At 47.1% G+C, this 235,902-nt stretch overlaps 1 protein-coding gene and 2 long non-coding RNA genes across 5 annotated transcripts; 2 read left to right on the top strand and 1 right to left on the bottom strand.

Moving 5' to 3' along the window:
* Positions 1–45,190: 45,190 nt before the first annotated feature.
* On the top strand, positions 45,191–58,271 carry LOC139046978 (uncharacterized). Its single transcript, XR_011507016.1, has 3 exons — positions 45,191–45,393; positions 45,582–45,743; positions 58,107–58,271. It is a non-coding gene; the product is annotated as an uncharacterized lncRNA (long non-coding RNA).
* A 20,372-nt stretch (positions 58,272–78,643) lies between these two features.
* On the bottom strand, positions 78,644–83,862 carry LOC135907511 (uncharacterized). The gene is made up of 3 exons (XR_010566031.2): positions 83,565–83,862; positions 83,146–83,322; positions 78,644–81,162 (listed from the first exon to the last, which is right to left on the bottom strand). It is a non-coding gene; the product is annotated as an uncharacterized lncRNA (long non-coding RNA).
* Positions 83,863–86,736: 2,874 nt separating this feature from the next.
* On the top strand, positions 86,737–222,524 carry LOC135907512 (calcium-activated chloride channel regulator 1-like). 3 transcript variants are annotated; one of them, XM_070520900.1, is made up of 13 exons: positions 86,737–86,919; positions 98,555–98,664; positions 100,120–100,293; positions 110,266–110,393; positions 126,428–126,542; positions 128,976–129,203; positions 151,542–151,829; positions 167,307–167,558; positions 173,308–173,526; positions 194,768–195,038; positions 197,225–197,398; positions 199,962–200,237; positions 221,737–222,524. In XM_070520900.1, the coding sequence occupies exons 1-13, from the start codon at positions 86,751–86,753 to the stop codon at positions 222,375–222,377; spliced, it is 3,045 nt and encodes a 1,014-aa protein (XP_070377001.1). In that variant the 5' UTR covers positions 86,737–86,750; the 3' UTR covers positions 222,378–222,524. The 3 variants fall into 3 exon arrangements, with proteins under 3 accessions (XP_070377001.1, XP_070377002.1, XP_070377003.1); XM_070520901.1 differs by lacking the exon at positions 167,307–167,558; XM_070520902.1 differs by lacking the exons at positions 86,737–86,919; positions 98,555–98,664; positions 100,120–100,293 and having other exon boundaries at positions 110,356–110,393; positions 126,399–126,542.
* Positions 222,525–235,902: the final 13,378 nt, after the last annotated feature.

Raw genomic sequence — 235,902 nt, 5'->3', positions numbered from 1 at the left:
CCTAGGTTTTAGACCCTTCGTAATCGATTGTTCGTTTGATTTACTAGATATTTGAGTTTTGGTGATAATTTCCCAGGTAGTCTGATGTTTGCTGCTGGTTTTATTCCCGCCTGAATTTTACCATATAACTGTGTAACCACTTGAGATATAACTACGAGACATCTGTACAAGCAGGCACACAAAGATTTGTTGGCCAGTTGCCTACTCCTAAATGTTATGTACTACTTAGCAGCTGCTGCAGATATGTTTAAAAGAATTTGTGAGCAGTTTAATACATGACTGGACTGGCAGCTCAGTCTGCTTCAAACAACAATTAGTTAAAAGCTTCTGTGTTGGCCTGATGTTTTTATGAGCTGTTTTTGACTGCTCCACGTTTCTTAGCTGTGTGCATACAGGCCAGGCTGTTCTTGCTTATATGAATATTTTTGAATGAGTGAAAAAGATTGGCTTTTGTTTTGTTTTACAGGTCCCGAGCACCACATTCCAGAGGTCTGCTGTGAGCAGACGTGGCAAATTGCAGTAACATCCAGATAGTCCAATAAAGTGTTCGTAGTTTCAGACAAACCTTTGCAAATTATAGTCAAAACTTCCTTTTAAAGTGCGAGCACTGATCCAACTTGATCTTTCTGTCCAAACATTACATTTTATATTAGTAACAAAGACATAACTAGAACAGCAGCACTGCAGTGAGGAACGTACACATGGCACTCCAAGTGTTATACTGAAATAATCTATGAAGTCTAATTACTTTGTAATTTTAGAACAAATTGGCATGAATTTCTGTGCCACAGCAGAGTTCCAATCCGTTCGATGCATCATGTAGGGAACAGTAACCTTGCAATGAAAACCAATGCAAAACTTTTTAACTCAGGAAATGTTTATAAAAATAAAATGTGCACTCGGAACTTTTAATCTATGCATGTCTACGTAAAATACAGGATTTCATCACTGCGGCCACATAAAGGATGCATAAAGGTAGCACACACGAAGGAAACATAAAAGCAGTGGCCAAATTTCAACATGGAGGAAACATAAAGTACGGTAACATAAGGGATACATAAGGGGAGGACACATGAAGGAAACGTAAAAGCAGTGGCCAAATTTCAACATGGAGGAAACATAAAGTACGGTAACATAAGGGATACATAAAGGGAGGACACACGAAGGAAACATAAAAGCAGTGGCCAAATTTCAACATGGAGGAAACATAAAGGACATTTCCTCATGTGAACTGCAGGAAACATACAGTAAACATAAAGGGCATAACCATTTTCATAAGGGTGGGCGCTGCATCGTCGGACCCTGGAGTGTGCCTGCTCTACAGCTGCGAACCATAGTTGATAACGGCAAGTTGATTTTGCGCACCATACTGCGAAATGCTTAATTTCTGCCATTGCATTATTATAAGCCAGCAGATAAAGAATCTCTGCGACTAAACGTGTGTTGGTGTAGTAATAACGAAGACACCCGCATTGAAGTTTTGGCTTGTGAACTACCTACCACTGCAGGCGTAGTTGCGGTTCGGTTTCCTAAGAATGCATTGCTGCTGGCAATATTTTTCGCTTGTGTAGCCAAATATCCTACCTTTGAAATTTCACATAGTAGGTGCGGGTTCTTTTGCCATAAGGGGTGTAAATGCGGGGTATGACATACTTTTCAGAAGGACGGAGAGGTCGTTGCAGATTTTAAAGGAGCTGTGAAAGAAATGCTTCTATAATATATAAAAGATAAATTGCTTGTGTACAGGCAGCATGGCAAAATATTCCATACTGTCTCTGGCTGACTTATTGTGATAGTCTGTTCTGTTTGCGAGATTTGTTGCAATTCTGTGCACTATGCGGCTTGGTGTGTTTAATTTATATAGAGATACGGTTCCATAAATTGTTGCATTTTAAATTGTTATCATATTATGGGCTCCTGCAATCCATTATATACCATTTTTCTAACCGGTACATCAACAAAGAGGTCGTAGAGCATATGTATAAGCACACACTAGGCGTAATCGTTTGGCTAACGCTGCAATAAGTTCCACGACAGTGTCTCGTCAGATGTGATACCACGCTATCTTAAATTGGATTTAGCTTCCAAAGGCGGGCATGAACACCACGTACAATTTCTCACATGAAGGTATATATATATATATATATATATATATATATATATATATATATATATATATATATATATATATATATATATATATATATATATATATATATACATCTGCTATTTAGATCGCATATATGGTACATATGAGAGTTACGGTGGCGTAGAGGTACAATATCCGCCTCGCATGCAAGAGGACCATGGCTGGAGTCCCGGTGCCACGCAGTTCTTCCCCGGATTAAAAAAAAAAGTCGGCGTGTTCATAACATTGCATAAACAGGCCTGAACCGCTAACGAGAACCGGTCACCATTGACCACAATTGGTAACGCACTCCCTCACCAGAGTAGGATTGGCCACCCTGGTCTAGTACTTGGCCACAACCTCCTATATGAATACAACAATCAAACCCTGGCCCTCAGACTCCAGCGACTGCCAAGCAACTGGCCACAGCGGCTGTCGGAGCTGTGATGCAGAAGGGGTGCTAAGAATACCTGGTTTTGAACCGGCCGCCATTGGAATCTGAAGCTCGAAACGTTTAACGCTAGAACGTTATCTAGTGAGGCGAGCCTAGCAGTGCAAATGGAGGAATTGAAGGGCAGTAAATGAGATAAAATAGGGCTCTGTGAAGTTAGAAGGACAAAAGAAGCATATGCAGTGCTAAAAAGCGGGCACGTCCTGTGCTACCGGGGCTTAGCGGAGAGACGAGAACTACGAGTCGGATTCTTGATTAATAAGGATATAGCGAGTAACATACAGGAATTCTATAGCATTAATGAGAGGGTGGCAGGTCTTGCTGTGAAACTTAATAAGAGATACAAATTGAAGGTCGTACGGGCCTATGCTCTACATCCAGTCATGATGATCAGGAAGTCGAAAGCTTCTATGAAGACGTCGAATCGGCGATGAGTAAAATCAAAACAGAATACATCATACTGATGGACGACTTCAATTCCAGAGTAGGCAAGAAACAGGCTGGAGACAAGTCAGTGGGGGAATATGGCAGAGGCTCTTGGAATAGTACGGGTAGTTATCAGTATAGTTGGCAGAACAGAATAATATGCGGATAAAACCTTCTTCCGCAAGCGGGATAGCCGAAAGTAGACGTGGAGGAGCGCGAATGGCTACACTAGAAAAGGAAAAGACCTTATACTCTGCCTAAACCCTGACATCATTCAAGCTGTGGACGTGTTAGCCAAGGTGCGCTGCAGTGACCATAGGATGGTAAGGCCTCGAAAATAGCCTAGACATGAAGAGGGAACGGAAGAAACTGGTGCTTAAGAAGCCGATGAATGAGTTAGTGGTAGAAGGGAAAATAGAGGAATTCAACATCAAGCTACACAACAGGTATCCGGCTTTAAATCAGGTAGAGGACCTTAGTATTGAAGAAATAAATGACAATATTATAGGCATCATTAAGAAGTGTGCAATACAAGTCGGTGGTAACTTCGTTATACAGGATACCAGTGAGGTATCGCAGGAGACGAAAGATCTGATCAAGAAACGACAATGAATGAAAGCCTCTAACCCTACAGCTAGAATAGAACTAGCAGAACTTTCCAAGCTAATCAACAAGCGTTAGACAGCTGACATAAGGAAGTCTAATGTGGATAAACTTGAACCTGATCTCATGAACGGACGCAGCCTAAAATCAGGGAAGAAGAAACTAAGAATAGGCAAGAATCAGATGTATGCGTTAAGAGGCAAAGTTGGCAATATCATTACTATTATGGATGAGATAGCTCAAGTGGCTGAGAAGTTCTGTAGAGATTTATACAGTACCAGTGGCACCCACGACGATAATGGAAGAGAGCAATCTAGAACAATTTGACATCGCACAAGTAACGCCGGAAGAAGTGAAGAAAGCCACAGGAGCTATGCAAAGGGAGGGGGAAGGCAGCTGGGGATGATCAGGTAACAGCAGATTTGTTGAAAGATGGGGGACTGTTTGTTATAGAAAAGCTGGCCACCCTATATACGCAATGCCTCATGAGCTTGAGCGTACCGGAATCTTGGAAGAACGCTAACATAATCCTAATCCATAAAAAAAGGGGACGCCAAAGACTTGAAAAATTAGAGACTGTTGAGCTTACTGTTCATTGCCTACAAAGTATATATTAAGGTTATCGCACGTAAAATCAGGAATACCTTAGACTTCTGTCAACCAAAGGACCAGGCAGGATTCGTAAAGGCTACTCAACAATAGACCATGTTCACACTATCAAGCAGGTGATAGACAAATGTGCGGAATACAACCAACGTTTATATATAGCTTTCATTGTTACCAGAAACCGTTTGATGCAGTCGACACCTCCGCAGTCATGAAGCTATTACGGAATCAGGGTGTAGACGAGCCGTATGTAAAAATACTGAAGGATATCTATAGCGGCTCCACAGCCACCGTAGCCTTCCATAAAAAAAGCAGCGAAATCACAATAAAGAAAGGCGTCAGGCAGGGAGATACGATCTCTCCCATGCTATTCACAGTGTGTTCACACAAGGTATTCAGAGACATGGATTGGGAAGAATTGGGGATAAGAGTTCATGGAGAATACCTTAGTAACTTGCGATTTGCTGATTATATTGCCTGGCTTAGTAACTCAGGGGACCAATTGCAATGCATTCTCACTGACCTGGAGAGGCAAAGCAGAAGGGTGGGTCGAAGCAATAATGTCCAGGAAATTAAAGTAATGTTTAAAAGTCTCGGAAGGGAACATCAGGTTACGATAGGTAGCGATGCACAAGAAGTGGTAAGGGATACATCTTCTTAGGGCAGGTAGTGACCCCGGATCCGGATCATGAGATTGAAATATATTTGATAATGATGTAAACACTTCATATGGGCTATGAAAATAAAGTAGGCAGGTTTTTGCAGTATTTGTAAAAAACTGATTAGCGTTTAACCATTCTACCAAAAGATGGGCATCCTGCTGCATCCTGTCGGAGGCTTCGTCATAAGTTTTACTCTTTATCGACAGGGCAGTATCATCCTTATATAAAAACCGCGTTGAGTTAAATAGAAGACAGCTCATATTATTGACGTAAATACTGAATAACAAGGGTCCTAAAATTGAGCCCAGCGGAACACATGTCAAAACGTCCAAAATTGAGCTGTATAGTGAGCCTAGTTGTACAATTTGGTTCGATCAGTAAAATAACTTTTAAAGAACATGTAGGAACATCTGAAACCATTATTATCGAGATATCTAATAAGAGATTGTGTTTGATACTATCAAAGGCTTTGCGCAAATCAATAAAAAGTGTAAGGACAATGTTATTTTCATCTAATTTTTTGCAGACTGGGTCATGAAAATCCTCGAGTAAGTTTACCGTATTTTTGCCTTTGCGGAAACCATGCTGGGCTGCATTCCGTAGATGGTACTTAACCAAAAATTATGTCATGCTAGCATCTATACCTTTCTCCATGATACAAGCGAGGGAGGACAAAATTTCGGTTGGTCTATAATTATAATAATCCTTTTTGGAGCCTTTTTTGGGCAATGGTCTCATACACCTATTTTCATGCACGTGTAAATTTGCCTAGTTATGAAAGTATCGTTGATAATGAAAAGTAATATACTGTTAAGTTTGTAAAATTGCATTATGGAATCCCTTATAATAACACTATCATAAGGTGGTGATTTTGTTAATGGCATTGTTTGCAACCCATCCCTCAATTCCGGCTCATTGACAGTAGGCATATAGGCTGAATGAATGCTCGAGGACTGCGGTAGTGTTCGCCATTTTGAATCTCCGTCTACACTAGAAAGTAACAGATTCTACATAGTCGTTATTGAACTAAGTAGCCAATTCTAATTTGTTTTTATCTGGAAAGGCCAGCTCTAAAGTATCATCAATGTTTTTCTTGGATGGTTTTTGTATGGTGCTTTGCACTAATTTTCATGTTCTTTTACGTACCTACTGCATCCCGAATATTGCTTTAGCTGGTTCTGTTCTTTTGTCAGTCGTATTTTTGCTGTAATTTTATTTCCCAGTTGCCTGAATTCTTCTCTTAGTAAAAAGTCATGAGGGTTCTCATTGCGCTTTCTTGAAAGTTTACTATTCATCTAGGATAGCTCAATTATTTCCTTGTTTATCCAAGGACTTGCATGATTTCACCGTTTAATCCTATCCTTAGTTTGCGAGTTATTGTAAAATGATTTTAGTTGCCCTACAAGCAGTTCTTAAGCATATAGTGATTGTGCTGCAACAGGGAATTGCAGTCATACAACTTAATTAGCTTATCCACTTTTTCATTGTTAATTACAAGCCTTTCTGCAGGTCTTATCTGTGCCTCCATTTTACTATCTTTTAACAACCTAAGTGAAACAAAATAATGATCAGCAACTTTTTCTTTAATAATACAACCGAATGTTTCCTGTTGCGTTACGGTTGTACTGATGCGGTCAATGCATGACTCTGTAAATTTACTTCCGAGAAATTCTCGCGTATAGCCCTGAACTTTATGCTTCAAGCCAAAATTGGCCAGCAACGTTAATTCACTTCCACCTACTTTAGAAGGTACCGAAATGTCTGTAACCAGGTTTAAGGCTAGGAAGTCTCTAAATCGCACAAACTAACGATTCCTGTTCATTGTTTGAAAGTTAAAGTGTTATAACTTCCGCTTCATCAATTTAACTTTCAAACATTCACAAAACCAGCAATTGTTCACAATACTAACGCATCTCCACCACGTTTGCCCTCTCTGCACAAGGAATACGATTGATAGTTCTGTATATTATAGGAGAGCATTCAAACTCACTGACATTGACCTCAGTAAATATTATGACCTCCAGAAAAGTTAACATTCCCCAAGTACATTTGTAACATGTTCCACTTCTTGTGAAGCCTTCTCACATTCAAATGGATAAGATTAAAACTTACACAAGATTCAACTGACACGAATTACCGGCGTATCTTCATCCATTTATAAAATCAAGTACACTGTCAATCATTACGTTATCTTGCGCAGTTCCACTTCGTTCTCAACAAGAATCAGAGACACCTTCATTTTTCTTGACAAATATACGACCGTTACAGACCCAAACATATTTGTAGTGTTTTTCGGTTGCAAGGCGCTTTGCCCTCCAGCGGGGCTTCTTAGCTAGAGGTGCCAGATTTTCATTTATATATATGTTCTCATGTTTCAGCGTGTTTCGTTTCGCAAGCCACTTTTCTCGTGTTTCTCTCTTGGTGAAACGGACTAGTATGGGAGCATCAGATCTGCTTTGCCTTTAATCCTGTGCACTGCTTCGACTTCCCCATTGCTGGGAATGGAGAGTTTGAGTCTCCCTGCAATTGAATGTTTAACTGCTCTCAAGTCTTCCCTCTCATGGCACTTGACCCCATGTATTTTTAAATAATTGCGTCTTGTATATGACTCTATCCTATTCACCTCCATTTCCATTTGAGAAAGTGTACTGTCCTTTGCTAGCCGCTGATCTTCCACATCCGTAGTTTATTTTCTTTAGCTCTGTTTCTGCTTGAATTTGGATTTCAAGAGTTGAAAGCACTTCATCATATTTAGAAGACAGCAAATCGAGTGATTTTTCTGTGCTCTGTATTGTTAATGCTTGCTCCTCAAGTTTTCCGTTGGTGGTATCATGTTGAGCCAGCTGCTCCTCCTGTTTTCTTTCGAACTAGTCAAAACGGCGTAGCATAGTGTCTAGCTTCGACATGACGTCAACCAAAGTAGGTTGCTCACTGTCTGCCATTCAGTTCTGACGCTGAGAGCCAGCCGCGTTTCCATCGTTCGTGAATCGTGTTTTGTGATTTGCACACTTGGGACACAACCAAATGCGGATGGTTTCTACTTGCATGCCTTTTAGATTAGTCTTTGTGACACCAGAACATTTGCCGGCATGATAACGGTTATCACCATCGCTTCAAAGAATGCACTGGTTATCAGGTGCAACAGCTTTCAGAAATGCGCGGCAATCATTGTTAGACATTGTGAACACAACTTTGTGCAGTCCGGCGGAGCAGAATTTAAATGCAAACACATATGTTGTTATGAAACGCTGCTCTCACCTACACAAGCGAAGAAAGAGCGTTATGACGTGCTCACGCACTCCGCTGGACTGCGCTCGTTGACAATCAGCGCTCGCTTTTTTAACCGCAGTCGCAAGGTGTGTGTGTATATATATATATATATATATATATATATATATATATATATATATATATATATATATATATATATATATATATATATATATATATATATATATATATATATATGTATATATATATAGTGTACACCCGGCCACAAAATATTACGGACCATGAAATTTGAGAAAAAGCTGAGTATCTCCACAACCTCACCACGCAAAGGGGTATTTGCAGTTCGGGCATCGGCTAGTATATGTTAAGAACATTTTCGTATACAATTCTACTGGCTACTGCTACAGGCTGCTTGGAAATTGAGCGTTTTGTGCGATACCGTGGTCCGTAAACTTTTGCGGCCGGGTGTACCTATCTTCATCAAAGCCGGCCTTGTCATCCTCAGCATTTTAGTTAAAAGCTCACCACCCGATAATGACGAACGTAGGTCGTCCTACCGCCATGTTGGGCAGCTTTTTCAGGAACCTGATTCCCATTTTTTAATTTTTCCATCAAAGAGTCTGACATTACTTAGACTAAAAATACATGCGCACATCCTCATCATCATCATCATCATCTTGGCTACGCCCACTGCAGGGCAAAGGCCTCCCATACTTCTCTAACTACCCCGGTCATCTGCTAATTATGGCCATGTTGTCCCTGCGAACATCTTAATCTCATCCAGCCACCTAACTTTCTGCCGCCCCATGCTACACTTCCCTTCTCTTGGAATCCAGGCGGTAACCCTTAGTGACCCTCGCTTATCTTCCCTACTCACTACAAGGCCTGCCCATGCCCATTTCTTTTCCTTCATTTCGACTGAGATGTCATTAACTTGCCTCTCTTCCCTCACTCATTCGCTCTCTTCTTAATCCCTTAACGTTGCACCCATCATTCTTCTTTCCATAGCTCATGGGTAGTCCTCAATTTAGGTATACCCCTTTTCGTAAGCCTGCAGGTTTCTTCCCTGTGGATGGGTACTGGTAAGACACAGCGGCTATGCATTTTTCTCTCTAGGGATAACGGTAACCTGCTGTTCATGATCTGGGAATGCCTTCCTAACGCACAGCAGCCCATTCTTATTCTTCTGATTATTTCAGTCTCATGTCACAGCTCTGTGACAGAGCTGTGACATGAGACTGAAATGGTTACAGCTCTGTTGAAACGGCGATATTGTCATGTCGTTCAACCCATCTCGTCTCGCAAAGGCCTTTATATTGGTGGCCGAGTGGGTTTTCCAGTAAAATTTTATGCTTTGGCAACGTGGGGCAGAAGAAAATCATCTCCTTCAAAATACCTACTGCGTTCATGACAATTTGAATGCGAGCTGACTTGGATAGACAGAACCACAGGTGTGCTTAAAGCACAGGAATCAACTGCACTTGGGTCACCACTCAATTTCGAACACAACACGACATAGATCTGACACCATGACGCTTCAGCTATCCCTCGCTAAGCGAACGCACCTGTCGATGTCGAGTTGAAGGCCTCTCAACATTTCTAGAACCCTTTCAGCGAGTAGTTCGCCTGTCAGGATGGGCTCAATAACGTTGGCCTAGCTTTCAATACACGGGCCGACTAATTAGAGAAAGTATTTTCGTATCTAATTCTTGCGTACGTAATGCTGGACAAGGCCCAACTTCGACTTGTGACATACAACGCTTATTTAATCGAACATAACGCTATAGAAGCATGCCTCATGCACCCACTCAATAACTTTACCAATAACTTGGTCCTCCACAGAACCTTACCTTCCTAATCGTCGTGCTAATAATGTACGTGGCTTGGAGCGATCTGCTTACAAGGTGTTTCTGAAGTTCAGTGCCTCTACTCTTGGTTCGCCGTTTCTTGAAGCTCGACTGGCATTACTATTGGGTAGAGTGGCTTTGTCGGTGGGCTGCAAGCGTCCAGCCCACCTACACTCCGACAGCTGTCAGTAATAACGTCTGGCCACTTAGCAGGGTCACTTCTGAGAACCTCAAAACGTACCTCTTGTTGTGGTGGTGTCTGCACTTTTCTGTTGCCGCAAAAGGTAGCCGTCTCTTTCGTCCTCTCGAGACATACTTTGTGGGTGGGAACATGATTATTTGAAGCCAAACTAACAAGAAACAAGTGAGTTGATTCTTGGAGTGTTGTTTCCTGGCGCTTGTCAGTAGAAGGAGGCCCATCGGGGAGGTTTGGCACCAGCTGGTCAGCAGTAGTAGAAATCTAGCGTGGCGGACCGGAATTCTGGAACTCTGTGGTAGGGGTCCGGCCGAGTAGCATAGACGTTGCTGACTCAGGAACAGGACAGGGCTCGGTTAGCGTCGGTTTCTCAGAAATAGGGACGACCGAGGTTGGCACCATTTTTACAGGATCTAGACAACGAAGATGAGTCTAACCTTGCTTCTTGACAGGAAACCGTGATAATAGAGTTGGGAAGTCCTCCACATAAGGACAGTCAATGTTATTTGGAGTTTGACACGGACTCAGGGTAGGGCGATCATACTGCTCCACAGAAGCTGCATTCACTGGGTATGTTGTCATCTTTGGTAGCTTCATTTTACGCTATTCTCTTTCTACCTTGGCCTTTCGTTTAAACACGCCACTTTGATGCTTGCGACCGAGAATTTTCGCATAAATGGATGCTAATTGTTCACCGGGCACATCGTCAGTCCGACTCGACCGCAGGTGTCCAGTCCTGGCCGTCCCGATCACTGGCGCACGCTGCCTGGCTGGTCCGTGGCTGGCCGAGTGTGGTGCGTCCATCGGGAGCTCCTCAGGGGCGGGATTATGTAAGCTTAACAGGCGGCTCAGGTATGAATCGCAGCCCGCATTCAACTTCATTTTATAGATGCGCGCCGCGTCTGTCTGTTACTGACGCCAAAGCAGGCAACCACGTACGCATAGACTTTCTTGTACTAATTCCCTCCTTCTCCGTACAAACTCACTCCTTCTCCCGTTCCGGTCTTACCTTCCTATTGGCTAGGAGCAACTGTCTGTTCTGGGAGCTTCTCGATTTTTTTTTCGCGCCATCCACGCAGAGCACCAGAACGAATAGGAGGCGACTCCGAAAGGGCGACTCCTAGCGCGGGCGAAGTTACGCGCCCTCCGTCGCCTCTGAGTCATATTTTTCTACTTCTTTCTGGAAAGTTTTGCGGTCAGTCTGACCTGCTTTTTCCTGTCAAGCGCGCGCGAGGGTGCACAGCCACTAGTCAGGAATGGGCCTGGAGACAGGCCTTTGTGTCCAGCTCTGCAACTTCAAACTTCCCCCTTCACTATTCCACAACCGTAGGCCGAACAGTGAACATTCCATGCCCCTCCGCACGAGGACAAAAGCACATGCGACGTCTTCTTTTCTTTCCTGCCTAGACTCTGCCATCAGACTCATTATGATCTGTTATCGGACTCACCTCCCCCGCCCAAATTACCATCAACCTAAAGAAAACTCTAATGCGAGGGACTGTTGGGTACTGCTGCGCATCCTTTCCATGAGAAGGGCAGAGGCGCGACTAGGGGAGAGGTGGAAGGTGCCGTGGTGGTGACGAGGGGCAAGGTAGATTGAGGTCCTCATCCCACATTTTATCATTAGGTGTCTCTCGTCTCCAGACAGCAATGCACGAGTGGACTGACAGACAAGTACGAAAACCCTTCCAAGCACTCGCACCACGCATCCTATGAAAGAGGGCCCCGCCGGAGGTTTGCTGTTTTTGCAGCTCGACAGGCTGTCTCCAAATGACCAGGCCAAATGCACGTAGTTAGATTAGGTGAGGGCCCCGTCTGCTCGTTCTGGGTTTCTCGCTTCAAACATGTCGCTCGAAGTGCCGTTGCCCATGGTTTCATATACTAAGCAGATTAGAATATATGGGCCCCCTTCTCCTTCTATCCGAGGGGAGGCCCTGAGATGCAGCACCATTAGCCACCCTTTATTCCAGCGCTGCTCGCTGGCACTACAAGTGGAGCACTGCTGACTCAAAGAAATGAGCACCGCTAACTGGGTGTGAATTTTAGCGCACAGCAGGATTACACAGCAAATCACGAGACGCACCTGAGACGAATACCTTAGAGGGCCAGCCAAATACTCCGTAGGAAGTGCTTGTCGGGCTTCTGTCATTTCACTATGGTGCGGAAGCTCTGGAATACCGTGCACGTCCCTGCATTGCTGTTCTCCAAAGCAGGCGCTAGCCCCGCGCGCCAACTCGAGAATGGGTGGAACGCAGCCAGCGTGCTGCAGAGAGACTGGCCCTGGGCTGACATGGAAACGTATGACGTATGGAAACAAGTAATCCAGGGTAATCTAGGCTGGTCCCGTTTTGATGCTCGCCATGCACGCAGCTAATTGTCGTACATGATGCAGCCAAAACACCGGACACGGAGAATGTTTCACTACGGGGAGCATAACAGCATCCGCACCACGTGGACGGAAAGGCTGCAGCTGTTCTTCAAGAAATGCGGCTTCTTCGCGAGCCCTCTACATGAGGGGAAGAAGTGAAAGCGGCCAAGAGCAGTTGAGGCCTGGTACGAAGGACCGAGACATACTTGGTGCCGAGACATGGGGCGAAAGCCCACACTGATTCTCAATAAGAAATGCAATCAAGAGATCAATGTTAAACTCTATGGTAATGGTGCATGGTAATGGTAAGAGTACAAGCTGGTGCATACAAAGTGGTATACATAGCGCAAAAAAAGCACTGAGACAATCAGGAACATGAGGCGAGCGCTACATAGCGCTTCTTGCGCTATGTATCCTAGTTTGTATGTGTCCCACCAACACGCCCAAACGTCTTCCCTGCTACAAGCCGGTGCTCTGACAACTCTGGCTTACTGCCGACTCTTTGACGACAGCTTAGGAAGTACTATGTTGACTGTGATGCGGGCGTAGAGACAAACTAAGGCTGGGTTCTGCACAAAAGGGACCTCACACCAGCGCCTAAGACTGCACCACTCAACCGCAGGCCATTGGGGCCATGATACACCTTCATAATGTCGGACCTCATGTACGCTATTAGACGTTATGTGCGTGGGTCGATAGGCGCACGAGTCTCCGATATACAGAGCGACCCGGTTGGTAAGGTTACGCCTGTCTGGATGCTGGCAGCCTCTGAGAATAGCGCGAATGAAATTGCGTACCATGCTGCACAAGATTTAATTAACCGGGAAGGGAAGGCACATCGGGCATGGCTGCCAGGTGGAACGACACCCAGCCATATCTACAATGAAATTGACACCGCCTAAAGGGAGGATCGGCAGATATATCCACCGCCGGATTCCCCTCGAGCCGAAAGCAAACCATGGATGTCCGCGGGATGCAAACATGAACTGTTACGTCCTCCAAAATTCTATCTTACATATTCAAAGGTCGCTGCAATCCAAAATGTAAATATTATGACGCAGATCCAGCCGACAAGCATCATATTGTATGTGGTTGTAGGAACAAACCTCCCCCATGAAATTTCCAGCTACAAACTCCCTTACAGGAGGCTTGGGACTCCATAATAAAATCCACAAACACTCAAACCCAAGCCGGTCTTGCAGACTGGGTGGCGAAACCTTATCTCGGCTCCCACCTCCCCATCACCTCGTCTTTAAAAAAGTTTTTTTCATCCTTCTCCTCCTATTCCATCTAATGGTGTGGGCGGTGGCTAAGTGGCCACGGCCAAGAGCCAACTCAAGTAAAATCTCTAGATTTTATGCTTTCCTTTAAGTAGAGACATCTGCCTCCTCTCCTGGCCTCACTCACACGCTGCCGGCGTCGAATGCCATGCGCTTGGTAACCTCCTGGAACGGGGTCTCCGCCGCTTCTACGGACACGCTGACATCGAGGCACGAACCGTGTATGCGCGTTACAGGAGATTGGTAAACTATGTACTGAATGTGGAAAGTACGCATCGCGTCACTAAAACGTGCTAAAAGGTGGCGGCGACATATCTCCACAAATGAAAATCTTAAATGTGGCAAAAATGATGCGCTTAATAGGAAAGACGAATCGTCGAAAGCGTAAAACGCTGTGAAGCAGGAGGTTCCAGGCGCTGCTAAACGGCACTTGCGAGACTGGTCGCCGGGACCGCAGAAAATATTTCGCGCAAGGAAATGACAAAAATATAAACGTTCACTGAAACACTGCTCACTATAATGCGCCTTCAACCTGCCCCGAAGTTCGCTCGTAGCAGTGTGCAAGTGACTGCTAGAGAACACCGTACGGAGGCTGCCGGAAATAAGCGGCGCCCATTGAGATTCGTCGGCAGCGCTTCAGAGCTGGTTGCTACTTTAAAAAATTAGAGGACGCTTAAGCTTCGCCTTCAAGAGTGGTACGCGATAGCGTTCGCGTCGACCCGCCATGGTGTGTAAGACAATGCGCTATGGCGCACCGATCACTTACGAGGCGCCCGATATCGGACTTTCCTCCCACCCATCGCGCGGTGAGCGCCGAGCAACGCAGCGTTCGGCGCGGCACCGAAACTTGCGCCTGAGCCAGCGGAACGAACCAAAGAACTCGGTGTCTCGGAGGGAGAAACGATCTGTGCGAGCCAAACCTCGTGATTGGTACGAGCCGCCGGGCCGCGACGCCCCATGAAGGCAGACGCGATCATGGGGCTGAGGCCTCGATGGGATCGTCCTCTATCTCACTTGGGAGTACCACGCAGAGGCATATCTCCTCGCCAGCAGTACGACACAAATTGCAGGGGATGCTTCCCCACCAGACGCTACGGTGCAGCGATGACGTCAGAGGACTCCCGCATCGGACGCTGCACCTAAGAATCGCAATGTGAGCAGAAAGAGGAACCGCGTCGCCCAAACACCAGGGTGCGAGTTACGCACGCTGGAAGTCGGAAGGGGAGAGAGCGAGAAAACCTTAAACGCAACGGTACTGGGACATCCTCGCACCGGTCCCCGCACGGCGCCAATGCGGTCAAACGAGACGAAGGGGAGAAGCGGCTGAGTGGCGCGCCACCTGTCAGGGCAGCACCGTACATTGCGAGGAGGGGGTCCACTGGGCTTGCCACAAGATGGCTCTGCGTGATCTCCGAGCGCAGAAGAAATATAGCGGAAACGTATTTCGCTACTCGTTTAACTGCGACTTCAGTAAATTACATGCTCATAATTACCTATATACACCGCAGTATAACTTTCTACAGCCCGTTTCTAAGGCAACACCGCATTCACTAGAGGCGCTTTTGTCCCGCTTTGTACCATCGAAATCATGGCTGAGTGGCGGCGTCTCCATCTCACACTCCGGAGACCCTGGTTCGACTCCAACCCAGCCCATTTTCCAAGTTGCTTTTATTTATGAATTGCCTTCCGGGATTTTTCGCTCACAGCCAATGCCGCCGCTGACACCGGCTGTTCTGAGACACGAGCTCCTTAACGTTATGCATTAAAAGGAAAAAAAAGTGTCTAAGGACTTCGTACTCAATGAGTGCAAGGCGATGGCGCGCACATTACCGCCAAAACTTGGTGTGCGTGCGAGAATGTCGGTAGTGACAGTGCTGTGCGACTGCGCTTACGTCTGCATGTACTTTCTACTTGAATGTTGTCAGCCAAGGCATCGCTATCTTTTTTTGCAATCCGGTGCCCCCCCCCCCCCCGTCACAAATGGCGAGGCCAATAAAGAAAATCCAATGCAATCAGCGTGTTACGTGTACAATGACGCATACACTAGGCACAACTTTAGTGAACTATAACTATGGAGCCACCGTGGCGTCTGAAAATATTGTAGCAACAAGTGACCTGCTTTGTGTGTGTATACGTAGTGTTTCGATGAAGGTAATACAGAAAAGAAGCTATCATGGCGTATGACCAAGGCCGAACTTTGCCTCGTTTTCTTTTCGAAGGCAGTAATGCACTTTGTTTACATAAACCTGCCTGGCAAATTTGACGTCAATCTAAGCATTCTTTATGCTATTTAAAGGCAAAGGTTTACTACGCCAGTCAGCGAGCCATTCCAGCTCGTCGCGACGCGCGCCTGATGCTGGCATCCGAATGCCTCATGCCATATTTCGTGGCCTACGAACGACGTTGAGCCGCCGTTGCCTAGCAATGCCGTAGCCGCGCTCCAACAGATGTGCTCCAATGGGGCAGAGGGAGAGATGTTGCCTCGTGGGGCGTATATATATATATATATATATATATATATATATATATATATATATATACTGGTGATCGTACGAACTTTGTTTAGTGAAGGCCAAAAAGCAAAGGAAATTAAGATGCCACCGTTCCGGGGGTGGCCTTCAGGCTGCCGGTCGTGGCCACCAGATCATGCCGGGCGGCGACTTCCGCTGGCCACATCGTTAGCCGTAGCTGGACATCCGGCTCCGAGCTGGCCGAAGCAGCCTCCCACAGCTGCGAACTAGATACATGCCAAGAGGCAAGGGGTGAGTGTTTAGGGCATGAATACAGAATATGAGCATAGTCTGCTCGTGGGTGTCTGCAGAGCGTGCATTCAGGTCAGAAGACACTGGGGTGAATAAGGGCAAGCCGGGCAGGAGAGAGTAAAGTGTGGGCCTTTAAATGGCGCCACGTGCTCTGTTGGAGCTTAGACAGGGATTTGTGAGGGGGATGGAGGGATGGCGGTATTGAAGGGTGATGTCATGGAAGTTGAGGAGCGAGACACGCATGTCCATCCCGTAGTGGAAGGGGGCCAGCTTGGTCTGTCATCTCACGAGCGATGGAATTTGCCACCTCGTTGCCAGGATGCCCCGAGTGAGCCGAAACCCAGAGGAGTTGGATACGATGAGAAGGGGGAGGGGAGTGCTCAAGGATGCTGAGCGCGATGGTGGAGATGCGACCCTTCGAAAAGTTGTGGACTGCAGATTTCGAGTCACTGCGTATGGAACGGGCTGGTGTAGTGGCAATGGCGAGTACAATAGCTGCTTCCTCTGCATCAGTGGAGGTGGGGGCAGGTATAGTGGCAACGGTCAGGGAGAAAGTGTGTGGGAAATGGTGGCAAGGCCGTAGGCGGGGTGGGAATTGTACGGCGCCGCATCGACATACACAGCATAGGGTAAAGGCATGGGCAGAGCGGCGGGCGGCGTGATGCTCAGGGTTCATGTTCTTGGGAAGAGGGTTGACAGTGAGCATGGAAGATACAGATGAGTGTAAGGGGTGGGTTAGACATGCAGGGGACACAGGGTCAAGCCGAGGGAAAAGAGAAGGGCTCTACCAGATGGGGTGCGAGAAAGGCGGTCGAGTTGGGCCGTGCGACGGGCCTCCACAAGCTCTGAAAGAGTATTGTGAACGCCCATTGCCAGCAGACGAGAAGCGAGGAGTAGGTTGGGAGCGCAAGGGCTGACTTGTAGGCATGGCGGATGAGACAGTTCACCTTGTCTTTCCCGGCGCGAGAGAGAAAGACATAGGGGAGGGAGTAGACAAAGCGGCTGAGAACAGCCTGGACAAGACGACGGAGGTCCTGCTCACGCATGCCGTAGTGCCGGTTAGGGACACGTCGAATACGTCTGACGGTCTGGTGTACGGTGGTATTAGGTGGGAAAGGACGGCAGTGTGCTTGCCGTTGGATTGGAGAACGAGACGCAGAATGTGGAGGCAGGAGACAGAAGGGACGGGGTGCGCGTCAATAATGATGCTAAGGGTGGGGGAAGAGGGGGGGGGGGGACGTGCCTCGAGCCGGGAGGAGCAGAAGCTCCGACTTTGACAGTGAGCAGGCCAGCCCGACTGCGCGAGCATGACCAGCAACCATATCCGCGCCCACCTGGAGGACGGCCTCCATCTCTCCAGTATTCGCGGTGGTTACCCAGAGAGTGATATTATCACGATATCAGTGAGCGATGCTCAAGAGACGAGCCGCCGCGAGAACGACGAAGAAGTTGGTCGGTGCCCTTGGCATGAACGAGTGTCAGCCCGGCTGCCTGCCTCTAGTGTAAATAGCGTGTAAATACATCTTTCGTCTGTGTTTTTCCACACGTAACATTTCTGGTGGAGGTCAGCCACCCCCGTCCTCACTACGGAACTCCGAAGTGGTCGGCACACCGAGCTTGTCACCATGCCTCCCGCTGACGAGCCCACCTCTGCAACGGCTTCGGCTTGTCCGACTGCTCCAATCGTCACGGTTGCCCCACATCGTGATCCAGGTGTGCTCTCTGGCCTGGAGGGATAGGATGTCGACGAGTGGACCAAGCTCTATGAACATGCCAGCGCTAATAACAGGTGGGACCCAATGATTATGCTCGCCAATGTCATCTTTTATCGCGGCAGCAATCCACGTGTGTGGCACCAAACGCATGACGACTGTGATAACCAGTTGGGACAGTTTTAAAGAGAAGCTACGGGAACTGTTCGGCGACCCCATTGGGCGCAAGGCTGCCGCGAGAAAGGCTCTTGCGTCTCGTGTTCAGCCATCCACAGAGCCATACGTTTCCTACATCCTCGACGTCTTGGCTCTATGCCGTAAAGCTGACGATAATAGTTCCGAAGTAGATAAAGTGGCACATGTGCTAAAAGGCATCGCCGACGAAGCTTTCAATTTGCTTTTATTCGGCAAAGTCTCGACTATCGACGCCATTCTATAAGAATGCCGTCACCTTGAACAGGCTAAGAGCCGCTGTATCTCACACAACATTGCGCGGCTACCCAACACTGCTGCTACGTCGATAAGTGAGGGTCGACCACGTCAGACCACAACGTGTGACGACGTCACCGGTATTGTTCGCCGCGAACTCGAGGCCGCCTCTTCGCCAGCCTTCTCGACGACGCCTCCCGATCCTCAAGCAACCACCATTGCGATGATTCAGGCCATCATCGGACAGAAATTTGAAAACATGGGTCTAAACACCGTGTGTTACACGTCTCGACCCAGCGTTCCCCAGTTATCTAGCGGCCCTCCTCGTCCCCGGCAGTCCTTTTCTGCCACATCTCACCGCAACCCATCCGAATGGCGTACCCCTGATGACAGGCCGATCTGCTTCCACTGCTGTCGCATCAGCCACGTCACCCGTCACTGCCGCAACCGATGGCCACCTCCTCCTCGGACTTACGCCGCCACTTATTCCCGCACCTTTGGAACATCTGTACCCTATACAAGCCACCATGAACCCACTACCGCTGATGCTCCTGCACCGAACCTTCGCTACAGCAGCTCGCCCTCACCTCGAGGCCACCATTCTCGTTCGCCCCAACCCCGCCGCTTTTCTTCGCCGCCTATCGCCTCCAGGACCCAGCCGGAAAACTAGGCACTGCAGCTTCCGTAGGCGAAGCTGCGTTGTCGGCCCTGCCCTCAAATACTCTGCTCACGTTACCTACTAACCGAAACCTTCTTGACGTCGACGTTGACGGCTATCCTGTCACGGCACTCATCGATACAGGAGCACATCGGCTTTCTATTATGAGTGCTGCCTTCCGACGACGACTCAACAAGCTCCTCACCCCAGCGTCGGCATGCGTCGTCCGCGTTGCGAATGGCGGTACTGTGCCTATCACCGGCATGTGTACGGCACGTGTCAGCATCGCCGGCCGCCAAACCCCTGTCCTCTTTACCGTTATTGCTCATTGCCCCCGCGACTTTATTCTCGGCGTCGATTCTCTCCGCCCATTCTGCTCTTATTGACTGCTCTTCCAGTACCTTTCGCCTTGAGTTGCCGATGCTAGCAGAACCTTCTGACGCACCCCAGTGCCGCTTAGGCTCCACTGGCTTTCTGCGCCTGCCGCCAAAGTCCATAGGCTACATTGAACTGTTGTCTTTCCCACCAATCCCCGGTGACGAGTACCTCGTCACTCCATGCCCGACATCCCAATAGAGTATGACGTCACCCTGCCTCAAAGTATCCTTACTATTACTGCGCACCACACTCGCATGCCTGTCTGTAACTTTGGATTGGCAAAGCAAATTCTACCGCAATGTATTTGCCTTGCCACCATTGATTGTCTCGGCGACCAATACGAGGCAGCGTTATCGACCGATGGTTCTCGCGAGCTTAGCATGCCCCTCGCGCCAGCCTCGGGCGTCGATCCCAAAATAAAGAAAATGGTTGCGACGGACTTGTCTCCTATGCAGGCTGAAGACCTTTACGAAGTATTATCGTCCTACCGCGATATTGTCGACTTCGACCATCGCCCTTTAGGCCAGACGCTCGCGGTCAAGCATCGCATTCTTACTGGCGATGCTGTCCCTATTCACCGACGACCGTATCGAGTTTCTGTGTCGGAACGCCGAGTAATTCAAGATGAAGTGAACAAAATGCTCAATAAAAACATCATTGAGCCTTCATCGAGTCCCTGGGCTTCACCTGTGGTGTTGGTCAAAAAGAAGGGCGGCACGTGGTGCTTCTGTGTAGACTACCGTCACCTGAACAGCATTACAAAAAAGGACGTCTACACGCTCCCACGTATAGACGACACCCTTGACTGAATGCACAGTTCCAGCTATTTGCCGTCTATTGATCTTTTTTCGGGATATTGGCAGATTGCTGTTGACGATATGGACAGAGAAAAAACCGCATTCATCACACCTGATGGCCTCTACCAATTTAAAGCAATGCCGTTTGAACTATGCAACGCCCCTGCCGCCCTTGAGCGTATGCTGGACTCCTTGCTGCAAAGTTTCAAATGGTCCTCATGCCTCTACTACCTCTACGACGTTATCGCCTTCTCGCCTACGTATGACACTCACCTTGAACGTCTCACAACTATACTTGATGTATTTCAAAAGGCGAAGCCGCAACTTACGTCGTCCAAATGTCGTTTTGGCCACCGGCAATGTACTCTTCTGGGCCATCTCGCTGACGCTTCCGGTGTACAGCCTGATGCCAACAAAACCCGCGCTGTCCGAGAGTTTCCGGTTCCGAAGACAACCGCACATGTCCGAAGTTTTGTAGGGCTGTGCTCGTAATTTGGTCGTTTTTTTTCGAGACTTTGCGACATTTGCTAGGCCCCTAGCTAATCTTCTGAAGAAAGGCGTGCAATTCTCGTGGAGAACTGCAGAAGCCGCCGCCTTCTCCGGTCTCGCCAGTCTTCTAACCTCACCACCCATTCTCGCCCACTTCAATCCTGATGCCCCTACAGAATTACGTACACATGCCAGCGGTCGTGGCGTAGGTGCCGCCTTAGCCCAGCGTCAGTGTGGCAACTATGTCGTTATTGCTTATGCGAGCCGCCTCCTAGCACCATCGGAGCGCAACTATTCCATTACGGAACGCGAATGCCTTGCTGTTGTCTGGGCGGTTGCGAAGTTCCGTCCTTACCTTTACGGTCGCCCTTCTTCTGTAGTCACTGACCATCATGCCCGCTGCTGGCTCTCATCGCTAAAGGATCCTACAGGCCGGCTTGGTCGACGGGCTTTGAGGCTACAGGAATTGTCATATACCATGGTGTACAAGTCTGGCCGCCTACACCAAGACGCCGACAGTTTGTCGCGTTACCCTGTTGGCGACTCTGACTCCTCCAATATTGCCAGTTCTTCTTGCGTATTCTCTGTATCCCAGCTGCTTCATTTCGCCGAAGAGCAACACAATGACCCCTACATCAGAGCACTCATCGACCGTTTTGAACACTCTCCGGCCGATGCTGCTCTACGTCTCTTCGTCCTCCGCGACGGTACTCTGTACCGTCGTAACCTTCACCAGGACGGCTCCGAGTTCCTGCTTGTAGTACCTAAACACCTCGGCTCCACCATTCTAGAAGAGCTTCACGACGCAGCTACGGCCGGACACCTCGGCGTGTCTCAAACCTATGACCGTGTACGCCGCCATTTTTTCTGGCCGGGCCTTGCCCGTTCCGTACGACGTTACGTCGCCGCTTCTGAACTTTGCCAACGACGCAAGAAGCCTTCCCAGCTCCCCGCTGGTTACCTACAGCCGCTCCACATCCCTACCGAGCCCTTCCATCGTGTCGGCTTGGACCTTCTCGGCCCATTTCCGGAATTTACATAAGGAAACAAGTGGGTTGCACTCGCGGCGGACAACGCGACCCGCCACGCCGTAACCCGTGCACTTCAGACCAGTTGTGCAACTGATGTTGCGGACTTCCTCCTACATGATATCATTTTGATGCATGGTGCTCCGCGTCAATTGTTTACAGACCGCGGCCGCACCTTTTTGACCAAAGTCATTGAAGATATCTTGCGTGCCTGCTCAATACAGCGTAAGCTTACTGTTGTGTCGGCAGCGGCAGGCAAGTGGGGCGCCCCGGCCAGCGAACGCGCGCGAGCGCCGGCGCAGTGAAGAAGACTCGGAGCGAACTGCTCCCGATGAAAACCGGAACGAAGACTCAGCCGACGCACGGCCGTTTATTGCTAATAAAGGCTTCACACGCCAGATGACACTTCCAGATTGGCCCAAGCTCCTCACATGACAGAAGGGGGGTGCGCCATCTAGCTAAAGAACTACAAAACATACATGTACGATGACACAGAGATCTGACAGGGGGCGACACTATACTATATTAACCACCTCCTACCACCCCCAAACGAACGGCCTCACTGAGCATTTGAACCGCACCCTTACAGACATGCTATCCAAATACGTTTCAGACGACCACCTTGACTGGGACCTGGCTCTACCTCACACTACCTTTGCAGACAACTCTTCCCGTCTCGAAACTGCTGGCTTTTCCCCGTTTTACCGCTTGTGTGGCCGCGAACCGACGCTACCACTGGACACTGTGCTTTCGTCCGCGACAGCTTCAACTAGCGATTATGCCCGTGAAGCAATCGCCCAGGCTGACCATGCTCGGCAACTTGCGCGCGCTCGTCTACAAGTGTCTCAAGACAAGCACAAACAACGCTACGACCTCCGTCAACGTAATGTCCATTTTGCGCCCGGCGTCCTCGTGTTGCTTTGGTCACCATCATGCAAAGTAGGCCTTTGTGTAAAACTGCTTTCCTGTTAAACAGGCCCATATCGCGTGATGCGCAAAGTGACCGATGTCACCTAAGAAATCTTTTAGCCACGCCCGCTACCTCCTCCGCTGCGACACCCAGTGACTTTGTGCACGTTGCCCGACTCAATCCCTACAACTCTCCATGCACCTTCGAAATTTACCAGCACCGTGACGGTGCTTTTGCCCCCGCGGGCGGGGGGGGGGGGGGAGTGTAATATTACGATATCAGTGAGCGATGCTCAATAGACGAGCCGCCGCGAGAACGACGAAGTTGGTCGGTGCCCTTGGCACGAGCGAGTGTCAGCCTGCTTGCCTGGCTCCAGTGTAAATAGCGTGTATATACATCTTTCGTCTGTGTCTTTCCACACGTAACAATATCATCGGCGTAGAAAGCATGGGACAGGTTGGGAATGGCGGCGAGAGCGCGTACCATGGGGTTAAGAATGATGTTGAAGAGAAGGGGGGGGGGGGGGGAGGACGAAACCCGGCGGTGTGCCCTGGTTTCCCAGAGTGAAATTTGGAGAAGTCAGAGGGTTGAATAAAATCTCAGCGGTGCGACGGCCAAGGAAAGCCGTGATATAACCGTGGATACGAGGACCCAGGTTAAGGGTGGAAAGAGCATTTAGGATGACGGAATGAAGGACGTCAAATGCTTTCGTCATGTCCAGTGCCAAGACCGCACGAGTGCGTTTGGCGTGAAGAGGGTGAAGAACTTCTTCGGAGAGCCGGAGCATGACGTCATGGGTAGAAAGGGAGGGGCTAAAGCGAAACATCGAATCGGGGAAAAAGTGGTTGTCTTCTAGAAAGTTCTGCAAGCGGTCGAGAACAACGTGATCCAAGAGCTTACGGAGACAAGAGGTGAGGGAAATAGGGCGGAGATTTCAGATGTGTATTGGTTTGCCAGGTATGGGGACGAAAGTTACCTTAGCGTGAGTCCACTCGGAAGCCAGACTGCTTTCATGCCAATGTTTGTTAAATAGGCCAGTGATGGCCTAGAGGAATGGGGTGTCCAGATTACGGAGGGCCTTCTTAGAGATTTGGTCGGCCCCCGGTGTGGAGGTGGTGCGGAGCTTATGCAGCGCGGCACGAACCTCGTCCAGGGCGATATCTGCATCGAGCGCAGAATTAGGCTGTAAAGCAGTGATTTGGGCTTGTTGGTAAGACATCGTGAGGCTTATAGCGCGTTAAAAAGGCAAGGACGAAGGTGAGACGTGACACACACATAGCGCCTGTGTGTGTCACGTCTCACCTTCGTCCTTGTCTTTTTAACGCGCTATAAGCCTCACGCAGAATTAGGGTTGCCAGTGTTGGAAGGGAGAGAGGAATGGGGGTTGATGCAGAGATAGCGATCACGAAGAGCAAGAACAAAGTCGGAATCAGAGAGTGGAGATGAGTGAAGGAGGCGCATCACGTCCCTGCGGTGCGTGGCCTTGGAATGCGATGGGTCAAGAAGGACACGTAGGAGAACCCACGTATCCCTCAGACCGAGGTTACCGGCCATGCGCTCGCAGGTCTGGCCTCAATGCTGTCTGGTGAGAGAGCAGCAGTGCTCCTCGATGTCCATTGCCAGGCGAGCAAGGCGGAGGCGCAGAGAGCGGTTGTGTTTCTGGAAAAGCCAGCGGCGGTGCAGGGAGTGATACGCCTTCCAGAATTGCAGGAGGCGACTATCAGCCGAGTAGGACTGAGGAGGGGTGGGGACGCTGGAGGTGGCAGAAGAAACATCCTGAAGCAACTTAGTGGTCCACTGAGAAAGGTCTGAGATGGAGGTGGAGGCTTGTTGCCGGGACTGGCGGAAGCGATCACAGTCCACCACCTGCACCAGACGCTTACCTCAGGAAGAGAGGGTGGGAAAGGAGAAAGAAACAGACAGGGTATAGTGGTAGCTACCGAGAGGGACCCAGCTATTCGTCCACACCGCGTCCGGGATATTTTTACAGACGGAAAGGTCCGGATTGGTATTCCGTCGTACGCTGGAGCCAATGCGGGGGGGGGGGGGGGTTCCGAGAAATCGTTAAGGACGGTCAACTGTTCGTTCTGCACGAAGGTCCATAGCGCCAGGCCCTTCCTGCAGTTCTTGGGGTAGCACCAACTTCCCCAAGAATTAGGAGCGCGCTCCTGCTCGCGCGTGAGATGGAGTTGCAGAGAAGGACGAGGAGGGGAGCTGCAGGTGTGCGGGGAGGGCTGTATACATTAAGGACAAAGAGGCTGGCATCTTGCCGCCGCCGGGTAAGGAGTCCCAAGAAGAGGTGAGTGCATTCCGGAACGTCGAGCGGATGCTGCATTGCCATGTAGGCGCGATGAACTGGCGTGCCAACGTTGGGAGGTGAAGGGGAAGCACGGTGGAAAGCAGTGTATTCACGTAGTTTTACTGGGGAGAAGGTTTCTTGAAGGGCGATGATAGCGGGGAGGTCAGAGGGAGGGATGTTCTGGAGGTGGAGCTGCAGCGTGTTCCTCTTCGCGTGGAAGCCGTGGCAGTTCCATTGCCAGAAATTAAGACGCGGGGGGTGTCTGGCCATCTTGAGGCCGGGGTGCCCCTGCTGGTGCAGGGTGTTTGAGAGATGAGGATGAGGGGAGGGGGGCAAGATCGGCCTTGAGGGAACTCTAGCGGGCCTAAATTTTGGCCATACGGTTGTTAATTTTTGCCATCCAGCTCTGCGTGTGCGTACGCAGAGCTGTAATGGCATCCAGCTCTGCATGTGCGTACGCAGAGCTGTAATGGCAGCTATGATGCGTCGTTCATGTGCTTCGAGGAACGAGGCCGTGTGGCGGATGACAGCCTCCATTTCTGGGGGGGAGGGGGGGGGCAGGTTCGGTAGGGGAGCGCCTCTTATGTGGAGAGCTGCGGGAGTGGAAGGCCGCACGAGAAAACGCGGCCGAAGAGGAGGCGGATATAGGGGTGGGAGGTGGTGACGGTGGGGTCTGGAGAGCGATGGGTTGTGAGGTTTGGTGAGGGGAAGAGGTGGGGAGGTGGGGGCGCGTGAGCAGTGCCTGCACCTGTTCTTTCAGTAGGGCGATCTCGTTGCTCTGGGCTGCGATTTGAGCTTTGTGCTTTTCTTTTCCGGTGTTGGGTGTGGGAGGCTGCGATCGCCAGCTCACCTGGGAAGCAGTCGATGGGGTATCTTGCCCTGGTAACGGTGAAAATGAGACGGAGCGGTGACGGGGGCTTCGGTCCCGGCTTGATCGGGAGCTGGATCGTTGACGGGGCGCGATGAGCGGGTGTCCTTTGCGGATGGTGTTGACTGCGCTAAGTTGGATGGCGTTGACTTGGGACTAGATGCGAGTGGCGAGGGACCCCCCGTTCGAAGCGGAGCTTACACGGGTGGGACCGCGTGACATGTGTGCCGCTGCACAAGATGCATTTATGAATGCAGTCAGGGGGCTCCCGAGCCGCGTGCACAGCTCCGCAGCGTGGGCTGCGTCCGCACCTGGGCTTGGTACATACGTCGGAGCGGTGACCATGGCTCCAACAGTTGAAACAAGCTTTAGCCTTCGGGAGGAAGGGGTGACAGATGAACAGGCCGCACTTGAATGCCGCGGGGCGAGGGAGTTTTTTCGTGCCGACGATGGTGATCAGGATGGACCAGGTGCCACACACCTGCCTTGTGTCGGCGATGGCGTGAATTCTGCTGGGATTCATAGCCTGCAGGTCCTCCATTATCTACTCTTGGTTTTGATTGTCCATGGCATTGTAGATTATGCCGCGGAGGGCGGTCTCAGGTGCGGCCACATAAGCGCGCAGTGGGTACAGCTAGGTGGCGAGACGCAACTCAGAGGTTTGCACATATTGCCGGGTGTGTTGCTCGGAGGGTGTACTGACGGTGAAAGACTTGTATGGGTTTATGGGTACGCGGTCCTCGGCACGGGCGTCGCCGTACTGAACGCTGGCGCTAGAACAGAGTGAGGCAAGGAGGGCCCCATTGGTGGTTGTGCGGAGGTCGAGGCCACCTCCAGGGCGGAAGACGATCTTGTAGTCTTCCGCTGGGAGTCGAGGCAGCGGGACGTGGTGGCGTAGACGGTGAGTCTTCAGCGATGGCGGGGGTGCCATGGCGGACTTGAGGTGGGCGTTCGTGACTGAAACGGCTTCGTTTGGATGGGTCGCACAGTCGGCTTGGAGCATTCGGGACCAGTGAAGGTCGTCATCAAATTCTCGTTTGGAGATGAGTGCACTGTCGACTATATTGTCACGTGGTAGTGACGGTAAAGAACACAGTAGCAGTACTGTGAAAGACAAAACTAGCTTTTATTGGGCGAACCTGTGCCCACAAAACAGGGTACACTTAAAGCACAACGATAGCGGCGAACACAGTCGGCGATCGGCGAAAATCTGATCAGCGGGTCAAGCGCGTCGGTGTTTATACAGCAATCATCGAATGTTCCAGATTAAACTTTGGGACCCGCATGCCTTCTAAAATGTTCTACACCATTCGTGTCAAGCGATGAAATCAGATAACACAACGTTCGGCGACAACAGACAGCGGATAGAAGCATCGATAACTTTCCAGAAACTTCGGATACATGCAGGCGCGTCCCGCGCTGTGCGATAACATTTGTTCGGCGGCAAAACGTGTCGCCCGATAAAGACAAGTACACGTGTCAATATTTTTCATATCGGCGGCTTCGAGACAACAGGAGTGAGTGTCAGCGCAGCGGACGCTGGTGCGACGCTAGGTGCAGCTGCGCGCTGCGGGCGAGGTGGCTGTTGCGCCGAGCGTTGGGCTTAGCTTGGCGGCCCCGTTGCTGGCCAAAGATGAGGCCCGGGAGAAACGCAGTTCGGCGGGTTCGGGGAGATGAGGTGTCAGGCAGGTCCTTACATCTCCGGGTGCTCGGTAAAAGAAACGGGAGAATATCCCGGGCGAGATGCCAAAACCAGGAGCAGAAATCGCCGAGCCCACGCGAGGCACGTCCGAAGAACGCCGGGCGTGGGCTGCGTATTCACGTATATATATATATATATATATATATATATATATATTGTTACAAGCACGGGGAAAAGGGGTTTATTCAGGCGTGCGAGAGCAGGAACGGCAGGCTACGAACAACAGGAATGGCCGCTGCACAGTCTTCGTTCTCCTCTTCCTCTCTCTTCTTGATCCCCGCGTCCCTTTGACGCGCTTGGACGTAACATACCTCCCCTCGCAGACAAAGCCCCCTGGGCGAGTCAACTAGCTTGTCGTGGCGTGCATGATTTCAACCGTGCGACATGCGCGACTTGTGTCCTAGCAGAACGTCTACCAGTGCTCGTGAGGCGCGCGAGAGTATAGTTCACTTCGCTGACTTTGTCGATAACAACATACGGTCCATCGTAGTTTGCCAGCAGCTTTTGACACAAACCGCGCTTCCTTGTGGGAGTCCAAAGCCAAACGAGATCACCAGGGTTATATGTAACTGGCCGATGTCGTGCGTCGTAGCGGGCTTTGGAGTTTTCTTGTGATGCCAAAGTCCGAAGACGCGCAAGTCTCCGAGCCTCTTCAGCGAGGCACAGCGTATCGGCGACCGTAGGATTGTCGTGGTGGTAAAAAGGGAGGACAGTGTCGAGCGTATACCGGGGCGGCCGAGCATATAGAAGGAAGAAGGGGCTGTAGCCGGTTGTCTCGTGCTTGGCGGTGTTGTATGCGTAAGTAATAAACGGTAGAACTTCATCCCAATTCTTGTGATCGGACGCAACATACATGGAAAGCATATTGGTGATCGTTCGATTGGTGCGCTCAGTGAGGCCGTTCGTTTGCGGATGATATGGCGTCGAGTGCCTGAGGTGCGAGTTACACAAACGCACAAGCTCTTCCACGATATCCGCCGTGAATTGACGTCCCCGGTCGCTTATGATAACACCAGGTGGTCCATGTCGTAGAACAATAGCGTGAAGTAAGAAAAGTGACACTTCGGTGGCAGTTGCTGATGGTATAGCCGCCGTCTCGCAATAGCGTGTGAAATAGTCGGCGCAGACAATTATCCAGCGGTTCCCCTTAGATGACTTTGGAAAAGGGCCTAACAGATCAATTCCAACTTGCCAAAAGGGTGAGCTGGAAGGCGGCACAGGTTGAAGGAGACCAGATGGGGCAGTGGTTGGGCGTTTCCGACGTTGGCACTGTATGCAGCTGGCGACATAAAACTCAACTGAATGTCGCATCCGGGGCCAGTAAAAGCGTTCTTGATGCGATAAAGTGTGCGCACAGTGCCTAAGTGCCCGGAGGTAGGGTCATCGTGCATAGCCTGAAGGATTGCTGGCCGGAGACGCTCCGGCACCACTAGAAGGAAGCGTGCACCCGTGCTTGAGTAGTTCCTTTTGTACAGGAGCCCGTCACGTACACAGTAGCTGCTTGTTGCACTTGAATGGGCAGAAGTAAAGAGTGGCTCCAATTTAGTGTCTGTCCGTTGTTCTGTTTTGAACGCATCGATATCTGGAAAAGCGGGTGTCACAGAAGCGACGAGATGATCAAAATCGTCTGCGTCGCAGTCCGTCCTGGCAAGCGGCATACGGGAAAGGCAGTCTGCGTCAGCGTGTTTTCGGCCACTCTTGTAGGAAACAGTGAAGTTATATTCCTGCAACCTCAAAGCCCAGCGCGCAAGGCGACCACAAGGGTCGCGAAGGTTCACGAGCCAGCACAGGGAATGGTGGTCTGTGACGACTTGGAATGGGCGTCCGTACAAGTACGAGCGAAATCGCTGAACCGCAAAGATTACAGCGAGGCATTCTTGCTCTGTCACCGTGTAATTCCGTTCAGGTTTGCTCAATGAGCGGCTTGCATAAGCAATCACGTGCTGACGGTCGTCATAGCGTTGGACCAATACGGCACCCAGACCAACGCCACTAGCATCTGTGTGGATTTCTGTCGGCGCAGTAGGATTGAAGTGGCGAAGAATAGGTCGAGAGGTTAACAGGAACTTCAGCTGAGGAAATGCAGAATCACACTCGGGTGTCCACTCAAACCGTGCGTCTTTATGTAGCAGATTTGTCAGAGGATAAGCGACGTCAGCAAAACCAGGAATAAATCGGCGAAAGTAAGAGCAAAGACCCAGAAAACTACGAAGTTGCTTCACTGACTGCGGTGCACTAAATGCTTCGACAGCTGCCGTCTTGAGGGGATCAGGCCGGATACCGTCTTTGTCAACAAGATGACCCAGCACAAGGGTTTGACGTTCACCAAATTTACATTTCTTGGAGTTCAGAACCAGGCCGGCATTTTTGATGCAGTCGACGACAATATCCAGGCGCGTATTGTGCTCATTGAATGTGCGCCCGAATATAACAACGTCGTCAAGATAGCACATACAGATGTTCCATTTTAACCCACGCAGAATGGTGTCCATGAACCTTTCAAAGGTTGCTGGAGCGTTGCACAACCCAAATGGCATCACATTGAATTCGAATAATCCATCCGGGGTTATGAAGGCTGTTTTCTCTCTGTCTGTCGGGTGTATCGGGATTTGCCAATATCCTGAGCGCAGGTCCACGGAAGAAAAATAAGAGACCGAATGAAGGCAATCAATTGCATCATCAATCCGGGGCAGCGGGTAGACATCCTTCTTAGTGACGGCGTTCAATCTTCGATAGTCCCGTCTTCGATAGTTACCGTCTTTCTTTCTGACGAGTATGACCGGAGCTGCCCAAGGACTCGAGGACTCTTGTATTATCCCATTTTTCATCATGTCACTCACTTGTTCCCCGATTATCTTGCGCTCGTTAGGCGACACGCGATAAGGCTTTTGCCTGATCGGGCGCGCAGATCCCGTATCGATAGTATGGCGCGTTCGTGACTCGGGAATCGAGAATGCTTTGTCCGGCTGCGCAAAGTCAAACACTGACAGATGCTTAGAAAGCGTATCCACCAAGGTATGGCGCTCCTTTGTGCTGAGCGACTTGTTTATCATAGACAGAAGCTTTTTGTCTGAGACTTGGCGAAGGTCAGCAGGTTCACACGGCGAATCTGTTAGTACGGCTATGGAGGAAGACGTGTATTCTGTAAAGTAGGCGAGTTTCAAGCCGTCTGGAAGCAGGACGGGTTCTGCCGAGCAGTTGGCCGTCCACAAGCCAGCACGCCCGTTGCCGATGGATACCACACAATGAGGGACAAAAACGTTCTTCTTCACACAATTTAGATGCATTGGCTCTACGGAGGCATCGAAACTGTGTGGAACTTCACCGCGACATACAACCGGCACGCACACCGAGGTGGACGCAGGCACAACAGTATCTGCAGACACACAAAGTTCACCTTGACTGCAAGTCTTCTCTAAGAGCCCGGACGAAACATGGCCATCGACGCAAACTTCCCCCGTGCGACAATCAACAGTCGCACCACACTGCCGCAAAAAGTCGATGCCCAAAATCACTTCGTGCGTCGATCGGGGAATAACTACAAACTCCGTTGCGAAAACTCCACCAGCCTGGGACACTTCAGCAGTGCACACACAAACAGGGCGCAACGACTCGCCGCTCACTCCACAAAACGTTGCAGCCTGGTCCCACGGAAATACGACTTTGCGCCCCAACCGCCTTTTAAAACCGAGACTCATTACGGATACAGTTGCCCCGGTATCCACTAAAGCCATTGTAGGAACACCATCAACAAGTACATGCACTTTGTTCTTAATCATAGCAACTGCAGGGGGCATTTCTGTCGATAGCACGTGTCGAGCGACCTCACCCCCATCGGCCGCGCTAGCTAGTTTTCCGGTTGTGAAGGCGAGGCTGAGCGGCGCACTGGCGATGGAGATTGACGTAAACGCGGTGCACGAGAAGTTGGCGGTGGCGTCAAACTCCTGTCAGATGCCGGCGAGCGGCTCCGGACGCTTCTCTGCCAGTAATCGTTGCCAGAAGGGACGCCAGCTGACCAAGAGGTGCATGGCTGTTGAGTTGTCCTCGTAGGTGGTGTGGTCCTTGTTGAGGACCCCGATCGACGATTCCACGTAGTTGGGCGACGATTGCAAAATCTCGCTATGTGGCCCGCGACACCGCATTGGAAACATACTGGCAGATGCCGCAAATTTCGATGTTCTTGCACGTAGTCACGCATGTTGCTGTCGACTGCATAGCCAGCAGGTGGGTCCCATTCATCATGGCTAGGCATCGGCCGCCCGGAGGCATGCGTGCGGCGAGGGCGTTGGTCGTAGTCATGATCTCGATAGCTTAGGGTCCCTCTCGTTTGTGGGGTAGACCTATACTCGACGGTCGCTGAGTGAACCGTGGGTTGCCATGCGGTCGAAACGGCCGTGTTTCGCATCTCGTGTGGTAAGTACGCACCAGCGATGCCGGGTGTGCAACGGTACATCTCTTCCCGATGGAGCAACTCTTCGCGAACAATCTGCCGTATTGTTGATGGAAGGTCAACACACGAACTCGGGTCTACACTTGCCACCGTCGTGACATTAGCCAGGCGACCAAACTTTGGTATTATCCGTCGCATCTTCAGCGTCTCAAAGGTCATGCAGTGGCGAATGACGTCAGACACGGAATCCAAGCTTTCTTTGCCGATCAAAAAATTGTAGACGTCTTCGGCTATCCCTTTCAACAAATGTCCAACTTTGTCCTCTTCAGACATTTGAAAGTTCACTATTTTGCACAGTTTCAGCACTTCTTCTATATAAGTCGTACAGGTCTCGCCGGGAATCTGAGCTCTTTGCGAAAGCGTCTGTTCGGCGCGTTTCTTTTTTGCGCTAGAGTCTCCAAAACACGCTCTGAGCTCCTCTACGAAAAGCTCCCATGAAGTGAGCGTGTCTTCGTGATTCTCATACCAGACGAGTGCTGTGTCGGTAAGGGAAAACACAACATTTGACAACTGCGCGGTCGAGTTCCAACCATTAGATCGGCTCACCCTTCGGTAGTTCGTGAGCCACTCGTCGACATCTTCTCCGGCTTTTCCTCCGAAAGTGAGTGGCACCCGGTAGTATTGCCACGGAACGCCAGGTGCTGGCCTTGAAGCCGCGTCAGAACCTTCGGGGATCTGGCAGGCGTATTCAGTCATGTCAGGTGATGGTGGCGGAAGTCCGGCAAGTCGACGGCTTCGGCGAAGTTGTAGCAGCGTAGGCTCCGTGGTTACGAGGTGTACCCCGCACCTCCACCAATTTGTTACAAGCACGGGGAAAAGGGGTTTATTCAGGCGTGCGAGAGCAGGAACGGCAGGCTACGAACAACAGGAATGGCCGCTGCACAGTCTTCGTTCTCCTCGTCCTCTCTCTTCTTGATCCCCGCGTCCCTTTGACGCGCTTGGACGTAACAATATATATATATATATATATATATATATATATATATATATATATATATATGTTGTGTCGGCAGCGGCAGGCAAGCGGGGGGCCCCGACCAGCGAACGCCCGGCTAACGCCGGCGCAGTAAAGGAGACGCGGAGCGAACTGCTCCCGTTGTAAACCGGAACGAAGACTCAGCCACTCTTGGCCGTTTATTGCTAATAAAGGGTTCACACCCCAGATGACACCTCCCAATTGGTCCAATGCTCGTCACATGACAAAAGGGGGGTGCGCCATCTAGCTAAACAACTACAACACATACATGTGCTATGACACACAGATCTGACAGGGGGCGACACTATAATACATCATCCCCCCCTGGAAACAAAGTAAACATACAGTGAAACGCGCACACAAGACGCGCACTTAAGTCCAAAGGCGATTTCAGTTCGTTCCCCCCCACGTTCACACACGTGCACCAGTTGCACACAAAGCACGCACTTAAGTCCACAACAAATTCAATCCGTCCCCGCCCAAGTTCCCATACACGCGCACCAGTCTTGGGCACCAAAACACAGGCAGTCACTCAAACAAAGTCCAACAAGGAATACGGCACAAAACTCACTGCACCGCAACAAGGAGCACTTTATACCTGTGTTTATGAAACATGTGGATTGTCCTAAATGTCACAGCGAGGCCCCTAGCCGTGGCATTTCGAAGACGGCAATGCGCTCTACACTACATAAACAAAATCGAGCCACGGAGGCCGTTTTCTGTTACGATGAGGACGCGTGCGTACCTCAGAAGAACTTTGGGGTTTGCGACGCGTTTCGGTCGACTTTAAAGACCCAGTCGTCCCTCTATTTCCCTCCCCCTGGTTGGAAAACTGAACGTGGTTGTCACTCAAAGCTGGAGAGGGTTGCCCAGGACGCTCCTCTCGAAGTCCCAACAAGTCCTGGGATACTACCGATTCCCCCACGGAATCTGAAACTATTGCTGACTGTGTAGACTCGTAAGCGATACAGTCAGATGCACTACTTAAGCGGTGCCTATGAAAGGACGATGTCACGCCAGACGAGTCATCTGAATGACTATCCAGGTTTGAATACGAGTACAAAAAATCTTTGTCAGTCGTGGACAATGTACTATGGTTTGAATTATCGACTACTGTGGTTAACTTAGACGCATTCCACGTCTTCCCATCAATGAGTACAAAAGAGGATGGTCCTACCTGGGCCTTAACTGTACGAGGCGTACTGTACTTTAAAAATCCTTTTTTGGCAAGTTTTACTTTGACGGTGTCTCCCACCTTGATACGAGTTGCCTGAGCACCTCTACGTTTGTCTACATACTGTTTAGTTTGCCGCTGTTTCTGCAAGACTCTCTCGCGAACTTGCGGAAGAGAGCTGTCCTGAACCGTTATGTGCTTATGCAACCTGAAGTTGCCAATATCTATCTTTGAACGAGGTTGACGACCATGAAGTAGGAAAGCTGGGGAAAGACCCGTTGTAGCATGTGATGTGATCCTATAAGAACCCAAGAATTCTGAAATGCTTTTCGAAGCATCTCGACCTTCAAGCCTGGCTACCTGCAGGTGTTCCTTAATGTCTCGGTTGAACCTTTCTATTTGACCATTTCCCTGAGGATAATAGTTGGAGGAGAAAAAATGAGCGATTCCTTTTTCTTTAGGTACTCTTGGAATTGTTTTGAGACAAACTGCGGACCATTGTCTGTAACTATAGAGTCTGGCAACCCTTCACGGCTGAAAGCCCAGTCAAGAAGCTTAATGACATCATTATGTGGAGATGGAATTAGTACCAAGTACTTCTGGCCACTTTGAGTAGTAGTCAACAAGGGTGACTAGATACCTAGGGTAGGACGTGTTTAATGGGCCAATGATGTCCATTCCCAATTTCTGCCAAGGCCCGTTCGGCCATTCAACTGCTTGCAATGGAGCTACATGAGGCTTTGCAGACTTGTCTGCCAGCTTACATACATGACAATGTTTTACATACTGTTCAACAGTGCTATCCATCTGGGGCCACCGATAGCGTTCACGAAGAAGCTGGTTAGTACGTACTATGCCCTGATGATTTTCATGTGCCAGCTGTAGAAATGTAGGTATGAGGACACTGGGTATTACCACACGATCACCACGCATGAGTAATCCATCTACAAACGACAATTCTTTATTCACATGAAAGTAAGCTATTAAAGCATTGTCTATGTTTTTCTTAGAAGGCCAACCCTCTGCTAGGCATTTACTGACCTTCTGAAGCGTCTCATCTGTAGTCGTTGCAAGTTGCACTGTTTCCTTGTCAACGACTGATGTGACCAAGGATACTATTTCTTCCTCCTGAACTACATTCTGCGAATCCTTTACAGGAAGTCTAGACAAGGCATCAGCGACTAGGTTTTCTGATCCTTTGCAATATTCAATCTGAAAGTTGTAATACAGGAGCCTGGCTGACCATCTTGAAATGCGAAGAGGTCGACGACCTGAGTCGCCAGCGGACAGTAATGCAACTACTGCTTGATGGTCAGTTCGAAGAGTGAACCGTCTATCCCAGAGGTACACATGCCATTTTTCACATGCGAACAGACATGCTAGCGCTTCACGCTCTCCTACAGAATACTTTCGTTCAGCTACAGACAATGGTCTAGATGCAAAAACTACAGTTTCTAGCTTAGAACCATACGGTTGCTGTAACACAGCACCAACACCAACATCAGATGCATCACTCGTCACAGGCAGTTCAGGGTTGAAAATCTTAATGACAGGGGAACATGTAAGACGAGCTTTCAACTGATTGAAGCTACGTTGTGCATCATCAGACCAAGCAAAATTTTGCCCTTGCCTGAGCATGAGGCGAAGCGGTTCTACAAGTTCTGCATAATGATCAATGAACTTGGCATAGTAACCAGCTAATCGTAAGAAGAATTGCAATGACTTATTATCTGTAGGAGCAGGCGCATTCAGGATTGCTTTTACTTTGCTCTCTGTAGGCGAAATGCCTTCAGCTGAAACTTTATGGCCCAGAAAAGTCAGTTCTCTCACAGAGAAGACACATTTTTCATTCAGTTTCATACCACTGTTTGAAATGCAAAGCAAGACTTCTCTTAAGTTAGCATCATGCTCAGGTTTTGTCCGACCCCATACCAAAATGTCATCAAGGTAACAGACAAAATTCTTACAACTCTGCAAGATTTGTGACGTCATTTTCTGAAACACTGCTGGCGCGGATGCCAAGCCACAACAGACACGCTTGAACCTGAACAAGCCTTCATGAGTTATGAATGTATTGAGATCTCTACTACTTTCTTCCAGTAACAGCTCGTGGTAAGCAGATGCTAGATCCAGCTTAGAAAAATATGTGGCACCATGAAACATTTGCAATAAATCTACGTGCGGCAAAGGATACCCATCAATGACAATTGCCTTATTCGGTTCCCGTAGGTCAACACAGAGCCGGATGGCTCCATCCTTTTTGCGCACCACGACGAGTGGAGACACCCATTCAGAGGCCTCGACGCACTCGATGACGTCGCAGTCCTCGAGACGTCGCAGTTCATTCGTCACCTGGTCACGGAGAGCCAGGGGTAGTCTGCGCAATTTTGATGACACTGGTTTCATACCTTGCCGTCGATGTATTCGGTGCACGAAGTTTTTGACAAGTCCCAACTCGCCACTGAAGAGGTGATCAAAACCCGGAGGCACACCTGTGGGGCTCTGTACTGGAGGAAGGGTAGCCAGGCAGCATGTCAGCGACGTACCGTCGATTTGTATTCCCAAGCGCTGGATGGCGTCAAGACCCACCCTCGTCGTGTAAACCCAGCAGTGATGTTCCTGTAGTCGTTACGTGGAACGTGACGGAGCATGACCTTTGGAAAAACTGGACAGTGGCTTGAAACAGGCCTTGAATGTCGCAGTCCTCGAGACATCGCAGTTCGTTCGTCACCTGGTCACGGAGAGCCAGGGGTAGTCTGCGCAACTTTGATGACACTGGTTTTATACCTTGCCGTCGATGTATTCGGTGCACGAAGTTTTTGACGAGTCCCAACTCGCTACTGGCGGCCTCTCGGAAGAAGTCGGACGTCTTCATGGCCTCCCGGGCTACGTCGGCCATCTTGGCGGCTCCCCGGAAGAAGTCGGCCATCTTGGCTCGACGACGGAACGCCAAGTTGCGATGCCTCGATTCTTCGTACGTTTTCGGAGCCGAACGCGCGGTTCGCTCGATGCAAGGCTTCTAACGAGCGTCCAATTTCTTCTGCCTTGTCCAGGGACAGGGTTTTGCCATGGGCCAGCAACTTTACGCGAACGCTGGCGTTCGCTATCCCGTGTATGATTTGGTCTCGGACGCGCTCGTCATAGCTAGTGCCGAAGTTGCACTGTACCGCCTTCTCCTTCAATGCGGTCACGAATTCCAGGAAGCCTTCTCCCTCGAACTGCTTTCGGCTGGTGAACTCGTGCCGTTCCGCCAGGACATTTGTTGACGCGGCGAACAGCCGGTCAAGCCGCTGCAAGAGTCTCGGAAACTCTAACGCTGGCGCGACCGCATCACTTGTCGTTGACGCTGCGCCGGTCGACTGCCTTGCTGCTTCGCTAGAAGCTGACGCTGCGCTGGTTAACTGCCTTGCTGCTTCCTGCTCCTCGGCTGCGAAGTGCTTCCGTTGTCCCTCACGCCCGAGAGCGCTGACGAGCGCAGACGCTCGCCGTGCGTCCGTCCAGTCGCCGCCACCGGCCGCTTCGAGGTGGGCGAAGCTCGTTGGTTTCCCGGGGCTTCGGTCGGAACCGTTGCGGGAATCCCACCCTCGTCGCCAAAAGATGTTGTGTCGGCAGCGGCAGGCAAGCGGGGGGCCCCGACCAGCGAACGCCCGGCTAACGCCGGCGCAGTAAAGGAGACGCGGAGCGAACTGCTCCCGTTGAAAACCGGAACGAAGACTCAGCCACCCTTGGCCGTTTATTGCTAATAAAGGGTTCACACGCCAGATGACACCTCCAAATTGGTCCAATGCTCGTCACATGACAGAAGGGGGGTGCGCCATCTAGCTAAACAACTACAACACATACATGTGTGATGACACACAGATCTGACAGGGGGCGACACTATACTACAATATATATATATATATATATATATATATATATATATATATATATATATATATATATATATATATATATATATATATATATATATATATATGCGCATCGGCTCCGTCGATTTTAGACTGGAACCGCGGGCCAACACACGGCACGCCGAAAATCTTGGTCTTATCCGACGCCGAACATCGCAAGGATCCTGCAGATACCAACCTGAGGCAGGTGGACCAATTTTCAGCGCTCTTACGTCAATCTGAAGATCGCATCATGCCGCGGTTGAGCCGACCCTAACGAGAGCTAAGCTCGGCGCAGCCAGCGTCGGAGGTTCTCCGGACATGGCGACGCAGAAGATCACCGGGTACGACCCAACATCCATGAATTGGACCGCAATCGAGCACAAACCCCGAGATGAGGACATCCTGCCCACTGAAAGTGAGTGTCTTCAAGCACTTGTACGCCTGCGGCAACGCAAGCAACAAGCGAACATGGCTACCAAAAGCTGCGTTGGCGCGGCGTCGCAGACGTCAACGGCAGCGGGGAATTCCCTCCGCGCTGGGAATACGGACGGTGCTCGCGCTGCGCCACTGCTGCAAATGAAGACGGCTCGCAACTGGCGCCCAAAACAGACACCCAGACTCCGTTCCGAGGACCTAATCGTGGTGCTAAAGCCCCAAGGCACCCTGGACCTGAAGATGGCCTTCAAGCATGGTGACGTGGGATCGGCGGTGGCCCAATACGTGGGTGAAGTAGCCGCCGGGGATCTCAATGTGTGGCCCGTATGGGAACAGAACGTTATCGTGTGCGGAACCCAGACAACACCGATAGCTGACAAGCTGATCAAAGATTTCGACCTGCAGGTAGGGGAACGCTCCTATCCCTTCCGCGGTCATCTCAAGCTGAATGGAGAGGTATGCAAGGGGGTGATCAACGTCCGCGAGGATGAAACCTCCACATCTCTCAAGCCCAAGCTTTACTGGAGGGAGGGCGAGATCGCCTTTGTCCGAAAATTGGGAACTACTAACGTGGCGGTGGTAACCTTTGAAGGCCGAAGACTCCCCCGTTACATACAATACAATTATGAATGCGTTCCGGTAAGGGAGTATAAGAAGACCATACCCGCGTGCTACAGATGCGGCACGGTGGGCCACTATGTGCATAACTACCCCCACCCAGAGGAAGGAAGATGCGGCTTCTGTGGCAAACAAGCCGGCTCCACAACGGACGGACTTGTAGAACACGAGTGCGCACCATCCTGCATGATCTGCGGAGGAGCCCACCTCACTGGATCCGCAGAGTGCGTAGAAAAATTCCGGAAACATAAGCAGCCGGGATCAACGACCCCAGCAAGAGGAGCGGCAACGCCATCAACGCGGCAGCAACGGGGAGGACTACAAGAACCACCACAACAAAAGAAGACAGGCAAGTCCGGACAAGCACCACTGGGACAGAAGGAGCAGAAGACGCAAAATGCTGTACAATCCGAGACCGGGACGCAGCCGCCTTCCTTCAAAGCAGGGGATTTTCCCCCTCTTGGTAACCCTTCAAAACAGGTGAGCAACTGGGCGGGAGTCGCCTCTCATTCCTCCTCTCCCTCCTCCCAATCTTCCCCAATGGAACTCGAGATGCGGAAAGAGCTAGAAGCTCTCAGGAGACAAAACGCGCAGCTAGCTAGCAAAATTCATGCACTGGAAAATGCCAGGACGAACAGTCCGATTCCGGGAGGACCCATGGATGACGAGGGGGGTTCTGCACCTGTGTGCTCGGGCAGCACTGTAAAGTCGGCAAGCGCGTCGCCTACTAACAACATAGAAGTCCGGGTTACCGCCCTGGAGCAGCAAATGAAGGCCTTAACGGGGCAAGTGGCTCAACTCCCAAACCTAATCAGTGAGCCAGTCCAGTCTGCCATTCAACTGCAAACACAGCAAATAGCCACAATAGTCACGCAGCAGGTGACTCAAAACATCAAAACATGGATCCAAAGTAACCCAAGACTCTTCCGCCGCACCGGTCCCATTAGAGAGGCCGGGCGTCCGAGCAAATTCCTCCGCGTAACGGAGGACGAGGAACATGAAGAATTTGCTGATTCATTGGATACCATACAGAGTGCCGGCACGGTTATTCATAGCCAGCTAGAATCTACTAATGCTAATCATGGCGCAGGGATCTAGAAAAAGGCAAGCTAAATCAAGACAGGAACCACTGTCAATCGTACAATGGAATTGTAGGGGCTTCAAGAATCGGACTAAACGCGCTCATTTTCGTCTCTACTTAGAAACATTGCAACCTCTAGCAGCCATCGTGGCTCTACAGGAACCAGGGGCCTCAGCTAAAATTTCAGGGTACAATGCATTTCAGCGAGATCCATCTACTTGCATCCTTGTACACAAAGCGTACACCGCACAAGAGGTAGACCTCGACCTACAGACAACTTATTCGTACACCATGGTCACAGTGTTACCTCTGCGACGCTCTGACCCACAAGTACACATCCTTAACATATATTGTCCGCCCAAGCTAAAACATATCACTTTTGCAGACATCTTCACCCGGGCACTGAAGATAGCTGGTCGGGACCCCTTACTTATTTTGGGCGACTTCAATGCTCCAAGTAAGGTGTGGGGTTACAGGAAGGAGGAGGTGCGCGGTAGGAAGCTAGCGGAGCTCATCTCCACGCTAGGCATAACCCTTCAGACCGACCCAGCACAACCAACACGTGTTGGAAACTCCGTGACTCGGGCCACTTGTCCCGATCTCACGCTTTCCAAACATATACAACACGTTGAGTGGCACAACACCGAAGACACGCTAGGAAGCGATCACTGCATCCTTAACACTTTAATTCATACCCGGCCCCTAAAAAGGCAAATAACTCAAGCGAAATTGCCGGACTGGACTGCTTTCCGTAAGTCCCTGCCGCAGGCCAGTCTTCTCGAAGAAGGGTACAGCTCGTGGGCTCAAAATCTTATGACAACACTCAAGAAACATGTGAAAAGCATACAGATTGCGGAGGACTGTCCAGCGGTGGATAATCATTTACTCCATCTCTGGGAAGCTCGCCGCAGTCTCACGAAAAGATGGAAGCGACAAAAACACAACAAAAGACTGAAAATACGTATAATAGACCTGACCCAGCGGGCTGCCGAGTATGCCTCTGAATTAGCTGATTCCAACTGGGTTGATCGCTGCAACACGGCAGCCGGACAAATGTCAGGGAAGAATACATGGAAGCTCTTCCGCAGCTTGATTGATCCCGCTCAATCTCGAGGAGAAACACAGAAACACCTACAACGTGCTTTACACAATTTCCAGGGCACAACAGCACAACTGGCAGAAACCTTAAGGGACAAGTATCTCTGCACCAAGCAGGACCCTCGAGGTCAGGAATATCTCTATGCAGGCCGAGATAATCCAGAGATGGATCAGACGTTCGAGCTCTACGACCTCAAGGCAGCCTTAGCCAAAATGAAGAGAGGCACTGCGCCCGGTCGGGACAAGGTCACAGTGAAGCTGCTGGCCAACCTCCCTGATCGCGCGTATGAAGCCCTTCTTGACTACATTAATGCCATATGGAAAGGGGAGACTCCCATACCCCTCGATTGGAAAACATCCCTTGTCACCTTCATTCCTAAAGCAGGAAAGGAAATTAATACGGACAACCTGAGACCTATCTCGCTCACATCGTGTGTGGGCAAACTAATGGAGACGATGGTGCGAGATAGGCTCTCCGAATATTTGGAAAAGCGTAACACTTTTGCAGACACCATGTTCGGCTTCCGCCCACACAAGTCGGCACAAGACATATTATTACAACTCAATCACGACATATTACAGCCAACGGAGCACCCTCACAACGACAAAGTTGTCCTGGCCTTAGATCTAAAGGGAGCTTTCGACAACGTTAAACACAGCATTATCTTAGAACACCTCCGTGAGACCCACTGTGGCAAAAACACATTTAATTATATCAAGGATTTCTTGACGGATCGAGCCGCACTCGTCAAAATCCAAGACACTGAATATGGACCCTACGAAATGGGCACCAGGGGGACGCCACAAGGCGCTGTGCTTTCCCCGCTGCTATTTAACCTTGCGATGGTGCATCTCCCGGCCCAGCTACACGGTATTGAAGGCGTACGGTATGCGCTGTACGCCGACGATATCACCATCTGGGCCACCGAGGGAAACATAGGGCATATAGAGGAAAACCTGCAAGCAGCCGCCCACGTAGTGGATCGCTACGCAGAGCGCTGTGGACTTCAGTGTGCACCAAACAAATCAGAATTTGTGCACCTTAGACCAACACCTAAGGACACTACACAAATACATCTCTTTTTGGCTAGTGGTCCCATACACGAGGCCAAGGAACTCAGAATTCTCGGACTCTTTATCCACAATCAAAGAAGAGTCGACACAACACTAGAAAAGCTCCGCAAGGTTGGGGACCAAGTGGGCCGAATGGTCCGGCGTGTGTCCAACAAGAGAGGGGGATTACGAAGCAAGGACGCTGTGCGGCTCGCTCATGCTTTCGTAACAAGCCGAATTCTATATTCGGTCCCGTATCTCTATCTGCGGAAACATGATGAAGCCAAACTCGAAGTCATCCTCCGCAAAGTGATGAAGAGGGCCCTTGACCTCCCTGTCACAACTTCGAACGCGAGACTTCTCGCTTTGGGAGTGGTGAACACCTTTCAGGAGCTCAAGGAAGCCCACCTTAGCAGCCAGTACACACGTCTAGCTCAGACAAACTCGGGACGGCATTTGTTGGACCGGCTCCACTTGAATCATACCTTTCACATTCAGGAGCGGGTCCGAGTGCCCGAACTCTGGAGACGCGCCATCAGAGTTCTACCCCTCCCCACAAAAATGGATAGGGAAGACCACAGTGGTCGTCGCCAGGCGAGGGCGGACGCCTTGCAACGCCACTACGGCAACAAACGCGGAGTCTTCTACGTGGATGTGGCCGGTCCACGCCGCGGGGGGTGGTATACGGCAGTGGTCATTCACGAGGAAAAGCAAGTAGATGGGCTCACTTTCAAAGCCTCGGGCTCAACACATGCAGAAGAGGTAGCTATTGCCCTGGCTGCCTCTGACCCCCGGTCTCAATATATCATAACCGACTCACGCGGGGCTTGTCGAAATTATGAAGCTGGCTGGATCACCCCACTAGCCGAACGAATATTGGCGAACTACAGCAACGGGGGAATTGATCCTACTCGCCATTGTCAGGTCTGGACTCCGAGCCACCAGGGCCTAGCAGGGAATGAAGCCGCGAACACGGCGGCCCGAGCACTCATATACCGGGCGTCCCAGTTAGACCGTGAGTACCTGGAATCGGAAGGCATTTACCTTGTAACATTCAAAGATATCACGACATTTTACAAAGATAGGCATCGCCAATACCCAACTCCTGCAAAAGGGCTTGGCAAGGCTAATGAACGGATCTTGATTCGACTTTTCACTAACACTTTATTGTGCCCGGCAATCTTGAAACATTTCGATTGTTCCTTCACTGGCAAGTGCCAATACTGTGGGGAGGTGGCTGACACCTACCACATGGTTTGGGCTTGTCAGCAAAACTCAGCTCTTCCCCTCAACCCTAACCCAACCCGAGAGGAGTGGGAGGCGACGCTGCTCGGTTGCTCGGACCTTCAGGCCCAAAAGGCCTTGGTCCAGAGGGCTAAGCTGGCGGCTCGTACCAATGGGGTCCCGGAATAGAGACTCCACCCACTGCGGAGCCCCATAAGGACTCTACCTCTCTTCCTGTTTTGAATAAAAGCTTGCAATCAATCAATCAATCAATCCACTGCGGAAGAGACTGCTTTAAGGTCCCGATAGCATCGGAATGAGACACTGCGCAGACGTTACCTAGTCGTTACGTAGCCTAGTCGTTAGCTGAAACGTGTGTCTTGTGGTGTCTACACAATAGAGCTAAACCAAATGCTTAAACACAAGCTAACACCGCAATCGCAGCCATGCAGCTTTTGCTTTCGCAATTCAACTAGGGTTAACCAGAGATAAACCACAGCCAATGTTTTTACTTTTGGCACCATAGGCCATTTACGGTACCAACTTTCGGATAATCCGCCCACGACAACGCAGGGTTTTCGCGTAATGGAGCATATAATGCAATAAAAGAACGACGCGAAGTAGACGCATCATCAACGCTCCAATGAGTCGGCTCGGTGATGGAGCCAGGATGACGGTGACGGATCTTATCTGGAAGCAGATGAAGTGCTTCGGTCGCCTTAATAGCGGGTGGCCTCCTCAACCAACGAAGCAACGTGGCCTGGCCAGAACAGCGTTCTTTTCCTATTCGGGCATGTGCGTTTGTAAACTCGGATTCTAGCTTTTTCTTGCGTCAATTCAGAGGATAGTTCAATTTAAAACTGCGAGAAAGCTGGTGCTCACCAATGATTGTGATGGAATTATGCGTTATTCTGAAAGCAACGGTGATGATCTTAATGCTAAAGATGATTTTAATAGTGGTGAAGCCAATGGCGATGAAACTGGCTGTGATGATAACAGATTACGAAAGTTGAAAGTCGATTCATGCTCTGTCTGACTTCGGTCAAACGTCGCCGCTAATAAACTAAATAATAATAATAATAATAATAATAATAATAATAATAAACCGTATTGCATTTTTCAACTCGGGCAGGAAGATGATGTCTTTCATCGAATTCTACTGCACGTTGAATCAGCTTCACACTTTTTATATGTGTATTTATTTCTTCTTTCTCTTCAAGGCTGACCACGCATCTCCTTGATTTAGGACATTTTTTTTACTTTAATATTTATTTGTCATCATGTAACACGACTTAAATCTTGGCTTAGTGTCGGCAGTGGGTATGTGGCACTTTTTTAACACAATTATGAGCCTTTATTGCTGCACGATTACCAAGCGCCCGGTCGCATCGAACGTTCCGTGATTGCCAAGGACAAAGGCTTCTTAAATCTGCCGGCGTTCTTTCTACTTCAGCGCTCCTCGTTTGGGCTCAGTACTACTGAATTTTCGCACTTTTCGTTTCTTGTTCGTCCTTCCCTTCAGGAACCATATTCTTCAGCTGGGCCTTTCTGCGGTAGCCAGGTTAGCCTGTGCTGTGTTTTCTTCATTCTTTCACGCGGTAGTCACCGCTCCGGATGGCTTGCCTACCTTCATTTTCGAACTGGCGTTCGAGCTTTGTGCTATATATATGTTTATGTTTTTTGTGTGCTGGACTCAGCTGTATATCCGTGTCTATGGTTCACAGTTTTTGAAATGTCGTTCTTACGCAGAACTGAACAGGCCACAGCTGTAGGCTTACCAAGGCTGCCACTACCTCCTCCGGCCGAACGTCAGCGAGGGTCGTTAATTCAGCGGAGGCGGAATAGCGCACACTGCACTAGGCGACGCCAGCTTTTTAAGCATCTTCGAGTTCCTTGCCTGTCCCGAAATAGGTGAGCCACTTTGCACCATCAATCTTGGTTCATGGGAAAACCCAGCTTGCTGGGTTGACGGAACTACCATACATCAATATACAGTTATAATAGCAGTCATAATTATATTTTTTATAGAAAAGATGAGTGAGAAGTGATTCAAATCTGTTATTTTACCCAGTAACTGGTACTTGTTCCATGTGCCCACTACTGGCAACTTTTAAGTCTCTAAAGAAAAGATGTTTATATTAGGAGCGACAAATAATTAAATGCGACGTATTTCTTTATTTATATTGTATCTAAACTGTACAAGAGTTTTGACAATGTAGGATAGTAGTAATAGGCGCGCGGTCCAAGTGAAGGCAGACCGTGGTTATGAAGCATGTTCCCTGAAGATGCCTGAGTAGATTACGAGCATCATTTCACACACTTTTTATTTAACATAGCGTGAACCCTTCTTGCCAATGGCATGACTAAAAAAAGTCACGAATTATCTCCACTGGAGTTGTATAGGTATGCGTGAGAGTTGTGCCACGTGGCCATCTCCACGCAGTTTGGTGTGAATATTATTTTTATCTACGTTGATGCAACCCCTATAAAAATTAATCAATCCTGATATGCCGTTATCTAACACTCTCGGACTAGCTCTGACCTTTATCAATGGTTATCGGTCGTTATCGACCTTGTCAGAATTCCTCTGCTCAATATAAGACCTTATACGCGTTTTAACACCTTATCAATTCGCGTCGAATCATTATCAACCATGATATCCCCCAAAACTCTTGTGATTCCTTATCCTTACCAGCACATTGACGGCTTATTTCTCAGTGATACGAGACGCGAAGTGGATGAGCCCTCAGAGATAAGTAGCATTTCGGCTGGTGAAGGGATGCTTCAACAGGAGGCGCATGGCGCTACCACCGAGACGCATGGAAGAGGTTGTGCGTTCATCATTAAATTTCGCAAAGTCGGAATTTTTCTGACGTCCACAATGCTACAAGTCGGCTTTGCATGTGGTCCATAGAGATGGCTTTTCTTGCATCATCACCAAAGTTTTCGTCAAAGCCGTCCTAGAAAGTGCTCTCATTGGAAATTTGCCTTAACGCGTATGGCGTTAAAGCAAATTGCTATTTCATTGCTATTTCTCCTCATTGCTATTTGGTTGGCTCAGCCAGTGCAAAGAAATGCGGAGCCGCAGCGTCACAAAACTCACCGGGAGCTTTTTCATGACATTTGGATGTTCAGCGCATACAACCGATGATGATGAAACATTGTGCTCAAGCAGGCTTCATAATATCTTGATTGGCTGTTTTAGACGGCAAGTGTTTTTTTCTTCGGAAATTTTTTTTTAACACAGCTTCACATGAAGACACGAAGTTTAACACAACATGGCTTACGTATACAAGGTTGTTGCTATCTTTAACGTATTCTCTCATGCTAACAAGAGGATGCTCCTCGGAAATGTCATCAGTTGTGATGATTTCCAAACAAAAACGGCAACCCTTTGGTGTCTTTATAAAATGACGAACTAAGAAGCCTGCCAATTGGGCCACGATATCGCTTTCAGCTTCACTCGAAGGTTCTAGTTCGCCAATGCCATGACTTGCTACTGGCTCTGCTATTTGGCCTTGCACCTCCTTGCTTTCTTCAGCAAAGATGTCTACCAAGTAGCTGCTATCGTCAACTTCATAGCTTAAATTATGGGAAACTTTCAGAAACAGGCTGACCGACACTATTTTTCCAGCATTTTTGAAGTCGTATGCATCTGGGACCGGCGAAGCCGTCCTTACTACTGTAAATTAGTTTTCTAGGCAGTCCTGTGCTAATCTTTCTGAAAAAAAAAACTTGTAGCCATATTCAAGGCTACAAAGTGCAGTTTCAGCACCATTGTTGTTGCCATTATTACGACTACATGACATAGCTTCCACACTTTCTTGACCTCAATTCCCAAACCTTCCGTTATACTTACTGTGAGTCGAACTATTTCAGTGGTTTCTTCATATTTACTCTTATTTGTAAAATTCACACCGACAACTGGCTGGCGAGATATCATCAGAGTGTACCATTTAAATATGAGCTCGAAAAACCAAGTAGCAGCTTCTGCTTCCAATGGTAGCTTTACAGACTTGCTAAAATATCTCATGGCTGATTGTGCTTCTTGGAAAAACGGCACTGCGATTCCTACTTTCATTTTTGTGAAATGTCCATTCGACAGATGCGCACTATTCACATTTGGAACCACTAGCAGCTGTTCTGTGTCCAACTTCAAAACAGTTTCTGAAGTTTCATAAAGGAGATATTTCTTCCAAAGTTCTGTGTCCAACTTCAAAACAGTTTCTGAAGTTTCATAAAGGAGATATTTGTTCCAAAGCTGCAGAGCTCGCGCACATGTTCCTGGGAGGACTACTCTTCTTCGCTGCTGTCCGTAGAAAACATCTGATCATCTGGTTCTCCTGTTGAGTGAAGTGGTGATGTGGTTTCATTCCCTTGAATTTTAACTCCAGCCAAGGGAAGACGAGATGCTGCCTTCTTTCGCTGCCCGGGTGCCGCTGTGCAAGACCGAAAACAGGCTGTGAGATGCTAGACGCGTCAGTTTAAACTTTAAACAAAAAGGGCACCTGGCCCTATAGCACCTAAGTCTGAATTCGAAGTGTGTAGGAAGAGTGCCCGATTTAAGAAGCCGACGACCATCTTGCCGCCTCCCCTCGAACTGGTCGTTATCAAAGTGAAGCTGAACGAATGAAAAAGTGTTTTGAATGTTTGAGTCATGAGACTGTAGGTACGAAAGGATTGCACTGAGGATACGAGAGGCAAACTGCAATCCCTTTTTATCCCGCTTAGGTTGTAATGTTGCCAAACTTCAAGATAAAATTAAATGTAAGCATGAAAGCTGCTTAAATTGCGAATCCAATACATAAATATAAATCAAGACACTTACCTCGCAAAATCTTGAATTGTCCGCCGGTTTCCATCAGCCGCGTTTCACTTGAATTTCCCACTTATTTCTGCATTATGAGTCAAGGGGTAAGCGAAGGAACCTATGACCCTTCTTTGTAGCGCTTGTCCACAAAGGCAAGCTGCCCCTGGCATGGTAGAGTTTGCTGCAGTGAAACTGTGACACAAGTTTCACTGCAGATACCGAACGGTGCAAGTCACCCCATCAAATATGACCGCGGCCTCGTGGAAACTGCAAAACCACAACGCGACAACTCGAGGCGCGCATACGTGCGTCCATGTCAACCGCTCCGACACAATGTGACCACGGCGAGGCGCGTGCCTGGTAAAAAGGTGTCCCCACCCTGTGCGGTGGGAGGCGACGCTGCCATCGAGGCACCCTATCGCATCGCCGTTCTACACTCCATTTCATACATCAGATCAGGTACAGCACCCTGGAATCTAGAGATACTTCTTACAGCGGCTGCGTTCCCATCTAAAAATAGTTCGGCGTTTCCTGATCCGTTCTTACCGAAAAGTTTCTTTATATAAGCTCCGTTCTGAGCAAAAAAAGAAGGAATTCACCCTTAGAAGATATTCATGTACTTATGCGGCGGCTCACACGTTGTAATAAATCAATTTGCTTTTCCTTATTTTTTTTTTATTACCGCCCATCGCGGCCGCCTCACGAGCATGCTCGCACGAGCGAACATCGCTGGCGCGCAGCGAAGCATAGCCGGAAACGCGTGGAGTGATACATTTTGGTGGCCGCACTCTTTGCGTAAATTGCGCTGCGTTGCACCTGATGTATAAAACAGAGTATACCAGAAAGCTCGCCTTCGTGCATAGCATTCGCCGCCAGCGTTTACCGTTAAGCATTACGGTTACATAAGCCGCAGATGCTGGGAAGTTTGAGAAGCAGTAGGCGATCTTTGGATGCTATCGGAGGGGGGAGTGCTGGAGTTCCACTCTAAGAGGCGAAGCTTAAGCGTCCTCCAAATTTTCGTATCGCCAGTTGAAAATATTCGTACGGTTGAGAGTATTCACTTCTGCAAGCGTGGCTCTTTAGCCCATGTCATTCCGCCTTCAGCTTTCGAGGAGAGCGAACGTGTTTTGGCTCGCCGTGCGTGCACCGTCTGCTGGCGGCGGTGACAGGTTTTCTTCTGCACCCTTGGATTATATTTTGTTGCCTACATTGTCTTCGAGCGAGACCATTCAGCATGCGTTTCTTGCATGGCGATCAGCCAAGAAGATTATATCGGGTGTAAAGCTAACGGGTCCATCGCTGTCTTTCAACATGCGACGTCCACAACGATTGTGGTGCGAAGGACACTTAAGGAAGACGCTGTCATTGATGAGCTACCGCATCTTTTCAAGTTTGGAAGTGGCACTGACCTTCGTGTGACCTCGTGTCGGTCGCCGCTATGGTTGAGGTGCTGCAGGCAAGGACAAATATGAGATGACTGCCAGGCGCCACGCTGTTGGGTGTGCCGGTTGTCCGGACATGAAAGTCAAGATTGTGCAACGAGTTACTCCCTAGTAAGCAAAATGGTCCTTTCCACAGATGACTCCCAAGAGAACCTAATGGATGCGGAGGAAGCTGTGATGTCTGCTCCGAACAGCAACACCAAGAAGCGCGTTCCTTGGCGTTCCCCCGAAGCCGTTTCTTGACGTACACCGAGAAAGCTGGACGGACAATATCTGGCAGCCAGGTCTTGAGGAAGGCAGCTGAGGAGCGTGCCGAAACAGGCTGTACGCCAGAGCCACCGCTCTTAAGCCAAACAAGCGAAGGGGAAGACATGAACGACAGTACTGAGGCCACTAGCGCAGGAGAGAAAGCAGACACTACCGGAGGGACCATGGCAGGCGGGAAGCATCGCAGAACGAACATACCGAAGTGGACGGAGGACAGCAATGAAAACAAGCTTAAACGCCTGAAGCGTCAGTGGCATCGCGTTGCTGGCGCCAAGGGTGAAAAATTATGTCCCTGAAATCAAGTCGGCATAATCATCGCTGCTTTGGAGTCAGGTTAGTGACAAATAACACTCCAGCCTTCTCACTGCAGGCTAGAGCCGCGTTAATTGCTTTACTGCTGGCGCTCCATTAAAATGGGTATGATTGCACCATTATACCTGCACCATTACGCGTAGAACCGCTCAAAGTATGGGGTCTACGGTCAAGTCGCAAGCAATATTCGTTCAAACGCATAATTCAAGTGACATAGACAAGGTTAGCAAAGAAGAAGCTGCCGACAGCATCGACCCATGATTTTCTTTACGGTACAATGCGTGATCCGTGCTCTGGGAACATCAGCCGCGCGTGTGTTGTTTTGTTAAAAATTAAGTCGGAATTGTCCTGTAAAACGATTTTCTTCCGTCTTTAGACGGGAATCTTGCCTGTTAAGAGGGAGCTTTCGCTCGGGTGCTCCCATCTAAATACATGTAAAAGGAGAATTCGTTTTTCTCGGCCACCAATGCACCAAATTTGGCGCAGTTTTTTTAATTCAAAAGAAAAACGTAAAATCTAGTGACTTTTGGTTGCGATTTTTTTTATTTAGGTTGTCAATTTTTTGTCAAAATTCACAAATTTTGAAAATTTTCAGAATACAAAACTGTCAAGTTTGCAACTCAGTAACTCAGCAACGAATAATGATATCACAATTATGTAAATTGCATCTAACGGTACATCCAAAGCAGGCAAATTGGTATGTTGCGCATGAATCTCAAAAAATTTAGTATTATGACAATACAGTTTTTACAGAACCCTTCTAAACAAAGTGACAAACTTACATAAAATATAAAATGACAAATAAAATTTCTCTGCTTTCAGAGATCTACTGGAGGCTGTTCACAGAACCGCTACATCTGTTCTGGATGCAGAGCTATTAATTTGTAAAACTCGTGCTACTATCTTTTTTTGAACTTTCCAATTTCTGAAAGTCCTTTTAGCAAATTTCATTCCCTACATCGAAATTCTGCTTCCACTACACAGTAGAAGTTAAATTTATACCTCAAATTCAACAAATTTTATGAAAATCGATGGAGAGGTTATCTCTGAAAAACGTTTTTGCGTTTTACATTCGTTTGAATAGGCCATGTCGGAGTTGGGCCCGTGCTAAAGCTTCTTCTTAAAGCGTGGTTAGAAGAAAGAAGGATATATGTACGTTGGGGAAGCAGGCGGTTTCTTGTGCAAGAAATCTGAAACTATTGAATGTGTTTTCGGTTATTGTATTAATGACATAATCCCTTCTGATATGTTATAGAGAACTTTAAAGAGAGACCTACCCCTCAATCCACATGGCATTTGTTTTTTACCGCCTGAACCCGATTTTGAACAGCTGGACGTTATGTTTTTCTCGGACTGCACACAAAATAGCCTAGTCTGTTAGCACATAAGCACAGTGATGTTAAAGGCCGAACTGCGCATGAATATTTTGGGGGGATGGTTCTGGAAGTATGTGATGTGTGCAAGACGATTGACTGCGATAAATGTGATGCCTGTGTTGGATACTTTAACACACTTTAAAAAAATGTGATCTGTGGTCACAAACACCTAGGCAGGCTTGTAGTCAAGCTGGAAATAAGGGTAAAAATGCTTTAACCTAGTGGGTAAGACAGTCAGCTGCTGAAGGTTGCGTAGTAGGTTCGAAACTCACCACAGCTAACGTTTTCTTTTATTAATTTTTTTCGCATTGGTTTCTTTATAGCGATTCGCCTTACACGAAAGACAGAAGGATGGAGAGGTTTCCCCGTAGGGTAGGCACATAAGTGCTTATGCATTTAAAAAAATTTTTGCAGCTTCTTCCCAAAGGCGCTACGTCGATTGCGATAGAAAATTAATGAGCTGTTATGCGAAGTAACTATAGTTGTTTTATCGTCCCTATAACTTGCAAACTTAGGCACACTAAGTTAACAAGCATGGTGTCACCCGCGCACAACAAACATGAAAACTTTTCACTTTCTTACCGCTGAAACTCGCTGTAAGAACTCTGTAAGAACAACCACGCTCTTCCTAGCTGCGCCGCGCGCGGCCGCGTAGCTACCATATGACGCCATAACAGCTGCGCTCACCGGCGCGTGACCTTGACGTCACGCGCCGGCGCAGCGCCCCTAGCGGGAGTCAGGTGGTGGCTGCGGCCATAAAGTGGCTGCGGCCGCGCGCGACCGCGCGAGTTGGGCCCAGCTTTTCCTCCGGCTGTCGTGACGTCACGTCACGTGGTTAAATGGTGGCTGCCCCGCCGCGGTCAAGGGCTGAACTGAGTGATTGCAATATGCATCGCATAACTAAAATAAAGGCTAGTATGCTTGGCATTCTGGGCTTAACCTCAGCTAAGCCACAGCCATTTTATGGCTGTGGCTTATGCACGGCACGTGGCACACGGCACGGCACGTGGCACGGCACGTGGCAAACGACAAAGTAGCGCTCTTTCGGTATGATTTAGGTTTGATAATGGAATAACCGGAAAATATCTAACACATACGCTTACGAATGTTTCTCGCGTAATGCGAAAACACCCGTGTACTTAGATTTAGGTGCACGTTAAAGAACCCCAGGTGGTCGAAATTTCCGGAGTCCTCCACTACGGCGTGCCTCATAATCAGAAAGTAGTTTTGGCACGTAAAACCCCATAATTCTTTACGAATGTTTCTATAATGCACTTGTAAGATTTCCTTGCAGCCTTTAGGGGAAACAGAAGGCGCTACCGCTAACTCGTCTCCTTGAAGAAGTTAGCAATTTCACCATATTATTTGGGAGCCTCTACGAGAGCATCCGGGGCCGAGGGGTAGCCGCGCGGGTAGTTAGGCCCTGGGCTAAACGACCGACCCCTTCGTTGCCAGAGTTCCCCACGGGAGCAGGTCCCCACACTAAGCTTACAGTTCTGTCGAGAGCGTAACCGCAGAGTATGCGTTCGGCGGGGCGACAAAGTAAATTTCTCGTGAAATTTTGGATGGCTTGTTTAGAGTCACTGAGAACCGTGCATGTGCGGTGATCCGCAATGCCTTGCGCGATCGCGACCACTTCGGCAGCGATGCAGAAGTGGGTGCTCACTGTAGCGGCGCTGATGAGAGTGGCGGTTGGTGTCGCTACGCAGGCTACGTATGTGCTAGTGTCGCATTTGGCCTCGTCCACATATGTGGCATGTTCGTGAGCGGAGTAGGTGACGTCTGTCTTGTTCTTTCAGTTGGCGGCGCCTATCGTGGCGGCCCGGTGGCATATTCTTGGGCATGGGATTGATGACGAGCTGACTGCACACTCCAGTCGGCAGGGGACCAGTGGGGCGGATGTCACCTGTGGCGTTGATGTTAAGACGGTTAATAATTGAACGACCATGTTTGGCATAAGGAACACGGTATATCTGTAGTGTCTTGTGTGCCTGCGAGGTTGTTGAGGTTGATCTCTGTGAGGTTGTTGTATACTACAAGCTGGAGGAGACGCTGTCTGCTGGCGGACTCGTGCAGTGCCACGGTCGCGTTGTACGACGAGCGGATGGTGTTATTTGTCGCCTCTTCGTCTTTGCGGTGGAGATGGTAATAAGGTTATGTGCAGGCAATCCCACTAATGAGGTGGGCTTGTGTGAGACGAAGGCGTCGGTCTCCCGCATTCCCCTGCTGTGAGTGGCGATGCGGCGTATTAGGCCGTTGATTTGGTGAGCTGTGGTTCGGGGAACACCTTTTAACGTGACAGCGTTAACGAGCTCGTGTCGCAGAAAGCCGGTGTCGTCGGTGTCGTCGGCGTCGCGTTGGCCGTGAGCGACAAATCTTGGAAGGCACTTCATAAATAATTTAAAAAGCAACTGTTCTGGGTGGGAATGAAACCATGGTCTCGGGGGTGTGAAACGGAGGTGCTACCACTCCGCCTCGAGTTCGGTAGATTAAGGAGGGACAAAAGCGCCTCTAGTTAATGCGGTGTTGCCTTAGAAACGTGCCGTAGAAAGTTATACTGCGGTGTATATTGGTAATAATGAGCATGTAAATTACAGAAATCACAGTTACACGAGTTGCGAAGTACGTTTCCGCTACATTTCTTCTGCGCTCTATGCACACGCAGAGCCATCTTGCGGCAAACACAGAAAGCCCCTCCTCTCAATGTACTGCGCTGCCCCGACACGTGGCGCGCCACTCGCCCCATGATCGCGTCCGCCTTCGTGGCGCATCGCTGCCCGGCTGTCCATGTCGATCGCGGTGTTTGGCTCGCGTAGATCGATTCAGTGTGCGGTCCGAACGGAGTGCGATAACGCTATCACGTTCCACTCATGAAGGCGCAGCTTAAGCGTCCTCCAAATTTTGCATCCACAATGTGGTGGTAACGCGTTCGTGATTCCAGATAACTTCTGGTCAGCCATTTTTTACAGTCCACTTAGCCAAGAAAATATAGGTGTTTTGTAGCAAAGTATACTGTAGGCACATATTCTTGATTTTTTCAGGTATCAGGAACGTGCTCCATGGCGTCGAATTCATGTATTGGATTTTTTTGTTGCACTCTTTACAATGCACTTGGTCAACACTCCAATTCCCCAAATAAACTGGTGCCAGCCGGAGGGTGGTATAAATTTATAGGCTATTATAACGTGTTCTTGCGGACCGCTTAACCGGAAGTCTTCCGGGAACTCTGTTTGTACGCCTGAAAATGGTCTGATGCTTGAAAAACGAAGAATCGACGGAACAAGTGTCGTCTCACTTGGTGAGCGCGGGTTAAGCGCAATCGTTTGGACGCTGCGTATATGCACAGCGAGCACTGCTGCCTCGAACCAGAGACCAAAAGTGAGCCGATTCTCTTCGGCATCGTGAGGTGCTTTGCTCTTGTGTCGCTCGCTTCCCTCGCAGCGATAAACATAATTGCGCCGATTTTACAGATCCGACATCTACGCCTGCGCATAAAAACAGATCCATTGGGAACGGAACCCACAGTTTCTGCGCGGGAGGCACCGAGGCTACTGCTACACAAAAGTGTAACTGGTCTTCTGACTGACCCTCTCCCTCGTTGTAATGCCATTTCAATTTCCTTCACAACGGTTTGTTTTTTTCGAATCTCTCCTTTTAGTATATCTTGCTGCAATTATTCTTGGCAAATTCTATGCCAATGTTAGTTTCTTTCGAATGCAGAATCTACGGGCACCTCTGAAAGCCCGTCATCAAAACTGCGGGTGACCGCTGTTCACCAAGCAGGTTGGCTTTGACATTGGCGTGTTGCGCTCGCGACTTCTACAGCGCGCAGTCAATGCAGTTTTCTCCCTGCATACATCTGCAGTGCAAGGCGAACGTAGCGCTGGTATTACTCATGTTCCTTCCACTAAAGCAGACAGTGCTGCTCCTATCATAACGTGATAAAACCTCGGCATCTCATCAGCTGCAATTGCCAGAATGGTAGTAGGCCATTGGTTTGAGTACATAATTTTTAAGAGAACACAATTTGCTATGCATACGTTTTCTATTAAATATTAGCTTAATGCAGCGGCATGCTTCAAGCATTCTCGATGATGCAACTTGGGTAGACAATCGGGATAGCTCACCGGACCGACGTCATCGGCGCCTTTACATAGCTGGATGGGCGAGGGGGCGGCTGATTATTCGTGGGAGTGGTGCCACGGCAGTCGGCAATGATGCACATTTTGAAGACCTTGTAATAATTTGCGTGCTTTCCACTGAGCGCTTAGATGTGTCTATGGCAAGAAGGGCCTAAGCTAACGACCTTGTGTGTTTGTAGAAAAATGCCATCATTATTTTAGGGTACTTTAGGCAAGATGATAAACATTGATGATGTGCACATAAACTTTCTCATCTTTTTGTAAGTGTTTTTTCTAGCAGCACCGAATGCTTAAAGAATCACTTGCGGTAGATTGCTGCAGTCTAACGCTTGAACTAAATTACTCGGTGAAGTGACACTTTTTTCGAGGAACAATAAAATACGTAATTAATTATTTACAATATATCTCAAATTAGGCTCATCACAAATTAATTTATACATCATAATTCAATCTTCTAATTGCTGGTAGTTCGTAAGGCATATCGCATTGGAGCAAATGCTGAGGCTGTCACCGGGTTCGAGATATGTGCCATAAAACTTGGGATAAAGGTTCACTGTGTTTCTAATTAAGTCTTTGAGAAAACTGTATCTTGTACATTGAAGCACAAAAGTAACGCAACTTCGACGTATTCCGTCGCACACGTGGAAAATTATTACCTTGAAACTCGTGGGATCCTCAGAATTCGCTCCAAGAGTATACGCCTTGCCAACTTACCGGCTACAATTCGTTAACTAAAATATGTGCGCTCTAGGAATTACCCAAAGCGTCAAATGCTGCGTACACCGCTTGGACGCCCATACCTTGAAAGTGATCTGCAATGTGGACAAAGTGCGCCGAGTGCTGGCAGCGCACACCTTTGCACGTTTCTTTCTGCTGCAACCAACACCTATCTGTGCATATAACGCACGCTTTATTTCATGTATTTTCTGGATTTAATACTGTTTGGGTTATTTTAATTTTTTACTTGTAGCTTTGTACATTTTGCATCTTAGTGACATCCCCCCCCTTACTTGTAACTGGTCGTCATTTCCGGCTTTCGGTTATCAAGTTGGCAACAGTTTGAATAAGACGAACTGTTTTTTTCGCACAAATTTTCAAACTGATGTTCCTATTCTTACGTTATTGCTAGTCATTTTCACTTGTATGTCTTCTCTTGGTGTATTTTCACTTAATTTTTGCTAAAGTACTCTTGCATTTAGAAATAAGGGTTGTTTTTTCACACGTCAAATAAACATTTCATTTTCAGTATTGCCTCGAAGCCTTTTCTAAAATTTGGTTCTTGTTTTCACGCCATGATAATGGATGATCATTCATAGAAATCCTGTATCTTCTGTTTTTAGCACGCAGACTGCCCACGTGTTCTCTAACTTCCTGTGCTCACGCAGCACCTTCCATTTTATTTTTCAATTCCGCGAAGTTACAAGACGATGTTGGTAAAATTCAAGCAGCTCTAGTTGGCCGGAGTGTAGCGTGTAAACTACAGGGAGGTGCATCGTTGATTCATTCAATGTAGCGACGTTCACGGTACTCGCCACGCTGCCTACAGTCAAGTTTGTTTTTCAGTGAAAAACACAAAATTTGTAAAACAAATCGTTGGTGCCGGATAGCAAGCGTGATCATTTCTACAATTGACGATATTCTTACCATTTCCTTATTAAATTACATTTTCGCAAAATTTGCACATCTCGAACAAGTGCAATTTCGTCGAGCTTATGCATTCTCGGATTCTGTTTTGCGGCATAATAATCATTTTGAGTTAATTTTTGTCCTACATGCGCCAAGAGCGAAGAGTTACGTAATCGCAACAGTCATTACGGATAAAACTGCAGGATTAGCGCGCAGCAGATGGGGCTTAAGGAATACAGTGAAAACTGTTGGTAAACGCATAGTGAAATGATTTTCTTATGTTTTCTTCCGTTGCACAGGGAGCCCATTGCCATGTTCGGGGGTCAACTTCTCGCATTGGCCTTCTTTTGTCTCGTCTGCCACACGAATGGGCTTAGAGTTGACGACGCTGATGGAGGATACATCAAACTTCTAGTCTCCATCCACCCAGAAACCAGTCCAAATGAAGTGATTGTCGACAACCTAAAGGCATGTGCGATATTTCATGCTTTATTTTATGCTACCCGTAAAATAATGTTGTTAGATGCGGTACACAACAACCGTCGGATCTGAGATGTCCAACAGCGTTGATTTTTTTTTTTGTTACTGCCTCGGTCGTGGTGTGACCTTTAAATATAATTCTAATGCGACAGCTGTTACCCATCATGTTGTATTACCTAATCGTTCGTTGTTTGTTTTACTGGGACAGGTTAGATATCTCGCCATTCTAGTAGAGCATGTCCCGTTGTTCCCCTAACCTTAACGCCGCAAGCACATGCTTATTCTTCGTTGGTGTACCTCGCTTTCTAACTACGTTTGCTAAGGCGTCCTAAGGCATCCTGACCTCGCTTCGAAAAGTACAGATCTCCGCCTCGAGTTATTCTAAGTAATTTATATCCTGAGTTTGTTTTTACCTCTGAAGTAGTGATACATGTCCAGATTATAATGAATTGTTACAACTTAGGACGCGGCCTCAGCTTCTCTGAGCCCGTTAACGTTCTTTTTCGCCAAGATGCCTATTACATCTGCCGCATGCTTGACGGTATGCTCCCAAGCTGTTTTTCTCTATTGTGAGTCAATAACAATTTGTCCGTACTAATAATTTGTCCGAATACCTGTAAATTCTGGCAACCTATTTACTTTCTTTAATGTTCATCTGTGGTTCTTCGAAATCAGTTTACTTGGAGCGTCCTCACTTCAATACTCGTCAAGCCTACATTACCCTGTAGGTCTCCAGTTGTAGTCTACCAGTCAGCACTCAATACGAGGCACCCCACTGACATCTGGTTACGATCAAGGTTTGGATTGCACTTCTGGCTTCATGCCAACAAGCGCATTTCGAAATGTAGTTCACGAAGCGATTATACTTTTCAATATACACTGCGAAACTTCCTAACTATGGTATCCTGACCTTGTGTGTGCTTCGCTATGGCTGCATTTCTCTTCGCCTTTGCTGTTGTTGTTTTTTTCTTTGTTTCCATAAATCTATTGCCATTGTAAAGCCATTAAACCAGGTATTTCTTCGGCTACCCGAGGCCTATCCCGGCTCTGCATAGAAGCAGTCTAGTACAGCCTTTGTTGAGTACTATAACACAATTTTCTAATGCTAAATTGAAATCTTAACACCTTCCCTTCCTGTGGAACGTATTGGCCAGGTGTTGCATATCATTTTGCTTCTCTGCATACAACCCAATGTCATTCGCATGAAACTAACTTTGGAGCTGTTGCTCTAATATCCTGCCCGCCTGTTTGTATGGGAGAATGAACCAATGCTGAATTATTGCAGCCCCTTTTCCATCCTTACTACGTCTTTATGTGTACCTTTGTACTTTGGTCCTAGGATATTTCAGCTTTCTAATCACTTTTCATCGCTATGCATTCAATGCAAACAGCATTTTCTAAGTAAATGTGCTTAAAAGCTGTACATAGTCATCGCCGAAGCATTTTTGTTCAAGAATTTCCACAAACATATGCAGGTAGCCTTATATTATGCTCCAGTAATGTCCAAAAAAGCCGTTTTAAAGGTCTTTTTTGATTTTCTTGCCAGTGGCGCTGGTATAATGAGGATAATGGTAGTGATGATGATTTAGTGGGAGCCCATTGAAAACGGCGTGGTGACGAATAGTTGCGAAGTTTGCTTGTGTTAATCAGTTATGTTACCTATGTTTTTCATTCTATCATTTTTGTGTATTGGTTCTTAACCTTCTTGCTCTTTTCGGAAAACTTCTCTATCTTGTCCTGCCAGCTATCCTGTAATGAATCCGGTCGTATCAATCAGCTTCTTGTTCCTTTTTCAACAATACTCTAAACCTCTGTTGCTTATATCGACTGCTGACCGCTTTATTCGTCCGTCCACTAGAGACGCTTCTGGATGGTACACGTTACCTGCAGGTCTCACTGGGTGAAGCCCTTCGCATTCCACTAGGATGTGCTCAGTGGTCGCCGGATTTCGCTGCACCATACACATGCTTTATCTAGGTCTTAATATTCGCTTTGGTATCCTTTTTTTCTTTAGGAAGCTGGTTGGAGCCTCAAATAGCAAGGCACTTCCTTTCGTGTTACCGTACAGATTTTTCTTTATAATTTTTCTTCTCATTCTCAAAACTCTACAGGGTCATTTTTGTTTCTATTTCCATCGAATTCGGTGCCTCTGTTTATCTCTCTCTCTCTTTATCCAATGTTTATGGTTGTCTATTTACACTTTCAATTCCCTTGTACTTGGTTGGCAACTTTCATGAACTTTTACTTCATTCTGTGACCATGCTTTTAAGGGAGAGATACTTATGCACTTTAGCCGCAATTTGTTTGATCGAGGTTCCTTAGTCTTCAAAATGAATTTTTCTCTTCGCTTCTCTGTCTTCAAACAAAGACCAATCTGTCAAATATCCATGTTAAGCGCAGAGTGGCATTTGGCAACTGTATCGCTTCTACTATTACCCCTTTCCAGATTCCATGCACCATCTCATATATATTGTGGGCTCCAAGTGCTCTTAGGTTTCTTTTTTGCTGCATTGCACTTGTCTTTCACTTACAGATTACCTTGGTGGGTACTGCAGGAAATCTTTTGCTTCGTTTCTGTATACGCACAGGCTTTTATACTGCTAGAATATTGGTACAGCTTGCTGTTGAATTGACACTGCGTAATTATTCTTGGCTTCATTAAAGATCATAATTCCCGATTTCTCTGTGCTTAATTAAAGTCTATATTTGTTGCAACGTTGCCATACATATTCCCAAGTGCATCAATTTCTTGCATTGTCCGCAAGTAGTACTATGTCGTGAACATGCATCAGTCTGGGGATCTTCACCTGTACCAAATTGGCATTAGGCATGTATCACAAATCATACCCTCATTCACTGTTTTCCAGTCGCGTTTCTATGGCCTTAAAATAAGACGTAAAAAGGAATCGTATGAGAGGGTGGATGGATGGCTGGATGGCTGGATGTATGGCTGGCTGGATGGATGGATGGATGGATGGATGGATGGATGGATGGATGGATGGATGGATGGATGGATGGATGGATGGATGGATGGATGGATGGATGGATGGATAGATGGATGGATGGATGGGTGGATGGATGGATGGATGGATGGATGGATGGATGGATGGATGGATGGATGGATGGATGGATGGATGGATGGATAGATGGATGGATGGATGGGTGGATGGATGGATGGATGGATGGATGGATGGATGGATGGATGGATGGATGGATGGATGGATGGATGGATGAGGCTTAACAATATAAATCGGGTGGTGGCTTGCGCCACCTAGCCGTGACAAGAAATATGTTTTATGCGAAGCGTATTACTAGAGCTCAGCCCTGCTCCTCAGGCGCGTCGGTGTCGCCTTCAATACCACGTGACACCATGACGTCACGACAGAGGAGAAACAGGGCTCCTACTCGCGCCGTCGCTCACGGCGTCGCCCCCCGCATCGGACGCGGTGAGCGTCGAGCAACACAGCGTTCGGCGCGACAAGGAAATGTGCGCCTGAGCAAGCGCCGCACGCCTGAGCCGACGCCGACGACACCGACTTTTCTGCGACACGAGCTCCTTAACGCTGTCGCGTTAAAATAAAGGCTAGTTTGCTTCGCATCCTGGGCTTAACCTTAGCTAAGCCACAGCCCTTTTTTTTACTTTGTGGATGGTAGAATTTGTGGGATCTCCCATGTGCTGTTAGGATAAAAGAAAGACGACACTGTAGTGCAGACTATCGCATGGGTATTTATTGCACCTTTCATACATTAATGCCTTCTAGCCGAATTACTATCCTCAGAGCATGTTGATGGGCGCGCGACAAATGTCGCAAGTCCAACTAACCGTGACTGGATATCGAGCGCGTATGTTAGCCCCATGCTCGACACCAGTGCCTGGTACAGTCATGCGAACGGTGGCGTCGAAAGATCGTGTTCGTCTATTCCGGTGTCCTGCTCCAAGGCCTTGCCAGGTGGTCTCGCAGTGGCATGGATTGGCGCACGCGCGGAACGTCCATGCCACGTGCCAAATCCGCGCCAAAAAAGAAGAGTTTACTCCCTGTCGCGCCCGACTAACCCCGCCATTCGGCTCCGTTATCGCAGCAGCACTTCCGCCATCTTTCGTAATATACTCAAGTAAACTCTTGCTTGGGCTAGTTGGTTCATGCTGTAAGTAGTAAGGGCAAGGCGCAGAATACCAGGACTCAAGAAGAAGAACACAAACGACAGGACCGGCACCGGTCCTGAAAATTTGTATTCTTCTTCTTGAGTCCTGGTATTCTGCGCCTTGCCCTTACTACTTCGTAATATACTGAACCACTCCGACCGCCACGGGCACTTATCTACGGAGAGAATCCTGATTACAGGAGATGCGAGAGCCATGCGGGGAAAACATCACCAGGAGATGAGCGAGAGTCGAGCATCCCCACATATTGTCATGTGGTAGTGACGTTAAAGAACACAGTAGCAGAACTGTGAAAGACAAAACTAGCTTTTATTGGGCGAAACTGCGCCAACAAAACAGGGTACACTTAAAGCACAACGATAGCGGCGAACACAGTCGGCGAACGTCGAAAATCTGATCTGTGGGTCAAGCGCGTCGGCTTTTATACAGCAGTCGTCGAATTTTCCAGACTAATTGTTCGGACCCGCGTGCCTTCTACAGAGTTGAAATCCGATAACACAGGGTTCGGCGACAATAGACAGCCGGATAGAAGCATCGATAACTTTCCAGAAACTTCGGATACATGCAGGCGCATCCCGCGCTGTGCGATTACATTTGTTAGGCGGCGAAACATGGTCGCCCGATAAAGATAAGTACACGCGTCAATACCCCCCTCTTAAAAAGCATCGTCCCGATGCTACAAATAAAACAGAGCGAAACACAAAAGGACACTTATTAAACATAAGTAACAAAACAACGAAAAGAAACAAAGTCCAAAGGTCAGTTACGCGAAGTCCCAAAGTTCGTTATCGCTGGTAGTACGGCTTGAGTCGCACAACGTGGCCTATTTCAGGTCGTGAGCGGCGCCGCAGTGATAGCGAAATGCCGTCTGGCACGACCTCATAGTCCAGTGCCCCAACACGTCGGATGATCTTGTACGGTCCGAATTAGTGACGCTAAAGCTTCCCACTCAGTCCTTGTCGGCGTATAGGGGTGCAAACCCAAACACGGTCACCGGGCTGGTACTCGACGAAGCGTCGTCGGAGGTTGTAGTGTCGGCTGTCGGTACGCTGCTGGTTCTTGATCCGTAGGCGGGCGAGTTGTCGGGCTTCTTCGGCGCGCTGGAGAAAGGTCGCGACGTCAAGATTGTCTTCGTCCGTGACGTGTGGCAACATGGCGTCGAGCGTCGTCGTCGGGTTCCTGCCGTAAACCAGCTTAAACGGCGTGATCTGGGTTGTTTCTTGCACCGCCGTGTTGTAAGCGAAGGTTACATACGGCAGGACTGCGTCCCACGTCTTGTGCTCAACGTCGACGTACATTGCTAGCATGTCGGCTAGGGTCTTGTTCAGGCGCTCCGGGAGAGCATTCGTCTGCGGCTGATAGGCAGTTGTCCTCCTGTGACTTGTATGGCTGTATTGCAGAATTGCTTGGGTGAGCTCTGCTGTAAACGCTGTTCCTCTGTCGGTGAAGAGGACTTCTGGGGCACCATGTCGCAGAAGAATGTTCTCGACGAAATTTTCGCCACTTCGGCTGCCCTTCGGTAGAGCTTTAGCTTCAGCAAAGGGGGTGAGATAGTCCGTCGCCACGACAATCCACTTATTTCCTGATGGTGACGCCGGAAACGGTCCCAACAAATCCATCCCGATCTGCTGAAATGGTCGGTAAGGAAGTTTGATCTGCTGTAGTAATCCTGCTGGCCTTGTCGGTGGTGTCTTGCGTCGCTGACAGCCTCGACATGTCTTCAGGTAACGAGCGACGTCGGCGGTCAGACCCGGCCAGTAATACCTTTCCTGTATCTTCGACAGCGTTCGGGAGAATCCGAGGTGCCCAGCGGTTGGATCATCATGTAGAGCGTACAATATTTCTGGACGCAGCGCTGACGGAACAACAAGAAGGAAGCTGGCGCGGACTGGTGAGAAGTTCTTCTTTACGAGCAGGTTGTTTTGTAATGTGAACAAAGATAATCCGCGCTTAAATGCCCTAGGTACTACGTTGGTGTTCCCTTCCACATACTCGACGAGGCCTTTTAGCTCCGGATCTGCGCGTTGCTGTTTAGTGAAGTCGCTTATTATTCCGAGGAAGGCGTCATCATCCTCGTCGTCTTCCGGCGGAGGATCGATGGGGGCGCGTGATAGGGAGTCGGCGTCTGAGTGTTTTCGTAAGGACTTGTAGATCACCGTGACGTCATATTCTTGCAGTCTGAGGCTCCACCTCGCCAGCCGTCCTGAAGGGTACTTTAAGTTAGCTAGCCAACACAACGCGTGATGGTCGCTGACGACTTTGAATGGTCTGCCATATAGGTATGGGCGGAATTTCGCTGTAGCCCAAATGATCGTGAGGCATTCCTTTTCAGTGGTAGAATAATTGCCTTCCACTTTAGACAGCGACCGGCTAGCACAATATATCACCCGTTCATGTCCGTCTTTCTTCTGGACTAGTGTGGCACCGAGGCCTAGGCTACTGGCGTCGGTGTGGATTTCGGTATCGGCGTCTTCGTCGAAATGTGGAAGTACCGGTGGTGATGGCATGCGTCGTTTTAGTTCTTCAAATGCGTCGGCCTGCGCCATTTGCCATTTGAACTCGACATCAGATTTGGTTAGATGCGTTAGTGGCTCAGCGATGCGTGAAAAGTCCTTGACAAAGCGCTTGTAGTAGGCACACATGCCAAGGAATCTACGCACTGCCTTCTTGTCGATGGGCTGCGGGAACTTGGTGGTGGCAGCTGTTTTCTGCGGGTCGGGGCGTACTCCGGATTTGCTCATGACGTGGCCTAGGAACAGAAGCTCGTCGTAAGCGAAGCGGCACTTTTCTGGCTTCAGAGTGAGCCCTGATGATTTGATGGCCTCTAGTACTGTTGCAAGCCGCCTAAGGTGATCGTCAAAATTTCCGGCGAAGACGACGACGTCATCCAAGCAACTGAGACAGGTCTGCCACTTCAATCCTGCTAAAACCGTGCCCATGACGCGCTAGAACGTTGCAGGCGCCAAGCACAGTCCGAATGGCATGACCTTGAACTCGTAGAGGCCGTCTGGGGTGATGAAGACGGTCTTTGCGCGATCTCTTTCGTCGACTTCTATTTGCCAGTAGCCAGACTTGAGATCCATCTACGAGAAGTATTTAGCGTTGCAGAGCCGATCCAATGCGTCGTCTATTCGTGGGAGGGGGTATACGTCCTTCTTCGTGATCTTGTTCAGACGACGGTAATCGACGCAGAAACGCAGGGTTCCGTCCTTTTTCTTTACCGGGACCACAGGGGATGCCCACGGGCTTTTCGATGGCTGGATGATGTCGTCGCGGAGCATTTCGGCGACTTGTTGCCTAATAGCTTCACGTTCTCACGTCGAAACTCGGTAAGGGCTCTGGCGGAGTGGTTGAACGCACTCTCCGGTTATTATGCCATGCTTTGCAACTGGTGTTTCTCGAATCTTTGATGAAGTCGGAAAGCAGGCCTTGTATCGTCGGAGAAGACTTCTGAGCTCTTGCTGCTTGCTTATGGGGAGACTTGGATTTACATCGAAGTCTGGTTCGGGGTCTATGGACGGCGGGGTAGATGCGGCAGAATCTGTGAGGACTAAGTCATTGCTCGTTTCAACAATTTCCTCGATGTACGCGATTGTCGTGCCCTTGGTGATGTGCTTGAACTCTTGGCTGAAGTTGGTTAGCACCACTTCCGTTTTCCCTCCGTGGAGTCGAGCGATCCCTCTTGCGACGCAAATTCCACGGCCTACCAGTAGACGTTGGTCACCCTCGATGACGCCTTCTACGTCGGCAGGTGTTTTTGTGCCGACGGAAATGACAATACTGGAGTGAGGCGGGATGCTGACTTGACTTTCGAGCGAGCTTAAGGCATGATGACTACGAGAGCTCTCCGGCGGTATCGCTTGATCTTCGGACAGGGTTATCGACTTGGACTTCAGGTCGATGACTGCGCTGAGTTGGTTTAGGAAGTCCATGCCGAGAATGACGTCGCGTGAACACTGTTGGAGGATAACGAACGTGGCAGGGTAAGTCCGGTCATGAACGGTAATTCTTGCCGTGCAGATTCCAGTCGGCGTAATCAGGTGTCCTCCAGCGGTCCGAATTTTAGGGCCTTCGCATGCAGTCTTAACCTTCTTCAACTGGGCGGCGATGTGTCCACTCATGATGGAGTAATGAGCCCCTGTGTCCACTTAGGCGGTAACTGCATGGCCGTGCAGAAGCACGTCAAGGTCGGTGGTTTTTTGTCTTGCGTTACAGTTAGGGCGTGGCGTCGGATCATGGCTATGTCGCGTTGACCTGTGGCTGGTATGGGACGTCATCAGGTCGTCTTTCGTCGTCGTATTCTTTGCTTTCACACTTCGTCAGGACGGCGGCGTGTCGGTATGTCGTCGAGGTAGTTTCTTCGGCGTCTTCGGCGTCTTCGTTGGCGGCGGAGGATCTTCGTCAGTTCGACGAACAGCAACCGCACCTCCATCGGTTGATGCTTTTAATTTTCCGGATGTGGACTCATGGATCGGCCCCGGGCTGGGCCAGTCTATGCTCGGCGCTGCGGCGACAGGTAGCGGCCTGGTGATGGTGAACGCGACGGTCGGCGAGAGCTCCACTGAGTAGCGGCAACGTAGTCGGCGATATCGCGAGGGCGTTCACCTTGGTGCGGGCTTGGAGCGTTGACGGCGAAACCTCGCAGTCCCATCTCCCGCTATGGGCATCGTCGGTAGACGTGGCTGGCTTCGCCGCAGTGGTAGCAGAGCAGGCGGTGGCCGGGGGTGCGCCAAATGTTCGTCTTCCTCGCGTAGGTGCGCTGGGCGACGGGTGGTCGTGCTGGCGGCGGCGGCAGCGGACGACGGAATTGCGGCGTGACAGGGCCCTGGCGCGGTCGCGGCGGGGGCCCTTGACGGCGTGCGACGGCCGCGTAGGTCATCGCTTCTGGCTGGGGCTGCGGTAATTCAGGTTGCACCTCAGGAGCTCCCAGCGATCGCTGAGCCTCATCTTTCGCGATGTCAGCAATCGAGGCTACTTGAGGTTGCGACGAATTCAAGACCTTGCGGAGTTCTCTGCGCACAATGGCCCTTATGGTCTCTTGGAGATCAACGGAGCCCAGCGCTTGGATGGCACACTGAGGCGTGAGCACTTGGCGGTTATATTGCCTAGTGCGCATTTCTAACGTTTTATGCGAAGCATGTTAACGTAGGTTTCGGGCCTTCGCGTGACGCCCGGCGGTGGCCACCATTGACCCTGAAGTGGGTTCACGTGACATGACGTCACGTGATGACGTCACACAGGCTGCAGATGGGGCCTCATATCGCGCCGTCGGTCGCCTCCCGGCGGTGGCCACTATTGAACTTCAAGTGACCTTCAAGTAGGTCACGTGACATGCCGTCACGTGATGACGTCACACCGGCTGCAGATGGGGCCTCATATCGCGCCGTCGCTCGCCTCCCGGCGGTGGCCACCATTCACCCTGAAGTGAGATCACATGATGTGACGTCACGTGATGACGTCACACCGGCTGCAGATGGGGCCTCATATCGCGCCGTCAGACGTCGCCCGGCGGAGGCCTCCACGCTTCGGTTCGCGCCGTCGCACGCGACGCGGCGGCGGCGCCACCATCGCTGCATCACGTGATATGTGACGTCACGCCAGGGATGAAGCGCCGTGCGCCCGCCGTCGCGTCGGTCTCTGTACCCGCAACCGCGGCAGCGTCTTTGCGCCGGGCGTGTATGCGGTCAAGATGCCTCCAAACGCTAAGGATACGCTAAGGTTAAGCCCAGTGGATGCGAAGCATCCACTGGGCTTAACTTAGATAAGTCTCGAATTTTTCTGTATCATTGTAGCCTCTGTCAGGAACTCGGCTACGGTCTTCGGTGGGGTTCGGATTAGTCCGGCGAAAAGTTCTTGCTTTACGCCTCGCATCAAGAAACGCACTTCTTTCTCTTCGGACATTTCCTGGTCGGCGTGCCGGTAAAGACGGGTCATCTCTTCTGTGAAGATAGCGATGGTCTCATTAGGTAGTTGGCCTCGGGTTTCCAGCAGAACTTCGGCCCTTTCCTTTCGGACAACACTCCTGAACATCCTCAGGACGTTACTGCGGAACAGGTCCCATGTTGCTAGGGGGACTCCCGGTTCTCAAACCAAGTCCTCGCGGCATCTTCCAAGGAGAAGTACACGTGTCGTAGCTTATCTTCAGAGGCCCAGTTATTGAAGGCCGAGATTCTTTCGAAGGTTTAGAGCCAGGTTTCAGGAATCTGCGACGTAGCTCCACGGAAGGTAGGGGCTCTCTGGGTCATTGAAGTACGATGGTTGAGACTAGGGTAGCCATTGTGGTTGTCGTGGCCACAATCTTCTTGATCTTCTCAGGTAGAAGTCCGTGCTCCAGGGGCAGCTGTTGTAGACGACCGCTTACTCGATGGTCCGTGACTACAATGGTGCTCTCTTTACGGTCCGGGCTCGGATCACGGCTTGTCGGGGGCGTCTGGTATACGGACCAAAAGCACCTCCACCAGATGTCACGTGGTAGTGACGTTAAAGAACACAGTAGCAGTACTGTGAAAGACAAAACTAGCTTTTATTGCGCGAACCTGTGCCCACAAAACAGGGTACACTTAAAGCACAACGGTAGTGGCGAACACAGTCGGCGAACGTCGAAAATCTTATCTGTAGGTCAAGCGCGTCGGCTTTTATACTTCAGTCGTCGAATGTTCCAGACTAATCGTTTGGACCCGCGTGCCTTCCACAGAGTTCTACACTATTCGCGTCACGCGATGAAATCCGATAACACAGGGTTCGGCGACAATAGACAGCCGGATAGAAGCATCGATAACTTTCCAGAAACTTCGGATACATGCAGGCGCATCCCGCGCTGTGCGATTACGTTTGTTAGGCGGCGAAACGTGGTCGCCCGATAAAGATAAGTACACGCGTCAATATTTCGCTCTTTCCTTGATTTTAGCCACCATTCATATAACCTGCGTTGGGTATTTCTACCGACTTGAAGTATAATTTTCCTCCATGGTTCCTAAACCCCGATGGTTTGAAAAAAATCAGCCCCATTGCTTTGAAGTGTATATCGACGCTACTGATAAGAAATTATAAATTCTTTAGCCTTTTCCTTCTCCTCTCCACAAAACAGCATAATGGGTTTCCCCCTTGGCACTTTAATCGGTGCGTCTTAGTTTGCAATACTCCCGTTCTGCTTTCAAAGAACAAATAGCTTTCCATAGAATTAGTGTGAACATTACCTTTGGCAGTATTCTGCATCAAAGTCGAGTGCATTCACAGTGATGATTTTGTCTGTATCCCTTCCTTCGCCGGACCCCTCGCTGTTTCTTTAACCTTCTTTTTAACCGATGATTCTCAATTTACCGCAACTTGTCAAAATAGTTTTTAGACAATTTACTACTTTGCTTCCACCATTTTTTGTCAAAATTCCTCATGTACAAGTAGCTGTAAACTTTCCTAGCCCACCGCAGTCCCCCCTTTTCTCAATTGCGCTTTGCAGCTTCCCTGCGCTCGAATGACGTTCATGCCATGTGACCATGTACCGCCTGACTTTTTGTGATTCCTTGTGCTCTCAAAGCAAAGCTACTTACTCCACGTTGCTTAATTTCCAACCTTTGTCGCACTCTGATCTGATGCACAGAAATGCATTGCCGAAAGTTAGACCCATCATCCCTTCCTAATCCCGCTCACCAATTCGTACCTATCGTAGTTCTACAGTGCCATACTTTACAAAACGGCTGAATCCCACCTACTTTTATTCTTTACATATTTTGCATGTTCTGTTATGCACTCAAGCCTACTATTTATCCATAGGCCATGATATTTTACCGATCCCCTACCTCCAGAGTAACCTCCTGTATTGTTAACTTGCCACCCTGAGTATCATTAATAATCAAGAGTGCCGATTTTTATTACTAAACTTCAAACCTAATCTATCTCCCCTCTTTACCGCAGATGTCCATAATTCTATGCAAATCTTCGTTGTTGTCAGCCATTGCCAGTCAATTAAATAATCTACGTATACCGGTCTTGGTAATGATCTTCAATCTATTCTGCTTAGAGGAAAAAAGAATGGTTGAAGCCAAATGCACTGCTCTAATTTGGTTTCTAATCCTTATAGCTACAACATGAACGACAAAGGCAGTTTTCATAAAAAACGCGCAAGACACGAAGACGAAAGGAACACATGCAACAGGACGCGCGCTGAGCCCTGTCACATGTGTTCTTTTCGTTTTCGTCTTTAGCGCATTTTTAGGAAAACTGCCAAGAGAACCAACTCGCCCAAAGCCAAGGCATTGTTGCATCAAGAAAGGTGACAGAGTTTCCCCTCCTTTAGCCTCCACTGGATCTCTATAGGCTCAGATGCCATTTCCTCCTCATTTCATAAGCACCTTCTTACTTTTATTGAGATTTTTACAATATTGGCTACTCCATCTTTCACATCTAGTACGCACTTTATGTCCCACGAGTGCTCTTTCATTGCATTGTCATAGGCTTCGTTTATATCCATAAATGCCACCCATAGGGGCCTGTGTTCCTTTCCTGCTTTTTTGTAGAAGAATCTATACACTACGTCGAGGACAACCGATTGCCCTCTAACCACCTTTGTTTCCAGAAAAGATATTGCAGGCTCCCCAGCATCACCTCGCCCGCAACGCATGCCTGCAGTCTGTCCTTTATAGTCTGCTAGACTGCCCTTTAAGCCACTGAAGACGCTGTCATGGAATGCTAGTTGTCAACGTCGGCTTCGTCACGCTTTCGCTTACACGCGCCCAGCAGTGTTGCCGGACTTCGCCTCGCATCTTCGCGTGGGGCTCGAGCTCTTTGCGAACCTTATTTCTGTATCAACTCTCCTAATAAGGTTAATTCTCCTTTGTCTTCACAAATCGAGTTTTTACCGTCCATTATTGTGTTGCCCACTACCTCTCTTAACGTTTCCTAACATTTCGGGCCCATAGACTTTATTTCTATAATTGGAACGCCATCATGGCGTGTGGCCTTGTTACTAAGAACGCTCTTTTCTGCGCTTTCACACTCTTGTTGTTGGAGTGAAGCCAGTTCGTTACTAGCCTATCCTCGTCATATGAAGTACATTAAACGTTTCTTTCTTCTTCAAATTGTTTTGTCATCATTCTCTCAGAATGACTGTCATTTGTCGGGGTGCTTGTCATTGATGGATGCCTGTCGTTGAGAATGCCTGCCATCAGGATGCCAGGAATTTTTCAGTCAGGATGGATGGATGAATGTTATGAGTGTCCTTTTAGGGACGGGGTGGTGGGTTGCACCACCAGCCTCTTGCTATTATACTGCTTAATGTCCTACCTAGGTTGAAAAATTAAGAAAATAAAGGGAAAAGAGGAGAAGATGAACTCACACAATAAATTTTCTGATCCCCTATTGTGAACTTTGCTTTGATACGTTTCCGTGTTTTGTCGTTTCCCTACTTTTCTTTCACCAAGTTTCCCATCATCTCTTTTCTCTATTGGGGACATGTTTATTTTTCTCCGGCTCTCGCTGAAACCAACGACTATAAGGAGGCCTGTGATGCCTAAATCGACCACTTAGGATGAGGTTCAGCTAGGTTCACATGAGGTTCACATGAGGTTCAGCGGCGCGACCTGGTGGCGCGCCACTGAACCTTATGTGAGGCTAACTGACAGGTACTGCGCATGTGCCTTCTTATATTATTCGTTGGCTTGACGTTGCTACACACGCACTGCGAGGAAGTTCCCGGCACACGAGCTTGAACAGCGTGGCACCACAAGGCACTGATATGCTCTTGGCGCACGCTCGCAAAAATTCGTTGCATTTTCTCTCCGCTCCACATATCTGTAAGGGCGCCCTCATACGTCTTCCTTTGCAATAAGCAGGTGGCATGGTCGCAGCCTTTGCGGGAGAGGAGAGAGGAAAGTTTTATTGTACAATGTAGTCTGGTGTACAGAATTGTTTCTTCTCAATAATAGTAGACGTTTTTTGCATAGTCACACGCAAGCTGATGCGGACGCGTAGTCTAGCGCGTACTAGGTGTCGGCGCCTAACTGTTACGGAAACCAGCAAAAAGGGTACTACAAAGAAAGAACACGAAATTGTGCAGTTGGAAGGTGGAAGGGGATATTGAAGAGTTTATTCATTTGGTCCCGTGTATTAAACGACGAGTAGGCAGGCCACGTGCGCGTCATTAAGCTTCTGGTGAAAGCCGCGTCACATTTTTAGTAGCTGTTCGAGGCCTGCTGCAGCAACGGGCAGAGAGTTCGCCATGTAATAGCTAGTACAATTGGCGAGCAGCATTGTCAATCATTTTGTCGCTGGAAATGTAATGCGGTCGACTAATGTCGTCGTGCGAAGTCTGACTAATGGAATAATGTGGGATCCAGTGATGGACGGCAATTTACGCTTTTTTGGTAACAGTCGACCGGCGGCCAAACTGCAATCTGTTGCACCGGCAAGTGAGGCTGTCGAGAGTGCACCAAATGCATGTTATCTGTGTGACCGGTATGATGCTCCCCCCGATAACACGGAACTTGTAAGCATCGTCAGCAACCTCTCTTAAGAAATCCCCCATGATATCGCTATCCGACAGGCATTCCGTGCATGTGTATCCTGACACTTGGGCCTTCGGAAGTGAAGTGGACTCCGTATTTTTTGTGATCATGATGGTTTCATGCTTTCGGCAAAACAGTTAGTTGGTCTCATGTCAACTATTCTAATGGCTTTCTAACTGCACCAACAAGGTTTCAGTCTACTATAAAAATAGAATATTGGAATGTTGTGTAGCTTTCTCTAAGTTGTTGAAAATAAAATTTAAATCAGTATATTCAGGAATTCTACAGTTTTAAAATTTATTGGAATAAAGTTCAGAAAGGTATGGAATTCAGGAATAATTTTGATTACTCAGGGCGCCTAACCGGGCACCCAATGCACCATTCAGGGGCGCTCTCGCATTTTACCCCTTATAAATTTGACCGCCGCGGACGGTACTCAAAACGAGTGACCCCATGTTTCGCAGCACTATGCTGTAGCCACTGAACCGCCACGGGGAATAGCGATTGTATCTTATCATTCATTGACAGCTCGCCAGTCTGTCTCCGTTAAATTCTCCTGACTTGGTCGGCAAGACGTATGGGCATGAAAGAGCCGCTAAGTAAAAAGAAATGCAGCGGTCTGAAACGTCTTTGCAGATTGGTGGCTAGCAATTCCACCAAAGCTGTTAAAAATGTTGCATGTTTGTTTTAGGATGACTAGCTGAGATTATGGACCGGGTGGACAGCTGCAGTGATCAGCCACTCGCATGAAATAGTGCTCTCGTTTGTTTCGTTGCCACCTCTACTTCACATTTTACAACATTTTACGCCAGTGCGCAATTGAGGTGCTCTGGGCTTTTTATTTATCAGCCGTCGGTAGTTACGCTGTGTCATCAATGAGCAACGTATATGCTTGTGGATATGGGGTTACTGTCATAGTTTAGAGAAGGTTCGCATTTTGGTGGCGGAGAAAAGCGAGCGGAGTACAATAGACAAAAAAGGAAGACGTCAGAGCGAAGAGTGACCGAATATATATCATGCGCTGCCACACTAAAATTTCAATACTTGTCTGAGATTTCGCAATGAGCCTGAATGCTGTACCTATTTTTCTCAGCGTCACAATTGCCTCACCAAGCGGTGCTGTCGCTCTAAGATTTGTTCGGCACACTATGCCTGTCCCAGCAGCTCATGTTACTTCATCGACGAGCGAGGGCCAAGAGCGAGCACCTTGCTAAGATTTAGTTGTTTTCTAATTGTGCTTGGCGCTTTTCAACACACGCATATTAAAGCGGAGGCAGTGAATCAGTGTAGTCGCCTGATGCCTTTATAGTATGCGAAGTGTTGTTCAGGCAGGTTGTTCTCTGACCTGGTTTAGTAAAAATACAATAAATTAGTGACTGGTGGTGAAGTGGAACATTAGGACACAATCGCACTCATAGTTCACTCGTTTCAGAGACAGCCAGCTCTTTTGAAACTTGGCGCGTACCTGCCGTGTAACTTTCTCGTCTGGTTCTCTCGTGACAGCTTGAGGTTTGAGGCTTCGCTTTGGAATGTCATGTGTTGAATATCAGCTTTCCTTATGCAATACTTTCATCGTGCAGTGAACGTTGCGTAGAAACTGCAGTGAAACTTTGCAACTTAGTACCACCTTTATCGTCGACGCAGCTTGGTCACGCTTTAACATTTATTTACCGGAGTAAAAATGTCATCATCGCTTTAAAATAGCCGAAATTGCGCAGACGTTTTACGGGGGGTTGCGTGACACCCAGCTTCAGTTCAGGTTTCGCTCGCTTGCTTACGGCCCTTAGCAATTTATTCATAAGCGACCATTCCTCAAACGTAATTGCGCGTCGGCTGCCACGTTATAAAATCATGCCATTGCCGTCGTATGGCTGTCTTCAAGGAAGTCGTCGTCGTCTTGCTGCAGTCGGCACATACACGTGCACTCGCGTCACACACACGACTGGTTGATTTACGCAAATACATGTACGTTCGTCCACCTGGTAAATCTTCGCAGAACCCCAAACAATGCTGGATAGCCAACTACATGCACATTGTTTTGTGTAGCATCGATTCCTGCTCAGCGTGGGTTCTGCGTACTTTTTTTACCATTCTGGGACGATTGCAAAGAAAGGAGAAATATGTTTTCGATAACACTCTCAATTATATGTGCTCGTTCCCATTGGAGCAACTGATTATAAATCAAGTTCGCATCTGCCTGCCTTTAAGATGTCACATATTTGCAAAATCGGAGATTGGCACCTGTGTTTCTCTGTTCGTAGCGATTATTACACGTCCTTGAGCAAGTTATAAAGGCGAGGGTATCGACGTTAACGTTACCGGCAAGGACATAAAGCGACATGTGTTTTCGGTATCGACCCACTAAAATATTATCAGTGGTTGCTTGAAAAATAAGAGGATGAAGTAGATGCCGCATGCCGTTGGTTTGAAGAGACGGCCTGAATGAAAATAATTGGAGCAGTGAACGCATTGAAGAGGACAATGAGAGGGGGCACGACGCCCAAGATGTGTAGATCACAAATGCAGTAGACATCATGGCGTGAATATTCAGCGTAGCAATCAGGCCGCCCAAATAATCCGTATAGAGGACACAGGAACGTCAAGTGGCGGCAAATATGAATTCGCAACAGCAGCGAAGGGAAAAGGGATAGTGAACACTCACCGCAAGAGCTTGCGCTAACGGAAGTGGCACTACTAAATTTTGCAGAGGTCTGGCGTAATTGCTCATCTTCTGGTGCCTTTCTTCTGTTGTAAAAAATGTAGCCGTATAAAGAATAATTTTAGTGCAACAAGTTCTCCAGGTTTTATTACAGGCTCTTCTGAGTGCCAGACGAACATCTATTTATACGCTGGCGAGAACGCCTCATATTTAAGTAATAAAACCACATTTATTTGCGGATAAAGCGCACTAGAATATAATAACTATCTGGCAAAACATTCACCGACGATTACGATACTCCCAAATGCGTAATGTGAGCGTAGCTCCATAGGTGTATTCATTTCACTATATGCCGAGTAGAAAAATGAGAGACATGAAGTGTACGTAAAGTCCATCGGCAGAGAAAGCACTTCAGCAATTGTGTCCAAGTCATTGTTCAGTGAACTGGCTAACCTTATTACGCAGTAGGATTGTATTATTACGTTGTAGTTATAGTCAAGAACGACACTGTATAAACTGTGATACACGTTTTACTCCTTGTTGGGCGAACTAGTGCCCACACAAAGTACTGCACAATTCGCGTCGCGCACACAGTCAGATTGCAGACGCTATGACGCCACCGAGTAATCATGGGCGGCACTTTCCTCATCACTTTCACTCACTTGCTTTCCGCCTCACTTTTTAGCCGCACGCTCCTCCTCCGCTTTCTCCATGGTTGTGTTGCGCCGTCCTCCTCCACTTTCCTGCCCGCGCTGTCTTTGCTATCGCCGTCGCTTCATTTCCAGCTGCCATCGGCGTTCGCTTTCATTCCTCGTGGCATTCGTTAGCTCGGTTATGGCGACGCCGCCGAGGGACGCCGACGCTCGCCGCCGGAACGGGCGCTTAAAGGCCCAACCACACGCAGTCCGGGATACGCGTCTCGCTACGCGTACACGTAAGCGTATGCGTCTGCGTGCGCGTACGCGGGTGATGAAGGGAAGGGCGTCCAGCCACACGATACGCGCACACATGCGCGCTTCGCTGCGCGTAGCACAGGGCTGACAGACCAGTGGCCCAGCGATGGCGGAAACGGTCGTCTTTGGCTTTAAGAAAAGTTTATCTTTAATTTCATTATGGCTAGCCATTTTTATTTAATTTATCAATGTTAGAGCTAGTACATTGTTTTTAAGTTGAGAAATGCACGCTGTCCGTATCTATACATCCTTAAGGCAAGAAAAGCTACATCAATTATCAACATCACGCGCGATAGCGTCTGCTTGCTCACAACTGCAGCTGACATCTGCGCGTGACCACGCACGACGTTCTTGCTTAGCCGCTTGCTTCGCCGGCATCAGCGTTCTCTCCCCGCAATGTACCACATGAGAAAGAAGCTTTTGCTGCTGCTGCTCTTGCAAAGGCGGTGGGAGCGCAGAAAGCGTCTGCGGCCTCTGCGGCGACGTTGATGGGTCCGGCCAGTCTTTCAACTGCGTAAAGAAGAAGGACTTTACGGCTGTGAGTAACTTCTTTCCTTTCGATGATCTACAGTGGTAGAACTAGGAGCCAGTGTTTGCACATGGAGACTTCTCTTCGTTAGGACAGCAACTGCGTATCAGCGTTCTTAAGTGCGCGCATAAGTGAAAGCGTTAAAGTAGTAATGCGGGGATCGTTCTCGCAGCGCGCGAACGCCCAATTCGCAGAACAGCATCGCGTCGTCGGTGCAAGGCTCGTCCAGGTTGACAGCACCGATGGAAACGATAGCGTGACGTACGCGAACAGGGGGAACGACAAGAGCAGGGTGTAGTTCGGAAAGCGCGAAAGCATAGGCGAAGATCGGGCTGATTAGCCGCCGGAAGCAAACAGATAGTACATTGTATACGTGGTGACGACACCTCACGACATTTTAACCGCTGTCTGTCTAACCCCTGTATGCCGTACCACATACGGTCATTAACTGTTCAGCTTCAGAGGGGAAGAAGCGCTTGATTCTATGTAACAGACTATCTGTAATACTAATTTGGAGCTCCCTTCATTATTAACAGTAGAGCATACTGTTTACACAGAGCTTGTGTAGCACCCTCTTTTCTTGCACAAAATTTGTACGGATTAAGTTTTGTAATACATTTTCTGCTATTCGATATTTTATTTGACATCCAGATTATTTTTTTCTTCATTTGATTCGATTCAAAATCTACTTTTCGGTATTAGCACACCCCTACAAGAAGCTAAGGACTGCTAGTTATATTTTTGCCATTAGTATAGCACATAGATTCAAGAACACCTTTTTACACGTGTTGGTTGTCTTATACAAAGCTTGTGGACGAGATACGATTTCCTATATTTTCTATCTCTCAGAAGTGTGACTGTAGAATATGAAGTGTAATGTAATGAAATTATGACCTGGGGGCAGGTTAAAATTCTGTGCAACTAATTTCGGAAGTTTCTTGGCAGTGGCCGCACGACTTTAATATACCGTTGACTGGCTCTCCTATTTTGCCAAACCACTGTTTGTATTCAAGCACATAAACAAAGCAGGGGGTAAAATAATGATGGCTAGTGGCTATACGTGTGTGTCAGTGAAGAGTGTACAGCTCCTGATACCTGCGCGTTTATGTGGGCAGGGCATCATCTTGCTGCCAGGCAATAATGCACCATCTTTTATAGATGCAACGGATACGTCAGCATGACCACGGATTTTTCTACAAGTTCTTTCGCAAGGTGCCGCCGCTCTTGGACAAGCTATTGAGCTTTTTAGCAGAGGACCTCACATGACAGCACCACATTCGAGAAAGCCCTGGAGCCTGGAGGACTTGCTGTAGCATTGAGGTTGGTAATGGACAGTTGCCCCTAGAGTAATAATGTCAGATTGGAGGAATACAGAACACCGTTTCTTTGCCATTTAATGTTTCATTTATTTTATTTTATTTACACATTACTGCCCGCCGCCTTTTGGAAGCCAAATCAGGAAGGAGTCACAAAACATTGAAGCAAAACAAAAGAAAGAAGGAAACGACTGACAATGAGTGTGCATAAAAATAATAATACATAATAATAATAATATATTATTAATCATCTTTATTTCTCTCTTTCCACAGAATACAGAATTATACACAACTAACTATTTATTACCTCATAAACAAATAAAACAAAATGGGACACGAAATGCTGATACAAAACGAGAAATAGTAATGATGGTACTGACAATGCGCATGAAAAGAAATACAAGAAAAAAATGATCGCATGATCACAGAGACTGAAAGTTTCCATTTACTGCATCACCAGTGTAACAGTTACGGCTAGCTCTAAAAAAAACTGCCATCGACAGGCATCGCACAAAAGCTACCTCAGTGTTTTGACCTTGCGCTACCTGTAAAACATGCACTGAGGTATGCTTGCACATGTAGTGTTAAACAGAGGTGGTAGCTAACGTACACAAATGAATTTTGATCGTATGTCACCCGAAAAGGGCCCCCACAGCCATGTAGATCATTGTCAAGAAAAATCATGTCATCTTAATTAGTATTCAAACAATTGAGACATGCGTACAAATTTTTTTTCAACTTGCATTCAAGCTACTTGGCATCCCGGTAAGACATAAAAGACGTTGCCTTGGCGCACTGTGTGGGGATTGAGGTGGCTAGACTCTGCAGTGCTGTGTAAACCATATAGTGGTGATCGTGCCTGCAAAGTATTAAACAACTGCAGAACAGCACGACAGCCGCAGAAATTTTTTACGTTTTTTTTCAGCTTAAGAAATTTTTTAAAGTTCACATGCTGTTCACGGCTCCCGTCAGGTAGCCCTGCTTCCTGCCAGAGAAGCAGGGTCATACGTATAAATGTCTCATTTACACACTGCCTTCAATGTCACTGATTACGTACAGAGACTTTGGCCAAACATGCAATGCAAAACATGCAAAACCAACTCTGGAACTGAGCCATGGAATACAAAGAAAAAAAATGCATGGTATGTGGCTTGTGGATGATAGCTGTGGGAGAGGAAGAGGTTGTCTATGTTGGCAGTGAACCTCGCCTCCTGGCTATGTGGTGGCAAGACTTTTCCCTTTCTGCTACCTTTTCTAATAATAATAAAACAATTTGAAAAATGCTTGCCCTGCTAGAATGCCCCGACAGGCTTTACAACTTGCAGCAGATAACCGAAATTTTCAATGGGGTCTGGTTGAAGGTTCATTACATTTCTTTTTATTTACAGGCATGTACAGGAATCTCTACATGCATGCACAAACTCTACATGCACAGGTGGTAAACTCAAAAAGGTTCATTGCTGCAAGACAGGCTGAATGAGTAAACGCAGATGAAAGCGATAAACATCTGTCTTGCAACAACAAAGCTTTAGTTGCAAGTCAGTGCTTCATTATCGTAGGTGTGTTGCTAAAACATGTTCACACATATCTACAGCAGCAATGGCCAGCCAACCAGACTCACAGATATCAACTTTATGAAATTCTTGAATACCCTACAAAAATATGGATACAACACAATGTAAAATGAACAAAAAAGAAGAGCTCAGAGGCTTTGACATGACAACAACAGACAAGGAAACGTATATAAAGCATAAAGGAAAATAACTGTCATTTTAATTGTAATGTCAACATCACAAGGAGAAGGGAAATGAAAGTGGACGAAATATAACTTGCCACTGGTGGGAGCTAAAACCAAACCAATTGAGCTGGAGGCTATTCCACCATAAATTTCATAGTATGTTTATGTGTACTAGATGAGGCTCTTGGAGTGTTCTTGCACGAGTAGCACTGGCTAACACTACCAGGGTGAGATATGGTACATGCACATACAAGCCCAAGAGAGTTTGCAGAGGGATAGCCATTGCTGCAGCACCACTGGTAAAGCAATGCAAGCATAATTCAAAGGTTGTGGGTTCGTCTCCCATTAGTGGGAAGCTACCTTTTCATATATTTTCATCTTCCTCCTTATTTTTCCATTTCGATATAAAGTAATTAAATTCATCCATGATTTCCTTTTGTTTCATTGTCTCTTGGCTTTATTATACAAAAAGCATACATAAAAAACATTAATCTTTGAATTACTCTCCTACTTGCATCAATTGAATTTATAAGTTGAGATGGATATCCTCACTGACCTCTCTAATGTGTTTGAGCAGAGAGGCGGCAAAAAGTCGAAGTCATCCTGTGGTTTGCATCTTTTGATTGCACTTGAAACATTGCCTAATTCCTCCAATATTAACTTACTCTAATTTTCTTTTTCCTTTTCCTCCCCCTTGACTTTGCTTGAGAAGCTATGCTTCCTAACGTATCCAGCCTACGACTGCCTGCTGAAGCCAGCGATGCTTCTGACTGCGGACTGCTGTGGTGTGTCTCAGAATCCTCAGGAACCAAAACTTCTTGAAACATCGGTGATTCAAGAGATTCCAAAATGTCCTGAGACTCCACAGACTCATGCGACGCCGAAGACAGAGTCGATGCTGGCGCTTGTGACTCTTCACTTGACGGTGATGACGGTGAACTGGCACATTTTTTGTTAAGATGTCTGCAGCACTTCCCTCCTCACTCGATGGGGGCACTGGTGGAAGGCTGGCGGACATCCTGCACGTGAGCGTAATAAGGTTTGCACATATTGTCAATGTGTAAATAATTTGCCAGTCTGGATGCAAAAATATATGAAGGCTCAAATCCGTCCACATTTGTTTTAGTGTGTGATTATATTAGAGTACACTGAAGCTCTGAATCAGTTTTGTAGAGACAAAAGTGGATTGCCTCGACAACCACAATGAACAGTTTCTGCATGCGCGTAAGTGTAGCTTTCGTATCTTTTTCTGTTTTTGCTTGTGATGCATTTAAGCAGTTCTTACGAGATCTGCATGCCTAAAGCCTAGTGATTACTTCGACTCAAAACAGTGCCTGATATTTGGAATGTTTCAGTTTTGAAATAATTAGCAGGAAGCATTCTACTACGTTTACTCAGTAACACCAATTAATAAATTTCATTTTGAAAGACCTATGCTTGCACTTTCTAAACATAGAGTAGTAGTACTGTTAGGTCTTGTTAGCATAAGGCTCTCTCCTGTTCTAGTTTTTCTACTTCAAACGTTCTTGGCTTGTAACTTTGTTTTCCTTTCACTTGTTTGTAAACTTCATCTCATTCTAAACTGTTTTTCTTAACTGAATGTACGTCTAAACAAAGTGTGAAGCTTTGTACGTAGTATTCAGTGCATTTGTTGTGTGTATTTAGGAAGTTACATCTAATAATGTTTGTCTTCTTGCCATCTGCCTTGTAAAGGGTGCTTTGGCCCAGTAAAGCTGATCTTAGCTAGCAAACCCTTCCAGAAGGTTTCTTACAGCAAAGCTTTTTTTGGCTCTTCTCTGGACTTTCCTACCGCTGCTCCTACTGTCTTGCCAAATAGCTCGCCTCATACTGATATTAATGTCGTCGTTGAACCATTGTCATCCCAGCTGACTACTGGCTACTGTGTTGCACGAGTGACCAGTACTGTACGTAATGCAAATACCAATTAATATAATGTAACTAGATCGTGGTTTTGGCATGTAAAATTTCAATAATCATTTTTTGCACAGTGCGAATGTGTTAAACTGGATCATCTAGTCCTTCCTTGGAAATTTTCCTAAGCAGGAACAGCGTTCTTCACAAACATCGTGAAAGCTTCGCTTAAACCAGTAACCACAGCACCTGGGATCTGCAGAATAACCGCAGGCTGATAATTAGGTAAGGACACTGCTGAGCAGACACAAAAAAATTATCAATTAAACAGCTGACAATGTCTTCAGTAGTATGGCGCATTTATTCCTACAGCATGATGACACTGAATGAATCCCTAAGCAAGCTAGGTAATATTTGAGGGTCTCTGATGAAGCACCGATTTGCACACTATTGGGAAGCAACAAAATGCAAAATTAGAACTGTGGATTGAAGTGCCCAAGTTACACGTGAATATAGCAACATTCAATACTCAGTTAAATACTGGCCATTGACTTGCACGCTGCCTTCTAGGATCAGTGAACAGAACAAAAAAAAAACTACTTGCATGTTGTGTGTTTTGTTTTTGTGTGTGCATCATGCAAGCCCTTTTCTTTTTATTCATCCTGCTAATTTATATGTCATATTCTCTGTACTCCTGTCTTATGCTTCATTGTTAGGTTTTTAAGTGCTATTTTACTTGTTACTTTGTACCTGTATTTCTGCTTTCTCTGCTCCCCACTGCAAAGCCAAACTGGCTTTGTGGGTACCCAAATAAATAAATATACAAAGCTGTTCTTGTACTGCTTGTATGTCCCCTTATCGGATCACATTTAACGAAATATGCGATAATCGGAGCGGCGATGCAGTACAAATATTTTATTGCCAATTAGACAAAGCTGATTATAATGCATACTGTGCGCCTACTTGCTTGTCTAAGCACAATTGTGAGTTGATTCCCATAAGTGCGGTGCATTGCCGGCTATAATACAAACATACGGCATCGCCGGTCAACGTGGTAAAGGGAGAAGCACTAAAATCCCGTGTTTCATTTTTAACACGCCGGCTAAGATGGAAACTTCAAGATCACTTACGGTCTACACTCCATTGTGTAGCGCAGAAACATTATCTGGTCGAAAAACAGCCAGATGACGTCGTCGTGAACGTCGACTGGCACGGCGCGGCGCTTTTCTTTCTGAAACGTCTTCCCAGGCGCCGAAATTTATTCCCCAGGGACGTCCATCAGTCCTGCAGCGCTGTGATAACGTCATCTGCACAGATGAAACGCGTTTTCGACATCTGCGAGTCTGCTGATGAGAGAGCCAGCTTATACCAGTGCCACACAGCTTAGCTTTCGATGGCGATCGAGCGCGATCAAATTTCTCGATCACGATCGGTTCTACGCAGATTGCGCGGTACAGGCAATCATGATCATCAAATCCGACCCCGATCGGGCTCGATCGCGATTGAAACTGCTCCGCTATGACGCCCGTATAAAATTCGGAGCACTCACCTGTTCGGCAGCGTTGGGCATGATGATCCACGACTACCTCGTCAAGTGCTTGTTCTAGTGGCGCTTGTGTTTCGCCTGCTACCAAAGCGCAGGTCGAGCCTCAACGCAGGCGATCAGCGCTTCGTTGTTGATCGCCTCCATAGCCTCTGTGCTCTATCGACACGAAACCAGCGGCGACTCCCGCCGTCTCCATAGCGTCTCCGCACGATTCTGAAACGTAAACAACCTTTCCGAACCGCCGGAAGTGTACATGCGGCTCACGTGACGTCAGTGCACAAGCTGCCACTTCCGTCGCGTACGCTCAAAATGACGCCCGAGATCAAGACCTCCTTGACGCGCGCGTTTCCTGCGCGTCTGCCCTCTCTAGACGCGTAGGACAGGCGCGTACGGCCTCGCAGACGCGTGACGCGCAGCCAGGCGCGCGCGATTCACCGCGTGTGGTTGGGCCTTAAGAGCTGAGCTCTATAATTTCGAGCGATGCGTGCTACGCATCGTATCGCGAGCCAGCACGTTATCTTATTTCTTAATCCGGCTGTCGTTGACAATACAGCAGGTGAGCGGTGTTGAATTGCCCCGCTTATCATGTGACCCGTCCTGGCAGAGTACGCGGCCGCGTTGAAGGCGGCTGAGGAATCGCTACGAATGCGGCCGTCCAGGCGGGTGCCTAGCGCGTTTTTGACTGCGCACCATGTTTGTTTTGTTGTTGCCAAAAGTTCTGAAACCTTGAGACTACAGTTAGTTCCTGTTAGCGCCAACTATATCAAGCGGTAAAAAAGAATCGAATAAGTTTGCTTTTTGTGAAAAGGAATGAGCTTTTTACTTCATTAGGAAAGTAATAAATTTCTTGTTTCAGGAAACAATTAGGAATAGGGGGAACATGCGACGGAATTGCTTATGGGTAAAGTCTTTCAATACGAGCACTCGTAGGGGTAAATAATAAATCTCAGCTGGTATCGATTACGAGTTAAGCTCTCCAGAGGTGGCACTTAGGGACTAACGTAACGGACAGTGCCTCGGCCATGGTAGTATTGCCAACGCCGGCCTGTGAAGGCGTTGCTCCATAGGTCACTAGGGGCATAGTGGTCGCTCCGTGGGGAGCTGTAGTGAACTGGGTGTCGCTATACATGGCGACACAAGGCTTTTTGTCGAACCAAGAAACAAAAGTGGGGGAGGGTTGGCTTGAGATAAGCACCTCCTCACGGAACCGGGTTTACTGGATGGATCTAGACGTTACGCAAAGGTCCGGGTGTGTTGGAGGCGCGTTAGTATATGTCATGTCTATGCTGCACTGACTTCGCGCGTTGCTACATGCACGAACACGGCGTTACCAATATACAGCATAAAATTTGTCACATTTGTTGCTAACTAGGCCGCTTTTCATCTGTCTGTGCACAACAGACCTCTTGCCTCTTGCCTCTTGCCTTCACGTGTGTGTTCTTTAGCTGACTGTTTGAGTTTTGGTTGAATTTCGCTAACCTTTACAATAGCTAATGATTTCCTTTTTTTTGCCTTGTTACCGCTTCACCATGAAGGCGCTTACTAAATTAGAATGGGAATTAATCAATCAATCAAACAATAAAATAGGTAAACGAATCAATCAATGGCGGATTAACACTTATCCAGTTCGTATAGTTTAAAAGCTCAGTTGCGTGTTGCAAGAACGAAACCCTGTTTTTTAACTTCCAGGTGCTGCTGCAGTCCTCATCCGAGTTCCTGCATGAGGCCACTGGTGGTCGCGTTTTCCTCAAACAAGTCGTCATTGAGTTCCCGGAAACGTGGCGGGAGAGGAGCACAGCTCGAAGCGTGCCTAAATTTTCCTTCTCAACGAGCGATGTCCGGGTTGAAGCTTTTGAAAGCGTTCGCAAGGGACATTTCTTCAGTACAAAGCTACGAGGGAGGTGTGGAAAACGAGGCGATTTCATTCGCGTTTCACCCGACGTATTGGCGGAGCTGAACGCAACCAAAGAGGCCCTCAGCGACGCAAGTACGAAAACTTCCTATCGATTCATCAGCAACAAAAACAACAAAACAAAAACACTATACACTACTAGTACTATTACTACTAATGCTACTGCTACTAAATATAATCAATCAACTGTTCATTATAGAGCGCCAGAACAACTATGCATCCTTCCGTACTGGTTCACATAACAAATATAATAATGATAATAATAATAATAATAATAATAATAATAATAATAATAATAATAATAATAATAATAATAATAATAATAATAATAATAATAATAATAATAATAATAATAATAATAATAATAATAATTTATATCTGCCTCAATAAATAGAGACAGGGAAGATGCAGAAAAAGCTGTCATAAACAACTGGTCATGGCTGCAACAACTCAATGCAAAGCAGCAGCGACAGGCTATTCGAAGCAATTCCTCTCCCACATGACGGCTTCAGGTTAAAATAAAAATTAACACAATAGCAAAAATATCAGAAGACTAAACAAAATCCTATGCGCACTTATGTACGCGAAGAGCAAATTACTTCATTAGAAGCATAATTCCGCATAATAAAGTCTATCGTGAAATAACATGCATCGAATGTTAGAATGTATGACAGGAATAGTGGAAAACAGTATAAATTCAACAAAGCAAAGATCCTAAATGAAGTTTAAGCACATCTAAGGATTCCTCCATGGTACATGTCTATAAATATGATGTTTCCATGGAACGAATGGCTGGTTGGGTACAACTAAACAAGTTGAAGTTAGCAGATTCGAACACGTTGAGAAGGGAAGGAAGTGTATTTGGAGGCGCTCTTCGGGGGGGGGGGGGGGGCGGAGGAGAGCTCGTAAACATGCGTTCTGTTGGCACCACCCAGTTTTCAGGGTGTCTGAAATGGCAACTCTTTATTTTCTTACATGTTTGCGAGACGCCGAATAAGATTTGTAATATTGCTACGCGCTATTCCAACGCACTGAAACACGCATCCTGCCGAGCATTCAAGAAAGTGCCGTAAAGACGGTGAAGACGATGATCAGAGCAACGCTCGTGTTGTAGTTCTACCATCAAGTCTGCAGTCGTCACTGTCTGCATATATTTTGTAAATACAATTTCCTATCCCTTTTGCCTACTTTCAACCACGTCGGATTTGGTGGGAGGTGCGGGGTGCCCACATGGAACAACAGACCTCCGCAGTGGCCGACGCTTGCCTTTATCCACGATGGCGGAAGAGGGGTCGGCGCCCACTGAGGTGACTGCAACGACAGCGGTCCTCCTGGCTCAGCTAAAAACCAAGGCACAATCTGCGGTACTGGCAATGTCGACATCGAGGTCTGGCTACCCCTTTACAAGCGTGCAAGTAAGAATAATCACTGGGATGAGACGAACATGTAAGCAAACAAATTGTTTTACCTGAAAGGAACAGCGAAGGTGTGGTTCGAGAATAGCGAAGACAAAATTGGGAGCTGGGGTTCATGCAACGAAAAGATGCATTCCCCGTTCGGCAAGTGTGCAGGTAGAAAGGCAGCAGCGAAGAAGCTGGTATCTCGTGTTAAGACAGCAAAAGAGTTATAGCTGACTTACGTATATGACGTGCTTGCCTTTTGTCGCAAAGCCGACGACAGTATGGCGGAGTCTGAGAAAGTGTGTCACATGTTAAAGGCCATAGCAGATGATGTCTTCAATCTGGTATGCTGCAAAACTACGACATCGTCGATGCTATCATGCAAGAGTACAAGCGCTTTGAGGCCGCGACACGTCGACGCATTGTCCTTCATTTCGCTCGACATTAGAATGCTGCAGCAATGTGGTCGTGCAAAGAAGTACCTGAGCCGTCGGCGCCGCTCACCATAGATCACGGGAAGATCATCCGAAGTGAAATTGGGTGCTATAACGCAAAACTATTTCAAACTTTTCTATTCCTCTTCTGCGATCAGCCCTCCGCGATCGGTCGAAAACTTTTTTGGAGCACCCCCACTTCACCTGTCTGTCACGCGACGTCACGAAAATCGTGATAGCTCCCCATCTGATATGACGTGTAAGCACTGATTATGCATGATTTGGCTGAACAATAGAAAAATAATTATTTCTGATTCGACGCCTTTTGGCCATCAGCCCTCGGCGATTGGTCAAAAGGTTTCAGACAGCACCCACTTCACCTCCCTGTCATGCGACTTCATAAAACCGCAAAAACCCAGCCCGCCAAAGTGACGTGTACGCGTTAAAGACCCACTATTAGGCCGGGCAAAACTGAATTTTTCTTCTGAATAGCCGCAGGCTGCCCCATTCCGAAAGTAATGTAAGATGGCTGCCGCCGATTGCTCAGGAGCTGGCTACTCGCAGTTGCCAGAGAGCATAGGTTTATTTGCGTCTAATAAAGCTTTTTGTGCGGCCGTGTACCGTTTTCGAACACTTTAAGAACGTTTACGGCTTCATTCTGCCAACTCTTTTTTACAGAATATTCGTTTTAGCATCATCCTTAAGCTACCGTTGCATGACGCCGCGATTGTCGACCAGCCACCGTAAGCTGAGAAAGGGAAAGCGGACCCATCACAGAGGCCGGCACCACCCTTTTCATTCGGTCATCGATTTTCAGTGCAGTGACTCGTCTCCATCGAATCCCTCTCCAGTTGAGCGACCTCCTCACCTCTTGTGAGCAAATTAGATAAGACAGGCCTCTCAGTGTAGGCAGTGTTATATGTTCTTCAAACAAACAAAAGTGACCTCCTGTGAACGAGGAGAGCGTATGGTTGCTCCGTTGAGACAACCCTCCTGGAGATCGCCTGATGCTTGCGTCGGCGGTTAGCAAATTTGACGTCAGGAGATTGGAATAAAACATATTCGAATAGTTTTACGTTATAGGGTCCCTTGACGCTGTGTCTGCTGCTTCTACGTGCGGCCGTACCTGTGAAAATAGCTCTCATATGGTGCCTAGCCCAAGCTGGCGTTCATAAGGAGCTCTCCAACGCTGGCCTGGAGCCTTTATACGCCGCAGCCCCTTACCAGCCGAGCAACCATTGTCCGTCACTTTCGCACGCCCAAGGTGCAATTGCAATACTCGCAATCCAGCAGAGGGGAGGACTGCTGATGACGGTCCCATTTGCTTGAACTGCCGTCGTATAGGAAGCGTGGCCCGTCATTGGTACAGCCGGTGGTATTGGTATCCAGAGCCGTTTTGGTACAACCGTCGCCCTGACATGAATCGTGGTCAATTTCTGCCCTACCGCGAGCTTCCCCAAACCACCTGGGACGACTTTCCCTCCATGAAGTATCGTCGCTCAACCTCTCCACGTGGTCACCAGTCTCGTTCGCCATTGTTTCGTCGCCAATCATCTCACTCGCCCCAATCCCCTCGCTCGACATCGGTGATTAGACGATGCAGGTCCCAGAGGTGATGGTGCATTGACAACTCGCCTGCCAAATCCACTGACCACACTGCAGACCAGAAAGAACCTGATATACGTTAAACTGGGTGATGCACATGTTTTTTCTCTAGTGGATACTGGGGCTCAGATAACAGTGTTGAATTTAGAGCTTCGTCGCCCTCTTAAGAAGTTTCTAACTCCACCTGCAGTACCGTTACTTCGTGTCACCGATGGCGGAACGTTTCCCGCGCAAGGGATGTGCTCCACTCGAATAACTGCTGCTGACCGATCCACAAGCGCACTACTTGCCGTGCTCGACAAGTTCTCCCACGAACTCAACCTCAGTATGGATGTCCTCCATGCCCATTCTGCTTTAATGAGTGTGCAACCGTCTTTCTTTAGCTACCTACCAATCGTGCTACCATGACGCTCCTTCTGCACGCCAAGCGCGCTCGTGCTCAGTGGATTACGTTCGTGTACCTCCTCAAGCCGTTATGTATGTGAACTTACGGTCTTTTTATCCCATTCCCAATGGCGATTACATCTTGACACCGATTGTTGACGCCGTATTCGCCAAAAACGTCGCACTTCCTCTCACTCTTATTAGAGTTACGAATAATCGAACATCTCCACCCATATTGGACTTTCGCTAGTGCATGCAACTTATCCCAAGCGTCATGACTCTAGCCCACTCTCTCCTATCTATGAGTGCGTCGTTTCTGCATTAATCATCGACGCGTCTTTGTCCTCGGCCTCTTCCCCTTCTTCGACGGTGATATTGACAAGGTGATAGCGTATTCCTTCGTGCCCAGGCAGCCCATATGTGGCGCACATTGTACTCCTACCACGACATCTTTCCTTTTTATGACAATCCTTTGGGACATACATCTGTGGTAAGTGATAAGGCCAATATTGGGAACGCCAGCCCAATCAGACGACGTCTTTATTGCGTGTCCTATGCCGAGCGAGAAGCCATACAGTGTGAAGTCGACAAGATGCTCACTAAAGACGACAGTGAACCTTCACGCAGTTCAAGGGCATTACCAGTCGTCGAAGTCACGAAGAAAGAGGGCAGCTGGGGCTTCTTCATAGACTACCACCGCATAAAGTAACGCACAAGGACGTCTACCCTGTGCCGCGGGCGCGACTGTTTACACGGCTCTCCCTACTTCCCTTCTATCAACCTGAGGTCAAGATACAGACCTCAGGATCCCTCGATGATCAAGGTCATGAAGAGACCGCATTTCTAACACCCGTTGGGCTTTACGAGTTCAAGGTAATGTCTTTTGGACATCGTAATGCCCCAACCGCATTTGAAGGGAAGATGGACTCCCTCCATCATGGATACAAATGGTCAACATGCCTCTGTTACCTTGACGATGTAATAGTCTTCTCGCCGACCTTTAAAAGCCATCTTAGCCACTCGTCGGCAGTTCTTGAAGTTTTCCGGCAAGCAGGCCTTCAGCTCAGTTCTGCCAAATGCCGTCTTTGCCGCTTCAATATCATTGTGCTTGGCAACCTTGCTAGTGTTGAAGGCGTGCAACCTGACCCAGAAAAAAACGCTTTGTCAAGCACTTCCCTACGCTACTTTCCACTAAAAGGCTGTTTCACCTGGCGCCATTTTTAATCAGCCACACAGCGAATTCCGTCGCTCAGCGACCGCCGCGACGTCGTGGGCTCAGCTCGACTGGATTGCAACAAGCTGGTTGCGCCATCGCTGAGTCGCAGCGATCGGCTCGATGTGGGCGTGGCAATGTGTGACGAAAAAAAGCGCCTTCAAAATAGGCGCTTTCCTGTTTTTCCGCGCGTTGATAGCTCTGTGGAGCAATGTAGCGTGCCAGTTTTAGCTATGTTTTAATAGTCAGTGCCCGCCAGCGTTTGGGGCTTAGGAGCTTCATAAACATTTTCCTACCGTTTAAAAGGAGAAGCCGCACGCTATGCAGGTCGAGAGAAGGAAGCCGCTTCAACATGAGGCACGTACCCACGTCATCGCCACCATCGTCAACCTGTTCATCACTACAAATTGCGCCAGGTACTTGTACATGCACATTCAATAGTAGCTTAACTGTTCTTCAACAAAAGCAAATACTCATCCAGGAAAAAAAGGTTGTGGCTACCATAGTAACAACGAAACTAGAGTGTACTAAACGGAACCACTCCACCGATGCCGCTCAAACCGCACGCTCATACTTGCGATTTGTGCAGCGCCTCACTCACCCTATCTGCAAGCCGTCGTGTAGACTAAACGCTTTTAAACATTAAAAAAATGATGTACCTATTCTATTACCAACAATAATAGGAAAACTCGAATATTTGACTAGTTTCCGAGTTGTTCTTAATTAACGATGTAGGCATACATACTTCGTGCGCAGGAGGCAGCCTTGCGCATCGCTGCGACAGAAATCGCGCTGCCGCAAACGCATGTGAAAGCCGTCAGCAAAAATCGCTCTGCGACGTGCTCGGAAGAACGATGTTTTTCGCCCCAATCACGCCATGTGAAACAGCCTAAAAACGTACGGTGCATTCTCGGCTTGTGCTCCTATTTTTGACGTCTTGTCAAGGACTTCGCCGACGTTGCCCGTCCTTTTACTTAACTCTTGAAGAAGAAAACGCAATTTTCTTGGGGTCCTCATCAGGCCACTGCGTTTCACACGCTACCGACTTTACTTACGTCACCAGCCATCTTGGCCTATTTTGACCCGTCAGCCCCCACTGAACTTCGCATCGACGCCAGTTGACATGACATCGGCGCTGTTCTCGCCCAGCAGCAAAATTAAGGCCGACTGCTCCATCGCCTATGCCAGTCGCCTTCCATCATACTTGTTCGGCCACACCTTTTCAGTCTTCACAGACCACCATGCCCTTTGCTGGTTGTCTTCCCTCTATGATGCGACTGGACGTCTTGGTCGCTGGGCACTGAAACTGCAAGAATACTGCTTTTATGTCACTTACAAGTCTGGCAGACTGTGGATCCTCCTCGTCTTGTCAGCGCACAATTCGGACCTCTGTGTATTAGCGATACGGATTTCACCGACAGACGCAGCGAGCAGCTCCATGACAATTTGCGGTCAATTATCCACCGTCTATGCTTTCATCACTCTGCCCCTTCCCTACAGTTATTCGTGTTTCGTCACGGAATCTTATACACACACAACTCCAGCTTCGATGGCCCAGATCTTCTCCTGGTTGTTCCGAAAACACTCCTTTCCATTGTTGTCGAACAGCTTCATGATGGCCCCACCGCTGGACATCTCGGTGCAACTCGTACGATCGCGTTCGGCGTCGGTTCTTCTCGCCAGGCCTCCGCCGCTCTGCTCGTCGATACGTTGTTGCTTGTGAGTGCTGCCAGCCGATCCGGTTTAGCCCATGGACAATCCCGGTTTCCCATTCTACCGCGTCGGCCTTGATCCCATCGGGCCATTCCCAACATCTTGACTGGGAACAAGTGAATGTCCGTAGCTACGGACTACGCGACATGAGGGGCTATGACGCGGGCAAGGCCGACAAGCTATGCCACTAACGTTGCAGGATTTCGCATTTACTATGGTATTATTCACCACTGCGTTCCTCGACAGCTACTGAACAACCGTGGTCCCTGATTTATGTCCCAAGTCGTCGACGACATTATTCGTTCATGTTTCTATACGTCACAGCGAAACGACTGCTTAATATCCCCAAGCCAATGGGCTTACCGAGCGCCTGAAGTGCACGCTGACCCCAACGCTCTACATATACGTTTTTTCAAGCCACCGTGACTGGGACAGCACCTTGCCTTGTGTGACATTTGCCTGCAACTCGCCACGCCATCACACCACTGGCTTTTCTCCCTTTTATCTTTTTTAGGCGAAACTGTAACTTACCTCGCCAAATGTCATTTTGGCCACCGGCAATGTACTCTTCTGGGCCATCTCGCTGACGCTTCCGGAGTGCAGCCTGATCCCGAGAAAACTCGCGCTGTCAAAGCGTATACGGTTCCGAAGACAGCCGCAGACGTTCGAAGTTTTATAGGGCTATGCTCGTACTTTCGTCGTTTTATTCAAGATTTTGCGGCAATTGCTAGACCCCTCACTAATCTTTCGAAGAAAGGCGTACAGTTCTCGTGAGGTACTGCAGAAACCGCCGCCTTCTCTCGTCTCGTTACTTTTCTCTCCCCACCACCCATGTTCGCCCACTTCGACCCTGATGCCCCTGCAGAATCGCGTACAGATGCCAGCGGTCATGGCGTAGGTGCCGTCTTAGCCCAGCGCCAAGTGGCCAGGATCGCGTTATTGCTGACACCATCGGAGCGCAGCTATTCCATTACGGAACCAGAATGCCTTGCTGTAGGCTGGGCGGTTGCGAAGTTCTGTCCTTACCTTTATGGTCGCCCTTTTTTCCGTAGTCACTGACCATCATGCTCTCTGCTGGCTCTCTTCGCTAAAAGATCCTACAGGCCGGCTTGGTCGATGGGCTTTGAGGCTGCAAGAATTTTCATATTCCGTGGGGTACAAGTCTGGGCGCCAGCACCAACACGCTGACAGCTTGTCGCGTTACCCTGTTGACGACTCTGACCCCTCTAATACTGCTAGTGCTTCTTGCGTATTCTCTGTATCACAGCTGCTTCATTTCGCCGACGAGCAACGCCGTGACGCCTACATCAGAGCATTCATCGACCGTTTTGAGCACTCTCCGGCCGATGCTACTCTACGCCTCTTCGTCCTCCGTTACGGTACTCTGTACCGTCGTAACCTGCATCCGGACGGCTCTCAGCTCCTACTTGTAATACCTAAACACCTCAGCTCCACCGTTATGGAAGAGCTCCACGACGCACCAACGGCAGGACATCTCGGCGTGCCTCGAAACTATGACCGTGTACGTCGCCGTTTTTTCTTGCCGGTTCTTGCCCGTTGAGTACGACGTTACGTCGCTGGTTATGAAGTGTGCCAACGACGCAAGAAGCCTTCCCAGCTCCCCGCTGGTTGCCTGCAATAGCTCGACATTCCTGCCGAGCACTTTCATTGGGTCGGCTTAGACCTTCTCGGTCCATTTCTGGAATCTACCTCAAGAAACAAGTGGGTTGCAGTCGCGGTGGACTACGCGACCCGCTGCGCCATAACCCGTACTCTTCCGACTAGTTGCGCAACTCATGTTGCGCACTTCCTCCTACATGATATTATTTTGATGCATGGTGCTCCGCGTCAATTGCTAACACACCATGGCCGTACATTTTTGGCCAAAGTCATCGAGGACATCATGCGTGCCTGCTCAATACGGCGTAACTTTACCACCTCCTACCATCCCCAAAGGAACGGCCTCACTGAGCGCATGAACCGCACCCTTAAGACATGCTATCCAAATACGTTTCCGACGACCACCGTGACTGGGTCCTGGCTCTACCTTACATTACCTTTGCATACAACTATTCCCGTCTCGAAACTGCTGGCTTTAGCCCGTTTCACCTCTTGTATGGCCGCGAACCAACGCTACCACTGGACACTGTGCTTGCGTCCGCCACAGCTTCAACTAGCGATTATGCCCGCGATGCAATCGCCCATGCTGACCACGCTCGCCAACTTGCGCGCGCTCGTCTAGTAGTGTCTGAAGACAAGCAGAAGCAACGCTACGACCTCCGTCCCCATGATTTCCATTTTGTGCCCGGCAGTCTAGCGTTGCTTTTGTCATTTTCGCGTAAAGTTGGCCTATGTGAAAAACTCCTTTCTTGTTACACAGGTCCACATCGCGTGCTCCGCAAAGTCTATGAAATCGTTCTAGCCACGCCCACTACATCCTTCGCTGTGACAACCAGTGACATTGTCCACTTCGCCCAAGTCAAGCCCTACAACTCTCCACGCGCCTTGTTGCCACCGCGGGGGGGGGGGGGAGGGAGGGGAGGTAGTATTACGCTATCATCGACCGATTCGCAAGAAACGAGCCGCGGCCAGAAGGATGATGAAGTTGGTCGGTGCACTTGGCGCGACCGAGTGTCGGCCTGGCTGCCTGGCTCCAGTGTAAATAGCCAGTAAATAGCCTCTTCTGTCTGTGTCTTTCCACACGCAACAATATCAAGAATTTAGACTACACCAATTTCAAGGAAAGAGCGTTTGGTTGTTTTTCATGGTTTGCATTAAAGACGTTACGAAGGAACGTTTTTTGGGAAATATGGTGTTGCAGTACTCGAGATGAAACATGGAGTAGGGAAATGTGGTCGCCTAAACAATGTGATATTGGAAAGCAGAAAGGAACAGGGAAACACAAGAGCAGGAGCCAGAGGTAAAAGGGTGCTAGCCCTGCACCATGATTATCAACATTAACCAGTCGAGGCAGAAAAATTACTGCATTTTTTTTAGTGGACCCTAGGGAAAGTAACTAATGCAGAAATGACGTGCGGCAAACACGGAACGTTGCTTCTTTAATTTATGGGTGGTAAAATTGCATATCGTCAAGAAGCTTCGGATAATATATATTATTATGGAGGGCCGTATACTGGAACTGAAAGTGTAATTTTACACATTTTGATTATTTAATTGTGAGTTTAGGTATATTTTAGAGGGCTGGCTAACGGTTACCGGAAGGGTGTTTGAAAATATTTATTCTGGAAGCATACACTTAAGCGAGAATTAAATTTGTATGTCCTACCCCACACTCCAGAAGCATACTCCAGTAGTGGAAAACACACAGTAGAATAAAATTTCAGAAAGCCAAGAGGGGAGTGGAGGTGATCATAAATACGAGAAACAATACCAAGAGCGCGAAGGGCACCCTGTTCCGAATATTTCACGTGTGACGAGAAGCTTAGCGTTTTGTCGAATTACACACCAAAGCATTTCATCTCATCAACCCTGAGCAGTGGAGCACGACGAAAGGTTTAGGTAAATCTCACATGGGGTTTTTCGCGTGTAACAACACTATATTTTTGGAAGCACTTACTAGGAGCTTACTGTCTCTGTACCAGTTTGAAAGCAAAGAAAAAAAAGCATTTCTCGAGGTCAATGTAGTCAACACTTTCGATAGCGTTAACCAGCTTTAAGTGGTCAGCACACATATGGATTGAAGAGTGCTGAATTGCTCACGTAGTCATTTACGAACAGTAAGACTAGATGAGGGCCATGAAAGGATCATGGAGGAACCTTGCTTGTGATCTCTTAGCTAAGAGGTCTCTCGAATAATGCCAATGAAGCACTACCTATTGCTTAGGTAATCTGATACTAGGGCAGTTATCGAATAAGGTATGTCCATTTGCATGAGGTTTCTAATGAACAGCTCATCGAAATCTACATCAAATGCTCTACATATGTCAAAATAAGCAGCGTCCAACTTGCTCCTACTAGGTATCACAATGGAAGCATCGGTGATAATGCTTGCAAGTTTGTACTTGTGAAACGTCCTGGCACAAAGCGATGCTGTTGATGTAGAAAATGCGCTTAGCATGAATATAAAGCGTGAAATGAAATCGAATATCGAGCATTTTTCACGCAGTGCGGAAGATAGCTATAGGATGGTAGTTACTAAAGCACTTACAGCACCCGAGTTGCGTACGCGCACTACCCATGGGACCTTCGGATATTCAAGAAACGTACGACAATTTGGGGAACTGTTATGTATGCATGTGAGAAAAGAGACAAGTATGCTTCCATGCATCCTATACGAGTGCGCAGGGATACCGTCAGCGCCAAAAAAATGGCATGGTTTGAGGTGCTTCATATATTTTAAAAGAATGTCTTTATCGGCTCATCGCGTACCCACAGTGCCGCATTGTTAAGGAAGGTTACTTTTGGTTGAAGTGTCTGGAAAACTAAATGCATAATAGAAATGCTCTGCACGGGCATCAGCAGTGTTGCAGGCAACACCGACATTTCGTTCAAGGAACACATGTTCAGCGTTCTTTTTACAACAGCCAAGAGCGCACGCACCTCGACAAATATTGTGAATTACGTGTCGTGATGGCTTCGATACGTTCACTGAGGTCACACTGACCATTGTTATATGAAATTATTTAATGGATTTCAATCTATCAAACATTGTTTACTTACCATGCCCAGAAAAAACCCTATTGGTTTAGGGGGGGGGGGGGTTACACTCATATTAAAAACAATAACAACGAAAATCTGCCTGCGAATAAATGTTGAAAAAAACAAACAGAATGAATAAAACGCACTATTGTGCAGAGTAGTTACCAGGCGCCAGCAAATACTGTAGAAAAAGAGGAGAAAGGTAGTTTAACAACGTGTGAACTATGATACATCGTAAAGCACAATGCAATAATAATCGATCAATCCATAAATAAATAAATAATAAATCATCCATTCATTCATATAGCGTACCTAGTAACAAACCTTAGGACCGAATGCTGACACGCGCATGAAAAACAAAAATAAAATCGGCTACATGGAAATAAATGTACAGAAAACAATGAGCACAATTTTAAAAGAAAAACAATGTACACATAAAAAGTGAAAGGCCAATAAAATGGAAAAAGGAGGAGCAGGTCAGTGAAACTGGGAAACTGCGAGATGTGCGAAACTATTCCACCAGAACGCAAAGCTCGGAAAAGAACAATGGGACCGCCTTATGAAAAAAGTCCGAGATTTGGAAACTAGGTGTATCCGCCGTGGTTGCTCAGTGGCCGTGGTATTGGGCATCTAAGCATGACGTCGCAGAATGGGATCCCGGCCACAGTGGCCGCATTTTCTATGTAGGCGAAATGCGAAGACAACCGTGTTACTTAGGTTTACGTGCACGTTAAAAAACCCCAAGTGGTCCAAATTTCCTGACTCCACCACTTCGGCGTTCTTCCTAATGAGACCGTAGTTTTGGCACGTAAAACCACGTAATTTTATTTGTTTTTAACCTAGACCTACGTATAGCTCCGTATTTTGTGGATGGTTGAGTGTTGGTCATGACAGGCAAGAAGATACAAACGTGTATATTCGCCGTTGAGCTTGCGCGGTAATGGAAACATGATATAACTCACGACTTTCACATTGGTGAGGGTACCGTGAAGGAGATTGTGAGGAAACAAAGTCAGTGCGATTACGTCGTCATCGTTGTAAGGGCGAAGGCAATACCCCAATGTGATTGAACAAGGTCGAGTGCCTGTGTTAACAAAGTGGGAATGGCATATGCTTAGATATGTTTTCTGGACCCAATCTATAATGTGCCTGTCCGATCTTCAATTGATAATCCAGACGGTCGATGCGTATTCTGGCTGACGAAAACAGGCAGTTGTGTACAACTTTAGGAACGGTGTAGGTGAATTTAACTACATCTGTAGTCTGCAAGTAGACCCAAGCAAGGGCATATGACATTGTAACGCCGTGTATAGGTATCAGAAAAGTCTAAATTACTTTTATCCGGTTTATCTCCCTTTCAGCAGTAAATTAGAGCACAATGAAAAACCATATGTGTAAGCGCTGCAATAACATTTTGAAAAAGAGGGGCACGGTAATAGCTGAATTTGGAGGAGTGTAAACGATGCTTGTGACTTCGACCATGTAAATCACAATGTCGCTTGTTTTATGCAGGCGTGTACGTCATCTACGTTGAACTGAATCATTTATTCGCAAATAATAGCTGTGGTCAAGCGCATACATCAGTGGCCCTTATTGCATGCTCTCATTAGAAAAGGCCCCTCGCGAGGGCGCACCTTTTCAACAGTGTTGACTCAAACGCTCTTGCATTTCAGCCTACGCCTTCGTCAATGAATGGGCCCGTTACCGGTATGGTGTGTTTTATGAGTATGGGCGCTTGGGACACAAGACGTACCCAATGTCCTACTGCCCGTGTTGCAATAAGGTGAGTCCCAGCATTTGATTCTTTGTTGTAGCGCAATGCATCGCTTCTATATTAGGTCACATATTATGTATAGAAATGAGATGACCTACCCAAATATTAGTTACCTTTGTATAAAAGCGTGTACTGGCGCCATATCGATTCACTGACTCCCAATGAAATTCCCTCTGACAATTGACTTAGATTTATTCTTCATCGCAAAGCAAACCTTCCAGGTCAATCTCATGCATACTGATCCATGGCCTCCAATGATGGACTTTTCTTCGTGAATCCCACAGAAAGTTGCGCAACTAACTGACTCATTACGACCGCCACTAAACTGTCGCGCATGGCTTTATGAAGCTTGAAACAGCACCGCGTATTATGCAGTTTAAACAATGCCTAATAAGACAGAGCACGGGTCAAGCGCTGACTGCCAAGACCTTTATAGAAGGTCTCACAAATATATGCCACTCGCAGCGGGGTGATAGACAGAAAGGAAGAAAGGGAAGGCGATTCACCACAAATAAACTCTTGGTGGGCATGAGCCACTAGCGTAAAGCTACACAAATTTTAAATACCAAATGCTACACAATCGAAACAGATTAACTTTTAAGGAATTTGAGTTCCTTATCGCGAAGAGATGAAGAAGGGGACGCTTACGCAAGTGGCTCCTGACTGAGTTATTAAAAAGGCCCCAAAGATTTCCGTGACACTCTTATCGCTGTACTTTCTGAGCACACGTGCGTCTTCTAGGCGGGGGGAACAGCCACCCTAGATTACTACCTAGAATACTAGATAGCAAGATTACTAGGTAGCTAGATTACTACCAGTCTTGATCTTGACATTGCAAGCTGTGATAGCATGTCGAAGCTCGACCATAGTTCTCTGTGAAGCATGCGCAAAGTGGCATGCTTTTACTACAGCTCGGAAGTCGTTTGCAGAACGTGGAAGCTGCAGGATGCCTTATCCAATGTGAAGACCAAATGCCGCTGGAAAACTCTTTATCAACGCCGTGTCCTTTATTCAGCGGCTGCGGATTTTGTGCTATGAAGTGCATGAGCAAATGTGATATCGCTGTAACGTATCACACGCCAAGTTAAAATTGAACTCTCTGATACTGTCATTATTCACACAGTTAATCCTGGAACTATATTCATTTGCGCAAGACCATTGCACATCTGTATACGCATCGCATGTTCGGAAGTGCTGCAAACGAGATGTGAAATGAAGTAGAGTTTTCTTGTCGCTCGTTTGTCGAGCTGGAAAACGGTCTTCTCATATTCCATTACTTCAGTGAGAAATCCGTGGCACAGTGATTGGAGGAAATGGCACGCTGCCCTAAATCTCGTCAGGTCTAATGTAACGTGAACCCAAGGGCTTTTTTTTTTCTGCGAAGCGCCATTATCAATCATTGGTCACGCTAACGTGTCTGTGATTTTTGTTGTGCTACCACTTTATGCCTTCTTTTGCTTCCAGGAAGTGGTACGTTGGAACTCCTGCTCGGATAGGATTGAGCATCAGATTCTAAATGAAGATATGTGCGAATTTCACGACCACTGTTATGCCACTGAAGATTGCGTCGTCGTGGCAACTCAACCAGAAGATGACCCCGTTAAATCGTCGATCATGTACCTGCCACGTCTCGAGAATGTAAGTTTTCTGTAATTACTTCTATCAGCTATATAGTTTTAATAACAACCCTAATAATGATCGACGGAACGTTTGATAGAGCATGCTGTTTGCCTCCTGGGAGATAAACAGAAGACGGCTTCTATCATTTTCGCGTTTTTTTCATTTTGCTTTTTGAGAAGTTCGTATACAGGCAGAAGGCTTGAAATGTGTAAAAACAACTTATAACATGTGTGTAAGACAATTATTCCTACCGCACAAAATGCCTAATACGTTAAGTGTTAAGTGTGTAAGTGCGAAGGGCCGGTCCCGCTGCACTTTTGTCTGCGCGGCGCAATGTAGGAGCCCATTATACCAGCCGCTGCCAATATGCTCTCTCGTAAGCGCACTGCGTCACTGATGATAAGAACTCCCAGAGGATTAGGAAACACCCTAATGTGAAATTTGAGCATTGCTATATAGGTGTTTTTATTTCCCAACATAATGGGTGGTGCGGATAATGTCTAGTGCGTCACTGCAAACGGAACGAAGTGTGGAGCCACTGCTTCGCTTATATGGAGAAATCACGTGAAACAGCGTGTGGATAACGCGTGGGCGCAATCCATAGCGACGGCCGCAGAGAGATTCCAGGTGGCGTGCGCTACTCTGGCGTCATCTCGTAGGAATAGTCACCGCAGTGCGCGACCTGCACGGCACCTTTGAAGGTTTCACCATACTCTCTTCCTCCCCTTACTGACGTATGATTCTACTGCCCCCTCCTCCTTCGCTTTCGTCCTCGCGCTCTCTTGGCTCTGTCCGCTTTTTTCATCCAACATTGCGCTCCGCCTTCTTATTTCATCTGCTGCGTTCATTCGCCCGGTTACGCCGGGAACGTCGACACTAGACGCAGGAACGGGCGCCGAAGAACTGCGCTCAAAAAAAAAATTAGGTGGTAACTCTCTTAACGGAACTGTGCATGATATGCGGAGCATTATATGGCATTCAGTGCAGTGCGGAATGTGTTTTTAGTGCTAAGGTGCATGCGAGAGTTATGCTGATGTAGTATACGGTATTTATATATGCGTGACGACCGAGTACGAGCAGTTATCCATATATAGACGTTGCAAAAAATAATACTACGATACCATCAACAGATGCTCGAGAGATGGGCCACAGCGAAAAAGACGATGAGGTGTCTGCATTTTTGGCCCAAGCTTGTGTCCGCCTGGCGATCTCGTTCCAGCTTACATACAGCGTAAATCGCCTCTTTCGTTTGTGTCTTTCCACGCATAGCTTTCACGGGGAAGCTTGCGAACCCCGCCGCCACCACCAAGCTCCGAAGCGGCCGGTATATCGAGCTTGTTTTCATAATCCTTTGAAGAAAGTCAGTTTAAGCCTTCCATTACTGGCGCACTCTTCCTCTTGCTCGCCTTGCACCTGCTCACCCGTTCCACATGTTTCAACAGTGAAATACCTCGGCGTTTTCCACGACAGTGACTTCACATGGAATACGCATGTGGCCCATATATGCTCTAGATTACGTGCAGTTTCAGGTACATTATACAATATCAGATATTACATGCCACTCTCCGTTCGTAAAATTGTTTTGCAAGCATTGGTTTACGGTATGCTTCGCTATTGGATTACGGTGTACGGCCACTGCGCGATTCGATGGAAAAATAGAGTCAGCTCTATCCTTCGATCTATTCTGAAAATTATTGGTTATGATTTAGGTTTAACCACCGGCATCGACCTTTTCAAAGCCTTAAGGTTGCCAGATTTTAACGCCCTTCTAACGGAAACGGCCATCCTGAGGCATTTCTGGTCGCACAAATACAAGGTCGAATATGTTCCTGCTCGTTGTCTCCGGCCGAAAGAGCGTTTTCGGGTGCCTCGCTGATCTACCAAGTACGGTCAGCGCACTCGTAATTATTTCATCCCTTCCTCTCTCAATAAGCTACCAGTAAGTGCCTTTCGCGCGAAATCCAAATATAAATTAAAACAAATTCTTCGTCGCATTAACCTCTAATCCGTTACGCGGTCGGTTCATTCCTGTGTATTGAAACCCTACATACCTTTATGGTACTGGAGCAAATACATCGATTTATTTGTTTCATTATACACCTACTGATGTATGTGAATAGAGCGTGCAAAGAGTACTTTTGTATTCTTTCAGTGCCCTGCTCCCTGCTGATCTCATATGTATATTCCTGTCTCTTTTTTTGGCTCCTATTTCGATTGTTTTTGTTGGCTGTTGTCAATAGGATAATTGATAGTGTTTATGTGATATACAAACGACTGATGTATGTTTTCTTGCTCTGTATAAAGAATGCTGCGTCATGTTACTTTTCAGCGCAGGATACGTAGTTTGTTTTCATTTTTGCCTCCTCATTGCTGTTTGTGTTTCTCTTCTGTGTCCGTGCCTGTTAATGTTTCTGCATATCTTGTGTTATCCCTGACACTACATTGTGTTAAACGCTGTATGTCGGCTGTGCCCCTCAAGCCCAATGCTCCTTTGGCATGCCTTTTATGTATTAGTGCTGGCGGAATTCCTGTGTCAAAAAGTATTATTATTATTATTATTATTATTATTATTATTATTATTATTATTATTATTATTATTATTATTATTATTATTATTATTATTATTATTGTCGCCATGGCTCCCGGTGAAGAGCCGCATCAGCAACGGTTGTGGGTCGTGACATTGCTCCAATCGTCACGGTTACCCACCGTCGCAACGCTGTTGTGGCCTGAAGGGGCACTACCTTTAGGATCGATCTAGATCTATGAATGTGTCTATGCTATTACCAGGTGGGACCCAACAATTATATTCGCCAATGTTATCTTTTATTTCAGCGGCACCCTACGCGTGTGGCTCCAAACTTATGAATACGATATCATCAGCGGGAACATTTGGAATATAAAGCTGCACGAACTCTTCAGCGACACCTTTGAGTGCAAGGCTGCCGCGAAAGAGGCTCTTGTGACTCGCGTTCAGACATTTACAGAGGCGTACTTTCCACGCAGCCAAGACCACTTGGCTTTTTACCGCAAAGCTGACGACGCGATGTTTCAAGCAGATGAAGTGCGTAATACTAAAAGGAATCGCGGATGACGCTTTCCATTTGCGTGTATTTGGCAGCGTTTCCACTATAGATGCCATCACAAAGGAATTCAGTCACCTTGAACAAGCTAACAGCCGCCGTATAACGCAGCACATCACACAGGTGCAGTTGCGGAGACATGTGAGTGCCGATCGCATCAGCTCATTACCTGTGACGATGTAAGCAGCATTGTTCGCTGCGACCTGGAGGCCGTCTGTTCGCTAACCTTCACCGCGACTTCTCCAGACGGCCAGCAACCACGCTGCCTATGATTCAGGCCGTTGTCGTCAATTCGAGGACATGGGTCTCAACTGCGTGTGTTCGTCAACTAAATCCAGCGTTTCTCAGTTCTCTAGTGGCCCTTTTTGTCTCGGCCAGTCCTTTTCTGCCAGATATCGCAGCCCGTCCGAATGGTGTACCCCGATTAAAAGTCTATATGCTACCACTGCAGTCGCATTGGCCATGTCGCTCATCACTGCCGCAGCCGATGGCCTCCACCAACTCGGATTATGTCGGTACTGATTCCCACACCTCTGAACGATTCTTATGTCTGTGTTTTATGAATGTGTTTACGTCATGCATATTCAAATAAATGATTTAGCTGCAAAATGCACATGTAGCCATGCGCAAACCTCAGTAACGCTCATTGCATACTCTTATTAGAAAAGGCCCCTCGCAAAGCCGCATCTTTTCAAGAATGCTGACTCAAACATTTTTGTATTTCAGCCTACGTCTTCACGAATGAATAGGCCCATCCGCTACGGTGTGTTTTATGAGTAAGGGCGCTTGGGACACAAGACGTACCCATTGTCCTACTGCCTGTGTTGCAATAAGGTGGCATCCCACCATATGACTCGAGATTTGATTCACGACGGTTGGCATAGTTCCCTATGCCATCCGACGTGAACCCATTGCCGGTGATGCCCCAGCTTTGACCCTTCGCTAGGGTTTCTCACTATCACCTCGTCGCCTTCAGTCTCGTTTGCCCGCACGCGTGGCTAACTTCGCTGCCTATTGCCAGCCCCCCACCGAGCCGGAAAACTGAGCACGGCAGCTTCTGAAGTTGAACCTGTGCTCCCGACCCTGTCCTCTAATCCTCTGCTCACATTACCTACGAATCAAAGCCTTCTTGACGCTGGCGTTGACGGCTAACCTGTGAATGCATTTATCGATACAGGAGCCCATATTTCTATGATAAGTGCTACCTTCCGACGGCGACTTAGAAATCTCCTCACCTCAGCGTCGGCAAAAGTTGTCCCCGTTGCCGATGGCCATACTGCCCCTATTGCTTGTAGGCACATGTTACGTATCAACATCACGGGCACCTACACTCCTGCCCTCTTCACCGTGATTGCTTACTGCCCCACGACCTATTTCTCGGACTCGATTTTCTCTACGCGCATTCCACTCTTATTGACTGCTCTACCATGCAGTACCCTTCACCTTCAGTCGCCGAGTTTCGCAGAACCTTGTAACCCACCCAGTGCCACTTGCGCCCCACCGGCTTAGCCGCCTGTCACAAAAGTCGTTAGCTTGCATTCAATTCTCGTCTTACCCACCTGCTCCTGATGGGGAGTACCTCGCCCCTCTTTGTCCCGACATTCTACTGCAGTATGGCATTACCATGCATCACGGCATGCTGGCTATTACTGGCAACCGCGGGGTCGCATTCATTGTTTTAACTTTGAATAGGCAAACCAAATTCTGCCGCAATGTATTTGCCTTACCAACATTAATTATCTCGGCGGCCATCAAGTGGCGACTTTATCAACTGATGTTTATTCGGAGCTTAGCGGGCCCCTCACGCCAGCCTCGGCCATCTATCCCATCATACGAAAAAGGTTGTGGCGGGCCCGTTCTATACGCAGGCTGAAAGCCTTGCGAAGTTTAATTGCCCTAATGAGGCATTTTCGAATTGACGATCGCGCTTTAATTATTGTGCTCAAGGTCAAGCATAGCATTCATAGTGGCGATGCCTATTGAGCGATGGCCATATCGAGTTTCTGCGTCTGAACGCCGCGTAATTCAATGTGAAGTTAACAAAATGCTTGATAAAAGTCTAATTGGCCCATCTTCCAGTTCCTCGGCGTCACCTGTGGTGTAGGTTAAGAAGAAGGACGGCACCTGCTGCTTCTTTGTAGACTAGCGTCGTCTGTGTAAAATTACTAAGATTCCTACCCGCTCCTACGTGCAGACGGCGCCCTTGATTTCCGCCACGCTTACAGCTATTTCTCTTCTATTTATCTTCGATGTGGATACTGGCATATTGATAGAGAAAAAAAACGCATTCATAACGCCCGATTCCCTAACCCAATTTGAGGCGATGCCCTTTGGGTCATGCAATATTCCGGCCACCTTCGATCGTATAGGGGACACCTTGCTCTGAGGTTTTAAACGCTCCATATGTCTCTGCTACTTCGACGCTGTGATCATCTCGCCAAGATTCCACACTCATATTGAGCGTCTAACAACTATACTTCTTTTTTTTCCCAAGGCGAAGCTCAACTTACCCCGTGAAAATGTCGTTTTGGCCTCCATCAATTGACTGGCCTGGGGAATCTCGTCGGCGCTTCCCATGTACAGCCTTATCACGACAAATCTCGCGGTGTCCGACATTTTCCGGTTGCGAAGACAACCACAGACTTTCAAAGTTTTGAAGGGCTAGGATTGCATTTTCTTCGTTTTTCTGGCAATTGCCAGACCCCTCAATTGTGAACAAAGGCGTAACATTCTCATGGAGTACTTCTGAAGCCGCCGCGTTCTCTCGTCTCACAAATCTTCATACCTCACCACCCATCCTTGCCCACTTCGACCCTGATGCCCCGAAAAATTACGCTTAGTTGCTAGCGGCCATGCCGTAGGTGACGTCCTAGTCCAGCAACAGCAGCACCAGGATCGCGTTATTGCTTATGCAAGCCGCCTCCTATGACCGTCGGAGCGCAACTACTTCATTACGGAAGGAGAGTGACTTGCTTCTGTCATGGCAGTTTCGAAGTTCCACCCCTACCTCTGCGGTCGTCCTTTCTGCGTATTTACTGACCATAAAGCTCTCTGCTGGCTCTCATTCCTAACGGATCCTACAAGCCGGCTTGGGCAAGGCACTTGGAGGATCAAAGCATTTGCATATTCTGTGGTTTACAAGTCTGGCCGTTTACACTCAAACGCTGTCAGCTTGTTGCGTTACCTTGGTGACGAATCTGACCCCTGAAATACCGACAGTGCTGTTAGCGGTTTCTGAATATCACAATTCCTTGATATCGCCAACCAATAACGTTTTGACGGCCACCTAAAAGCACTGTTCGACTGTTTTGAAGGTTCTCTGGCCGATAATACTGCATATCTTTTCGGGCTCCACAACGGTACTCAGTACCGTCGTAATCTCCATCCGAACGGCTCTGAGCTTCCACTTTTGATACTCCGCACTACCGTTCTGGAATATCTTCACGACGCATCAGCGATGGGACGCGTCACCGTATCTCGAACCTACGATCGAGCACGCCTCCGTTTTTTTGTCCAGGCCTCCCCCGTTTCGTAGGACGTTCAGTCACTGCTTGCGACGTCTGCCAACGTCGCAAAAGTCATTCCAGCTCTACGCTGGTCACCTGCAGCCACTCCATAAAACCGGGGAGTCCTTCGGTCGTGTTGGCTTGTATTTTCTCGGGCACTATCCGGAATCTATACATCAGGGAACAAGTGCGGTGCGGTTACTGCGGACTAGCCGACGCCATGTTGAGCACTTTCTGCTGCATGATATCGTTTGATGCGTGGTGCTCTGGCCCAGATGATCACATTCGCGGGTGGTGTGTTTCTCTCCGAAGCCGCTGATGACACCATGCGTGTCTGATTTATACAATATGAACTTATCAATGGCATCAGTGAGTACTTCAATTGAACCCTTACAGACATCCTATCGAAATACATTTCACTTGACCACCATGACTCGGTCATTGTTCCTCCTTACATTACCTTCGCTAGAACTGTTTCCATGTCGAAACTGCTGGCCCCGTTCTATCTTTTTACAACGCGCAGAACTGACGTAGCGATTGGTACTGTGCTTCCAGCCACCACAGCTTCAGCTAGCCATTATGCCCCTTGTGTACATTTCTAGTCAGAAATGCGCAAGCGGCAAGCAAGGTGTGCGCGACGAGTAGCGACGTGTGTGTGTGTGTATGTACACACACACACACACACACACACACATATATATATATATATATATATATATATATATATATATATATATATATATATATGTATATATATATATATATATATATATATATATATATATATATATATATATATATATATATATATATATATATATATATATATATATATATGTATATATATATATATATATATATATATATATATATATATATATATATATATATATATATATATATATATATATATATATATATATATATCCACACGCACACACCACACACACGGTCTTTCTTAGTGGAGACGAATTTTAAATATTGTCAAATCGCCACATTAATCTCGATTACTTGAGGGAGCAACATTGCTTACACTGAAAATGAAAATACATAACTTCTGACACAATTTTAGTATTGTACTGTTTATTAATTATTTTGTGCGCGTATTGCACAAAATATTGCAAAAAAATAATTGTAATCAGGAGCTTTGCGAGGCCCAATCATTTTGGAACGAATTTCGAACGTGCTATTTCTCAGATAAGCACTGCAAATCTTGTGACAGCATTACAGGCATGATATAGTTATATTTTTCATGAAATACCGAATACAATTTTCTGCATTGAAGTTCCAAAATTACTTGAACAATAATGCATTTTGTCGCGTGCTCTGGAAATGCATATTGTGAAATTGGTGTTATGGTCACAATTTCTTCAATTAGCAAATATTTTATTCATTGTTCTGCATTCTTTTTCTGTGTATATGTACCACTCCTTTCTGTAGCGCCTACGGGCCTTGAACGTATTTAAAATAAATAAATAAATAAATGAGCAAGTAAATAAATAAATAAATGTGTATGATATTTTCGAAGTATCCTGCAAATTGTAAGTTGCCGTTTGTGCAATGATGTATTCAGTTTGCATGTAAAGCAATCTCACTTGTCTATTATAAATGCAGTACACGAAGCGAGTGATTTTTAAAAGTGTCGGAACGAATACAAGCACAACGAAGATATGAACACCTGATGCACAACAATCATTTCATGCCGAACCAAGCATGATTCGCATTTTAGAAAAGTCTACAGAAGCCGAGTTTGCTCAATTTATTACCTTTCTTTTCTAGTATTACTGAAAATTTGCTTTATACTTAATTGTCCGAAAAAAAAAATAGAAACAAAACTTGAATTGTTAGAAAAGTACTTGTCTGAGCTGGTTGGAAAATCTATAGCAGTTTGTCTTGCTGTAAGTCTGTTTTTTGTAAGTCGTGCCTGTTATATACTGGGAATTACTTTATTCCTCACATAGTACACATAAAGAACGTAGCCTTGTCAGAGATATGGCGACCAAACTACATCACTTGGCTCGAACACACTGTCCATGTGATTGTCCAACACCAGGGCTTGCCAGGGATGCGGCTCCACCCGTCGGCACAGTGGGGAACGTTCACATATAGTTCCGGACACTACCACTATGCGGCTGCACCCGTCCGCATCCGACAACCGAAACCCCAACTAATCACTGACACAACAGTGCCTAACTCAGGAACTGGTTTATTATTACTTGCTGTATTCTGATACTGTTAGGATGTTTGTCGTGCCAGGAAAATACTGATTGCTCATGAACCGGAATTTTAGCTTTGTGATTACTCTTATATTCATAGATACGTTCCTACCATGTGAGGTATGTATCTCTTACACAATTCTGAACTTCATTACGTAGGGGCAAGAATTTTTCCGTTCTATGCCTCGCTGTTTGGACCTAACATTTTGTAGATGTTGTACGCACGTTTTAAGCTTATAATTGTTTTGTAGGTGTTCGCACCATCCGAATGATGAGATTAAAGGTTTATCACAATAAATGGTACCATTACGTAGACACTGCAGATATCGTTCGGTATCCTTGAAGAAGGCAGGGTACGTTGAGTTCAGTATTGTATTTGTGCCAAAATTAGGCAAGCAATGCTAAGAAATTATAAAATGGTCAACATGGGCTGAAACAAAGCGTGTGCTGACCTCTTTGCACTGAGGCTTGGTGCGAGTGCGTTCTGATGATTCTGTCAATGCTGCTTATATAGGACCCACTGACAATCTATAATTGGGAATTTGTGAACTTATCGATGAACCTTAACCTACAAATGCGAAGTATCATACCGGATACAGTAATTCAGGTAGTAGCTTGTATCTGTATCTCAAGTGCTTGCTGCCCGAGTAATTTCTATCACGATACAATTGCAAGTTATCTTTGCCCAGACCTGCTCTCCGCGCTCTCCACATTACGAGCCTGCACCAGAAAGTGTGGCAGTGTTTGAGAAGGATGGTTGTGGCTTTTCAAGCTGGCACTCACGCCACTGCAATTAACAAACCAAAGAGGAATTTACTTACATGTATATCCACCTATACTACGGCTTCAGAGTTTCTGGTTAACAGCTCTGTTGTGTACCAGAATTACGCAGAGAATTAACAATCGCCTATCAAGGATCACCAATTAGCCACATAGACCTTTCAACATGCATTGTAAATAGCAAAGCGAAACTCCTTGCGGAAGCGTTCCACTAAAACCCTACATTGGGAATCATCAGTTTTGGTTTCCGTGCAGTTGCTTAAACCAGGCAACAAAACAAAATACACGCTTATGTTTCGATTAGCAAAAAAGCATACGAAATAAATTCATGGGCATCACTTCAAGGGCGATATTCGTGTTATAGCTCGTGATCTCTATTGCTGAAAAGAGTTTCTTGGTTTTCAGATAAAGGATTTTTGTAACTCGGAGGACAAAAGCCATAGACACAACAAGTTTGCACCTAACATGCACAACAAGATCTGCAATGGCAAGTCCACCTGGGACGTCATCAAGCAGAACGATGACTTCATGGGGTACGTGTGCTTCCTTCACGATGAGCCAGTCATTGACGCAGTAACGTGGAGAGCTGGGCCAGTTGGAAGAGATGTATTTTTGGGTCAGCGCGAGAAACCAAGGCAGCGCAAAAAGGAAAAAAACAGCGGCCGGCCTGTGTCCTTGTTTTTTTCTCTGATTCAAAGAACAAATCAGTGGCGCAAAGGCAAACCTAGCTTTGGCACAATGATCTTTGGGGTCTGGTGCTGTCGCAGTGTTTATAACCGTAAATTTCTACTCATATAAGTTTATTATAGGACGCTGAATTTTTTATTAATTATGGAAACATACAGAAGGGTCCTATCATTCATGAAGCTTTATTAAAAGACACATGCGCGTGCGCAATAAAGAACAGATGTAATATGCTTGTAGTCAGGTAGCCACCGTAGGTTCTACGTCCTGAACAGCTATTTGAAATAAAAACTGGACTTTTTGATGTTTATAATTGTTAAAATGATGACCAAAATCAGATCAAGGTTAACGCGGGAGCAATTGTTTCCACAAGTGCACTTGCCTTTACACGGCGACACATGCTTTCCTCGCCACAGCATATATAGGTAGGGTAGGGTTCTTCTGACGGGGAGAGGGGTAACGCGGGTGACTGCCGCAATGAGCAAAGGTGTGTTAACTAACTATGGTGGTGTAGAATTGAGAAGAAATGAGTGTTCTCTACAAGGTCGGTGGCACGGCCGTCTGGCAGCAGGCGGGTCAATGGCGTGCACAGCATCCTTCTATCACCGGCTTCGCTGGTGGTCGTGGGCTATGGTGTCTCTGAAAGATATAACATAGGCAGAGGCAGAAACCGGTGCTCATGAAAAAGAAAGTACATAGCAAATAACCGAAATACAATAAAGAAATAAAAAGCTAGTAAAAGGAAAGGAAAGCGTTCTTGCCTATTGCTTAAAATTTAGCATAGCGAACAGATTCTAAAGCTCCCTTCCAAACGTTTATGCGTGCTCGTTGCCATGTCCTGAACCTACGAATAAGGTATTGTGAATAACTATGAGTCTCTGTATTTTCTTCCTCGTTCACAACAGAAATTTGTCCGTAAGATTCAAAGTTTAAGTTCATCACAGTTATGACCTGGTTGGTTGAAATGTTGATTGAAATGTTGTTGTTGGTTTAAAAGCTCTTTAGCTGTATCTGGGCGATGTGCGTTTAATCTGACCTTCATTGATTGTCCCGTTTTATCGATATATTGTTTATTAGGGAAGGAACATTCAAGTATGTAAACTACATCCGATCTTGTACAAGTAAAGGTAGATTTGACTTCGTGGGTTTAACTATTTGCGGTGCTTTTAACTTCTATGTAACATTGAAGGTGCCTACAAGTTTTGCACAAGGAGTTATAGCATGCTTTCAATACGGGGGAATGAGATTTGCTGATATTTGCGTGCACTAACATGTGTTTAAAGTTTTTATTGCGGCGATAGGTAAGCCGATAGGTTATCGGGGAACGCTTTTCTGCAACGCTCGTTACATTACAGCATTGGTGGCGTTTTCTTAGGATGTTGTTCATCTTTGGGAGAGCATTAGAATATTTCGTTCTCAACTTTGCCGAATTGTCAGATTTTGGTGTAGGCTCTTTCTTAGCTGATTCCGACTACCTGTCCAATCTTGCCACATCATCAGAACATCCATCGAGAGTAACTTGAGTATAGTTTGATTCTGCTAGCTTTCGTTAAGGTCATTTAGGTTGTGGATATAATCGCTATCTTCGCTGCAGATTATTCTTGTTCGTTTCGCTTGCTCGACAAAAATTCCTTCCTTGCAGTGTCGCAGGTGATGACTGTTGTCAAAATATTGCTGGCTATCTGTACGCTTCTGGGAAAGGGTCTTTCTCAGTTTTCCGTTTTCTGTGTAGACCGTCGTGTGGAGGAAGTTGATTTGACTGTGAGAGTGGGCGAGCAGTAAATAAAATACTTGCGTGAAAGCGATTCAAATGGCTAATTAAGTCAGTTACGCGCTTGTGCTTTGTTTCTATATTATAAATATATCGTCAGTGTAACAAAAATAGGCTTGGCGTTATAAAAGGCAGGATTTCAGCAGGTCTGTTTTAAGCTGCCCCATGAGAATGTTTGCATATGCGGGAGCGAATGGTGTTCCCATGTTAGTGCCGAAAGTTTGCAGGTAGTGAATAGAATCAAATCTGAAATAGTTGAGCGTGAGAACTAACGTGAGAAGCAACAGGTAAACTTCAGGAGCGGGCGCTTGGGGATTGACTGCGAGGTATTTCGATACAGCTTTCATTCTTTCCCTCATGGGTATGTTAGTGTAAAGGGCAGAAACATCCAAAGGAACTAGAATAGCGTGGTTTCGGTTAGTGTTGATGTCGTGGGTAATTCAAAGGAAGTGCGGCGTGTCTTGAAAGAAAGACAGCAGGGTGGTGGGGATGTTTGACAGAGGTTGATTTCAGACTTTACATTGTCTCTCGGTAGGAGCATTTTTGTTAGACAATAGGCCGACCTGCTATTCCTGCCGTAATTGTTTGTTCGGCAGGAACATTATCTATTTGAGGAAGAAGCTGAAAGCGGCCTGCTTCTTTGTTCTTCTGCGTCATGAAGGAATATACACGGGTTGAATCTCATAACTATTCGGAAGGGAACCAGTTCACTTCGCCTCATCTGATAGGTTAAATTAATTACGGGGTTTTATATGTCAAAACCACTTTGTGGTTATGAGGCATGCCGTAGTGGAGGACTCCGGAAATTTCGACCACCTGGGGTTCTTTAACGTGCACCTAAATCTAAGTACACGGGTGTTTTCGCATTTCGCCACCATTAGAATGTGGCCGCCGTGGCCGGGATTCGATCCCGCGACCTCTTGCTCAGCAGCCCAACACTGAGCAAACACGGCGGCTTCATCTGATTGGGCAAAAGTTTGCTCGTGGCAACGGCCGTCAGGGATAGCGAGGGGGCACCACAAATTATGCTCACGTCACGCATCTGTCAATCATTTCCAAAGCGAAACCGAATTTGGCTGAGAGTGGAAACGGCGAAGGGGTAGTTTGCTTTAGGTTCCGTTGCTGCGTCTTGGCTGCTGGCTTGCGACCCAGACCACGCTGACCGGTCGCACTACCCGGAGACACGCGGACGTCACGCGCGCGTGCGTCGGTCGCTTCGGAGGCTATTACTTGCCTTTGTCGTCTGCTTGGCGTTTCTCTTTCGCTGTCGAACACGGTTGGATTGCGATACGCGTTGGAAGAAGTGATGGATAATGAGTTGCACCAGCCCTGCCGGCTTTTTAAGTAGACCTTTTGCAAGCTACAATATCAATTGGAGGAGACTCGGGTGCAAGCGTACGAGTGGTCATTCCAAGCAGACGAAGCAATTTTGCACTGCGGTTCATCGCCACCGGACTGCAGCTCCCAGAGGTCGGTTGAAGGCGAAGCATTCATCTGCATGGCCTAGATATCTGTTGCTGACACTGTCCACGAAGTTGCTATCGCAATTACTCTGTTGGTCGGTAGAAGGGCTAGGTGGGCTTTCCCATGACATACATTTCAAAGGCAATGCTAAGGAGATATTTGCATGGTGAGATCAAATTCCCAGTTCGATCGCCAGCATGAATAGCTCGCAAATCGCTGTTCAACAATCAGAAGGGGTCAACCTAGGCTGGTCCAGTGCTTCCTTCGTTAGGCTGAGAAAGATATACAGTCAGGGCGGAAAGATATTGTGGAGATCTCTTTTTTTTGGCTGCCTTTTTATGTCTACTTTGGGAGTGCCGCACTTTGCTCCTCAATTCGACGGCTTATCGCGCACCGTCAGCACCACGCTCTTTGATTTTACTTCGCGCAGGCAATGCAGGCAACCATAATGTTCGATTTAAAGTTCCATTGCTTGTGCACACAATGTGCCGTGAGACAGATCGCAGGGATGGCGGCAACGCCTACGGAGAGCGAGTCATCACCGAGCCGATGACGAATGGCGAAAAAAGAAGGGAAACTAATATAGTCGGCTAGTAACGATGACCCTAAAATCCACTTGACGTTTTTGTCGTGCTCGCTACGTTACGATGTGCTGGCAGCGCATTCCTGTTGCGTGCATCGTGCAAACTCCTGGTAGCAGAAGACATAGCGCTGCGCTCCGCCTACACATTTACGCTTGCGGTACTGTCTGTCCCCTGAAAATGAAAAAAGAATGACATAATAAATTACTTCTTCACTGCGTAAACATCCGGCACCACACATTTATACTTTACAACTTGCTGTATAATTTTTAACTTATATTTTTTATTTAATACCCAGCAGAAGCTTTCTGCACTTCCTCGCTCGTCATATGATGATATACACTTCCCAGGTAGCGCCCTGTCGATTATTGGTCGCGTCCTCCCTTCTTTCACCTCCGGCTTGGGAGTGGAACCTTTACTGACGTAAGCGGTGAAGTGAACGGTTCATTTTCCCAACTGTTATAAAATTTAGCCCGAGATCACGTGATTAGCTCACTGAACAGCCGATTGGGTATTGTGCTTTGCACAGTATTATTGTAGTCTGAAGTTAGGCTAGAGTCGAGATTTTTGTAATCGGTGGTGTTACTCAGTTGTTTCGAGGCCTCATTCTTGTACTTCTTTACAGGCCAGATTACAATACTGCCACCTGAGTCTGCTGGTTGTTTACAATACCATTCTTGTCCGCAAGTTCCTTAATAATTTGGTGCTGAGCGGGAGTAAAGCTTTTGCCTGTCCAGCAATGCAGCGGTGAATAAATTCCTTGGAGATTAGCTTTCTGTACAAATCCAGGTCTCGCCACTGTTCGGCTTCCCCTGTCCACGTCCTAGATGGTCTAACCGAGTCTCCACTATGTTTACCTGCTTCTAGCCTATCGAAAAATGACTCCTAAATGTCGTTGCGTCTTGGAAACTCTGTTATATCTTTGTGGAGTTAGTGTTCGTTTACTGCGTTGTTCATGGGAGAAAACGTTAGACTACGTTTCAGGAGATCAAATTCATTGGGGCTTAGACTCTGGGATATGGCTACTACGCTGCTGCAGTGCTCTGAATTCTCGCTTGTGGCACTATCGGAGGAGCTATGTGGTGTAAGGGTTGCAATAATTTTCTTGGGTGGATCTGCAGCTGTAATATCTTTGTGCTGGTATTCGCCTAGCATACTTTCTGACCTAATTTGGACGAATTGTTCAAATTACCCTTTTTTTTCGCTTAGGATAAATCGTCAAGCTAATTAGTAATTATCGTAAGTTGTTCACTGCAGAGTTTATCCGGAATAGAAGAGAATAGACGAGAGCGATGCATTTTCCAGGACAGTATTCGACTTCCATAGTAGCCTGGAGAATAAAGAACCGAGGGCACACCTTACCTTAATTGTGATACCTTTACGCATTTTCCGCTTTTTCATGCAGCTAGTGTCAGCTTTTAGGTGAAATCTGTAGTTTGGTTGGCGGCAAGTTCGCGGGATTGCAGGAAAGGGTGAGATTCGCTGGGTCGGGTGGTACCCGCAGTGCCTAGCAGTCATTTCTGTTTGGTTCGGGCAGACGTCCGGGGTGAACCATCTTGAGGTGGTGTATTTTGCGGGTTAGTTTCTTGTCGAGGCCTGCATTGACTTCTATGTGTCTGTTTGGTTGTTAGTGTATGTAGCTCCTTGCTTGTGGGCATGCGTATGAGTGGGTGTTGCCCAGGTGGTGCTGGTTCCGCGTCCACCCTCTTTATTGACGCGTGTCGGTTTCCACCTTCTGTGGAACTTGCATTCGAGCTAGTGTTGAAAATTTCAGGTGTTTCTTTTTGTGATGTAGCCGACTGGGACGGAGGCTTTAGTGCTGTTTTTGGTGCGTCGCTTTAAAAGAGTTCCTGAGCATATACTTGATTTTATTTGCAATTATCTTGACGCCATAGAAATTATGATGTAGGCTGTCCCAGGTGAGCAGCATGTCGGGGTCCTGGTGTAATTCAGCGTGGTACATGATATCCACGATTTCATGTTGAAGAACCCCACCTATACTTACTTTGCCAAGGAAATCGTATGTCGCCTTGAGCTGCATCGTTGGCTCCTGCTTTTACATTGATCTTCTTTTCCTCATCCCCATGGTGCACACACGTGATTATATTAGAGGGTATATATATATTTATATATATATATATAGATAAATATATGTATGGTTAGGTGTTGGATATGCAGATGATAGCGTTGGGCGCAGTGACTGGCGAGGGAAAAAGAAAGACAGCGGGCGAGATGAGTTCCTGCGAAGCGCATACATGCTTCCATAGAAGTCGTGTTAACCATAGGATTACTATGTGTCACTGCTGCATTTTTGGTGGCAATGGTGGTTAGGGACATGCTCTCAACGCGCGAACATTGAGAAATAGTCCATTGATGCCCTATCCTCAGCTCCTAGGCGTCCCCTTGCATGACGGCGCTCTTCGGTGCGAGGCCTATCTCATACAGCAGGCCACCCTCCTGACAGCTAACGGCTGAGACAATGCCAGGAAAGTGCAAGCAGTAGCGCTGACCAGTTATGGAGCTTTACGCAGCCTGCCATCTGGTCATCACGCGTACTTCAGGTCAGTGACGAGAATCCCTGCTGATTTGTATGGCAAACCCTCACCGACACAGCTTCGCTACGCTTGTCTGGCAGACCGACATGTGAACCCAGGCAAGCCATTCCAGGAGTTGGCTGCCGACGTTGAAGGCCTCAACTTGAACGCACCACCAAGCGCTACTTTTAGCATGGTGAACTTTTGCTTAACTGAGACTTTCATCGACGCTATATAAGATCCAGGTTTTCACCATTGGAAGGGTATCGCTAAACTACACACCTCCGGGCAGCAGTTACTTGGCCTTGGAGATACAATTCATTGGTGAAACACTGGCAACACGCCCCTTCTGTTCCAGCGAGGACTACGACTAACGTAAAACCTTAAGTCAGCATTCGGAACAACCAGTTGTACTCAAAGAAACCCTTGAGGCACGCTCCCACGAGAGACACCACCAACGTTTATTTGTAGACCCTGATGATGCTCTTTTTCAACAGTATCGGTGGCACAACAATCAGAGATATGGTTTTTCCGAGGTAGCAAACATGTTCTGGTATCTTTTGCAATTGCTGCCGAAGACATGGATTCATTGGGTTGCCTGCAGTTGCGTTCTCATTGCCGCAGCCACTTCTAGCTTTTTCCGGCTGTGGCTACTGGACACCATCTTTTCACTGATATGCAAGTTCGGGACAACAGCTCAGACGTTGGTTGACAGTGGGGCCGCCGTCAGTGTGTGGTACTCCACATGAGCATCACGCGTGCATACCTTACTTGAACCTGACTCCATAGCATGGCTTCTCTCGTTCAGAGGGCCTGGTGATAAAGCAGCCGGAGGAATCACCCTTAATGTGAGCGCCATCGAACAGACGCTTCCCGTAGAATTCACCTTCGCATAGAGTACCGTTTGGCCACTTGTCCTCGGCTGTGGGTAGGGTAAATAAGCAGTGTGTAATGAGGAAAGGAAGAGAATAACATCCCGATCATCATCAAGAGCGGAGGGCACGAGATCGGTGCTCGAACACCACCATCTTCTGCTCCCGACGTACTGTTCCGAGCTACCGCTTGTTTGTTGGACTCGTCCTATAAACCTCTTTACATTTGGTGGATCGTGCTGGGTACGCACATCGCCGACACCCTGGAACTCCAGTCCCACACGTTGCACTCGACCATGCAAACTGACGCTGCCCAGTCGCAACCATCTCTCCCGGCCGCCGTTTGCCCTAGCCGGGTTAGCCAGCGAGATCCCCAGGTATTTTCGGATACGGAAAACCGGGACGTCGAGGAATGGCTGTGGGCCTACGAAAAAGTTGGTGTATCCAACAAGTGGGATGACGCTGCTAAGTTGACTACCGCGAACTTTTACATGGCTGGCTGGGCGAAGCTGTGGTAAACAAATGACGAATCAGAATTTCGTAACTGGTCCACTTTTAAGGAGGCAATACCTGCCGTTTTAGGTCGACCTGCCATGCGGAAGTTACGCACCGAGCAACGGCTGCGCACACGAGCAGAGCAACCAAGTGAAACTTCTACCGCCTATATTGAGGACATAATCGATCTCTGCAGGCGCGCCGATGCCTCAATGAGCGAAAGTGCCAAAATACAGCATATTATGAAGGGTGCTGACCACTATGTCTTTCAAATGCTTCTTGCGTAGTCTCCTGACACTGTGTCTGAAGTGGTATCTCGGTGCCACAGCTATGACGAATTCAGAAGGCAGCGGGCTCTCGACGTTCATCTCACACGTACAATCGCCTTACACTCACACTCACATCTCACATCACGCGACGTTCATCTCACACGTACAATCACCCACTCGCTGCACTGGACATCGTGCCTGACCAGTCATACCTTCTCGCACAAATGAAAGAATTTGTGCGCGAGGAAGTGGACCGTAAGTTGTTTCTCCTGCCGTTTGCTCAGCGTCAGGAGCTTCCAAAGCAGCAACAACTGCAGCTACCAATCCCGTTGGCTCCCGTGCTTCGACACGTCATCCAAGAACAGATTTCCGAGGCCATGCCGGTGCCCATTCAGCAGCAACCAGTCGCCGCGCCTAATAGTTACGCTGCGTTGTAAAGCAGCAGCAGCTTCAACAGCCCTCACCATTCCATGTTGTGCCGTATGCTGCAGCCCCAACTGCAAATCCCTGGAGAACGCACGACAACCAGCTGATATGTTTTGCATGCTGTGGCCCTATTCATATCGCCCTATTCAGCCACCGTCACGCGCCAAGATACTCACACGCCTCTTCACTGATCTACATGGATCGTCCCGGCTCTCTTCATGAAAGTCCGGGTCCCCAATCAAGCACGTCTTCACGTGACTATCCGCAGCCCAACCCTCGTCGCTCACCTTCACCCTGACGCCGCTCCTTGTCGCCCATGCATCTTCGACCAGCCCCTAAAAATTAGGGAAACTAGCTCCCGCAGTTCATGAGCTAAGAACTGCGCTGTCGAAATGCTCATGTCTTCGAACTTTGCCGTCGAATATTGTCGAAGTTTTTCTAGAAGGCACCCGTGCATATGCTCTTATTGATTCCGGTGCTGCTGTTTCTGTTATAGACGTCGCACTTTGCCGCAAGCTTCCAAAGGTAACAACAACTCTTGACCACAACTCATTCGCTCTTACGTATGGAGTGAATGGAGACCCTGTTCGGTCTATAGCTGCCTTCACTGCTCGACTTATTATCGCTTACGAGCACTACATTGTTGAGTTTCTCGTCCTTTCAACCTACTCGCATATCATACTTCGCTAGTATTTTCTGTCCTATAATAACGCCGTTATTGATTGCGCCAGATCGGAACTTGAGCTCTTCCCGTTGTGTGAGCAGTCCTACAAACCCACTCATCAAGCCGCACACAAGCTAGTCGCAGCAGAAGACACAGAAATTCCGCCGACAGCAGCTGTTCTGCTCCCCGTGTTCTGCAACAGCATATGTGATGAAGTTGCATTCTTTGAGCCATCACACCTCCTTCTAAGTCGGAAGCCACTTCTGCCTTATACGACCCTCTCTATTTCGAATGGAACAAATGCTCTCTGCCTCACAAATCCTCTTCCGTACCACATCAAACTGCTTAAAGGTGAATCCTTTGGATGCGTGCAACCCATTGATATCGGACAAATCTTGCCCGTGCTGCAAGATTCAGCTCGACTCCACCTCGACGTCGTCAGTGCAGTTAATCCTTCTGATGTACCAGCTGCCGACCTATTCGATTCGTCGATCGCAGACGGACTGTCACCATTTGAACGCTCTGCACTTCTTCAGCTGCTATACCAGTTCCGCGACTCTTTAGATGTTGCCCAACGTGCCAATGGCCGAACTTCTACCATTGTGCACAGCATCGACACCGGCTCCAACTCGCCAGTGCGACAACGCCGTTACCGTGTTTCCACCGCGGAACGTCAAGTTATTGCTGACCAGGTTGGCGACATGCGTAAGCGCGACGTTATTCGCCCATCACAAAGTCCGTGGGCAATCCCTGTGGTTCTCGTCAAAAAAAAAAATGGATCGTTTCGCTTCTGCGTAGATTACCGGCGCCTAAGCAAGGTCACTCGAAAAGACGTGTGCCCTTTACCTGAATTGACGATGCCCTTGATTGTCTACAAGGTGCCGAGTTTTTTTCGTCGTCAGATTTGCGTTCTGCGTATTGGCAGGTGCCTTTAGCAGAGGCCGACCGTTCAAGGACAGCTTTCGTCATGCCTGAGAATCTATATAAATTCAGTGTCATGTCCTTCGGCCTCTGCAATGCTCCTGCCACTTCGAGTGCACGATGGACTCGGTTCTGCGGGGTTTGAAGTGGCACATGTGTCTCTGCTACCTCGACGACATTGTTGTCTTTGCGCCAGATTTTGCAACCCATATCGAACGCCTCAACCATGTCCTGATTTGTCTGAACACACCTCAGCTGCAACTAAATCTCAAGAAGTGCCACTTTGCTGCACGAAAACTTACAATTACCGGTCACGTCTTAGCACAGGATGGTGCGCTTCCGGTTTGTGTGCAACTTGGCCTCTATAATTGCGCTTTTGACCCAACTTTTAAACAGTGCCTCCAATCTCTCGTTATGGTCTTCTGAGTGTGACCAAGCCTTCTCCACCCATCGCCGTTTACTGACGTTACCACTTATACTGCGCCACTGCGATCCTACGGCTGCAACCGAGTTGCACGCAGACGCCAGCGGTGTCGGCCTCGGTGCTGTTCTCGCACAACGAAAGCCTGGGTTCGCAGAGTATGTCGTCTCATACGCCAGCAGAAAGATCCCAAAGGCTGAGTAAAATTATAGCGTCGTCGCATACGCCGGCAGAGAGATCACCAAGGCTGAGTCCAACTATAGCATCACCGAGAAAGTATGCTTGGCAATAGTCTGGGCACTTGCCAAGTTGCGCCCTTACTTATATGGCCACACGTTCGATTTAGGTGCGGACCATCGTGCATTATGTTGGTTGTCTTCGTTGAAAGAGCCGTCAGGTCGCCTGGCCCTCTGGGCTTTTCGATTTCAAGAGTTTGACAGCCGCGTTATATATCGTTCCGGACGCAAGCATGCCGATGCTGATGCGCTGTCGGGGTCACCACTATCCACCGAAACTGCGTCCATATTCACTTTACACCACCCATGGTCAGCTCTTGACCTCGCCACCGTATCCTCTGCACACCGCCTCGATTCCTGGATCGCTTCGCTTCTTGATGTTTTATCTGAGGCACCCACCCTTTCGACCACTCGAACACTGCGACGCCAAGCTTCGCACTTCAGCATCCGTGATGGCCTCTTGTACTGGCTCAACTACTCGCCAGAGGGTAGGAAGTGGCTCCTAGTTATCCCCAGAACGCTGCGCTCTACAATCTGTGCGTCCTTTCACTCCGACCCGCAGTGTGCTCACGATGGTGTCATCAAGACCTATGAACGCTTATGGAAAAGGTACTACTGTCGCGGCATGTTTTGCGTTGTCCGCAAGTTCATTCGCGGTTGCCACGAGTGTCAGCGATGAAAAAAACCACCGCATCCTGCAGCAGGTTTATTACAGCTCGTTCCATGCTCAGGCCGCCCATTCGACCGCGTTGGAATTGACATTTATGGTCCTTTACCTTTGACCACGGTGGGAAACCGATGGGCTATCATTGCTGTCGACCACCTTACACTATACGACGAAACCGCTGCTCTTCCCACGGCGACAGCACAGGACGCCGCTTCGTTCATCCTCATTCGTGTTGGGATTCGACACGGTCCTCCTCTCGAACTCCTCAGTGACCGTGGCGGCGTAATTCAAGCACTTCTCCACCAGCGAAACATTGTACATGCTTGCAATAGCTGTTACATCTGATCAATCAAACTGGGACCTGTTTCTTCCATTTGTAACATACGCGTCTAACACCGCTGCGCAAGTTACAACCAGGTTTACCCCTTTCTTCCTTCTGTACGGTTGCCAGCCGACGCACACTTACGACACGTTGCCGCCATACGCACCAGATGCCTCAGATTGCACGCCCGTGTCGGAAGCCACCCGTTACGCTGAAGATTGCCGACAACTAGCCAAGCGCTTTACTTCAGCCGACCAACAACGCCATAAAAACGCGCGCGATCATGACAACTCTCCTGCCGCAACATTCGCTCCTGGAGCACTTGTGTGGCTGCTTGTACCACCTTGCGCCCCTGGCTTGTCATCCAAACTACTCCCAAATTATCAGGGTCCCTACCACGTCGTCGAGCGTACTTCTCCCGTAAACTACGTCATTGAACCCCTTACGCTGCAAGGCGACCGTCGTAGACGTGGACGTGATGTTGTTCACGTAGACCGCCTCAAGCCGTACTTCGACGCTCTTGTCCCCACCTGTTAGATCGCCAGGATGGCTCCTCCTTTCTCGATGGGGGCAATTGTAATGAAGAAAGAACGAGAATGACATCCCGATCATCATCAAGAGCGGAGGGCACGAGATCGGCGCTCGAGCACCATCTTGTTCTCCCGACGTACTGTTCCAAGCTACCGCCTGTTTGTTGGACTCATCCAATAAACCTCCTTACAAGTGAATAAAGCTCTCTCTTACGTCTGCGTCACGTATTCGCCACCAGTTGCCTGCCTGAAGTAGCCATTTTTCGTTCAAACGTCTATCGGTCATTGTTCCTCAATATCACCACAAGATTACCTGGCGAAATTGAATTCGGCAGCCTTGGTCTGGGACCTGGAGGGGTATTCTTTAAGAGTCCACCTTGTGGACTGCCCATTTCGGCCGCAGCTGATGTGCTGAGTGTTTGGAGCTGCGCGAGCGAGGTGGAGATGACCAGCCCCAGCCAATCAGCGGTGGTTGAAATCGAAATTCCACTAGGTGGACTCTTACAGAATACGCCGCGTGGATACCTGTTCTGTTCGCGCGCAACATTACCGGTGAGATCTTGTTCGAATCATCTGAGCTTTGTGTGCCGTTCAACGACCCTTGTCGCCACGGAGACTCCTCGCTTGTATGGATGGTCAAACACGTGTTTTTGTTCTTAACACTACCACCCATCTACTCAACCACGTCGCGGCGAACGAATCGGTGATGCGTCTGAAGTTTTTTTCGTGTATTCACCTGAATGGCGCCAGCTACTAACGCGAAGCCTGTCGCTTTGCGTACTAATGTGCTCCCATGGGAGCTGTTCTACTTGGCCGTGAAACTTTTGAACACTGTCTGGGAATCTTTAAAAGAATTTGGTAATCTATACCATTCCTGCATTGCACCCTCAACAGAAGAACTTCGCTGTCCACGGCTTGTGGAGCATCATATTGACACGGAACGACATGAGCCTGTCCGCCATCAGCCGAGCCTTGTATCGCATTCCGAGCACAAAATTATAAAAGACCACTTGAACGACATGTTGAAACTCTCGTTAATACATAATGAGGTTCTCGAATCTGGCAGCATTGATGCCCTCAGGTAGCAGGTATGGGTTTATGGACCAGTTGCCTTCACCCAATAAGATCACGTCCTTGTGAGGCCTGCGGCAAAAAGGACGTGGAACGTCCGAAGCCAAGGTCTGCGAGTGGTAGCGCTGGCTAACACTCCCAGCGTTCTATTAAGACACATGAATGCCCAAGAAAGTGGATGGGTAAACGGCGCCGCAGTAGCTTAATTGGTAGAGCATCGCACGCGAAATGCGAAGGTTGCAGGTTCGGTTCCCACCAGAGGCAAGTTGTTTTTATCTTATTATCGTTTCTTTATTTCGTTTATTAGGCGAAAGTAATTTCCGACTATGTTGTGCTTATTGTCAGTGTTTGTTCGCTTCTTATGATACGTTCAAGCAGAGTACTCTATCCCTAAGCTGGGATCCTCTTGTTTGTTTAGATTATAGAATGCTGAACAACGTTGCGTGATTGAACGTCTACCCTTGATGAGTCTCGATGATCCCCTTGTTCAAAGGAGGCATGTTATTTTACATCCTTAGGGCCACTTTCAGGCTATTGGCATGTGCCAACGTGGCATGTATCAGATGCGAGGAACGCAGGACGTGCTGTTTTTGCGCTCGATTGAATGCTAAATCCAATTGGCTTTTACGACTGGTGCGAGAGCGCTTGGAATGTTGGTCAATTAACAAAGCTCAGGTGATAACAGTATAAAAAGAGTCGGTGCAGTAGTATGGCTTCCACAGCTTGTTTTATATTGAAGATAAATTTGCTACTTTTGTGCACACCCCAATAAATGCTGCAATACAGTCGCAGCCAGAAAACAAGGGCAAACACGAAAAAAACGCACGGGAAAAGTAATCAGCCACAGGCTCATGCCGACTTAAAAATTGAGCACCGCTCTCCAGGCACTGTTTAGCAAACCTAAGTGGTTAACTGCGCGCACAGATGGAGACAGAGTGAGGAACAAAGCTGCTCGGCCCTGAGCTGTGTCCTGTTCTTCCTCGCTCTGTCCCCGTCTGTGCGCTTTTAACCCTTTAATGTGCTTTACCAATTAGTGCACCAAAGCATTCTTGCTTATTAAAAGTTTAATCAAAACTGTAATTTTGGATGCAAGGGCAGTATGTTTAATTATTTGCTGGCTCTAGGTTAATGCATGCTCGGTCGCTTAGCGCGATGCAAAAAGAAAGTACGTATCCAATCGGTGTTGATATCACACAAACTGAAGCTAATTAATACGAGCGCTTGCAACATGCGTTATCCTGAGAGGTGAAATATACGCTTGGCCGCACAAACTATCTTAAATGAGTTCTTTGATTCCGGCTTCCCCAATTGTAAACCAAACTCTTGTATAATTATGATATGAAGATTACTGCCACTTACTTTAAGCAGGTAAAGCGATGTAATATTTTGATTGACCGTTGCTACCCCATCTCCAAATTTAGAGTTCGTTCTTGAATTGCTTGATGAGAATGTGTCTTCCATGCTATGCTAGTTTATAGTTAAGGTTTGCTTTTTATGTACTTACATTCTAGTTTTTGCCTTCATCTGACTGAACATTGATACGATGGTGCGTTCTCTAGTTTCAGGCGATGTGTACATGCGATCTGTCTGTGTTAATATATTTACACTGTCATCATTTTCGCGCTAGCTTGTAACCTAAGTGTCTGTGGATTATATTAAATGCTCAAAGAATTAGTACATCACTGCTTATTAAATACGCGTCCCAATCATGTTTTCGATGTCAAGCTGTCCATCGCTGTTAATAAAAGGGGTGACTGCCTGCGTCCAGCTGCTCAGTGAAGAATGGCTGTCACGCCGCCTCTCCCTCCTTGAATAAAAAAAAATGGAGCCAAATCAAAGTCAAAGCGTTCAAGTATCAGAAACACCAATCCTTTGTGTAGCAGTGTAATAAAGGCAATACAACTGATTACATTCTGCACAGCATTCCTCACCATCATGATTACATGCCTGACAGTGAAGATGACCAGACGTGTTCATCCCCACCCCCTGAACTATGCGACTGTCAAATATACTGTCTCCTTGATCGGTTACCTTTACTATGACACTGTTTGCTAGGGAGCCTAAATCCAAGCACATGACTACCATATAGACTGCGCTGTATCCAGCGCCGGCGCGCATCCTAGAATCTGGCTGATCCTCGAAATAATGAGTAGTACTCTACACCAGTTTACTCGGCGATACACTGACAATGGAGATGCGCCAAACCCGCAACCTTAGGAAAGTTCGCATAGAAATGTTTCCTTCATTGAAAGAATCGCGCTCTTGATGACGTATATTTGTTCCAAGAGCACATATAGGGATAATTTTTCACATCACTGCGTCTTTCCATAGAAAATAAGGCCTGCAGCCGTGACACCTCGAAAAATCGTGAGAAAAGGTGCTGTGTTCATATGTGTGACTTTTCGGCGAGAGACCAGCAGCATATATCAGTATCAGCCATTAAATCGTAGTCATGGTCATAGTCAGTCACACTCAGGGTTTGCAAAAAAATTATCACTTTCCATGGTGGCCACAATGCCCTTGGGGCTACTGATATCCTCACCTGCCCTAACCTTTGTTGGCTGTTATCACATATTTACAATGTCGATATCTATTATTCTCAAGTGACAGGTGCGCTGTGTTTTCATCGTTGCCTTCAGTCTTCCTCCACCCAACATGTCCAAGCCCGTCTTGTTGCAATTTGATGAAATTCAGCAGAAACCTGGAACAAGCCTGCGAGCTGTGCTGGTCCTTGACCTTTCCAAGAGTATGAAGGTGAAAGCTTTTGCTTCCTACGCTATTTCATAATAGTAACTTTTTAGAATATTGCGCCAATGGAAAGAAAAGAGTTCGAATTTCTCAAGTGACATTCTAGATAGGTTTAGCGATTACTGGTCAGTAATTTCACATCATGACATGCTCTGCGCAAATATAAGCTCGAATAACCTTGTTTATTAGGCAATCTTGTTTTTTGAGTATACGTAAAGCGGAGTCCTTGGTACCATACCTGTACCTCATACAAGGGGCAGTGAACTACCCTGCTAGAGCAGCGATATGGTAATCTTATCTTTTTAAGGCTATTACAATAACGTCTACGCGGGCACATCCGCCGAACTGAACGACCCTAGGAGTAAATAAAAGAGTGAGCACGCAGTTTTCTGGCACTCAGTTACCCACCCGATTCCTCTGCGAATGAAAGGTGTGCGCTTTGATCTTGCCTAAAACTTTACACAGTGCCGCGGAAGCTTACATCTGTAGGCCTCCGCTGTCGGCTAATAATTCATTGCAATATAAGAACGTAAATTCTCTGTCTCATGAGGTGTCACGCTCTAAAGATTTCGACAGAATTACTTACCGCGCACCTCGCGGAAAGTTTTTCAGAACGATATCTCATGGTGCAAAAGAAAGCGTTTGCACGAAGAACTTTAGAAGCGAATATCAAAACAAGGTTACAATGCAGAATCCTGTACCCTAATCGATGCGAGTCTCATAGCTTTACAAAGGCTGAATGAAATGTGTTTCCATAATTGCTGTTGATGCAGAAGGAACTAGGGTTTCTCGACACCAGCGGAAGATAGCGCGCATGATTGGTTACATATATCATCCAACGCGCGGAGTATTGATTGTACTTCCTAAATATGTCAGGGAAATGGGCTTCATTGTCTTGTCAGTGGCGTGGGCAAGTGTAATATAAATTGTACAGGTTAGCGTGCCGAAACCATCATGTCGCTTCTCTAGACATCGTAGTGAGATCGCTTCAAATACATTTGCTCACTGTATTGCTTTTACGTGCGCCGGCGTGATTGATGGTGAGCTCCCGTGATGGGTGCAGGAGTCACATGGCTGCTGATATCGAGGTAGTGGGTACGAGGCCCTGAGGCCGCTGAACAGTGCATCGCCAGGGCGCTACATTGACAGGTCCTTGCTCTCATTTTCAGGCTAAGTTGTGAATTATGCCTGTTCACTGTTTGGTGGGAATGGATGAAGTCCACGTTATTGAGTAATGTGTTCTTTTTCTGGAAAAACACTCATGCAAAATTCTTCTCAGTTTTAGTAGACAAGGTATAGAGCAAAAAAAAATATTCAATTCGCCTTAAATTTGGTGTGTCCTAATTTTTTTTATTGAGGTGCCGACATCGAAGTTGATTGCGCTGTTCTGGACGTGTGATTTCTCCTTGCCTTACAGAGAAGCCCTTTATTGTTGTCCGAGTTCGCTAAAACTATCATCAGCAGCAGCAAAGAATCGAGCGTTATCGTCATTCCAGCGCAGAGTTTCACTGTTGTTGACACAGGGAGGCCGCGTATACCGGGGGCATGAGCCATTCATTGTCTTACGTGACGGATAGATTTAATTTTGCAGGCATTTAATTTCGAACATTCCCAAACGACAATACCGCGCGCATGCTGCTACCACGCCACGGAGCAATCTGAGACGTCGATCGCAAACGACATCAGCAGACTGCCGTCTCACCGTCACTGACGTCGTTCTCTCCATCGCAGCCGAATGTTTATGTAACCTCATTAAGAAACACAAAGACGTCAATCATCAAAAGAATTGCCGCGCCTGAATCTCCAGTGGTGAACCATGCGCCCACTACAAGGAGCTTTGGATTAGGGGTTCCACACATTCCACCCCAGCTAAAGCTATGTAAAGGCGACGAGTAGTGCGTACTCCTCAGGAAAAAGCTGCCTACCGCGAGCGTCAGCGGGAATTGACTCGTGAACGAGTTCTTCGTCGTACAGCCGATACAGAGCTGTGCGCTACAGAAACCTCACGCGCAAAAAAAGCACTGGGAGAACCTTAAGAAAAAAAAGAACTCCTAATGTATTCTCACCACGCGATGCACGCAAAACCAAAAATGAGCTTAAATAATTGTGAAACAAAATATTTAGAGCATCGACTGCGTGCGAAGTTTTACTTGCATGGTGCTCCACTCGGTGTAACCAACACTGCTTCGCCTTTTGACCGTGTTCACGGACTACAAAGGTCGGTGATTTTGTTGGCCTTTAACTGCCTTTAAAGCTACATGTAGAGGTGCCTTTAGTGCTTCTCGATAAGCCGCATGACCTGCCCCGGCTTTTTTATTCTGTAGGGAACTTTCTGTTGCACTAGTGATGCCAAATTGAATTCAATCAATTATATTCCCGCCTTCCTAGACGACCGCATATGCCGGACAATTTCTGCATTTAATGTCGTCTACGTTGCAGGAACACAAAAGACTGGGAACCCTAAAAGACGTTCTCGACGGCTTCCTCCCGAGTTTGCTCGACGACTTGGTGCAGCTCGCCATCGTCACGTTCAGCACCGTCGCGAAGGTCCTGCACCCCATGATGGCTGTCAATCACCAAACGGTAGAAGGCTTTCGAGATGCCGTGAAGAACATGTCGCCGGTGGCCCGTACCTGCATTGGGTGTGGACTTCAGCGCGCTCTGGAGGTACGCATTTATGTCGTCTTGCATTACCCGTCTTTTTAAAATTTAAACAGGAGATGTCCAATATAAACAGCGATAGTGTTAATCATTCCTATAGAAATTAACAGCGTTTGCCTCCAACGATAACTACCGATATCATTTTCTTTGGCCTGGTAGTTGTAATTACTAATAAAGAAATCGAACGCTTCCTGTATGTACGAAAAGTAGTAGCTAGCCTGACGCAATAGACCAGAAACACGTTCTCATTGTGTTTCTTGGGCATACCTCGCGGGGATTAGAAATGCGCTTTCCCAAAACCAACAGGCACCAGGCTGAAATCCGTCATATTTGCTTCGTTAACTAGCGTCCCTGCACTATTTTTTGTGTAGTATTATTCCGTCGATAAAAGTGCGATAAAAGCATTGCTGAGCGCGCTATGGTGTATATGCAGTTGAAAGCGTGCAATGGTGCGCCGGTGATTGCAGTTCAATCTCGTGCACTCAACCGCGGAAAGCAGGAAGGAAGCGTGCCAGCTTCTGCCGCGCCCAAAGCTTCATTCAAGGGAGGGTAGAGAAAGGGGAAGGCGTGTTCTACTCCTGGCAGCGCGGTTAGCCGAGCGCGTCCGGCCGCGTATACTGAAAATATATTCCGTAGGCGCCGGTAGGATTAGAGGGGGGGGTGGCGGGGGCAGTCAGAGATTGGTGCCCATTCGCTCTCGCCGCAGGCCACTTCCGCTAGCATGGCGGCCCCTAGGGACGCGGTCTCCGCCGCTGCCTCCAAAATTTAAGTTTACTTACGTTCCGCCGCTGGACTGCCGACACGGTGAACCCGATACAGTTCTATGATGCAGCAGTGGGCACTTACAACGGTTTGGTGATAGGAGCGCGCATCACTTGCATTGTGATGTATGCAAGGCACCTGAAGAAACGTGAAACGCCTCATGAAGCGTCTGTGCAACGTTGCGCTAAGCTTGTGTGCAGGCATTTGACAACACTACACCTCGCTGCCGAAAGCCTTGTCGCTCCGTTTTCAACGACGCTGAAAAAACATTCATGCGTAAAGCGCACACGAGCCAACGAAGTGGAAGAAGACGGCAGCGTTATCACGGGGCCATGTGTTCATGTTACAATTCAAAGTGCATATTTCCGAGAACACTAGTACGATCAGGTAAGACTTAACGCTGCATTCTTTACGAGAAGCACGCGCTTGTCCAAAACAATTCCCTTCCGCACAGACTTACTGAGTACATGCCACACAGAATGAGAATTGCGCATATATTTGCAGGTGTGCGTCCATAAGCTTTCAAAGCGTGCTTCAAACCATAAGCACTTTCTTGCTGCCTTGCCATGCCTCTTGCCTGAATTACATGACCATACTAGCGTTCTGGAAAATACGCACTTTGAATTGCAACAAAAACTTGCTGTGTCGTCGTTATTGTTGTGGCCTCAAAACATGGCTCCATAATCCAGCCGCCGTCTTCTTCCTTCTCGCTGGGGCGCGTGCCCACTTTCCACGCGAGTGCTTTTTCAGCGTCATTGAAAATGGATCGCCAGGCTTTCGACAGGCTGGCGTAGCGTTGTCAAAAGCCTGCACACAAACCGTGCGCAGTGTTGGATAGGCGTTTCTTGAGGCATTTGAAGTTGCTTCACGTTCCTCGGATACACCAAAAAGCAAATGTCCCGCGCTCCAATAATCAAATGGGTGTCAGTGCCCTCTGCTGCATCGCATTCAGCATGGTGGCAGGCCATTGTCGGAGCGTAAACAAACCTAAATCTCAGAGGCAAAGTCGGAGGCCGTGGCCCTGGGTGCTGCCATCATAGCGGAAGTGGCCTGTGGCGAGAGCCAATAGAAGCGCAGCTCTGACCCCACTGCTCCAAGATGATGTGTTCTCCATACACGCGGCCGGGTCGGTGTATCGTTAAACCTATGTGTGACGAGTACAGAATCCGTGCTGCGCTGTCCTTTCGCGGCGTACTTCGAGTTGATACCAGCGGCTGCACGAAGGTCTATTCGCTCGCTGCTGCTGCCGCGTTTCCGCGCTTAACAGCGTTTTGACAGCGAGTTTCTGCGGTCATCGAGTGAGATATCTTCACGTTGGCTTCTGCGAACGTGACATCATGCCTCTAAATATGTAAGTACGCGTATGTTCTCAAGCTTATACGGCCGGTATTGTGTTATACGGCCGGTAACAAGTTCACCTTGCTGTCGACTAATTTGCTATCGCAACTGATCCTTAGCCTTTCGGGCGAAACTGCGGCTTTTTTTTACATACTAACGATTATTTACTTGTTTATTCATTTACAGGCTCAATATTTGCCCAATATTTTTACTCTCACTTCTAAGACATAGTAGACAGACATATGATTGTTTAAATGATATTGCGCGACATAAAAAACGACACGGACGTGAAAGAAGACGACACACCAAGCGCTTGGTGTGTCGTCTTCTTTCACGTCCGTGTCGTTTTTTATGTCGCGCAATATCATTTAAACAATGGATTACCAACTTGCCCGGAATGCTGCTCACATATGATTGATGAAGTTTGGTTTATACAATGAAGCATGAATTATGTACATAATGCAACTATTTCAATACGTGCTAATTTCGCATGAATATTAAATGTATATCTCCATAACGATATTTGTTTCCACATAGCAGACATCAAAAATGCTAAGCAATGTCTTCAATACGCTTGCTACATATTGGTAGGGAAATGAACAATGTTACTAAAAGATAAACGTACAGGATAAAAGCACCAATTTTCTCGATAATTTATGTAAGTGAACGTGTAGATGATTGTGAATGAAAATAAATTATTTAGTGATTCCATCATATTTATAAGGTGAAGAAATCAGGTTCTGATAGCGGGCTAGTTATTGATATGGCTAGTTCAACTCGCGCACACCACAGAGAAACAACGGAAAGTGTAAAGGTGTCGTTAGTGCAAAAGCAGTGCGTTATGTGCATGTCCATACGGAGTTTTGTGGGATGTAGAAAAGAAAACCTATGCTGAGGCGCCTATATTTTGTTTGTTGTGTTAGTGTAGGCATTTTCCGCAAGCTCATTTTGCTCGAAGCGTCGATGCTGCGTGTTGCGGTTGGGAATGTGCTTAGTCGAGAACGCTCATTAAGACTAGGAATGTCCTAAAGCACCCAAGGTCAGTTGAAACTGTCGACACCTACATTTGACCCGGGCGATGACCTGACGGGCTCAAAATTGGAGACGTTTGGGGAGACATTTGTGTTTCTAGGTTGACCTAAGATTGCGTGGTTTAAAGTTGTGCCTCTATGGATAACAGCAAGTTTTTCGTGAAGGTTTCTTAAGTTCGAAAGAAGTCGCAATGTTCTCACATACAAAAAAGTTTGATGCATGAAGTCTACTAGTGTTTGATGAAAAGGTCATTTATCTAGCGTAATAAATTAAGAGGGCGGCCTAGTTAAGACTGTCTGCTCAGAGTTGCTGAACAAGCGCGTTATGAAATTGCGTACGGTACCACAACGGCTATGTCACGTTCACCGCATTGGCGCAAGGACCGCTAGGTGGCGGTGCAATGCTGGTGCGAGGGGACGGCTAGAGACAGAATAAAGGTATACGCGAACGCGAAATCTCGGACGCGGCACCTCCTCTGGATGAGCGAACCAACAAGGGGCATCGGAACGCTATAAGGCCTCGCTTGAGAGATCGTAGATTTTCATTAGGTGGAGCAGTTGTCTCCTGGCATTTTTCTGCCGAACACCAGCCGCTTATTTCCCACCACCGACCTTCAATAAGTTGTGTTATCTTACGGACACTGGGGCAGAGGGGTGCGTAATCCCTCCTACGCTGGAGGACCAGCGCCGACGCCTCACAACCCCACCTGTCACCGCCGTGAACAGTACGAACATATGGACCTATGGACAAACGCCTGTCACCCTTGACATCGGCTTGCGAAGAACACCCAGATTAATCGTTTTGATAGCGCGAAACGTGTGGCAATTATTCTTGCGGATTTATTCTGGCATTTTAAGCTTGTGGTCAATTCCCACCGTAGTCGTCTACTGGATTACGAGACTAACCTATCGGTTCAAGGCGTCACATCCCGTTTGCCACTCTTGCGGCGCGTACAAGCACATGCCAAAGCCTCTCTACCACGTTCTTTATTTCTCGAAGAGTTTACAGATCTCTTCCGTGTGCCTTGTTTTGAAGACCTGGTGCATGACGTAACCTATCACATTGGGGTTTAGGGTGTACTAGTTCTCTCAAGTCCTCGTCGTCTTGCTGCGGACCGTTACTAGATGGCGCGGCGGCAAGAATTTTAACATATACTCGAGCTCGGATACGTGCGCCCATCACCTGGCCCATGATCATCACCGTTACACATGGCCCCCAAGCCAATCGTTGACTGCAGACCGTGCGGTGACTACTGCACCCTCAACATATTGACAGTACCGGATGGGTACCCCATCCCAAGCATTCTGGACTTCCCAAGTTGCTGCATGGGTGCACAAGATTCAGCAAGATGGACATAGTCATGGCATGCCATCAAATACCTCTGGAACCTTGCGATGTACCAAAGACAGCTATAAGAAGACGTTTGGCATGCTAGAGTACCTCGTGTTGCCATTCGGTCGGCGCAACACCGCACAAACGTTTCAACAATTTCTTGATCAGGATCGCCGTGGTTGTGCTGCTGTTTCGCATACATCGACGACATCCTCGTCTTGCGCGCTTAAGCAGACGACCACGCACTTCACTAGCGCCAGGTGTTTCACCAAATACGGGAGTACGGGCTAGTCGTGAACGGCGCGAAGAGCGAGTTTTGTGTCAGTGCACTGAACATTCTTGGCCATCGCATCGATGCCCGCGTGATATCTCCACCTGCGGTTCGTGTAGAAGCTATAGTGCAGTTTCCACGACCTGCGACCACAAAGTAACTAAGACAATTCTTTGGGCTTAGCTAGTATGATCGGCGGTTCATCCGTCGCTGCGCTGTCCCCTTGCGACCATTTGACGCACTCCTGCCCGGTCACATAAAAGCAAACGGTCCCATCTCCTTTACAGATGCCGCTGAGAAGCCTTCGAGTTCCATCAAGGAAGCTTTCACCAACGCGACTCTATTTGCACATCCCATTGCAATGCCCTGATGTCACTCACAGTGGACACCTTAGACGTCGCCGTCGGTAGAATGCTGCATCAATCGGTCCATAGTGTGTGGCAGCCGGTGACATGCTTCTTGCGAAAGTTCTGTCAAGCCGAGCGCTGATATAGCACTTTCTCTCGTGAACTGCTGATGGCCAACTCGGCCGTAAGGCATTTTCGGCGCCTGCTCCAAGGTCGGCAAATTTACATCCTACCTGACCACAACCAATTCTGCCCCCACTTCCCGTGAGATTCGTTAACTTGCCTGCATGTTTGAATTTACGAGCGACATTCAGCATGTCAGCTACACAGACAACCCAGTCGATTTTGCAGCTATGGCTAAAGCACAGCGAAAGCAAAGCGAACTTCAGGCCTTACGACTGAAGGATAGTTCCCTCCAACTTCCAGACGTCCACTTTCCAGATAGCGATATTGCCTTGGTTTGCGATGTCTCTACAGGTTGTCCTCGCCGCTACGTTCTGTGACAATTTCGCCGCACCGTCTTCAATGCCACACATTCCTTGTCGCATCTCGGTGATCGTATATCTGAATACTTCGTTATTGCTCGATACCTGTGGCCGCGCATGATTATCGATGTCCGACGCTAGACGTGGGCTTGTGTCCAGTACCAGCAAAAGAAAGTTCTGCGCCACACCATCAGTCCGCTGGGAACCGTAGGGCCTTCTGACGTGCGTTTTACCCACGTGCACATCGACCTGGTGAGTCCATAAGAAGGCTTCCAGAACAGAGGCCTGTGGAACACCTCATGTTACATTCACAGTTGAGGACAAAGTGGAATTAAATGAAACGAATTGCGAGCGAGAGTTAAGAAAGCTAGATATCCAACCGATCAGTAGAGTATGATTTAACATTGCGTTTAGTTTACTCATTAGCTTGTTGTGTATAGCCGTGTCGAAACCTTTAGAAAAGTATACAAACAACGCATCAGTTCGATTGCCAATATGAAGATTTGTAGCAATGTCATGTGAAAATTCTACCGGTTGTGTTGCTGTGCTGAAACCACGGCGAAATCCGTGTTGTATGTTGAAGAGAATTTTATTCGATTTGAGGTATTCTATTATGGGCTACTGCATGATATGTTCTAGTAGTTTTCCGGAATTGGAGGCAAGCAGTACAGGTCTATAGTTAGAAAAAAAATTGCTTATCACCAGTCTTATACAGACGCAGGACCTTGGCTGGCTTTCAAGAATGGTGGACGATGCCTGAAGTCAACGATTTGGGAAATATGGCCGCCAAATGACGTGAAGACAAGAGAGAGTATGTTACTAGAAAACTGTTCGGAGTATTGTCAGGACCAGTGCAATCCCTTGTGTCTAAATTGAGAATCAAGTTTAGGATGCCGTTTTCACTGATTACCACATCGCCGATAGAAAGGCTAGGATTAGTGTTTGAATTAGTCATGATTAGTATTTGAAATTAAAAAGGCCCACTAAACTTGAACAAGGACACTCCCTCACCAAAACAGGAATTGGCCTTCCTGGTGCAGTATTCGGCCACAACATGCCTAATTGAATGATCTCCTCAATGAAATGGCCCTCAGTCCCCAGTGGCTGCGGAGCATCTGACCAAGGGGGTGGTCAGACTTGCAACGCAGCAGAGGGTGCTCAGAATATCTGGGACCGGACAGGCCGCCAATGGAAACTGACCCTTGCAATAATTAATACCGAACCCTCTCGAGTGAGGCAAGCTTAGCAGGTCTCTTCGAGGAACTATCAGACATTTGTTGGGATATTATCGGCCTTAGTGAGAATAAAAAACCAGGTGAGGCTTATACATTGCTGAATAGTGGCCAGGTCCTCTCTTGTAGAGGCCTCCCTTATAAGAAGCAATACGGGATAGGATTCCTAAGCCCTAAAGACATAGCGGGCAACATTGACGAATTCTACACTATGAACGAGAGGGTAGCAGTAGTCGTAATCAAACTCAATAAAATGTATAAATTAAAGATAGTACAAACCTACGCTCCAACGTACAGTCACGACGATGAGGAAGTTTTATGAGGATGTTGAATTAGCGATGAGAAAAGTGCAAACGCGGTATACAGCACTAATGGTGGACTTCAGCGCAAAAGTTGGGAAAAAGCAGGCGGGTGAACAGGCAATTCACAACTACGGTGTTGATTCTAGAAAGCTAGAGGTAAGATGCTGGCAGAATTCGGAGAAAGGAATAAACTGAGAATAATGAACACTTTTTTCAGGAAACGTAGCAACAGAAGATGGACCTGGGAAAGCCCTAATGGTGAAACAAGAAATGAAAAAAAAATCATGCTCTTTGCCAGTCCCAGCATAGTGCAGGATGTTCAAATAGCAGGTAGGGTAAAATGTAGTGATCATAGGTTAGTGAGCATCAGGATCCACCTCAATTTAACCAGAGAAAGAGCAAAATTGGTCAAGGAAAAACAGCTCAACTTAGAAGCAGTAAGGGCAAAAGAAGACAAATTTTGGCTGGTACTTGCACACAAATATGCAGCCTCAGAGCAGAGAGATGATGATGATGATGACATAGAGGTAATCAATAAAACCGTAACTAGGCTGGCTTCAGCGGCAGCAGTTGAAGCGGGAGGCAAGTCACCAAGGCAACCAGTAGGCACGCTCTCCCAAGGAACAAAGGGCCTGATAAAGAAACGACAAAGAATGAAAGTGTCCAACTTAAGAGATTCGCGGAACTGTGGAAACTGATTAACAAGGCAAAAATAAGTGATAATCGAAACTATAAGTGAGAAAGACTGAAGAAGCCGTGAAAGATGGACGTAGCCTGAAATCAGTGAGAAGGATACTTGGCATAGGACAAACCAAGATGTATGCACTGAAAGATAAGCTGGGTAATATCACCAGCAATCTCGAAAATATAGTAAATGGAGCGGAAGAATTCTATACTGACCTTTACAGTACCCAGACGACTCAGGAGCGCTCTATTCAAAACAATAATTAACAGTATACAGAAATTCCTCCTATAAGTAGAAGTGAGGTCAGAAAGGCCTTGCAAGGCAAAAAACTGGGAAAAGTGGCAGGAGAGGATGGAATAACAGTCGATTTAATCAAAAATGGAAGAGACATAATGCAAGGAAAACTGGCGGCTCTCTCTACGAAGTGTATATCGACCGTAAGGGTCCCAGAAAACTGGCAGAATGCAAACATTATACTAATCCACAAAAAGGGCGATGACAAAGAACTAAAAAAAAATATAGGCGATTAGGCTACTTCCAGTATTATATAAGATATATATTAAAATTATATCCAATAGAATAAAGACAACACTGGAATTTAGTCAACCAAGGGAGCAGGCTGGCCTCAGGAAAGGTTACTCTACAATGAATCACATCCATATCATTAACCAGGTTATCGAGAAATTCGCAGAGTACCCTAAACCTCTCTATATGGCTTTCATAGATTACCAAAAAGCATTTTATTCAGTAGAGATACCAGCAGTCATAGAGGCATTGCGTAATAAAAGAGTACAAACCGCTTACGTAACTACCCTAGAAAATATCTCCAGAGATTTCGCGGTCACCTTAATTCTACACAAGAAAACAGAAACATACCTAAAAAGAAAGTGGCCGCACAAGGAGACACAATCTCTCCGATGCTATTTACTGCATGCTTAGAAGAAGTATTCTAGCTATGAAACTGGGAAGGCTTAGGAGTAAAGATCGACGGCGAATAGCTCAACAGCCTTCGGTTTGCCGATGAGATTGTTCTATTCAGCAACAATGCAGACGAGTTACAAGAAATGATTGAGGACCTTAACAGGGAGAGTGTAAGAGTGGGACTGAAGAATAATGTGCAGAAGACAAAGATAATGATAAATAACCTGGCAAGGGAACAAGAGTTCAGCATCGTAAGTCAGCTTCTAGAATCTGCGGAGAAGTACGTTTATCTAGGTCAGCTAATCACAGGGAACCCGGATTATGAGAAGGAAATTCAAGGAACAATAAAAATGTGTTGGGTCGCGTACGGCAGACATCGTGAGCTCCTGAATGGAAGCTTACCGTTATCATTGAAAAGGAAAGTATACAATCACTGCATTTTACCGGTGCAGACATATGGTGCAGAGGCTTGGCGGCTGATAAAGAAGTTTGAGGACAAGTTAAGGACCGCGCTAAGAGCGATGGGACGGAGAATGCTAAGCATAACCTTAAGCGACAGCAAGAGAGCAGTTTGGATCAGAGAGCAAACGGGCATAGACAATATTCTTATAGACATTATGAGGAAAAAATGGCGCTGAGCAGATGATGTAATGCACAGACTAGATAACCGTTGGACCATTAGGGTAACAGAATGGCTACCAAGAGAAGGGAAGCGCCGTAGAGGACGGCAGAAGACTAGACGGAGAGACGAAATTAGGAAATTTGTGGGTGCTATTTAGTCGGTTGACGCAGGACAGGGGCAATTGGAGATTGCAGGGTGAGGCCTTCGTCCTGCAGTGGACATGAATGGGCTAATGATGATGATGGCGATGATGATGATAGTATTTGTGAATACCGGGAGAGAGTTGTTGTCGTGCCTGAACACTGATTGGAAGTACACATCAAAAGCGTTAGCTATATCGGAGGGATCAGAAAAATAGCTGTGTCGTCTTGGAAACTGTAGCGGTTTTTTTGGTGTGATAGAAGTCTAAAATTTGCGCAGCTTCGAGTGTAATAATCGTGCTAGATCAACTTGAAAATAAACGTTTTTAACTGTTTTCATTTTGATACGTAGTTCTCTCTTAGCAGTGGTAAAAGGAATAATAATGTCAGGATTACGTGCCTTTTTCAATAGGCGAAGACGACGAACACCATGTGATATGGGCAGTATGCTGCAATTTATCCATGGAATCTTGTCTTGAGGGAAACATAATTACCAATGCGTAGTTTTACGATGAGCTCAAATGCATAGATTAATGCGCCAACGTTGTCATGTAGACCAAATGCTTGGAAGGAATCAAAGTAGAAGCTAAAGTGTCTGTTAGCGTATCCGTCCTCATTAGCGTCTGCCAGGGAATTGACGAGCTGCACTACCAACGTTCCGACGCCCGCCAAAACATTCAGAACGCCGATTCCGCTTCGAGCATCGCGCTTTCTCCTGACATGACCAAGTCGACCCTCCCACAGCATATCAAAGGTTTCATTCGCGAAGGGGTGGCCAGGCAGCACTCGCTGCTGCCTCACAGCGACGCACCTACGGCAGCTTTGCCTCCAATGCTGCAGCACACCATCCGGACTCAGATATCTGAAGCGCTTCCTGCAGCTGCTACGACCCCCTCCCCCCCACCCAATCCTATGAGTGTGCCGCTGCCCCATGCCGACTTTGCCACTCATCCTACGCTGCTTCCGCTCAGTTATGCAGCCGTGGTTGCACGGTCACCTGCGGCACCCGTGCCCGTGCATCCGGCTTCATTTCCAGTTGCCCGACAGTCACCACAGTTTTTTAGTCCCACCGAGACGTGGCGTACTATACACAACCGGCCTATCTGCTTCGCCTGCGGCATCGCTGGCCATGTGGCGCGCTTTTGTCGCCGACGCGCCCCAACTACGCGTACCACCTTTACCACGCGCAGCTAAACGCCAGAATACGCTGCCACGCCTCAATTTCCACCGCGACGTCTCGATACTGATCGCCGGTCAGAAACTCGGCGTCCCCTTCCGCTCGTCGCCGTTCGATTTCACCCCTGCGTCATCTAGCTCCCACTGAAGAGGGAAACTGACTGGCGCAGTTCCCGAGGCAAGAACTGCAATGCATCGACGTTTTGAAGACCTCACTCTTCGTCGCAAAATGTTATTACCATTTTCGAAGTGGGAGTACCCGCACCGGAGCAGCCGTTTCCGTCATTCACGAGAACCTTTGTCACAAATTACGAAAAGTGACTACAGCTCCCTCTGGCCTGGCACTCGCCACTGCCAGCTCGCAGCGAATTCACCCTTCAGCTGAATGCACGGCCCGTGTCATCATCAACGACGTTCTCTACATAATCGAGTGTTTCATGCTACTATCGTGCTCTCACGACATCATCCTTCGCTGGGATTTCCTGTCTCGTCATCATGCTGTCATTGACTGTTCGCGTGCAGAAGTGTCGCTTTTACCACTATGTGAATCAATGCTGACCAGCTCTCATCACTTTGCCGACAAACTCATGGTTGATGACGACACAACCATACCCCCTGAGTCGTCGATGGCTGCTGCCCTGCCGTCTGATGCCGCATCCAACGCCACTGCAGCATTCACGCCATCCGATTTGTTTGCTCAGTGCAAAGGCATTGTTCTCCCCTTTGCCGTGCTTACTATAACATCTTTGTCTACTGTGATTCTGGTCAGCAACTAGTACCAGTACCCGATCAGCCTTCTGCGTTGAGAGACCGTAGCATACTTCCAGGCTGTCGACTACTTTGACGATCTCGATGTTCCTACCGACTCCCTTCGTCACACTAACGCCATCGCTTCGGTCTCAGATTTATCAACTTCAGTGGGTTTTGACAACGCCATCGGCCCTGCTTTTCCCCATCTCATCGCCGCGAACCTCTCACTCTCCTTCACAAGTTTCTCTCTTCTTTCGACTGTCATCAGACGTCATTGGGCCGCGCCACCGGTGTTTCTCACACCATCGGCATCGGTTCCCACTGCCCCTTGCGACAGCGCCCGTATCGTGTCTCCGCTGAAGACCACCGAATCATCACAGAGCAAGTGGACAATATGCCTAAACGTAGAGTCATCCGTCCCTCTCAAAGTCCCTGTCTTCACCTGTTGTATTGGCTGTTTTGTCGACTACGGACGCCTAAACAAGATAACGAGAAAAGACGTTTATCGACTGCCTCGCATCGATGACGCTCTCAACTGTTTACAAGGCGCAGAATATTTCTGTTCCTTGGATCTGCGCTCTGGGTACTGGCAAGTTCCTATGGCCGAAACTCACCGTCTGAAAACCGCCTTCGTTACACCCGATGACCTCTACGAGCTTAACGTCATGCCCTTCGGGCTGTGTAAGGCGCCTGCTACTTTCGAGCGTATGATCGACACCATCCTTCGCGGACACAAATGGAAGAACTGTTTATGTTACCTCGACGACATAGTCGTCTTCTCAACCGATTTTCCGACACACCTCGCTCTCCTGCATGAGATTCTACAGCTTAAGCTCAAAAATTGCCGTTTCGCTGCGAGCAAGCTAACCATCTTGGGTCACGTTACGTCGAAAGACGGCGTCCTGCCGCTCCCAAACAAGCTCCGCGCCGTTTCAGACTTCCCAAAGCCCACGTATATCAAAACCCTCGTATTTTTTACTGGCTTATGTTCCTATTTTCGGCGCTTCGTATGGAATTTCGCATACACGATGGCGCCCTTGACAAGTTTAATTTCCGCCAGTAAAGGCATAGCAGCGTGGTCACCTGAATGTGATCCAGCATTTCAGCATTTGCGCCACTTGTTGACCTCACCACCGATTCTTCGTCACTACGATCCTGGTGCTCCCACGGGAGTTCATACTGATGCCAGCGGAGTTGGCCTTGGCGCCGTCTTAGCGCAACGGAAAGCTGGCTATGATGAATATGTCGCCGCCTAAGCGAGCCGTACTCTAAAGAAAGCAGAATTAAATTACTCCGTCACAGAAAAGGAGTGCCTAGCGATCATCTGGGCACTAAGCAAGTTTCGCCCATACCTTTACGGTCGTTCTTTCGCAGTAGTTACTGACTACCATGTCCTTTGTTGGCCTTCTTCCTTGAAAGACCCGTCGGGACGCTTGGGACGTTGGGCGCTTCGCTTGCAAGAGTACGACATCCGTGTTATGTACCGCTCCTGTCGCAAGACGCCGACAGAGACGCCTGATATAGCGTCTTTGTCGCCTTCCTCGTCCACACTGTCACCGTTGGCCATCACTGACATGCTCACAGAGCAGCGCAAGGACCCAACACTTCTAATGCTACTTGACTACCTTGCCGCTCCGTCTGACACCCCTTCGACACGAGCACTGCGTCGCCATGCAACCCACTTTTTCCGTGCGGAACAACCTTCTATATCGCCGCAACTACATGCCCGACGGTCGGGAATAGCTCCTTGCTATACCTCGTCATATGCGCTCTGACATATGTGCGTCTTTTCAGGCTGATCCCCTCAGCGCTCATGCCGGCGTCCTCAAACTTACACATGGTTGCGCCAACGCTATAATTGGTGAGCCAAGTACAACTTTGTGCAAAAGTACATTCAGTCTTGTACTACATGCCAACAAGGCAAGACACCTACCCAGGGTTTAACAGGACCGTTGCAGTCGTTACCGTACCCATGTTGTCCGTTTGACCCCGTCGGCATCAGCCTATACGGCCCTTTTCCATGTAGCGGGTGTGGAAATCTGTGGATAATCGTCGGCGTAGACCACCTTACTCGCTACGCTGAGACTGCAGCTCTGCCAGGAGCGACCGCCCGTGACGTTGGTTTCTTCATTCTTCGAAGTTTTATTCTTCGCCACGGTGTTCCGCGAGAACTACTGAGTGATAGAGGCCGTGTCTTTCTGTCGGAGGGCGTCCAAGCCCTCTTCGCTGAGTGCAGGATAATTCACCGCAAATCGACCGGGTACCATCCCCAAACCAACGGTTTGACCGGGCGGTTCAATCGCACTCTTGGCGACATGTTGCGGATGTACATTTCATCCGATCTCTCCAACTGCGACACCGTACTGCCTTTTGTTACGTTCGCACACAACACCGCGATGCAAGCGACAACGGGCTTCTCCCCCTTTTTCGTTATGTATGGCCGTGAGCCTTCATGCCCATTGGACACCATAGTGCCGTACCAACCTGACGCTACAGAGTATACTCCGTTTTCCGAAGTCGCCATATATGCGGAAGATTGCCGTCAGCTGGCACGTGCTCTGACTAGTGAGACACAAGCACGTCTTTTGACGTGCTTGTGTCTCACTGGCCATGCTCATCAACCACCGCACAACTTTGCTCCTGGTTCATTTTTGTGGCTTTGGATACCAGCCCACGTTCCTGGACTTTGTTCTGAACTCCTGGCGCAGTATCACGGGCCCTACCATATCATCGAGGCCACTTCGCCGGTCAGCTACATTGTCGAGGCGCTCACAATGTCACCAGACCTGCGTCGTCATGGCCGAGAGACAGTACACGTCAACCGCCTGATACCTTTTATGACCCACTCATTTTCTTCACACCCTCAGTCGCCAGGATGGCTACGCTTTGATCCTGGGGCATTGTAATGAATCAGACGCGCCCCTGTGTACGTGCCGGCAGACGAGGAAGAGGAAGGACCGTGCCTTGATCGCGAGTGAGCCCCGTGCTACGGACAGCCCTTGCAGTGCCTTTACCTAGCGTTCTACAACGTTGTGAATGACAATACACCTCGGCGCAGTCTATATATGCATATATATATATATATATATATATATATATATATTATTGCGACGAGGTTGTTCGGCTGGCAGCACTAGTTCTGGGTTGCAGCAGTAGGCTTAAACAGGTCGGCGCTATAGCGAAATGCGGAAGCAAGCACTCCTCCTCGTCTTCTTCTCTTGCACTGCCACCATGCCCACTGCGTAGTGCCTACTCAAAAGAGCAGCCATCCTGTCGACCTAAGGACGGAAAAAACACAGGGGGGTCATGGCACTGCTTGGGCCGGGAGACGTGGACCATTTCCTGGCCGCAACCACTCCAGTTGGAAGGCGCTTCCGTTGGGTCGATGAGGTAGTTGAACGCAAATGTTTATTTGAGTACCCGGTAAGGACCGTGGTACATAGAGAGCAGCTTAGAGCATAGGCCTGGAGGAGTAGAGGGCACCCACAACCAGACCAGCCGGACAGGAGCAAAGCACGTAGCCGCAGTAGATGAATCGTGGCGATGCTTTTGGCGCCAATGGTCCTGGGATGTGAACGAACGAAGCGAGCTGGTGACATTATTTAGGGTAGGCAGCCGCTCTAGAAACAGTCGTGCGCTCCGAAACATCTGGTCGGTAAGGCAGAATCTTGTGCATAGTGCATGAAGCTTCGTGTCCATAAAGGAGAAAGAAAAGGGAGAACCCAGTGGTACTTTGCGTATCGTTATTGTAAGCGCAGGCGACGAAAGGCAGAATGCGATCCCAATTCAAGTGATCAGAGGAAACATACATGACCAACATGTCGCCGAGGGTGCGTTTGAAACGCTATGTCATCCCTTTAGTTTGAGGATGATATGCCGTGGTAGTGCGGTGAATGATGCGACACTCCTTTAGCAATGCTGCAATGACGTCTGAGAGAAAAACGTGATCACGGTCACTCAGTAATTCTCGAGGTGCTCCATGGCGTCAAATCAGGTTTTGAAAAAAAAGAACTGGTGACGTCTTCGGCTGTGAAAGATGCTAGGGCTGAAGTTTCGGCGTACCGCGTGAGGTGGTCGATAGCAACAATAACCCAGTGGTTGCCGCTAGGAGTGTTGACAAGCGGACCGTATAGGTCAAGGCCGTTTAGGTCGAACCCGTGCGCGGGGCATGCTAAAAGTTGCAAAGGGCCGGTGGCATGTTGAGGTGGCGTCCTGCGTCCTTGGCCTATGAGGCAGGACCGGACGTACTGGCGCACTAAGTAGTACATACCGCGCCAGTAGTACCGCATACAGAAAAATGTGAGAGTATCGACAGCTGTTTAAGTATAGAAGTATTACTTCAGAATGGTAACCGTAAAAGGTGGGACATTTAGGTTTCCCCGTGTTTATAAAGGAGCTGTGATCCTGATCTCAGAATTTAGGAGCTTCCTCTTCTTTGTCTATTTCTTATGTGATTTTGTACTCACGTCATGTATTCTTCTTTCATGTTAAAATTCATTTCCAGTTTTTATTCACAGAGTAGCAAGAAAACTTGAGCTTAGGTCGCTATTTGCCGTATAAGAGCCCTTCAGCGCACCACATTTACTTAAATTGTAGAGGCAGAAAGAATTTATTCAGGAAGTATACTTATAATCATGAAACGTTCAGAAAAGTTGGGCGGTACCTCCCTGAAGGAAAGCTCCTACATGTGCGTAGCGTTATACGGTGGTCAGGGTGGGGCGGAACGTGTTATGCACTGTAATTATGTGTGTAAGGGTTATGCTGATGTAGTATGCACGTACATATATTTACGGATGCGGGAGATTTATGAGGAGAGAGATGCATATGTTTACAGACCCTTACTACGGCTTACCGCATGCTTTCATTTTGGTTCCAAGTTAGTTATTTTTCATCCTGAATAGCCGGCTGTTAACCTACCCCTTACTGCTTGCTGTGGCCCTGTTACTGGAGGCTTAAGCATTTCTTGTTGTGGTGTAACACCTTACTACTCCCTATGGCATATAAAGAACGGGGAAAGTGGGCTGGGTTGTCGAATATCTTTTAGTGATGCGCCTATTGGTATCACGAACAATGGGTCCTTTGCAACCTTACACAAGATAGCAGCTATCAGCTGCGTAAAAAAATTCAGCTTAAACTGCACATTCTCGCCATAATTTTGGAAATAAATTTTCTTGCTTGACGTGAAATTTTTGACTTAGTCACTATATAATGAATGCTACGAATTGAAAAGCGTCAAGGAAGCTCCACAAGCCCCTCGTCCCCACAAGGCGTACAGCTGAGAAAGATGATACAGTTGTTACCCATCTTTATGTAAAACAATAAATAGATAAAATGTTGTGTTCACGCTTACAAAGTCATGCATAGGTGGAGAGAAGCAAGCATGTGTACTATAAGAACACTGCGCTTTAGGAAGGTTTGGTTGAATAAATGGTACATGTTAGTTCTAACATAATGTTTTAGAAACGGTTGCATTTATTCGCATCAAATTTCACGCGCTTAGAAAAGATGCTCATAGGTACAACACAAGACACTTCGTTTGTGTCAGATGGTTTACCTTTCCTCTGGCTCACTCCAAAAATTGCAGTGTACTTAAATATTTGTTGTACATTTTCTCTGCAGCCACACAGAGGAGTGTGACATTACAGACGGTTATTCTAAGTAGCCCTAGGTTATATCTGAACTAAGAAAAAATATCATATGCACTCAGGGGTGCCCACCCGAAAATATTAATACCTCTGCTTGCACAAAGCCACAAGGGGGGTTCCTTGCAGCGTAAATTTTTATGGTGTTATCACTCATATCATCAGAGATTTTGTTAGGAGTATTTATGACTGGTTGTAGTACATATATACAAAGTGTCATGGAATTGGATGAATTCTTTCTGAGAAAAGGTAGATTAAATTTGAAAAATTATTTAAAATTGAAATTTAAGAGAAATGAAGTTTGATGTTCTAATACTCTCTGTGGATGCTCAAATTGCCCCAAGAAATTACGTTTCATTGCTGAATTTCTGGCAAGTCTTTCGAAAGCAGTAGTTAGTGTTCCTTTTTATCAGTTGCCCTCTCAGCAGAGTAGTAGAATTCTGCCCTGTCAACAGGCTCTTTGTCTATCTTGTAAAGGGTAATATTACCAAACAGACCAAGAAAAATTTCATGGGCCTCCCGAAGAGCTTTTCGTGCTGAATTACTGTCATTGTAGTAAGCTACAGCATTGTTAGTTGCTGTCTTCAATATGTAAGCACTGACAAAGTTTTCTTTGAGCAGCTGCACCAGATGAGTTGCTTGAGCGACTCATTGGTGTTCTGTGTTCGAACATGAATACGTTTCCTCAGAAGACCGATTACCTTTAAAGTTTTTTTTCTGTTCTATTTGGTGGACGACCATGCCATCATCGGGGCAAGTAATATCTTTAAGACTCGGAACAGAAGCGACCACGACCACGTAAGCAAAAGCAACCGTTTTACCTAATAGTTCTTTTCCGCAAAGGACAATTTCGTCAAACTCTTGATTTCGAGTTGTTAACAAATTCGAGTTCGCCCTGACATCTGCGAGCCACCTGGTTAGCTCAGATGGTAGAGCCGCTGCCCTAGAAAGACGATCGTTTCGAGTTGGAGCACCTGTCCAGGACAAATTTTTCATCAACTATGATGCTTTTCTTTCGAGGAACCCGTATGGGGTTCCTTTGTGGCAATTGCTACGATTGGGTGAATGTCTCCCTTTCTTTTTAATAATAAATGATCTTTTAGTACAAATATTTACATACCACATACACAAGCAAAAAAAATACCATGCCATAACGAAGAAAACCGCAAGCGACAACGATGAACAAGCCGCCCTCCGACCGCCATTTTTAAACGCCAGGGCGCGCGGCACACTTCGGTGCGACATTTGAACCGCTTTGGGCAGGCGCACGACATCGCGCTTCCGCAAGTTTGTTTCTCTTAGTGCAGTCAATTTTTGTGTGCCAAACTTGTAAATTCGATTTAGGGGGGGTTTACGCGACCGTACCCCGTTAAAAAGATATTCCATACTTACGCCACTCAGGTAAAGCACCTTTCACGCAATGAGTGAAGCGTAAACTAAGCAATGACACGCTGAAGTACTCAGCCCATTACGTTCATTACTGTCATAACTGAACGCTTAGATACATGAACAAAGCAAACCAAGTCTTCGAACATCTGCAAATTTTCTTCTTGAGAAAAAAGACAAAATCATGCTACAAAGGTTATGCAGCGCACAGAACATTGCTTGGCAAATGCTCGAAATCTTGTTGAACAAATCTAATAATTTTTTCATGTGTACACAATAGGCAGCGAGACAATGGAAGTAGTAAGGGAATACATCTACTTAGGGCAGGTAGTGACGGCAGATCCGGATCATGCGACAGAAATATTCAGGAGAATAAGAATGGGCTGGGGTGCGTTTGGCAGGCATTCTCAGATCATGAACAGCAGGTTGCCATTATCCCTCAAGAGGAAGGTGTATAATAGCTGCGTCTTACCAGTACTCACCTACGGGGCAGAAACCTGGAGGCTTACGAAAAGGGTTCTACTCAAATTGAGGACGACGCAATGAGCTATGGAAAGAAGAATGATAGGTGTAATGTTAAGGGATAAGAAAAGAGCAGATTGGGTGAGAGAACAAACGCGAGTTAATGACATCTGAGTTGAAATCAAGAAAAAGAAATGGGCATGGGCAGGGCATGTAATGAGGAGGGAGGATAACCGATGGTCATTAAGGGTTACGGATTGGATCCCAAGGGAAGGGAAGCGTAGCAGGGGGTGGCAGAAAGTTAGGTGGGCGGATGAGATTAAGAAGTTTGCAGGACGGCATGGCCAAAATTAGTACATGACCGCGGTTGTTGGAGAAGTATGGGAGAGGCCTTTGCCCTGCAGTGGGCGTAACCAGGCTGATGATGATGATGATGATGAAGGGCAAAATGTCACTAATTATATTCCTAATTCTCGCAATACTTCGTATATATTGTAGATTCTGTATTAAAGCGAAGCTTTCTTTACCTCTTCTCTTGCCTTTGCTGCTGCTGCTGCTGCTGCTGCTCCTTGCTGCTTGCTGCTGCTGCTAGCTGCTTGCTTCTAGCTAGTTGCTCCTAGCGGCTAGCTGCTAGCTGCTTGCTGCTAGCTGTTTGTTTCTAGCTGCTAGCTGCTAGTTGATGCTTGCTGGTACCTGCTTGCTGCTTGCGGCTAGCTGTTTGCCACTGCTGCCGCCGCTGCTGCTGCTGCTGCAAGGCGTTATCATCATCACCAGCAGCAGGCGTCGCCATCATCATCATCATCAGGCATCATCTTCATCATCAGCAGCAGCAGCAGCATCAGCTACCCTTCTACTAAAGTGTGACGCCAGAGGGGCCCAGATTGAACTGTAGAGAGGAGAAGATGATGAGAAGGAGAGGGAGGAGAAGAAGCAGTCCCCATACAAGAGAGGGGAACTGTTGTTTCTTCATTCATTTGCAATATATAGTGTTTTTTTCTTTTAATTTATTATGTGCAAGTATATCCCTTTATGTTTTGCTTGGTGTCAGTGTTTCTTGGGTCCTTATGATATGACTAATAAAAATTAGACCCCTCAGGTAACCGTTTTTCTTGCCATTTATTGCATAACGAGTCTCTCGAATCCCGCAACATTGACGCCTTCAGGTAGCATGTGGGGGTTTTTTGAGCGATTGCCTTAACTCAAGAAGATGACGCTCTCGTGAGGGCTGCGGCAGAAAGGATGTTCCACATCCGCCGCCAGGGTCTTTGAGTGGTGGCTCTGGCTAACACTGCCAGGGTTCTACTAAGAAACACAAATACCCCAAAAAGTGGACAGGGAAATGGTGCCGTGGTAGCTTAATTGGTAGAGCATCGCACGCGATATGTGAAGGTTGTGTCATCGTTCCCCACTTGGGACAACTTGTTTATTTCATCCACTTTCATTTCCATTTATTCATCGCTTCTTTATTTTATTTATTAGGCACAAGTAATTTCCGCTATATTACCTTTGGTATCAGTGTTTCAGTGTTTGTTGGCTTCCTATGATATGACTAATAAAAACGGGGCCCTCGGATAACCCCCTTTCTTCTCAATTAAGAGAGCGGGAGGTGACCTGAGCAGGTAAGGAACCCCACTACTAAACGGCAGCGGTCGCGGGGAAACAGGATAAGCGTACGTTCATGGTACGGTACAGTACCTTTAACCTTATTTATAGCTTAAACCTTACAAATAGGTTTTATTGATTACGAGAAAGCCTTTGGTTCATTTGAAACCTCAGCAGTCATGCAGGCATTACGGAATCAGGTGAAGAGAAGCCCTATGTGAAAATACTGAAAGATATCTATAGCGGCTCCACAGCCACCGTAGTCCTCCATAAAGCAAGCAACAAAATAGCAATAAGGAAGGGCGTCAGACAGGCAGAAACGATCTCTGCAGTGCTATTCGCAGCTTGTTTACAGGATGTATTCAGAGGCGAGGATTGGGAACATTTGGCGATAAGAGTTGATAGAGAATACCTTAGTAACTTGCGATTCGCTGATGATATTGCCTTGCTCAATAACTCAGGGAACCAATTACAATGCATTCGCACTGGCCTTGAGAGAAAAATCTCGGAAGAGAACAGCAGTTTCCGATATGTAGCGAGGCATTGGAAGTGGTAAGGAAATACTTCTACTTAGGCAGTGACCGCGGATCCAGAGCATGAGACTGAAATAATAAGAATAAGAATGAGCTGGGGTGCGTTTGGCAGGCATTTTCAGATCATGAACAAAAGGACGCCATTATCCCTCAAAAGTAAAGTGTTTAACAGCTGTGTCTTAACAGTACTCACCGACGGAGCAGAAACCTGGAGGCTTACGAAAACGGTTCTAGTTTGATTGAGGACGACGCAGCGAGCTATGAAAACAACAATGATGGGCCTGACGTTAAAAGATAAGAAAAGAGCAGAATGGTTGAGGGGGAAGCAAATGCGAGTTAATGACACCTTAGTTGAAATCAAGAATAACAAATGGACATTGGTAGTACATGTAATGAGGAGGGAAGATAACCGAAGGTCATTAAGGGTTACGGACCGGATTTCAAGAGAAGGAGCACCAGGGGGCGGCCGAAAGTTAGGTGGGTGGATGAGATTAAGAAGTTTGCCGTGCAACATGGGAACAATTGCCGCATGAGCGCGGTAGTTGAAGAAGTATGGGAGAGGCTTTCGCACTGGAGTGGGCGTAGCCAGGCTGATGATGATGTGACGTTACAGTACGTTTCTGCTATTTGTAAAAAATAGGTGCCATGCAAATATGTCAAGCTGGAAACTTACGCAGGACATGCAGACGCAGCGCAGGAATAATTAAAGCGCTCGGCCAGGTCCAGGAGACACTACGGAAGCGGTCGACCATCAAATCAACACTTCTGTGCCCGCCACGTTAGCCTTGCGGATATGACATTTCTAGAGGTCGTGAATTTGATCTGAATAGTGGCAGCTGCATTTCGACTAGGGCCAAATAGAAACGCACGTGCACTGACATTTGGGACGCGTTAAAGAACGTCCCGGTGTCAAAATTAATCTGAGTCCACCACTACAGCTTCCCTCATAATCCGAGTGTGGTTTTGGCAAGTACAGCCCTATAGTCCAATTCAATTATAATACTTCTGCTACAATGCGATATGCCACGTGAGGCAATGACAACGCTTTACCGCTCTCAGAGGTTATAAAATATAGCCCACAACAACGCCTCAAGCAAACACCTCTCCCTGGGTTTCTATGTACTCGGCACACAAACAGCAGTGATGCAGGCAAGGTAACGTTTAACAACTCAACATTCTCGTGTTAGCCTAAACAGTGAAGAAATTAAGCTTTAGGCTTCATCGTCACTGCTAATTATCGTCAATCACAGCATCCAGCCCGGAAAGCTTCGCTTACATCGATTGCCCCTGTGCGTGAAATCTGCATAATTTTTGTTATGCGCAGGTGCTGAATACTTCCAGCGAGACTCCAGAATGCGCAATAATTGTGCTTTTCACCGATGGCATGGAGAATGAGTACCCATCCATGGACGACGTCTGGCTGCAGCTGTTGGCGTCAAAGGTCCAGGTTGTGACTATGGCGATGGGTGATAATGCCGAACATAGGCTTGAGAAACTGGCTGCAGAAACGAAAGGGCAAAGCTACTTCTTTCCTGATCCCCTTGGAAACGCAGTGAGAACCGACATTCAAGGCGCCAACAGTCACACGCACGAGCGCACATATCATCAGTCGGTCAGTATCCTGGTACCTAGGATTACACCATGCAACATGAACGGTATTGGATATCCTTTTGCTTCAAAGCCTTTGTGCAATGTTTTCGCTAGAGGGAAAAATCTATAGTCAGACAAGCTCTCAGTGCCACTAAAGAAGTTCGGTAAATATAGATGCCCGTTCTTTTCGTGTGCAGATCTAAATGAAGCACGCAGTATCCACATGTAGCGCAAGCGAAGGTGAGTTGGGCATGTTGGAGGTAATGTGAGGCGTAATGATGCTAGAGTTCGACTTTTAGAAATGGTTTTAGTCGCAAAAAGTAAAACAAGGGAACAGAATAAAAGATACGGAGAGGAGGAGGAGGAGAAACATTTATTAAAAAAATAACAGAGAAGCAGGTGTCTTCCTGCTTGTGCGGGAGCCGCCCTTAGTCCAGGACTCCTGCGGCTCTTGCTGTCTCCCGAGCCCGCCGCACCAGTTGCTGCTGGTTACGAGGGTCCGAACTAGTCAGCACAGCCACCCACTGTTCGGGTGTGGGGTTGGGTATTTGCTGGGCTGCCTTCACGTTGGGGCCCGCCCATGTGGTGTGATATAGGGAGGCGTAATCATTACAAAGGGGACATTTGTGGGAATATAGCGTAGGTTGGATTGCGTGTAGTCTGCTTAAATGTGGGTTATTATTAGTTTGTAGTTGTCTCCATGTTACAGCGTCTTCACGTGAGAGGGTCTTGTGTGGAGGTGGGTATTGTCGTCTGTTCAATATGTGGTGTTGTAGTATGGCGTTGTATTGTAATGGTACGGGCTCCATGGATGCGTCTGTATCCCTCTCTTGTGGCGCCCGGGAGGCATGAGCTCGGGCTACAGCGTGCGCACGCTGATTTCCACGGAGGGACTCGTGCCCTTGAGCCCACACTATTTCAACGTCCGGGAATTGGGGGGCTTGTTTGAGGAGTCAGTGGGCGATTGAAGATATTTGACCTCTCACGTAGCTACGGCAAGCTGCCTGGGAGTCGCTAATAATTGTGATGTACTCGTTTGTCAGACTAGAGGTGATGGCCAAGGCGATGGCTGTCTCCTCCGCTACGAGGGCGCTGGCAGTGCGGACGGTCATCGAGACCACCTCTTCTAGGTTATAGTTGACAACGCTGGCCGTCAAGGCTGCTTTTTGGGGGTACTGCGCGGCATCTGTGTATAGTGTGGTGTATAGTATAGTGAGGAGACTGCCATATTTTGTCTGTAGACTTCTTGCGCGAGCTTGGCGACGATCGGCATGATGTTCTGGGTACATGCTTCTGGGGATAGGGGCTACGTTGATGTGCTCCCGGAAGTTGGGGGCCAGATGGATTGCTTGTTCGTGGCCTTTGCGGTGTGTGGCGTAGCCTAGGCGAGCTAGGACTGTTCTTCCTGTTGGTGTGAGGGCTAGTCGTTCTTATTGGCTTGTGAGGCGGGCGTCTATAATTTCTCTTATAATATTATGGACTCCTAGGGCTTCAAGCTTGAGTTTCGCTGTTCCCTGGGGTAGGCCGAGCGCTTGCTTGTAGGCTTTCCGAAGAAGTACGTCTAATTGATCTATCTCTTTGGGACTGAGGGGCAAGTACAGGGCAGCATAGGCAATGCAGCTGATTATCAGGGCCTGGACGAGCTTTATTATGTCGTCTTCTTTCAGTCCGTATTGTTTGGTGGTGATACGGCTGACCATTCGCATGATTTGGAAGGTGGTCTGCTTGATACGTTGGAAGGTGTATGCGCCTCCGCCGTCCTGTTGTATGTGGATTCCGAGAATGCGGGCGCGGTTTACTGTGGGTATTTCTATGTCGTTGGAGGGAGGGAGTGTGATGTCTGCTAGTTTATTGAGTTTTCTTCGCGATTTCTGTCGAACGACTAATAGTTCTGATTTCTCGGGGGAGCACCAGAGGCCGCTTGTTTTTGCATATTGCTGGACGACGTCAGTCGCTTGTTGAAGGGCGTCTTGTTTCTCTCCTCCGGAACCAGTGGTGGTCCAGATAGTGATGTCATTGGCATATATTGCATGCCTGATTCCTGGTATTGCGTTGAGTTTGTCAGGTAATTTCATCATAGCAATATTGAAAAGGGTAGGTGATAGAACAGCACCTTGTGGGGTTCCTGTGTTGTGGGTAGGTAACGTCGGGGTTCTGAGTGAGCCAATGACTATTGTGCCCGTGCGGTTGCTTAGAAAGGCAAGTATAATTGTAAGTATTACGACCCCAGTTCGTGAGGCTTAGGTTTGTAAGGATGGTATGGTGAGCCACATTGTCCAAAATGCCTTTGAGATCGAGTCCTAAAATCGCTCCAGTTTTGTGCGGTGAGATGTGTTAAAGGACTTGTTCCTTCAGCTGAAGAAGGATGTCGTAGGCAAAGGTGGGGCCGGAATCCGAACATTGTTTAGGGAAAAAGGTCGCTGGATTCCAGGTAAGGTTGAAGCCGGTTGAGAATGACATGTCCCAGAAGCTTGCCGAGGCATGAAGTCAGTGAGATTGGTCTTACATTTTCTAAGCTGGAGAGTTTGCCTGGCTTTGGAATGAGTATGATGTCCGAGTGCTTCCAGTCTGTTGGTAGTCTATCCGCTTCCCAGTGATGATTAAAGAGGTCAGTAAGAGGTTGAATGGTGCCATCATCCAGATTGCGCAGGAGCTTGTTATTTATTTTTTCCTTGCCTGGGGTGGTGTTTCGTGTGAGTGCATGGAGTGCTTGTTGCACCTCAGTGATAGTGATCGGCTTGTCGAGGTCGTAATTGTCGCTCCCGCTGTAGGTTGGAGGTTGTCCTTGTGCGGGTTCGAAATCACTTATGTACCGCGCCCGCAACTCCTCCAGGATTTCGTCATCAGAACCCGGATGGTTGTGGAGGATACGTTGGATTGTTTGCTGGCTAACTGACTTGCTTTGTGTGGGGTCAAGAAGATGGCGTAGCAGCGACCATGTTTTGGCAGTGCTAAGATTACCCTGCAACTTGTTGCATAGTTGTTGCCAGTTGTGACGGGTGAGCTCTCCAGCAAAAAATTCCGTGGTTGGCGTGAGTTTCGCTATGCGTAGTTTCAACTTACGGTTATGTTTTTCGCACTTCCATCTCCTAACTTCAACCAGAGGTGAAGACGGTGCGGGTCTACGGCCGGTATGTCTGTGGTGAGTGTGATCTGCTTCGAATGTCTGGCTACGTCTTGGTGGAGCTGTCGTATCCACTGCTCGAGATCCGTAATACGCGTTGAGAAATCATCCGCTCGCTCTTTGCGAAAAGCTGTCCAATCTGTGACTGTGGTCTTTTTTATAGTGTGGCGCGCATGCGTAATGTTCAATGTGATGGCCAGTATGCAGTGGTCACTGCCCAGAGTTTCCTCCGTGTTGTGCCAGGCAGCTTGTTTTTCCCTTTAGTGAGGGTGAGGTCAGGGCATGTATCTCAGTATCTCAGGAGACGCTGTTTCCTAGACGTGTGAGGTATGCGGGGTCTGTGAGGATGGTGAGACGGTGCTGCTGCATTGTGCACCGGAGTGCAGGGCCTTGTGATGTGGCTGCCGTGTAGCCCCATGCCTGGTGAGCCACGTTGAAGTCGCCTACAATCAGCAGACAATTATTTTTGGCTATGCTAATCGCAATAGTGATCAAGTAGTCGAACTCTCCCTGCTTCTACTTGGGTGGGCTGTATACATTCAGTATGAAAAGGCTCTTTCGGCCTTGTTGGAGCGGCGGGATCTCAATTAGGTTGTGATCGACTTCACTGCCGTCTATTGTGTGTTTTGTGGCTGTGAGAGGTTTAGCTGTAAGTGCGGCCACGCGGCTTTCAGGCGTGCTGGTATGTGTGTTATAGCCCCTTTGAGTTGGGTGTGTGCCTGTTTCCTGTAGTGCAATTACGCTTGGTGTCGTTTAGGAGTTACTTATGTACTGTCTCAGTGATCCTTGCTTGCGTTTATAGCTGCGGCAATGCCACTGCCACATTATGAGTGCGTTTTCGTTCCTTTGGTTGGTTTTTCTATTCGTCCTGGCTGACGGGTGGATCGGCAGGGTATCCCTCCTATACTTCCTGCTGTACTAGAGTTCTAACAGTCTTGCGTCGCTGATATTTTGCGAGCCGTGGTTCTTCAATAGCACTTGCCAATTGCTCAATGCTTTCTTGCATTGATAGAAGCTGCCATTGCAGTACATCAACTTTTTCCTCGGCTTGTGCTATTTCTGTCGGTTTTGCTGATTCCGCGAAAATCATGGGTTCAGAATGTTCCGACGATGATGGCATTGAGGGTCCGGTTATTCTTGTGGAATGCTGAGTGGCGGTACGAGTGGCGCATAGTTCCGCAATATGCGTTCGAAGTTTGTTGTTTTCTTCATGAAGGCGTTCGTTTTCTTCTCTGATGGCCTTTAGTTCAGCTAGAATTTGCAGTTGAACATCAGTATTGTGTATGGGTGAAGAATTGTGGGGGGTGGGTGCTGTGTGTACACGTGATGAGAGGGTGTTTTCTTGGTGGACTGTGTGAGAAGGGAAAAGCCATGCTGACCAGCTCACCGCTTGTGATTCCGGTACAGCAGGTCCACTCAGGTTCCGGGTCGCTCCTTGCTGGTTCCGCGAGCAGGAGCGACACCTCGAGCGCGAACACTTCCGTTGCTGGTCTGTACGTGGCCGAGACTGGACGTGGCCGGTCTGTACGTGGCCGAGACGTGGAGCAGTCCCGGCGGCTGGTCCTTTCGGATGCTGAGGATGCCTTCTTCAATCGATCAGGGCCCTCTTTGGAAGCCGTAGGATGAGGCCCCTGGAATAAGGCGCACCGGGGGTGACAGGGGTGGTCCTGAGTGGGGCTCCGTGAACCACACTAGGGGCATACGTTTGCTTCTGGAGTTGGGCATACATTGGTCCGGTGGCCGACTTGGTGGCAGATGCGGCAGAAATGCGTGGTTCGTTGGTATGTGGTTTGCATCGTACTTCACCACTGTAGAATCGCACATAGAAGGGTACAGCCTTGCCAGTGAATTTGATCACTACCGCAGCGGGTTGTCTGAGCATACGGGCGTGTAAGATTTCACGGCCAGGTGCATAGAGCCCGTTAAGGAGGACTTCTGTGGGAGTTCCTGCGGGAATGCAGCGAATGACCGCTTTGACAGAGCTGTCGAGTGCGGCCACGTATGCCGTGACTGCAAATTCTCGATCGCCCAGGTGAATTGTAGTGATGTGACGGATGCTCATAGCTAGCTCTTCGTTTGGTGTGCTAGCAACAGCGGTGTTTTGTGCAGGGTCAATTCTTACAGTAAGGGTCTGTACGTGCTCAGTAGTGGGGTGCTGACATGCCAGCTTGATGCCTTCAGCAACCTGTGGCGTGGTCGAGGTGGCAAGGTTGAGTCCCTCTCGGAGACGGATGATTACCTTGAGGTCGTTTCGAGCCAGCGGTGGGAGTCGGGGTTGTGGAGGACCCGATGGGTGTCGGGGTTGGAAGGGTGGATTGGTGGGAGTCGATGTTTTCTTCCGACCGTACTTAACAGTGAGCCAGTCTCCGCCGGCAGGTTCATCAGGAATTGGGATTTGTGCGTGCTCGAGATTCATCTCGGTGCCATCAGTGGTGGCCATTGGTGCGCCGAACTGGGTCAAGATCTTCGGCTAGACCATACCCGTCTTTCGGCTTAGCTTGGCGGGCGCCTCTTGCGAAGTTCAGAGTCCGGTAATTCGTAGAGCAAGCGACTCACAGTATAGCTTTGGGTGTCCGCGTGTTCCGCTCGACGTAAGGAGTCGATTGAGGCTGGTTGTGGCGGCGTTCACGTCAATTATCCAGGGTCTAGTGATGTAAAGGCGGAACCCATGTGCGGTGCAACCATGCGCAGCCTCTTCTTCTTCCTCAGCTACGGGGAGGCACTAGCAACTGATTTTTATTTTCCCCGATGTTTCATTTATATACCCTCAGGCATGCCAACATTCAGGGATGAGTCACATTAAATCACATTTCCACCTAACACCACTTCTAAAAGCCATATACCAACTAGTCCGTTAGCAGGAGTTAGTAGTGTTCGGTGTGTTGGGTGCTAATTAAACATTAATATATCGGCGTTTTCTCTATGACTACAGGCCTTATATCAAGCGCGCTCTCATGGCAGAAGCAATTGTGTCAACGAATATACACGCATGAAGGTCAAGAACCATTGTTCCTGTGCCCTGCAGTGTGCATGTTATTTTCTTGTTTAGCAAATATTCCGAAACGTTTCTTTTCATTTCTGCCCTTGCAGGACTGTAGGAAGCGCCTGCTAATCACGATATAGCAAGATGACTATATGGTGTGGCCCCACGGTGCTTCATGCATGCGTTGTGCAGTTTTGTCTCACGTACTATCAAGGAGTAAAATGTGCAATTCAATTAGAACCTTTCCAAAAAACACTCATGATCCAAAGCTTTAGACTTCGTGTGCTTTTACAAGCCTATAATTTACGCCACTGTCCCATGGCAACTATAGCTGCCACGTAATTAATTTTGGTGAACACCGTTGAGGGTTTGGGTGGAATTTAAGATATATGCATGCTGGAACACAGAAGATGCGTTCTGATCTGTTGCTGTGCGCGAAAGGAGAGCCCGTTTTTAACTGGACATGGCTGCGGTTGCTTTATGCTATGCCAACTGAACACTTGGCGAAGATTTAGTGATCCTGTACATCACCCTGGTATGTAGCCTATTAAGTAGGGCTACCTTTTTAAAACTTAGATACCCAAAATACCAATAGTTGATATGAAGTTTGTACACAGGGATACGATGCCTCAGAAAGGCTCGCCTGAGGCACCTTATCCCTGTTTACAAACTTTACAACACAGTGTGCTATTCCATCTGTCAGCCCATTTCTTAATAGTTGATATAGACCTGCTGCCGCGCCCCCAGCAGGACCGCTCTGTCTTCAGCGGAACAAGTGCACCGACTACTTATATAGCCGTCACAACGAATACACACGTGGTCTAACACGATGTCGACAAGGGCCTTAAACTAGACTTTTCGTCGCCTGCTCGAAGTGGTCCCTCGTCGGTCCGCGTCGTCGTTTGCTTTTGCTCTTAGGTCGTCGGCAGTGCCCTAGTCAAGGGAATTGGTTGTCGTTCGGCAGGCAGGAACTGCTAGTCTCGCGAATTCTCAGTGCAGGCTACTCAAGGAATAAGGTAATGCGCTCCAGTCGGAAGCGACCCAAGCCCTTTTCGCAGCAAGCAACGCAGTTCACCGCATGCTTAGGCACCATTAAAGGAATGGTTTCACATACTTAAGCCCTTAGTCGCACACTACATAGCAATTTGACTATTCATGTCGCCTTTGCCCACACGTACTGAGTCATTTTTTTGGGATATTTGTTACGATTGCCTATAACACGTCTACACAAACTGCCACTGAGTTTCCGCCATTCTCTGTACGCACAAGGGCCGTAGAGCACACTAGACTCCTTGCTTCCCACCTACCACACCTTTCCTAATGCCTACAACGGTGTCTGATGCGACGAGATACATCGAAGGTTATCGCAAGCTGGCTCGCTCCCTTATAGCCGCAGCTTTTTGTCGCAGGAAGCGGTGACTTCACAATAACCTGTAGACGTAACTTCTTCCAGCTTACTTCCTTGTGTGGTTGAGTACACCACGTCACAGCCTTGGCCACACTTCCCAACGTCTTCTGCGCTAAGAATGTCTATACCACTGGTAGACCACACCTCCCCTGCCAGCTACGTAGCTCGCGAAATAGTCACACCACCGAAGCACCGCAGTAGCGACCCTCTCCATTTCACCCGAGTTAAGCCCTACTGTGACAGTCATTCTACGTAACCCATGAGTCATCAGGACGGCTCAGCGTATCTCCCGAGGCCCATGCAACGAAGACGCGCGTCTGACCTGTTGCTGGGCGCGTGATGAGAGTTAGTGTTTAGCTCCGTGAGTTCAGTGCAATGTTACATCAATAAATCGCTTGACAGGTAGGAGTTATATTCGAGCGGGTGAATTAAATAGAGATAAGTCATTTAGCACTGGGGGCGGGGGGGGGGGGGTCGAGAGCGTTATATACGGACATTAATTATGCCGATACGTTGCCGCGGTCCTTAAGCAACTACACATGACTTAAGACATGAATTTGGAGAAAACGTGGAGCACATACGAGTTGACTGTCGTACCACTGTTGACGCACGTACCAGCCGTCACCTTCATGGACTCCAGGCACGGCATGGTCTGCTAGCTGAGCGTGCGGCGACAATGTATCCACCACCTTCCATGGTTACCACTGAAGAACAGTCCATCATCACTTCCGGACGCCGGATTCAATTCATGGCGGTGATTTGAAGGCGCGACCGATTTTCGTCACCACTTCGGGCGTCTCGCCATTTTCAACGACTGGAACCAAGGGTGCAAGCTCCACAGTGTAGATTTTGCTCTCGAGGATTCAACGACGACGTGGTTCGAGAAACATTATGAGACGTTGATATCGTGAGATAAATTTCGCCGGTAGTTTCTCAATGCCTATTCCAGTGCTCACTGAAAAGAATAAGCCGAATCGGTGTTTCAGGCGAGGGTTCAAAGCCTGAATGAGAGTTCTGCAACTTGTGTGTAAGACATAGCTCTGCTCTTCAGACTCAGTTGTGGACGCATCTGCGACTGAAGAGAAGAAAGTGTGTCACCTAATGTGAGGTGTCAAGCAAGGCGTTTTTGTTGGCCTCATTTGTAACCCGCCGACAATATTCACGGACTTTCTCGCCGAAGCCACAACCATTAAAAAATTGCTTCAACAGCATGCCAGAAAATACATCGACGTCATGGTTGCAAGTAACCTCGCTCCCGTTGCTCTCGGCAACGTCATCAGCACACTAGGGGAGGATATCAAGGCTGTTATCAAAAAAAAAAATTCAGAAGTTGCGGGCAGCCCAGCCACCCGTATTGCAACTTTCCATGGCTGAAATGGTTCGCGCTGAAATCAGGCAGGCTGTCCTAGTTCCTGAACGGTACGAGACGCCACAGCAGCGTCCTGCATTGTACAATACCTCTGCCTTCGCACACCCCACCGAACAAATGGAAGTAGGCTTCATGCATCGCAGCGCGCCGTCCTCTGCTGAAACACGACTGACGAAAAGTGACGTTCGGCGAACACCGGACCACAGATATTTTTTTTATCACTGTGGCGATGCCGAAATTATTTACAGAGCGGGTTCCTAGGGTCAAGTAGGTATCCTTGAGTTCTCTCCAAAAGCACCTCTTTCGCGACTCGTAGAGATGGAGAACTCCGCGAACAGTCGTAGTTCATTCGAGTATCGGCGGCATGAACACTGTTCGTTGTCACCTGGTCGATGCCTGTGCTAAAGCGCAGCCTTCTCTAGTGGCGCTCCGAGGCACCGCTCGCTCAGCCCTGTGGACAGGGAAAACAGAGGCCAGCAAACTCAGCAGGTGAGGTCATTGATATGAAGTGCACTGAAGAGCCTTCGTTAGGACAGCGACGAGAGCAAAATAATCCGGACACACAGTCAGGTACCGCAAGAGAAGTGGTAATGTTTGATATTACAGTAACCGTAGACGAAGAAGAAATAGCACCATTAACCGACACTGGAGCACCTTGGCTAGGAGCACCGACTTAGCTTTTAAGCTAAAGAAAGAAATCTACCAAGTGGAGTGGGGTCACAGGTTCATACCGAAAAAGACCACCTTTTAAATCCCCTGGGCAGATGTACTGCACGAATGAATATTCGCGGCTTTACGTACGTCGGAGATTTTTTTATCCTGCCTAGATGTTTTAGACTAGATTCTTGGTATGGTCTTGTTGCAGGCTAATGGAGTCACCATTAATTTCTGTGAGTTGGTGGTAGCGTTTTCCATAGTGCATGCTATGGAAAGTAGTAATTAGGACAGGCATGACAATGCCTTGCGCATCGTCGACAACAAAAACACGTTACCGCCAAGAAGTAGCGCATTAGTCCTTGTAACCAGGGGTGTATTCAACGAATATGGGGACATCGCCGAGGCAAATACTTGGCTTCTGATCCATCTTGAATTCTCGAGGCATTCTTCAGCTGCCGAGGAAGTGATCGATAGTTCTGTTGGCGAATTTCAACAACGACTTTCAGCGCGTCCTTCAATCACAGGTAGAGCGTACCTCAACGAATTTGCTGACTTCTTCGACATCGATATATCAGAAGTGATATCACCGGGCATGACAACTGCTACCAGCCTGAGCAGCCGCCTTCTCATTCATGCATGCTTGTCGGTGCTACCGAAGCAGCGGCTGTTAGGACACGTGAGCGAAGTCTTTGATTGCTTCTTCACAGAATCCGGTGCAGTGGCACTCCGTTTCGAAACTCCGTATTTTCACGAAGGAGGCAGCATGCGGAGTTCGTCAGTATCCATACCACATGTCGCCAGTGGAACGCAAGGTGATTGAAAGCGAAAATAAAGAAATAGGGAATAAACACGCGATTCACCTTTCGGCTATTCCGTGGGCGTCTTCCGCCATTCTAATAACAAAGGACACCTGCGTCGACTGCAGACGGCTTAACAAAGTCACCAAACGCAATGTTGCCCTCCTGTCACGGATTGACGGTGGAATGGAGTATCTACTTCACTGCCAATTCTTAACCTCGTTAGACCATAAGTGAGGGTACAGGTAGCTTAAAGTCTGCGAGCGTGAACACGAGCACACTGCATTTGTGACTCCTGACAGGCTATGCGAATTTAAAGTCTTCCCATTCGGCCTCTGTGCCGCCCCGACTCACGGAACTGAAGTGGCAGACGTGCCTGGTCTACCTGAATGATGTCACTTTGTTTTTAAGCACGTTTGAGCAACAGATGGTGTGGCTGAAGAGTGTTCCCACTGCTATCAGGAAGAAAAATTTAACGATCAAGCTAGAAATATGACGATTTGGTTTTCCGGGCCTCAAGTTTATCGGTCACGGGAATAGGCCCAGGGCATTCGGTGACACCATAAGGAGTTGGCTGCCACCGCTCAGTTCCAACTACCTCAAGACAAGATGGCTGTTCAGCAATTTTTCAGCCTTGGTTTCTGCTGCCGTAATGTTCTTTTTTTGGAATTCTCAAAATAATTGAATTTCTACCGCGAATAAGACGCCATGACGTTTCTTCGTGTGGAAGAAATAGCAAGAACAGGCGTTTAGAGAGTTACGCAAAGGGGTTGAAGCAGCTCCGGTGCTCGCGAAGTTTGGCAATGCTCCTCAATCTGAAATTTAAAGACGCCAGCGTTGTCAGGCTCGAAGCCATTCTTGTTCAATAGCGAGATGGTACGGAACGCGAAACTGCGTTCCGCGAACTGTCGACCATAAGAAGGAGTGTTTAGTAATCGTTTGGGTCATCAGTAAATTTCAGTTCTCCTGTATGGCCAGCCACTTGAAGTGGCTAGCGACCACCATTTGCTTTGTTGGCTTGCTAATCTCAGGAATCCATCAGACCGCCTCGCTCGTTAGAGCCTCCGCATTTAGGAGTACGAAATTAACGTCGTCGATCGATCTGGATAAAAACATAGCGAAGCTCATTCTCTGGCACGTCCTTTGATTTTGTTGACATCTTTAGACTTTTAACAAAATTTGCTGTTTCTTGATGCGGTTGAATCGTACCGGATGGCTGACCTATAAAATGTCTGAACTATAAACAGAACTTATTCCTATTATTTGGTATCTTCTAGCGGCCGACGAAGTTATTCCACGCTGGCTGCCATGAGAACTGACATCGTATTGCCTGCGGAGCAACCTACTCTGCAAGCGAAACTGAAACGAGTGAAGAAACGTTCCTTACTGCCGTCCTTACAGCAACGCGTGAGGAAGTTTTGTAGGCAGGTCACAACGACCCCTGTGCCGGGCAATTACGTTTCTTCAAAACAATAGCGCATACGCGACCGAAATATTACTCCGAGCACCAATTTTCTTGTGTTGTGCCCTTCGTGAAAGCTTGTCATGACTGTCAGCTGCGTAAACTACCAAACACCAAGTCCGCCGGTCTGCTGCAACCTCTGGACCCACCGACGCGTGCGATGCTCTGCCAGTTGAGCTACCGCGGCGCCGTTTCCCCATCCACTTTCTTGAGTATACTAAGAAAGCGGATCCCACAACCTTCGCCTAATGAAAAGGTTGTGGGATCGTTCCCTACCTGCAGGAACTTGTTTCTTCATCCACTTCAGGTAGTCCACTTTTCATGCCTTCAGGTAGCATGTGTGGATTTATTGACCAGTTGCCTTCACCCAAAAAAGATCACGTTAGCGTGACGCCGGCGTCAGAAAGGATGTTCCACATCCACCGCCAAGGTTTCTGAGTGGTGGCGGTGGCGGACACTCCCAGGGTTCTACTAGGAAACATAAGCACCCAAAAAAGTGGATGGGTAAATGGCGCCTTGGTATCTGAATTGGTAGAGCATCGCACACGTAACGCAATGGTTGTGGGATCGTTACCTGCCTGCGGGAACTTGTTTCTTCATCCACTTTAGGTACTCCACTTCTCATGTCTTCAGGTAGCATGTGTGGGTTTATTGACCGGTTGCCTTCACCCCAAAATTTCACGTTCTCATGACGCCTGCGCCAGAAAAGATGTTTTCCATCCACCGCCAAGGTTTGTGAGTGGTGGCGGTGGCGGACGCTCCCAGGGTTCTACTAGAAAACATAAGTACCCAAGAAAGTGGATGCGGAAACGGCGTCGCGGTATCTGAATTGGTAGAGCATCGCACACATAATGCAATGGTTGTGGGATCGTTCCCTACCTGCGGGAAGTTGTTTCTTCATTCACTTCAGGTAGTCCACTTCTCATGCCTTCAGGTAGCATGTGTGGGTTTATTGACCGGTTGCCTTCACCCAAAAAGTTCATGTTCTCATGACGCCTGCGTCAGAAAGGATGTTTTCTATCCACCGCCAAGGTTTGTGAGTGTTGGCGGTGGCGGACACTCTCAGGGTTCTACTAGGAAACATAAGTACCCAAGAAAGTGGATGCGGAAACGGTGTCGCGGTATCTGAAGTGGTAGAGCATCGCACACGTAGTGCAATGGTTGTGGGATCGTTCCCTGCCTGCGGGAACTTGTTTCTTCATTCACTTCAGGTAGTCCACTTCTCATGCCTTCAGGTAGCATGTGTGGGTTTATTGACCGGTTGCCTTCACCCAAAAAGTTGACGTTCTCATGACGCCTGTGTCAGAAAGGATGCTTTCCATCCACCGCGAAGGTTTGTGAGTGGTGGCGGTGGCGGACACTCCCAGGGTTCTACTAGGAAACATAAGTACCCAAGAAAGTGGATGCGGAAACGGTGTCGCGGTATCTGAATTGGTAGAGCATCGCACACGTAGTGCAATGGTTGTGGGATCGTTCCCTGCCTGCGGGAACTTGTTTCTTCATTCACTTCAGGTAGTCCACTTCTCATGCCTTCAGGCAGCATGTGTGGGTTTATTGACCGGTTGCCTTCACCCACAAAGATCACGTTCTCGTGACGCCTGCGTCAGAAAGGATGTTCTCCATCCACCGCCAAGGTTTGTGAGTGGTGGCGTTGACAGACACTGCCAGTGTTCTACTAGGAAACATACATACCCAAGAAAGTGGATGCGGAAATGGCACCACGGTATCTGAATTGGTAGAGCATCGCACACGTAATGCGAAGGTTGTCGGATCGTTCGCCACCTGCGGCAGGTAATTTTGTCACCCGCTTTCATTCCGATAAATTTATCATTTTTTATTTTATTTATTAGGCACAAATAATCTTTCTTATGTTGTCCTTGGTGACAGTGGTCTTTGGCCTCCTATGATATGAGTTTATCGTTCATGTCTCTTTATTATACTCAGGCTCTTGAAGGCATTTATTTGCTGCAGTGATAGTTTTATGTAGCGTTTGTTGTTCGACTGCCTAATTTCATCAAGGATGGAGCCGTTAAACAACACATTCGTAACGGTATAAATGAGGGGAGTATGCATATACGCCGGTCTTTCATGTGTGGATCCACTCGAGCGGCATCAACGCCAGCGCAGATCGGTTGCAGAAGAATATGGATGCCTCCACGAGGTACATTATTTCGCCGTCGCGGACGCACGCGTCCTGCAATTTGGTTGCGCGATAACCCCTCGCGCTTCTATCGCAATCTTTGAATAGGCTTTTACAACTATACGCCGCTGACTACCACGAAAATTCGAGATAGCGCCAAATAAACATGATCGCTTAGAAATGTGCAGTTTCTTTCATAAAGCGACGCATTGAAATACATAACGTTATGCTCGAGCTACTCGGACAGCGTTTCCACGATACGTGGGGTCGATGCTTTGGCGCATGTCCCTTGGAACCCGGGAAACTGCTCCGCTGCAGCGAGAATATGCATCAACATAACTTGCCTATATGTAGCGTGTATAGGCATTTCAGGCGAAAGGCTAAAGGCCAACTACCTGGCGAAGCCCACAATCCTATGGACATGGACCTCCCTCTCTCCCCCCGGCCTCTTCCCTTTCTTGAAAAGGCAAACAAAATTAGTTCCTTCATTCATAGACGTTTGAAATAGCACAGCAGCAACACAAAAATCAGCGCTATTTTTAAGCCTGGCACAGATAAATTAGGCTATTCGCGGCGCTGTCCTAGGGAGGACCACCGCCAGTGGCCCTCAGGCGTCACATCGTAGCTGCAAGAGGTGAGACCATGTCGTGTCAATTTTGCATGCACACAGCTGTTCAGCAGGAATGCTAATTTGCGCAATGCTCACAATGCGTACCAGCACAGGAAAGCTTAGCCCTGCACTCCCTCCGCTGTTTGCCAGTGGACTGCATTGGGACGGCGTGTGCACTTGAGCTTTGTCCTTTTTGCAGCCAAACGCACTTCACGCTCATCGTGACTTTCTAAGACGCTACGCGCAAAAGACAAGAGCGCCGCCGTTGATAACGCGACAGCACGATGGTGGGATGACAGCGTCCGCTGAGTGAACGAGCTCTTAGTGTCCACATGATTTTTATAACGAATATGAGTGCCAATTGGGAAGTGAATACTACTCAGGTACTTGTTTTAATCTCTTCGTGCAATATACTCATGATTTTCATAAGACTCTAAACGGGGAAAACGGGTTTTTGACATTAAAAAAACGTTCCTGCGACGTTGCTCATCGTGAACGCTGGTTACGCTCAAGCGCTTGGAAGCCACGAACATTCACAAAGAACACTGCGTCATGGCAGTACAAAGGGAAAGGGCGTGGACGCGGCGATTGTCTTCACCTGCACGCGCATTCCTTCTCCATCAATCGCTTCTTTCGCGGCTTCAAAAGTGATCTCACAGATTTCACAGAGGGTTCATCTGTGCTTACCCGTAAAAATAAGTTTCGGTGCAGAAGGTCTGCAAGGTTTGCAAAAACTATATGTTCGGGTAATGTTCAGCTGGGTTCAGCACGGGGACGGTAATTCGTAGGTGAATGTTTGTTGCCGTTGGTGCTGCAGAATTTCTCATATTTGATGTGAAAACGTAGGAGCCAGTTCGTGAACTGATGGCTCACCAGCAACGTTCGCTCATGTCCGTCATGTGCACAGGTTCAGTAATAAAGGACCTTCTGGTGTATTCATCACTTCCAGGTGCCCATTACTCCAAAGGAAACTGCGAAATGTAACACCAGTAAATCGGTGGTCGACTGCGAGGGTACCAAGGCCCCCTCCCACCGTGAATTTACGCCACAAATAGCAGCAGTCAAAGCAGGTGCGGAAATATTCCAGTCTGCTAATGACGAGTGCTATCAAAGCGAAGGTTACAATCCCGCATTGGACCTAAAGACCGTCTTTTTCGATAGGATCGACTTCCAGACGAAGCGCTCCCACAAACCCATGGTTGTAAGTACAGGTTTTCTAACACACAACCAAGAATATCCGTAGAGGCAGTTGAGATTTGTACACGTATTTTCCCCCCTATTCGGTTTCACGACCACAAAGTGCGTTAGCGCGCTTTGGAGAACTAGGAGAAGGATTTAGCTGAGAGCTATCTTTGAATTTCGTATTCAAGTGCACGTAATATGTAGAAATCCCCTTTTGGAACAGTCGCTCCAGCGATTTGAACAATATTTATGGCGTTTGAGAGAGGAAGCAAAATTAGGGTGACTAAAACATCTATATATAGCTTCATATGTTCTTAATGTTGCCAATAACTGCTGTCTTTCAAAACAATCGAAGTGTGTTGAAGTGTACATTTCTCTCAGTCTAGGCAGAAAACAGATCGCTGTTCTGTAAACAGTGCCTGTTCATCGCAAGTGAACACATTTTATATTAGCTTACAGTTCACGTGAAACAGGTACTAGGCTTATGAACATTTTGCGAAAGTCCAACCTACACATTAGCGTTATAAGTTCTGTGGGTAACGTTATAAACTTGTGTGCTTTAGATTTGTGAAGCGGACGTTCGACAAGTGGCGGGGCAGTTATGTTATTTCGCGGGCTCTATTTCAGGTTTGGATATAACTTTAGTGCAACATGTATAAGCAGAACGCTGGATCGGAAAATTTTCAAGTTGCTCAACAACTTTCTCATAAACACGTTTGCTCTTTATAGTAGTTTCGAACCGCGCTTATGCAATGTTGCAGCAATTCCTTTTTAATATTTATAGCACTTACTCGAGACCAGTAAGGGAAATTGCTGAACAGCAAAATGAAAAAAGAAAGATACTATAATACGTAACAGAGAAATCAAGCGGCGTTCCAACCAGCGCAGCAAAGTAATCATGAACACGTGGTGACTATCGCTAAGTGTAGACATAAACAACATTAGGCAGACAGCGAGCACCTCCGCTTAACTCTCTCGCTACCGCCCCCAGAGAAAGCGATCTGCTTGATCGATCGTTCAAAGCGTTGTTAAACATTTGTGTTGGAATTATTCTACACCAACAGCGCTATACACTGTCAGAAATGAGGACTGAACTTGAACTGTTTCTCAGATCAGGCAATCTTTCGGCCTATTGGGGAAAACAAAGCTTCCGTTGAAGGTTTCGTCGAACCTAGCGTGTAGCGCTCACATACTCAATGAAACGACGCAAAATTTGCGGTTTGGTCGATTTAGCGGCGTCATTTTTATACGAGAGCAGCAGCGCATATACACAAACAACAAAGGTATACGCTCACGAATGCGTGTCATCTTGATGATTGTGTTCGGCTAATATCAATGAAACATTATTTTTCCGTCTTTGGGTTGCTTTCATACATCCGTGCTTCATCAGCATGTGTACAAGTATTACGCGAAATCATTTCCTTCCTTCCGGCTTTCCACTCGCACAGAAGCACGCAGTTGATCCCAGACCGACCTTCGGCCGTAGCTTGGCTATTACTCTGATCTCTTGCATTTTGAATAGCTCCTATGTGTATCCTTGTGCATTACTGTGCATATGGTGCAATACTCCATATTACTGTAGCATTACTGTACAGGAACCTAACAAAGCATGTGGAGGCTCCAGGGCTAGTTGAATGCACACAAGACCACCTTGCTTGCACCGAAAAGCTGATCGAACACAATATCCAATTACGACGACGCTATTGCAAGCTTCCAAAACCTGACAACCATCGTTTCGCTAGCGTAAAAAGCTCCGCATATAAGGAACTAGGTGTCTGCTGCAATGAGTAAAAGCAAATGCTCTCTGAAGAATACAGAGAGAGAGAGAGAGAGAGAGAGAGTACAAAAAAAGGCAGGGAGGTTAACCAGCAGTTCCAAGTGGCTACCTTCCAGGGGGGGAAGAGTTAATGGGGATAAAAAGAGAGAGTGGAAGGGGAAGATAGAGAGACAGAGAGACGAGCACGAACACCCCCCCCCCTAGCGTTTTAGACCGGCAGGGGGCTGGGTGCCCCATATTGACTCCAACAAACTTTGATAATTTTTTGTTTTATGGGATCTCATTCGCAGAAGTCAGGAACTAGGAAACAAGCGCCCACTTTGTATGTTTTCTTCTTTACTCGGTAATATGTGTCCCTTGAGGTGCTTCCTTGAATTTTCCCATACGAAATTTGAATAACTGTCTGAGCAGTTATTACTGTTTTACGTGCATTGTAAATGCTAATGATCAAGCTATAATTTTAAGTATCGCGGCATACGTTGCGCCTATTGTGTCATGAAATCAAACGTTAAAACAAACGCACCAAATACGAGCGCAATACTAGCGGTAACCAAATAGCTAAATATTTCCAGAGGGCAATTGTCCGGGGAATGAAGGTTCATTTGAATATGTCAATCCTTGTCATTTGTCAAACACCTTCTTAATGGTTGCTAAGAAATCAAGTAAGTCAACATAAACTAAACATTGCTCTCACAAATATTAGGCAGTATGGGCGTAATGCTTGTTTATGTGGACCATGAGTTGACGATTTATTTACTTATTTATCTATTTATTGAAGATAGCTTACAGGCCCCTTGACAGGGCATATAGTAAGGGGGGTAATAAAAGTGTAAGGTAACTCGTCAGTTTACAAATATATGGCTCAAATTTGCAATTCAACACAAAGAAATGGAGAGGAAACGACGATAATGTGATCATCATCATCATCAGCCTGGTTGCGCCCACTGCAGGGCAAAGGCCTCTCCCACGACAACCCCGGTCATGTACAAATTGTGGCCATGGCGTGCCTGCAAACTTCTTAATATCATCCGCCCACCTAACTTTCTGCCGCCCCCTGCTACGCTTCCCTTCCCTTGGGATCCAGTCCGTAACTCTTAATGACCATCGGTTATCTTCCATCCTCATTACATGTCCTGCCCATGCCCATTTCTTTTTCTTGATTTCAACTAAGATGTCATTAACTCGCGTTTGTTCCCTCACCCAATCTGCTCTTTTCTTATCCCTTAACGTTACACCTATCATTCTTCTTTCCATAGCTCGTTGTGTCGTCCTCAATTTGAGTAGAACCCTTTTCGTAAGCCTCCAGGTTTCTGCCCCGTAGGTGAGTACTGGTAAGACACAGCTGTTGTATAGTTTTCTCTTGAGGGATAATGGCAACCTGCTGTTCATGATTTAGGAATGCCTGCCAAACGCACCCCAGCCCATTCTTATTCTTCTGATTATTTCCGTCTCATGATCCGGATCCGCCGTCACTACCTGCCCTAAGTAGATGTATTCCCTTACGACTTCCAGTGCCTCGCTGCCTATTGTAAATTGCTGTTCTCTCCCGAGACTGTTAAGCATTACTTTAGTTTTCTGCAGATTAATTTTTAGACCCACTCTTCTGCTTTGCCTCTCCAGGTCAGTGAGCATGCATTCCAATTGGTCCCCTGAGTTACTAAGCAAGGCAATATCATCAGCGAATCGCAAGTTACTAAGGTATTCTCCATCACACGATAATGTGAGATGACGGGAAATATAAGGTTTGGCAGGAAAAAAGATAACGTCAAAAAATATTCGTTGCCATTATACATATGGCAAAACTGCACACAAGAACAATAAGGTATACAAATCACAATGACAACAGGAAAAACAAAAGAAACCACAACCAAAGGTAGAGAACCAAATATACGGATTCTAAGCGCAGGAACAGTTTGCAGTGTTTCAAATACGCACCAGGATAGGGCATAATAAAAACGCAGGAACTAATCGCGTGCATAGTAAAAATATTTATCAATAGACAAAATGAAGTGGGGCACAAAGTGGGATACTGAAAAAAAAACAGCAACAGAAAAACACGTGCAGTTGTAGAAAAACTGAGGGATGTCTTTGTTAATAAAGCTATAAAAACAAATAAAGAAATACATGGGTTGGACACAGGACATGGCACAGGAAGTAAACAAAGTTGGAAAAACTAGTGGTAAGTTTTCATTCCGAAAAGAAAGAGTGCAGAATTTGAGGGAAACTATCGTGGTCTTGTTTGGATGCGATGTTGGCTGGAAGACCACTCCACAAACGTATGGCGCGAGGAAGAGCAGATGAGGAGAAGGCGTGAGTTGACCCTTATAATCGCGCGAAACCTAAGTGATTATGCAACCGACGTGATTTATTGGAAGGAGCATCAAGGTGAAAGGGCAATGGTGTGTTGCTGTATGCGCATTTGGGAAAAGGCAGAAACGGCAATGTCGCGAACAGCACTAAGGCATTCAAGTGAAAGATTGAGCTTACTGTGTGGTTTGCTGTTACGGTTGTCATAACTGCGTGAAATGAAGCAGGTGGCCCTATTCTGAAGCGCTTCAAGCAGGTTAACTAAATAATTGTGGTAGGGGGACCAGGTAGCTGCAGCGAATTCAGGCTGTGGGCGAACGAAGGTCTGATAAGCTAGTTGACGAATGTGAGCGGGATAGTTAAGTAAATTTCGACGTAAATATCCTAAAGATTTTGAAGCTTTTGCGCATATGGTGGTAATACGGTGAGACTAGGAGAGGCTGGTTGTGAACTGAATACCAAGGTACTTATGAGGTGGTGCCTGCGACCGTTGTTAACTGTAATGGTGTAGCAGTAGTTGGAAATGTTTTCCTTGCCTGTGAAGGAGATTATTTTCCACTTTTCTGTATTCAGCGACATGAGCCTTTTTTACATCAGTTGTTAATGTGGTAAAAGTCGTTTTGCAGCGTTAAGTGGTCGTCGCCCCAGGTTATTGGACGATATACGATGTAATCGTGAGCGAAGATTCGCATGCAGGAAGAAATGTTTACTGGCAAGTCGTTCATGTAGATTAACAACAATACGAGGCCGAGGACGCATCCCTGTGGTACGCCCGAAGTTACACGAGAAAGGGAGGATTGCAAATTGCTAATTAACATGAACCGCTGGTGGAGTGAAAAGAAGTTACGGAGCCAATATATGGCTAGCGCGTCTAATCGAAGGGCAGATAATTTAGAAATCAGAGGGCAATGGGTGATAGCATCAAAGGCTTTTGAGAAATCAAGAAAAATACAGTCAGTCTGGAGGTTATTGTTCATGTTGAAATGTAGTTCTGTACCTAATTCTAGTAACTGGCTTTTGCAAGGGAAACCTTTCCTGAATTCATGTTGGTAATTCGTGTCCAACGTAGCGAACATTACGGCGTTTGACTAAAGATAGAAACAATTGACGATACAGTGTAATATTTTTAGGGACTCAATATACAATGTTATCCTCGGCGTTACAGTGTGTCCACCACTGTGTTCGAGAGCCGTCGTGAGAACTAGGTATTATACATCACCCAGAATGCGTACTCGCCTCAACCATGAGAAAAAAAGATAAAATAAAACTTCGTTGTTTCTTTAACAAATTACTTTGTGCAAATATATCATGTATAGTGCACACCTATGTGGGAAGACAGCGTAAATTTATTATGTATTGAACTGAATCTCACCCAATTTCTCTTTTGGAAAAAAATATTTGCTGCTTTTATCACAATGAACTATGGTTCCCTTTGCATCCTCTATTACATGGAAATATTTGTTCTATATTAGAAAGCTTTTCTCTGATATATTTGTTATAAGTTGTTAGACTGTCCTTCGTTTGCTGGTACCAACGAATCTGTTGTCCATAGGTGGCTACATTGTGCACTTCTCTCAAACCGATCTGATAGGCAGCTTTACCCACGACTTTCATTTATTCCACGGATATAAATGATTGTATCATATTGTACTTTAAATAAACCAGGATTGCCTTCGTCTTACAGGTGCTGTACGAAACAAGGGGCTTCACCGGAACTATACAAGAACGATTCCTTCTTGATGACGCCTTGGGAAACAACACAATCGTTACCATTAGCCGCCAATCCACTGGACATTACTCACTCACGGCGTGGCTTCTGGATCCTACAGGAAAGAAGTGTCAGAATTGTCCGGAAGTTGAGAGCGACCGCGAAAAATCACTCACCATACCAAGCCCAGCCATGGTATGGCTGTCCTCTTACAAACCATTATTGACATAATATGCAGGTTACTTTCGTTCGATTGTATTTATTTCTCAGCCGCCGCCTCTCATGACGTACCAATCATGGCAGTAGCCTAGACGTAGTGCCCATTGGACAATTGAATTAACAAAGCCATTTTGTAAGGAAAAGGAGGGCTCTGGCCCGCTGTTAACGATTAAGATTGGGTGGGAAAGGAATTCATGTTCCTCGATTGGTAACCGAGGCGCATATTCATCTCAGTACTTGGTCATCTGCTTTATTCAGACTGGTATTACTAGGTGTATATTCAGTTCCGTCACTCTAGCACTGGTTGACCCTTCATACAATACTCGAACAAGCCACTTTCTCTGCCATATGTCGAGACGGCTTAATGTCTTTCAAGGTTAGTTTACGTTCACTTGCCTAGAGTTATAATGGCTTCATGAGGTAAGTATTCATGATGGAGCTTCAATTTAAAAAAAGAAAGCTGCGTGAATCGAAATACAGTACAGAAATTCTGCTCTGCATGACTCCTGACAGTGCGTGCTCTAGTCACAGGTGTTCACAGTCGTAGCTTTTCTGGTTTGGTGCCTTTTGACAAGTATGTATATTGTGCATGCAGAGGTGGCCCTAACTTTCATAAAAAAACATTGTCCGTACGACTAAGCCTGCCCTTGCCGTCAAACAAGTGGACTAAGGTACTTTCTGCTTTAAATTTGGTGCGATGCAATGCATCGGTGCTTTGCTAGGAGAGCCTTCAGCCCATTCGTTTAGGTGGATATTTTGGTAGGCAGGGCATGGCGGGGAAATGGTGCGTGCCGTGCTGTACGTATTATCAAGCCCGTCCACTTGCGCGCTAACTGCGAGAGTGTCTGCGCCTTCCCCATCCGTGCCGGTGTGCGCCGGTCTACACAAAATTTCAACATTTGAATGTCCTGTATTCGTTTTATCTATTTGCTAGTGCCCTTGGCGACAGCGAATTCTGTCGTAATCTCCGGTAATTCGACCACCACGTCCTACGAGTGAGTACCGATCTGATGATAATTTCGCGCACTCTGCTCTGCAATATGTCACATGTGAATTGAAATGGCGCTGACCGCTTCCAATATGGCGACAGTTCTGCGTGTAAATTTGTACCCCCGGGAAGCTGGCGTATGTGATTGCCACTGTGTTGGGTACAGATGTGCTAAACAAGGTCATGCTATTTCGTTTCTGATTGTAGCGTCCATTCAGACGTCAACGGTGTGGTACGGCATTCTTAGTTCCAATCTCTTTTCAGATATATTTTGAGATTCTGTGTTTCTCCTGGCCATACAGTGTTCTTGCCTCCGTTTGCCCAGTGGTGCTTTCCATGGCGGCGCTGTGGTGAATTCTGAGGGTCCCGGCTTTGCGTGGACTTTATTACCCCATGCCATAATCTGTTCTCCCAAAGTCATCTTTTCTATGCAGTAGAACCTTTGTATTTGTGCTTCATTGATTATGTCTCGAATGTGTGGTATGATTAGCAGCTTGAGCAGGTCCTCGTTCCTTGCATGCTTCGTTAGCCCAGTTATCGCACGAAGGGTCGCGTTTTGCAACATTTGGATATCGCCAAGGTCTCCTTTAGAGAAGCCGTACGTAGATGCTCCGTAAAGAATCCTTCCAATCCTTACTGTTTCGGAAGGGTTTAGCATGCTTTCTGATGCCCTCCTTCATACTTGCTTGATATTTGTGGAACCATATGCAACAATGGTCTCTGTTTGTGCTTAATGTGCGAATCCCATGCTAGGAGCTTGAGCTTTTGCAGCTAGGAATTGATGCCCCGAATAACCAAATTTGTCCATTAGTCGACGTTAGATCGCTTTGGGCGATGCGTAACGTGATGCTTGCTTACATTAGTCACTTTCTTTCTGTTTACGTTAATCAATTTCATCTTCTGTGGTGACAGTTGCAGTCCGAGGTTATTTAGAGCATCGGTATGGCTGAGCCTCGTTGCTTCCAGTTGTATTTGCATGACGTGCACTTCCGAATAATGTGTCGCTTCCATCCATACCGTGATTTCTTTGGCGTAACTGTAAAACCGGCTACTGTGTCTGGCTTAAAACTTTGCACCACCCATGTCATGGCCAGCTTGAATAGTATATGCCCGAGGATATACAGCCCTAGGGTACCCCTGGCCACTATCCGCTTAGTAAGACTTCGTACTCCATCCCGGTGCCTTTCCATACAGCTGGATTTGTCTGCTTTAGAGAAATCTGTGGATCCAATTGTATTTTATTTGACTTGGGTACCTGGCTGCTAATTGCTATGCGGTGACCTCTTGTTTCGCGTTGCCGATTGCTTTACGCATATCTACTGCTAGAATGCATTCAGGTACCTGTTTGCCAGACTCACGGTTGATCACTTTGCGTAGCAATCATAGGCAGTCATGTGCGGGCATGTTCGGCTGGAAACCAGCCTGCGTAAGGTGCAAACCCAGCTATACGTGTTTGATATACTGCTGTTTTCTCGTGCTTAGCATTTGCAGATGCTAAGTATTTGCAATTGCAATTTGCAGATACGAGGCGTTATAGCTATGGGACGTAGACTAGTTGACTGCTTGTGGTCTTTCCGAAGCGTCGGTATAGGGTATATGAAAGATCTGGCACTAGTTTGGATTCCCAAGTTTCATTGGCAGTTAAGAACTCTTCTTGAGCGTCACTGCGGAAGTGGAATCACTGTCCCTCAAAAGCAATTGAGGAATCATTAAAAAAAATTATCAATTAGCCGATAGTTACTCTCTTACCTATATTAAATGCCACAAAATACCTCTAAATCGAAGCAACTCCGCTGGCTCTTTCACTGAATCCTTTGCATTCCTTCACACGTTGCTCCTGTTCAATACGAATTCTGTTGAAAAATTTTTTCTCCTCCCTTCTTTTCTTTTCTGACGACATCTGCAGCGACACTAAAGATTCTCTCACTGTGTTCATTGGAGGAAAAGGCAGCGCTGTAGCCTACAAGTACCTCGCTCACAAGATCGTATTTAGTAATTGTGATGATCCTCGCACGCCGGTCATCTATGAAGCGCATGATCTTATTGTAGCCGGGACTGGAAAAATGCACTTCGGTTAGTGCAAGTCAAAAACTGAAAAACCACCCACAGCTTATTGCTTCGCGTGGGCGTCCGAAGTATCCATCATGGTCAATCGTCATAACCGTCGTTTCTATTCGTCGGCTAATATCTGCTAGACAGTTAGCCATGTAGATGTAAACGTCTAATTGCGATGGACAGTAGGCGACTCTCTTTACTTGAAGAGGTGCCCCATCTGTAGCCTAATGAATGTGAAGGTTGATTTTGCTTCTATTAACGTTAAACCGACACAAGTGGTGATTTTAACTGATATGTTTTATGTTTGTAATAAGAATACAAACATAAGCTTGCCATTGTCAATGCCCTCGGGTTTGTGTTCATGGCCTCCTGTAGCTTCACACAGCCTGAATGTGTTGGCGACCTGCCTCGAACTACATTTCTTTTCGGATTGCACACCTGCGGCGGTTTTACTTGTGTATTACATATGCCGCGCTACATCTGGCTGGTACCATGAGTGCAAGTATAAATGCTAAGCCACAACAACACCAAACTCCCCGACAACGTAGGTGGTCATTCCTGAGTGTTCCACAATTTTCAATAATCGCTTGAGGCCCATAGCATCCTTCCTTTCCTGTAGCTGGGTAATTCGAAGACGCCGACAGTAATAGCATAGGAAATCAAAACACCTATTGAAAAATAAACACAAATTCGGTACTTAACTTTACAATTAATCACATTGCGGCACATTTAGCGATTTGCGAATTGTAGCCGGTGAGACTGCAAACCGTATCCACTTGAAATAGATGTCCCGGACGACACCTGTTTATCGATATTTCCCAAAGCGTGGGAAGAAATACATCGCTCTTCCAGATACTTTTGCGATTCAATGAGCACCGTAGCCTTTTGTTACAAATGATGTGGGGAACAGGGAATTTTCATGGCGGGTTTTGTAGCACACATCGTCAATCTGGTGTGAATCAGGAAATTCAGTTGAAGTGGAATTGGCTTGCACAATGACCAGCTACGATTCACAAAAGGCGATATGTGTCATAAAGTAATTATTGTGTAGTTGATTAGTGAATTACTGTGTTCTGTTGAATATATGTTTTCATTTGTCATGCAAGTAATGTCCGCCTATCCAGTAATGCATCTCAATGGCTGTAATTATCTTATCTGTACTGGGTGATTTTCAACACCTAATGAAACGACGTATATTCTGGAAATAAAGATTCCATTTCTTTAAGAGAGATGTATCACTATGCTTTGCTTTCTCAAGTTTCTGGGCTCATCATAGGTCGTTGCATAACGGTAATAAGAAAGATAGGCTTTTCAAAAATATATTTAGGCACTGTATTTGTAAGGCGTTTCCTTTCCACTTATTAATAATGATAAATTCTCTGCTTTTGCGAGCCAAAACAACGATCTGATGTTATGTGGAGTGAGGCGCTTCTAAATATTCTTGAACTCCTAGGGTTTCTTAACGTACGCCAAGTCTAAGTCCACGAGCGCTTTTTTTGCGTTTCGCCCCGTTTGAAATTCGTCAACCGAGGCTGTAATGGAAACCGCGACCTTCAGTTCGCTTTTTGACCCACGCATAGTGTGTGTCTTTTAATGTAAGACTGTTTCCGATCACGTGCTTTTTATCATTCCTATTCTCACACCCGATTTGTATCTGAATATATTATCTTCAGCTATTGGTAAACTGGGGCGCTATGACGTAAAACCATTCCAAAGTTTTCTATTCCAATACTGCAATCAGCCCTCCCCGATAGGTCAAAAGCTTTTTTTGACCACCCCCACCTCAACTTTCGGTCACGCGACGTCACGAAAACCGCGATAGCTTCCCATCTGATATGACCTGTGCACACTGATTATGCACGCGATTTCACCGAAAAATTGAAAAATTTTATTTTTCATTCGACGCCTTTTTAGCATTACCTCTCGGTCACTGGTCAAACGTTTTCGGGTGGCGCCCACTTCACCTGCCTGTCACGCGACATCACAAAATCGCAAAAACGCACCGCGTAAAAATGATGTGCATGCGTTCAAGATGCATTAATATGCTGAACAAAACTCACTTTTATTCTGAATAGCCGCAGGCCACCCCGTTCCGAAAGGAATAAAAAATGGCTGCTGCCGATCGCTCAGGCACTGCCTTCTCGCCCCTGCCGGAGAGCATGTGTTTATTTGCGTGCAATAAAACTATTTCCGTGGCCGTGTAAGTTTTTCTACAACTTTCGGCACGTTTACTACCTCGTTTTGCCAAATTTTCTTTGCTGATGATCCGTTTTAGCGCCATTCTTAAGCTTCCGTTGCATGCCACCGCGATTTTCAACCAGCGGCCACAAATAAGTAAGGGAAAGTGGACCAATCGCAGATGCCGACACCACCCTCTTTGTCCGGTTATCAGTATCCATTGCAGTGGCTAGGCCCCATCGAACCCCTCTCCAGTTGAGCGTGCTCCTCACCGCTTCTCAGCCAATTAGGTAAGACAAGACGTTCAGTGTAGGCAATGCTATTCGTTTTACAGCAGACAAAAGTGACCTGCTGTTAACGAGCAGAACGTTTGAGAGGGCAGAAGCTTGATGTGGGCGAGTTGGTTTTGCATAGTTGAAGGAAAGAGCGCTACGAAGACGCGGACTAAAAGAAGAACATGTACGACGAACAAAGCGCTTTCTTCAAGAACGTTTGATTGGTCTGTTCAGACAACCCTGCAGGTGATCGCCCGATGCTTACGTGAGCGGTTACGCAAGTTTGACGTCAGGAGATTGGAATAAAACCATATTGGAATAGATTCACGTTATAGGGCCCCTGCTTTCTTTCTTCACACTGTTTTGCCATAAATCTTTTCATGGCATGGCCCAGCTAAAGCTTTCAGGTCAGAAGTTGCGTCAGTATTTTTTAAACTCAACCTCTAAAATCATTAGTGTACACAATATGCATCAACGTTGTGTTTTAAAGAAATTTGTTAGCGGAAGCGAAACTGCGACAAAAACGACTAGTTATCTTTTGGTCCCAAAACTTATTATTCCTTTACTGTAAGCGTTTAAAGTTCGTTTTTAAGGTGGCATGTGAATATCACAGTGCAGGTAATTGAACAAACTACGAAAATTTGACATTTTGACAGTGTCAGCCCCGAGTGCAGAAACTGAGTTCCCGGTGTCAGTCATAGCGCCGCTTTACGTGTTCTGACACAATATGGCGGCGCAGCCTAACATGTCGCCACGCCTTTACGGAGAAGCGCAGTATCGAGCGTCCCTATCGCGACAGATGTCGCCTGCTCTGATCACGCAGCTACAAGCAGCAGCATAAGCCATCGGCAAAATCCAAGAGAAACTTGCTGATAGCGCTGCGGATATGTATGCGCGAAAGAAGCGATTAGAGGAACAGGTGTCTTGACTACGCAGCGTAAGGTGCCGCAGAACGTGGATGTATGCGGCTTGGAAGACGGCAAGCTGAATGACAGGGCACTAAAGCTTTTCCGAGCAATGTAACCACAAGTGACAATCTTGACGCTGTATTTTCTTTCGCTGCATCGCCTCAAGTCGTAGAATATGACGGGGAAATTGTCTGAAGCCTACTACCATGATGTCACTAGAATTGTTATCCCAAATTACGAAAACTCACGTTCATGACGGTGCGCAACATGAACAAAATGTCCCTTGTGAATATTTGTATTGCTGGGGAGCGGCGTGAACTAAACCGACACGTCCACTTTCAGCACTAAATGTGATGTGCGTTTGTGTCGCCTTGACACGAGAGCCCCAAAACTGGTGGCATTGTGCTGACCTACTGGTCCTACAGTTTCTCCTCTGCTACATTGTGAAGCTTCTCCATCGCTTCATTGAGCGGCTGGTAGTGCTGGTTAGCTGGAATTAGTTTTTTGGCTGAGAAAGAGGATGAACTCTGCATGTTGCTATCACTCGAAGTAGCAACAATTCCAGTCTTGAGCATCTTCTCCTGCTCGTATACAGCACTTTCTTACATCCAGTGCATCATTGCACCCGACACTGCAGCGCTGGAATCCAAACAAGGATTCAATTAGGTCACTTGACATTTTTATTGTTAACACAAACTCGACCTTTCTGACAAGAAGCAGATGTCGAATGTACTCGACATTCGCCTTCGTTATCACTAGTGCATGGTAGGTTCCTTTTGTGAGAAAGTTCGCAGGTTTGCTCTACTTTCTGAGTTCATGCACGTAAACAAGAAATTCGAATTCAAGCCATGTCAGTCTCTTATCATAAACTGATTTGAATTGGCGTGCGTCAGGACCATTTCAATGAATGTGCTTTTCACAGTTGCTCACACTCATGAGAGTAAACCACTTCGCTATGACTTTCATGAATGTATTGTTGGCCCTCCTGTTGCAAAGTCGGCATCACAAGTACGGCGAGCCTCCTTCTTCAGGTAGCCTAACGCTGCTGTTACTGGAGCGCTGAAGAATTGCACAGCTGGCCGCACATTCGTTTTTTCAATGTTTGGGGGATACAAGTGCTTGCGCGTAAGGAACCGTATCGGCCATATTGTCGAGGGCTGTTGCATTCTGTGCGATGTCTTCAAATAGTTGGAACATATTTCTTGCGAAGCACATATATCTTTCGCCAGGAATTGTGATTTTATATTTTTCCCAATGCGACTTTGGTCGAAGGCAAGGAATAGAGGTTTCGTGCGTTTAGAGGGACGAGGAATAGGTGCTTTCGCGTCCCCTCTGTACAATATATCCATTGTAACGACTTTTATCCGGTGGTTATCGGTGACGCGACCCACGAAATCAAATCCCATATCTTCTACTCTTCGGATGACGTGGTGAATGCAACTGGCGGGCTGCTCACCGGTGCATCCCTTTGTAAAAAAAAATTACCGACGATTACGTTACTTCCTAATGCGAAATTTGAGCGCAGCAAATAAGCTGTTTCACCTTTTCGATAGATTGAGGCAAAGAAATCGAGCAACACATGTATGCGCTATCACAGAATTTTTTTTTATTTTTCACACGTATTCCTTTAACAAAGACTCCACTAACAGTTCTTGACAGTCATGAAGGAAGCTTTGTGGTCGGAGAAATAGACTGATATATGTTCGACTTGGTACACCAATGCTTGATTCTCAAAGACGAGATCTATACAAGTGCCTCGCGAGGTTGTCACAGCCGTGGGACGCGTTACGAGCGAGAGGAACGGGATGTTCTGCCACATAAGTGTTAGGAAATTGCTGTCTGTCTTTATGTCAACATTAAAGTCCCCCACTACTAACATCGGTGTGGTTCGATGGACGGTTAATGCGAGTTGCAGGAAGTGCACGACGTCTTTCGTGAGTGCGGTAGCGGACTCACGAAAGCGGTATCAGTCGGTCGCTGCTAGCGCTGGGGGGATGAAAGGGGGGCGGAGCTGGTTGCGAGGCCGACGACAACGCCGACGACGACGCGAAACCCAGGAACGGACGCCAAAGAGCCATTTGTGTAGCCAGCCCTCCTCCACAGTCTCTCCTCCTCCCTTCCATCATCCTCCCTCGCCCGGAGAGCCGACAGCGCGCATGCGCGGCGGCGGAGCAGATTCGTCAGCGAGCTGGTTACGAGGCCGACGACACCGCCGACGACAACGACGACGCCGACGCCGACGACGACGCCGACGACGACGCGAAACCCAGGAACGGACGCCAAAGAGCTGCGCTCTAAAAAGTAAGCAACTGGTATTTTTAATTTCCCGAGCAGGCCGCAAAGCTGGAAGCACAAGAGAGAGTTAGCCAGAGTGCAGTTTTTTTATTCAGAAACAATGTCCTGTAGGTCAGAACTGAAATCAACTTCCCCAACAAAAGCGTCTCTTTGAATATAATATTCCAGCTTTTTGGATTCTCATTTCATCCATAACAAGTCCACATGTTTTAGCCCCCTGACTATGTAGCGATGCAAGTTTTGCTTGCAGGCACCAGGGCATCAATTCACTAAATCCGATTTCTCGAGATATTCTCCCAATGCATTTCTGCAGGGTATTTCGACATGGAAATTTCAGCAGCTCCTCGGACCTCAGATGTTCATAGGCCTTGGCAGACAAGCTTCTTAGAATGATGCAATGTCTCACTGTTAGCTCTGACAGCGCTGGCCGTCGCTTCTTGTAGTTTTTTATCTGGTCCAGAAAAAACGTCGCCTACATATTTCGCTCTTCCACATCGAATGCAACTTCCATAAATGCGTTCACGTAGCTTTGCTCTTTGAGTTCTTGCAGCTCTTTCTTGCAGATATTTACAGTCCTGTGAAGCATTTCATTTCGTTTTTTTTAGTGCTCGCTCTTTTTCCCGCCTTCGTTTCCGTTCGACTAAAACGCTTGAAGAACACGCTGTTGTGGACGTCTGAACACCGTAGGAGCAGGTTGCTTAAACATTGGTCTGCGACATCCATGTGTTTTGAAAAATTAGCACCTGCCTTAACTGTGTCCTTGCGACTACGGAGTCGCTACGTTGATTAAGAAACACCACACTGCACTTTCATCTGCATTGATCAAGGCACACTCATATCCAACTTGCCTTGCGTTGTACGGAGTACTTCAACTTTCGCTGCATAGAGAGGCAATGCTTGATGTAGCCATTCCGCTGGTACACCCATCGACCAAGCATAGCATTGACGAACCGTCTGTTGAAGGCCCTCGCTTGCTTTTCTGAATGTTGGCATCCCTTCTTGCTGTTGCGGGAGCCTTTCTCATGTAGGAAGGGAAGCCAGAGAAAGTGTTCAGCACAAGGCCGACTTTCAGCTGCTGGTTCTTGCAGTTATCTTTGAAGTCCGATGCGTTGGAATGCAGGCTGCACACAACCGAACAACTGGAAGTGGAATTTGGCTCCTAGTACTACCTGGAAATCGCTTTGAGCCACCGTGCACGTGCGCTGAGATCGGCGGGTATCTCGTGAAACGAGGCATTCAGACTGGGATACATAGCGCAAAAAATTTCACAGGGACAAGCAGAACACAAGACGAGCGCTAACGAGGCACCTGGCTCCTTTTTACGCTGACTCGGCGCGAACAATGGCACGCAGGAATACCGCATAATTGCAGTATTCAGCGTTAGGAAAGCCTCGAAAAGCTTGGAACCAGCAAGCAAGCGCAATAAGCACACCGTAGCAGGCCGAGTGCGGCACACTGTCACTGTAATTACGCCAGCCTAGCGGTATGTCTCACAATGCTCATTAAAGGTCCTTATGACGCTATAGACCAGTTTAAAAGTTCGCTTTTAATCCGCCTTATCGAATCGTGCAGTCAGTTTGAGGTTAGGAAGTTGGTCTTGCTGTTTTGTGGCCTAATTAAGACTACAGCAAAGCGCTGGACGATCCCAGACGCTCCTGTATCGGGCAATAACCGGAAACGAAGGACGCAGGTGGGTTGTGCGAAGAGGGGACGCGGGAAACACCCCCGCGTGGAAAGAAATCGGATTAGTGGCTGCACCGTTGAAGAGGCACCAGATCTGCACCCTCGCTCGGAACAAATGGCTAGAGGGTCCGAGTGAAGGCGGGCGTTCAGGGAGACCGGCCTGAGGATGAATGATAGGGGGTGCTTGAGGTCACCACCACCGCTGACGCCCGTGCGCTTCTTCCGACGTGTCCCGTTGATCATCATTGTCACGGAAATTGGGCGACGCGGCACTGCCCAGCTGGTTTGAGTGTCAATGTTCGGCATCCGCGTCCGCTTTCTGAGAATGTCTGTGGAAACGGCAATAACTTTGCCACCCCTTAGCGGGCTAAGACCGACGGATTCTTTGTTGCGCGATCGCCATCGGGCCCCAATTATGGTGCTTGGATTTCAAACTGGCCGGGCCACATTTGCGCGGGGGACTGAGTTGTCCCATTACTGGCCTGGCAGCCCACTTTCCCGCAGACATAAAGTACATAAGCCGTGGTTTCATGGAAACATTCTCGGGGGCGGGGGGGGGGGGGGGAGGCAGCTGGCGTAACGGCCGCTTACAGGAGAAAGGGGGAGGACGACAGTAGAGGATAAGGAGATTACACGTGTGTTTTAACAATCCTATCCCCTGGCGAGTTGCAAAGTGTGCCACTGTTTCCACCAGTACCTTGTGCGGCACGAAGGTGGTTGTGCTATTGGTTGCAATGATGTGAACTCGTACGTGTGATTGGCTAGTTTGCGACTCCTTTGTGCAACTGAAGGCTGGAAAATTCATGTTTTGGTTGTGCGGGGGGAGTGGAGTACGGGCTTGGACTCGGACACACGCCTTTGCGTTTGACTAAAGCGTCTCTTTAGCAAACCCGACTCTTCCTTCGCGTTGCCACCCTGAACTCAAATCATAGAAGTGCGCTGACTTCTGACTTCAAAGACCTTCCCTCTTTAACTAGTACTGCTGCTACCAGGGGATAAAGGAAAAGGAAATTAACTCGTTGCCTAGACGTTACACATACCGGGCCTCTACCTTTCCCCAATTTCAACGAGGCGCCTCGTTCAGTTCATCAAAGAAACTGCAGAAACAAACTGGGAGCCTTGTATGACGAACGGAATTGAATTCTTGGGTTTTACATGCGAAAACCACGATTCCATTCGAGGGATGCCGTAGTGGAGGACTCCGGGTTAATTGACCCCAAGGGGCCCTTCAACGTACCCCGAATGCAGGGAACACGGGTGGTTTTTGCAGTTTTGTGCGATATAAATTCGGCCACTGAGGCCGGAATTTAATCCCGTGATCTCGTACATAGCAGCAGAACACCATAGCAGCGCTTAACTACCACGGCGAGTTTCGTATGATGAACAAGAATATTGGAAAAAAAAATCAGTATTCAGTAATAATTTACAACGTTACAGTTAAAACAAGCACGTGAGCGTTGCGCAGTGCATTACATCAAAACATATCCCGATTTTCATAAAAATTGAAGTGGAAACATTGTGCCGTTGTTTAGGAGCCGGAAAAGCATTTGGAATAACCACAGTACAACACTTTGAAACGCTTGAAAAAGTGACTTTCTACGCAAGCTGCAGTGAACCCACACAAATTAGATATTTAGTGCTCGTCCCCCAGAACACTTTTGCTACTCCAACGAAACATAACTACGGTGAATCGCATAGTTCACCATGTAAACCAGGAGAAACTACTGAATGCCTGGTAGAACGCATAAAGGTTTGGAGAAATGAGGTATTTATTGTATAGTTTGAAACAGCATAATTTACCTAGACAGCTGAAGCTTTCGGCGTATATAACAAAAAAGCGATCCCCACTTTTAGGATAAATAAAATGTCTACCTTTTTTTTTCTTCCGCCAAGCCACGTGTGCAACTCTACCTCTTATGTTGAATCAGACTCAAGATGAAATTAACAGATGACGTCAGAAGGGACACATGTCGATAGGAAAATGCAAAGCAATGGTCCAACGGTATTGTAATCATAATTCATGTTCACCTGTATCATTAATGAAACCTAAAACAAAAGCATGACACTAAAATGCAGTGAGACCGCACCAAACAGCTGCAGCCAAAAACTGTCGACATTGCTCAAGATAGTCCTCACCAACGTAAACAGAATACGGGATGAATACCCAATGCAACTTGGCAGCCTTGGGACAATATATATGTATATATATATACATAACTATCCCAACCTTTTCTATTACAATTCTGCTATCAGCACTCCGCGATTGGTCAAATGCTTTTAAGGAACACGCCCACTTCTCCTGTCTGTCGCGCAACGCCACTAAAAGGGCGATAGTTCCTCATCTCACATGACGTGTTACACTAGTTATGCATAACTACGCCAGCGCTGCACTGCAGCGCTGGCGTAGAGGTAGAACACCCACCTCGCATGGAAGAGGTTCGTGGTCGGAATCCCGGTTCCGCGCAATTTTCCACCGGAATAAATTAAAAAGTCCGCTTGTTGATAAAATTGCATAAACAGGCCTAGAGTATGGCCTGATCCTGGCTACCAGAACCGGTAACTCACTCCCTCCCCAGAGCAGGATTGGCCACCCTGGTGCAGTACTTGGCCACAACCTCCTATATGAACCAACAATCAAACCCGGGCCCTGAGTCCCCAGCAGCTGCGAAGCAACTTGCCACGGCAGCGGTCAGACCTGCGACGCAGCAGATGGTGCTAAGAATCCCTGGCTCCGGACAGGCCACCATTGAAATATGAACCTGGCAACGTTTAACGCTAGAACGTTATCTAGTGAGGTGAGTGTAGCAATGCTATTGGATGAATCAGAGGGAGTAAGTGGGATATGTTAGGGCTCAGTGAAGTTAGGAGGCCACAAGAAGCACATACAGTGGTAAAAAGCGGGCAGCTCCTGTGCTACCGGGGCTTAGCGGAGAGACGAGAACTAGGAGTCTGATTCCTGATTAATAACAATATAGCTGGTAACATACAGGAATTCTGTAGTATTAACGAGAGGGTGGCAGGTCTTGTGAATTTTCATAAGATGTACAAAATTAAGGTTGTACAGTTCCACGCCCCTACATGCAGTCATAATGACCAGGAAGTCGAAAGCTTCTGTGAGGACGTGGAATTGGCGATGGGTAAAGTCAAAACAAAATACACTATAATGATGGGCGACTTCAATGCCAAAGTAGGCAAGAAGCAGGCTGGAGACAACGCAGTGGGGGAATATGGCATAGGCACTAGGAATAGCAGGGGAGAGTTATTAGTAAAGTTTGCGGAACAGAATAACATGCGGATAATGAATACCTTCTTCCGCAAGCGGGACTGCCGAAAATGGACGTGCAGAAAAGGCGGAAGGCAGCTAGGGAGGATCAGGTAAGAGCAGATTTTTTGAAGGATGGTCGGCAGATTGTTCTAGAGAAACTTGCCACACTATATACGCAATGCCTCATGACTTCGAGCGTACCGGAATCAGAAAAACGCTAACATAATCCTAATCCATAAGAAATGGGACGCCAAACACTTCAAAAATAATAGACCGATCAGCTTACTGTCCGTTGCCTACAAAGTATTCACTAGGGTAATTGCAAATAGACTCAGGAACACTTTAGACTTAAGAGTTAATGGAGAATACTTTAGTAACTTGCGATTCGCTGATGATATTGCCTTGCTTCGTAACTCAGGCAACCAACTGCAGTGCATGCTCACTGACCTGGAGGGGCAAAGCCGAAGGGTGGGTCTAAAAATTAATCTGCAGAAAACACTAACGTAATGTTTAACAGTCTGGGAAGAGAACAGCAGTTTACGATAAGTAGTCAGGCACTGGAAGTGGTAAGGGAATACATCTACTTAGGACAGCTAGTGACTGCGGATCCGGATCATAAGACTGAAATAATCAGAAGAATAAGAATGGGCTGGGGTGCGTTTGGCAGGCATTCTCAGATCATGAACAGCAGGTTACCATTATCCCTCAAGAGAAAAGTTTAAACAGCTGTGTCTCACCAGCACTCACGTATGGTGCTGAAACCTGGAGGCTTACGAAAAGGGTTGTGCTGAAATTGAGGACGACGCAACGAGCTATGGAAAGAAGAATGATGGGTGTAACGTAAAGGGATAAGAAAAGAGCAGATTGGGTGAGGGAACAAACGCGGGTAAATGACATGTTAGTTTAAATAAAGAAAAAATGGGCATGGGCGGGACATGTAATGAGGAGGGAAGAAAACCGATGGTCATTAAGGCTTACGGATTGTATTCCAAGGGAACGGAAACGTAGCAGGGGGCAGCAGAAAGTTAGGTGGGCGGGTGAGGTTAAGAAGTTTGCAGGGACAACTTGGCCACAATTAGTACATGACCGGCGTAGTTGGATAAGTATGGGAGAGGCCTTTGCCCTGCAGTGGGCGTAACCAGGATGATGATGATGATGATGCATAATTTGACTTAACAAAAATATAGTTATTTCGCATTCGGCGCCCTTTCGCCATTCACCCGCTGCTATTGGTCAAAATGTTTCAGGCTGCACCCACTTCACCTGTCTCTCACGCGATGTCACAAAACCGGAAAAAGACACTGCGCCAAAGTGCCGTGTACGCATTAAAGATGCATTTTTATGCCAAACTTAATTTTCTTCTGAATAGCCGCAGCCTGCCCTGTTCCCAAAGGAATAAAAGATGGCTGCCGCCGATCGCTCAGGCACTGGCTACTCTTACCTGCCGGAGAGCATGCGTTTATTTACGTGTAATAAAATTTTTGCGTGGCCGTGTAACATTTTGGAGAACTTTCGGCACGTTTACGACCTTGTTCTGCAAACTCTTCTTTGCTGAGGATCCGGTTGAGCGTCATTCTTAACCTTCCCTTGCATGCTGCCGCGATTGCCGATGAACCACCGCAAGCTAAGTTGGAAAAAGCGGACCAATCGCCGATGCCGGCACCACCCTCTTCGTCCGTTTATCTATTTTCAGGGCACTGGCTCGGACCCAACGAATTCCTCTCCACTTGAGCGTGATCCTCACCTCTTATGAGCCACTTAGATAAGACAAGCCGCTCAGTGTAGGCAACGTTATTCGTTTTCCAAGCAAACAAAGTGACCTCCTATGAACGAGGAGTGCGTTTGATTGGGTTGTTCAAACAATCCCGTGGGTGACCGCCCAATTCTTACGTCAGCGGCTACGCAAGTCTGACGTCAGCAGATTGTAATAAAAACACATTGGAATTGCTTCACGTTATACGACCCCTGGTATATCATAATCAAAAATTGTCATGACATAAGCCACGCCATCGTTCGGCGCGGCGAAATACAACACCTTACAATCCCGCACCCTTGGCTTCAATGTAGCAAGCTAACTTACCTTCTACAGGGGGACGCCGTAATATGTATAAGCGGTATGAAATAACTGGGCATGATGGAAAAATGCAACGTGAAATTTTTCTTGCCTGGAATTTCACAGCGCCAGCATTTCCTTCAGTGTCAACATGTATGGCGCACCCTGTTCGTCGTCTGCTACAGCGTCCCGCGGCAAGCCACGAAGCACAATCATCACACCTGAAAAGCGTTACTCACGTGGCTAATGCATTAAAACGTGGCCTCAGGTGTTCTGTCGGATTTTGGTGCATCCAGCCAAAAGTGCCTTCTTTGAAACGTGTGAGAAGAGGGGGTTTTAATGACCGACTTTGCCTGACAGCGGTGGCGCGAGCGGCTCCCCTGCTCTGCCCCTGATAAATACGCCTCAGCTTGTTTATTTCTGAGCGCAGATGGGCCGATAGCATGGAGATGGGTTCGGCAGGTACGCTAGGCCTAACCATCCGGGGAAGCGAACGATCTCGGCAAAGGTAGTTGGGGAATGCAAAGCTGTTTGTATTTGAGCCTCAGAACCTTTAATTTACTATTTTTAGTAAACTATAGATAGCGAACCCCCACGAATTACATCAGCTTTGTTATCGGTGTGGTAACATCAATCAGCGGCAGGATTCCTGGGGTTCTTTCGAACACATTCAATGGAGTGCTGGGTTCGTTTATTTCGGTTTGACTCCCGACACTGCAATAACTCATCAGTTGCGTACAAACGGGTCAAAAAATGAGGCCTTATGTTAGCTTGCGTTATTTTGTTCTAGGATACAGCTATCCGCCAAGTCAAAAGGGCAACGCAAGAAAACAAAATACGACATTGGACCAATCCCAGACGCTGACACTAACCTTTTTATTCGGTTATCGATTTTCAGTGCACTGGCTCAACCCCATCGGATTCCCCTCCACTTGAGCGTGCTCCTCGCCTCTTTTCAGCCGTTAGATAAGACTTGCCGCTGAATGTTGGCAATGCTATTCGTTTTTCAAACAAACAAAAGAGACCCCCTATGAACGTGGAGAGAATTTGATTAGTTTGTTCAGACTACCTGGGGGTCACCGCCTGATGCTTGCGACAGCGGTTACACAGATTTGACGTCATGAGATTGGAAGAAAAGCATATTTGAATAGTTTAGGTTATAGGGCCCCAGTGCGGAGTAAATGCAACCTGCTCAATTTATAGTACGAGCCACCGAATTGCAGCGAGAATCGGCCTATGTGCAACAGACAACGCTGGGCTCTAGCGTCATAGCAGCGAAACCAGCGTTTCGTCCAGCACGGTCCAGCGCCTATCCAGTGTTCTTGCCGATGTTGTAATGACTCCAAGTGAGCGTCCACATCCCTATTACAATCCAGTGTCAACAAAGGCACTAGTTTTACGCTGGAAGGCTCTGGAAGACACTGGGTTTTCTTTTTTCAGCAGGGACGAGTTTCAGAAACAGCACAATAGCCTAGTTCTGCAGTCGTTTTATCAAGTTTCAACTGAAGACGTGATAGCGAGACCCGTATAATAAAGCATTGGTCTTATGAGACGTTGGCCGGGAAATGAAAACAAAACATACTGTCCGGAGCAACACATTGTACAGAATAGTATCAACAAGATTACAATATGCTCTTCCGAAAAATCATATAAAATGCATTGTCATACATGAATGTCAAGTGTGCCTTTTTTTGGTCTTGTCCGTCGAAAGATCACGTCATGCGGTTACAATCTACACTCGAACTTTCGTGGTCTCCACACTGTAAACGTTGCTCCGTGCGAAGCCTGTGGCGGCACGACCACCGAAGACCTTTGGCAATATTGGCGTTAAATCTGACCAGGTGATAAAAGTGGTTTCATGATTTCGGAAGCATACGTTCGCCAAGTACGTCAAGTAAAATCACCTTAGTGAACATGGAGCTGTCGTCTCGCACATTATAATTGCTCACAAGTTCATGTCATGATCGAATCATCCACGTGGTGGTCGTCTGTTAGACTAAATATAGCAGGCTCACGGTGACATACGGCGCCAGAAGAAGCGGTAGCATCGGCTGCGAGAGCAGCCTGGGATGGTCCCGTATCAGTTATGGAAAATGCTGGTGATATCGTCCATCTGCATAGTTCCAGCATTGTAAAAAGAAATCCAGCACCTCTGCCAAGTAACAAAGAAGGCGGGAGTAGCCTAGGACTTAGCGCAGTTTTGTAGCAGTAAACGTAAAACGGTCACTCAGAAGTATGGCGAAGCAATCCAGGAAGCACCTTCTGCCGCCATCTTATGTATATATATCCTTGGCCATCGCTTTTTGTAGAAAATAAATCAACAAATAATGAGCCATTTCACCCTCAGATAACACACAGTCGTGCGAGATGGATCGGTGTTTCTTGAAATAGGGGTCAAAATGGTTTGTCTCGACTATTCCGTTTGTTTTTCCACGCTTCATTCTTCAAACCACTAAGCTGAAAAATGAGGGCTTAGCTCAGCACAACTTAGTTGGAATGCGAAATAATTAATGTGTAATTCAATGGCTTCAGTGATGCGCTGTGACAAATGTAGGATGGCGTTACGCGCTGCCCGAGCCAGGAAGCCACAGGAGCATGCGGGATTAGTGCCGCATGCTACCGACGCGATAATGATAATTTATGACAACCCCCTTTAAACGGGGGCGGTGACAAATTGTCGCCTAGCCTACTTAATTTACGCAGATGGGCTATATCTGTATTTAATTGTAGCACTCGTATACATATCCTTAATCTTTTTTTTTTCTTTCAGAACTTCTCTATCCACCTTGTGCCCCTACGTATGCCTGTAACATGTCCGGCAGTATATGGCTCTCCCCTGCTTTTTTTTACACGAATGCTCTAAACGTTTTTTGCTTATCTTGACCACCGATAGGTTCCTCCTTCCGTCCACTTTAAATCCAAGGAATTTTGGAAGGTGCAAGTTACCTACGCGTCTCCCTGAGTTAATCCCTTCCCATTCTTTTAGGATGGCCTTAGTGGTCTCTGGATTTTAGCTGCAGCATACGCACGCCTCATCAAGTTGAGAACCGGCGCGAGTCACAAATATCGGGATACTTCCCTACTAATTTCCTTTTTCTCATTCTTGTAAATCTCCATGGTCTTTTTGTTTTTAGTATTTGCATCACATTCGCTGTCTGTTTCTCTCTCTTCCCTTCTGATTATTCCTGGTTCTCTACTTACACTTTCAATTATCCCGTGCATGGTTGCCAACTTTCTTGACCACTACATCCAATATTTATCCGTGCTTTTCAGTTGCAGATATATGCGAACTTTAGCCGCCCGTTTAGTTTCGTCTGCGTTCCTGAGGTTTTCTTCAAAAGTAATTTTGCTTGCCGCTTCTCTGACGTCGAAAGAGGCCAAATGCATGTCACCCTGCAATCCCTCATTTGTGGTATTACCGTGGGCTATCAAAGTCAACCCAACCAGCGATCTTTCGTTAACTTCTAGCCTCGAAACGGTATCCGGTTTTAAGCATAGAACGGCATTTCCGAACGTTAACGATGGTACAATTACTTCTTTCCGAATTCCACGCGCTACCTCATACCTATTGTCGCCCCAAATTGCTCTATGTTTCGTCATTGGTGCATTCCGGTTCCGATTTACTTTTACGTTATTTTTCTGTGTGCTTGAATAAGTCTTTGTTTTGAATGTGCTTACGCCACGACATGTTTATTGCTTGACTGTGGGTTAGACATGCTGTTTAATGACACCACGTAATTACTTGTCTCTTCATTAAGTATAATTTCCGATTTCTCTCTACTAAACTCAAGGCCTATATTTGTCGCTAGGCTGCTACAGATATTCGCAGGTGTCTTTAAATCTGTTGTATTATCCGCTAGTAGCACTACGTCGTCCCCATACATCAGTCCGGGCACTTTTTGTTGCACCATTTGTCCATTACGCAAGTTGAATAAAACAAACCCTCATTCGCTGTTTTCCAGTCATTTCTCTATCACCTCAGCACAAGGCGAGAGCCACGATGCGGCCACGCCAATTGGGTAGCCAATGGAAATTTAGGGGTCAATTGGGTGCAACAAACGAATCAGGCCGGCATTTTTGCTCAACGGGCCATTTGACGTTTTCGCATAAAAATAACTTTTAAACACCTTGTATTGACTGGCTGGAGGGGTGCGAATTATGCTTCCCACTACCCGTATATGGGCAACGCAGCCGGTGAGGACACTATGAGCAGTGACCAAAACATATGCAAAAAGAAGATTAAAAGTAGCGTAATCACAAATGCAACATCAAAAAGATCAAGCTCCCTTACGTATGTAGAAATTTCACTTAGGATTGCGAGAGGGCTACACGTCTCGTTCTCTTTACGGGAGCGATTAGAAAAGAGTATCGGGCAGTGTAGGGTATGATCTTTTTATTCTGTCTCTTCAAAGTAGTTGTACACTGAAATATGTTGAGCGTAAGAGACATGAACCATATCGAATAACTGTTACCCAACGTGTAAATGAGAACCTTACACAATGTTATAGACGACAAATATTTTTACGAACGACAAAATGTAACACAAATGTTTAGGTCTGCAAATCTTGGCTTTTGTGCCCACTTTGAAATTTGGTGGTACCATCACCATAACATGAATTAACAAATGAAATTTTTTTCTACATCATGGTTTCTCAGCTTCACTTTCAGCTTCAGTTGTGTGTTTGGCTAAGCAGTGTGACGGTTTACGACGGCATTATTTGCGAATAATTTTTCCATAGTAAAGAAATTTGGACGAAAGAACGTTTTGTTTCATTCCTATCTTTTTTTTAATTTTCGCGGTGGTTTACGTTTTGTTACTTTTCTGAATTACCCTTTCAGTAGTACTCATTACTGCTGCGATCATGACCCCAACGATGTTTCTATGTAGTATCCTGATATTCCACGGTTTTCTGTCGTGCTTTATATATGTCCGTTTTACAGAGATTTAGTACATGTGGCCCGCAATTATCCAGTTGTCTTTCAATTTCATTTTTCGGTTGCTCTAAGAAGGCCAGGGTCTTTATTTGCGGGATAGACTGGCGCCTTCCTTAATAATAGCCAATATTTTTAGTTTCCGGCAATAGATTGCAATAAATTAGGTTGCGTGAATCTTTATTATTCACTGTATTCCCGTTTACTGTTTCTGTCGTAGTAATGGTTCCGGTAAATAGCTCTGCTTATGTGAGATATACATTGATCCTCATCTAATGCTCGACTTTTTGCCATGCAATAATTGTCTATTCAATGGAGTGGTTTTTAAAGTCGTGACAGCTGCGTATAGTGATACATTACCTCGAAATTGACTGATGCACGTTTCTATGTACCTGACTATTGTATATATTGCAGACAAAAGAAAGGACTTAATATAGTCTGTTTGATTCAGTTCGCAAAGAGCGCTTGGCAGCGATATTTCTTTGTACGTCTTCGATGAACTGACTGATAAATTGACTGATTCATTAAATTATTGATTGAATGATTGATTTCTTAATTTATTGATTAATCGATGTACTTTTCCAGCCTGGTACATGGATGATTCAAGTGGAGAGTTCAAGCAAGGGACGAGTCGTTGTCATTATGCATGTCATGTCCCAAATCAAGGATCTCAACAATAGGCCGATAGTGGCTTTGTGCCAAATGTCAGAGACTGTGTTCAGCCAACCAGAGGATGCCGTTATACTTGTTGATGTGAGGAAAGGCATCAACGTTGTCTTGGAGGCAAATGTAACGGCTGTGGTCCGTACTGCACGAGGGTATAGTTGTCCTGTCCGGCTGCATGATGACGGCGATGGTAAGGACACCTTGGCATTCTGTTCTATTTATTCATGGGAGAGAGCGTCATACATGTTAAAAAAAAGGCTATGGTAATATATGTGGGGTTCAGTTAACTTCTACGAGAAAAATAATTCTCATAAAACGCAAGCAGGATTGTTATCAGGAAAGGACGAAACATGTGCAGGTAACCTTGCGCGCACTTGCAGGGCTGTTAGTGCCGGAAATTTCTCATTTCCGGCACTAATGTAAACAAGTACACAAAAACTTTAATTGTGCTAAACCATAAGATCAGGCCTTTTCAAGTAGTGTGATATCGTGCGTATAAACAATGTCTCGCAGACCACGCGTGGTCGCTTGGTGTATTGCTTTGAGGTTCTGCGCCCGTTGCCGCACGTTCAATACCAGTCATGGTGACCACATGGGATTTGTGTGCTCAAACAAAGGTGCAGGTTGCAGAACCGCGGGTGCTAAGAATAATTTGCCCGATATGGTGTGCCTGATATCGTATTCTGATCGTTGTTAGATAGACTGCAAAATTTAGTGTTAGTTTTAAGGCGGAAACCTTAAATTTCTACGTTTCGTCTTTGTGTTGCGCTTAAATAATGAATTCATGAGGATGCACAGTGGAAGACCAATGGTCCCGGTTTCACACCCAAATTAAATGTGCACAAACACACACACACACACAACTGTTGCAAGGGTGCATAGCATGAAGCAGTATGAACAGGATGACGCTAGACAGGAATGAGGGCTAATTTCCAACTAAAGCCTATTGTGAAAATGAGGCCACTTGTACAGTTTATCCGAAAAATTAGACAGCAAGAAGGCCAGGTAAAACATGGTGCTTGATGCAACCAAATATAAATAAAATATTATAGGAACAAAACACAGATCAAAATCCCAAGTGCAGGAAAAAACAGATCATTACAATTGCCAATTGCGTGTGCCAGCTATATCAAGAAATATTCTTTTTTTTTTCTTTCAGCAAATAGACTGACAGCTTGGTTATCGAAATATGCTCTTCTATTTCCATGCCATTGAAAAAAAAGCTTGTTTCTTGGAAGGTAGTCGCATACGCGGTTGGTGATCACAATTATTTTTGGAACGCATGCGTCGGCACCGATTTTTGTCGTTCCAGTTGCAGCACATGAAACAGGCTTTTCACCTTATCGTGCGTCTCTGTCTTACTACGACTTCCGTCATGAGGTGCTGCCCAAATAGTACTCTCCCTCACGACAGTAACGCAGGCGCGAAGGGACAGAGTAGAAAAGGATGATTGGAGAGGGTGGTGAACGGTGGGATCAGCGCATTTGGCTGGTATTGAAAAAAATACAAGAGGCAATGGCGAGGCAAGAGGGGGCTGCGTGTGCCTCCTCCTATATTTGTATGTAAGGGGACTCCCGCCACATTTACTGGAGCTGGTGCTTCAGAGCCAGCGCAAAGCTGGTTTGCCACAAAGCCAGTCTGGAAATGTGGCGAGCCTACTATATGGGCGAGGCGGTAAATTTGTATTTCTTCATTTAAACGCAATTTGTACATTACATGGTCCTGTCTGAAATGAAAAGCACTCATAGCTATCTGGTTAGTACAAGCAGTCCAATTTAGGCCTAGTTCACACCAGGGTACGTATTCTGAAACGATCCCCTTAGGCGATAGCATAGCCATCAGGCGTGCTGATTGGTGCGTTGAGGAAAACGGGATGACGTAATGCTTAACCATTTAATCAGTTCAATCTATTTCGCAAAAACAGCCAATCAGCGCGCTCCAATGGCAAAGGCATAGCCAAAGCGATACTATCGCCGAAAGTGATGGCTTCAAAATATGACTCAAGTCATCGAGTAGCCAGCGACTGACTGAAAGCAATTGCTTTTCGACCAAAGTGATTATTTCCGGCGATATAATACGCTACCGGCACCTTTGCAACGAACTTGATCTTGCGACTTATGGGATTTACCAGTCGTATTGGGCCCTTCTACTGTTTTTTCGAGCATGCGTAATCATTGGAAACTACTACATATATAAAGCAATATTTTGCTACTGATGATTCCTTTGCAAGGCCACAAAGCCAGTCGAAAACTGGGTAAAAAAATTTACTCTGACATGACTTTACCTCATATCGGGAACATTTAAACAACAATTAATTGATTCAACTTTAAGCCTAACTGATAATGTATTCACGGGCTATTGGTACTAATTTTACAGATCCTGATATCATGGCACAAGATGGTGTGTACAGTGGCTACTTCACCCAATTCACCGGCCGAGGGAGGTACTTAGTCCATGCATACATTTACGGTGACGACAAGACTCGACATGCGTACCGTACGCCGGGATTCCCCCCTGACATAACTGTTTGGTCTCCGGAAGACACCCGAGGTGAGTTGATAAAAAAGTTAAATTATGGGCTTTTATTCGCCAAAACAACTTTCTGATTTTGAGGCACGCCGTAGTGGAGGACTCCAGAAAGTTCGACCGGAGGTTCTTTAACGTGCACCTAAATCTAAGTACATGGGTGTTTTCGCGTTTCGCCCTCACCGAAATGAGGCCGCCATGTGTTAGCTGATCAACCCTGCATTTCGGTCCATTGCTTATTCTCTTGTATTGCATTTATTTTGCTATATCTCGTAAAAGGGACATCGATACATTATGATAAGTGTAAGTGGTGTTCTTTCTGAGAACCTTATTTACAACAGTGAACCTGATCTAAGGAACTTGCTACAGTTGGCGCCCGCTAGCCAAAATTTTTCAAAATCGGAACGCACATAAGCAGCAGAAGAAAATATAACGCAGTGAACCAGCCGTGTTCCTTTCATAGCCGATGCTGCTCAAAACTATGACAGCTGATTAGCAACTTGGCCACGTTTCTATTGCATTCATCATCATCAGCCTCGTTACGCCCACTGCATGGCAAAGGCCTCTCCCATATTTCTCCAACAACCCTGGTCATGTACTAATTGTGGCCATGCCGTCCCTGCAAACTTTCTAATCTCATCCGCCCACCTAACTTTCTGCCGCCCCCTGCTACGCTTGCCTTCCCTTAGAATCCAGTCCGTAACCCTTAATGACCATCGGTTATCTTCCCTCCTCATTACATGTCCTGCCCATGCCCATTTATTTTTCTTGATTTCAACTAACATGTCATTAACTCGCGTTTGTTCCCTCACCCAGTCTGCTCTTTTCTTATCCCTTAACGTTACACCTATCATTCTCCTTTCCATAGCTCGTTGCGTCGTCCTCAATTTGAGTAGACCCCTTTTCGTAAGCCTCCAGGTTTCTGCCCCGTAGGTGAGTACCGGTAAGACACAGCTATTATACACTTTTCGCTTGAGGGATAATGGCAACCTGCTGTTCATGATTTAGGAATGCCTGCCAAACGCACCCCAGCCCATTCTTATTCTTCTGATTATTTCCGTCTCATGATCCGGATCCGCCGTCACTACCTGCCCTAAGTAGATGTATTCCCTTACGACTTCCAGTGTCTCGCTGCCTATTTTAAATTGCTGTTCTCTGTTATATTAAGGCATTGTTATTGCGGAGGTTTTACAAAAAAAGCTTTACAGCATTTTGTCGCAACTCGTATAAAACCTTAGGGGGCGTGAAATAAGGTGCAGCAGTAGAGGTCAATTCGCGAAGCCTTGCGTAGGTTTAAAATTATAAAGTGTTCCTTTTTGGATTTCAGTAAAGATTTTCGTAGAAATCAGGAGATTAACTCTGCGCTTTTAGTAGACGTCAAAGATAATATTTGTTCTATTTCATGCAAAACACTAACCAGCATTGGTTGTTAGGAATGGCATGTTAAAAAGCGCAGTAGAATTCTAAAACAATAGCGCCGCACTTAGCATAGCTTGATTTCTCCAAACCGGTACAGAGAATAGTGTAATTGACATAAAGAGAAAAAAAATGGAGCTGGGCAGGAAATATAATGCGCGAGTCAGATAATTGCTGGGCCATTAGGGGGACAGAATGGGTAGCAAGAGAAGGGAAACGCAGTCGGGGACGGCCGAAGGCTAGCTGGAATGACGAAATTACGAAATTCGCTGGTGCTAGTTGGAATCGGTTGGCGCAGTACAGGGTAACTGGAGATCGCAGTGACGGGCCTTCGTCCTTCAGTGGACTAAAAACAGGCTCATGATGACGATAATTTCTCTACAAGAATGTAGACAATATTCATAATATTCGATCGGTTCTTGTTTCTGTTATTGAACCATTCGACGTGCAATGTAGTAGCGCATGCGTGGGACCGTGTTTTGCACGTAACTTGTGCTACACATTTCCCTCCACAATTGAGCTTGACCTGGAGGCTGATATACATAGTGCAACTGCTTTACGCATATTGATAAGTTGACGATGTTGTGTTTGCTTTAAAACATGCGTGAAATTCTTTAATAGCAGTGAAATACTTGACATTTTCTTAGCACTCTTCAACGAGGTGGTAAGTGCCACATTTGCGCATAACCTGCCAGAAATTGATCGCTGATAGTTTCTAAACATTGACGCCTGAACGCATGCTGGAGACTGTCATGTATGACAGACACTGCACAACCCATTCGTAAGTGCAACAATGCTAAAAAACAAGCTTCTATATTTACTTGAAATATGCACCATATATAGCAATAATATACACAGGTACCTTAACTCTCGGAATGGATTCTGAGTATTTTTCATCTTCTCAAGACAAAGCTTGCTATAATGTAGAGAAAAGGTTCCAAAACAAGCAGGGTATTCCAAGAATGAAGACTGCACGCAGGACACGTACACCTGCGACATAGCTCCGTCATTTATCACCGTTATTGTCTGCAGGTACTCAACCGTTGTTGAGTGTCGCGTACGAGTTGGCCCCAATTTCAACCTTAAATGTTCTCTTCTGTGAAATCATCAGTCTAGATTGCCGTACCTAAACATTGTCGCGGTAGTAAAACTTTTGCTATATGGTTCGCAGTGCGACAGAACAAAACATCGCCAAGCGTAGGTCGACGAGCTCCCGACAACTACACGTTCGTGGATACCCTCCTGGGAAAACAAGAGCCCACGGCTCCATTTCAAAGAGTCACAGTGGGCACTTACTTCAAGCTCGACAGGGACCTGCAACAGAAGGACGTACCTCCTGGTATAATCTGGGACTTTAGAGCTGTGAGTGGGTACGTCGATTTCGACAGGACGCCTATCGTCTGTATTACGTGGACTTGGCCGGGCGCGCACATGACAGACGGAAAAGGTGCGTATCGTCTGACGCACCCTTCTGGAATATTGGAATAAGTAATGTCAGAATACTCAACAGGAGCATTACGCCTGGCAATAGGATTGAGGAAAAGCTTTTTGCTGGGCGTGATTAGTGTGTGGAAGAATTCATTCTAACCAATCATGATCATCATTAGCCTGCTTACGTCCACTGCAGGGCAAAGGCCTCTCGCATACTTCTCCAACTACCCTGATCATGTGCTAATTGTGGCCATGTTGTCCCTGCAAACTTCCTAATCTCTTCCGCCCAACTAACATTCTGCTATCCCCTGCTACGGTTCCCTTCCCTTAGAGTCCAGTCCGGAACCCTTAATTATCATCGGCTATCTTCCCTCCTTAACACATGCCCTGCCCACGCCCATTCATTTTCCTTGACTTGAACAAAGATGTAATTAACTTGCGTGTGTTCCCTCATCCAATCTGCTCGTTTTTTATCCCTTAACGTTACACCTATTATTCTTCTTTTCATAGCTCGTTGCGTCGTCCTCAGGTTAAGTAGAACTTTTTTCGTAAGCCTCCAGGTTTGTGCCCCGTAGGTGAGTACTGGTAAGCCACAGCGGTTATACACTTTTCTCTTGAGAAATAATAGCCAACTACTGCTCATTTTCTGAGAATGCCTGCCAAACACACCCTAGCCCATTCTTATTCTTCGGATTATTTCAGTCTCATAATCTGGATCCGGGGTCGCTACCTGCCCTAAGTAAATGTATTCCCTTGCCACTTCCAATGACAAGCTACCTATCGTAAACTGCTGTTCTCTTCGGAGACTGTTAAACATTAGTTTTCTGCAGATTAATTTTTAGACCCAAGCTTCTGCTTTGCCTCTCCAACTCAGTGAGCATACATTGCAATTGGTCCCCTGAATTACTAAGCAAGGCAATTTCATCAGCGAATCGCAAGTTACTAAGAGGTATTCTCCATTCACTCTCATAGACAATGCCTCCATGTTATGAATAACATAGGAGAGATCGTGTCTGCTTGCTGACGCCTTTCTTTATTGGCATTATGTCGCTTTCATTATGGAAGACTACGGTCGCTGTAGAGCCGTTTAAGATATATTTCAGTATTTTTACATACTGCTCGTCTACACCCTGATTCTATAATGCCTCCATGACTGCGGAGGTGTCGACTGAATGAAACGCTTTCTCGTAATCAATGAATGTTATATATAAGGGTTGAATATATTCCGCACATTTGTCTATCACCGGATTGATAGTGTCAATATGGTATATTGTTGTGTATCTTTTACGAAATCCTTTCAGGTCCTTTGGCTGACAGAAGTCGTAGGTGTTCCTGATCGTATTTGCGATTGCCTTAGTAAATACTTAGCAGGCAACGGACAGTAAGCTGATCAGTCTATAATTCTTCAAGTCTTTGGTGATCCCTTCCTTATGGCTTAGGATTCTGTTGGCGTTCTTCGAAGATTCCGGTCCGCTCGAGGTCATGAGTCATTGCATATACAGGGTGGCCAGTTTTTCTATGACAATCTGTCCACCATTCAACAAATCTGCTGTTACGTGATCTTCTCCAGCTGTCTTCTCTCTTTGCATAGCCCCCAAGGCTTTCTTTAGTTCTTCCGGCGTTCCTTGTGGGATGTCAAAGTCTTCTAGACTATTCTCTCTCCCATTATTGTCGTGGGTGCCACTGGTACTGTATAAGCTATTTCATCCATATTAGTAATCATATTGCCGGCTTTGTCTCTTAACGCATACATCTTATTCTTGCCTATTCCGAGAGTCTTCTTCACTGATTTTAGGCTTCCTCCGTTCCTGAGAGCTTCTTCAATTCTACCCATATTATACTTCCTTGTGTCAGCTGTCTTACGCTTGTTGATTAACTTGGAAAGTTCTGTCAGTTCTATTCTAGCTGTAGAGTTAAAGACTTTCATACATTGGCGTTTCTTGATCAGATCTTTCGTCTCCTGCGATAGCTTACTGGTATCCTGTCTAACCGAGTTACCACCGTTTTCTATAGCACACTCCTTAATGATGTCCACAAGATTGTCGTTTATCGCTTCAACACTAAGGTCCTCTTCCTGAGTTAAAGCCGAATACCTGTTCAGTAGCATTATTTGGAATTCCTCTATTTCCCCTCTTACCGCTAACTCATTGATCGGCTTCTTATGTACCAGTTTCTTCCGTTCCCTCCTCAGGTCTTGGCTAATTCGAGCTCTTGCCATCCTATGGTCACTGCAGCGCACCTTACCGAGCACGTCCACATCTTGTACGATGCCAGGGTTAGCGCAGAGTATAAAGTCTATTTCATTTCTAGTCTCGCAATTCGGGCTCCTCCAGGTCGACTTTTGGCTATGCCGCTTGCTGAAAAAGGTATTCATTATCCGCATATTATTCTGTTCCGCAATCTCTACTAATAACTCTCCCTTGCTATTCCTAGTATCTATGCCATATTCCCCCACTTCCTTGCCTCCAGCCAGCTTCTTGCCTACCTTGGCATTGAAATCGCCCATCAGTATAGTGTATTTTGTTTTCACTCAACCCATCGCCGATTCCACGTCTTCATAGAAGCTTTCGACTTCCTGGTCATCATGGCTGTATGTAGGGGCGTAGACCTGTACAACCTTCATTTTGTACCTCTTACTAAGTTTCACAACATGACATGCCACCCTCTCGTTAATGCTATAGAATTCCTGTATGTTACCAGCTATATTCTTATTCACCAGGAATCCGACTCCTAGTTCTCGTCTCTCCGCTAAGCCCCGGTAGCACAGGACGTGTCCACTTTTTAGCGCTGTATATGCTTCTCTTGGCCCCCTAACTTCACTGAGTCCTATTATATCCAATTTACTGCCCTCTAACTCCTCCAATAGCACTGCTAGACTCGCCTGACTAGATAAAGCTCTAGCGTTAAACATTGCCACGTTCATATTCCAATGGTGGCCTGTCCGGAGCCAGGGATTCTTAGCACCCTCTGCTGTGTCGCAGGTCTGACCGCCGCCGAGGTCACTTGCTAAGCTGCTGACGTATGAGAGTCCAAAAACAAGAAAGGGGCTGGCAGATGGAATGGCACGCTGTGGTATAAAATTTTTTAAACAGGGTTGAAGTACCTCAGACAGGCTGGCCAACGTTTCGATAGGTGGACCTATCTTCGTCAAAGGCCTTTGACGAAGATAGGTCCACCTATCGAAACGTTGGCCAGCCTGTCTGAGGTACTTCAACCCTGTTTAAAAAATTTTATACCTGACGTATGAGAGATTATTCTCGATATTATTTCCTCCTAGCACCCTCTCCATCCTTACCATGTACACCATAAACAGCAGCGGGGATAACGCGCTCCCCTGCCTCAGTCCCTTCTTGATATGAACTATCTCCTCGCTCCTCATCCCTTCGCATTCAACGCAAACGGTATTTTCTAGGTAAATATCTCAAAAACGCTGTAGAAAATCGGTACCTAAGCCTTCCCCTTCCAAAATTTCCCACAAAATGTTCTGTCTACGTTGTCGTAGGCTCCTGTAATGTCTAAAAAGGCCACATACAACGGTCTGATTTCTGCTTTTGACATTTCAATACATTGAGTAAGAACAAACAAGTTATCATCCAAACGCCTAACTATTCTGAAGCCATTCTGAAGCTCTCCCAAAATGCCATTATTCTCTGCCCATGTTTCATGCTTTAATTTGATTTCCGGCATTGCTTGTGTGTATATTACCCATGTAATGGTGAATGGTCTACACGAGTGAATTCTCTCTTTCTCCACCTTACCTTCATAAATTAAATTCATTCTACTTTGTCGCCAACTGTCTGGCATTCGTCTATCTTTTAAAGTTCTTTCCACTGCTTTCACCAAAGCTTCCTTACTTTTTGGTCCTAGTTCATTTATCAGCCTAACGGGAACGTCGTCTAGCTCTGTGGATGTGCGCTTAAGAATTTTCTCTTCTGCTTTCTTCCAGTTTAAATTTTCAGCACAAGCTTCTTTTCCACTTCGGTCTTTCTCATGCTCTTTTTTTTCTTCAAATACAACCTCGTCATTGCCGTGGAAATATTCGGCTGCTACGTTTCGGATGTAATTTATTGGGCTGCTCCTTCCAGTCTGTTTTCATCTTCTTCTGGGATATGTTGTTGTATGGTTGTTGACTTCCTGCCTAATAATTTGATGTGGTTCCAAAATATTCTAGGTGCGGCCTTCTTTTTGTCACGTATTTCTGACAACCAGTGCTCACTTTCGCCTTGTAATTTTTCTTGCACCACTATTTATAATATTGCGCTTATTACGGCGCCTCTAGCCGGAAATGTTTAAACTAACGTAAGCATTCGGAAGTGATCCTGCTATGCTGGTTTTGTTAGAAGCGGCGCGCGGATGATTTTTTCGCCCTATGTGGCCGTTTGGTGAACTTGAGAGCGTGCAGGGCATGGCGACACAGTGGAACGCGGAGCGCAGCGCAATGTATGAGCGCCGGAGGGGTATGTGGAGGAGGCCGCTACAGTGAAAGCATGACTCGGAAAGTGGAGGACGAGCACCGGGGAGACGGCCTGCGCATGCGCTGAATTGCCGCCGTCCTAGGCATCTGGAGCCGCGTGGGCCATCTCATTTTCGCTTCCGAGGGGGGGGGGGGGGGGAGGTTGGCGTGAGGTGGGGAGGGCACGCTCCTCAAAGGCTTCTGCTGCCGAGGTCAGTCCACTGTTCCAGCGAGTGTTACGGGAATCCCTGCTCCTGCAAGAGGCGATGGTGAGCGGGGTGTGACACTCCATTGGGTGTTGTCGCCGCTGACACTGGAAGCATTATTTTACTGCGACAAAGTACTGTTCTCGTCATCGCTGGAACCAAAGGGGCCGAATAAATTCGTGAGGGCTTGCAAGACAACGTAATGGTGCGCAAGTGCGGCGACGTTGGCTACGATGGAGAGCGGGACATGAACTGCGTGAGGACTGTTCATTCACCCGTATTTCTGTCCTCTTGTTTCTTTCAGCAAACTTTGAGCACCAATCGGTCTTGAATCTTGAAGGTAAACAAAGCTGCCCAACGGCCGTTCCATCTGTGGCCTCCTTTATAGTCAATGCGGCTCGGTCACCATACGCACACGGACAGTATCACCCATAATAACCGCGATTAACAACCGCAACGTGGACCACCAATGAAGCACAAGGAAACAAAAAGCAGTGGACAAACGCTGGCGCAAATTTTCTTTGTTTTCAGCCATGCGCCATGCTCCAAGCTGTTGGGGTGCGATTGTTGCTAGACCTCAAACACAGCTCCCGCTTGATTTATCACTCGAGTACTCACACGGCCGCCTTACCGAGCTAAAGTTATGCATTGCACCATACAGTCGTTTGATTAGGGAGGTGAATTGACGGAAGCGCACATTTGTCTTAAATAATTGTAGTTTTAGTAATAACATTGAAGAATAGTCTCGATATCAGAAGCTGTTCTCGGTCGGTGCACTTCACTCGAGTCGAGGGCGCAATTTCGAGGCGTTTCTCGGCGGAGTGTTCACGAAACGCAACGCTGCCTTGAGTGATGGAAGCCCCGTCGCCTTGACTTGGCTGAGTCGAGGAGAAACTTGAAGTGAAGGCGTATTTAAGAATACGAGGTTTACGCTGGCGAGACAGCATAAAGAGCCATGATCCGTCACGACTCGGAACGGGCGGCCGTAGAGATAAGGTCGGCACTTTGCAAGTGCCCATACGACGGCAAGACACTCTTTCTCTGTAGTAGTGTAATCGGACTCAGGTAGAGATAGGGTGCGACTAGCGTAAGCTATGGCTGTTTCGCCATTCTCCTACCGCTGGACGATCACAGCACTCAGACCGACGTTACTGGCGTCGGTATGAATTTCCGTTTCGGCTTCCTCGTCGAAATGCCCAAGAACAGGGAGTGATGCCAGGCGGTGTCGAAGCTGAGTGAAAGCCACTTCCTGTTCAGAGCTTCAGTTGAATGACGTGACGTCTCTAGTGAGGCGAGTAAGTGGTTCGGCAATTTCAGAAAAATTGCATTTGAAGCGCTGGTAGTATGCGCACAGCCCCAGAAACACCGAACGCTTCTCTTGTGGATAGAAGTCGAGAAAGCAGCTGCAGCGGAAGTTTTCTCGGGGTGAGGACGGACGCATTCCGCACTCACAACATGCCCAAAGAACTTCAGTTCTTCATGTTCATCAGTTCTTGATAACCGAAGTTAAGTTTCTGAGGCGTTAAGGTGCGGTTGGCCGATCGGATTGCCTCGAGCACTTGTCGCAGTCGCTTAAGATGTCCAGAGAAGCTGTCTGAATGTACGATCACATCATCCATGTAGACGAGACAGGTTTGCCATTTTCGGTCGGCTAGCACAGTGTCCATCATCCATTGGAAAGTTGACGGAGCAGAGCAGAACCCGAACGGAAGTACTCGGAACTCGTAAAGTCCATTCAGGGTGACAAAGGCTCTTCAATCAATCTAAATCTGTCAGTACCCGCTTTTAAGTCAAGGGAGAAAAAATACTTGGCTCGCTGTAGCCGGCCGAGAGAGTCATCTATGTGCGGCAGCGGATAGACGTCTTTCCTTATGACGTTGTTCATTTTTCTGTAATCAAACCTTAGGCGGAGATTGCCGTCGTTCTTCTTTACTAGGACAACCGGTGACGACAACGCACTGTTTAAAGGTTGAATTACGCCATCTACAATCATCTCCTTGTCGTTGAATTGCTTCGCGTTCTTTCTGCGAAACACAATGCGGCTGCTGGTGAAAAGGAAGTGTGCATCGTCGTAAGTAATTGTCCTGTGCTGCCTGATTGGCGTCTGACCGGCGTTTGACGATCGAGAGAATCTGTCCTTGAATTCACACAACATTCCTCGCAGTGCCTCCTTATTGCCCTGCGACAGCTCACTGTTGATCTCGATACTTGTAACTCTTTCTTCATCGCTGCCACTTTCCTCACAAGCGAAAGACTCAATGACTTCCTCCAAGGCTTCAGCGTAAGCGACGGCAGTGCCAAGGAAGAGGTGTCGGTGCCGATTTGTGAAGTTGGTGATCAAGACGTCAGCTTGGTCATCCCGTTAGTCAATAATTCCTCGAACCACGCTAATTCCGAGGGTAAGTAGAAAGCAGACGTTGACCCGGCGAGTACTTCACTTTCACAAGTGCCCTGGGAGGTTACCAGAATTATTACACTAGCGCAAGGTGGTATTGTGATGCTATTGTTGGAAATTAGAAGAGTGACTCTGTGGTGACACGAGTCTCGTGTCGTCGCTTTCTTTGTGGAGAACGAAATACAGCGTCGGCGGTGGTCAATGATGGCGCCATACTCACGAAGAAAGTCTATTCCAAGTATCAATTCACAGGAGCATTCTCGGAGAACAAGGGAACTGATCATAAACGTAGAATTTTGAATTTGTACATGATAACTGCACACACCAAATGGTTGGACGACATGTCCGCCAGCTGTCAAGACGTCAAGGCGTCACCCAAGGCGTCATACCTTCCTTCACAGCTTGCAAATTTTCCAGTGATAATCAAGTAGTCAGTGCCAGTATCTATTAAAGCAGTAACATTTGGACCGTTGATAAGCACAGGTATGTTCACTGAACAGTTGGCTCGAGCTTCAGACGCCGGTGTCGCCAAGTTTCCGTCGGTCTGAGGTCGCGTCGTTTGGAGGTCTTACGCACATCGAGTGTCAGCGGCTTCGATTCGAAGGGTCGCTGACGTTAGTTTTTGAAGCGAGGGCCGGAGAGCATCCTTGCGACATCCGACTTGAACCTCTCGGATTGGACGGCATGTTGACGGCGATCGTTACTGGTGCCTTGATGACGGTGACGTGACGATGATGACGGCGACGGTGACGATGACGGAAGCCCCTGGAGGCCAAGACGGCGGTACTCGCACTCTCGGTTTACTTGACTAACCTCAACACAGTGGTAAAAGAGTTGTCGTAGGTCGGGCGTGCACCAAATATCCAATTTACGTAGGGCTGGCCGAGTCTCTCCAAAATAAGGAAGGCCTTGCGCTGACTGAAGCATGCAATACGCGGTGACGGAAGGTAGCGGCACTGGCGCAGGGATAGGGTACCCGAATGCGTCGGCTTAAGTCGCAGGCTGGCATTCGCTCACGGTAGGATGTGTCACCGGCTACGGGACGGTACCTCTTAAAGAGTCAACTTATATTCTTCGGCGTGGTTGTTCGGCGTCTGAAGTGGCGGAACGGCCTCAAGCAATCCTTCGCAGCGTATTACGTCGAGTGCATACTTCGCTTCGTCGGGCACGATGCTAGCTATTACCTTGGCTGAAGGCTGCTGCACCTGATGCAGCTCGTCGCGGAGTATTGATCGCTTAATTTCGCCAAGTGGCTCGACGTCAGTCGAGAGAGCTCCTAGTCCACTGGTAGCAGTGGAAAGATTCACTTGCCGATCGTACTAGTGGGAGCGCTGGTGCAGGACCTCCTCAATGGTGACGACTTCAGCCGGAAACCCTGCAACTGTTTGTGGTGGGTTACGAACGAGTCTACCAAAATGCTGTCCTTTCACGGCTCTCAACAAGTGACGCAGCTTCTTCTCCTCACACATGGCAGGGTCACCTCACCTGAAGAGACGCGCCATGTCTTCCACGTACATAACCACACTCTCATTAGGTTTATGAATGCGAGACTGGAGGTTTCATCCTGCTCATTCCAGATGATCGAAGCCAGCGTAGGTGTCAAAGAGGCTGCGACATAACTCAAGCCATGATGTCAGAACACCTTCGCGATTCTGCAACGACGTGCGGGCACTATCCAAAAGGCTCAAGAAGACGTTTCGGAGTTTTATTTCGCCGTCCCATCCATCAAACTCCACTAGGCGCTCGAAGTCCGCCAGCCAGTCTTCCTGAAGGCACTTGGCACGTGTGGTTTTCGCAGCATGTAATGATGAGGTGCCGCAGCAGCCATCGCAGGGTTAGTTGTGGTAGTATAGGATGGAGTATCAATACTTGCCGACATTGTCTTTGTTCTCGCAGGTAAAGTCTTAAACTTAAGTGCCAATTCCTGGATTCTACAGCTGGCCCGGTGTACTGGCGTGAGCGCCAGTATCGGTGTTGCGTTCCTGCTGCTGGGAGGGGTCTGTTGCATGGTTCGAAAATACGCAGCACCTACACCAGAGAAATGTCACGTTGAATTGTCAGGCGACTTCTGAAAGAGGCCGTTAATGTCCGAGTCACCGAAGGGGCAGCGCAGCACCGACAAAAGAGCAAGGCGCGAGCCTGTGTGCCAGCCCGTCTTCGTCTTCTTCTCGGAGCAAGGGGCCCAAGCGTGTGCAGCAAGCGCGTTACAATATATAAATATATGCCTAAAGGAAAGGCCCCACAGGTCCTGGTCTCGTCTATAGGAAGGATATGCATGATGCGAACATTTGAACGCAAAATCTTCTGTCGTTACGTTTTTGCCATGGCCAAAATATTTTTTTTTTGATACGGGTACCAGCCATTGCTGCTTCATATATATAGATATATATATAGTAGCAGCCGTCGTATAATTAGGCGAACCTGTGCCCAAGAAAACAGGCTCCACTTAAAACATAACGCTAGCGGCAAAAACGTGTGAATAAGCGAATGTTACGTACAGCAGGACCTCATCCAATGTCTTGTGTTCCGCGTCAACGTACATTGCTAACGTGCCGGCGAGGGTGTCTTTGACGCGCTCTGTACGACCATTCGTCTGCGTGTGGTCCTCCTGTGGTTCACCTGGCTTTATCGCAGAATGGGTTGGGTGAGCTCCGCTGTAAAGGCCGTTGCTCCGTCGGTGATCAGGACATCTGGGACTCCATGTCACAGCAGGATGTTCTCAACGAAGAATTTCGCCACTTCTGCTACACTATCATTTGGCAGAGCTTTTGTTTCAGCGATGCAGGTGAGGTAACCCGTCACCGCGGCGATCAATTTTTTTCTGGATGTTACCCTTAGAAAGAGAGCCAACAAATCCACCCCGATCTGCAGAAATTGTCGGCAAAGTGGCTGAGTCGGCTTCAGTAATCATGCTGGCGTTGTTGGCGGTGTCTTGCGTCGCTGACTCTCTCGGCATTTCGACGTAATGGGCGATGTTGGCGGTCAGGCCCAGCCAATAATGCTTTTCCGGTATCCTCGATAGCGTCCGGAAGTATCCGAGGTGCCCAGTAGTCGGATAAGTGTTGCAGGGCGTGCAGTACTTCCGGGTGGAGTGCTGATGGAACAACAAGAAGGTAGTTGGCACGCACTGTGGAGACGTTCTTTACGAATAGGTTGTTTAAAGTGAGAACGAATACAATCCTTGCCCTAATGGCCTAGGGACAACATTGGTGCGTCCTTCCAAATACTCGACGAGGCTTTCTAGCCCCTGGTCTGCTCGTTGCTAAATGTTCCGAGCTTATTATTCTAAGACAGGCGTCGTTATCCTTGTCATCTTACGGTGGCGTGTGAATCGCGGCGCGTGATAAGCGACCGGCCTCAGAGTGCTTTGTGTGGACTTGTGCACAACAGTGATGTCATATACTTGCAGTTTGAGGCTCCACCGTGCCAGCCGTTCTCAAGGGTCCTTTAAAATCGCTAGCCAACACAACGCGTGATGGTCGCTGACGACTTTGAACGACCTGTCACATACCTAAGGGCAATATTTTTGTAGCACAAATCATGACCAGGCATTCCGTTTCCATCGTAGAACAATTGCCTTGTGATTCTGACAGCAACCGAGTAGCGTAAGCCATCACCCGTTAAATTCGGTATTTCCACTGGACTAGGACGGCACCAAGGGCATCAGTGCGGATCTCTGTATCGGCATCCTCGTTGAATTGTGCGAGTACCCATGGGGACTGCCAGCAACGTTTCAGTTCTTGAAATGCGTCAGCCCAAGGTGTTTGTCACTCGACAACACATTTAGTTAGACGTGTCAGCCACTCAGCGATCCGTGAAAAGTCCTTGCAAAAGGCCCATAGTGTGCGCACATGCCAACGAATCTTCGCGCTGCCTCTCGATAGAAGCTGTTTTCTGCGGGTCAGATCGGACTGCAAATTCGCTAATGAGAGAAGCTAATCGTAGGCAAAGCAGCACTTTTCCACATTTAGACTCTGCCCTGATGATTTGACGGCCTCTGGTGCAGTCAAAGGCCGCCTATGGTGGTGGTAGAAATTTCCGGCGTAGACGACAACGTCAACCGACAGCTCTACCACTTCAATCCTGCTAACACCGTGTCGATGAGGCGCTGGAACCTTGCAGGCGCCAATCACAGTCGGAATGGCATGAACTTGAAATAATAGAGGCCATCTGGCGTGATGAAGGCGGTAGTTTTGCGATCTGTTTCGTCGACTTCCAACCATAGAGCTACTCTACGGTTATTATGCGATCGGTTGCGACTGGTGTTTGTCGTATACTCGATGACGTTGAAAAGCGCTCTTTGTATCGTCGGAGAAGACATCTGAGCTGTTGGTGCCTAATCATGGGGAGCCTAGGATTTATTTTGAAACCTGGTTCGGGAGCAAGGGCCTTAGGATTACATGCGGCAGAATCCGAGACTGCAAGCGCATTGCTGGTTCCCACAATTTCCTCGGTGTATAGGATTGCGGTACCCTTATTGATGTACATGAACTCCTGACTGAAGTAGGTTACCATTACTTCCGCTTTCCCTCCATGCAGTCGAGCGATCGCTCTTGCGACGCATATTTGACGCCCGAGCAATAGACGCTGGTCGCCCTCGATGAAGCCTTCTATGTCTGCGGGTGTTTCGGTGCCGAGAAAAATGAGAATGCTGGAGCCAGGTGGAACGCTCACTTGATTTTCAAGCACACTCAAGGCGCGGTGACTACGACAGCTCTCCGTCGGTATTGCTTAATCTTGTGACAGCGTTATCTACATCGACTTCAGGTCGATGATTGCGCCCTGTTGCTTCAGGAGGCCTGTGCCGAGAATGACATCTCGTGGATACTTTTGTAGGCTAACAAGGTGGCAGGGTAAGTGCGGTCATGAAAGCTAATTCTTGCCTAGCAGATTCCAGTCGGCCTTATGAGTTGTCTCCATCGGTCGGAGTTTGAGGGTCTTCCCATGCAGTCTTAACTATCTTTAACTGGGCGGTGATGGGTCCACTCATGACGGAGTAATCAGTTCCTGTATCCACAAAGGCGGTGAGTGCGTGGCCATCTTTTTATATTTTATTGCAGTTAGGGCTTGGCGTTGGATCACGGTTGCACCGCGTTGACCCGTGGCTGCTGAGTGGCGTCGTCAGGTAGTCTTTCGTCAATGTATTCTTTGCTTCCAGACTTCGATGGGTTGGTGGCGTCTCGTTAACATGTCGTCTACAGAGGATTTTGGGCATATTCGTCGGTGGCGTAGGATATTCGTCAGTTCAACGGACTGCAACCGCACTTCCATCCGTTGCTGCTTCTAGTTTCTGGATATAGGCTTGCAGACTGGCCTCGTGCTGGGCCAGTCTATGGTCGGCGCTGCGGGGGCAGGTAGAGTCCTGGTGAGAGTGAACGGAACACTCGTCGAGGACTCCACTGAATGGCGGCGATGTAGTCGGGGTTTTCATGTGCACCCTCTCCAAACTGTGGACGCGGCGGGTTGACTGCGAACCGTCTTAGTTCCAAGTCGCGGTATTAGCCCCGAGAACGAACATGAGCGGCGCTGCGAGCGCCGCTCGCGTGACGTCAGGGCACGGACTCGCGCCTGTCGTCTGCTACAGTTAGTGCGTTGTACGGGCGCTTTCTGCGGTGTTTTCGTTTGTTCGCCCTCGTTCTCTCTGCTTGTATACTTATGGTAGTCGTCTCAAATATATTTTTATGACGTCTTCCTTTGCGAACATTTATTCAAAGAGCTAATTTCTTAGACAACAGTGCAGCTCTCGAACGCAACGCTACAGTGCCAGCCGAAGCGACGCAGACCAGCCCATTGCGGGTTTTTCATACGCGGATAGACAATCGCAAAAGCATAGCCTATAGGAATCCAGTTATGATACCATACCTGCCGCGGTGCAACAAGTATGTCACAAAGCTGGCTATATATGATTTCTACAGCAGTTACGTTGATTTTATTCCGCTAAAACAGGTTTGCTCACGACGAGTAGTTCATGGTATAATATCGAATTTTTGCATTTCCTCACAGAAACGCTCGGCAGTAGCACGGTGACTTAACTAATACTGGAGCTTAGATTCTACACGCCTCACTTGCTTCTTTAACTGCTTGTCAACATTAGGCGGTTCATCACGTGTTTATTTTTTTTAAGCGGCGGAAATTTGAAGTAAAGTTAATGAAGGCTTACAGCTATTTACAGAGTACAAATAGGAATGTACCAATATATATTCTCTTTTCCGTGCTACACGTTCAACTCACCTCTTTAGAGCGCGTTTGTTAATGATTAATAATGCATGTTATGTTCCTCTTTTTTTGTCTATGTTACCAAGTGTATATCATTTATTTATTTCCATGCCGCAGTGTGTTTTGCATTGTTATCGTGGGAATATTTCACTGTGCTTTCATATATTGTATAACTGCAATGTTTTATGGCCACTATATAAATGTAATTTATATGGCGCTTGATGTGTTACCCCATGCAGCCATATTGTACCTAAGAGGGTGAGATTACCTCAAGCCGCGTCTCTGCGGCTTTTTTCCCTCATCCACCTCCATTTACCACTCCTCTGTACATGTGTGTGTGTAAATGGAAATTAATAAATCAAATCAAATCAAACTCAATTGAGAAATTTACTGCTGCTTGTTGCTTGAGGAATATACATGACGAATCTTTTTGGCAAACTGACACAGGCTGCTCGGCCCAATTTTTTTAGTGAAGTATGCCTGCTGGACCGCATAGCTACATCCAGAAAGCAGTCGAAGCGTCAATGACTAGTAGTATGGGACATATTGAAGATATCGAAATTCCCCCTGTGGAGGGTCAGAAATCAAGTGAAAGTATATGCAAGGCTTGTGGTGCTTTCTTTATGAATGTTTGCGATTGGATTGGAGCAAACTTAAATTAGCCTGCAAGGTTCTCTTTTAACTACCGACGAAGCGAATAGTTATCCGTTTCTATAATTAAATAACGCTGGATCGAGACATGGTGAGACAAAAGGTGCTTGAATTTTCCTTTTGTAGGCAATCTAAGCTGCGTAGTAGTAGCTCGAGAATACTTTAGCCATTCCAGTTGGCGCTATAAAAAATGCTTTATGGCTTTAATTCGAAGTTAAAGTGAACAGATGGGTTTCGCGAACATAGCGTGCCTCGCCATACGGACAGTCGATTGCTACCGTTACGTGAACAGGGGTGTGCCATATTGTCGATAAAGGCTACTGAGGGCCACTATGATACATTTCATCACTTTCAATTGAGTGGCTGTTGATCTAAACAACGAAACTTTTCTCTCAGATGATTGCTACTATGGTGTTTGTGAATTAACTATGTAAATACTCTACATGACACGCCGTCGTGTTAGCAGCCATGAGCAATTCGATTTTGGAGGCCTGTTTCAGAGGGGGATGAAAGTAGCAGCAAAAATTTTCATAATAAATGCGCGCCTAACTATTTTTTTACGCATTAATGAATGGCCATATTTGAATAGAACAACACACCAGAGTAATAGGAATCATGATGACAGCTTCGCTGGGCAGTGTCTTTCTAACATCGGATAACATGTTGACGCCAAGTACCAAATTTTTCTTCCACGTAAAATGCAATACCTCTCATAGCTAAATACTAAAGGAATGTTAAGTATTTAGCGAAGCATCATACACAACTTCACGCGTTGAATTTGCAGATATTCTTTTTTTAGTCAAAATTTACCGATAGACACGGCGCATATATGCATTGCAAAAACTTGTAGACCCCTTTAACGCTACTTAGCTTGCGATATCCAAGTCGCAAAGTTTCTCGACTCACACGCTTTTGAAGAAGAAACTGTGGTTAAGGTATTGCAGCTGAAATAAGCCGACTTATTCTTCAATACGTACGGCTCGAGCCACCTATACCCCGAGCATACACGAAGGGAACGAGCGCGCGCGGCAGCCGAGCGAGCCGGAGCGAGCGGCGTCCTGGCCGCGACGTCACTCGCGAGAGGGCGCCATTCCTCTTTCTCGGGGCTAATAGCCATGGGCGGTGCATATGGCCGGATTCTCTGCAATGCTAGCAGCGTGGGCGCCGGCCGGGGGCTTGCCAAACGCCCGTCTTCCTCGCGTAGCTGTGCTCGGCGACGGGTGGATATGCTTGCGGCGGCGGTGGTGGATGATGGTATCGCGGCGTTACAGGGCCCTGGTGTGGTCGCAGAGGCGGTCTTTGACGGCGGGTGACGGCGGCGCAGGTCATTGCCACCGGCTGGTTAGCGTACTCTAAAACCGGTCTAAAGACAGCAGCATACGCCATAAGCTTAGTCGACATGGGTGCGATGGGAAGATATCTTCGGTGATAAAATAGCTTGCGTATGCCTTCGAGGTCGCGAAGGAAATGTGTGCGTCCCATCTCAGGTCAGAAGTTAGAGAGACGCCTAAGAATTTATGCTGCCGAACTTTTGTTAGCATTGTGCCGTTAATAAAGTACGGAAAATCGTATGGTCGGTTTTTTTTTGTTACCGTAATGCAAACAGATTTAGTTGTGTATATCGTCATTGGCCATTTTTTGTGCCATTCACTTAGCTGGTCTAATGAATGTCTAAGCGAAACATAATCTTCGTAGGTGTTAATTGTTTCGTAAATAATGCAGTCATCAGCAAATAGTTTGATGTTACAGTCAATATTTCTGACTATGGGTCGTTAATGAAAATTAAAAATAACAGTTGCCCCAACACGGATCCGTGGGGGACGCCTAATGTTACAGGCACTGTCGGAGATTTCACATGGTGAAATAGTACCTATCGTGTTCGGTTGCATAAGAAATTTATTACCCAGTCTAAAATTGTCTCATTCCCAATAAGGCTCGCAATTTTGTAAACGATTTATTGTGGCATACGCGATCAAATGCTTTCGAAAGGTCTAATAATGTTATATCAGTCTGGCTACAGTTGACGTTAAATGCGAGGTCATGCAAAAATTCCGTAAGCTGCGTAATGGTTGACAATCCATGGCGGAGTCCGTGCTGGTGTGGCCTTAAAAAGTTGTGAGTGTCAAAAAACTTTGTTAGGTGTTTAAGGACGATATGCTCGAGCATCGTCCAAGCGGTGTTAGTGAGAGATATTGGTCGATAATTGGAGGGCAATGAGGTATCTCCTGTTTTGTGCATTGGCATGATTTGAGCATTTTTTTCCAGTGCTTGTGTAAAGATGATTGCAATAGAGATTTTCGAATTATCAGGCCCAAGTACAGGCTGCACCACTCTGCGTATCTCTTTAGAAAATGGTTTGGAATGGCATCTTGGGCGCAAGATTTTTAGGGTCAAGGGTGAGAAACATGTTAAAGGGACACTAAAGGTTACAACTTAAAGTGATAAAGCTATGCTCTAGAACATTAGGGCGTCATTATAATCGCAAACAGAGCTTTAGTAAACGTGAAATTGAGGTAAATGCACGACACGATTTCAGACAACCAGCGACATTCCGGAGGTAGCCCGATGATGAAGTCACTCCTCATCATAATTTATATCACTAGTCCTCAACTACTTGTAATAAAAAGACCATTTCGTTAGGTTATAAGACAGAAGAGAATACTACTTGCCTACTACAGTTCGATTCTAAGAAAAAATAACATTTTGAAGTTGCCCTTCAGTAGTATTGGTGGCCGAAAGGTTTCGTTTTCGCTCGACTCTGCGCGCTCGACTCTGCGCCGCGCGCTTTCGAGTTGCAGTTGTTTCGTTATCGCGTCGTGCTGAATTGGCCCTGCGGGCTCGCTAAACATGCATTTGGAAGAAGCAGCGAGAATGCCACGTCCATGCGATGTCGTGGGATGCACGAACGGTCGGCGGAAATTGGCCAAGAGCAGTTGCAGCGGCGAATCCAACGGTACTTATCACGGTGTGCCAACGAATGAACCAATCTGTTCGAAGTGGTTAAGTGCCGTAGCTCTGCCACAGGGCGTTGAGCCGAAAAATCGCATAGTGTGCTCGCTGCACGTTCGTCCAGAGGATTACGAGTTCAACGCCGACTTACTGAAGCCGTGTGGAGTGCCTTTTAAAGCAATGATTTCCCGTAGTGCTGTTTTGTCGGTCTTGTGTGCATTATCCGAGGCGCAAGAACAACTGCAGGTCGAAGAGTAAGCGAGTGAGTGAGTGAGTGCGGTATTTGGTTTTTACGAAGGAAAAGCTAAAATGTGCGAATATGTACAGCCATGACATATAGTTGCCGTCGTAATGGTACGCAATGACGCCGGCAGCGCGAGCCCTCAGCAACAGGTGACGTTCAACAGTGTTGAAATCGCTGAACATGAGCCCAGCATCGCGAGCCAAGTGTCGTTGTCAGAGTCGTCCATCGCAACGAGCGTCAAAGTTGGCGTCATAAAATAAAGAACGAGCTTATCGTCGCGCGCTGTCCCTTCCGCTAGCCACCATAGTTACGCTTTCGAGTTGCTGTCGGCTCTGTCTTGGCTTTGTTTCTGGCCGCACGTTTGCGTTTTGCGGAGAAACGCCGTATCGCCGTCTGCGAGCGCCGTTTTCCTCACTGATGGCGCAACGTAACTATGAGACCATGACCTCACCACTCCTCGATCGGAGGGCGGGCGATTTGAACTGCGCTAGGTGTGCGCAGACGCTGCAGAACGCATTTTCTCTTAAAACAAGCCTCTTCTTCGCACGAAACAAGGATTCACAGGTTTCTGGTATCATATTTCAACAGTCCACGTTAACGTAGTATTAACCATTAGTGTCATTTTAAGAATAGCCGCGTCGAATATGATTATAGGATCGATGCGCGACGTTGAACTACTACTCAAGTCTGAAAGGTTCCCGTCATCTTTTGTGAACTTCGAGTTAAAATAGCTATTGTACGCATTAGCGTTGTTAGTTTTTTTCCTTAGGAGACAAGTCCGATAAGGTGTGTTTAGTAGCGCGGAAATGGTTCCAGAGTCGCTGAGGCTGTCAGAACGTTAGGCAGCGTTACATGAAAATAATGCTCCTTGCCTTTTTTGGCTGCTTGTCCAAAATGTGCTACTGCGCAGTTTTGGATCGGCATGATCCATGATTTTTACCAAAGTTGCGTATATTTTCTATATGACGTTTGGCGTGGATGACTTCCGGAGTTGTCCATGTGCTTGTTCTTTGTGGTCGCTTGTTATTTAATGGGACATAGCTACGCAGCAGGAAACTATATCCTTAAAATGAGCCAGGCTGTGTGGACATCGATTGACAGGTCGGTGGTTATTCAGAAAAGGCTTGAAATTCGTGCGCAAGTTGGGTTAGTATGCGGGCGTTATGCGCCGTCTCGAAGTTGGGTACTGTAGATGTACTACAACACGTTCTGAAAGAGTAGTCCAGCGGCAACAAGCATAGCAGTATGTTGTCGTCTGAAATGCCTCCAATATTTCTTTCTGTGCTTGGTGCCCTGAAAAATGATCACTGACAAGTATAAGGTATAACGTATATTCTTTGCTGTACCTCGCTTACGCGTCGGTTCTTGGATTATTTGGTGAAGGTTCAATGATAACATTAGGTAAACCAGAATTTCTCAAGAAGATGGTATGTGATGCATAGTTACCTAGTCTACGTCCGGAAGGGTTAAGTCTCCCGTAAGGATTTAAGAAGTTATTGCATATCGTAAGAAGTTATTGGCATATTGGTGTAGAAAGTCATGCATGGCAGAAATGCTTTCATCACCCGAAGAGGGGCTTCTTTAGAAGCAACCCACATAACTAGTAGTATTGTTACAAAGAAACTTGAAAAAGAGGCTTTAACACCGGACACATCTGGCAGCAAACAGATGAGAGGTTTTTCTTTATCGCAAGAGCCACGCCACCGCCACGGGAATCCCGATCTTTGCGAATGACTGACTAGTTCGGTCGCATGATTTTATGGCTGCAAACATCCAAGCAAACCACGTTTCCGTGACGGCGACTATATGAGGCTCGCAATGAGTTAGCAGGTTTTCGAAAGATTCTATTTTGTTTCCTAACCCATTTGGATTTACATGTATTATTGTTAGTTGTCTTATCGAGCTCTTATCCGCACAATTAGCAGGCCGCCTTTTTTGCTTGATTTCGTTTCTTTTTTAAGACGTACTTTGTCATTGGCTTCGTCGTCCCAAACAAAGGCGCGACTGTTGATGTACAGTTTGCCGAACGCGAGGGAGACTTTGTCGGCTTTGTTGCAATTTTCTTTGGCACTGTTGCACAGTTCCTTTCTAATGTCCCCAATTTTAGGATAAAAATCTTCCCCAATGGCAAATTTTAAGCCTTTCAGTTTACAATATTTATTCAATATTGTCGATTTATCGTGAGAATTTAGAAGTTTATTCATTACCGGCCTTGTCTTTTTCACTTACGGTCTGCCTAACCAATGTATGCGTTCTATAGTAACTGGGTCCAGCTCGAGGACATATTGTACGATACCTCTGCTAACTGTCCGCTCAAGACCGTCGTTCCTTTCTTCTTGCGATTCCGGTATGCCATAAACTATTAAATTAGTTCTCCTGCTTCGGTTCTCAGGCCATAGATTTTCTTCCATAGTTTCTATTACACGATTCATGCGGGAAATCTCGCTCTGAGAAGATTGTACTTTATTTTCCCCCCCACCTTTCCGTCTGTGGAGTGTCTCCCCACCTCCCGTGTTCTTCCCCCCCCCTCCTTTCTTCAAAAAAGACGCTTTAAAAGCGGCACACCGCCACCCCCCGAAGAACAACCCCCTGAAGAAGGAGCCGAATGGGCTCCGAAACGTCGGGCTAATAAAATTCAGTTATTTGGTTGGAGTCAGTCTCAAGTTCTAGGTCTCTATATCTGCAAGAAGTTCTTCCTTTATTTTTTTTATATCGGCAGCAATTTTTTATTAAGTCGCTTAACGCTGCCCTTTACTTCAGGGGCGGCGCTAGTTTCTAGGTCTCCTGATAACAGTAGCAGCTTCCACAGAAATACAGCTATATCAAACACCCCGTGACATAGCGGCGGGCACTGCAGCACCACCAAAAAGCGGTCGCTAGAGCGGAAGCATTTTCCAAGTGGTCTTCTAACCTGCTCAATGAAGACGAGAGTATTAGTGTGCCTCATGCTAGTAGTGTCACCGTGCCCACTGCCGATGTAATGCCCGTGCGGGATATATACGGCACACTTCTGTTGTGGCGCTCGCACCGGCTGATGCGCCGAACAGTCTGCGCACGTTCCTTTTTTCCGCATATCCAGCGTCTTCTCAATATTTTTGGCATCGGAAATAATTTTGGCAACGGTATTAGGCGGATTGCGTATCAATCCGGTCAAAAGCTCTCTACTCAAACACAATATCAACAAGCGAAGTTTTATTCTTCCGGCATTTCTGGGTCGGTGTGTCGGAAGAGGCGAGTGATCTCCTTCGTAAGGATCGCGATGTTCTCGTTCCGCAGCAGCATGCGGGTTTCCAGTAAAGCTTGCGCTCGCTCTTTGCGCAGGACGCTCGTTAACGTCTGCACAAAAGTCGTTGCGGAACAGGTCTCATGTAGTCAGGGTCGATTCCCGGTTCTCATACGACGTCCTCGCCGCGCCTTTAAAGTGATGTATACATGCCGGAGCTTTCCGTTGGAGTTCCAGTTGTTGAATGCAGCGACCCGTTCATGTGTTTCCAGCCAGTTATCCAGGTGTTCAAATGATGATCCACGGACTTTCGGTGGCTCCCTGGTCTGTTGAATTGGCGACGAACTTTCTGGTCGTCAAAGGCGAAAATCCGTGCTCCGGGCCGAGTTCTTGCAGCCTGGGCTACCTCGCTGCTTGTTGGCAACGTTGGTGTTGTCTTCTGCGTTCGGGCTTGGGCCACGGCTTTATGGGGACGTCCGATACATGAAAGCAAAGCACCTTCGCCATGTGTCACCAAGAAAAGAGTTGCAACACTGCGAATGACGAAAGTAGCTTTTGCTGGGTGAACCTGTGCCCACAATTGTGGCGAACCCAGTCCGCGATCGTTGAAATCTGATCTGCCTGTAAAGCGCTTCGACTTCTATACACAAACCATCGAGCGTTACAGAGAAATCGCTGATGCTCGAGTTTGTTCAAGAAAGTTCTACGCCATTCGCGTCGCACATACATTGAATCAGGTTCCACAAGGTTGGGTGACAACAGAAAGCGGAGGGAACCATCGATAACATTCGAGAAGCTTCCGATACATGCAGGCGCGTCTCACGCAGAGCGATAAAATACATTCGACCGTGAAAACCGCTCGCCTAAAAAGATGAACCAGTCACGTATATATATATATATATATATATATATATATATATATATATATATATATATATATATATATATACATATATATATATATATATATATATATATATATATATATATATATATATTTATATATTTATATATATATATAGTATACGTCGTTTACAGCCATGAACACATCTTGTGATATCGGAGCGAGTATTTTGTCTTTCAGCGATCGAGTAAACTAAGAGGTGTTAGCGTCTCTTTCTTGATATCAACGCCACGTCATTCTAGGTGACAGCTGTCTTCTGTACTTTCAATTACAGCTGCGGGAGTGGAGATCAGAGGTGGCACTGACGAAGACTACCTTCGATCGCACTTCGATAGCCATGAGGTGCTGTCCAATGTCCGGAAAGGCAATCTTCAAGCCCTCCCCCCAGGTTCGCAACATGAAGTCACCATTGCTCTTCCCCGCAACTGGGCGACGTCGTCCCAAGGTGACACCGATTTCAAGCTGGAGGCGTACCTAGCGGCACGTGTTATTAACGCGGAAGGACTGAAGTCGAAGCTGTCCGGTACTACTACTGTAAGATTTACAATTTCAAATTTTACTGCCTATTCGATGAGAAGAGCATCTGCCACCACCACGCGGGCTAGTCGGCAGCCCACGAATTCTGGACCAGCAAAAACAGCCCCGAAAACGCCTTACAAGGACAAATACGCAGCAACGACCACAGCACCGGCCAAGGTAGAGCCAGGCGTTGATCCTGCAACAACAACCACAGCAGGTGTGGGACATCCGAGTGAGAATGACAAGCCATCCGTCATCACTTGGATTCTTCTGGCACTGGTTGCTGGATTCGTCGTGGTATTCATCACAATTGTACTGCTGCTCAGGGCGAGGGCGAGCACCACTACTGAGGATCAGGGCCTCTCCACAAACACGCAAACAGCGACAACTATGTGAAGTTCAAAAGTACAGACCGCATGTGCATTGGTTTTAAGAGATATGTGGCGCTAGAATACCGCGTGGTATTTCTGACCACAAATCGTCTGAACCACTCGCTAGTAGGGCTAGGCGATTGTTATAAAATTTCCCAAACTCCTTCTTGAAGGACATGAGTAATATCGTGGTTTATTCACACTTAGGTTAAAAAAAAAACTACAGTAGTAATTTCTTTGTTGGCCTTCCCTGCAACACGTTCCAGATAACAATGGCGCATAGGTTAAGGTTATAAGGAACGGATCACTACGGCTTCATTCGCTTTGATGGCTTCGCTCAAAATGGTCACGTAACCCACGCCAACGAATTAGTCGAGCTGTCTGCGTGCGGTGCTCCCACTCTGCCTGCCTTCCGCGATCTTGCCTCGACCGCCTATGAACTTACGTATCGCCATTCTAAATTAGCAAATAATGCGTTGCTTGATTAGTTCCATTGGCCACTTCAGTACACATATTGCGAAAGCGGCATTAATGGTTGTGAGTAGAAAACGCATGTCGCTTCATAGAAATCCAGCATTATCGGAATGGTGATATCCGTAGTCTGTAAAAGCCACGAAATAGTCCGGCATCCAAGCCAAAAAATCCGTATTTGCAACAGAAAGATATTTTGCGTGGGTTGTGCTGTCCCAGACCGATCAACTAAATTACCAGGCTTTAGATCGTGGCATGGCCGAACACAACACAGACGTAAAGGGGAGAGCTGCCATGATTGATGCACTCATTCACTTTGTTACACTACTAAAACTCGGTTTTCAGGACGCAGCTTCATTGCCTACGATACGGGAGGTATGCGGCTTTATATGACCTTATTACCTAAGGGTCGGCTGATCCGCTGAAATAGGTTGGGTTTCCTAAAAACAACGTACACCCGTATGCAGCATACATTTTTACTTGTCCGCAGATCATAGCTGGAAATTGTGGTCGGAAGAATTACGCGGAAGTTCGCTTTAAGCACATCTCAAGCAATCTTGCTGCATTTTCGTATATGAAAATATTCAGCAGTGCATGTCTGACGATGGCGGCCAACGGTAAAGTGTTCACCATTGAATAAATATAGCGACAGCAACCTTTCCAACAGTTGAACTAAGGCAGGTATGACGAACGTGCTGCAGCGGTAATCTTCGTTCGCGCTTCCCTAAGAGCACTCTTTGCCAGAATTTTTTGGTGGCGCCGCAAGCCTGTGCAGGACCACCGAAATGGATGGCGCGCTGGTGCGTTCGAAGGCTGGTAAACGCCTATTGTGGCAACCGAGTCCCTCTATGGCGGTTCTTTCTGGACGCACTGCCCCATCTCGTAGCGCTGTTAAGAAATCCATGTGTAGTCTCCGAGACAAGAAGTGTGATGCACCAGGGCCTGCAGGGAGGCTGAGAATCGTTCCCTGGCTTGCCGAACACCTAGTGACACACACTCGGGGACCCAAGTTGGTGAGATATTGTTTCAAGAAAGGCACACAACGAATGCATTCGCGGCGCAGCTGGCTCAGGTGTTGGCGTGAAAGACAATATTTTCAAAGCGGCACATACGCGGTGTGTTTATGGCGCAGCCTGTTACGCATCGTTTTGTTGTCGTTGAGCTACGTGAGTAGGATTCGGCTGAGCATCGAATAAATGGGAATGAGCTTTTCCTGTGGCAATTACCTAGTTACTGAAGTTGGCCTCATTGACTCTCATTGAAGAGCGACACACACGAACTGGCACACACACAGTGACCCATATTGGCATCAGAAAGGTTCATTGAGGATCACCGCAAACTGATTAACTGATATCCAATGCTCGAAGTCGGCATCAAAGAGTATCTCGTTACAGCGGTGCCGTCTGTATACATTGCCGTGTGCTGAGTGACCCCACTTGGCCGATGGTTAGTCTCGAACGCTGTTCCCTCCGCTCAGCAGTCTGGTGCACTACCCATGCGACTACAGAATACCAAGTGACCCTAGTACGCGGAAAAACGGTTAGATACATGTATACATATATACATAGAAACAAACAAAGAAAGATAACCCCGAAAAGTGCGTGAAGTACCCTAATATACAAAGCGTACAAAGCTGCCAACAGCTCAAATGCTCTCCAAACTAAAGTGGGTGTTGCAGTAAAAATTACTGCACATCAATGAATACTAGGCCGAGCAGTGACCTAATTTATTATCTTCAAGAAGCCTTATAACAGAAGGTCGTTCAAGATGTTATTTTATAGAACGATTGTTGCTACTTCTGCCGTGAAGGCACATGAACTTGTAACGACGGCGATGTGGTGCGGAAGGTCGGACGAGTCTTTAGCTGGGCGATGAAAAGGCGACTAGGAGGGGACAGGGAGTGCACAAGGGCAAGGAACATTTAGTGGTGACCTGTGTACAGAGATACGCGCGAAGATGGTAAAATGTAACTGCGTGTTTAAGCAAACTGTTGCAGATCTTTCAAACTAATCATAAGCTCGCGATAAGGCGACGGTGCACTGACGGGTCCATACCAGAATCTACATTTAATGTGAAACGCTGATATCATATGAGCATGAAGAGTGGATGTATCTTACGGGGCGATTCTGTATAGATTCTGATACACTACTGAGGTGAATGTGGTGAAGATTGCATACTGGTTGGTAGTAGATCGATAGCCGACGCAATCGTCTGCAAACATATGAATCTGAAAGGAAACAGAGTTGGATGGTTAATGTAAAGTAGGAACAGAAGGTGACCTGAAGCAGAACCTAGGGATACGCCTGATGTTACAGGAAGAAATTCTGAAGTAGTGTTGTACTGGTGGACTTCCATCGGCTACTAAGACATTCTTTCATCCATATTAGGACGTTAGGTTTGAAGTGGTAGTGAGAAATTTCAAATAATAAGCGTTCATGAGATGCCTTATCGAACGCTTTTGCAAAATAAAAGACGATATCGGTTAGTGTTACTATCGAGGTTTGAGTGTAGGTCACGAAGAAATGTAGCTAATTTAGTGCTAAACGACAGATATTTACGGAAGCCGTGTTACGGCGGATGAAAAAGTTACTATTGTCTAGGAAATTATTAACGTGGGAGTATACGACGTGTTCTGTGATTGTTCATAGGGCACTAGTTATTTATATAGGACGATAGTTTAAGGGGGAATTATGACTATCCGATTTGTAGACAGGAACGACCTTGCTCTTTTTTCACAAATTTTAGAGGGTGCTTGATAATAATGATTGGGAAAACTGCAAGGTTAGACAAATCGCACAGGTGCACTTCCTGTTTTTTTTTTTGAAGCTTTGATGTGGTTTCTTCAGCACTGGGTGATGAGGATCGTTTATGATTATCAATAAATGCGGATATTTCATCTGGTGAAAGAATAAAAATCTATATTGAGGCATTTTCGAAATAGGCAAAGCAAGAAGACGCACTTGTGGCTCGACATTAAAAACAAATGAAAAAACACTGGTAAACAGTTTGGCAATGTCGAGGTCTGACAGAATTTCTCCATCTATCTAGGTTTTCATACTAGGGGATGACTCGGGATGGGTGACCAGCAAGAATTATTGCGGTTATTGCTGAGGAGGCAGAGTAGGTCTGAATGGACAAAAAGAGTGCTTCTGTGGCCGGAGAGCTATCACTTAGGCGAGTTCAGATACGTATTATCGTCGCCTGGCGCTGGGGCTTGGCTTCAGTTCAGCGGAGCGAAATGTACGTTTCTTGTTGTTTTCCAGTCTTTTAGTGCACTCTTGAGCCATGTTCTATTGCAATTAGAGCGTAGTATGGTAGTTGGTATAAGCTGGGTAACGTGGTTAGTCGGTTTATTTTGGTTGAGAAATCAGTTGTCTTGCATCGAGCGATTTTGGAAACCTCATTCCAATGATTGGTAGAATGCAAATAATTCGTTATTTATCGCGGCATCATTCCCTTTTTCATACAGGTGGATTGTTTTCTCTTCCGAATGAAATAGTGTAGCTAAACAGCAGAAAATAGGATGTATTGCTTTATAAATGCTTATTTCGCATTGGTAGTTATGGAGGGCATGCTTTCAGGATGAATGATTAGTATGATATCAAGGATGTTAGAAGTACCGTGAGTATCTCGCGCTCAATAAAATTAAAGCAAATATCTAGGCATTCTTTAGCGCCAGTGTTATTCGTAACTATGGTAGAATAATTCGAACAGTTGACATGGCGGTAATTGAATTCCCCAAAAAGCAAGTTGCCAGCGCTCGGGATTTTTTTCTTTAATGGTTCAAGGTGTTATTCACATCACGGGGGAAGTCATGATAACTGTTGCGGGACTACAGCAGACGCCGAGTAGCTGTAGCTTCCGTTTAGCGCTAGAGATGAGCAATATAATTTCTGGATTAGTTGCCACATAGACTATGAATACCATAAGTATCTTTTTTCTGTGATAAGGATGCCAGCGCCCTGTGTGCCCTGTCTATCTTTACGGAAAACATCAAAGTTGGGTAGTTCATTCAGAACATCACTGTCACTGATCTGATTACTAAGCCATGTTTCAGTTAATCTGAGGACGCCACGGCCAGACGAAGATACAAGATAAGATACTTGTTAAGGTTTAGGTTGAAAGCTTTTTATGTTAGTAAATGTAACATTGAAAAAGGCGCTCGTGCAGCAAGCGGAGTACGGCGAGATGATTGCTGTTGACAGATGATCTGATGACAGATTGGGATGTTTTATAAAAAAAATATAGGGCTTAGGACGCATGATTGATGGTTTAAAGCGAACAGAAATAAGAAATTAGGAGGCTTCTTGCAAAATGGAATACATGTCCTTGCGCGTTCTTTTTTAGGAAAATCATCGCCAATACGGTAATGGCTGTTTATTTATTTATCTTTTTATATATTTCTTTATTAATTTGTGATATCCTTGATATACGTACTTGTACATTGCAGAGGGGAAGGGCGAGAATACATTCCAAGAGTAAAAAATGCAGGATTATTTATAGGAATTCACAGTGCACGGAACAAAACAGATAAAATAGCTGATAACGTATTCATAAGAAGCAAAAAAGCAACTTATATAATATGAAAATAGAGAAAGAGTACACTTTACCAAGCAGGCAATACTCACGAAAAAGTGCGTAATTATGCCATCGGCCATCATACTTTGTGTATGTTGATTAGGGAATTCTTAAAAAGAGTTATATTAATGCCAAGAGAACGGCAGCTTGAAAGGGGCAGTCATTGAGGGCGTAGGTACGGTAACTTGTTTTAGAAAGAGAAATCCGCATAGATTTGCATTTATTGATAAGTTTCATGAACCAAGTGAGGCACCAATTAGACATGCTATTTAAATCAGATTGATGAGTAGTGATATCGGAGGCAATAGTTATTTTTTTATATATAACAGAGTAGTCAGCGAATAATCAAATTGTGAGGAAATTTAATCAGTTACGTCGTTATTATATTTTGTAACGCGCAGTTCAGTGACGGTGCTTTAATCAGTTTGGCTTGGGCGAACTTGTGCCCGACAAACAGGTAAACGAGAGTTTCGCTAGAACGTCCACGGTCTTTTCGCAAGAGACCCCCGACTCTTCTTCTTTCCTCCTGTCCCGCGCTGATGGCACGTTGCTCCGATTGCGCGTGCCTCGCGAGCCCGTATTGCCCGCTTCACTGCCGCTATCTTTCGCAGGTAGCAGTAAACAGCTGGACGGAAGCAGGAAGCCGCTGGCGCGCGTAAATTGAAATTATCTTGTGTCATTGTCCCCCTTCCAAGAGTGCATCGTCCCGATGCTCATACAGAAGGCGGTGGTTTCTAGACTGTCATGAACTCGCAATGTTTGTAGGCGGAAGCAGTTATTGCCTGTCGTAGTATGGTTTCATTCGGACGACATGGGCGATTTCTGTTCGTTGCCGCCGTCGTAATGAGGTTGCTTGACCTTCTCGAGCAACATCGTAGTTCAATGGACTAATTCGGCGAATTATCCTATACGGGCCAAAATAACGACGACGAAGCTTCTCGGATAGGCCGCGCATTCGTACGGGAGTCCACACCCATACTTTGTCTCCAGGTGCACACTGGACGTCTTTTCGTCGTAAGTTGTATGGGTCCGCGTCGGTTTGCTGCTGCTGCGGCTGAATGTGCTGTCGCGCCAGCTCGCCGTGCTTCTTCGGCTTTTTGTGTGAAGTGGCTGACGTCATTGTAATTTTCGAAGGTCTCATCTACTAGTAGCATTGCATCTAAGGTTGTGGTGACGGTCCGGCCAAAAACGAGTTGGAAAGGTGTCATTTGAGTCGTCTCTTACACAGCGGTATTGTACTCGAACGTTGCGTACGGTAGTATCCTGTCCCATGTTCGGTGCTCCATGTGCACGTATATTGACGACATATCAGTCAGAGTTCTGTTCAGTCGTTCAGTCCATCTGTCTGCGGATGATATGGGGTAATTTTTCGGTGACTGGTGTGCGTCAATTTCATGATGGCCTGGGTCAAATGTGCAGTAAATATGGTTCCTCGGTCCGTGATGAGAACTTTAGCAGCGCCATGCCGTAGTACTATGTTAGTGACGAAAAAATTAGCTACTTCACTGGCCGTTCCCTTGGCAAGACACCCTGTCTCGGCATATCGAGTTTGGTAGTCAGTTGCAACTACGATCCAACGCTTTCCTGATGACGATGTGGGAAAGGGGCCAACTAAGTCCATTCCCACTTGCGCGAATGGAGTTTCCGGTGCCTGTATCGCTTGTAGGAGACTTGCAGGCTTGAGTGGTGGTATTTTACGTCTTTGGCAGTCGCGGCAGGTTCTTACGTAGTGTTCCACACAATTCAATAACTTTGGCCAGTAATAAATACATCACGCGGATGCGAGCGAATGTTCTGCTCACTTCTATATGTCCTGCTGATGGGTTGTCGTGGCATCCTTCTAATATCTTGAGTTGTAACGTTGAAGGTACGACGAGTAGAAACGCCTCTGTACTATGTTCAAAATTTCTTTTGTACAGGACAATATTTCTCAGGACGAACGACGGCAAGCTGCGGACAAAAGCTCGTGGAATTGCGACAGGATGTCCTTCTAGGTAATCAATGAGCACGCGTAACTCCTCGTCGGATCGCTAATGCTGAGCCATTTGTGATGTTGTCACAGCTACTACGAACGGGCCACCCTGTTCATTTTCCCTAAGCGTAGATTCCGTGTATTCAATCGGTGCAGGTGACAAGCAATCAGCATCGCTGTGCTTGTGACCCGACTTGTATACGACCGTTGTATAGTATTCCTGCAGCCGTAGATTCCATCTTGTCAGCCGTCCAGATGGATCTTTGAGATTCGCCAGCCAGCACAACGAATGATGGTCGCTGATAGCTCGGAATGGTCGGCCATATAAGTACGGTCTAAACTTCCTGATGGCCCATATCACCGCCAGGCATTCTTTTTCTGTCACTGAGTAGTTCACCTCAGCCTTTTAAAGTGTTCGACTAGCATACGCGATGACTCGTTCCTCTCCGTTTTGTCACTGAATGAGGACGGCACCGAGGCCTCAATTGCTTGCGTCTGTGTGAATATCAATTCCGGCTTCCTCGTCGAAATGAGCAAGAACTGGGTGGTTCTGAAGACACTTTCGGAGCTCATTGAAAGCATTCTCCTGTTCATTCAACCAGACGAAAGGCGCGTCTTCCTTTGTTAGCCGCGTTAGCGGTTCGGCGACCCTTGAAAAATGTTTGACGAAGCGTCTGTAGTAGGCGCAAAGTCCTAACAGCCTTTTTGTCGGTGGGTTTTGGAAATTTCTCCACTGCTGCAGTCTTCTCAGAGTCCGAGCGAATGCCTTCTGAACTGACGACATGACCGAGTAAAAGAAGCTCGCGAAAGGTGAAATAACATGTCTGCGGTTTTATCGTCAGACCTGCTGACCTAATAGCTTCCATCCCAGCCCGCAGTCGTTGTAATGCTGCTCGAAGGTGTTAGAAAAAAACCACGACATCGTCAAGATAAACGAGACAGGTTTGCCATTTCAGACCGGTGAGCACAGTGTCCATCATCCGCTGAAATGTGGCAGGTGCGGACCAAAGGCCGAGTGGAAGCGCTTTGAAATCATATTGTCCGTCTGGCGTCACAAACGCCGTCTTTTCACGATCTCGTTCGTCCACTTCTATCTGCCAGTAGCCGCTTTGAGGTCCAGGGAAGAAAATAATATCGTATCTCGTAGCCTATCTAGAGTGTCATCGATTTTTGGAAGTGGATACACATCCCGCTTTGTGACGGCGTTCAGCTTTCGATAATCAATGCAGAAGCGCAAGGTCTGGTCCTTTTTCTTTACAAGCACTACAGGCGACGCCCATGTACTTGCCGAAAGGCTGAATTACATCATCTTCCAGCATTTCCATAACTTGACTTCCTATAGCTTCTCTCTTTTGGTGACACTCGGTAGGGATGCTGGCAAATAGGCCTGACTGATTCGTCGACAATTATGCGATGTTTGGCAATAGATGTCCGCTGGAATTTGGATGACATTGAAAAACATTCGGCAAACTCTCTTACGAGGGCCTGTATTTGCTCCTTCTGTCTGGGTAATAGACCTGGTTCCATGTCGACGGCTGCAACGACAGAATCCACAACTTGGAACTCCGATGCTGAAATCTCTAAAATTTTCAGGCCTGTAACTTGGACGAAGTTATTAAGGCTGGCAATAACGGTTCCCTTCGCGACATGTTGCACCTCATTTCCAAAAATAGTGAGGAAAACGTAGGCACATCCACTACGTAGTTGAACAAGCCCTCTTGCCATGCAGATCCCTTTTCCGAGTAGGATTCTGGTGTTGCTGTCTGCAATTCCTTCGTAGTCACTGAACGCGTCACTTATTACTGCGACGGCCACGCTGGACCTAGGAGGAAGTATCACGTCGTCATCGGCAATGTAAAGGGAGTCGAATTTTTCTTCAGTGTTGAATGCTGCGACAGCGTGCTTTGTTGAAAAGGAAACACATGATTCCCGCAAGTTGATTACAGTGCCATTATCCTGCAAGAAGTCCTTGGCAATAATCAAGTTTCTTGAGCACTCGGGAAAGACAATAAAGCTAGCGACGTACGTGAAGCCTCCTATTCCTATTCTAGCCGTGCACTTGCCAATGGGGTCGATTAGGTGTCATCCTGTGGTGTGAACTAGTGGCCCTTTCCAAGGAGTCAGCATTTTCTTTAGTTTCCTGGCAAGCTCACTACTTATTACCGAGTAATGTGCACCTGTATCCACTAACGCGTTCCCTTCGTAGTCTTCAACAAACACACATAAATCAGAGGCAACGTCGCTCTTAAGGCATCGGTTTCTGAGTCCTTCGTCGTCGCTCGTAGTCATCGATGGAGGTTCTTGTCTTTTCGCGTCGGCAGCGACCTTACCTCCTGAGGTCGCTGACTCTAGTTTTCCCGACTCGGGCTGTGCGAACGGCGTCTTGCGGAGCTTGAAGACGGGCGGGGGCTCGGTGACCGATGCGTAGACGGCGCTGCTGATCGTGGTTGGTGTGGGCGCTCTGCCGAGTGGATGGGGAGCTCTGACGAGTGGACAGGTACTCTTCGATTTCCGATGGACGCTCACCTTTCGGGGGCAAGGTGCATTCACCGGAAAGCCAAGAAGCCCTTCCTGGCGATAGTGGCACATTCTGTACAGGTGGCCAGCCTCCCCACCTTGGTAGCAGAGGGGTATTCGGTCAGGAGTGCGCCATACATCAGCCGTCCTGAATCTTCTTTTGGGTGGCGGCAGCGTAGTTCGAGGCATCGAGCTATTCATAGAGGAAGTGGCGGCGACGTCAGCACGTGCGGGAATTTGCCGCATCACATCGGTATATGAGACGCTCGGTTGGCGCAGTCGTAGCGCTTAGGGCTACGCACTGAGGTGTGGGTCCCGGACCACCGGTCTGACCTCTTCACGAACCTGGTCTGCCAGCGAAGAGGGCATTGGAGTGTTCTGGTCAATCCGCAGCCGCTGGAGCTTTTCTCGCACTACAGAACGCATGAACTCTCGTATGATGTCCGCGCTTTTTGCAAAGACGGCTTGAACTGCGTCTACAGAGGCGATGTTCATCTCCCGGTTGTACATCCTTCATCGCGGTTGCAACGTGCTTTCCATTGTTGTCGCCTCTGACCGAAACTCAGCGACGGTGCGCGGCGGGCTCCGAACCAACGCTGCAAACAGTTCCTGTTTAACGCTCCGCATTAGATGGCGTAGTTTCTTGTCCTCGCTCATGTTCGGATCAGCTCGGCGGAATAGGCGGGACATGTCTTTTACATACATGGCCGCGCTTTCGTTATTACGCTGGTTTCTTGCTTGCAGGACCACATCGGCCCTCTCCCTGCGGTCAGTACTCGGGTAAGTTGCCAGCAACTCCCGTCGGAAAGCATACCACGACACAAACGTCGCTTCGTGGTTTTCAAACATTGTTACAGCACTGTCCCCTAATGCGAAGTAAGCGTTTCCTACCTTGCGATCTCCATTCCAATAATTGAACTAAGCGACGCGCTCAAAGCGTTCCAGCCAGTCCTCTTCGTCTTCGGATGTGTCGCCGTGGAAAGGCTCTGGCGTGATTGGCGAGTTGACTACGATGTGAGTTGGCGTGCTTTGAGTTGTCATCTCGGTAGCGTTTCCGGCAGCAGATGCTGACGCTCCGATAGAAACCGGCAAAGGGGAAAACTCGGGGGGCTCACCACGTAGGTGACGACTTCTGCGTTGGTGAACAGGAGTCAGCTCGATTGGTCCAAGTCGCCGTCAGTCCGGGCTCATTTCTCTGACTTGAGAAGGGCTTGAAATCATACCCCGCACCTCCACCAGATTTGTAAGGTGCATTTGAGTGACGGTGCTTTAATCCATTTACCTTGGGCGAACTTGTGCCCCACAAACAGCTAAACGAGAGTTTCGCTAGAACGTCCACAGTCTTTTCGCAAGAGACGCGCACCTGTTCTTCTTTCCTCGTGTCCCGTGCTGATGGCATGTTGCTCCGGTTGCGCGTGCCTTGCGAGCCCGTGTTGCCCGCTTCACAGCCGCTATCTTTCGCAGGTAGCACTAAACAGCTGGACGGACGCAGGAGGCGGCTGGCGCGCGCAATTTGAAATCATCTTGTGTCAATATTAAAAATAAAATTGGACCAATGACAGGCCCTTGCGGAACACAGGATTCAACAGGAGCCGCGTTAGTTGTGCAGTCATTAGTTAGAACAAATTCGGACCAGACGCAAGGAACGATTGGATCCAGCAAAGTACTCCAGAGTCAATGTTGAGTGTGCTTAGATTGCGTAGTAGCAATACATGTTTGACCATGTCAAAGATTTCGAAAAATTTTAAAATATGCACTCAGGTAAAAAACCACTATTAAGATATACATGTCAGTCATTAGTGAATGTTACCAGCTGAGTCTCTCAAAAAAGAATTTGCGAAAGCCATGTTGACTGATAGAGAAAAAATCATTTTCTTCAAGAAAGTAGATAGGGTTACAAAATAATGTGCTTGATTATTCTGCATGGTACTGGCGAATTTGCGAAATCTTAAAAGAATTCTCAGTTTCGCCACATTTGTGTTTCGCAATAATTTTTGCTGTTTTCGAGTCGTGTGGCAAGGATGAAGGCAGGTGACTGTGAAAAAATTCTCTCTAAGGTGATAAACACTCACTATCACTTTTTAATAATATCGTTGTGAAGTCATCTACTCCGCAAGAAGACGTAAGCTTAAGAGTGCCTATTATTTATTTTATGCCAGTAGATTTAAAAATTATGGAATCCATATGTAAAGAATTGCAGCAATGTTGTCTTGGAAGCTTGTCATGTGCTGGAGTGAGAGCTTTTATAAACACATCATTTAGTATTGTAGCGCCGTGCTGCCGAGGTATAGGCTCACCAGAAGGCATGCTAAGTGAAATCATTTTCAATTCACTAGGCCTAATTACATTCCAGGAGCTTCTTGGATTATTTGTAAGCGTGTTCGGAAGGGTACCATTGAAAAAAATAAAATATGGTATTCATTATCGCAGATGAGTAGGCCGAGGCAGCTTTCTTTTGTAAGCAGAACATTTAGCCTGGCTTTGCATCCACTTATTTGTGCGAAAAAGTCTTTTTTTTCTGTTAGATAGGCGTTTCAATGATGTAGTATAGTACAAAGCAATTCTATAAAAAAAAACGCGCCCCTTCGGGATAAACTTGTTGACGAGGTCGTGCATTTTATCTTTGAATGTATTCTAGTTCGTATCCAGTGAGCGCTCAGCAACTTTAGGCGGGAAATTATCAAGAAAAAGAGCAACTTTTTAGTTAATAGCGGCGAAGTGTCCGTTTTTGTAATCACGAATGGTTTTAATACTGTTATGGGACGGTAGACTTGCCCGGTTAATGGAAAAATGCCGGGTGAATGCCGGGTGAATGTGCGACCTTAGATATGAGATCTGTTGATGACGCTAAAACAAGATTTAAAAGAGATGACGTGGGGTTCTTTACACGTGTAGGGGAAGTAACGACCTGAACCAAGTTCAAATCAGCACATATGTCGACAAAACGCTTCGTTTCTGTGGAAGCTGTATTTAGTAAAGGACGCCTGCCTGACCAGGAAATGTTGTGGAAGTTAAAATCGTCCATAAATAATAACGGCGCTCCGGGGAAGCAAACCCTTACCTGGCATTAACAATCATACATGCTATCGCAAAACGTCGGGGCTGATGATGGTGTTTGGTAACAAACACCGATCACAATCTTTTCCAAATATACAGAAACTCAGCACTATACACATTCAATGTACATGATACGGCTAAAGGAAACAGTCAAAGCATTCATAACAGCAATTAAAACACCACCGCTTAGTATGTTAGCGCGATCGGTATGGTAAACAATATACTTTTTAATAACAGAGGAATAACTCAAAGTCTGCAACTTTACTCGTGAATCACGTTTCGGTTAATGCAATTATGTCTGCGTCACAATCATTTGTTAGGCTGCAAAGATCATCTTTGTCAGGTAAGAAGCTATGAATATTAGTAAAAAGAACCGGTAGGTTCGATATTATAGGATCTAGGTCCCTGCCCTGGCGTCATCCTATGGGTGCGCGGTTGGAAAGTTGCGGCCTGATCTTAAGGGTACAAAAGACGTCGCGGCATTATCTGGGGTTCTTCCTAAAGGCTTTATTTCATAGTCCTTTTGTTCAATGGTGTAGTACCCATAGCATTCTCTACTAATTGGTAGCTTATTATATGTTAATTTAAATGGTATAGTCTGACTTCTTCCGTATTCGGTATGGGTTTTTCTAGTGTGACGTGTTGCAGGACTGAAATATTCACTAACAGAGATAATAATTTCTTTAACATGGAAGGTTTGATAAAATTTCTTCTTTCGTTATATAGGCAGCAAAATCTAATGTATATATAAAAGATATTTCTGACAGTATTGTTTTTTCATCAATTAAGCTTTTTGCAGATGACTGCGTAATTTACAACAAAATAACAAATTTATCTGATTCACTAAATATCCAAAAAGATCTCGATTAATTATCTCTATGGTGTGACAAATGCCTTATGCAATTAAACGTTCATAAATTTAAAACCATCAGAATAACCCGTTGCCCTCACAGTA

The sequence above is a fragment of the Dermacentor albipictus genome, chromosome 6, assembly GCF_038994185.2.
Source record: "Dermacentor albipictus isolate Rhodes 1998 colony chromosome 6, USDA_Dalb.pri_finalv2, whole genome shotgun sequence".
NCBI classification, from domain to species: domain Eukaryota; kingdom Metazoa; phylum Arthropoda; class Arachnida; order Ixodida; family Ixodidae; genus Dermacentor; species Dermacentor albipictus.
Note: the sequence above shows the minus strand (reverse complement) of the source record. Positions and strands in the feature narration are given on the sequence as shown.

Excerpts from the sequence above, each read along its gene's own strand:
- LOC135907512 (XM_070520900.1), top strand. The coding sequence starts at position 86,751 with ATGGCGGAAGAGGGGTCGGCGCCCACTGAGGTGACTGCAACGACAGCG. Across the intron at positions 126,543-128,975 it reads ACCTTTCCAAGAGTATGAAG|GAACACAAAAGACTGGGAAC; the intron begins GTGAAAGCTTTT and ends TCTACGTTGCAG. Across the intron at positions 200,238-221,736 it reads GCACATGACAGACGGAAAAG|CTGCGGGAGTGGAGATCAGA; the intron begins GTGCGTATCGTC and ends TTTCAATTACAG.